Source organism: Pteronotus mesoamericanus, unplaced genomic scaffold (assembly GCF_021234165.1).
Source record: "Pteronotus mesoamericanus isolate MK-2021 breed Mesoamerican mustached bat unplaced genomic scaffold, CSHL_Meso_final scaffold_167, whole genome shotgun sequence".
Classification (NCBI taxonomy): Eukaryota; Metazoa; Chordata; class Mammalia; order Chiroptera; family Mormoopidae; genus Pteronotus; species Pteronotus mesoamericanus.
This window is the reverse complement of record NW_026555308.1, coordinates 10110620-10354412: the sequence shown is the minus strand read 5'-3', so window position 1 is coordinate 10354412 and position 243793 is coordinate 10110620. Positions and strand designations below refer to the sequence as shown.

General features: G+C 44.8%; 3 protein-coding genes and 3 pseudogenes across 3 annotated transcripts in view; 3 read left to right on the top strand and 3 right to left on the bottom strand.

Annotated features, from left to right (window-relative positions):
• The first annotated feature begins 717 nt into the window (after nucleotides 1-717).
• On the top strand, nucleotides 718-117830 carry CPPED1 (calcineurin like phosphoesterase domain containing 1). The gene is made up of 4 exons (XM_054589591.1): nucleotides 718-870; nucleotides 21075-21293; nucleotides 81003-81425; nucleotides 117320-117830. Exons 1-4 carry the CDS (start codon nucleotides 801-803, stop codon nucleotides 117547-117549), a joined length of 942 nt encoding a protein of 313 aa, XP_054445566.1. The 5' UTR covers nucleotides 718-800; the 3' UTR covers nucleotides 117550-117830.
• LOC129083259 (RNA-binding protein FUS-like) lies at nucleotides 22590-50677 on the bottom strand (annotated as a pseudogene).
• A 22873-nt stretch (nucleotides 117831-140703) lies between the features above and the next one.
• On the top strand, nucleotides 140704-142004 carry LOC129083402 (activator of 90 kDa heat shock protein ATPase homolog 1-like). Its single transcript, XM_054589240.1, is given in 1 exon segment — nucleotides 140704-142004. A coding segment is annotated over 1 exon segment (1017 nt). The 5' UTR covers nucleotides 140704-140811; the 3' UTR covers nucleotides 141829-142004.
• A 5301-nt stretch (nucleotides 142005-147305) lies between these two features.
• LOC129083304 (ubiquitin-conjugating enzyme E2 D3-like) lies at nucleotides 147306-147802 on the bottom strand (annotated as a pseudogene).
• Nucleotides 147803-172927: 25125 nt separating this feature from the next.
• SNX29 (sorting nexin 29) overlaps nucleotides 172928-243793 on the bottom strand; it is a 547242-nt gene continuing 476376 nt past the window's right edge. Inside the window, exons 20-21 of the mRNA XM_054589590.1 lie at nucleotides 233800-233939; nucleotides 172928-178504 (exon numbers count right to left, since the gene is read on the bottom strand). Coding sequence (XP_054445565.1) covers nucleotides 178375-178504; nucleotides 233800-233939 — 270 coding nt within the window. The 3' untranslated portion in view covers nucleotides 172928-178374. The remainder of the gene's footprint in view (nucleotides 178505-233799; nucleotides 233940-243793) is intronic.
• LOC129083689 (40S ribosomal protein S29-like) lies at nucleotides 213477-213653 on the top strand (annotated as a pseudogene).

Genomic DNA, 243793 nt, shown 5'->3' with positions numbered 1-243793 from the left:
CAGGTCCTCATTTGGATCAGTTGAAGCTTTGTTATTTTTCTAGATGTGTGTCACCTTGTGCAAGCTGCTTCACCTCTTTGAGCATCAGTTTCCTCACCTGACAAACGAGAGTAATGATACGGCACCATTTCCTAGGGTTGTTATGTGGATTAAGTGAGCCTCTCCCAAAGTGTTTGGAGCAGTGTCTGATATGTAGTGAGCGATGATGATAATAATAGGATGCCGGTGATGACAGGGAAGCTGAAGATGTCTGGTGATTAAGTGCCATAGATCACAGCTGGTGCTTGGAGAACTGTCCTGAGACAGGGTTCAAGTCTTTTTGACCTTAAGGTAGTGTTCTCAGGTAGAATACAGGCGCCCATTTAAATTAGAATTTCAGATAAACAACGAAACACATTTTTAGCATGCGTCTCCTCTATAGCGCATGGGACATGCTTACATTGTCCTAAGCAATCATTCGTTGCCTATCTAGGCATTCTGCATTTTTATTTATTAAACCTGACAATCCTATCTGTAAGGAAAGGCTGGCCCCCAGCCTGAGCCTAAAGACACCCTTGTAAGCACCTGGACGCCAGAACGGGTGCCTTTACTCGCCAGGCGCCTCAGTCGATCCCAGAGGGGCCGTTCAAGCTTCCGCCCCGCCCAGGCAGCACCAGCAGCGTTCCAGCCCTGCGAGCCCGTCTGCAGGTCCCGCCCCGAGCAGAAGGTGCGCCCCGCCCCGCGCTGGCGGTTGGGCGGTGTGGAGTTGAGCCACTTCCTCCCCCTCAGTGTACTCGTACAAGGCAAGAAATTCGCTTGCCATGTCCGCGGCGGAGGTGGGGGGTGTTTTCCACAGAGCCCGGGGCAGGACCCTGGACGCGTTTTCCGCAGGTACTCGGGCAGGGGATGACTTCAGGGCTGCGGAACCTTCCGCCGGGGGAACCTTCAGTCTGGGTCCCCGCTCCTCTAGCCGGACCCCGTTGCGGGGCCCGCAGCCGGTGCTGGGGACCAAAATAACGTCCGCACAGCCCGCAAGTGAAACCTTTCTTGGGGCTTTGGAGACAAGTGTGTCCGCGCAGAGTCGGGTCAGGGAGGCTCTCTGGCCTTGACTTAACTTCCCCGAGACTAAAGAAGATAGAGTAAGGCAGCAAAGCTGTTAATAGTAGCGTGGGCTCTGCAGTTGGATTTGGTTTCCGCGCCTTGCCTAGGACACGTTATTCGGCAGGTCCTAGCCTCAGTTTCCTCATATGTGAAAGGGGAATGATAACAGAGGTTTTGTGTGGCACTCGATAAGCGTCTGGTGCATGTTAGATGCTGCTATTTTTATGGTCCTTCAGCACGATATATTTTATACGCTGCAATCACGGTTATCTACTCTTGGGTCATTACTACTATATTAACAGTGCCTGAACTTTGGATTTAGATAATCTTCCTCCCTGCAAAAATGGGTTTGTTAATATTCTCATAGGTAACATTAAACAGATGACTCTTTTTAAACAGATTGAAACTGTTTTTGAAACACAACGTCTGACACAGACTAGATTCTAAGTGAATGTGGGCCCTTGAGCTGTTAAGACTAGAGAGACGGCTTCCTGGTTCCTTGGTTCTCTGTGGCTTTTTTCTGTCTGGAGTCAAAGTCCCTTCCTTGCATTCACCGGTTTTGTGAGCCAAGGGAGGTTACAGATGCCCTGGATCTGGCCTGTGCTCACCTTTCTTCATTTCTGCTCCATTCTTTCTGTTGCCCAGTTTTCCTGTCACACTTGTTTTCTTGAATTGCACTTAAAACGCCAACTGCAGTATATCTTTCTTCTCAGGACCTTGGTAATTGCCCTTCCCTGCTCCTGTAGCTAACAGCTGGGCTGGGGGTGCCTGGCTCTTTCTCAGTCTTCACATCTTATTTCAAGTTAAGTCACTTCTCAGACTTTCCCTGGCTACTCTAATGTAGGTTTCTCCTGTAATTCTGTCCGAGAACCTTGTTCTTTTCTTTCTTTGTAGCTCTTGGTGGGAGTGGCTGGAAGAGCATGTGGGGACCAAAAATATAGCTGTGGTGAATTTTGGAAAATACAATATGCTGTAGTGCCGGCTCTCTAAATATTTTAATATGCCTTTTTTTCCCAACATGAGATTTTTGAGATGTATTCATATTGATATAAGTAGCTCTAGTTCACTCATTTTTCTGCTGGGCAGTAACTTTCCATTGTATAAATACACACTTTATACACTCTGTTGCTGGATATGCTGAATATCTTCCCCTTTTCTCTCCAAATTACTCTCCCTTCTCCACCATGCTCCAGGCTTCAGTAGACACCTTGGCTTTTGGCTTTTGCCTTTTGGCTTTCCCCTGGGTTCAGCCAATGGGGAGTCCCAACTAGGGAGCAGAGGAAGGGGGAACCAAAGTCAGGGTGTTTATTCCCCCAGTTTACTCCCTGTGGGCTTGCTTTGGGCTGACTATATGCTTTACCTGAAGGTCACTGCTTTCAGGCCTTTCCTTTGGCACTTTCTTTTCAGATTTAGGTTACCACTTGCTTCCTCCCTCCTTTCAGATGCAGGAGTGGCAACAGCTCTTCTTTTCTCCTTTGACTGCTAAACTGTCTTTTGTAGTTTTCCTATACTCAGCGCCTCCCAAACAATCTATTTTTAAACTCCCCTTTAATTATCTTAATTTTGAGTATGCCAGCTATTTCCTGATATAATGGACATGGAATTGTTTCTGTTTCTTTTTCCCCCCTTTTTTTAAGGTTTTATTTTTAGAGAGAGGGGAAAGGAGGGAGAAAGAGAAGGAGAGAAACATCAGTGTCTGGTTGCCTCTTGCGCACCCCCTACTGGGCCCCCAGCCCAGCCATGTGCCCCGACTGGCAATCGAACTGGTGACCTTTCACTTTGAGGGACAATGCCAAACCAGGTGAGCCACACTGGTCAAGGCCAATCAGAAATTTTAGAAGATAAAACCAGGAGCTGACCTTGGCGCCAAAGTTGGGGAGAAGGGCTTAAGGCAGGATGGTACACAGGATCAGATGTTGCAGGTGTCTAGGTGAATGTATGCTGAGCAGAGGATGGTGGGTTTGATTGTTATGTCACCTTGAGGAAAACAATTTCATTAGAATTTAGGGGGACCCCTGGCACACAGTGTTAGAGGAATGGCAGAGAGTGAGGATGTGAAGTCAGCCAGGGTAGGATTCTGTTTGGAACCATTTCATGATGCAAGGTAGACATAAAAAAGTAGCAGCTTAATGGAAGAGCAATGGTGAAGGAAGGCTGAAGGGTCTGAAATAGTAATGATAAAAACAACAGGAACATTTAACATTTATCAGGTGTTTATGGCAGCCAGGTACTATACTCTGAGTTGTGTGTAGATTATGTGATGTAATCTCCAAAATATCCCTGTCGAGGTAGCTATTAATGGTAATCCTCTTTTTACAATGGGAAAAAACAATCAAGCTCAAAAAGACTAGGCAACTTGACCTAAGTCTCATGATTGGTATGAGATGGATGTGGGGTTGAAAAAGTAAAAGGCAGGATAATTGTTGGAGAGAGATATCTGTGGAAATGGGATTTAGGGCTCAGAAGAGGGGTTGGCCCTGGGATCAAATGTACTCTTTGACCATCTCTCTGTCCTTCCGTCTGTCTGTCTACCAGGCCATATATCCACCATTCTACGAATCATATTTCCATCTCTTCATCTGTCTGTTTATCCATCTGTCGGTTCATTCATTTGCCCATTCACCAAATGTATTGAACACTTGCCTTGTTCCAGCCATGGTGCTGGATGCCAGGGTGCATTGGTGGGTGAAAAACATGTGATTCTGCATGTCTGGCACATAGGGACTTGGAAAGTCTGACATTAACCTGCCAGTCACACACACTAGTGGAAATCGCAGTTATGGCAAATGTCAGAAAAGGAGGGATTGCTTCCATGAGAGGCTCTCATTGGAGCATTAAATAGGGACATCCAAGGCGGGCTTCCTTGAGGATGGGGTGTGTCATCTAATTGCTGAAGGATGATTAGGAGTTAACTGGACCTTGAATGGAGGGAAGACCTTGTGGGCCATGGGCAGGTCAAGTTTGAAAGTGTAGCATGGTGGGACTGGAAAGGGAAGAATGAGGGAAGAAAGCCATTGAATCTGGAGCAGTGTGGTATGAGAGGACACTGGAGAATGGGGTGGGGGGTGGCCGACTTTGTCTCTACCTAACAGCACCAAAGCGTTTTAAGCTGCGTGTGTGAAGAAACAGGGACACATAATCCGATACCCATTTTGAAAAGAATAATCTGGCTCCAGCAATAACAACAAGAGAATTGCACACCAACTTACAAGGAATTTGGTGTGCAATCTGATTGAAAGCTGGAGCTCAAGAACTTGTCTTGAAGATCATTTCCATAGCACCACATTATTTATTGTCAGTGACTGGAGGTGCATGCAGTCATGGTGGTGGGAGTTCCCAGTGGGGATCAGGGGGTGCTGAGATATTGAAGCTCCCTAGCCCTTTGGAGCTGCCACAGGGCTGCCATTGAGGCCAGAGAAAAAGAGAGTTGTTCACCTGAAGAAGAAGGGGGGGAGGGTGCTGTAGAAAGACTTAGGAGATAAATTGTTGAGCTAGGAAGAGGGAAAATGACCCTGGGCTTCTCTAGAAGTGTGGCCTGCACTTGGTCTCCTCTGTGGGCCTAGCAGTGGGCATGCCCTGTCTGGGTCTTATAGTGCAGGGCTTTTAGAGGCTCCTCCTTGAAGCCTTAGGCTTAGAATCCCTAGTCTTGTTGGTTTACTTCACTAGGTGTCGAACCTCTAGTCCACCCCTAAACTGCCTTTGTCGCTGTCACTGACTCTTCCATCGGTTCTAGTTCCCCATTAGCATTGCTGGTGACTTTGAGAGATGCCTTTAAGGTCCAGTGTCAGTCCAGGCTCTGCAGCAGGAAGGTAGAGCCTTGAGCTGATACAGTTGCCCCAAGGGCAGGCATGGAAGAGAAAGAGAAGGAACTGGATTTTCCAGTCTGTTGCTCAAAGACAAACTGCCTGTCAAAGAGGTTCAGTTAACTCAAGCAACAGTGTCCAGCCTCACATTCCTTAAAGCTCTAACACTCGCTACTAGAAGCGCCCTCCAGAATTAGCTGGTTAAACAGTTTGTTTCTCAAGTGAAGTATGGCAGGTACTGTGTTTGTCCATGTATAATGTACTCCCATCTATAACGTGAACCCACCTTTTTGGCCCAAACTTTCAGGAAAAATATCTTTTGTTTTAATTGATTTATTTATATTTAGACACTTGTTTTTTGTATTATAAAGCAATTTTAGCATTTTTCTTTGAACATATTATGGTACAAAAATTTTATATAACAATCACAAAACACAAGAACAGATACATGGTATTTTTAGGTACTACCAATGTATAATGTGCATCCTTATTTTTCCTTCAAAATTTTGGGCAAAAAAGTACACATTATACATGGCAAAATACAGAAATGAAAGAGCATTGTCCTAATCTGTTTGGGCTGCTGTAAGAATACCACAGACTGAGTGGTTTATAAACAGTAGAAATTATTGCTCACTGTTCTGGAGGCTGGAGGTCCAAGATCAAGGTACTTGTAGATTCAGTGTCTAGCGAGAACCCTCTTCCTGTTCAAAGAAAACCATCTTCTCGCTGTGTCCGGACTTGACAGAAAGAATGAGGAAGCTCTCTGGGATGTCTTTTATAAGTACACTAAGCCCTCAAAACCTAATCACCTCCCAAACGCCCCCACCTCCAGATCACATAGAGGGTTAGGTTTCAGCGTAAGAATTTGGGTAAAGGGGACACAGATATTCAGCCTCTGGCAAGCACCTTTCTCTAAGATAACTTCCTCCCTGGTGATTTACATGAGCAACAGTATTCCCCTTCATTTCTTCTTGCAGTGTTACAGGTGAAGCTCAGCTTCAGTCATCCGCTCCCTGTTAACATCATCTGCTAGGCTCTGTCGACAGATGTTTACAACAAGCAAATTGTACATGTCTCACCTGAAAGGCTCACAGTCCTAGGGCATGTTCAAATATTCATTTTAATCAGGCAAATTGGTAATTGTATTTCTTTGGCACATATCCTAATTAAGACCCCTTTTTCCTAACAAATCACTATTTGAAAAGCTTATGACATCTGTTTTGAAGACATTCTCAAAGGGAGAAATATCGAGATTAAAATATGTTTTAAAAATTACTACATTTATTGGTTTTCCAGTCCTAATCTGTTTTCCCAGTTCATTGTACCACCAGAATATTACCCCCTTAGAAACAGTGTTTTCTTAAAAAGGTTTCTGGTTTGGTTAAAAAGAGGTTACTTCCCTGGACGTGTGAAACTTCAGCAGCCATTTCAAAGGAGCCAATTATATCTATTCTGAATATTTCTTGGTCCCTTCTGGCAATACTTGCACATGCAGAGAATACATAGAGTCTCTGTTAAAAACAAATAAACAAAAATTTTATCTCTTTCAGGGTTCACCTAAGAACTTTTCTAGAAACAGTAGGCCTATTTATGCAAGTCTGGACAATGTTGAAAATATTGTAGTTTTAAAAATTCTAACATATCAATGAAGAAAAGCAATGAATGCTTTTAATGATGCCATAATTTAGGCCAACCCACTCTATTTGAGAAGGTTCTTAATAAAAAATAAATTTTGATTATTTATCCCCTCCTCATTGTCACCAAAGGTCAAAATTAATGTGTAAAGATTTCTCATTACAACATTTCCAAGAGGCAAATGAGCTTCTATTTTTGAATGCTTTTTTTTCTTTTCTATTTTTAATAACTTTATTGAGGCACCCTAACATTAACTAATTTTAAGCTTACAATTCAATGGTTTTTAATAAGTTTACAAAGTGGTGCAACATCACTAGTTGAGAACAACTCAGTCCCTTCCCCAAAAGAAACTTTGTGCTCATTTCCAGTCTCTTCCTGTTTTTACTCTTAGTGCACTCTTAATTTACCTCCATAGTTTTGCCTTTCTGGACATTCCATAAAATGGAATCATATGACCCGTGATCGTCTGTGATTGACTGGCTTCTTTCCCTGAGCATAATCTTTTTAAGATTCACCAATGTTGCGGCATGTATCATCAGCATGGTATAATACAATTCCATTGGTATGGGTAACTACATTTTGTTTATCCATTCACCCATGATGGACATTTGGACACTGGCCATGCTACCAAGAACATCCACATGCAAGTCTTTGTATGGACACATTTCGTTTTTCTTTGGTGGAAACCTGGAATTGGAATTGCTGGGTCATGTAAGAAACTCTAACGTTTTGAGGAACCACCAAACTGTTTTCCAAAGCAGCTGTGCCATTTTATGGTCCCACCAGCAATGTATGAGGGTTCACATTTCTCCATATACTTGTCAACACTTAACCATCTGCCTGTTTTACTATAACCAGCCAAATGGACGTGGAGTGGACTCTCATGGTTTTGATTTGCATTTTCCTTATGGCCGATGATTTGAACAACTTTTTACGTGCTTATTGGCCATTTGTAATCTTTGCAGAAATGCCTATTGAGATGTTTTTTAATAAGGTTATTTGTGTTTTTATTGAGTTGTTAGAACTCTTTATATATACTGGATGTAAGATCCTTATCAAGTGAATGATTTGCAAATATCTTCTCCCGTTCTTTGGATTGTCGTTTACTTTCTTGATATCATTTACAGCACCAAAATTTTGAATTCTATTGAAGTCCATGTTACCATCTTTTTATTTTATCACTTGTTTTTTTAACGTCATATTTAAGAAATTTTTGCCTAACCCCAAATCGTACTCCTGTGTTTCCTTAAGAGTATTATAGTTTAAGTTTTTACATTTAGGTCTAGGTCCTTATTTAGCTAATTTTTATATATGGTAGTTTTTTTAAACTGCAGAAGCCTGGTATTTAGCCATTGAATAGAAAAAGTTGGTTCAAGAGGGCAATCATAAAATACCATATATTCTTTTATCAATTCATTTTAATGTGAATGATAAATATACATTTGTTTACCAATCTTTTGAGGTCAAGCCAAGGATGTGTCTTCGAGTACGGGTCTGTAGATGGGACTGCCATGTAGCCTTTTTTGCATAAACACCCATAACGAATCCTTTCCAGTTTGGGATTTTTCCAATGGAATAGTCAGTTAAAAATCACTTGGAAGGCACTCTAAAGAAAGAATGATTCTAGGTTTATACTTTCTTTTTCTTCAAATCTTTTACACTTGTTTCCTTAACACCAAATTCAATAGTGTTTTATTTTTACCAAGTTGTCTTTATTAAGTCTTCCCAAAGCATCCATCTTGGTTTTATTAGAAGTAATCTCTGGTTTACATGTATAATAAAGGTACTGGCATAAACAGATTTGGGGACAACTCCTGATGGACACATAATGAGCAAACTCCTTGAGGGGCAGGGGCAAGGTGCATAGAGCATGGGAGGGCTCAGCCTGCCTTGAATGATTGGCAGTGCCTTTAATAGAAGGCATGGAGAGTGTTGATAAATCCTTTACGTTGGTCTAGTGGAGGCCTATTAAGAGAGTGTCTTCTTCACAGGGCTGACATTTTATATATGTGCAGCATGTGATTTTTAACTTTCCAAACCCTCCAATGAGGAAGGGGCAATAACATGGTACCAGGACAGCTAAAGACTCCAGGAGCCCCAGAACTGCCAGCCTCTTCATAACCAAGTCTGGTGTGTAGTCAGACACTCAAGAAAGCTTTGTTGAGTCATAGAGTACCCAAATGCCCCATGTAGCCTTGTTTAAAAGAAAGAGAAAAAGCCTAGTTGTGCTAATGCCACAGGCCCTCATGTGTCAAAAGAAGGCAGAGTGTTAGCTGGCTCTGTGTTAAGGTGCAGCTATATTGATGTATGCATTGACTTCATTTGTGTGAGGTTACTGTGGCACTTTGCTGGTTTTGGGTTCCAAACCAGTAAGTGGGAGGGCCAAGAAGAGAACGTAGCTCTTCTGGCTCCCAGCCCTTTGGCTTTGCCACCAGAACACACTGCAGTAGGACAGAGCTCTTCATCTTTCCTCTCCTCCCCAGCTTGCATCTTGCCAGTCTTCCCCCAGCTCATGTGATCAACCAGACACCGAGGAGTCATTTCTGACCTCAGCTTCGCCCCTCCTCTCCATGTCTAGCCATTTACAGTCCCTGTCCATTCAACCTCCAGGGCTCGCCTTGGTTTTGGCCAACTTCTTTCCAGCTCTTTCCACTGCGACCCCAGCCACCCCATCTCTCACCTGGACAATCCCACCCGTCCTCATGTCCACTTTTGCCCCTCCAATCCACTCACCCTACAGCATTCACAGTCATCTCTTTGAAACAAAAATTGGGTTTGTCACCCCTTGACATGGCTTTTGTCCGTCCTTCTCTTTTTCCCTCTGTGCTTTCTTATTCTTTAGGTCACAGTTTAAAAGAAGCCTGTGCTGATTCTCCCATTCTAAATTAGGCCCTCTGTCATTCACTCTCACTCATTCTTTTCCTTTACGACTCTTATTACAACTTATAGTTGTGTATTCAGTGATGTCTTTCCCTGCACCTAGACTCAATTCCTAGAGGGCAGGAGGCCTGGACCTGGGATGGTGGTAGTAATGGACACTCAGTAGCCATTTGTTAGGTGAATAAACAAATGTGAATGAGTGAATACACTACCTCAGGACCACAGGTGTGTATCTGCCTAACTGGTTGCTTGCACATACCATGTATTCTCTGGACAAAACAATGCAGAACCACTAAATTGAACCAATCAATAGGACCCTTACAAACCACCCTGGGGCTCTGCAGTTTGTGAATTACTCAAAGATATCTGCTGGAGGAGGTTCTTGTAATCAGAGAGGTACCCTTGCAAAGAGCTGCATCTCACCCAGTCAGGGTTGCCTTCTCTTGACATCCAGGCCTCTGCTGGCCCAGTCTCGTGCCTGCTCAGCTGCCTCTGCCCAGGGAGATCGTCTTTGTCCAATTTTCCGTAAAGCACCGCCTGGGCCAGCAGCATGGGGAACAGGGGGAAGATGGAAAAGAGTCATAGCAAACATCCACCCAAGACAGGCAAACCCCAAATGGAGCTCTGCTTCTGAAAAGCAAGAGAGGCTCAGGAAGTGCCGTTTTATCCCCCCTTTAACTGTTGTGGAGAGTAGCATCGGCCAAAGCCAGCGATGCTGAGAGCCACCTGGCCAAGTTGTCTTGGCCCGTCTCTTCCTTACCTCTCTGGAGGGCTGCAGATAAGATTTTGGCAGGTCTTTCCTTCCCAAGTGGCAAGCGTGGCTGCCAAGTCATGACTCAGAAGCTTTTGTGTATCTCAGAAACTACCTTTTGGATGCATTTAGGCCAAGAAAAGAGAAGTTGGGTAAATTCACTTGGTACTTAGGAAATGTAATTTGGAGACTCTGAGGATATTGCTGTCACAGTTAATTATTTTTGTGGAGGAGGGGGCCCTGAAGGGCACTATTATTTTTAACAGCTTCACATACCACGCAGTTTACCCTTTTAAAGTGAACAATTCAGTGGCTTTTAGTGTATTCGCAGAGTTGTGCTGACATCACCCCAGTCAGTATTAAAACATTTTTACCACCTCAGTAAAAACCCCATACCCCTTAGCAGTTACCCTCCCACCTGCCCTCCCAGCCCTAGGCAACCACTATTGAAAGATACTATTAACTGTTGCATTGAGTTCTGACAGTTGTACAGTTGGGACATTTGGGTTGTTGAATGAGACAGAGTCCCAAAGTGGTGAAGGATTGTTTTGCTACTATTTTTTTGTTTGTTTGTTTACCACTAAAATAACAGTTGTCCCCAGAGAGCATGATGGGTATTGCCGAATACATTTACATAGTGATTCACTGTGCAGATTACTAATGTGAGAAACTGCAAGAATTGTATTTTGTTGACATTTGCTCTTTAACCAGAAAAAGGCTCCTGGTTATCCACCTTGACCGTTTTATAACCAAAGCAGTATCCACAATATGGGAAGTAAAACATGTAAAGACCGGGACATGTAAAAGTGCGCGTGCATATATATATATAAGGGGTGGGGCAAAAGTAGGTCTACAGTTGTTCATATGGAAAATAATAATCAATAAATAATACGAGAATAAACTCTGTTTTGCGTACTTACAGCTGTAAACTTTGCCTGACTCTGTATACATACATATGTAACTATATCATTAGATATTTCTGAACCCCACCTATCCTATGGGGAACAAAGAAATGGGTAAGGTTTGATAACTCTATCTCTGCTAAGACAAGGGTAGGAGTTACCATGAGTAATAGTCATGGAAATAGAAGCTCACATTTGGCTGCTTATTGTGTGCCAAGTCCAAATGCTTTGCATGTATTAACTCATTAATTCTTCACAACAACCCTTCTGAGACAGGTTCATTCTTCTTACTTTACAAGATAGGAAAACTGAGGCTGAGAAAGTTTAAGAAAATTGCATGATGTCATTAAGTTGGTAAAGGATGGAAATGGGATTTGAACCTGACACTCAAGCTTCAGATTCTAGGCTACACTGGGACCAGGTTAGGCTTCAGGAGACAGAAGCCCAAAGCAGTACAGGAGCTTTAAGTCCTTTCCCAAGCTCTCATGTCCTGGTATGATTTATCTCACCTTATATTCCCATTTGCCCCTGGTCTCAGGATCTGGGTACTTGCCATGCCCTCTGCCTGGGGTGCATCCCCACAGCTCCCCGCATGCCTGGCTCTTGCTCATTCTTTAGAGCTCAGCTCTCATGTTTCCTTGCTGCTCCATCCAACCAGATCTTTCCCACCCACCAGTTGCTCTGTGATCACCCTGGTTACTTCTGTGGTAGTGTGGAGCTCATGAGTGTGAGTAAGTTAGTTGTTGACCTGTCCGTTGTCCATCTCCCCACTCTTCTGTAAGGTCTTAAGGAAAGGGACCTGTGGCCTTCGTCACTGTTGAATGTCTGACGACTAGCATGGCACCTGTTATATAGAGGGTGCTCAGAACAAACCTGTTGAAGGGAGGAAGGAGGCAGAGCTGCATCTGCTTGCAGGCGAGGGAGACAGGCTTTGTGGCAGAGGTAGTGTTTGAGCTGGGCTAGGCAAGACAGATGGAATCTCAGTGGAGAAAAGTGTTGGTAGAATGGACAGCATCCCAGAGGAAGGGGTGGGAAAGCGCCAGGTGTGTTTGAGAAGAGATGAGGGTCCACTTGGAGGCTTTCTGCGCTACGTCTGATGTAGGGTTTCTCAACCTTGGCGTTGACATGTGGGCTGCCCTATTCTTTGTGGTGGGACTACGCTGTGTAATGTGCGATATTTAGCACCATCCCTGGTCTCTATCCCCTGGATATCAGAAGCACCACTGGCCTCCCAGTGTGACATCCAAAAATGTCTCCAGACATCAAATGTCCCCTGGGGATCAAAATTGTTCATGGATTAGAGCCACTGGTCTAGTGGGAACAGTAATCCATACCACTGGCAGGAAGTTTTGGGCTACGTTTTAGCCCCAACTGCCAGAAAGAGTGAGGATCCAGTGCCATCTTTATTTATCCCTTCACCAAATGTTTACTGAGTGCCTCCCACATGCCAGGGACCAAATGATATGTGCTGACGATATACTAGAAAGGGAAAGCAACCTGGGCCTTTTCTCATGGAGACTAGAGTGCCCTTTCACATGGGAGTTTGATGATCAGGGTACAGTTTTAGGAAGCGTTGCAGTGGCAGTGATTGCCTGGGTGGATCAGAGTGGGAGGCACTGTATGGAGCTGTCCGGGTAGCCCCAGGTGGGCATGACGAACGGCTGGCCCAAGGTGGTGCTGCCGCAAATGGGAAGGATGGACAGCAGGGGAGATGCTGTGGGTGTGAATGCAACCACCTGGCTGGCTAAAGGTACACAGTGGCACGTGATCCTAACATCTATAGATGGGTAGACTGGGGACCATGGTGGCAAAATCAGGGCCGTCAGGAGGAGGAGTCAGTCTTAAAGGAGAGATGATAAATTTGCTTGTGGGGTGTTGAAATTAAGGTGCTAAATGGACAAACTGAGAGTTTGGACATGTCCAGAAAAATGAAAAACTGCTTTCTACTCACGCTTTTGTTAATTCTGTGGCTTTCTAGTCAAATGGAGAAGTAGGGCCCCGTAGTCCCAATTCATGTATTATTTTGAGTCAGATAAATTAACAGGAGCCAAAACATCGAATTTTAAAATATTCTTACAATGCAATGAATGTATTATTGTAATAACAGCAACCTTGTTAATCAGACTGCCTGCTAATCAAGCTTCTTAACCAGTATCTGACGATTTTGTCTTCCAGGAGGCAAACTAGATTTAGAAAATGAGGCTTTTCTTTATAAAAATTAAATTATTATTGTATTCACCTTGAACTGTTTGGGGTTGCCTATAAAGTAACAGGTTTAGCACATCGTGTGAGCATAAATTATTATAGTATTAGATGTTAATGACAAGACTGACTCCCATAGGCCTTTTCTTAGTTGGGTGATAGAATTAGTGGTTCATTTGCTTTTGGGAATGTGTTTACTGTAGTTATCATTGATCAACTGGTAATAGTGAAAGAATCAATGAAGTTTCTAATTCTTGGTATATATTAAAAAGTAAGCTTTCATTAACAATGAACAAATATGCCCAAAAGGTATAATAACAATGAGAGGAACTATATTGGCAGAGACAAATTTGAGAAAACATTAGTCCTGACATTAAAAGTGCAGCTGTAAAGAGTGATTGCGAATTGAGTACCTGTCTTTCAGGTAGTATATTGGCACATAAATAGATTCTCATAGGAATGGTTAATGGTAAGGTATTGTGTGACTTTTTAAAGGCTTTTAAGATTTTTCTCTGTATGCCATTGCTTTGTACTTGATCGTGCTTAAAGACGACTCACCGGCCTTTCCTGTCCCTGGTTTAATGCCCCCCAAGTCCACTGTCTTTAATTCTCAACTTTGAAGGATGTTTACTATGGCAGTATCTATCAGTTAAGTGGCCAAATCTTGTTATTCTCTATGTATGGATGAATCACATTTCTAAGGCCAATTTAAAAAAAAATTTTTTTTAATTAGTTTAAAATTTTGATTTAGGCTATGGTAACAATAAATTATATTAATTTATGATGGCAACACAGAGCTTGTTTTTTTTCTGGCTTGTCACTTGGACACACATGAGCATTCTTCACTAGATAGTTCTCTGTGGTCTCACCTGTGTAATCACCTGTCCTGAAGTTGGAGCTCTGAGGCATGATAGGTCTGGTTCTGCCCCTCACCACTTGTCGATCTCAATAAAATCATTTACCTTTGGCCTTGCTGGGTTTCCTCTTCTGCTCCACTGAGCAAAATGGAAGGATTACCATAGATAAATAAATGGCTTGTCAGCACAGGTATATACAGGGGTTTTGTGGTGAATTGGGTCAGGTGTGGACTATGCTAAATTTGAGAACACATGCCCCATTAGAGGGGCAGCCTCTGCTCAGCCCCCGCCAATTGTTGGCACACCCCACTGGGGGCTGGTATGGCCAGATTTTCCATGAGAAATCACAGAGCCAGGTGTATGTGAGCAACTCGTGAATTAAAAATGTTGGCAACAAGTTCAAAATTTTATAAACACTGTACGAGCCAAGTATAACACATCTACTAGCCAGACCATATCCAAAGATCCGGAGCTTGCAATCTCTGGAGAAATCACCAGTTGGCATGCCATAGAAGATGGATGTGCTGGCTCCCAGTGTGCACCCCGCATCAGCCCCATGCTGTTGGCAGGGAACGTGAGCATCACAGCCTATGGGGCCGGGGGGTGCGGGGGCGGGGGGGGGGGTCGGGGCCCTGCCAGCATTGTCTTTGTGTACAGTCTTATTATTTACCAAAATGTTCCATTCAAGGGAAATTTTCTGGAGACAAAAGTGTCTTTGTGGGGTCGACAACTTTCAGGCCCCTCAGGGCATATTCCACCTTCTTTGTGGCCTTCTCCTCTTTGGGCCAGCCTGGCTGCACTGAGATTTCAAATGGTGAAAACTGCTGCTTATTAATTGTGTGACTTTGAACTTGAGCCATGACTAAAAACCCTAGCCTGGCTTCAGTATTCTCCGTTGGGTAAAAGAGAGGGTTGGTTAAAGTAGCTCTAGGAACCCTTCCATCACTGACAATTGCCAGTTCTTCAGTAGGAAAGGTGGGCTTCTGTAAGGTAAGCCTTTGGCCTCCTAGGATGGGTTGCAATAAACAGACTTGCTCAACTCAGTACAGGTATTTAAAGGGTGATGATTAGATAGTAATAGACAATACCAAGAAATATTTAGGACCAAATACCTGAGCTGGGCCCAGAAAGGGACCTAAAAATAAGTAGGAAAATATACAAAACAATGCAAAACCATAAAAACATCACCTCTAACAACAAAATCCTCCAAGTCATTATTTCAGTTTAGGAACACAAAAATCACTTCGCATGTGTTTCTTTTAAAACATGTTAAAAACAGTTCCTTGATTAGTTGCAATCCAGTGCTTCTCAAACATAAATTTGCATACAGATCACTCAGGGACTTGTTAAAATGCAGATTCTGCTTTTACAAAAAACTCCAGGTGATGATGCTACTGTTGTCTAGTGGCCACACCTAGAGGACTGAGGAGTAGGCCCAGCCCTGCCCTCTGAGCCCCGGTGCAGCCTGCTTCATTGTTACTCTGTCATCCTTGCCGCCTTTCTCTGCCTCAGCTCCCATCACCAGGCATTTCTGCTCTTTAATATGGATTGTATTTATTCTTTAACCAGGCAATCTCATATTTAAGTTATTTGAACTAGGAAAAAACAAAAACAGCCGCCACCCCATGCTGGAGCCTTGTCTCTTTTCTGATGCTCTGACAGTGTACCAGGGTGCTCCAAGTGCCAGAACAATGCTCTGGGGGAGTCTAAAGAGAGAACCTGGGCCCTGCCAGGGGGCAGACACTTGTCTGCCCCAGAAAGGGATGGCATCACAAGCTCTTCCCTGGCTCCTGTAGGTGTCAGCTAACTACTACCTATGCCCTGCTCTGTAGGTAACTCTCGACTTTGGTGAAATGCAAATGTTAATTTATTCTCATAATATAAAAGTATGCCCTTTTGAAGGGTTGAGAGAGGTATAAATGTATACAAAAGCTTCTTTCTTTTAGAACTAAGGATTATAGGCCTCAAATATCTTTAATTCAGCTTTATTAAAGTTAAGATGAGACCAAAGACCACAAACTTTTGTAGCAGGAACCTTAATAGTATCCAAGTGCTTTTGAGAATGCAGAGCCTTGAGTCAACAAATTGCCTTTATTGGGTAGACAAGGTAGGTGGTATAGTGAAATGTGAGCTCATTCATTTTAGGTCAAGTTTATTTATTTTGTACCTTATCATTGTAAAATTGAAATTCTAAGATTTTACTAGGTAGACAGGTGATATGGAAAATTTTATTTTGACACCTCCAAGAACTATTGAAATTTTGAGACTATGGCTAGTGATTTTCAACCTTTTTCATCTCTTGGCACACATAAACTAATTACTAAAATTCTGTGGCACACCACAGTATATATTTTTTGCCCCTCTGACAAAAAATAGTTTATTTTGATCCACTCACACCAGATAGCTATTTCTGTGTTGGCTGTTGTCATTTTTTTATTTGACAATCTTAAGGGAAAAGAGGCCAGTGCCCCTGACTAAATAGTCAGGTATTGCATGTTTTAAAAATTCTTGCAGCACACCAGTCAGTGTACCATGGTACACCTCTTGAAAAATCACTGTTGGAGAAAACTATGTTTGTTTAAACATTTGCTGTAAAAAACTGTTTATAAATTGTTTGTTGCAAAACCCCAAGTTATGCTTCAACCTTGGGATGATTGTCGCCTCTCTGATCTGGTGCTGGTTAATTTATTCACTTTAAACAGCTCTGCAAACTGTCTCAGAAACAGAAACATAGTGCCCTGACTGGTAGGGCTCAGTAGGTTGGGCTTCCTCCCACAAATGGAAAGGTTGCCAGTTTGATTCCTCGTCAGGGTTGTGGGCCAGGTCCTGGTGTGTTTCTCTCGCACATCAATGTTTCTCTTCCTTCTTTTCTCCTCCCTTCCCCTCTCACTGAAAATAAATAAAATCTTTAAAAAAAAACAAAACAAACCCAAAACAGTAACATAGCTAAACACATTCATCGATGCAAAACAGTTATCGTCCAAGTAAAATTAAAAAACGATGCTAATAACTTTTAAACAAATCAGGCCCTGGCTGGTATGGCTCAGTGGGTTGAACGCCAGTCGTCCTACAAACAGAAGGGTCACTGCTTTGATTCCTGGTTCAGGGCACATGCCTGGATTGTGAGCCAGGTCTCTAGTTGGGGATGTGTGAGAGGTGACCAATTGATGTTTCTCTCCAACATCGATGTTTCTCTCCTTCTTTCCCCTCTCTCTAAAGAAAAATAAATAAAATCTTAAACACACACACACAAATAAGAATTTCAATTGTTTTCATGGCTCCTTCTGACTCTTTATTTTCAATGCCTGACCATAGGAAACTTTTACTGTATAACTAACAACTCTGAAAATTGGCAGCTTGAAACAACTCATGTGTTATCTCACAGTTCTGTCAGGAACCTGAGTGTGGTATACCTAGGATCTCCCACATGATTAGGTCAAGGTTTCTGAGGCTGTGGTTTCATCTGAAAGCTCAACTGGGGAGGCTCTTTATCCAAGTTCCCTCATGAGGTTGTTGGATTGTTACACGGAGGGCCTCCGTTCTTCCCAGGCTGTTGGCCAGAGTCCTCCCTCAGTTCCTTGCTATGTTGGCCTCTCCATAGGGCTGTTCACTTCATGGCCTTTCTCCTCCAGAGCGAGGGCTGTAGGGGAGAGAGTGAGAAAGAGCAGGATGGAAGTCACACTATTTTTTTAGCCTAATCTCTCTTTTCTAAACCACTTTATTGAGCTATGATTGACATGTAAAAATCATTGACATATGATTGACATATTTGCTGTGTAAATTTGTTGAGTTCGGAGATAAGTATATAAGTATCTTATTCCTATTATTATTATGTGTGTGTAGTAAGAACACTTAACATAAGCTCTATCTTCTTAGCAGATTTAAGCATACAATACAGTATTGTTAACTATAGGCATTATGCTTTGGGGGACTTTGGCCTGTGAAGTCCCGTGATTTGCCATGGATAAAAGAGTCATTGCAGACACCATTTGCCTGTCAAGGAAAGGGGAAGCCGATTCTCTCTCAAGGAGAGTGCCCCGAGCCCCCCTGCTCAATGGCTTTTATTGAGAGGGTTACAAGTAGGGGATAGGTAGCAGGAATGTAATTACATCAGTAACTTAAGTTTACAGAGAATAGGTGATGTTTAAAGAAGACAGTGGCAGGAACACACTGAATTGCTTGGGTCCAAGATGAGTAAACATTATGGGGCCAGATGGGATTTGGGTCAGGGTCCAGGGATTTTGTAAATTTCCTTCCCATCCTTGAGCTGGTTATCTGGTTTAAGATTAACGGAACTTGAGGGAGAAACAAAGTCTGCTTCAAGGAGTCTGATTTACTTCTAGGCCTGATTTCCCCCTGGGGGCCCTTGGAGTTATTATCACGTCCTGCCTATTGACCGCATTACAGGTGTTCCGGCCAAGTCTTATGGAACCTCTCCCAGGCCCCAGCTTGTGCAGGGCTACAGTCCCCCACACCACTAAAGCGGCCCCTTACACTATGCCATATAGTAGATCTCTAGACCTTTATTTTGCAAATTCACAAGTTCGATTCCTGGTCAGGGCACATGCCTGGGTTTTGGGTTCAGTCCCTAGTCAGTGTGCTTATGAAAGGCTGTTTCTCTCTAACATCCATATTTCTCTCCCTCTCTTTGTTCTTCTCTTCCCCTCTATCTAAAAACTCAAAAAAGCATGTCCTTGGGTAAGGATAAAAAAAAAAAAATGAAGTCAGACAACATTTGTCTTTCTGTGACTGGCTTATTTCACTTAGCATAATGTCCTTGAGGTCCAGCTATATTGTCCCAAATGGCAGGATTTTCTTCTTCTTTTTTTTTTTTTTAAGGCTGAATAATATTTCATTGTATTTGTATACCACATTTGTTTTATCCAATCATCCATTGAGGGACATTTAGGTTATTACTATACCTTGGTCTAGCCTACTCCCTGAAGGGATGGACATCCTATCACTGCATTCTGTTTACTAGAAGGAAGTCACTAGGTGCAGCCCACACTCAAAAGAGAGGAGATTGCGTAGGATGTTGAGTATCATGACACAGGGGTCTTTGGGGCATCATGAAGTCTTTCTGCCAAACGTAGTAAGGTCTCAGTGAATGAGCTGAATCCATTATTGTGCAGGATCACTTGCTGTTTTTAGCAATAAGATGCTTACACCAGGGTTTCATGCAGCCCTTGTTCGGATTGAGTTCAGGTTGACTGTGATGTGACTGAACAGCTAACACTCTGAGTTATAGGTGAAGAACTGGTGGATTAACATACGTATACAATTTCTTCTATGAAGTAGGTACAGGTTGTTTTGTTTGCTTTGTTTGCATGCTTGTCTTTTTAAGTTCTGAAAAAGGAATTAAGAATGAAGGGAGGCCTAAAGTCAAAGGTCCACTTTAAGATGATAGTAAGCTAGGTATGGTGGGTGGGAGGCTGGCTGTGGGATTTTAGAAGGTTATATACACCTGGCTCTAGCTTTATAGAGCACAGGTTAAATGACACCTGCATCCAATTTAAATTACACTAGCCATTGCTTCTCTCTTCGTCCTCACAGAGCCCTCAGCACCCTCTGGCTCAATTCTCTGCTTATGTCCTTTTCTACCTCCCCTGTGAGAATTAAACTCAGGGGAGCAGGGCCTCACCTGTCTTGGTCCACTCCTGTATGGTCAGCACCTCGAATGGGGCCTGGAAAACAGTCGGCTCTCAGTAAGTGTTATACTTACTGAGTAAACAAATGAAAAGAACACAGAGACATGAGATTATTCCATGGTGCTTCTGGAAATTATAATATTTTTATGACTTCCAAATGAAATGCCACTTACTCAATTAACATGTTAAATACATTAACTTATTTTGAAAAGGAAAATAGTTTTGTCTCTGTCATTGATTGCTGATGGGCCATTAGGTAAGTCAGGTCACTTCTCTGGACTTCCGTTTCCTAGGGGATAAATACCAGGGCTGATCCCAGTTGGACAGAGGCAGCTCTGGGTTTTCAACATTGGTCTGCCACGTGAGGTTTTGGTAGGTTGAAGGAAGAACTCTGGGGCAAAAAAAAAAAAAAAAAAAAAAAAAAAGAGGAGGGAGGGAGGGAGGAAGGAAGGGAGGAAGGAAGGAAAGTTTGAAATCTTCAGGGCTTCCATGCCCTTTAATGGCTATTCCAGCTCTGCAGAAGCAGGCCCTGGCTGTGGTTCTTTTGGCAGATAAGGCCAGAGTCCTGTGGCTGGCGAAACTTTGGGCCAGCGGAACCAGCAGGAAGAGCAAGCCTGATAGTTTCTGTGCATGTGACTAGCTCCCTTTCCAAGAATCCCCTCTCCCTTCCTTCCCACCCCCCAGCCTCACACCTAGCTTATGCCCACATCATGCCGCCTTTGAAATGTTAGCATTAATTTTTTTTTTTCACATTGACTAACTCATTTCAAGATTTCATTTCTGGCACGGCATTTCCCACTAGATAGCCAGAGCTTCCGAGCTCTAAGTTTTATAATTAAAATTCTGTCACATCCCCCGAAACAGTGCAAATTGCACCATTAAGCCTGGCATAAAAGATTTGAGAGCACTTCACTTAGTAATTTAAATATAATACTTCTAGCAGTTTTCAATTTGGGGTATTTTTAATTCTAATTAAAAAACTATTATTGGACATTAATATCCTGTATATAGTATGCTGTCGTGCCTGGGAGCTCCATTTTGGCCAGCTCGCTTTTAAACAAACAGCTTGGCTGCGTGGCTGTGGAGGCCCACGTGGTTTGTCCTGGCCTTTGGGAAACACCAGGTCCCAGGCGTAATTAGTATAAATCAAAATCCTCTACACTATGACAGGAAAATGGTATGTTTGAACAGCAGCTTATTAAAATGACCTACTTAATTTAAGAAAAATATTGTATCCATTTGCATGGTAACCTGGATGCTTTCCCTGAAAGATTTCATAATATTCTCTCCTTTTTTTTTCTTTTTTTTTTTTTAAGAGAAGGAAAGGGAATGGAAAGGCCCATTCTACTTCATCCAGGGTGCAGACCCGCAGTTCGGACTGATGAAGGCCTGGTCCACTGGGGACTGTGACAACGGTGGAGATGAGTGGGAACAAGAGATTCGTCTAACTGAGCAAGCTGTTCAGACCATCAACAAGCTGAACCCCAAACCCAGATTCTTTGTTCTGTGCGGGGACCTTATTCATGCCATGCCAGGTAAGATCTGGGTTATCACTGCGACCTTTTCTTCTTTATCCAGTTATGACTGTATTTGGACAGAAAAAAAATGATTTCTCTTAAAAGATATCTTTATTTGTTAATGGCCCCTTTCTTCTCTTCGTGGCTATTGCAGTATCATTGAACATTAGAAAATGCACACTCATTTTATATTTAGAATTTGGCGCGATTAATCACAGTAATTAGGTAGAGCTATAGTTCTGATGATCTGAGCTTAATATGAAAAATGGAACAGATTCCCCCCTGTCACCTTTCTTATTTCCAGGGGACAAACTGAACTGCTTCCAGATAACTATTTCCAGAAATGTAATTTTCTCCTCTCATTTCCTATCTTCTAACACTTATTTCTCCTGTATTTGTTAGTGCTTTTTTAGTTTCAAGTAACAGAAATCTAACTTAAACTGGATTAATCTTTTTTAAAGGTATATGTTACGCAATGGGATTGTAAATATCAGGGGTAGAGTTGGGTTGCAGGCACGGCTGAATCCAGGGACTCAGGTTGTTTCAGGACTTGGTCTCTCCATTGCTCAGCCCTGCTTCCCTCTAGGTTGGCTTCATTCTCAGGTAGGCCCTCTTTAGTGGTTCCTGGGGGCTCTAGGTTTACATTCTTCTTATAGAAACTACAACAGAAAAAAGTGCTTTATTCTTGGTGGTACAATTCAAATCCCACCTATCCAGCTCACATGGCCCCCTGAAGCCAGAGTGTGGGGTCAACTGCATTGCAGCTACATGGCCTGAAAAACAGGATGGTTCCCCCAAAGAAGAGTATTATACTGGGAATGTGAAAATAATACATGCCTTCGAGAACTCGCTTCCTTTTTTCTTCCTCCCCTACTCTGATATCCTTCTCTTCCAAGCAACAATAAAGCCCAGTGAGCAAGTATAAGTGAGTGGAAACTGCCCCTTCCCCTTACGGAGGCAGAGCAGGCATCCATGGCCGCTCCTACAGGGTCCTGGTCTCTGCTTAGTGGAAGAGCAATGACCCGAGGACCATTGCATAAAACACTGCAATGACTGTAGATGTTTGTTTTCATCTGGTGTTATTGTGTAAACCAAACCTCTTGAGCCCTGCGATGATGCCCAATGCCTTTTGAAGCCAAGGCTTTATTAATTCCTAAAGGCTCACTTTTCTGACAGCCTCCCTATCCAGAACAATCCCAGAAGGAAGATGTAAGAATGGAAAAAGGGCTGCCCAGAATTGCTCTCTCCAAAGTCCAGGCAGAGTAATCAGCAAGGAGAACCCTCAGACCTTTCCTCATTCTATTTACTAGTATTTTACACACACTCAATGAATGTACACATGCCCACATCATCAGCTCCCACCAGGTAGAACCCGGTGACGTAATCTCTGGAGAAGCAGCCTGTCCTGCCATTGGGCCTCTACAAAGGTGGCAGGACAGAGAAACGGGAAAATAAAGTAGTGGAGAAACACCTGAACTAGGGCTCAGGTGGCCAGGATACCAGTTCCGCATCTGCTCCTGGTGCACTAGATAAACTTGGACACACGCCTTACTTTCTTCAGGCCTCAGTTTCTTTGCCAAAAGCCCATTGATGGTGGCAAGAATTTAAAACTTCAACAGCCTGAGGCAGGGTAGTGCAGTGGGAGACGACTCTGTACTTCTGTTCTGGTGCTGAACATCTTAGCAGCTTGGTACAGAAACACATCCACAGGACATTGCTGAGTTTTGTTTTGTAGAGTTTCCTGTGAACTTGTCCACCCTTGGTGACTCTTGTCTGAGGTTTCTCAGGTGTTGCGATTGTACAGTGCTAAAGTTACCACAGAGTGCCCGGTTTCTAAAGGAGTTAGAAATCATAGGAGGATTCGAAGTCTTGGTTCACACGGTAAACCAAGATGAAGTGTTACTTGACCAGACAGATTAATTCTATTTCCAAATGGTCTGATCTGCAGTTAGCTGGGGTTTTTAGGAATCACTTGGCCCAATAAGCCCTGTAGCGTCAGTTAGAGCTCTCATTCTGGGTCACACAGTGACTGTTTCTGTTTTCATTGGACACTTGAAAATCAGATTCTGAATTTAACATTTTTCTGTCTGGTAGTTTCTTTTCTTTGAAAATAGAGTATTATGGGACTCATTACAACTATATAATATGTTCTTGTAGATATTTACTGACTTGTTCTGAATTATGTTAATGTATTCAGTCATATTGCCACCAGAAAGGGACCAGGACCAAGGTAGATCTGCCCCAGTATGGTGTGGAATGTGTGGCTTCTTGATTTCGTGCAGGACAGGTTTCAAACACAAGTCCAGGGGATTTTGAGGTTACATTTATTAAAGCGGGGGACAGTGAGACGAAGACAAGATTTAAGATAGAAGAGGCAAGATCATAGCAACAGGAGTGAGCCTGGGAAGAGCTGCCTTGGCCCTTTAGAAGAAAGTCACAGAGGCAGAAGAAGGGAGCCAGCTGGGCTGTGTGGACTCAGGAAACAGGATTCAGAGGCAGAAGGAAGGCCCTTGGAGACAGGCTCAGCGGGTTAGCCGGGGACGAACTCCACCTGCCTGCTGCACTCCTGGTTGCAATTCTTGTGGGGACCCTTTTTGCTTAGGAGAAAGAAAGCAAAGATACATGCCCAGGGAAAGAACGGAGGGGAAGGTGCTGGTGTGCTCCAAAGAGAGTATACGCTGCGTCCTTTGTGGTAAGGGTTTTTTATCTGTTTTCTAAAAGTGGGAATTTTAGGGGTCGTCTCAGGAGAGGATCTCAATAGAATATTCATCAGCTTTCCAGGTGTGTCCTTTAATATGCTGACTCATCAGAATGAGCTCATAGGGTCAGAGTCATTCTCTGGTCAGTTTTACCTTCAAAGAATGTCACCAAAGAGAGACCAGGACCGAGGTGGGTCTGCCTTCTAAGTGTCCTTGGTTAGGGAAGATAACACATTGCAATTTATCATCCGGCTGCAAATTGCTCAGCCATTTAACTCTGTGTCAGTTTCCCCATTCTACTTGCCAAAGAATGTTCCTAGCTTCTTACTATCATGCCTCAATATTTCAAAATAAGATTTTAAATCATAACTTTCCATGAGAATACATTGCTTCTTACATAAAATATACTGAACATGAAGTAAATTAAAAGATACAGTTTTTATGATCAATCCTACCAGTTGGTCAGAAGACCTCATAAATGTGAACTGGTAAACTTTTGAATATGTATTTTATATTCAGTGTGACTAAAGCAGACTTTACATCTGTTGTGAAGATTTGGGCTGTTTCATGAGGTTGTAACTGAGCCAATGAAAGGACTGACCATTTTGCATGTTGTGGTCTGAGATTAAATTTAAAACTAGTTACCATTTCTTAATATGTGAGTAGTGACTTCCCCCCATTTAGTTCTTATGCAGGGGCAGACACTAAGAAAGTAATTATTTGCTTTGACTGTTTAGCACATTAATTATCAAATGAATATATTAGGCAAATAAAATCAGAAAGCGTACTTTTAATTCTACCTTAAATATCATCTTGGGCCACGTAGTTTTAAGTTCAAACTGGAGAAAAAAGAACTTTATGGGTAATTCTTTTTCTAATGAAACTCATAACATGCTTTTCCATTGTAAGTATCTATCATAATATCTGTTCATCCACAAATATTTATTGTGTGCAAACTGAGAGCCAATGATAGTGCTAGATGGTGTGGATGTAATAGTTGGGAATAAGATATCCATATCCTTCCTTCCGTGGAGCTTAGAGTCTGGTAAGGGAAATGCAAAACCAGAGATGGTAAGAGGAGCTGTTGGGGTTGAAGAATGCAGGACAAAATTCATTAAGTTTTGAAACAAGTTTCATTCTGCAGACATCTTTTTTATTATCTTGGTATTTTCTTATTTCCATAAAGCTTCTCTATGGGAGAAGCCACATTATAAATAGCAAATGAAGATTTGTACAAATATTGAGACCATTGATTTTCAATCCTAAGCCCAGGGTTACTTTCTTTGGTTCCCCCGATATTGAGGCCCACTGAACTGTCCCCAGGAGCCTTGTTAGATTTCAACAATTACGTGAGAAGCCGACCGATGGGAATGTGATGATACAATCAGAGTGCAGGAGATTCCTTTCTGCCCTTCGCAGAGTTTGTTATTAAAACAGGTGCAGCCCTGTTTATTAAAAATTGCTATAGCCCAACAAAACAGGTAATGTGGAAGCAATTCTCCCCTTGATATAAAGGCTCCTTGAAGAATTCTTTGTGTATGTAAAGTGAGGCAGGCTTGCTTTAGCATTATTCTTGTAGCTGGTGTGTGTGTTTCCTGTGGCTGCTGTAACAAATTACTGCAAACTTAGTGGCTTGAAACAACCCATATTTATCCTCTTAAAATTCTGGAGATCAGAAGTCTAAAATGCATCTTAAGAGAAGCGTGCCTTCTAAAGGTTTCTGCTCCTAGAGATTGCTCATGTTTCTTGGAACTAGGCCCTTTACCCCACTTTCAAAGCCAGAAACAGCATCTTCTCTCCTCTCTGACCTTTGATTCTTTCATATTCTATTATTCCTACGCTCCTGCTTGACTTTTATAAAAACCCTTGTGATTACATTGGCCCATTCAGATAATCCAGGATAATCTCTTCATCTCATGGACCTTAATTCATCACATCGGCAAATTCCCCTTTTGCCATGTAAGGTAATGTAGTCACAGATTCTGGGGACTGGGCTATGGACATCTGTGGGGGGCCATTATTTAGCGTGCCATAGGTGGCATAGGATGGCATTCAGGGTCTGTTATCTTCCAGGAACTATGTTGCTAGCTCACCTCCTTTTTATGGTCATGAATAGGAGTTATCGTTATTTCCACTTTTACTGATGGTGGAAACGGCTCAGAGCAGTTAAGTACTTAACCCAAAGTCATTCAGCTCGTAAGTGATGGGGTCAGGATCTAACTCGAGTCCACGTACTCCCAAACTTCATGCACTCACCACTGCAACCTTCCGACAAGAAGGGCGGGTCTCAGCAGCCAGGAGCTTGTGTGAAATGTAGAATCTCTGTCCCTCCCAGACCCTTTGAGACAGAGTCAATATTGTAACACAAGATCCCCAAGTCAACCTTATGGACAATCAAGTTTGAGAAGCACTTACTAGACTAAAATGCACAGGACCTTGCATGTTTTTTGCTTTTCAATGTGTGGTGGGCAGACAGACATGAGCAGAGCAAGGACGATGGGCCAGCTACAGAAGGTCACCAGGGTGGAAAGCCCCAGGTGCCCGGCAACGGGCAGAACTGGGACAACAAGGACCTCACCCTCAGGGTAACCTTTATTTCCCTAACATATCGCTGGTCACGTGGTTAAACTCCCTGACCTTTCATATCACTGGTCATGCTGTTTGGACCCTCCCCTGACCTTTCCTCTACTGGCATGTTGTTAGTCACGTGGATTAGACTCCCTTAGAGGAAAATGAACAGCGGCCCGAGAATAGCCCTCAAGCATTTAGGGCCCCAGGACAGTGAGGTTCTGTCCCACGTCAAGTACATCTAGGCCTCAGTTGTGTTTCAGTTTCAGGCCCAGAAAAGCAGCAAAACCAGGCAAGCGATTCCATGGCTGACATTAGGACCAGCTGCATTGATCTAATGACTCCTTGTCTGGGTGTTGACCAATCAGTGGAGACAGCGACCCTGAAAGGACACACCTGGAAAGCTGATGCATAGTCCGCAGTCCTCCCCTGAGACCTCCAGATAAAGACCCTCAAGATGAGAACCCAGCACAGCTCTCCGTGGAGCACGCCCACAGCTTTCCCTGCCCTCTTCTCCCCAGGCAGGTTTCCCTTGCCTCTTTCTCCTAAGCTCCAAGGGCCCTTGAATTGGCCTCCGAAACTCGTTTCCTGAGCCCTTTCTTCTATAGCGTACTTCTACCTCTGTGACTTTCTAAATAAACTTTCTCTTATAGTTTGAGTCTGGCTCTGAAGTCTTTCTTAGCCAGAACTCAAAGACCAAGGTTGCTGGCCGCCAACAAATGTGTTATGTACAGTTTTTGTGTTTATGCAAGTGATATGTGAAAAGTCCCTTCAGCTGTTAAAGATAATGGTGTTTAGCAAGAAAACTATCATTACTTTTGTCTTACCATGCTCAGCTTTCAAAGGGAAATGCTTTAAATTTGTAGGTTTTGTCTTGCTTTGTAAATAGCAGTCTGAATAACTAAATCAGGGTGACCTCTTCCATTCAGTGCTTCCAAAACATAACTTGACCAAAATGTTCAGGAAAACAATCACATATATATGCTTCAAAAGAGTCTTTATGCAGAATGGTCAAGAGACTTAGACCTGATTCTTTGATTTGGATCACATATATGTGCATAATCCCTTATCTGACATTCCAAAATTCAGAAAGCTCTGAAAACTAAGAGGGTTTTCCTTAATTTTGAAACTAATTCAGTTGGCAGCAAAATCAACCTGAACTGACATGAGGCTATTTATAGTTTCTATCCTATTTAGTGAGAATATTCATATGTTCATATATTTTGCTAGCAAAATATTACTCAAGACCAACTTGAGGTGTTATTTAATATTTGCCCTGTGTGTAGCATTTGTATTTTAAAGTTTGAAAAACTCCAAATTTCAAATGATATCTGCTCTAGAGAGGGTTTTGGATACCCTCCAAATCCAATAATTTAAATCTAATAAATAATTTAAACCCCCAGCAGTGTTCACATGGATCTTCAATATTGATAATTTGGGATTTATCGATGAAGAAGCCTTCTATCACTAGAAGCAGAAGCATCACTGATTTAATGTTGTTGTCCAAGTTAACTGCTGTTCCCCCACTACACAATAATCACATTTTAGTTCCAAAGTTAAAATGATCCAAGGCATGTTGTATTTGATTTTCTGGGACCATTTCTGTTGGGACCAAAGTGACTGAATGTGAAAATGGAATTGAATTCAGAAACGATTCTGAAAAATTGAAAGAGGGTATGTGCATAGAGGTGATTGTTATAAATAAGTGCAGAATAATCCACTTAGGTGGAAAGTCTTAACTCCAAGGTAGAGAAGGATTGGGCTTCTGCAGATATGGCTGCAAAGACTGGAGAGTAAAGGAATCAACAGAGCGGTGGTTAGGAACAGAAAATGCTATGGGAATATAAAGTAGAATTACTGATAAATGGAAATACAGTTTTCTGAAAAGACCGAAGTAAAACCTGAAAAGTTCTATTTCATATGGTTTGGTAGCCCATCACCTTAAATTAGATATGAATGGCTGAGCCAAGGTCCAGATAAGAGTAGCCATGGCCAAATGACTGTCAAGGCAACTTCCCCACTTGGAGATTTCAAATTCTATGACGAATGGATAGAATTGGGGAATAAAGCCATTGAGCGAAGATGGAATACTTTGGTGCCCTGGGCTTCAGGCAAAGAACAAGCCATTTATCCTTTCATTGTGCACATAGTCAAGGAAGGCTGGTATTCATTTTCCCCCCAGCTAGGCAAGCACAAACATATGAACATAATTCTGGTATAAGACAAAGATAAGCAAAGCCTCAGAGTCATAATTTTGAAAACCAAAGCCAGGATTAAAGCTCTGGCCAGAAAAAGGCCTTATCTCATTCCTCCAACCCTCTACAAGTTCACCTTCCCTGAAACTTAATTCTAAATTCTGAAGGACAGTGGATGCATGTATCTGTATCAGCGTGTGTTTTCATTTAGTGCCCAACACTGTTAGGCATATGAAAGGTGTTCAGTGAATGCAGGTTAAATAAGTCATTATGTTTCCCATGATTCTTAGCAAGGAGCTAGCACATGGTAGGCACTCTGTATGAATTTCTAGATTAAATGGATAATTAATTCATTTCTTTAACAAATCTGTATTGAGTGCCTACTTTGTGCCAGGCACTGTGTATTCTAGATGTTTGTGCTACATCAGTGACTAAAACAGAAGTCTGTGCTTGACCTAGAAATAAGGAATATATGGACACATGGAAACATGAAATTCTTTTCATTCTAATCTTTGGTGGATTTAAACTCGGGTAGATACAGGTCTGTTTAATTATTTTATTAGATTTTTAAATTATACAAGATGTGAATACAATCTTTTTGTAAAGATTTAAAATCTATATCTAGGATAAACTCTGTAAGCCACCCCCCGCAACTCCCCTGCCCCCAAGTCCTTCCCTTAGGGCCACTGTAGTCAAAAGTGTGTGTGTATGTGAGCAACTTGTCTTATGTCAATGTCATCATTCTATACACATTGTTCTGTGACTTACTTTTTCCCCTTCCATCAGTCTGGAAAAATCCTTTTATGTTGATACATAGAGGTTTATGCCAGGCTTTTGATAACGGCATTGCATTCCATGGATTGGAGTCTCATGATTGGTTATCCTCTCTTCTAGCCAGATCTAGGCATGATAATCCCTCTGTGCGGGAGCTAATCGAAACCATGCTGCTATCAGACGTTCATCTCATGTACTCAGGTCAGTTTTTCTTTAGGCTTGAGGTCAAAATGGATTGACTAGGCTTGAGAGCTCTTCTAGTACTTGCATTGAGTGAACACGAGCCAGTTTGCTAGGTAGTTCCCTGAAGGACATCTTTCAGTGCTGACCGGCCCTTTGTTTCCATTATTATGTCTTTTCTGCAACCATTGTCTCAGTCCCTGTCGTACAGGTGATAGATATCTGCACTGCCTACCACACTGTAGGTACTCAGAAAGTTTCCATTGACCAGTAACCCGTAAGTCCCTTATTACAGTAGGATTTGTTGTTGCTGTTTTTAAAAGAAACTTAGTTAACTCAGGTTCATTTCCTCAGCTGTATAATTAGCCTTGAGTTTTTATTTTTAAGTGCTTATTCTAGGCACTAAGAAACGCTAAGATTAAAGACTACGTGCTATACAGTTTAATACACGGAAACATAAAAGAGGAGTTATGTGAGTGCCAGAAAGTGAAGCGCCTGGGTTGTAATACACCAGGCTCCGGAATGGGAGCGAGCTGTCTACCTCAGCTCTTCCAGCAGGTTGTGCAAACAAAGGCTGAGCGGTGTCCCCTGGAGCAATCAGCCAGCCCCAGGGCTCCCTGGCTCCTTCACATCCATTAAAGGCCCTGTTAAAACAGCCAGGCAATCAGCGACACCACCTCCCTTCTGCTGAGGCTGATTGAAAGTGGTTTGAGCTAATTTACCTAATATTGCTAATTAGGGAGTTTGGAGTGTTACTTGAAAAGTTGTTTCTGATTAGGTGTGTGTTCAGAAGCAGCGTTGTTGGCAGGAGTGATCATCCTCCCACCCAGCCAGCATTCGCCACGTGGCGTCATGGCCGAGGGGCTGTGCCCGCTGCTGGCTGGGTCAGCTCTTTGTTCCTAGTCAGGCCATCTTAGCATGTTTTGTGCCTCAGACCCCCTTGGCAGCTTGGTGACTCCTCTGGACTACCTCTCAGAATAATGTTTTTAAATACTTAAAATAAAATGCATGGAATTTCAAAGGAAACCAAGTATATTGAAATATAGTTATCAAAATATTTAAAAAAATTATTCCATACGTATTCCATATATGTAATTCTTTGATCTGCTATATAACACAGTCTAACAGTGGGGCTCACAATTGTGCTAATTTCAAAGTGGTGCTAAACTTAAACAATATTCAGAGGTATCTACAACAACCATTGAGAGATAGGAAAAATTCTTGTGCTTTCTGTTGCTGACAAAGTCACTGGAGCATTAATACCTCATATGATTTTTCTGCCCAACTTCATAGTAGAAGGAAGTCTTAAATATCAGCTAGAGGTTAGTGAAAATGAAGTTTTTTTTCCCGTCCAGGTTCACAGATCCCCATGACCCCCCGGTTAAGAGCCCTTCTCCATGCGCACATATGGACACGCTCTTATTTGACTAGTTGGAGCCATCTCTTCATAGTCAATATGTGGATATTAAAATTGACCGAAGTATAAACTCAATGACAAATTCTACATTTAATTAAAGGCTAAAGACTTCTTAATTGTAGCTAGGAAAACTGAGCCTTTTGATTATTCAATGAAAACAAATGACTAGTGCTGAATAATAGGAGCTAGTTAACAATTGCTTTTTGATTAAGGAAAAATCCCCATCTATATTCTTTCTCTCTGGTTTCCAGTTTTTGGATCAAAAACCAAACATTGAGAGATCCTAGCAGCATTATTATTATTATTATTATTATTATTATTATTTTGTTCAATGAAGTGTTTGAGAAGGCTTCAGACGAAGAGAAACACACAGTGGAAAAATATAGGAATCAACCAACCAGGACCAAAGAAAACATAAGTTCATATAGGAAGCCAAGACCAGAGGGAGGGAGGCAAAAGCAAAGAGGGCCACTGTGGTAGAGTTGTCACAATAACAAAATCTTACCCCTAACTAACAGAGACACAGTTTTCATAGAAAGTCTTAGATGTAAAAGAAAATTTTTCTGAGGATTCCCTTCTGGAGTTCTAAGTAATATGATATCCATTGGAAGAATTCTAGATGTAGGTTTCTTAATCCAGGTTCCAAGTTCATGCTTGTCCAGTGAGACCCATAAAACAGGGCAAAATCCAGTGTATTTGCATAGATGCTTTGGGAATGGAGTGGGGAGAAAGTCTGTAGCTTCCATCAGAGCCTTTAAGGCCTCCATGACTGAAAAGGATAAGGAACATAAATAATTTATGTTCTCAGTGCTCTTGCTTTTGACTCCCATCTAAGGATGCTCTCCCTTGGAGCAGGCCACGACTGTAGAGGCCATCGGCAGAGAACCTGTGAGAGTCTGCTTAGAGATGCTGGACCAGCCCTCTAAGCAGAACACCCGGGAGCCCATTTCCACCCTTTACCCTTCCTTGGGGCTTTTCTGGAGGTGGTGGGTGGGTTCTGCGGAAGCTTGCAGGATCCCCTTTGAAACTGGTATGGTGTAGACAAAACTAGTATCTTTTGAGCTTCTTAGCTGATTAGAATATTTACATCTTTCATTGTTTTTTCTGTGAACACTCATTTTCTAGAATTGGAGCATTTCACCTCTTTGATGGGCCTATTTTCTGCAACTAATGAAATGCTAAAAGGAGCATGATCCCAAAGGAGTTTAATTATCAAGTAATTGGTCAAGTGATCAGAATGTGAAATGAAAAAAATAATGAGAGGTTGGGAAACGAGCACATTTAAATACCAAGACTGCTGAGGACACCCATTGTGTAATACCCAGAATTTAGAAACTCATTGGCATATTTGGAGTTCTTTATTGTTCCCTCCAGTTCCTAAATAATGTATTGGAAAACCATGGTAGGTTTTTTTCAATATATATTATTCGGGTTGTATAAAAAATTTATTATCCCTTTCTTTTTAAATACATTATTTGGGTGAAAAACTGTTGTCATAATCCATAAATATTCTTGTGAAGAAATTTTATATTGATATATAAGGTAGCATCTTTAGAAATTTCACTTGGGTAATATACCTTCCTTCCTTCTTTTTTCCAAGACACATTAAAGTATATTCTATATCATACCAAAGCCCCCTATTATGTCAAAGAGTTTATTTTATTAATTGGATCCTGACTAAGTTTGCTCATAGTACAGATTCAACACTCAGTCACTAAAAATGTCTGGGAGAAGTCAAGATAATAAGTTGTAGCTGTTAGATACAAAATTAAATGGATCTTGTCTAATAATGTGTATAATTTAAAAACTAGTAGAACCTGATTAAGCTTGATTGTTAGCAATGTGGTGCCGAATCACTATGTGAGCAACGTTTATACCTTCAAAGTTTCAGATCAATGAATTTACATACCTCAATTAATTAGGAAAAGATAATGGAAAAGATTTGATATGGAAATGATTATGGTTCCATAAATTCTCTGGGACTAGATGAAAGTAAATGTGTTTTTTTTTTTGAGGGGGGGTGGCAATTGAAAGTAAATGCTTTGAATTAAAATAATAAATCATTTTCTTAAGTTCCACTCAATACTGCCTGTGCTACCATGTCCTAGTGCCCTCCTGTTCCACCACACACTGCTTGTGCCCTTGACTGTTGGCATTTGAAGTCAGATAATTTGACCTTAATTCATTTACCCATCTGCTTGTCTGATGGATAACAGCAAATAATTGTGGAAGGTCTGCTTAGGGCCTGGCACTGATTAGTAAGAAACAAGCCCAGTGCCTGCCTTCAGGAAGCTTAGAGGCTGATCAGAGAGAGAGAAGGGAAGCAAAAAGCCAGACAAATGAAATAAAGCGGTGGCCTCAGTGAGCGACACCGGGAGTGAGCGACACCAGTGTGGGGAGGGATGCTGGGGGGGAGACGCAACGTGCAGCCCCGCTCTCTCCTGCTGGGTTACAGAAGGCTTGTTTGAAATGGGAATTTCCTGCCACCACTGACCTACTTCTCAGAGAAAACCAGTTATTAGTTTTTTATAAAAGATGACAGAAAATCATCATGCTTATGTACACTTACACATATACTGTTCTGTAAAAAGCACAAATGAGAGCAAGAAGGACACAGCATTTGTTTATGTTGTTTCTGTTGTCTTTCCCTAGCAGTTCATACACACTTCCTCTTTTCAGTGGACAAGGTACTGAAATGTGTTTGTGGACTATTCCCAACTGTTGCACACTTACGTGGTGTCCTGTGGTAGGTCGTGACAAGTGCCATATGGCCCCTGGCTGAGCCCACACTTTTTTGTACATGTGTAGCTGTTGAGAACGTGGCTGTAAAGTCAGATTGCTTAAATTCAAATCCTGGATCCCTGTTTCCTAGCTTTTCTTTTTCTTTTTTCTTTTTTCTTTAATTTTTAGATTTTTTGTTTTTGTTTAAAACAATTTGTAGTGTCTATTGTTTACAATGGTGCAAAAAAATGGGCATGCATTTTATTTTATTTTTTTCTTTTTCTTTTTTTAAAATTAATTTTTTCAACTACATTTGTCTGTGCCTTCCCCCCACCACTTTCCCTTGCCCCCTCCCTCCCTCCCTCCCACCCTCCCATCCTCCCTCAACTCTACTCCTTTGGTTTTGTCCATGAGTCCTTGCTATATGTACCTTGACTTTCCCCCTTCCCTCCCTTTTCCCCCACCCCCCCTCCCTCCTTCCCTCTTGTCTCTGTTCGTTTCTTTTCCTTTCAGTGTTGCTGGTCTTATTTTCCTTGCATCTTTGTATTGTTGGTTAGGTTCTGCTTATAGGTGAGATCATATGGTATTTGTCTTTCACCCCCTGGCTTATTTCACTTAGCGTAATGCTCTCTAGTTCCATCCATGCTGTCACGAAGTTTAGTAGTTTTTTTTTCTCTCTGCTGCGTAGTATTCCATTGTGTAAATGTACCATAGGTTTTTGATCCAATCATCTACTGATGGGCATTTAGGTTGCTTCCAACACTTGGCTATTGTAAATTGTGCTGCTATGAACATTGAGGTGCATAGGTTCTTTTGAATTGGCATTTTGGGATTCTTAGGGTATAGTCCCAGCAGGGGAATCACTGGATCAAAAGGCAGTTCCATTTTCAGCTTTTTGAGGAAATTCCATACTGCTTTCCACAGTGGCTGCACCAGTCTGCATTCCCACCAGCAGTGTACTAGGGTTCCCTTTTCTCCACAGCCTCGCCAGCACCTGTTGTTTGTTGATCTGTTTATGATGGCCATTCTGACCGGTGTGAGGTGGTACCTCATGGTGGTTTTGATCCGCATTTCTCTAATAGCTAGTGATGCCGAGCATCCTTTCAAATGTCTCTGGGCCCTCTGTATCTCTTCTTTGGAAAAGCGTCTGCTCAGGTCTTTGCCCATTTTTTGATTGGATCATTTGTCTTCTTGGAGTGGAGTCGAGTGAGTTCTTTATATATCTTGGAGATCAGACCTCTATCTGATGTATCATTAGCAAATATATTTTCCCATAGAGTTGGCTCCATTTTCATTTTGCTGATGTTTTCTTTAGCCGTGCAGAAGCTTCTTATTTTGATGAGGTCCCACTTGTTTATTCTTTCCTTTATGTCCCTTGCTTTAGGAGACATATCAGTGAAAAAATTGCTGCGTGGGATATCTGAGAGTTTCCTGCCAATGTTCTCCTCGAGGACTTTTATGGTGTTGCGACTTATATTTAAGTCTTTTATCCATCTTGAGTTTATTTTTGTGTATGGTGTCAACTGATGATCCAATTTCAATTTTTTGCACGTAGCCGTCCAGTTCTCCCAACCCCATTTGTTGAAGAGGCTATTATTGCTCCATTTTATGCTTCTGCCCCTTTTGTCCAATATTAGATGCCCATATAGATCTGGGCTTATTTCTGGGCTTTCTATTCTGTTCCACTGGTCTATGGGTCTGTTCTTGTGCCAGTACCAGATTGTTTTGAGTATAGTGGCTTTGTAGTAGAGTTTGATGTCCGGTATTGTGACCCCTCCTACTTTATTTTTCTTTCTCCAAATTGCTGCGGCTATTTGCGGTCATTTATGGTTCCATATAAATTTTTGAAATGTCTGTTCTATTTCCGTGAAATATGTCATTAGTATCTTAATAGGGATTGCATTGACTCTATAAATTGCTTTGGGTAGTATGGACATTTTGATAACTCTTCCAATCCATGAGCACGGTATATGCTTCCATTTATTTGTGTCTTCCTTAATTTCTTTCTTCAGTGTTGTAGTTTTCTGCGTACAGGTCTTTTACCTCTTTGGTTAAATTTATTCCTAGGTACTTTATTTTTCTCATTGCTATATCGAATGGTATTTTTTTTTCTGATTTCTTCTTCTATTTCATTGCTGGTATACAAAAATGCCTTTGATTCCTGAATATTGACTTTGTATCCTGCTGTTTTGCCAAATTCACTTATTAGGTTGAGGAGTTTTTTGGTAGAGTCTACAGGGTTCTCTATGTACACTATCATGTCATCTGCAAACAATGATAGCTTTACTTCCTCCTTTCCTATTTGGATGCCTTTTATTTCTTTTTCTTGTCTGACCGCTGTGGCTAGGACTTCCCATACGATGTTGAAAAGAAGTGGTGAAAGCAGACATCCTTGTCGTGTTCCCGATCTTAGTGGGAAAGTTTGCAGTTTTTGCCTGTTGAGTATGATATTGGCTGTAGGTTTTTCATATATCACCTTTATTACGTTGAGGAATGCCCCATTTATTCCCATTTTGCTGTGTTTTTATCATAAATGTTTCCTAGCTTTTCACCTTGGGACGTTATCACACCTTTTTGTAGCTAAGTTTTCTTACCTGTAAAATGCAGGTAATAAGGGTACCTACTTCATAGGTTCCTCATAAAACAAGAAAATGCTTAGAACACTCTGGCATTCAGTACCATCCAATAACTACAATTATTTCTACTAGTTGTTTTTTAGTAAAAGGTTTTTGAGATATAATATTTATATCATGCAGGGTTGGGCAAAAGTAGGTTTACAGTTGTGAATGCACAGAACAGTTTATTCTTGTATTATTCTTTATTATTGCATTATTTTCTATACAAACAACTATAAACCTAATTTTGTCCCACCTTGTATAATTCATCCATATATTTTTTTTAAAGATTTTATTTATTTATTTTTAGAGAGAGGGGAAGGGAGGGAGAAAGACAGGGAGAGAAATATCAATGTTTGGTTGCCTCTCACACATCCCCTACTGGGGAGCTGGCCCATGACCCAAGCACGTGTCCTGACTGGGAATCGAACCAGTGACCCTTTGGTTTGCAGGCCTGTGCTCAATCCACTGAGCTACACCAGCCAGGGTTCAAGTGATAATTGTAAGGAAAATGGAAATTAAGCTTTTATCTTAACATATGGTACAAATAGTATGTTTTAATATTTTTATTCCATTACTAAATAATACCCCTAGAGGCCCGAAAGATCAGATTTACTCTCTTCTTTGAATTACCCTCCACACTTCCCCAAAAAGTAAAAATAAATGTGAGGATGTTTTGAATGTTTTGGGTTGGACAAAAGTTCATTTAGTTTTTTCCATAAGATGGCTCTAGTAGTGCTTAGTTGTCTTTAACTTCATTTGAAACAATTTTTTTAGATTGTATTGTGTCAGCTGCCATATCAGCATGCATGTAAAAAAAATCAAGATTGGTAAATTTTTGTGTAGCCATTTTAATATTGAAAATGGAAGATGATTTGCAACATTTTCAGCATATTATGCTTTATTATTTCAAGAAAGGTAAAAATGCAACTGAAATGCAAAAAAAGTTTTGTGCAGTGTATGGAGAAGGTACTGTGACTGATCGGATCTGTCAAAAGTGGTTTGCAAAGTTTCTTGGTGTTGTTGACATTTTGGCCAAATAATTCTTTGCTGTGGGGCTGGCTTATGCATTGGAAGATGTTTAGCAGCACCCCAGCCTCTACCCACTAGAAATCAATAGCAGGAGAGAGCTGACATGCTTAAAATATCCAAATCAATAAAGTTATTGGTGAAAGTGAAAAATGTGTCCTTTATTTTATGGAAAAAACATAATGGACTTTTTGGCTAACCCAACAGAAATTAAAGACCCAGGGCACGAAGCAGAGGGAAGGATTCTTGAGTGGCTCATCTCCCTGCCTTCAGGAAAACCCCAGTTTGCTGTCTCAAATAGCTGAGTGCCTTTTTTTTTCTTTTGGTAAGACTCTATTTCATTTTTCATAGTTTTAATTAAATATATTTTGTCTGAAAATGAAACCCAAACTTTTGGAAAATAAGCAGCAAGTTTACTAAGTTTAGTTGAGTTGCTGATATCCTTAGCCTTCTTTTGTTTATAGTAGTCAGTCTGAAAAACGGTCTTCTCTGATTCCTTCCCCATCGTTAGGTAGACTGAAGTGGTCACTTTTAGAAATCGGGCAGAGCTTGTTACTATAAAAAATAGTACTCGTAATACTGTAAAGTCACCGAGGTAACTGTATTATGATGAAATAGCAGTGCTTTTATCCCCTTTTTTGGATGAGCAAACTGTTAGTCTGACAGCTTGTCTAGCACCACCCACTGGCGATGTGATGCTGTGGCTGAGCCCGGCTCAGTTACTCAGAACAAGGACTCCTTTTACTGGGCCCTCAGATGGTGCAGCCCTGCTTGGGTGAATCCTTTTATCTGCTGCCCTCCAACGGGCCACAGCTGCATAAAAACTGGGGGAAGAGGGTGCTGAAAGGGAACAAGGTTCCCTACTAGAATTTGATGATAGCTGGCCCTAGGTGTGCTTTTGGATCTAAACCTATAAAATACAAAATGATCTGTTTCTGCAACTATGTAAGGGTGAAGCCACATAGCTGTAAGTGGAAACAGGTGCTGTTTAGTTGCAATCTAGGCCATCCTGCCAGCCCCAGGCCACATCAGCATTATCAGGTTAAGTTAATAGGATGATATTGGCATGGGAATTGCTTCTCTTTGTTTAATAGACCAGGGCAGCAGTACTCAAAGATGTCACATTTTAAAATTTCACTTACCAGTAAATTAAAAGTGGTCCTCAGAGTCCCACACTTGGCACAGGCTGTAGGAGATTCGCAGCACTTCTGAACAGAAGACAGTTTTGTCTGTCTCAGTGAGCGGGCCTGCTCACTGGGCCCCCACAGCATGAAAAATAGGCTATATCGTTATAGCAGCTTCTAGACTCCACTAAGGATGAATGTGATCCTCTTGTCCAGAATCTTAGCATTGCCATCTTAAACTCTCTGTTCATTCTGAGACATGTAAAATTTCACAATCAATTATTTAGAAAAGGCAGAACAGGATACTTGCAGTGAACATTTATCCTTCTTGACCTCCCAGTATCTTTGAACTCTGCTTCACCTCCCATGTGTGTCTTGAAAAGAGGCAGAAAGTACCTGTATCGATTGAAGCTAGATGCCCTGATGTTCTTTCCAGCTTCTGCTGCAGCTAGGACTCAGGCATTTGACCTGGTCGTAACGATGCAGACCCACCTGAAGCAGATTTTGAATCTTTGGCTGTTGACACAGAGGAGGCAAGATTCGTCCTGATGAGGGAATTGAGAACTACATTCACTTTCTAGAAGCTATAGTGGGCAGGGTCCCAGCATTATTAGCATGTAGCATCTCCATCAGCAGTGTCAGTGGGTAGGCAGAGGGTGGGGGTGGTCTGAGCTTGACCAGTGTTTCTCCCCGGAAGCATTTTTGCATGTGATTTAAGGTGCTTCTTCCCCCTCAGCCTTAAAACCTGGTTTTCGAGCTTTCTTTAAGACTCACAGCTACCTGATATCCTTTAATAAATTGATTTTCTTCTTAAACTAGCCAGAGTCAGTTGTTTGCAAGAAAGAATCTAACCGATGGAAGCTTCCACAATCACTCTTCCTAGTTTCTTCCCAAATTACCACTCCAGGGCCAGATTTTGCTCTGTGCTTCTCCCTGTGTACATCTGCCTGGTTGTTCCATTCACTCCTGAGCTTCATTATGTGAACAGCAAATTCACTCCTTTTTTTGGAGCTTCCTTTTGGTTTAGTGGTGTATTATTGTTCCCTCAGTCATAAGGATGTGAACTTTGTGGATTCATTCTTGAGACATCTTCCCTCCCCCTCACCCCTTGCCCAGTTCTGTCCCCGCTTCCTGTAGCCTTGACTCTGCCTTATTAGCCCTAGACTCTCATGCCAGGACTTTTCCAGCTGCCTCCTGTTTGAGCTTTATACCTGCTGGGTGGCCTCTCGTTACATTGTCCCTTCCATTGTCCACCTGATCCATCTTCCCCGTGTTATGTGCTTGGCTTGTCAGCCCTGTGGTGTTCTTATTACAAAATGGCCATAGTCCTATACCCCTCCCTGTGTTTGCAGCCTGCAACATAACTTTGCAGCTCTTCCCCCTGGGAGAGAGAGTGGGTCCTCATGTTTCTTCCACTTTGCATTAACAAAGGTGCAGAGTGAGGTGGTAATTAAGAGCGCAGGCTATGGCTTCTGTCTTTTTTTTAGGGATTCGAGTCCCAGCTCCATCCCGCCATGGCCATGTGACTTTTGGCCACTCCTCTGTATAATGAGGCTAATAATGGTACCTACTTCAGAGGCTAGTTTTGGAATGAGGCAAGGCAATAAACGTAAAAGGGCTGGCACAAAATAAGCATTGAATAAGTGGTGGCTGAACCATCCTCCCTCTCCATCATCCTCCTTCTGCGTTGTTGCTGTTGTCATTGTCACCATTGTTGTCATCATCATCACTGTCTTCCTTTGTGGATCAGCACCACTTCCTATATCCTTGAAAACTTCCCGCGAAGTGCCAGCTTTTAGTGATTTCTTCTACTTGTAAACGCAGTGGTCCATCTACTTCACTAATGTGGTGCTGAGCTCAGGCTATCATCTGCTCCATTTGTCTGTATACAGTCTAGTTAAAAAGTCTGGGTTTTGGAGTCAGAACATGTGACTAATTAACCTTGTGACTTTGTTCTAGTTGCTTAACTTCTCCAAGCCTGAAGGTCTATAAAACATGGAAAATAATAACTATATCAACAGATAGTAGGAGGATTTACTGAAATATGGACTGGAAAATATTTTGCATGATATCTGGCACCTAATAGGCACATAGTAATTGTAATAATTTTTAGTGGCGCTACTTCTTGTACTCCCTCCCAGCTAGTGAACCTCTTTAAGACATGGTCTCTGCCATTCATCCTTTAATATCCCAGAACCTACCACAGTATGTGACACATAGTAGGTGCTCAGAGCATAGGTGCTCATGTAAGCTTTTCAGAGACAGGCAGACCCAATTTTAAAATGGTCATTTAGGATCTGTTTGGCCCTGGGCAAGGTCCTCAACCTCACTGAGTACCTGCTTCCTTATCTGGAACCGGGGGCCAGGGGGAGGTGGAGGGAGTAATAATCTATGGTCCTGGGGTGTTTGGTGAATTAAACAGGATCATAAATTACAGAGCCTGTGACAGACCTTGATGGTGGCAGTAATAGGGTGATGGCCTGGCTTGTTTTTGTTTATCATGTGATACCATGCTGGACCATGTAGTAGTACTATGTCCCCTTTCCTGTAGGAAGCCGATAGGTGAAGAATGAGGAGAGGCTTTTTTTTTTTTCTTTGACTTTCCAGCTTTTATTCAAAATATTCCAAAAGCTTGCACAGAAAATCAGGAACAGCCATGAGCCCTTTGAAGAGAAGTGGATGTTTGATGACACGATTTGCCTGAATGACTGGTTCCTCTTCTGTCTTTCATTGCCATATATTTTGCTCTGTTTCAGGGCAGCCTTAGCTGTCTTCCAAATTTATTTGGAAACATGGTCTTTTCAGCCAGCTACTCTGACACACCACCATCTTCTGTAACAAATCACACAGAGTTTGAATCTGCCATCATCTGACAATATGCTAGGACCCACTATCCTCTTTTAAAAGGGTGCCATTAGGGCTGGTTTGGTAGATCACCCTGAAGGAATGAAGCCTGCTGTAGATGCCAACTCTTATTCACTCATGACACCTGCTGCCTAGATCTCCATGGAGAATGCCCTTGCCTGGGGTCAGAGGGTCTGTCTATAAAATACCGGGTTCTCAGAGGGAGACCAGTTGGGGCATTCAGTCATGCGGTGTTCTCTTTTTTTTTTTTTTTTTAAAGGTTTTAATTTTTGAATTCATGTTTTATTGAGGTATAATTGACATAATATTATATTGGTTTCTGCCATACAATAATGATTCAGTACTTGTACATGTTGCGAAATGATCAGCACAAGAAGTCTAGTTAACATCTGTTACCACACATAGTTACTGATTTTTTTTTCTTGTGATGAGAGCTTTCAAGATCTTTCAAATATGCAGTACAATGTTATTAAGTATAGCCACCCTGCTGTATATTACATCCCCTAGGACTTTTTCCCCCCTCAAGTGTATTAAAGTCCTTCTGCACAGTTTAGATGGGCAAGCCCTGTGGGCAGATTGCATTATCTGGATCTAGCATTGGCAGTAACGTTTGTAGTTATATTTTGGAGCTCTGTATTACTCAGGATTAGGGTGGCCAGCCAGTCTTGTTTGCTGGGGACTGTCCCAGTTTCAGCACCAAAAATTCTTGCATCCTAGGAAACCTCTTAGTTGTGGGTAGCTGAGATGGTTGATCACTCTCAAAAAGCTCTAATAGGCTTCTCCAATACCCAGATTGTAGTGTGTGAAGATAAATATTTTTCAGGGCATTGTAACTGAAAATTTTAGAAGGGAGACATACATTTAATATAAATGTTCACCACTCGAGGAAATAACCCATTGGGGATATATTTGGGGAGCATCATAGTTGAAGTGTATAATTTTTATCTCAGAAGTTAAAGATGTACCTTCAACTTCCCTAAGTACCCTTCAGTTGCTTACTTTTGTCTGATTTATTATTTGGCCAGTTGGCTTTCCTGGCATTTCTCAAGAGAATCACTAACTGTTGTTAAATAATACATCTCTGCTGCTACTTCCCCTGGAGCAGTTTGCGCAGAACTGCCCATGTGAGAGGCAGCTCTCTTGCAAATCACCCCTCTAATTTACAGCATTTGCCCATGTGGCTTTCTGGACAGGGCTCCCATTTAGCATCGCAGCTGTGTTCTCAGCCTCAGGTCCTGTGGGCAGCATGCTTTCCCAGTTGCCCACCCTGCGGACATCCCATTGTACCTGTTCTGGGAGCTTTGTGGCTGAGCCAACTTCTGCATCTCTGAGGCACCTCACAGAGCTCCCCAGGGCAAATTTCAAATGTGCCGCTTAACCTGATTTCACGTTGCAGTCCCAAACATACCTTCCAAATTTTTGGACATGTCTAGCAGTTTCCCTATGATGAAGCAACAGAGTGAATTAATTTTATTCAATGGATATAGGCTTGGTCAAAAGTATCTGTTGCAAAAATGATCTAACACCACAGCGATGAGGCACGTGAAGATATATATTGAAATGCTTGTAGGAGGGTCACCCTCAGAGAATTTCAGTGATTAATCCATGGGGGAGTCACTGTGACAGTAGTTGTAAAAACGATGCCATGCCAGCACTAAAGGACACCCATCAGAGACTATTTGACCCCATTTTTGCCATTTGATGCCCTAAAGATAGAGAACTATTCTTCTGAGTCTTGAATATGCCACCTGCCCTGTAACTTCCTGTGAGCAGGATGTTATAGGGGGCCTGACCCCACCTTTTCCTGCTGGACTGTAATATTTTCTTGAAGTTGGTCCATTGTGAGATCCAAAGAAAAAGCAGGTATTCTTTCTCTTGGCCTCTTCCCCTCAGAAGTAGAGAAGCTTCTGTGAAAATTGGATTTTTATAAATAGAATGTGCTGAGGATCTTAGAGGGTCTCTGCCGTTTATCCTTTTGTGAGGTGAAGAATGAACTTGTACTGTGCACTCGTCCCACAGTTTGCTTAATGAGATTGGTGCAGGTCAGATTTAGAAATTGTGCTCCCCCCCACCCCGCCCTGCAGTGTATTGAACATGACAGCTGTCAGTGTGTATGTGGGGTCCTTCTCATAGGAGGTGGCGTGGCCCGCTTATGTGGGCACACACATGCACCCCAGCAGATGCAAAGCCAGCAAGCAGTTAGTTGCTCATCAAAGTTGCCTTGAACTAAGAGGGATTCATCTGGTTTTTGGTTTGGCTTGAAAACATCCTGTCAAATGTTAGAGACAAAGCTTGTTTTAAAACCAGTATTTATTACAGTCATATCTTGTTACTCGTCACCTTCAGAACTCATCAAACTCTGTACTCATTGCATTTTGATGAGAAAAAAGTGTTTCAGCATTGGGTACTTGCTTGGGACTCATTGCGCTTTCTAGAACTTCTATGAATCACGCGACCGCCCCACAAGAGAAAATGCTTCATTGTTCGGTACTTGTTGGTTTTGGCACTTGTCACAAGTTCCAGATGAATTAACAACGAGTACCAAGGTACCACTGTATTTCATTTGTCATCAGACAGTCTCTGAAATCTTGAATGGGTGGGTTCAAAGACCACAATGCTCCTGAGTGCAGCGCTCCATTATTGAGATGCAGTGTGAGGACCAGATATCTCTGTTTTCTTCTACCTGACAAAGCTGCGCCTCACAAAGAAATAAATAATGGGAGCCTAAAAGTACTGGCAGCCATAGATGAAAGTTGTGCAAAAACCCCAATGAGGTCACATGTGTTGTAATGAAATGACCACGATAAACTTTTCAGCAACCCAGAGCCTTATTCTTGGCCATTTTGTATAATTCTTGTTTTGGTTCTCTACAGTCAACACTGGAGGAATAGCTACATTTCCTCTCTTCCTGGATCGGGAACTAAATAGGGTTGGGTTTCCCAAAGCCTACACTTCCAGGAGGAAGTAAAAATGAGGAGGGGAGGCTCCCACAAGGAATATGCTCCAGGTGAAGGAAGAAAGCACAGGGTCAGCATGGAAAATAGGATGTGTGTTCGAACTGGCCACCATAGTTAGGGCAGGGGGGTGAGGTGGACTTAGGAGATTCTGGAGAAAGGGGAGACTTATGAGAATCTAGAAGAAAGGCGATTCTATTATAAGAAAGAGAAGCCCGCTCAAACTAGTTAAAGAAAAAAAAAGTGGCTGTGGGGAGAGGGAGGTTGGGACTCAGGAGGACTTCATAGAATCCAGGGGCAGGAATGTGATGAGAACTAAGGAAGGAGGGGAGGTGTGGGGACAGACAGGAGAGGCAGCTGTGAGTAACTGGCCCTCATGGCCTTTGCTTCATTGAGGATCAGCTTTCTTGGTTCTGGTGCACATAGAGGAAAATCTGTGTTCTGCTTTCATATTAGTTCACAGATGAACATGTGATTGGCTCAGCTGGAGTCAGCTGGCTCCAGAGAGCAATCATCCATTGCCAGGGCTAGGGTCACACTACACAAACATGACTCCTGGTGCTCGTCATCATAAATGTGTGCAGTTGGGGAGCAGTAATGGACTGGTAACCTCGGCTAGAAGGTATCTACTGAAATTTGCCTAGAGGAGAGAGGGCATTTTATTTTGTTGCCTGAGAGTCTTTGGATGCAAGCAACAGAAAACAAGTGGCCAATTTAGGAGGAAAATAAAGGGAATTAATCGAAAGGACAAGAGGTGGTTCACAGGATTGAAGGCAAAGCTGAGAAATATGCATCTGGAAAGTGGAGGGACCCAACTAGCTCTGGGGAACTGGGAAGCAGAGCTTAGGGGAAGGTCTTCCCACAGCGCTGCTGTCCAGGGCATCAGGTTCTGCCATTTTTCATCCTGTGTCGCTTGACTTAAGAACCAGTTCCACAGCAAAATTACAACTAAAATATAGAACAGTCAACCTGGGTAACCATCTGAAGACCAGCTGAACAGTAGTTATATTTCAGTATAACCGAAGATACAGAAGAAGCCACATTGAGATGGGTAGAAAGGGTGGAGACATGAAACAGGATAACCCCATACCCACATGCAGCAGTTGAGAATCGGAGGGATGTCTGAGCTGCAGAGGTCCCACCTGGGGAACGAGGGGTCTCAGCCCTACACTGGGCTCTGCCAGCCTGGAATACCAGTGCCAGGATAAGGAGCCCACATAACACCTAGCTGTGAAAATCAGCAGGGATTTTATCTGCCTGTGTGAGACAGAAGGCTGTGAGGAAACCCAGGCACTCTCTTAAAGGGACAGCACACACACTCTCACTTGCAGACACTTACCTTGGGATCTGGCAGAGAGACAGTGCCAAAGTCATACAGGAAGAGACTGAGTTGTGTGGCTTTGGGACAAAGGCTGGAGGGACAGCCCCTAATGTCCCTGTGTGGAGTCCTATTGAACAGCCCACAGGTGCCATCTTCCCTGTGTTAAGCACTCCCTCCATGTGGCATCAGCCTGCTGAGCTATACTAGCTCTACCCTGAGGACTCCCTGAGTTCCAACTCTACCCAACTTGCTCAAGGCCAGAGGCCCTGTAAATAGCAACCAGCCTAGGTTCACACTGCATCACAGTCTTTCAAAAAAAACAACAAGAACAACAACACCCTCTCACAATTTTAGTCAAGCTCAGGGATTGCCAGAGACACATAGAAAGAAACTGAGTTGTGTGGTTTTAGGGCAAAGGCCATCATCTCACATGGCTGATACAAACACCTTCCTTGTGTTCCATGTTTCCCCCATCAGACTGGTGAGCTACACTAGCTGCACCCTGATAACTCTCTGAGACCCTGCCCCATTGCAAAGGTCCACAGGCTCCCGGAAGATGGCAGTTGGCCTTGGTGTATCCTGAGACTTTTGCAGAGTGGCCTCAGACCTAATACTGGTGCTGAGTTTGAATCTATATTAACCTGGTGAATGTCGCTTGTCCCTACCTGGTGACTTGTGCAACTCACATACTGTCCAAGGTTCTTTCTGTGGTTGAGTCTAATGGGCATCCAGCAGGTCATAGAGGGTCTCAGGATGCCTTGGGCCTTTTGCTGACCAGCCCCAGACCCAGAACTGGTAGCAATTGGCCTCAGTTTACAGCTTGGCCTCCAATATGCACCCAGGCCCACCAGAGGCAGCTATCAATCATGGATCTTTTTGTAGCTCCTAATAGTTAGCCTAGGGCCAATTAGAGGCAGCATCTGACATTGACCTACACCAGAATCCCTCTCAGCACAGTGGCAATAGAGAGAACATACCTCAATATAATAAAGGCCATGTATGACAAACCCACAGCTAATGTAATACTCAATGGGGAAAAGCTAAAAGTATTTTCCTTAAGATCAGGAACAAGCTAGGGATGTCCACTTTCACCAGTTTTATTTAACATACTATCGGAAGTCCTAGCCACAGCAATCAGACAAGAAGAAGAAATGAAATATACCTAAATTAGAAAGACAGAAGTAAAACTGTCATATTTGCAGATGACATGATAGTGTATATAGAGAACCCCATAGATTCAACCAAGAAACTACTAGAAGTAAATCATTTCAGTAAAGTAGCAAGATAAAAATAAATAATTGTACAGATACATGCAAAAAAGAAAAAGAAATTAGACCATTTTCTTACACCATACACAGGAATAAATTAAAAATGGTTTAAAGACTAAATGTAAGACTTAAAACCATAAAAATCCTAGAAAAAAAACATAGGCAGTAAAGTCTCATACATTTGTCATAGCAATATTTTTTTCTGATATATTTTCTCCAGCAAGGGAAACAAAAGAGAAAAAATGAATGGGACTACATTAAACTAAAAAGTTTGTGCACAGCAAAGGAAACCATCAACAAAACAAAAAGCCACCTAGTCCCCTAGGTGGGAGAAGTTACTTGCCAATGATACAATTGATAAGGTGTTAATATTCAAAATTTATAAAGAAATCATACAATTCAACATCCCCCAAAACAATCAGTTCAATTAAAAATGGGCAAAGGACCTGAATAGACACTTCTCCAAAGAGGACATACAGATGGCCAATAGACATATGAAAAGATACTCAACATCAACCATCATCAGAGAGATGCAAATTAAAACCACAGTGAGATACTACCTCATACATATCATAATGCTGCCATCAATAAATCAACAAATAACAAGTATTGGTAAGGATGTAGAGAAAAGGGAACCCTCATGTACTGTTGGTGGTAATGCAGATTGGTGCGGCCACTGTGGAAAACATTATGGAGGTTTCTCAAAAAACTAAAAATGGAACTGCCTGATAACTCAGTAATTCCACTTCTGAATATACATCCAAAGAAACCCAGAACACTAATTGAAAAGATATATGACCTCTATGTTCATTGCAGATTATTTATCATAGCTAAGACATGGAAGCAACCCAAGTGTCCATCAATAGGTGAGTGGATAAAGAAGTGATGGTACATGTATAAAATGAACTATTACTCAGCCTTAAGAAAAGAAATGACATCTTACCATCTGTGACAGTCTGGATAGACTTAGAGGATGTTATGCTAAGTGAAATAGGCGGACCAAGAAGGACAAATACCATATAATTTCACTCATATGTGGAATCTAAAGAACAAGATAAGTGACAAAACAAAATGGAAACAAACTCATAGATACAGAGAACAAACCAAGAATGCAAGAGGGGAAGTGGGTTGGGGGTTGGGTGAAAAAAGTGAAGATATTAAAAATGCAAATTGGCAGCTACAAAATAGACGTAGAGATGTAAAATACAATATAGGGAATGTAATAACTGTGTATGCTGCCAGGTGGGTACTTGAATTATCAGGAGAATCACTTTGTAAATTAATATTAATGTAATTGTCCAACCATTATGTTGTACACCTGAATTTTATATAAAGTAATAGTGATTGCCAACAGTAATTGAGAAAATATAATTTCCAGGAAAAGGAAGGCTGATTGTCCTAGATCATGTACACACCCACGCCTTGGCTAGGAAGAGCATGTCATCTTAAAATGACAGCCCCAGAAGAGTCTATGAAGAGCTGGGGAGAGGTGGTTCTGCAATTCAAAATGCTTGTGCAGTTGGCAGAAAAAGGAGAAATGAGTACAGAATGAATTGACAGATTCTGCCACAGAGAGAGCCGTGTGAAACAAAATGCAGAGTCAGGGAAGCCCTGAGGATAGTCAGAAGTCTGGTATAATTTTTGAAAGCACTGCACTTTTAGCATGTGTATTAGTCTGCTTGTGATGCTATAATAAGTTATCATAGACTGGGTGGTTTACAGAAAAATTTATTTCTCACAATTCTGAAGGCTGAAAGTCCAAGATAAAGGTGCCAACATATCCAGTACCTGGTGGGAGCCCTCATCCTGGCTTGCAGGCAGCCGCCTTCTTTTATCCCTTCATGGTGGAGCTGAGAGAAGAAACAAGCTCTCGGTCTGCCCTTATAAGGGCACTAACTAATCCCGTTGATGAGGGCTCCACCTTTATGATCTAATCACCACCCATCACCTGTACTACTTTTTATTTTATTATTATTATTTTAACTAAAACAATGGTTTTTAATGGGAACCAGAGATATGGTTACAATTACATAGTCCAACACAAAAAAACCCATGGGTGACCAGGAGTTGGAAGGCAAAATAATGAGGGTAACGCTGTGTATAGAAGAAAAGCTATTCCAGAACCTCACGAGGCAGGCTAAGATGACCTCCTGGCGATCCTGTTTGTGGTCAGCCCCGAATCCATCTCTCCAGGGCCAAAGCCATCCCTGTCCCCACAACCGCAGCTGCCTCGGAAGCCCCGCAGTCCCCGCTTGGCCTTGGTAGCCATGCTGACCATAGCCTCCTCTGCCATCACAACGGTCATCTCCATAGCTACTCCCCATATGAGGGCTTCCGAGTCCACCTCCTGCTTTAAGGGACTTACACTGGTTTCATTCATTCCTCTAAGAGAAATTCATGTTCTCACATGTAGGGTTAGGACACTTCCAACCCCCAGTTCGCTGCTGTCCTCCCCCGCCACCACCTCCACTGGGGAATCCTCCCTAACCATGCCACCACTCCCTTAGCCTCCATGGCCCATGGGTCCTCCTCGCCCTCGGCCTTCATGACCATTGCCACCACCCTGATTGAATTCACTCAGTAGCGAATGAGGTACCTCCATCACCCCCTCTTCCACCTTGCTCAGTAGCAAATGAGTCCTTGCTAGATTTGCAGAGAATTCTTTACCATCAAACCAGTCATAGCTGCTTTAGCAGAAGCTGGGTCATCAAATGATACTGTTGCCTCTCTCTTCAGCTTGCCCATCTCCCTGAGTGCATAGATTAATCACGGGCTGTCCTGTTTTCTTCATAATGCCAATCTGCTTGAAGTTATCAGACACAGACTCAATTGTAACATTCCCACCCAGGCCTTGCATGAAGATGGTGTCTGAATTATCCTATTCAGAGTCATGATGTGATCCTTGGTCCCGAGGACCACCAAATTTATTGAAGCTACCACAGTCACTTCCACCCGTGCCACCTCTACTTCCATGGCCACCTCCATGATCTCTGGGCTCATAGCCACTACTGCTGCGGTTGTAACCACCGCCACCTGCCCAGCCTCGCCCCCCACAGCCCTGCTGGCCACCCCCGTAGCCACCGCCACCACTACCAGTCTGTTCCTGATTGCCATAACTGCCATCACAGCTGCCACCACTCATGGGGGACTGATCTTGGCCACAGTTGATTCCACCACCCCCTCCATCACCTCCACTGCGACTGTTGTACTGGGTCTGCTGTCCATAGCCCTGAGGAGGGCTACAGGAGCTTTGCTGCTCTCCCTAGCGAAACTGCTGTCCACCATAGCCAGACTGCTGACCACAGCCCACTCTGGGACCGTCCATAGTTGGCTACCGTAACTTCCTGAGGTGTTGCTAGGAGCTGGCTGCTGGCCACAGCCAGGGTAGGTCTGCTGCCCATAAGATGGCTGAGGACTCTGGCAACTGCCATAGCCACCACTTGAGCCATATCCCTGGGCAGCTGACTGAGTGCCGTAGCCTGTGTTCTGGGGCTGTCCATAAGAACCATGGGTGCTCTGGCCATAGCCTGAAGTGTCCCCTGACTGGCTGTAGCCACCGTAACTCTGCTGACCATAGGGCTGATTGCTCTGCTGAGAATAACCATGCCCAGGCTGAGGGGGGTAGGCCCCGTAGCTTTGGCTGGCTTGTTGGGTATAGTCATTTGAGGCCATGTTGGCAGATACACACACAGGCTGGCACACAAGATTCCAGCACTGCAGAGCACCAACACCTCAAGGACTGAGACCCATACCACTTAATACCCTCAGATTCGGGGGGTTAGGATTTCAACATGTGAATTGGGGGTAGGGGCATAAACATTCAGTCCATAATGTGTTAAAAAATTAAGTAATTTTTCAAAGAAATATTTTTGGTGGTTGATATAGTAATAGGATAGTAAGAAAAATGTTAACATAAACTCACACTGAATTTATGATGGTGCAGACTAATTGAATTTGCTTTAGCTTCATTTTGCTGTCTGTCTTCAGCTTGTAAATCTGAAAGGCAAGAGAGTTTGGAGTTGGTATTGACACACATACAGAATATATATAAATACATATATTTTTAATACCATTATATACAGTCTCTCTCTTCATTTTTTTTTATCTGCCAGGATAGTCCTCAAGTAACCGATCTTTCAGAGTTTAATAAATTTGATCTACTCAAAACCGACACAAATCAATTTATCCCCATCCATCCAAAGACAGCCATGGTTGAACAGAAGGCAGTAAGGGAGAATTAGGTGGGAGCAGTCAAGATTAAATGAAGCTCCCCTATTTATGTGGTCGAGTAATAGATAACATGAGCATTTCTTATCCAGTGTGGCAATTCGCTAAAACCTGAACAGTGATTCAGGTACACGTTGATGTTTTAAACTAACATCAAGTAGGAATTTTAAGATCCAAAGGATGTCTCTCATCAAACTTCATTTATAATCTGTCGTCTTTAATACATTCTTTTAAAGAAAAAAAATAAGTCCTTTTATTTTAAAATAGTTCTTTAACCTCTGCCCTATTCATGTGTTTGATCTTATAAACTAGAAATAGTTTATTATGAAAAACCTCTATCTTCAAGGCAAACTTGTGTTTATTTGCTTGTTAATTTAGGCTGTATTGGAAAACGGACCTGGAGGTCAGACAAAACTGAGTTTTCTATTCGCTTGGTGACTCTAGGAAGTTTTATTATTATTTCCAACTCAGTTTATTGAGTTGCCTACCGTAGGCATTTCTCATACAATTTTATCATTGAGTCTTCAAAATCTTACTAAGGATTAGGTATTAAGCTATATATTTTTAAAAAACTGAAAAGCATAAAGAACACCAAAAATAGTTTAAAGATTAATAAAATGAGTACAGAGCCAGCTTATGAAACATAACAATACATTGAAGCCTCTATGTGCCAGTTTCAGTTGGGCATTCAGGGCGTGTGACCGAACATCCAACCACAGGGGCAGGCGTGTTTTATCCCTCTCAGGCAGTACGTTTGGAGAGGGGTATTCCTGGGGCCCACACTTCCCTAGTTTTGTGCTCCTTCATCTTTAGGGCATGGCCCTTGCTTCCAACCTTACAAAGTGGCCGCTGGAGCTGCAGCCCTGACATCTTGAGTTCCAGGAAAAAGGAAAGGCCCGTGGCCAAAGGGCTTCTCTGAAAGGCCCATCCCATGACCTCTATTTCAGAGACCAGAATTTTTGTACTGGGAAATGTAGTTATTAGCAGAGACCATTTGCTGTCATCAAAAGGTAGGTTCTGGAGACCACCATAGGTCAAGGTCAAGATGGAGACATAGGTAAACGCACCTCTCCTCCTCACACAACCACAGAAAAATTACAGCTAAACTACAGAACAAGTATCACTCAGGACTGTCAGAAAATTGAGCTGTATGGAAGTCCGACAGCTAAGGAATTGAAGAAACCACATTCATCCAGATGGGCAGGAGGGACAGAGGGTTGGAGACACAGAGACATGGAACTCGCTGGTCCTAAATCCATGTGTGTTGGTTATAAAATGGAGGGGTATCTCAGGAGTGAGGGATCCCAACCCCAAACCAGACCACCCAGCCCAGGGTTTTAGTGCCAGGAAGATAAGTTCCCCATAACTTCTGGCTGTAAAGTTCAGTGGGGGTTGGGTCAGCAGAAGAAACTGCAGGATTCTCAGGCCTCTCTTCCTAAAGGGACTTACTTAGTTGCACTCCTCCTGAGCGCCAGCACTGGGGCAGCACCTTGAAGGGCACCAGTGGCATACAGGGAGGAACTGATGTGTGTGGCATCAAGGCAAGAGCAGGGGGACAGCTTCCCAGAGAGAACTGCAGGCAGCAGCCGTTGTACCTTTTCTGACAGCCCTCCCCCACACAGAGCCACAGTGCAGTGACACCGTATCTGAATCTCCATTAACCTGGTTTACACAGTAAGCCACCCTGCTGATTATCTGAGGGTCCTCTTCATCCAACTTACAGACCCACCCAAGATGGTAACAGCGGCTTTTCCATAAAAGGGCTGGGCTAGGCGCAGGCTGCAGACCTTCCTAAATCTTCTCAAATAAGCAAAAGCTGAGCCCAGCACCCGGACCTTTCACTGAGTGACTCCCAGGCCTGCCACTAGCAGCAGCCGCCTGCAGATCACTTTATAGCTTAAACCAAGAGGCCGCAGCAGAACACAGGTGAAAGCCGACATTGGCCTGCACCACCTGGGAAACCATAGAGCCTACACACCCAGCGGACAGTTACAGACCACATCAGAGCACAACCCAACCACCTCCACAAGCCACGGAGGGAGCCGGTTGCTGGCCAGGGGCCACAGCCAGTCCTACCAGCTGTCTGGAGTGGGTAAATCCCTCCCATTGACCTGCTGACAGCAATCATGACTCATCTACAAGGGGAGGGAGTACTCAACCCACACGGAGGGTGTACCTCGAGTACCCAGCTTGGGAGATAGAGGAGGCTGTGCCATTGGATCCTACAGGACACCTGTTGCATTAGGCCACACTACCAAAACAGAGAGTCACAGCAGCTCTACCTAATACATAGAAACAAACACAAGGAGGCTTCCAAAAATGAGAAGACAAATAAACATGGCCCAAATTAAAAAACAGATCAAAACTTCAGAAAAAGAACTAAACAAAATGGAGATAAGCAATCTAGCAGATATAAGGATGTTCGAAGAACTCAGTGGGTACTTCAACAGCATAAAAAAGACCTAGGCAGAAATGAAGGATATACTAATTGCAATAAAGAACAATTTACAGGGGGTCAACAGTGGAGTGGATGAAGCTAAGAATCAAATCAATGATTTGGAACATAAGGAAGCAAAAACCAATCAATCAGAACAACAAGAAGAAAAAGGAATCCAAAAAATCGAGGATAGTGTAAGGAGCAACTTCAAATGTTCCAACATTTGCATCATAGGGGTGCCAGAAGGAGAAGAGAACGAGCAAGAAATTGGAAACCTATTTGAAAAAAATGATAAAACTTCTCTAGTTTGGCAAAGGAAATAGACTTACAAGTCCAGGAAGCACAGAGTCCCAAACAAGATGGCCACAAAGGGGACCACACCAAGACACATCATAATTAAAATGCCAATGGTTAAAGATAAAGAGAGACTCTTAAAAGCAGCAAGAGAAAAGAAGTTAGCTACCTGCAGGGGAGTTCCCACAAGACTCTCAGCTGATTTCTCAAAAGAAACTTTGCAGGCTAGAAGGGGCTTAGAAGAAATATTCAAAGTCATGAAAAGCAGAGACCTACAGCCAAGATTACTCTATCCAACACAGCTATCATTTAGAATGGAAGGGCAGATAAAGCACTTCCCAGATAAGGTAAAGCTAAAGGAGTTAATTATCACCCAGTCATTGTTATATGAAATGTTAAAGGGACTTATTTAAGAAAAAGAAGATGAGAACTATGAACATTAAAATGGCAATAAATACATAATTATCAACAGTTGAATCTAAAAAGTAAGCAAATAAGCAGAACAGAAACAGAATCATAGATATGGAAAGCATTCGGATGGTGGCCAGTGGGGATGGAGGGTCTAGGGAAATGGGGGAAGCGATGAAGGGATTAAAAAGTACACATTGGTAGGTACAGAATAGGCAGCAGGATATTAGAACAAGTATAGGAAATAGAGTTGCCAAAGGACTTATATACGTACTTACATACATGACCCATGGACTTGAACAAAGGAGGGGATATCGCCACAGTGGGGAGGTGCTTGGTGGAGGGAGCAAATGGGTAAAAATTGGGACAACTGTAATAGCATAATCAATAAAGGAAGTGTAGCTTCTGCTAGTAGGGAAGAAAAGAAGGGTGATTATTAGATAGTCAACTAGCAGCTTCTCCCTGACAACTAAACACTACTCTAAATTGAGATATTTTAAATTGCATCTCTATTTTGTTCTACATGTGTAGGTATCCCTTAGAAATATATAAGCATACTTCACATGTTTTTAAACTTTATGTGAATGGTATCATATCCTATATACGTTTTTCCACAACTTGCTGCTTCACCCCGCGGTGTGTTAGAGTCATCTACATTTGCGTGTAGCATTCTAGTTCATTTCTTTCCACTGTCAGAGAGTATTCCAGTATATGACAATACTCTAATTTAATTATCCTTTATGTTGTTGTTAGACAGATAGGATTTTTTTTTTTTCCTAGTATATCTACCCTCTTCTATTTCATTGATTAATTGATTGATATTTCTCCTTTTTTGTGGGTGTTACTTTCCTGTGTCTTTGCATTTCTGGTAATTTTTGGTTGGATTTTAGACATAGTGAATTTTACCTGGTTGGATCCTAGATTTTTTTCCTCTATCACTAAATATTTTTGAGCAATTCTAGGACAGTTATTTGGAACCAGCTAATCCTCTCAGTCTTGCCGTTACGTTTGTTAGGCAGAACCAGAGCAGAGTTTGGTTTGGGGCTAATTTTGTCCCACTACTTAAGCAAACCCCTTGAGTATTCTACTCAGTAGTATTCCTCTCTTGACATGTGGGCATAGGAATTTTCCCGGCCCTGTGTGAGCACTGCAGACTGTTCCCGCTAGTTTTTTCAACTGTTTCTTTCCTTGGCCTGGTGTAGTTTCCTTGCATGTGTTGGTCAGTTCTTATGATAGGCTAAAGGGGGGACGCTCAGCAGACATCTGGAGTTCTGTGACAATGCCACTCTGTCCCCTCTCGTTCTCTGTCCTCAGACTCTTGATGCCTTGATATCTGGACTCCCCATTCCATATTCTTAACTCAGGAAGATGTTTAGGCTCTGCCTGGGTCTCCTCTCCCTGCCACATGACCTGGAAACTCTCCACATAGTAGCTGGGCAGGGTCAGGCTCTCCTCACTTGTTTCCTGTCTCTTACAGTTACTGACTGCCCTGGCCTCCTGCTCAGGATCTTGAGTGCTGTGGTTTTAAATAGTTTGCTCAGTTTTTTAATTGTCCCAGGCTGAAGGGTAAACCCAGTGTGTGTACCTCCTCAGCAGGAAGCAGAAGTTCATTCTCATTGTAGTTTCGATTTCCCTTTTTGTAATTGCCAGAGGTTTAACATCTTTTCACATGTTGAGTCATCTGACCTCGTGGATGACACCCACTCTGAACTGTCTGTTCACCTCAGCCTGTTCTTTCCATTGAGATATGGATGCCTTTTTCTAGGAACTTGGAATACTTCTTTATATATTTTACAGATCATTCTTTTGTCAGCTTATATTGGTTGCTGTTAACTTTTTGTTGATTTAACTATCCTTTCATTTTAAAATATGTTGTTTTTAATGAACAGAAGTTTTTAAATTTTGATGTAGTCCAATTTCCTTTATGCTCAGTGCATTTTTTGTTTTGTTCTGTTTAAGAAATCATTCTTTACCCTGAGCTTGTTAAGATAACTGTTTTCTTCTAAAAGCTTAAAAGATCTTTTATATTTAGGTCTTTAATTTGTTTGGAACTGACTTTTGTATGTGGTAGCAATAGGTGCCAGGTTCTTAGCACCATTTAATGAATAATTTGTGCAGAAGAGAGTTGGCATGGCGGGCCTGAGACTCCCCTCTGAGAGGCATGTTCACAAGGCCGGCCTGTCGTTGGCATCTGGAATCCTGGATTTCGGAAGGGTTCCCACCATTCCCAGGGCTGGTAAGGAGGGCTCGCTGTGCCCACACTGTACACACAAGTGGTTTATGCTGAACGCCCCCTTTCCTTCTGTGAGTCTGGAATGGTGGAAGGCAGAGTTTTCCTTTGTGCCCAGCCCCCAATAAAAAGCCTGAGAATGGGGTCTCTAATGAGCTTCCCTGGTAGATGGCATGTCACACGTGTTGTCACAGCTCCTTGCTGGAGGAGTTAAGCACATCCTGTGTGACTCCACTGGGAGAGGACTTTTGGAAGCTGACACCTGATTTTCTGCATACTTTGCCCCATTCACCCAGTCCCTTTGCCTGTATTGGTCTGTGTCCTTTGCTGGGATAAATTACACCATGAGTAATGTATGCTGAGTCCTGTGAGTCCTCCCAGTGAGTCATGAAACCTGGGGGTGGTCTTGGGAACCCCCAACATGCTATATTTTCCCTGCAGATACTAAAATAATCCTGAGATGTAGATACTGGGCAACATTCCTAAACATTAGTTTCTTCATCTGAACATCAAAGCCCCCTTCTCTTTCAGATGTTTTATGTAATGCCTGGAAGATATTCTTTATCACTTAATGAATGATTATTAATAACCATAAGAAAGGAATAAGTAAAGTACTGTGGTAGTTTGAAGGAAAGTTAAAGACTCAGCAGTAAATCTTTCAGGCAGGTATATTTTATGTTTTTGCAAAGAGTGAAATAAATTTACCCATATCGATTTAAGGTTGACAACCATGAGTTTTTTATCATCTTAGAATATTTATAGTACCTTTAATATCCTTAGGAATTTTCTGTTTTCCTAATCTTGTCTCAGATTTTAGAATCTCAAGGTTATTTAACATGATTCACATTCATACCTTTGTGTCGTGCTGTGGACTGAATGAATATTTGCATTCTCCCCAAATCCCTGTGTTGAAGTCGCAAACCCCATATGATGGTATCAGGAGGCGAAGTCTGTGGAAGGTGACTAGATCAGGGGGGTAGAGCCCTCATGATTGAGAAAGAGACCCTAGAGGGCCCTCTCACCCCTCTTTGCATCCTGTGCAGACACAGTGAGAAGTCAACCCTCTGCGAGTTCAAAGAGATCCCCACCAGAACCTCACCGAGCCAGCACCATGATCTCAGACTTCCAGGACTAGGAGACATAAATTTCTGTCGTTCATTAGCCACCCAGTCTATGGCACTTTGTTATAGCTCAAACTGACTAAAAGATGTCACTATATGAGCAAGGCAGCTGTTCAACCAGTTGGTTTTATCATATAATGTTTCTTCAGGTAGTAGTTCATTATTAGTTACATTATTTTATTAAAATATGTTGAAAGACATGTCTGCAGTTACTTAAAATATTTCTCCTAAAGACTTATGGTCATTTTTACACAGTTCTCTATTTCTGTGCCTGTAAGAATGTCTATTTTGTTATGTTTTAAATACTGTCGACTCTGACCATAGATAGGGGGTAAGCACACATACAGTGATTGTCATTATATACTAGAAATTTTAAGTCGCAGCACAGTTAACTGTGAACCTGCTCCCAAAATTCCAGCAGGTGTCTTATTTGACCACCTAGAGTCTCTTGTCCCACAGAAATTCACATGACCAACTTGTTTTTCGATAGTAATTTTTTTCCGGTGGCTTGTGTGAACTGATCAATAGTGTCTGACTAATTTCTTCCCCTGATGAAGGGAAGCAAATAATCATGCCCATTTCAAAACCTGCTGTGAATTGAGCTTAAAATACCTTACATCACACCCACAGTGAATGGAGTCCCTTTATCACTCAAAACGACTGCCATCTCTGCCCCTCTCACATGGGACTCTCCGCAGCGCTCTACAAACAGGTTCATCTCAATTCACTTATTTGCAACGTTCAAAGGAGGATTTATATTTTCTGCCCATTTTTAAAAATATGAAACCATTCAGAGTGTCCCTGGTGCATTTTATGAGGCAGAACAACTCTCTCTGGTGATTTACCTCCTCACTTGTCCTGCCCACTCCATGATAAGTACCATCCAGCCAGTTGGCCTGAAGTTACAGTCGTATTTTTTCATAATTGGTTTCCATTATATTGCCGTTTCAGGCAGTTCTCTGGTTTTGAAATGGGAATGTTCCCTAGTGTTATGCAGGCTCCTTAGAGCTGTTAAGCAAATTCCTTACCAAACATATCGAATAGTTGTAGACTCTTAGCCTTTTCTCCTTTGATCAGGTGAGAAAAGACAGTACATCATTTAGGAAAAGTGTTTGGCTGCAATTAACAAGCCACCCAAGTGTTGTCAGCTTAAACAAATAGTACCCTTGGGGACGCAGGGCCTTCCTGACTTTAAACACAATCACTCTTAGCATACATACTGGCCTTCATCTTCCTGTTTGTCATCTTGTGGTCTCAAGATGGCTGTGTTGACCACATATGGCCACCTTTTAACAGGAGAACAAACACTGTCCTAGCATTGTGCCCACTGGACACACCTTCACCCCCAGCCCACCCCTACCACCAGCTGGACTTCTTCTGAGGTCTCATCAGTCAGATCCAGGTCACATGACCATCCCTGGACTTCAGGGAGTCTTGGAAAAAAGGGAAGAGGAATGTGTTTATTGGCTTGGATCAATATGCCATGTCCAACTGATCATTGGCATTGATCGCCCCAAACATTGCTGCCCCAAATGAAATTTGGTTTCTGGTAGCAAGGAAGAAGGGAGAATGGATATTGGGTGCATGGTTGGCAGTGTTGGCCACAGATATGTATTTTCAGTCTCTCTCTCTGTCTCATATACCACCCCACACCCACAGAGAGAGATACAACCACCAGAATCCAAAAGGAAAATGTCACGCCTTTACCAAACTCATTTATGTTGTTCCCCTTGCTCTTGGGGAGTGGGGTAGGGGAACAACTGAATACTTAAAAAAATACAAGGTCGAAAGACGTCTGCTTTTGCCTGCCTGCCATGGTCTGCTCTTGTATTACACTTCCTCATGCTGTCTGTGAAGCAGCCCACTGTCATTTTTAAGGTCCCACAGTTCATACTGCCACACACTGCCCCTTCTGCTCTGCCACAGGGCCTTGTACCTGCTATTCACCTCCCCCAGGATCATCATGACCTCTCAGGGAAGGCTGTTCCTGACCGCCTGAGCTGGCTCAAAACCCCTGATATGAAGTACATGAGTTAGCCCCTTCTTCATAACACTAATAATACATTATAATTGTACCTTTATTTGTGAGCCCTTTTTATTGTCCTTGTCCTCAATGGACAATAAGCTCCAAGAGAGCAAGAAACAAACCTAATTACATTCATGATTTGTGTTCTTTCAGAATGTCTTTGTCCACAGGTTTAAACAAAAAGTAGCCTAAATAAGTTGGAGCTTATTTTTCTCTCATAGTAACAAGTCTAAATGTGCACAGCTCCTAGCATTGATTATGTTGCTTAACACTGTCATAATCAGTGCCCCTGCCACATTTTTTTTTTAACTTAGCTCATGGTTGCAAGATGGGTGCTACAGCCCAGCCATCTCCTCCATCTTAAAGAGAAGGAGGAGGAAGTTTGGGAGGCAATACCAGTGACACCTGACCCCTTTTTCAAAATAACAGAAACTTCCCCAGAATTCCCCGAGCCGATTTCTGCTTGTGTCATCTTTAGCTGGAAAGGTCTGGAGACCATGTGTGTGGCGTTTCCAGCCTCTACACTGGGGTGAACAAGGTGAGAAAAGCGGAGGGAATGCGAGTTGGCGGCGGCCTGCCCTGTCGCTCCAGCACTTACCTGAACGAGTACGTTGGTATCAGTAGACAATACCAGAAAAGGAGGAACCACTCATCTGCTTTGATTATTTGTTCATCCACTCATTCATTGTCTGGTTTGAGCCACTCTGCAAGTCACTCTAAATATACACACACGCGCTTATTCTCATGACAGTTCTGGCATAGATTTCATACTTATTTTGGAATAAGGATTGGAATTTCTGGGAGACCAAAGGACTTGCCTAAGGTGGCACAGCTATGTCAGAGACAAAACCCAAACCCACCCCCAAATCTCCGTCCCCGTAGGAGCCCTCTTGTCCCCCACAGTGCTGCGCTGCCTCCTGGGACAGTCACATCTGATCCTGCGCAAACTCCTGCATTTGATGGTTTCCTACCGTGAGGCAGGAATTATTAACCTGCCAGGATTTAGCTTCTTCATTAAATACTTTGGCAAAAACAGTTTGCTAATAATACTGCAACTGTAATGTGGGGTAGTTTTGTATTTGGGCTCTAATAAGGTAACATTCATTTTATGAGCAGGGTTATAATTTTTAGGACAGGGCTCTGTATGGGAGAGTACTTAAAAAGCATTTTCTCAGCAGTCAGTCCATACTCTTAACACTCTAAATAATTTGCATAATTTTTTTCCTGTTTAAATAGGTAAAGCACTTTGCCAGGAGCTTTTGCACTTCATTATTTTTGAAAATCCCAGCATTCGTTCTTATTTCAGAATAAATGAAATGGTGATCATCTATATTCATGTCCACAGCTTACAGTTAGGCATTTGTGAACTAAAATATTCAGAGATATTTCGTTGTGCACCATGTTTTTTACAAAAAATAATGTGTGTGGTATTTGTGTGATTATAAAAGTAATACATGCTCAACTGAAAAGATTTTGGAAGAATGAGAAAAATCATTCATAACTCTATGCCACCCAGGGGTGATAACTATTAACATTTTTGGCATATTTCCTTCATAATCTTTAAAAAAACATTTTTTGCATAGCTGAGTTCATAAATTATTTGCAGTTTTGTGTGCTCTGATTTTTCATGTAACATAAACAACCCTCTTGTTATTACAAGCATCATTGTGAATAGCTGTAGAATGCCTCTTCATTAATAAACACCATCCTTTGCCATTGCGAAATGCTCACTACAATAAAATAATGATATATATTTTCAATATTATTTTACATACTTAAGATAGAAACATTTTCTTTTTATAAAAAAATTTTTCTTGGTAGATATGCTTCAGGGTCTGCCTCTTAATATTAAGACTTTGTAAATGTGTTTTGTGGAGTTACGTACCAAAGTGTTCTCCCCTCTTTGCCAGTCTCTCCTTTATTCCAGTAATGTTTGTTCTCTTCTTAAATGCCCAATGTCTTCCTCATTTTGTGGTTCACCATGATTGGTTCCTGTTTCTCTGGCTCATTTTCTGTGCCTTGATTTTTTCCTGCCCAGTGAGCACTAGGGTGCTGACATCAAGGCCAGATTTGTCAAGACACCAGTACAAAAGCATGTCTCTTACTCAACCATCCTCATTTCTCATTTTTTCTTCCCAACCTTTCTGATCAAATGGCCTCCAAATAGAGTGATTCACAAGCTTCTGAACCAGGGCCCGCAGAGGCTGCAGAGTACCACACTGACACCCACTAGAGCTGAGTAAACTGCAGCGTGTTTTGGGGAAGGGATTTCTGTAAGTGTTTCTGTGGCTGGGGCTTATCCTAAAGTTAGTACGGAGAAATTTTTTTTTGTTGTTGTGCTGCTTTTAGTTTTGTGGTTCAAGACCTGGAAAATAATTTATTGTACTCTGTGATGTGATGTATGCTACAAATATGAGAACTTACTAGAGAAGAGATATTTTTAATTTTCAGAAAAAGATATGTCATGTATTTCCTTCAAAAGACATCATTCCCTTCTACATTGAATGCGTAATTTAAGGAGTGACTTTTTAGCAATCTGCAGAGTGTATTCCAACTCTGTTATGAAGAAGAGTTAAGAACCTGTACCATGTGTTCTCCTTCCAGTGCCAAGCCCTTGCCTTTGACCTTTCATTTTCTTTATTTCTAAATTAACCTGTATATGATGGCGTCTCTGTTGTAAAAACAACGTAAAATGCTTCTGGAGTTTGCAAATGGCCGTTGCCAACACAGAAATAGTTGCTACATTATGGAGACTTCAGTCTTAAGGATTCCTCTGCTGATAACTCTATGTCCATTAACAGAAAGACTGCCAGTCTTAGCATGGCTTTGTGCATGGGAGTCCAGTCCTCATGTTAACAGAGCACTGACATGAACTTCAGGATCCTCTCCTGTTGTACTCTGTAAAGGTCTGCAGTGCGGGGATGGCCAAGCTTTTCAAGAAACTGGTGTCTTAGAGAATGAATGACGCGTTCTGTGGAGGAGGTTGTGGATCTAGGACTACGGGTGCTACAGAAGGTGGTTTGATGTTGAGCATAGAACAGCCTGTGGTTGTCTTTACTGAAAGTGAGCACAACTTTGAGTTGCGCATTCCTTCATTCCTGCTTTTAATTCCACATCCAGCTCTTCATAGAAAATTATTTATAATGGAAGGTTGCCATTCCATATCCATGGCTTAAAGGACATCTCCTCAAAATAGAACATACCATCTGTTATTGATTGACATTTAGAACATCTCATGGATGTTATGATGTGAGCCTTGAATTGCTAACATTTTCTAAGGGAAGAATAATCCAAATCATCATACGTCGGCTAGCAGGTCCTCTACCTGCACCAAACAATCATTGATAAGTGTCAGCCATTCTTATTGTCATGATTTTTCCTTGGTACAACAAGATGCTAGTGATTTTTTATTTTAAAAAATAACCAGATCCTTTAGTCTTGCAGGTATGTGTCATATCCCCTGACACGTAGAGGGTGAATACCCAGAAGACAAAAAATCACTCATATGTTTCCTCCAACTGGCCCCTTCTCCTATTCCATGTCTGGCCACCACTGTAGTGACCTCAAGCCCCTTTGTTGCCACTCCGGTGTCCCTTTTCTTCTCATGACTCAGCAGGCCCCACTGGCCTCTATGGCCTCACACAAACAATAGAACTCTTTGGTAAGGCAACAGACCATTTGTTAACTTCTCATTCTTTTTAAAAATGATGTGGTCAATAGAAACATTGCAGCCAGAGAGATTATTTAAGCCTCAGTCCCGAACATGCCCATCCCTGCTTAAAACCCTTCCGGGGCTGCCACGGCTCTTAGAAGCCAGATATGTGCACGTGGTCAGCAGCTCTGCCTGACCTTGCCTTGCCTGCCGTGTCTCCTCTCGTTCTCCCCTGACCTCTCTGACCTCTAATCTCACCTCTAATCATACTGACTGCTTTTCACATACTGTTCCCTCTTTCCTTCTGCCTCCTCTCTTTCCTTCCCTGAACTCCTGCTTGTCCTCCAGATATTTGTTACCTTACCAAGGCTTTGATCACAGGAAAGTCTTTTTTTTTTTAATTACAAAAATTATTGTGTGATCCTTTATAGGTTATGAAATTGCTATTTTATAGTACACAAGAAGTGCTATGATTTAAAGTTTTGCTTTTTTTATTTACTTTTTCCATTTTTGTTAGTGTCATATATGCAGTAAGATAGTTGTAAAGAGAATGTTGAGAAGCAACAGTTTACAAAGTCTCACCTACCCTTAACTCCCTTCCATAGGCCACTACCTTCAATGATTTTAACTAATTTTGTTGATAATCACTTACATAATTCTAAATAGCATACACTTGTTGCTACTTCTGGATCTGTTATTGTTATCTACTCTGTTGCATCTTTGTTAAAGCCTAATTTTGGTTATATAGGTATTAATATCTATAATAGTTCATCTATATATACATTATTTTAAGCATTATTCACAACTGAGCTATGTAGTATGTCATGATTATTTTTCCTGCACGTTTTATCTGCATTTTCAAAATAAAAGGTCTTAGTTTCTAAAATGTATTAATTCAACCTCAATGTTGTCTTCCAAAGGCATAAGTGCATAAATTTCCTGTCAATATTGGGAGTTCTGTCAGCTTCAGCTTCCTGAAGAAATTTCTCTAGGGCCTCTGTTCTCTGACTGGTCACTCCCAAAGCCTGCTAACAGCCATCACATTGGGATGTCCATCCCCATTCTGGGGACTGACTACTTTCCCTTCTCTCTCATGTTGGATCCCCACATTCTTTCTTTTCAGATGCATTGCAACTTCTTGTAGCTCCTGGGGAAGAATTTACATTTGAAAATATTTTCATTTGCCCCTGACATTAAATTAAATTGATAGTTTGGTAGTTTGGCGGGGTATAGAACATTAGGAAAGGAGTCATTTTTCTCTCAGAATTTCGTAAACTTTGCTTCCTTGCTTTTGCTTGTTCAGTATGGATTTTAAGATGCTCGATTCTATTCTGATTCTTGACCTTTTTGTGAGGCTGGAAACATGCAGGGTCTCCTCTTTGTATCTAGGATTCTGAAATAGCACTGTGATATACTATGATGGGAATCTGCTTAATTTGTTTAATAAAGTCATGGACTTCAAATATTTTTTAATTATTTCATTGATGATTCTCCCCTGTGAGTTTTTCATTTTTAAAAAAACAATATATGTTATTGATTATGCTATTACAGTTGTCACAATTTTCCCGCATTTGCCCTCCTCCACCTGGTACCCCCCTTCCCTTCAGTAATCCCCTCCCCCCTGCCATTAGTTGATATCCATGGGTTGTGCATATAAGTTCTTTGGCTTCACCATTTCCTATGCTACTCTTAACATGCTCCTGTCTATTTTGTACCTGCCAATTTGTACTTCTTTTTTTAAATAATATTCTATGTATTTATTTTTTAGAGAGAGGGAAAGGGAGGGAGAAAGAAAGGGAGAGAAACATCTATATGTGGTTGCCTCTCATGCACCCGGTACTGGGGACCTGGCCTGCAGCCCAGGTGTGTGCCCTGACTAGGAATCTAACCAGCAACCCTTTGGTTCGCAGGCCAGCACTCAATCCACTGAGTCACACCAGCCAGGGCCCAATTTGTATTTCCTAACCCCTGAACATTTTCCTCCATTCTTCCCCTTCCCTCTCACAGCTGATAACCCTCCAAATTATTTCCATATTTATGACTCTTTTCTTGTTCTAGTTGTTTGCTTAGTGTGTTTTTGTTTTTTAGATTCAATTGTTGATAGTTGTGAGTTTAATATTCATAATTTCTTTTTCTTAAATAAGCCCCTTTAATATTTCATGTAATAATAGCTTGGTGATGATGTATTCCTTTAGCTTTACCTTGTCTGGGAAGCATTTTATCTGCCCATCCATTCTAAATGATAACTTTGCTAGATAGAATTATCTTGGTTGTAGGCCCTTACTTTTTGTCACTTTGAATACTTCTGGCCAGCCCTTTAATTGCCTACAAAGTTCCTTTTGAGAAATCAGCTGACAGTCTTATGGGAACTCCTTTGTAGGTAACTTAGCTCTTCTCTTGCTGCTTTTAACCATCTCTCTTCATCTTTAACCCTTGGCATTTTGATTATGATGTGTCTTACTGTGGTCCTCTTTGGATCCAACTTGTTTGGGACTCTCTGTGCTTCCTGGACTTGTATGTTTATTTCCTTCACCAAATTAGGGAAATTTTCTTTCATTATTTTTTCAAATACATTTTTAATTTCTTGCTTTTCCTCTTCTCCTTCTTGTATCCCTATGATTTGAATGTTAGCCCTTTTGGAGATGTCTGAGATTCTTCTTCTTCTACTTTCCTCGCTCTGTGTGTGTGTGTGTTTTAATTCTTGTTTCTTCATTCTGTTCTGGTTGAATGCTTATTTCTTCCTTATGTTCCAAATCTTTGATTTGAATCCCGGTTGCCTTTCCTTCACTGTTGGTTCCTTATGGATTTTTCTTTATTTTGCTTAGTGTAGCCTTAATTTCTTCCCTTATGTTTTTGCCATACTCAATGATTTCTCTGAGCATCCTGATCACCAGTGTTTTGAACACTGCATCTGATAGGTTGGTTATCTCCATTTCGTTTAGTTGTTTTTCTCAGGTTTTGTTCTGTTCTTTCATCTGGTCCATATTTCTTTGTCTCTTCAATTTGGCAGCCTCCCTGTGTTTGTTTTTGTGTATTAGGTAGAGCTGCTTTGACAACCTGTCTTAGCGCACCTATTAAGTTGTATGGAGGAGCCTTAGGTATTTGCCGGGGCAGGGCAATCTGCTTCACCACTGTGGCACTGTGGTGGGGAGGGGTTGGAGAGGGGACAGTGCCACTGCCTGGATTCTGGAAGCTTGTCCGGCACTTACCCTGTTTCCAGTCACTTCACCCACTCCCCATATGCAACTGGCACCCTTCCAGCTGTTGCCCTAGTGCTGAATCCCAGAGTGAGTGGGTTTGTATACGTTTTAAGGCTGTGTGGGCCCTTTAAACGGACCCTTCATAGTAACCATCTGTTTCTTCCATTGCCCGAACCCCCACTGGTTTTTCTAGCCAGAAGTAATGAGTCTTTCTCTTTCCTGTGCTGGAATCCTGAGCTGTGCGGTCTGGTTTGGGGCTGGGATTGCTTGTTCCCAAGATATCCCTCCCAATTTTTATACACCACACATGACTGTGGGACCACCCATTCCACTACCCCACTGCCTCTCTGTGCCACACTTCATCCTCTCCACCCTGGCTCCCCGTCTCCACCCCTCCTACCCAGCTGGATGCATATGGCTTCTTTAAATCCTTGGTTGTTAGACTTCCATACAGTTTGATTTTCTGGCAGTTCTGAGTATTTTTTGTTTTGAAGTTAGTTGTGATTCTTCTTGTGGTTGCGTGAGGAGGTGAAACATGTCTACCTACGCCTCCACCTTGACCAAAAGTCCTCTCCCCTGTGAGTTTTTCTATATTCTCTGGTACTCATATTTTTCAGATGTTGAGCTTCCTATACTATTCCTCAAATATTATCTTTTTTTCCCATTTCTTGCATATTCTACTTTCTGAGATATTTCCACAACTTTATCTTTTAAGCTTCTGCTGGATTTTCATTTCTTCTACCATAGTTTTAATTTCAAAGAGCTTTTTTGGTCTTTACTCTTTTAAAAAATAGCTTCCTATCACTGGCCAGCATGGCTCAGTTGTTTGGTGCGTCATCCTGTAAGCCAAAGAGTTGTGGGTTCGATTCCAGTCAGGACATATACTTATGTTGTGGCTTCTATCCCTGGTCTGGGCACGTACAGGAGACAACCCATTGATGTTTCTCTCTCCCCCTCCCATCCTCTCTAAGGCTATGAAAAAATATCCTCGGGTGAGGATTTTTAAAAAAGCATTCTGTAATTATTTGATTAATACAGTATCTTCTTTCTGTGAGAATATTGACAGTTTCCCCCACCCCTTTTTCTCCCCCCTTCCTTAGTGTTTTGAGGTCATTTCTTTTTGGCTCTCAGATGCCCCGGAGTAGACTCTTCCTGCCTCTGGCTGAAGGGCTCTGCCTGGCTGCTGTCATTCGAAGGTCTCTAGCATCCAGTGGAGGCACAGAGCTGTGTTCACAAAACCACAGTAAACCTTTCATCTTAACCTTCTTGGCTTCACTATGGTACCCCAACCCCAACTCTACCTGCTGGGTCCCAGAAGTCCCTGTTTACTTTTTACAAAAATGGAAACCTGCATCTGCCAAAGTGAGGAGGACAGTAGTCCAGCCTCATGGAATGTCAAGCTGTCTTTCTGTTGTAGGTCTCTTGTTTGGAGGTTCTAGCAGGGGAGCGCAGCTACTCGTATACCCTTGACCGAAGACCGGTCCTCTCCTCTAGTTGGGAAGGTCGTCCTCTTCGACCGAACGCGCAGCTTCGGGAGGGACACACATGGATCGGTGAGGGAGGAAGGGGACACCCACCTAGCCAGCCAGATCAGCCGAATCAACTGTGGCAATCAATGGGGTGACAGATGTCGCAGCCAGATCACCCTCACATCCTGTTTTAGGTCTCTTTTACTCCCATTTCCAAGGTTATCTGTCCCTACAAATTCCTGGGCCTTTGGGTATCTGTGATAAAAAGCACATTTTTTAAAATTCACTTCTTTTTTAAAAAGTTGAGGTTTAATATAGAGCAAAAATGCAATTAATCTGAAGTGAAGAGCTTGAACATACAAATCCACTCTTAACCCCCACTCAATTCAAGATACAGAATGTGTGCCACACGCCAGAAGGCTCCCTGTGCCTCTTTGTCAATAATCTTTATGTTACTGTCAGTTGGGTTTGCCTGTTCTTTAACTTCCTAAGCATGGTGTCATACAGTATGTCCTCTTCTGGCTTCTTTTCTGTACATACTGTCTGAGATTCATCCACGCTATTGCACGTAGCAGCAATTAGTACTTTGTTATTACTGTCGTATCCGTCTAATGAGTATATCACCACTTAGCTACCCATTCCACTCTTGATGGATATCTGGGTCATTTCTATTTGGGGACTCTGAATAAAGCTGCTGTGACATTCATATCATATCTTTTTAGCAGAGCTACACACGCATTTCTTTAATTATAGTCCTGGGAGTGGGATTGCTGGGTTCTTGGGAGGATGTCGGTTTAACATTGGGAAATACTGCCAAAGAGTTTTCAAAAGTGGTTGTACCAAGCCAGTCGCTTACTGACTTTCCTACTGCCAGCTGAACATTTAATTTTCTAAGTCGGCTAAGCCCATCACCATTTGTCTATCTGCTTTCTGGTTTTCATTTTTCTGTGGTTTTCTCTTTTTCCATTGTTTTTTCCCTTGGGTGTTTATAGTCTTTGCAGTAGGATTTATGGAAGGGACAAAGCCCATTTGTCAATCCACTATCTTTAACTGGAAGCCTGTATTATGATTTTAAGATGGGTTTTAGCTCTGTCTCACCAAACACACTAACTCTGTGTTTCCTCTGAGTCATTTCTGCTTAAAGGTTTTATACAAGCAAGACTTTATTGCTTTCAACCTTTCACGGCTATCCAAACATTGTTCTCTATGTTCATTCTCAACAAATGACAAAATAATTCTGATCCAAGTCTTTATCAGATGAAGGTTAATGCAGAACACAGACTGAAGGTATAGTTTGTTGGATTCTTCCGCTTAAATTTTTCCCCCCGAGTTTGCAAAACCCTGAGTACACTATTATATTTAGGATTTTCAAGCTGATCCTATTATATTCAGATCTAGGCAAATCTGAATACCCTAATTTTAACCTCATAATATCTCAACATTTAACCTTGTTATATACCAAGTGTGTGTCCCAGGTGTTCCCCCCAGCCCTGGATCCTCTTCAGCCCCTGGTGTGGGTGCAGAAGGACTAGGAAGCAGGGTGGACCCTCTAGAGCCCTGAATTGGAAGTCAGATCATGTTTCCCCAAAGGACCAGTGGTGTATATTGACCCCTACCCACCACCTGGGCTCCCTCTGACGCCTCCTTCCTTTGTGGAGAAGGCAACAGGCAGGACAGGGTTGGCAATGAGGAGTCCTAGACACCTTCTCTGCTCACAATGGTGGCAACAATATCAGCAGACAAGATGACAGGCACACCCAGTGCCCAAGACCCTACACGCGCCACCTGTTTGCCAGTCAGGCCCTTCCCCGGGGGAGCTTGCTTTTCGTGCTCTACTTAAAGTTCTCTTTACCCATTCTTCCTGCATCACAGAACTGGCAAGATCATGTTTCTTCTCTCCCGGTTACAGTTCACTTCATTTCATGTGGTTTTTACTCATTAGAGTAATATTACCATGAGGAGGTTTCCCAGTCACGTGGTCAACCAAGCATGTAGCATGTTGTGGGACAGTAACAGACTTGCCATGGTGCAGTAATGCAGGTGCTTATGAGCACATGGTAAGGATTCCATGAATGGCAGCTGGCATCATATTCTTCTTACACAGTGAGCTTCTGAGTGACTCAGGAGAGTCATTTGCTTCATTTGGCCAAACTCCAACCATGACCTTTGGTCACCTCTTTCTTTTGGGTCTCAGGAAGAAAATCAACCTGCAAACTCTTTATTTTTATCTCCCCTACTTCTTCATATATTAGACATATTTATCCTAAAACCACTAATATAGTACATTTTACTTCTATTAATATAACAAATAATATCTCTAAGTACAGATAATCACAAAATTATACCTTTACCAACCCTCTAATCAGATGGATTTAATATACATATTACTTTACATAATACATCTCTAATATACTAAATTCCCTTATCATTGTTACCTACAGGTGTAAATAGCGGTTAAGTTCCTATGCTAGCTGGTAAGGTCATTTTTGAATGGATAAAACGACACAAAATCTGGCAACAGTAATAAATCTCAAATGTGTTGCTGGGCAAATAAACATTGCTGCTGGGGAGAGAAGCTTAATTGTAACTCTGACTTAGGTGGTTGTATTAGTACATTCATCTCTGTTGTGCATTATCAGTAGTAGGGTTTTTGTGAGTTAGCATGAGGTCTGACTACAGGTTAAAATGTTATTTCTGTGACAAATCCTAATTGCATACCTAGCAGCCAATTTATGAAAAAACTTTTGTGTACATTTGCAAAATAAACACCACTCTTAAGATGTTAAAACAATTTTATAATTGTAGTGTCTTTTCCTTTTCTTTCACTTCTGGATGCTACAAGGGGATAATTTACAAAGCAACAAACCTTTTCAATTAATAAATCCATATTATAATGTTCTTAAGTGCAGAATTATGATGAATTCATAAATTCTAAACCCTTAACCTTTATTTGAGGACTCAACATTACTCTGTCAGAATGGAACACTTTAACAAAAGGCTTCGATATCCAGGATTTCCCCTGCAATTCCAGTGACCTCCCCAGTAACTTTGGCAGAGTTGACAATTTGGTCAAAGGATTTTGCTGCTAGGTATCCCTATTACCAATAACTAGAATGCCTTCTGAATGATTAAATTAAATATAGTTCAACAAGTCTAGAGCTCCCCTATATTTGACACACATTTGGTTGTATTAACTATACCTTGTAAATCCAGAGGTCAAGTTGTTTATTGTTGAAAGCTGTAGGGTTGTTTTCTCTTTATGGTCTCTTAGTCAATGGTTCACTGACAGGCGCTGTGTAGGCAGTCCGTAACATTAGTGGAATTGTCTTTCCTCCTGCCATCTCTGGCCTAAACCTTGTGTACAAATTCTAAGCTTCATGGGGGAAAGGATAGTGTCCTCATTCATCACTCTCTCCTGGGCACCCAGCACATATATGTAATGTTGTTACCAGATCTGCCTTGGGCCAGCCTGTTGGGCTCTTGATTCTATGCATGTGCAGGAAAGATTTCACAGTACGAGCCCACGTGATTTTGAGATTCCATTTATTAAAGCTGGGGACAGTGAAACAAGTAAGGGCTTAGGACAGAAAAAGCAACAGGAGAGCATGTTATGGGAAAGAAATGAGCTGAGGTGGGGCTGCTCTAGCTCACAGGGAAGTCAGAGAAAAGGGAGACCTCAGAGACAGAGGGTTGGCTCGGGATGAGCTGCTGCTGCTGCCCATTGCTCCTCTGGTTGCAAGTCTTGTGGGGATCCTTCGAGTTTAGGAGAGGGAAAATAAAAATTTCATGCCCAAGAATAGGCATGGGCATGCTCCAGAGCAAGCTCACACCAGCATCCTTTGTCTTAAGGGTTGTTATCTCTCTTCTGTGGGTGAGAATCTTAGGGAAGAGTTTCAACAGAATATTCATCAGCTTTCCAGGTGTGTTTTTAATATGCCGATGCATCAAAATGTACATATAGGGGAGTTTGGGATTATTCTCTGGTCAGCTTTATTGCATTACTTTTATCTTGGTTCTGTCTGGCTGTAATTGAGTTTCTGTTATTTGCTCCACAACTTCATCTGTCCTTGGGCTTAGCTGGCACAAAAGACATTCATTGCATCTCTGTTCTCTATCTCCCCACCAGGGTGATTTAAGCTGTGTATTCCCTGGCTGGGGAGAAGAGGTGTAAACCATTTGCGCTCAGGCATCCTTGGTTATGGAAGATAAGGTCTTGCGATTCACTAGCTGACTGTAAATTGGTCCAGTTGTTTGACCTCGTTTAATTACCTCGTCTCAGTTTCCCCATTCCACTTACCAAGGAATTTTCCTAGCTTCTTACTATCCTGCCTCAATGTTGTTTTTTTCCTTTAGTCGAAAATAGATTTAGCAAATTTGCTCTTACTATTTTATACCTGGAGAAATGAAGGCAGCACACAGTTAAGTAAGAGATAGTGACAAGTCTGTTGTCACGATGAAATAATATGTGCAATGCTTACCCTGGTGCCTTGGCAAATGGAGACACTTACTCGTGATAGCGAGGGGCATCTTTATCATTGATCATTGCCAAAGAGAGCACAGCCAGTGGGTCACAGAGTGCGATTTAGAATGCTGGGTTGCCCCACACCCCCAGTGTTCACCCGTGAACCCCAGTGATGAGCCAGTTCCCAGGCTGCCCTCCATGACTGAGTGCTGGGCTCACTGTAGCTCAGCTGAGTCCTCATTCCATGCCCCCTCCCCTGTGAGCATAGTAAAGCCTTGGTTTGCTCATCTGTAAAAGGCAGTGGTAGAACAATGGGGTTGATGGTCTGTGAACCCAAAATAACATGATACCCACCCCCCCAAAAGCCTTCCTTCACACCTTAGCTTTGAAGTAGTACATATTTCTTCAAATCAAACATTTGTCAAGAATTATGTCATCCTAGAGCTGGCAAAGCTGATGATGAAGAAATGCAAAACCCCCTTTGTGCTCTTGCAAGATGACAGGGACATTTCAGCTGGTAGACAAACTTCTATTTCAGGAGTAATTGTGAAACATGCAAGTTTTGAATTGGGCAAGGTTCTCAGAGGGTGTCTTTTGCATAAGATGCCAAAAAGCCATCCATTGTACCATCAGAGGGAGGACGGGAGGCTAGATGGCAGAAAATACAAGAAGATGAGATGAAGGATATGTAACTTGGAATTGTGATTGAGAGAGGTGAGCAGCGTGACAGGATGGTGACGCTGAAAAACTTGTGCCCGTGGCTGTGTAAGAACAGACTGAGTGGCCAGTCAGGAGTCTGTTGCAGTCTTGCCGGCAGGAAGCTACGGCCATGGGGGAGGAAACGCGGTCCCGCCGTACTGCGGTGCAAGGGAGGTGGGCAGAGAGGAATTGGAGGAGAGGACAAAGGGTCAGCTCTCCTGGGCAAAGGCTGCAATGCTGTGCAGTTACTGGGGTTTAGGTTTCAGCATAGGAATGGTTGGGGCGGGGGCGGGGGGTGCGGCGCGGGATTCAGTCCATAACAGGCAGATGCTCCCACCCATTGTAGTTTCCTAGATTGCAATAAATCAAAAGTTGTACCTTTAATTGCCTAAAGATTGGCCAGAGCTAGGTGAGGGAAAGAAACTTTAGAAGGCAGGAGGGGTGGCGGGGGCCGCGGTGGTGGGTGTGTAGCAGCTGGATTAGAGCTGGGTGGAGAAGCCGCTGAACCTTCTGTGTTTGTCAGAAAGTCTGGAGCGAGGAGGAGGGGTCCTGAGGTTGCCCAGCTGATAACTCACTAGTAAAATCAAGGAAGGAAGAACTGGAGATGGGTGTTTTATGTGTATCCTAATGTCTTCCTATTAATTCCTTTACTTGGCTGATCCCAGATGAGACCAAATCCACTCACATCTGCCAAGCATCTTCATTGCGCAAAGAAAATCCTGCTGGAGACCGCTCACCACCGCACGGCCTGGCGGTGGGATGGGGAACGGTGGGGAGGCCAGTGTCCCTGTCAGGCCTCGGCAGGAGAAGGCCCTGAGAGCTGGGCAGACCCGGAACGCTGCGCAGTGCGGAAGGGTCGGACAAAGTGCAGCAGCAGTTTTTAGGACAGGAAACTGTGACCCATCGCAGACTTCAGCTCGCAGCCTCTCCTTCACCCGCTGCAACCAGAAATCAGTGGGTTTGCAAGTAACTGCTCAGAGTGTGTTTACTTGAGGGCCTTATTGATTTGGTTGTTTTTTTCACTGCTAAATGTATTGAACCGAGAAGTCTACTCTCTACCCACACCCCCACCCCACTGAACGAGCACTCGTTGCATCCCCTGGCCGTGCCTCTCCTTACTTACTAAAGTCGTCCTGCTATTTAATTTAAATTTTCCTGACAGTGGTTGAATGTGTATCAGCATCAATTCTCATTAGAGTTCTTGTGCCTCCAGGGACTACAGAATAGAGAGTTCTTATTTTCTTTAAGCAACATTCTTTCCTGTCCAGTTGCTACAGGGAACATTGATCTAGTTATGGAAAGAAGAAAAACTTCTTACTAAAACAGTAAATAGATTCACAACACTTGGAGTCTAATCATAGTATCTGTTGTTTAGACAGCCTCCATAGGAAAGAGAAAATGTTTTGAAGGCTGCAGAAGTGGGTGGTCTTTAACAGTAGTTTGCTGGTGAAGTTTTATCTTCACTGCATATTGCTGGCCAGGGCAGGGATGGTTAAAAGAGGAAAGAAAATCCATGGATTTGCTGTTCATTTCTTGTCCCATTTTCTATAGCCAGGTTGTATACTCCAGTACTTTGCAACAGCTTCCTGTCTCCTTTACCCTCAAAGGGAAAAACAAAATGTGTATCATCACGATGTTTTGTGCTTGGCAGGGAAGCACTAAATTTCTCTGGTATCTGCCTGCACTTCTGGCCGAGACACAGTCTAAATGAAGCATAGTGGTTATTTTCCCTTTAGAAGATGGAGCCCAAAGCTGGGGGGAGAAAAGTGGCGGTAGCCTGGACACCTGTGGTCTTGGAAATGAAGTAACCCACCTGGGTTCTCAATGAACAGTAAATTGTAGTGCATTAAAATCCTAGGAAAAGCTACATGGCCAAGAATTCGTCTCATCCTTCCAAGGATTTTACTGTTGCTGCTGAAATATTATGGCAATATTCCGTGAATAGCCATCCCAGGTTCACTCTGCTGTTCACTTTCAATTTACTATGCCCTGAAGAATTTAATTGTAGAATAAATGAACCAGGCGGTGGGATTTTATTCTAATACAATAACAACATATAATTTTGTTTAATCATGTTGCGCTTCAACCTGTATGAAATTAGAAACCCATGTTGCTGTCAAAGGTGTGAGGAAGAAGGTTCCTAGTTGAAACACAAATCCCTGGGAAAGAGCGCTAAGCACACGGAAACAGAACACCCTGTTGAGAAAAGCTCGCAAGCAGGTGAAGCCAAGCCACAAGTATGCATCTGATTTCAGGTGCAGCTTTATAAGAAGACTCAAGGGAACATGACATTCTTGCTTTTTTAGGGCGCAGGATTCCTTCCCCCCCGGGGACAAAGCTATAGGTGTGAAAGGCCGGGCCCTGTGCTGCTCTCCTCAGCCGCTCTGGGGTGCCGTCCCCTGAGAGAAAAATGATGCCGCACAGCCAACCAAGGTCAGGTGCCCTGAGGACGGCGGGCTGCATGCAGACGCCTGTAAAGCCATCCAGTTTTGTTCAGTTCCCACAGAGGTCTGATAACAACGTAGGCATGTGTGTGCAGTTAACATCCCTGTCTTTGTATGCCTTTAAATGTTAAGGAATGCACACACATGAGGAAAAAGATTAAAATCTGTATGGGCATAGACAATTGGTAGGTTACTCGCCCCCTACCCCTACCCCACATGCCAGTTTTTCTCCCAGAGACAACTACCAAGTTGTTGTGTATCTTTTCCAGGTACATTTCTAAGCACATTTGCATATTTCGTCCTCATATTTTTTCATAATTTTGTTTACATTTTTAACAGAGAACCTATTTATATGGACCAACTTTCAAAAATTACAAAAGAATATAAAGAATGTGTAAAGTGTTTCCTTCTAATCCAGTTTCTCCCTGGGGGCAGCATACAGAACCAGCTTTTAAGGCATCCTTCCAAAGATAGTGTGTGCACAGATTATGTGTAGCTCTACTTTTTTTTTCTTTTACTTAAAAGGCAGCAAGTTAAGGCACAGTGTACAGGCCGACCTCCTTTTTATTGTGCCAGCAAAAAGATTACCACTTACTTTGTTGCGATACTGGCATTATTGCAATGGTCTGGAACCAAGCCTGCAATATCTCTGAGGTATACCTGTATTGATCTTGCCTCTTTCCCTTAGTATAGCCTATCTTACTCATTCTTTTTTGTGGCTACATAGTATTTCATTGATTGGCTAGACCATAATTTATTTACCGGGTCCCCTATCCGTGTTCACTCTGATGGTCTATCACGATGATATGCTGCGGAGCCAGGGGCCAGGGGCAGGGCTAGGCGAGCAAGTGTCTAGGGAGCAGAATGGAAGGGGGCACCAGCTCTCAGTGTCATGCAAATGCAGGGCCCACACTTGCAGGAACCTGAGAGTGAGTGCTGGCTTCTTGAATTTTGCACTCACTCCCCTTATCCTACTCCTAGCCCTGCTCTGCTCTGACAGACAGGCTGCAATAAAAATTCTTATTTGTAAATTTTTTCCACACATATTGTTGGGAAAATTTCCAGGTGTTAAAATGTTGGGGTTAAAGTGTATGTCAGTTTTCAAATTTGAATTAAGGAAGCCTTTTACACCCCAGCCAATACTCTAAGAAATGACCGGTCTCCCCATACCCTGACCAACAAATTGTATTAGCAGCACTTTTTGGCTGTTACTGCTTGGGTGGGTAGCACATCAAGAAGAATGTGGACAAGCTAACTGTTTAAGAGATGAGGCCTGAAATCATAGTCTTACATCTCAATATAGAAACTCTTGGGAGTTGCCTGCAGCTCCCTCTTCCCCATAGTGTTCACCCTGCAGCTGCTCTTGGCTCTGACCAGGAGATGATCTATGTACCCATTTCCATTCATAGCTGAGAACAGTAGCTTTGGAGTCAGGGTGGGTTAACCCCAGGTGGGATCTGAATTTAGGGCTGCCAGATACAGCAAATAAAAGCACAGGAATACAAACATTGCATGAGATCCACTAATACTAAAATACTATCTGCTTGAAATTCCGTATAACTGGACACCTTGTATTTTATGTAGCAGCCCTATCTGAGTTAAAAGTCCATTGAGCACCTTATAAACTCTGTGACCTTGAATGAGGGCTTTACCTGTGTCTTGGTTTCCCCATTTGCATTGTTTTACTGCCTCGGGTTCTTGTAGGGGCAAATGAGGTCATCTGTGTAAAGCACTTAGCTCAGTGCCAAGAACAGAATAGGCACCCCCAAAATGTGAGCTCTTTTTATTTGTTACTCTGGTTTGTACACTCTTCACTGCCCCACTTTCCAAAGGGTGCCGGGTTCTCTTTCTGACCTCTGTGCTTTGGCCTGCTATTTCTTTGCCTAGGAAGGCTTCCTTCTTTCTGCAGCAGGCCCTCATTCCTCCTAAGCCTTTTGGTGTTTGATTAGAGCGTTGCTTGCTCTGGGAAGACACTCTCACACCTCTCAGCTGTGTAGGTCGCCCCCATCCTGTGCTTCCGCAGGCCCCAAGACTTCTATCACATAACTTCACAAGTCACGCGATGCCATGTCTGGTCCCCCTTCTAGACTTTGAGCTCCATGAGAACAAAGGTAACTCACTTCCTTGTCCTTCCGGCCCCTCTCCCTCCATTCACCTCCTGCCAAGCCATGACCTAGCACATGGTGGGGCAGCAGGTGTGTGTTGAATTAACGCCTATCTGAAGACAAATAATGTCTGTTCTTTTTGCTTTATGATAACTGGGGCCTTTTAGATTTTGCCTCTGACTTTGAAAGAGCAGGGAGTATATTTGGAGTTTTAACTGTGCAACTTGTATTGGCTTTTCATTATATTGTGTATTTAAAGTCCCAAATGAGACCAGATATTTAGGGGCATAGCCACTGGTGCCAAAGTTCAGATTATAAAATGGAATCTTAAAGGAAAAAGAGGTAGTCTTTCTAAATAAGACCTTATCACGCATCTGACCCCCAGCAGCTCTAAACAGAAATGAACTGTCATTCCTTCCCCTGTGGGGCCTCGCCAGTACCAAAGGTAAATCTGCTTATAACTGTTCTGGAAGTTCTTTGTCCTTGGACATTTGAACAATGTCTTACATATACCACGTGCTTAGTAGTCTCCTGGTGAGTGTTCCATCATTGCGTATGTACACATCTTACAGTGGCACCAAGGTTGGCTTTAAGGAACATAAATACTGGAGCGATGATCACTTTCGGGGGGAAATAATTCGTGGAAGACTGTGGCCAACAGTAGCAAGTTCAGACAATGACAGACATTTACATATTTTCTCCTCTGTTTTCTTACACAAACAGGACAGAGCTTACACATAGTCACATGTCCGTTTTTTCATTCCATTTCTAGTATCACAGTCCTGTTCTAGTTTTCACTACCTCCTGCCCAAAAGCCACAAAATCGGCTCTCTGCCGGCCCCTCTCCCTCCATTCACCTCCTGCCAAGCCATCCCATCTGCCTGTGGCCAATGAGTCTATGAGGACAGAGTCCTAGCATGACAGCGCCCTGCCCAGAACACAGCAGGGCTCCCCCACCCCACTGCCTCCCTATCCTGTGCAGTGCAAGTGCACAGGGAGTCAGGGCATTACCTTCAGAGGGGCCCCTCCCCTTTAATCTAGGCCTGGGCCAGCCTTGCTGGGTCACCTTCCAGTCCGGGAACAGCCACACTGTGGGTGGGTCTGCAGTGACAGAAACCCAAACAAGACATCCTAAAAAGCTGCAAGCTTCTTGTGTGGTGGACCTTGAGCTTAGCTCTCCTGGTTTCCACAGTTACCAAAAGCTGATCCTGAAAGTCATACAGATATGGAGGGGACCCTTGGGAAAAGAAGAACAAAGTTGGAGAACTCACACTTCCTGATTTTAAACTTATTCGAAAGCTACAGTAATCAAAAAACTATGACACCGGCATCAGGATAGACACACAGATCAATGGAATAGAATTGAGAGTCCAGAGATAAACCCTCACATTCGGGGTCAATTGATTTCTGACCAGGTTGCCAAGACAGTTCAATAGGAAAAGGGTAGTCTTTGTAACAAATGGTGCTGGGGCAACTGGATATCCACATGCAAAGGAGTGGCTCTACCTCTTTTCTTTTTACTTATTTTATTAGGATTAAATATAAAACCATTTCAGTGACATGGAAATTCTCAACTTCTAGGCATCTGACAGCATATCTAAAAGTAAAGGAACATGCAAGCTGGCAGAATTTTGAGGAGAAATGGATAGATCTACAATTAAAGTGGCAACTTCACCAAGTCTTTCAGAAATTGGTAAAGATCCATAGGCTAAAAGTAAAGAATAATGTCATAGGAGATCTGCCTCATGCCATTAACAAGTGTGATTGAGTGGAATATGAGGAACTGCATATTCAAGTTAGAGAAGGCACATTTTTCATAAGCTCACATGGGAGGTTTAGAGAAACTGGCATAAACTTGACTGTAAAGGAAATCTCAACTACTGCTAATCTTTTTTTAGTAATAATTTCTTATATGGTTTTGTGTTTCTTTTATTTCTTTTCCGAGTTATTTCTACCTGTTCCTATTTCACCCCTACCTATTTTATAACCAACTAGGTGAGTTCCTCTATTTCTCCTTTATGATCTTTCTTAGCTGTAATTGCTTCATAAAGACTTTTTCGCTTTCTTTTTAATTCATGATGGAAATGAAATGTTGGGTATAATTTTCATCTGCTTATGGCAGCCTTTTTTCAGGTCAGTTTTCATTATCCTTTGGGCATTTGGGTTGCTCTTTTTCATCATTTTTCTTAGGCTGTCTTTGCACTATACTGAGCATATTCCTCGGGACTAACATGGTGCAGGACGTACGTCCTTTCCCTACTTCACTTTTCTCAGCAACGCTTCATAACAGTGGAGAGGGATTGGAAACATGGGAAACGGACTCTTAAGTTTGAAGGGAAGAATTTATGTGTCTTTGGCTCATAACCTGTCCCCACTAACTGAATCAGTGCCTTATACATAGTCTGCACTCAGTAATTATTTGTTGAATAAATTAGCACAGAAGGACTCAAAAAACAGATGTGTAACTGAAATGTTCATTTTAAAACTCAATTACTAAAGTTTTAATGCATTATCGTGAGAAATATGGAAGCCAGGGATCTGAGGGAGGAGGTCCCCACACACCACCTTTTTGCTAAATAATCATCTCCGTACTGAATCTGTATGCCAGGGGAGATACACTTAATAGGAAGAAGTTGAGCCCTTAAACTTTTACACACCACTAATGGAATATAAAATGCCTCCTTCTCTGTATGAGGTATGTTTGGCAAGATGTATGTGCCAGCTGATCAAGCCATTCAGGTTCTAAGAATTTTTCCTATAAAGGTGCTCACATAGTTTGCAAGGCCACGTGTATAATATTAAAAACTTCAGTTGGGGACTCAGGTTCAAAGCTGGGCCCACACACCACAGGGGTGCCCATCATGACCCACTGAGATGAGACAGAAGAGTTAAAACTATTTATATTTATTTTTCATGTAAATAAAAGATAGAACTCAAGCTGCACCATCATTTAATATTACAATGACTCTGCCATCATTCAGTCAGCAGCCTTGGGTCAGATGGCCACTGAGTCATTGAATTCCAAGGCATCCGGAGGGAAGGACAGATCCATCCAGGGAGGTAATGGTTCCCATCTCACTTGTTGATTTGCTCTTAGCATATGATTACTTCTGCAGTTTCCATGTGCTCAGTTGAATGGATCTCTACGTTATTTCCTCTTATTTTGTGTTAGTAAATGTATAAACAACCTGGCCATTAAAAGATGTGACCCTCACTTTTTCAGGGGCGCCCTGGCGGAAGGAGCAGACGGAGGACCTGCAGCGGGTGCTCAGGAACATGGACAGCGAGATCCCACTGGTCCTGGTCAGCGGCAACCATGACGTGGGCAACGCCCCCACCCCCGAGACCATCGCAGAGTTCCAGCAGACTTGGGGAGACGACTATTTCAGCTTCTGGGTCGGGGGCGTCCTGTTCCTTGTCCTCAACTCCCAGTTCCTTTTCAATGCCTCCAGGTGCCCTGCCTTGAAGCAGGCCCAGGACCAGTGGCTGGACCAGCAGCTGAGCACCGCCAGGCAGCAGAAGTGCCAGCATGCCATTGTCTTCCAGCACATCCCGCTGTTCCTCCAAAGCATCGACGAGGACGATGACTACTTCAACATCACCAAGACCGTTCGGAAGGAGATGGCAGACAAGTTCACCAAAGCAGGTAGTGGGTGGGATACCAGGTGTCTGGGTGAAAGAGTGGTCTCACGAAGAGGTTTCAGATCCTTCTTCTGCCCCTCTAAGCCCGGCAAAAGGGAGAGAGGATGAGTATATAGGCAGAACTAGGTTCTGATCCCAGCTCTGTCACTCTGGCTGTGAGGCCTTGGACAAGCAGCTCAGCCCTTCTGAACCTCCCTTCCTCATCTGTAAAATAGGAATAGAAGTAGCTCTCATAGGCTGGTTTTGAGGGTTAAGTGAGAAGAGGCTGTAAAGCATTAGAATTACCCCTCACCCACAAGTACTAAAGTTGGGGTAGCTCTCACAGCTGAGGATGGGGGCAGGGTCTGAGCGTAATAGCTTCTACCCCAGAAAAGGGAAGCTCCCGGGGCGCCTTTTCTCATTTTTCTGAGAAGCAGGAACTTGTCCAAGGGCAGAGGATCTTTAAGAGCCAAGCTTCACACTCCTTTAGACGTAAGGTGGGAAATCCTGGGGTGGGGCTGTAGGGGGCAGGCCCTGGGACCTCACTGGTGTTCCTTTAGAGTGGACAAAGTTCTCCAGAACCAGGAGAGAGAACTGGATTTGGGGTGATCTTATATTAAACGCATTTAGTCTCTTGTACATTTTGAACTGATCATGCATTTGACATGTGCATGCACACTCACACAAAAGTAAGACGCACCTTTTGTAGAGATCTCAGTTTCTGGTGGTGCTCTCTGTGGCACTAGCTCACACACCGCGTTTCTCCTGGTAGCACTTGCAGTATTCCCCTCATGAACAATGGAACCATCTGAGCTGATTCCCTGAAGTACCATGGCTTGGCAGGATTCCAATTCTGACAACTGTTGTGTTTCTTGTTTTGGGCCTAATCCCTCCTTTAATATCTTTCCAGAGTGTACTTCTTCAGACTTTTCTAAAATGTACATTTATTTGTTAGGGGATAAGGAGGGGGAGGTGGGCTAACCAAGTAGCAATCATTCATTAGAATTTGAAAAGAATCCTGACACTTTTCTTTTCATCTTTGAGTATTAAATGAGTTTGCATTTACTTGTGAAAAGTACAATAGGCCCTTCTGTGTTTCTGAGGCATTGTACAAAAAGCTGGCATAATTGGAGACATTTTCCAACTGTTCCATGGAGATGAAGTTAGAGAATTTCTATTAAGGGCCTTGAGATTTTGTACTGTGCTTGAGTTGGTGCAGAAAACCATTTTGATGACAAGGAAATAAAGTGTTGAGATGGCATCAGCACCACCATGGAGACTATTTTGTAACAGAGAATAATGTCAGAGAACATGTAATGCCACTGAAATGATTCCTTTCATAGCAAATATTCAATGATACAAATGCTGTCCCCATAGCTACTCTTTGTTCTCTAGTCTTGTCAGCTACAGTCTTGAGTGGCATGTGGTTCTGGGTTTCTCGTTGTAGGTTGGAGCACATGAGGACCCCTAGCAACCCCAGATATTAAGACCTGTAAGTATTTATAAAGAGAGAGCCCACAACTCTTAACAGGTCATCCTCAGAGAAGCCTGCTGCTCCCCTACCAGGAACCCCAGAGGGTGACATCATTATCTGGGACCCACCAGTCACCTCCGTTTTCAAGCCTGTACCCTTGTAGGCTCAGGATTTGTTTGCATCGCCAGAGGTGGTCTGTGTCTTGGAGGTGGATTCCACTTGCACTGGCTCACAGAAACTAATGTCTACCATAAGGTGCCAATAATTTAGGGCAAGACTGAAACCCTCCCCTCAGCCCCAGTAGCACAGCCCTGAGGGCAGAGTGACATGGGATCCCAAATTTTAATCAGGAAGTTGCTTGAAACAGAGTAGGGATCTGGGTTTCTTATTCCACTCTGAATGACATCAGGTTCTGGAACCCTGATGGACTCTCTCTAGTGGGGCCGCCTTGCCCAGGAAGACTCTAATATGTCATGTGCCTTTAATTCTACCTCCTTAATATCTCTCCAGCTTGTCCACTCCTTTAGGCAACCGTCGCCTCTCATCTGGGTCACAGCAGCAGTTCTGAACCGGTGCCCCTGCCCGACTCTTCACCGTTCCAGCCCGTCTCCACCTAGCAACCAGAGGGGCATGCAGCCCCTCCGCCCCTCACCCCGGGACAAGGCCAGCTCCTTACCTTTCCCCATCGCCTCTGCCTCATCCATGTGACCTGGCCAGTGCCTCCTCAGCTCTGACACCTTCAGTATGAGCTGTCCCCTGGCACTGTCCCACTTTTCAGCTTTCCTTGATCCCAGCATATTTGTACATCTTGACTTGTCTGACTCCCCCAGTAGACTCTTAGCTCCTTGCACACAGAGACACTGTTGTAGTCACCTCCTCGTTCAGGAGGCCCGGCTCAGGTCTCACCTCATAATGAATGCTTCATCAATATTTGTGGGATGAGTGAAGGACTGAAACTGACTCACACTCCTTCCCTCAGTGACCGCCTGGCAACAGGTCCTAGCTTTGGTGAGCACCACTTTATGCCAGGCATGCAGCAGACCAAGTCCGTGTGTCTGCAGAGCTCCAGGCACAGCCTTTCCGTGGTGTGTTCCGAGTGACATCACATGGCTTTCAAGTCCTTTGGTCTCGTGCATCTTTCTGCTCTGATCCACATGTGGGCTTTCCAGGTTCACTAAGCAGTCAGTTTCTCTCTCCACAAATAGCCCTCCATATTCCCACCAGACACCACCACCTTCATATGTGAGAAGGTGTCACCTTCTTGGCAACTGGCATTAGGATCTTCACCTAGACCTGCTTTTAAGGAAAACCAGAGAGGTAGGTGCCCTTCCTGTTAGTCACGTGTCAGTTTTAGTGGCTTAACCAAATCAGGCTCTTTGCTTAGTGGCCTTTCGAACACAGAACAAACCACAGGCAACATCAGGAAGAGACTGGATCAGATGTGGCCACAGCTCTGGCAGGCTGAGTAACTGCTTGGTTTGGAAGCTTCGGTAGGTGGGCTCTCATAGGGCAGGTATGCACCCGTGACTCAGTAATGCAAGGAGCTACGAGTCTACTGGGGGAGTCAGACAAGTCAAGATTGCTTGGGATTGCTTGGGTCGCAGCAATGTAATTTGAACTCATTTTGGAAAGCCAGAAATTCAAATGACATTTTGTAAAATTAATTAACTCAAAGACCATGATAAAATTGGGGGCGATGATGACAAGATGGTATTTAATACTGCCCTAGCTTTTTTCCTCCACAGCAGTATTATTCCCCAATACTGTTTCAGTCGCATTTATCTCCTTGTGTTAAAATGCCAGTACTCAAAAATATGTCAAAAGCTCATCAGAATATCCAGGGTAGCTTTTAATTATGATAATTGTGTTGTTATAAAATATCCTTTTAAAGAGCACATCCCTCCTCAAACCACCTTGGAGGTAAAACCCAGCTTCTTTCCAGCGAGCTTAATGAATAATTCTGAATCATTGTGTGGGATGAATAAATGATTTAATAACGAACATCAACAATCATCTCACATTGTTGCATTAATTTCTAAATGGGATGAGATAGGTGAGGAGGAGGGGTGTTACTATACAATGGGCCACCGTGTGTGTGGGGATGTGATCTCTGAATCAGGCCTGTGAGCTTCCCAGCTCAAGTTTCCCTAGAAACGGATGCATTCTGTTTCCCTTTCTGAAGCTCCGTAAAAAACCTTCTTTGTATGATATAAAACGTTGTCAATAGCCAGTGCAAATAAACAGTTATCAGGGCGGGACAGATGCACAGATTTGAAGCGGCACCCGTTATTTTCTGTCTTCATTTTGCTCTTTCTGCGGATAATCAATTCCATCACATCCACGGGATGTTGAAATTGGTTTTTCCCTTACTTCACCTGATACCTAGTTGGAGTTGCAAAGACAGATAGTAGATAATGAACTCTTGTCTGACCCTGGCCATTGTCTCCCTCCCATGTGCCTTCTTCAGCAGTTGGTTAATATGGGACCCAGCTAATGTGGATTCTAATCTAAACACTCAGTCTTAAAAAACAAAAGTCTAACTCTTTAACTGTTTGCCTTAATGTCTTGAGACCTTTTCTTTTCTCCTTTCTTCAGCAGGGAGATTAGCACTATGTAGTAGAGAGCCCAGAGCGAATTTGACAATTAAGAAAAATCCCAAAAAATGATCTTTCCTGGAAAAGTTAATGAGTAATTTCACAGAATTTTAGTTTCATCCCTAGTATTTATGCTTTAAAAACAGAAAAACAAAACAAAAGAAAAAAACTAGAGAGAGAGCGCTCTTAGCCCAAGGTCATGGCCTTAGAATTTTGAAGTTTTTAAGAACAAAAAAGTTAGGTTTCCAGGTTTCACTTTATAGGAAAAAGAAAACACCAAATCATACCCTAACATCTTACTACATTGTACTGAAATTATTTTATATCTGGGCTTTTTTCAGGGAGTAGGATCCCAGCTTTGTTTACCTCTTTAAGCCTAGCCCCTAGCCCAGACTTTCACATAGTAGCCTCTCAATATATTGATATTGGTTACATGGAACCGATTTAAACTTGATTCAAATCTATTTATCAGCAGAATCATAAGTAATGTCCATATTGCCTGTAGATAGGTGTTTACCAACTGACTTTTGAATGGGAAATGCATTACCTAGAGCAGGAATTGGCAAACTTGAAAACTTTTTGCTAAGGGTCAAAAATTGTGGACCACAGTCTCTGTAGCGACTACTCAACTCTGCCTTTGTCGCATGAAAGCAGCCACAGAGGATACATAAAGCAAAGAGGCGCGGCTGTATTCCAGTAAAACTTCATGTACAAAAGCAGGTGGTGGTCTTACAGGCCACAGTTTTCCCACTCTTGGCTTAGAGAAATGTTCCCATTGCAGTGCGTCGTTCTTGCTCTTCCCCGTGACCTTGTCCACACTGTGCATATGTTCACTTCCAGGATGCTGTGGTGACTTCACTGTGACAACTGCATGACTCACTGCCCAGAACTAGGCTCAGGTTCCTCTGTGGAGGGTGTGCCTGGATGAGGCCTGTCCCAATGGAGGCCCATGATGTAGTTGGAGGTGGGGGTGGAGGTGGAAGGGTACGTGGAGGTACTTAAAATCTAACACTTGAGTGTTTATTTTAAGATGTGTTAGGGGAAAACCTAGCTGATCAATTTAAAGAAAACTATTAGGTAAATAATAGTATGGCTAGTACGCAGATAAGGGAAAAATTATGAATTTGTTGCCAGAGTGACGTGTTCACATCGGTGGGATAGGCGACACCGTATTACACCAAGGGTGAGCAGACAGTCTTCGACTTTGAATAGACCTAGACTCAGACTCTTTGGTGCTACTCCCAGGTAAGTGGCTCCACGTGAGCTGCTGAACATCTTTCTGCTTTAGTTTTCTCACTTGTTAAATGGGGGTTGGTGTGACAGTCAAATAGAGTGAGGGGTGTATAAAAGCACTTAACCCCATGCCTGGAACACAGAGTGTGTTAGATAAAGGGTGGTTTGTTGTCATCATACACGTTGTGAGCTCCCAGCAGGTAAATTTGCTTTGGCAGGGTGTCTGGCTTTGTCCTTGAATTAGAGCAGGGCTTCTCGCCCCGGTGGGGCTGGCAGGTGCAGGCCGGATCTTGCGGGTGCACATGAAACTCTCCAGCAAGGACAGGCATGTTTGGGGACATGCCTGCAGTGTGCTAACATAACTTTATAAATTGAAAACTGAAGGAATTAGCAACTCTTTGTCATACAGACTGCAGTAAATGAAGCTACACAGAAAAGCTTTCTTGGCTCTTAGGAAGATAGAGTGGCAGGGAATCTGAGATTTTTCATGGTCGATGAGGACTGCATGTTATTTTTAGTTTTATCCAAAGGGCGTATTCGTTTAAAAGGTTGGAAAGCACAGAACTAGATGGAAAATTTCTGTGGAATTTAGTGATATAATTTGACTGCTGTTTTTTTGTTTGTTTGATTTTTAGATTTTTTTAAAGTTCATTTCTAGAGAGAAGGGAAGGGAGGGAGAAACAGAGGGAGAGAAACATCAACTGGTTGCTTCTCGTGTGCCCCCAACTGGGGACCTGGCCCGCAACCCAGGCGGTGCCCTGACTGGGAATCAAACCAGCAACCTTTCGGTTCACAGGCCAGCACTCAGCCCATTGAGCCACACCAGCCAGGGTGACTCTTTGTTTATTTTTTAAAGCACATACCTTGCCAATTAATGTGTTAGTAAACACACCTTTGAATGCATAACTTCGTAGTCCTATTTTTCTGAATCTAGCACATGTGTTCACAAATAAATGGCAGTCATCCTCTGATACCCTCTGTTTAAAATGCATTTGAAGCACTATCTTACTGGGTTTTTTTAAACCAACTTTTAAGTGAGAATTTGCAGTCCTTTTTTTAAGCACATGTGGAATCGGAGTTTCTGATATCAACCTCAGGAGATTACACTCTATTTTTTATTACTTGGCCTTGAGTTCATCTTGACATTCAGTTCAGCATAAAACATCATACTTTAGTCATTTGAAGTTTGTGTTTCATTCTTTATAAAACTAAATAAAAGACCAACTGCCGAAGCTACATCTGGTGCGAAGTGATGGATTACATTTCCCACTTCAGAGGTATCCTTAACAGTTGGGCTAATTAAAGCTAAAATCAAGTCCTGATGGTAAATATTTATAAATTGAGAATCTGGCATGTGTAAATGTGTGCTGCTGGTTCCCAAAGTTAAGTCAACATTCATTCATTTAACAGATAGCTTAGGCCTGGTACTAGACAATGAGGACAGGAATGAACAAAATGGACAGTGGTCCTTCTCCAGTGTTGTAGATCACACTTAAACTAAAACTTTTTTTAAAAACATGTTGAAAAAATCCTGTTGCAACCTTTAAAAAAGGAGCCTCAAGTGCATGGGAAACAGTGGTGCCTGTTTATCAAGTCAAAATAGTATATCCTCTCCTTTTAGGTCATGTTTTAAAAACAGCAATTAGTGTCATTTTCAAATGAGCAGTGGGATTCCTTTGTCAAATTGAAATATCCTAGCCATATCCAGTTAGCTCAGTTGGTTAGAACTTCATCCCAATAGGCCAAGGTTGTGGGTTCGATCTCCTGTCAGGGCACGTATAAGAATCAACCAATGAATGGATCAATAAGTGAAACAACAAATCGATGGTTTCCTCTCTCCCTCCCCTTCCTCCATCTCTCTAAAATCAATAAATAAAAAAAATTTTTTTTTTAAAAAGTGAAATATCCCTTGCTTAACTGAACACTCTTACTTCCTGTACTTGCTCAGGTTAGTTTGTATTTACTGGACTTGCTTTCACTTAAGAGGCACTGACCCCCACTATATTCCACAGTGTAAGTACAAGTTTAGGATATTGAGATATAAAATAAGCTAGAAACTGCTTTAGTTTTATTTTTCTATTTAACAAAAATGTTTGCATATTAATGATTTGTTTGGGAGTGAAAGAATGGCACCCATTTGGGTAAAGCCCCTGGCGCAGATGTGGCTCTTCATGCCCCTTGTCACACCCCAAGGACGCTCTGACCGTGTCAGCAGTATCGGTGAGGACACCAAGCACACAGTAGGAAGGAGCAGGTAGAAGAGGCCTTGTCTGGAGCACGTGGGGTGCTGCCCTAGCCGTGCGCCTGCAGCAGGGCCCCAATCAATGCCTGGGTCGGGTCTACACTTCTGGCTCCCTTGGGGGACTGTGACCTCATTTCTTCTGTGGTACCACTGAAAGAAGATAGCTAATAGAGCAGTTTTTCTCCTGAAAAAGGCTAACGGTTAACAAGCGTCTTGAGAGCCGTGGTTATAATGTTCAGTTTGATTCTTGCTCACATTACAGTCAGTGGCTGTCCTGATTGTCACCACAGCCTGCACGGCGACCCTACAGGATGTTGGCATTCTCTGCACTTCACTGACAAGCAAACTCAAGTCCTAGCGGCTGAATCACTTGTTCGGGTCACAAAGCTATGAAGCAGGGATCAGATAACAGACAATCTAACATCCTGTTACAGCATCAGTAGTGCTATTTAATATTATCCATCTTAATGTCATCAATATCATTATAAAAATATTTAAATGACAACATTAGATAAATTGATGTGTAAGAAACACATTTTCTCCTTTTCCACAAGCTTTTACCTCTGACCCACTGATGGGGTGCTGGGGGGTGCTTGGATTCCTTGCATTGGAATCCAAGTCTTTGTGACTGTGTTTTCTACCACAGCTCTGCCCACCGCACCGGGGAGCCATGTCCCAGCGACAGCCCCATCATGCGCCACGAGTGGGTGTCAAAAACCACAGGGAGCCACCTTCCTCGACTGTCAGTTTTACTTTATAAGCCATTTAAAACACAATTAACATTATATTAATATAACAATAATAATTACCACCTACTAAATTCTATACTTCAGGGACCGTTCTGATTTTATAGACAAGGAAACTGAGGCACAGAGAGACTAATCAGCTTACCCAGATTCACACAGTTCAGATGAGGCAGAGCTGGGCTCACATTAAGGGCTCTGACTCTGGGGCCTGGCTTCTTAACCACGTTGCTGTCGAGGTAATGAGTAGAGTGCGCGTTGGGTTTGGTGTCCACAGCAAGTGAAGAGGAGCCAGGCCAGCAGGTCCCATCTGCTCACCCACCACATCGACTTTCCACCTGCTCTTCTTAAGGGGCTGTCTCAGAGAAGCAGCTGGCCCAGCCAGCAGAGAGTCTTAGAATGGGAAGATCTGAAGGGGTCTGCAGAGTAAGGGTCCAGGGAGTTCGCCAGGCGTGGAATTCCCCTCTGGCCACAGCCACCAGTAGTTTTTCTTTCAGAGTAAGCCTCTGAGCTCATTCTTTCACTGTGAGTGTGTGAGTTGTGTCTCCTGTGGGCAAAGATGCTGTTTTTGGTTTTCCTGAAATAGGGCGGCATCTGTACCTCCTCCTACCTCACAGATCTCTGAAGGGCTGCCCCGGGGCCCAAGATCAGTTGGGCTCTTATCTGAGGATTATGAACCCCTGCAAAAGCTCACTTAAAAAAATGAGGACCATAGCTTATAGAAAAATAGTGGAAAAATAAAAATAAAGATTGATTTGAGACATTATCTTGATAAAAAGAGAACAATTATGCCAACCAGTTATTTCAGCTTGATAAAGTGGTGGTTGTTACTGCAACTATGCATCAAGTCCTAGAATGAACAAAGAACAAATCACATGTTGGCTTGCTTATCCTTGGCCAAAGTTGTCTAAAATAATTGTCTGACAGCATTCTGTACTTCACACTGGGCGCTAGCAGCGGCATCATGGAGGGTCATTTTTGTAAGAGAAAAAACTATTTGCAGGTTCATCAGTTTTACTAAGGGTCTCTTTCTGAATCCGTCAATAATCTGATTATTGCCCTTCTCAGGAACTAAAGTGTGTGTTTACTCTGCCAAAGCTTTATTTGTCAATGACTTCCCTATAATTCCACAGTTCCCCAGCGTCACTTTCTTGGCTTGGTGAAATTTTGTGTCTTCAGTATAATTAGTGATTTAACACAAAGTTACTTGTCTGCCTGGTTGCACAGATTGGGGTGTTTTGAGTTGGTGGCTTGGTTTATAAGCAATCCATTCATGAATGTTTTCTTGTTATTAAAAGGTTCCTTTCCATACAACTGAAATCATTTCATTTGAGCATTTTAGAAGCATATGTCATACATGTTATTATCTCAAGTCATTTTAACCACAAACCACAGGTAATTTGTACTACATTTCCATTATTGGACATTTAAGCTGTTTCCATTTCTTTTACATGATGAATATTGTTATCATGAATTTCTTCATGGACAAACAAGCCCAAATCTTAGAATGATTGTGGGAGCAAACGCCGTGGCCACCATCTTGTTTGTGCCCTGCCTTGCGCACACTCTGCTCTCCCTGATGCACACTTCCCCTCCTCTCCATGGTGCCCAGGCCTCTGCTTTGCCCTACTCCGCTGGAGCACAGGCGGCTCCCACTCTTCCTGGACTCCTGAGCAGCGGAGTGTCTTACTTTAGGACTTCCGGTCAGGGTGGAGGCATAGGTAAACACTGCTGGCCTCCTTGCACAACCCCAGCAAAAATAACAACTAAAATACCAACTATAACCCAGAATTGTCATAAAATCGAGCTGTATGGAAGCCTGACAACCAAGGAATTAAGGATATCACTTTTACATGGATAGGAGGGGTGTAAACACGGAGACACAGAACGAGTGGTCCCATACCCATGTGTGGTGGATAAAAATCAGGAGGGAGACCTCAGGAGCGAGGGATCCCTGCCCCACACCAGACCACCCAGCCCAGGGTTCCAGTGCCAGGAAGATAAATCCGTATAACTTCTGGCTATAAAATCCAGGGAGGGTTGGAGCAGCGGAAGAAACCGTGGGATTCACAGGAGTCTCCTCTTAAATGGCCCACAATGGACTTAGGACTTACGCAGACTCAGTCCCTCTGGGCTCCAGCAGAGGGGCAGCAGCTGGAAGGGCACTAGTGGCACACAGGGAGAAATCAAAGTGACTGGCATCAGTGTGAGTGCTTCCTGATGGACAACACTCCAGAGGCTAGGCAGCAGCATTGTCCCCTTTCTGAGCCCTCCCCTACACTGAGCCACAGGGCAGCAACACCATATGGGAGACACCATCAGCCTGGTTCATACAGGTTGCCCTGACCTGGCAATTACCTAAGGCTCTGCTCCATCCAATTTACCAGTGCGCTTTTCTACAATAGGCCATGCCACTAAGACAGGGCATCAAAGCAGCTCTACTTAATACATAGAAACAAACACAGAGATGCTGCCAAAATGAGGAGACAAGGAAATATGGCCCAAATGAAAGAACAAAACTCCAGAAAAAGAACTAAACAAAATAGAGATAAGCAAACGTACCAACATTTAAATCATAAGGGTGCTGGAAGGAATAGAGAAAGAGCAAGAAATTGAAAATTTACTCGAAAAGATAATGAAAGAAAACTTCCCTAATTTGGTGAAGGAAATAGACATACAGGTCCAGGAAGCACAGAGAGTTCCAAACAAGATGGATGCAAAGAGGCCCACTCCAAGAGACATCATAATTAAAATACTAAAGGTTAAAGAGAGAATCTTAAAAGCAACAAGAGAGAAGTAGAGAGTTACCTACAAAGGAATTCCCATAAAACTGTCAGCTGATTTCCCTAAAGAAACTTTGCAGGCTAGAAGGGACTGGCAACAAGTATTCAAAGTGATGAAAAGCAAGGACCTACAACTGAGATTACTCAACCCAGCAAAGCTGTCATTTAGAATTGAAGGACAGATAAAGTGCTTCCCAGACAAGGTAAAGCTAAAGGAGTTCATCATCAGCAAGCCATTATTATGGGAAATGTTAAAGGGGCTTATTTAAGAAAAAGAAGATCAAAACTAGGAACATTAAAATGGCAATAAATTTACAACTAACAATTGAATCTAAAAAACAAACTAAGCAAGCAGGCAGAACAGAAACAGAATCATAAGTATGGAGCTCATTTGGAGGGTTATCAGTTGGGAGGGGCAAGGGGGAGAATGGGGGAAAAGGTGCAGGGATTAAGAAGCACAAATTGGTAGGCACAAAATAGACATTGTGAGATTAAGAACCATATAAGAAATGGAGAAGCCAAAGAACTTATATGAACACCCCATGGGCATAAACTAAAGCTTGGGAAGGTGATTGCTAGACGGAATGGGGTGTACTGGGTGGAGGGGGGCAAAAGGGGAAAATTGGGACAACTCTAATAGCATAATCAGTAAAAAATACTGAAAAAAATTGCTTGTGCATTTTTAAGTTTATAAAATGAATGGCTGAAAGTGGTCTTGTTAAGGCTCAATGTTTGACGAGAATGATGCTCTGTGGAAGAGGTTCTGCATTTTCACTGGAACAGTTATTGGAGCTCCTGGCCACTGGGATGGGGAGCTTTGCTGACTGTTACATTCCCACATGCATTTGTGAACACTTACTGTGCATGCTGTCTGCATGTGGAAACTGGGGGACAAAGGTAATAATTATCAGTTCTGTCCTTAAGAAACTCAGAGTCTAGGGGGGAATGTCAGGAAAGGAACCAAAATCTTCCTATCAATGTGGAAGTCTTAGAAAGGGGATTTCATGGCACTTCAGAGAGTTTTTTCAATATTTAAATTCCTCTCTCTATAAATCACATTTGAAGATGCGTTATGACTTTGCTAGCTTACCTGTTGGATAGGGTTGTGGTTTCCCTGAAGAAGGTGTGAATAGTGTCACACTTGTTGCCATGGATGACCTCCACATCAAGGACATTTTATCCTTCTTTTCCTGTTTTCTTCCTTTCTTCTTCCTTAATTGTTTTTCTTTCCTTCCTTCCCTTACTTTAATTCACAATAGTCTTTACTTCATGGTTGTGTCCACATGAAATCATTCCATCAAATGTTTGCTTTGGGGACACCCATTCAGTTAATTTGGTAGATTTGGAGTTGCCTGTCCTGTGCCAAGCCCAGGTATCATGGCAAAGACCACTTTCGAGGGAAAGAAATCTTTTTTGGGCGATCGATTCATCAATACATGGAAGCATTGTGATCAGTGCCCTCGTTTCCTGTTTTCGGATCAGACTTATGGAATGGCCATTCTTAATCTTGTCAAGGTCACTGACCCTCCAGCCAGAGGTGTCCATTCCTCATAAAGGTAAAGCCAAGTGCCTCTGGGACAGCTGGGTGTGGTAAAAAGAACTTTGTAATTTTGTAAAAATTACATAATTTTATTTTTTTTCTCTTAAGAACTGTGAAAGCAGATCTTATAAGATGTTAATATTTGTTATCTGTGGGTGGTGGGAATATAAATGTTATATTGCTTTTTGGACTTATCTGACTCTTCTTAGTTTCTCAAGAAGTGAAAAAAAGAATAATGAAAAGAATCCCTTTAATGAGGTCTAGGTCAGGGGGTGACAGACTGTTTCTGCAAAGGGCCAGGTAGTAAATATTTTAGTTTCTGTGGGCCAGAGGCAAAATTGAAACTATTACATTGGTACTTGTATAAACCTAAATGTAGTGATTTAGTAATTTAAGAAGCATTCTTAACTCACATTCTTTGTGAGCAAACAGACAATAGGCTGTGGTTTGCTGACCCAGTGGTCTAGGTACTTAAGGTCAATCGTTGTTGACACATAGTTACGGATAACTGTTACAAAACCATTGATTTTAAAAAATGTACGCCACTTAGCACTTTCCACTTAATCTCATCTAGCCACAAGTGCAAGGCTACAATTGAAGGGAGAAAAAAATTTTTTTTTTGTTTCTGGTTGACCATGTTTTAGGTATTTTAATAACTCACACTCTACCCCTGAAGTGTGTTTTTTGTTTCTCACTTCTAAATTGCCTCCAAGTTGTCTCATAGACATGGCCTGAAGTTACGTGGCCTAAGAGACATCTTCCCCCGGCCCGTGCCACGGCACTGCCTGGGATCTGCACCTTGGTCCTGTTGAACACAAGCATCAGAAAGCAATTTCTCAAGCAGTGGAAAATGTCCAGAAGATCATTGACGAAACAACACCTCCATGGAATCCTACTGAATCCCACCCTGTCAAGGAAACCCTGGGACCTCTTAGAGAGCAGGCAACTCTATTATTTTGAAAGAGATCCCAAAGCCTGGCTTATATAGTTTTCAAAACCAAATTATTGGTCACCCATAAGGAGTTACTATTCTAAAATATACAGGATAGGATTAATTCCTTTTGGCTGTACCCAGCTCAGACAAGGAAGTCTATCGTCTCATGTGACTCGAAGGCTGGGCGGCTCAGGCTCACTGTAGAGCTAACTCAGAAACCAGGGCCTGGCCTTGATTCTGGCTCTCAGCTCCCCCTGTGGCCCTCCCCTTAGGTTGGACCTTCTCAGGTGGCTGCCACGGCTCTGGACATCACTTGCCAACCCCCAAAGGCAGAAAAGGGGACTTGTTAAACAGAACCTGTCCCAAGACACCTAGCAGGCGTCCTCCCACAGCTCCCTATTCAAACCTGGGCCACGGGCCCTTTCCCAGCCCTCTAGTGGCCACAGGAAGAGAATTGCTACAGCTGCTGCCTCGGTCCTGGTTCTGGGGATGAGATGAGGCCCAAGACCTCCCAGAGTGGGACATTTCCCAGAACAAAATCCGGATTCTTTGAGAAAAGAGAAAAAGGTGTGATACGGGGAAGCACCACCATTTCTCCCTGGCAAGGCAGAAAGAACCCCGTGCTCGCACCTTGTTTCAAAATCATTGCCAAAAAACACTGTGTTCCTGTGTGCAATAATGAGCCCGTGCCGGGATTTTAACCACATCATCTCTGAGGCCCACAGCAACTCCGTGAGGGATCCGTTATCACATGCTTTTTAAAACTGAGGAAATGAATGTTTAGGGAGGTAAAGCAACTTATCATGAAGCATTAAAGTATCAGACAGGATTCAAAATCAGTGCTCATTCCACTCTGACTTTCACCCATCAGGAGGCCTGATGTTACCCCACAAGAGGGTGACACCTAAAGCACGTGGTGATTCTTTTGCAATTTCAGAAAATATTGGAACTCTTCTTTCCTTAGAAAATATTGGCAGAAAAGAGAGATACGAGTTTGTCCCCTGGGACAGCTAATAAAAATGGAGCTTATGAGTTGCCACAAGTTTCATATATCCATTCATCCATCCATTCATTTTTCCAACAGACTTTTTTAGAGCAGCAGCTATACCGTTCATTCTGGAGATAGACATGCAGTTAAATAGATTTGGTCTCTGCCTTCACAGACCAGTAGAAGACACCAAGGTGGGAGCAAGAAATTGTAGGACAAAAGTAGAGGAATGTCCAATGATCAGGAGGAAGGTGGATCCATTTGATCCAGCTTGGCCGGGGCTGTTTTCCCTGAGGAGAGGAACCAGCAGGGTCTGGATGGATGAATACCGTATTGTGCTGTGTATAATGTGCTCCTGGGTGTAATGCACACCCATGTTTTGGGCCCAGACTTTTAGGGGGAAAAAAATCCATCATTTTAATTCAATTTTTTACTTATTTATTTATTTTTATTTTTTTATTGTTCAATTACAGTTGTCCCCATTTTCCCCCCTTTACTCTCCCCTGCCCTACCCACCCCCACCTCCCCCATCAGCCCTCCCCCAACCCCCGTTGTCTTTGTCTCTGGGTCCTTTATATGTGTTCCTTGACAGCCCTTCCCCTTTATTTATTTACATTTAGAAACCAAACTGATTATCATATTCCAGGGTATTATTTTGCATACAGATATCATTATTACTTTCTAGAGTTACACTTTTAACGCATAAGCATAAACAAAAGAATTAAAAACATTTATGTAGATACGGAATTAGTACTACCCATGTGTAACGCGCATCCTTATTTTTTCCCTCAAAAATTTGGGCAAAAACGTGTGCATTATACATGACAAAGTACGGTAAGAGTTCATCACGCAGATGTGGGCAGGAAGAGGACAGTCAGGCACAGAGCTGAGTGTGGGCTGAGACTAGAGCCGCACTGCAGCCCAGCGTGCACTGGGGCTGGCAGCGAGGCCACTCAGTGATGAGAGTGGGGTTCAGGTATTTGATGACATGGCACAGGGGCCAAATTGGCCCCCAGGGCGGTTGGGAAGCATGACAAAGTTTTTCGTGGGTAAGTGGCACAGTTGGGTTTTGCATTTTAGAAAGACAGCCTTGCTCAGTATGTCCAGGATGCATTTTCTCTTCCTTCCCTAGTTTTGTTCAGGGCAGCAGTAAGAAAGGCTGAAAACACTTCTCTTCAGATGTGGTTACAGCTACATGTGGTCTTGTGACCCAGTCCTGGAATTGCACAAGTAGGCCTACCAGGAAAGCTTTTTATTGGCCCTTCCCTCATCTTTCTGCTTGGAATTTGGATACAATGCCTGGAGGCCCAGCAGCCGTTTTGCAGTCTTGAGGACAGAGCCACAAGCTGAGGGTGGCAGAGCAGAAAGCAGGAGTCTGATCCTTCAGCAGTTGCATCCACCCTGGCTGCCCACCTCCTTTCTTTCTATGGGATGAAGCAGCAACCATAAATAAGCACAAATATACCTTTTACTGGTTTAAGCCACTGACAGATGAATGTCCTGACACATCCGGGGATAGAAAGGAGGGCAGACAAAGACACAAAGACCGCCCTGAGGATGAAGAGCAGAGAGGGCTATGAGTGAGTTCAGGCAGGAAAACCAACGGGACGCATGGCCCAGGAAGAGAAAGGGAGCCTGGAGCCTGCATTACCTGGTGACGGTGCCTGCTGGCCCAGGGATGTCCGGAGGCGAGGTCCTCGAAGCAGTCCAAGAGCTACGTCTGGCTGGAGATGATTCAGAACCTGGGCAGGTGGGATAGCTGACGTTAGGACAAAGGCTGTGGCCATCATCCAGTGCGCAGGGAAGGGCCCCTTCTAAAGGGCTGTGGAAAGCATGCTATTTTGGCGAATGCTGTGCTCTTTAAGGAATCTCTGCCTGCTTAGAATCTCTCTTTCCCCAGTTATTAAAATGACTTTCCCGTTTGGATGCCTACAGCACTCTCTCCCGGGACCTCCCTGGCTCAAGTCCCACGAGAGCCCTTTTTCCCTAGTAAATTTCATCTTCAACACAGCAGAACTCTCCCTTCCGTGACTCGCCGCCACCCTGTCTACCTCCCTCGAGTATTTTTGGACAGATTTCCAATTTGATACATGAACATGCCATCAGTCAAAACAATCTTTTTAATGAGCCTCTTGTGCTGACAGCTGTGTTTAAGGTAGGCCATGGAAAACAGGAATGGAAATCTAGAAAATTGTCCACTCTGCATGGAAACCTTAATGTGTGTGCCCCACACTCCATGTCCTGAAGAGATTATGAATAGCAAAAAAGATGTAATTTGTGCAAATGAAAAAAAGATCTCTTAGGTACTTAGAAAAGGATGAAAGGAAGGTATAATTATTGAGCGCTGCCTTAGTATGTCACACGCAGCTTCCTGCTCATGGCCTTGTGCACTGCTGAGTCTCACTTGAATTTCTCAGTCACCTGAGGGGTGGTTGAGTTTACTTCTACTTCCAGGTGAGGGAACTAAATCTCAGAGAGGCTGGTGGACAGGTGCACTCACACAGCTTGGCTGTGGCGGCCTGAGTTCCAAGCTCGTGTTGTAACTGAACAAACCGGGTCTTGTGCGTGTGGTGCCTTGACGCATGGCCCAACAAATAGTGTTGAGGGAAGCAGGTTATGTACAGGATTCCACCCTCAGTGGGGCCGGGAGCGCTCCTGCTCGGAGCCTGTTCTCCCAGGAGACCCAGCGCTTCCCTTGCTCCCCACCAGACTATAAGCCAGAAACGTGCTCGTAAGTTCTCTGTATCCTTATCTGTTTCTAAGCTGATGGCGCCCACAGTCCTCCATCCCCTCTGGAATCTGTACGTGTGGAGTTCGGAGTTACCATCCTCTCGCAGCGGCTCTTTCCTTCAGGGTCTGGGGTGTGCTGTCCTCAGCGTCCATGCAGTGGTTCAGGAAAACATGTGGCGTGTTACACTGGATCATGGTGGAGTCCAGGGAGGCACATGCCCCAAGAAAGTGGCTTCTCTCTACGTCCTTCAAAGAAGCAAAAGTCTACACTGTAGAACCCGGTGACTATTCAGCATTCCAGGCATCTTCCACTAATCCGTGGCTGGTATGACAGGTTCCTGCACGGCCCCATTAGCTTGGCCGGATCCCCACGAAAGCTCGCTCAGCCCTCTCCGTACACCCCCTCCTCAGCCTGCATGGCTGCCTTCCTCACTATCCCAGGCCGCGTGGCCCAGCCTCCTTACTTCATGGCTCCTTCCTCTTGGCCGCTCCCTACTTTCTCAGCCCTCGTGGCAGACCAGCCCCCTTCTCTTTCAGCCCGCCCTGATTTTAAATGCTGACCCAGAACTTCCTGCATGACTCGTACCCGGCCTCTCATGCAATGAGCTGCTTTTGTCAGTATCCCTGTATCTGTTCCGTGCTTTCGGCTGCCATCGTTCGTCAGGGCAAGGGTACCCTGTGACGTGGGCGCCTCTCAGGCAGGCTCTGTGTAAGTTCCCACCAGCTACCTCACGAGTCACTCCGTGCTCTGAAGGTCACATACACCTTTTGCCTGGGGTGGTAGCACAACTGTGACCTAGCTATTAACTTGCCATTTTTATAAAAACTATATTAAAAATGCTGTCTCCTCCTTTTCCCCCACCCCCCAACCATGGGCTGTGGGGAATATGTTCAGGGACTCCTGCTCTGCACCCCATTACAGGGTCACCTGACCCCTACCCTAAGCTGCCACTGCTTTTCTGGCAGCCAAATATTAATCTAATAGAATACCCCCTCCTCTGCCATACGCACACAGGTTTTGAATTTCCAAGTCATCAGGAAAGGAGAATATTAAATGTAAAAGTTGAGCATAGTCTCCCATGTAGGAAAGAATAAAGGGGAGAAAGTGAAGGTTGCAGGAGCATAATTAATCCCTGAGTCCCTGGTGGGGTGCTCCTCTGCGCAGCAGCCAAGGCTTGCCAGGCCCCGAAGATGAATAACTTCCCAGCAGCACCGCTCTGTCCCCAGGGTTGTGGGAGAGCACCCGTACTCCCGAGGGGGAAGGCTGGTGTCCTTTACAGTCAGCGGGGTGCAGGGTGCGGTGGTGGAAGTGGAAACATCACATTGTAAACAGGAGCCAGGCCTCTCCTGACTGCCTGCCGGTGCTGGCGTGAATCGCTCCCTGTCCCTCGTCTTTGGGACTTGGGCTGCAGAACCACTTCCATCTTCATGAAACTGAAAATGCGCAGCCCTGACCCACCTCTGCCATCACCAACTGGAGCTTCGCCCCCCTCTCCCACCTTACTGTAGTTTCCATTAAGGGGGAGCCTCGAGAGGGAAGAATTTAATTTTTGATTATTATTTACATGAGACAAGAAAAGTGTAACTTAAATGTTTTTTTTAAGGGTTGAAATTCGGGGAATCGTTTTTTTTGAAAAGAAAGAAAAGGGATTTCTTCTGGTTATAGAATATGACCTGGCCTTGGGTCTCAGTCATTTCACCAACTGGGCCATTACTTCCTACCCAAGCAAAACATTAAAAAAGGAAAGAAAAATAGGAAAAGAGAGAATCTCAAGAGGTGGCTGTGAATTCTTAACACAAGCCAGTTGTTGCACATCACAGGGACTAGACATCTGAACAAATGCCCGAGGTGACCGGATGTTGGTGTGTTTGCACCCACGGGAGGAGAGGCATGAGCTCCTGTCCCCAGCAGTGGCGCAGCCTCGGGCCGCCGGGCCCCCGGATAAGGAAGCCCTCATCAGCCTTCCGTGGCCGCCTGAGCCTTTCAGAAGGCCGGGACTCAGCTCCTATATGGGGTCATGGGCCCCTCCCCGCAGGTCATGTCCCACAGAAGCAGGGCTCCTTGATTCAGGTGCTTCACAGCCTGAGCTGCTTCTCATGCTAATGATCCTGCAGCAAACAGGAACAGATGCTCCTCCCCTGAGACCTGGCCGCCCTGCTGGCCATGGACTCTTTCCCCACAGCGTGGTCCCTGCCCCAGGTCCTGGGGCTCCCTCAGAAGCTGCACTCACTCTGCGTGTCCCCATCTTCCCGAGCAGTCCCTGAAGGGCTGAAATCTCTGAACCCACCTGACCTCCCAGAGTAAAATACAGAATAACCATCTGACAGCCTAGATTTTACATACCAGAAATACAGTTTTGAGGATTTTACAGGGTAGCTCTGTATGTCCTGAGTGGAACAATTAAATGATATAGTGTTGAAAGAATGAGAGCAAATTGCAAATCCATAGACAGCATATCTCATTTTGTGAAATTCCATGTGTTTGTGCATATGTGTATTTCTATAGACCTATAGTTAATACCTGTATTATTAGTACAGACATTTAAATTACCTGGATAATGTACATTGAACTCTTAAAATGGGAAGGGATTTCTCCCCCCTGCCTTTTGTTATGCTCTGTATTTTTACATTTGATTTTATTATTTAGCAAACATGCATTGTTTTTTTTCTTTTAACTTTTTATTCATGAATATTTTTAAGCTTACAGAAAAGCTACAAGCAAAAAGAACACCTATACATACATATATATATATATATATATATATATATATATATATATATATGCTTTACTCAGATTTATTTGGCATTTTACCCCATTACTTTACTTTTTTATTATTTGTGAGAGATAACTGCAAATATATATGTTTTTCCTGATCTGAGGGTCAGTTGCATGCATCATGTGTGTTTTCTTATCTTCCCTTTTTTGTTACACAAAAGGAAGGCTATTGTATATGTCTTTCTTGCATTTATTCACATATTTTTTTAGCACTCATTCCACATCATTCATGACAATCTTCCTCATTCTTTACAGCTGCACTATGTGTACCATAGTTAATTCAACTCTTTTCCTGAAGTATGCCTGACTTTTGAAGGCAGAAAGGCAATAAAAATAAATAGTGGGAGGAAAATGTAAAAGCCACTGAAAAGAGTGAGCTGAAGCTCTAATAGAAAGTCTTTGTTCTTTTTATTTATTTTTATTGGTTAAGGACAGTCTTTAACTTTTTTTCTTGTTAATAAACTTAAATTCTATTGTTGACCCTGTTGCAGATGTCCCCCATTTCCCCCACTTTGCCCACCTAAACCTAGCCCTTCCCCTTTCCCCTGGCCTTCACCCCACTATTGTCTGTGTCCGTGGGTGCGTCTGGGAGAAGTCAGGGGGCCGGGCCCCCTCAGGTGGCCTCTGCCTCTGCAAACAGAGTAACAGGGAACAGGAGGTCCAGTTGACCTTAGGGCAGGATACCTGAAAGCAGAACCCGAGAAGGGATGGGGGACAAGTTGGGGGGCCTCTAGGGAGCAGGGAAGTGAGGATGTAGGACAGGGCAGGAAACAAAGCTAAGCTCGGATATGTGCTCAGCCTGGGGGGCTTCGGCCTCACCCAGCCAGAGCTCCAGAGCACAATCACACCACAGAGGTGGTACTGCCTTGAGGCAGGGGGCCAATTCCCTCAGCCCCCATGTACAATAATCCATAGGAATGCAGAAGAATTTAAAATAATGCATGGAATTAGGTTTATTCATGGTGCCTGGCTTGTAGGTCTTCAACAAATGATAGCAATTACTATTCCTGTTGTGGTCATTATTCCCTTTTTTGCTTTTTTCCACCCATAACAATTTTATTGACATGCCTACCAGTAATATGCCACTCAATTCACTTATTTAAAGTGTACAATTCAGTGATTTTTGGTATATTCACAGAATTGTGCATACGTCACCACAGTCAACTGTGGAATATTTTCATGACCCTGCAAAGAAACCCTCTCTTTAGCAATCACTCCTGCATTTCCTCCCAACCTCCTCCCTTTCTCTTTGCCCTGTTACTTTTTATTTTTTAAAAGATTTTATTTGTTATTTATTTTTAGAGGGGAAGGGAGGGAGAAACATCAGTGCGTGGTTGCCTCTCATGCACCCCCTATTGGGGACCTGGCCCACAACCCAGGCATGTGCCCTGACTGGGACTCAAACCAGTGACCCCTTGTTTTGCATGCCGGCACTCAATCCACTGAGCCACACCAGCCAGGGCATTTTTACCTTTTTTGATATAGCCACTAGAAAATTTAAAGTATCATGCAAGACTACATTTTATTTCCTTGAACTGTGTTACTCGCTAAGGCTCTTTCCACTTTATCCTGTCTCTCTAAAGGACAAATAGAAAGTTAATTCAACAGCATATATTTTCACTGATTGAGTGTAAACTATATGCTGGTTAAATTTATAGTTTTTCTTACTGGTGCATGTGTTTACTCTAAATCCATTAGCTATTTTCAAGCAAAAATTGTCAGCAAGCAATTCTTTTTAGCATTTCAGGTCTGAATGACATTTTTAAATGGAAGGAAGGATGCGGACCCTCTCAGATTAAAGGAGATAAACTGGTAGGTCGATGGTCTCTTTCTGACCATCACAACACATGTTCTTGTTCATAGAATAATTGACCGATTTTGTATTCATTAAAGCCTTGTTCTCTGTTGGGCAAATACACTTGTCTTCTCTGGTTGGAATAGCAGTTTTATAAAGTAAACCACAAATAACTGTTTACTTTATTTTTGAGAGGCACAGAAACTTCTAATTTTTTGAAGAATCAAGAAATCATGACTGAACTTTGATCTCCCAAATGTATTTTTTTTTCAGATGCTATGCTTTTTTCCCCCCAGTCACTAGGGGTTACTCTCCTCCCTTTTTTGTAAATAAAGTTTTATCGGATTGCAGTCACACCCATGTGTTTACTCACTTTCTGGGGCTGCTTCCATGCTCCAAGGAAGGCAGCGTTGGAATAGTTGCAGCAGAGATCCCATGCCCTAAAATATTTACTGCCTGGCCCTTGACAGAAAATGTTTGCAGGCCCCAGGTCAATTAAGTTACAAATGATCCTTGAAAATGTCTTTAATATCCCATTTAACTTAGCAGGAATGGTGTGGGGGCGGGGGTGTTGAATGGGTGAGAGTCAAACTGGAAGCGTTAGGATGCTCTGATGCTGACCACGCGAATTAAAGGCAGACGCGCACCCGAGCTTGGCACTTAGGTCCACCTCCATCTAAGCCAGTCTGGCCTTGCCCTCTGGCCTCGCCTCCCCTGCCCTCCACCTGAGCCAGAATCTGACCTGGGACTCTGATACTGTCACCCACTCGTCCCTGGGAAATACACATAAGAATTTCATGTTGGATGTCTGGTGAGGGTTCAGAAGGCTAAAGAGGAAATAAATACCTGTGTGGAGGCAGCCAGTCAGCAGGAGCCTCGAAGCCGGAGCCATTGTTGTTGTTTAGTTCCTGCAGCTTCCTAAACGCACCTGACTCTTGTTCTTTGCTCATATGTCCCGTTCGTGATGTGCCTGTATTTTACTTCCATTTGCTGGGTGTTGTGGTTGAGAGCACTGGCTCTGGGTTCAGACCCCAGCCTGCCACTTCCAGGCTGAGGCACGCAAAGCTGGGATAAGAGCCATGCCTTCTTCATTGTTATTGAGTGACTTAAAAACATGTAAAGTGCTGAGAACAATGTGTGACAAATAGTGAGTACTCCATAAATATTACTTATTATTTGTTATTATCACCATAATCATGATTCTACTTCAAGTCCCAGGTCTGACACAAGCAAAAAACCAGAATAAGTTAGGGATGTATTTAGGTCAAAGCCCACCCACCACCCCAGGAAGCTCACTGGCTGGGCCTGCGGTGCCATGATCTTGGCACTTTGTACCTCTGGTGGGTAGACAGAGCAGCTGCTTTGGGGTCAGCCTGATCCAGGTACACATTCTAGCTATGTGACCCAGGACAAGTTACTTAACTTCTCAGTGCCTCAATCCCTTACCTGTAAAGGGGTGTGAAGAATGTTTCCCTCATGGGGGTCTTCTTGAGGCTTAACCGAGATGATACGTATTCAAAGTGTTCAGCTCAGAGTGGGTGTTCAGTAAATAAAGCGCTGCTAAGCCCTGTTATTGTTACTTTCTGTATTTATTATGAATAGCTCTTTTTATTACTGTTGTGATGTCGGTGAGCCTTAAGCTCTCCATTGCTGGGAATGGTCAATCTGGGTGCCCCACTGTGCTCCAGCAACACCTGGCACCAAGGGGGAGCTTGTTGCAAATGTTTGTTGCCTCAAATTGGCTGAGGAAGCAGCGTCCTGACTCACGCACAGAACATGAAACCAGCCTTTTTCTCCCCACATTCCCTGGCAGCCCTGGACCTGGGCACTTTGGCATTTGGAAAGATACTTGCTGGTGAAACTCAGGGACTGAATGTAGAATTCCTAAATTGGCAACTCAAAGCCATAGCTAAATAGTGAAGAACCTCCGCCTGAATGAGTCTTGACGCCAGTATTGTATCAGCAGCTGCACCTTCCAGCTCTGCTTCTGAATCACCTGTCCCTCCCGCGTTGCCTGGGCCGCCCAGGCCTCTGGCTGCAGCCTCTTAGCTGCCTGTAGAGGAAATGTTTTCCCTACAGAAAAGGTTACTAATACCTGCTTCCTATACATTTACACCCACCCTTTTTTTTTTTTTTACTTTTCTTTCTTTCTTTCTTCTTTTTTTAGAGTCACTTTTTTTTCCTTACCACTGAGAGAATTAGTTCGGTGTGACGAATGATTTACATCAGAATTTTCACTCTTCCAGCTGGCAATGTAAAGGTGCATGAGGTTTTCATAAATGTACATATACCCTGGCAGGATGAAAGTAGACACTGTCCAATTTGAACTTGTTTACAGTTTTCAGGCCTAACTCACACTATGGTGTAGGGAGCCAGTTTTTAATATCAAAATTGTCCCGAGGTGGATTCCCATTTCCTGATTGATTTGAGGCAAGTTTCCGATATTAGAATATTAAATTATACAGAGATTGCATCCCAATCCTCTGATTGATTTGAAATGAATTTGAATCAAGGCAGCTTAAAAATAGCTTTTATAGCGTCTTTATGACTTGATACCATGGAGAAATAAATATGAAGCTAACGCCACAGAAGTCACCCTCTGTTGATGCAGGGGCGGCCTTTGCTGGGGATTCTTCTAGTGGTTATTTAAGAAGATGCTTGTCATCTCCACACTGCAGTTCATAATTCAAACACAATCTATATGTAATACTCAATTAAGGAACTATAGAGGCATGTTGGCCAAGTGACTGATGAACAGCCCGAATGGAAATTCTGCACAGGTCTTGGAAAACATAGCTAAAATCAATCCCCCGTCAGGGAAACCATGACTTATTAATACATTCCCTGCCTCCATCGAGTCATGAATCAATGCTTTCCTATCAAAAGCTTATAGAAAGCCAAGATGGGTAAAACTTCTTACAAGTCCCTGTGGCCTGCTGGTGTAAAGGGGCAGAACCGTAACTGGGACCAGAGCCAGCACCTGAGTCTGTCCCACTCCAGCAGTGAGCAGCTGGCCCTGCTCTGGAGGGGACCTCGCAGCGGGTGATGAGCACCTGCCATTTACTGGGTGCTTGTGACCAGCATCTAAACTTTCCACCACACCTCCACCCATCAGACAGATGTTGTCATTATTCATCTTACAAATGAGGAAATCAAGGCTCATACATTTCAGTAACCTGCCAAAGGCCCCAAAGGCCAGAACCCACATCTGCAAGGCTGGCTGAGGGCTTGGGCTCCGACATCAGAGTGCCCACCTTCTGATCCTGGCTGCCCTGTTTTCTGTGTAACTTTGCCTTAGTCTTTTAACTTCTCCAGGCCTCTGAATCATCTGTAATGGAGATGATTCAAGTGCTTTGGACGTAGGTCCATTGGGAGGGTTCAACGAGATGATGGGTGAAAGGTCCTTAATGTCCTGCTCTGTTCTCACCCCACTCTGCCTCAGTACTTGCCCTTCCTTTGAGGCAAGATGAGGAGAACATAATCCCAGACTTGCTGGGAGGTGGGAAATAGACTCAGAAATTCCTACTACCACATACTCACCAGGCTTCTGCTTCTGGTTCCCATCCAAGAGGGGGCTCCCTCGCTTCCCACCCGGAGTCTCATCCTTGTATTTTGGTTTTCACCGGACTAACCGGAAGTAACTCAGAGCTTTGAACTCTGCCCCAGAACGGAGAGAATGGAGAGTTCTTCATATGCTCCTACTTTTGAGGCATATCCAAGTCTGTAAGGCCAGTTGAAAGCTTGGGCTCTGACATCAGAGTGCCCCATAGCCTCTTGACTGACCGTCCCTTAGTAAACTTATTACGTGATCATTGCATGCTTTCTCATTCAGGATCCAAAATGTCTCATTGTAATGGGAGCAGGGGAAAGCTTTTTTACCAGAGGAGACACAGTTTTGGACAGAGTGGCCCTGCTTACTGACAGCCTCTTTCATCTTTATTTCTAGTTCTCTTTAGGCATCTTTGTTCATGTAAGAATCTGCATTCGTTGAATCTATGGATTGTTTTGGGTAGATTTTAATGATGTTAATTCTTCCAATCCATGAACACGGTATGTGCTTCCATTTATTTGTATCTTCCTTAATCTCTTTCTTCCATGTTCTCTAGTTTTCTGAGTACAGGTCCTTTACCTCCTTGGTTAAGTTTTTTCCTAGGTACTTTATTTTTCTTGTTGCTATAGTAAATGGGATATTCCCCCCCTAGTTTCTGTTTCTGATACATAAATTGTTGGTATACAAAAATGCCTTCAACTTCTGAATATTGACTTTGTAACCCAGAACTGGGGGGTATTATGCTAAGTGAAATAAGCCAGGTGGCAGAAGATAAATACCATATTATCTCAACTGTAAATGGAACCTGATGAACAAAACAAACAAATGAGCAAAATAGAACCAGAGGCATGGAAATAAGGAACAGACTGACAGTGACCAGAGGGGAGGGGAGAGCGGGATCAGAGAGGAAAGAAGGGGAAGGGACTAGTCAAGAACAAGTATGAATGACCCATGGGCAAGGACAACAGGGTAGGGATTGGCTGTAGGAGCTGGGGTTGGGCAGGGAAAGGGCAAGCAATGTGGGAAAATTGGGACAACTGTAATAGAACAGCAATGTGTTAAAAAATCTGCATTTGGTCATATTTTCTGTGACTTGGGACATTAGCAATAAATCATGAGCCCTAGGGGCCAAGAGTGGGAAGATGGATGGGACCATGCATTGCAAAGAGCCCTGCTGTCCACGGTCCACTGAGGTCTGTTCTGAAAGTTCCGCTGGTCACTTGAACAATCCCATTAATGCTCCTGTCTCTGTAAATGCCAATTAATATGGCATGAAATTTAAACGTAAATGAGTTTTTACAGCTAATTACAGCTAATGTGAGCTACTTTCTAAATTGCCAAACATTTCTTCCAGAATAGTACAGTTTGCAACTATGAATTAGGCATAAAGAGCCAAATTTCATAAACATAATTTAGCATACAACAAAATAATAATAATGCTAAGTGCTTTGTGACTGGCCATTAGGAGCTCCTTGAGGCGGGACTAATAGCACACGCTTTCATTTGGGTCTCTGATGGCCACAAGCCTTTGAAACCCCAGGAAGGCAGCAGAGGAAGCAGTCATTTCTGCAGCCCCTCAGCCCAGTGATCAGGAGCTATTTATGGTTCCATTTGCAGTAAGGACCCATTAGGCACTCAACCCTGTGGTTCCAGCTGCAGCTCTTGAATGAACAATGCAGCTCAGGCCCTGGGATGCTGGCGCCTCCATCTTTTCTGTCATCCTGTTCCTTCTGTCATGCCACCTACATGCTGCTCACCTCACCTTGATATTTTGTTTGTGATCACCAGACCAACTCATGATCACTGCAGACATTACAGTAGTAAAAAAGTAGGAAGCGATGCCTCCCTTCACTGGTCCTACCCAATGAAACTCACCATGAAATCCCTGGTATGAGGAGTCGAATGTATATTCCCCACCCCGTTCAGTTGGGGTGTACAAACACATTCACATATGTCCTCTCACACGTACTTTATCTTTCTTTCCTTTTTTTTTAAAAAAAAAAAAAACAGGATCACACACTTTTTTGCATCTTTCTGTTCATACTGAATATTTGATGCCTTTCAGTATCAGTATGTGTTAATCTACCTCTTTTTTATAAGTATACATACTATAATTTATCCAGTCTCCCACAAATGTACATTGCAAACAGTGCCTCAGTGAACACTGTGCTGTATTTTCTGCCCACTCTTCTGTCAACTCTTCGCTGGTATTTCTGAAGGATAAATTTCTACCAAAACAGCGGTGTTGGGTCAAGGGCACAATAAAACATGAGAAGATAGCATCTAATTACCCTCTGAAATGAGTTGTATCTGTTTACATCAAATAATACTGTTGGATTGGCAGAAAGTCCATTTAGTATTTTCTGTAAAATAAAAGACACTCTTTTCACTTTCACCATTATAACATTATTGATTTGAATATTTTGAATATGGCAACTGTCTCCCGCTATTGGCTTCAAATGAGTAGAGGCCGGGGTGCTGCCAAACATCTTCCAATGCGTGAGACAGCCCCACAGCAAAGAATTATTTGGCCAGAATGTCAATAGAACCAAGAAACTTCGCAAACCGCTTTTGATAACGTTTGGTCATCATAGCACCGTCTCCATACACAGCATAGATCTTTTTTTGTTTTTTTGGTGTTCCAGTTGTGTTTTTACACTTATTGAAATACTAAAGTGTAATATACCAAAAAATGTTACGTATTTTCTTCCATCTTCAATATTAAAGTGGCTACACAAAAATTCACCAATTTTGATAGAGTTTTTTTTAAGTGCATGCTGATATGACAGCTGTCACAACATAATCTAACAAAATTATTTCAAATGAAGCTAAAGACAACTAAGCACTACTAGAGCCATCTTTCAGAAAAAATCAAACGAACGTTTTGGCCAACCCAATAAATGGAAATAGCTATTCCTCCGCACCCTTTGCTGTAGGGAAACCTGAGTCACCTTCCTTTCCATCCCTGGTGGCTCCCAGTTCCTGCCACATGCTTGTGGCTATGGCCTCAAGAGCCCTGTCGAAAGTCTCCCAGAATCCTGCTGATCAGCAGCAGCTGCTGTAAACATTTTGAACATGCTTCCTTCATGCCTTTTTGAATCATTGTCAAATGCAGAGCAGTTCCATCCCCACAAGGATCCTTGCTATAGCCATACCCACTCCGAACTCCTTTCATCTCTGTTCCTAACTCTTGGCAACTGTATCTATAATTTTGTCATTTTCAAAAATGTGACATAAATCAAATGATACAGTATGAAATCTTTTTGGCTTTTTTTAATCATCATACTTTCCTTGATGATTAAAATCATCAATAGTTTCTTTTATTGCTGAGTAGTATTCCATGGTGTAGATGTAGTAGCTTAACCATTCACCCTTTAAAGGACATGTTTCCATTTTCTGGCTATTACAATGAATATCTTGAATCAATGCCATGAATATCTATGTACCGGTTTTTGAGTGAACATAACTTTTCCCTGGCATAGATGTCTGAGAGTTCTGTTGCTAGATCATATGGTAATTGCATGTTCAGTTTTATAAGAAACTGCTAGACAATTTTCCAGAGTGGCTGTACATGTTTACATTCCCTCAGCCCTGTAAGAGTGACCCAGTTTCTCTGTGCCAGAGCCAGAATTGGTGTTAGTTACATTTTTAAGTTTTTTGTTTGGTTGGTTATTGTAGTTATTGTGATTTCCCTCCTTTTTGAAGATTAAAGCTATGTGTTCCACTTCTATTCTTTTGGATATTAACATGTTTTTTACAATAAACTTTCACATTTTGGAACAATTTTAGACTTATATAAACATTACAAATATAATACAGAGAATTCCCATATACCACATACCCACTTTCTCCCACTACTACTATCTTATGCAGTATGCTCTATGAGGTCTGTCTGAAAAAAGCCCAGCCATTCTTAATACAATGAGAACAGTTTGCACAACATCATTGTAACCAGGCAGCTAAGGAGAGTGGACTGGAATGGACTTGTGTGAAAAATGATGACTTCACTGTACTAGTCAGTGGAGGCAGTAGATGCTACTAAGTGAGCATGTGTACTGTGCGGCCATTGCATTCAAAATGACTGATTGAGTAGAGCAACAAATCTTGCATTAGGCTTGAACATTCCACCTCAAAAACTATTTGGATGATGCAGAAGGCTTTCGGGGATGGTGCAATGAGTGCAGCACAAATAAAAGTGTGGCACAAACACTTCAAAGGTGCTTGAGAATCTGTTGAAAGTGATCCACATTCTGGAAGGTCTGCAACAAGAACAGAGGAGAATGTTGAACGTGACTCAGGTCCCCTTCAGCCCGGATTTGGCACCCTGAGAATTCCGGCCTTTCCCAAAACTAAAGTCACTTTTGAAAGGGAAGAGATTTCAGACTATTGATGAGATTCAGGAAAATATGACAGGGCAATTGATAGTGATTCCAAAAAAGGATTTCGCAGTGTTTTGAACAGTGGAAGAGACACTGTGAGAACTGTGTGTGGTTCCAAAGTGTCTACTTTGAAGTGGACTTTGGCATCATTGTCCTATGTAACATGTTTCTGGTATTTTCTTCAATAAATCCCTCTATTTTTCATCTTACGTGGCTGGATACTTTCTGGATAGACCTCATATAAAACCCATAATCAGATTCCCTTACTTTATACCGAATGTCCCTTTCCTGCTCAGGATCCCATCTAGCAGACTGCATTACACCTAGGCATCATACTTCCTTAGTCTCCTCTTGGCTGTGACAGTTTCTCAGACTTTCCTTGTTTTTAGTGACCTTGATTATGTTGAGAAGTACTGCTCAGCATTTATAGAATGTCTCTCTGTTGGCATATGTTTGATGTTTTCCTCATACTGGGGTTATGAATTTTGGGAAGACCACACAGGTAAAGTGCCGTTTTCTTCACAGTCATACCAAGGGCACATACTATCAGCGTGACTTACCATCCCTGTTGATGTTTGTTCAGTTTCTCCACCGTAAACTTACTCTTGGAAGGAAGTCACTGTGGACAGTCCACATACACATAAGGGGTGAGGAATTATGCCCCGCCTCCTTGAGGGCAGACTATCCAGGTAAAATATTTGTTATTCTTCAGTATGGGAGATTTGTGTTTTTTCCCACCTGTAGTTATTTATTTAATCATTTACATTAGTTGGACTCATGGATTTTTTTTTTTTTTACATTTTAAGTTATAAATTAATACTAGTTTCGCTTTGATTGGTGAGGCTTAGTGGGTTGGGCATTGTCCTGCAAACTGAAAAGTTGCCAGTTCAATTCCCAGTCAGGGCACACGCCTGGGTTGTGGGCCAGGTCCCTGTTTGGGGATGTGGGAGAGGCAATCAGTGGATGTTTCTCTCACACATTGATGTTTCTCTCCCTCTCTCACTCCCGTCACCTCTCTCTAAAAGTAAATAAGTAAAATCTTTAAAACATGCTAGTTTTCTTTTGTTTCCTTAAATTGTTAAGTTTGGCCATTGGGAGTTCTTTCAGCTGCCTATTACGTCCCTTAGGCATGCGCCCATTATTGTGAGTTTTTGAGCACTTGCTTGCTTTCTGACTCTACGAGGATGCTTCCTGCCCCAGCCCTGCAGTCATCCGTTTCTCCACGGATCCATAATTTGTCTTGTTGCAGAATGGTGTGAGAAACCAGTGTCTGGATACTAGGCCGTGCTCATTGCTAATATGTGTCCTTGCTTTTCAGACACTCTCAGCTGACAACGAGGAAAAGTGTGTCTGAATACCAGCCTGTGTTTTACACATCAATGAATGTTTCTGTATATAATCATTTGCTTCAATATTAAGCTAAATATGAGTTCATACTGTGTTCAACTCTAATCTACTACCACATGGATCATCCCAGCTCTCTCCCTTTCCCCTACCTTTTCTTTTTGTATTTTTTATTGAGCTACATAATTCACACACCATAAAATTCACCCTTTTAAAATATAAAATTCAGTGGTTTTACTACATTCACAAGATTGCGCAGCCAGCACCGCTGTCTAACCCCACGCCATTTTACCGCTCCGTGAGGAAACGCCGTCCCCGTTAGTGGCCGCTCTCTTTTCCTTTCTTCCCCCAGCCCTTGACAATAATCTCCTCTCTTTCTCTATGGATTTGCCTGTTCTGGGCATTTTATATTAATGAATCACACAGTATAGAGCATTTTACATCAGACGTCTTTCCCTTAGCATAATGGTTTGGGGTCATTCCATATTGTAACATGTATTAGTACTTGTTTTCTTTTAATGGTTGAATAATATTCCATTAAGTGTATGTACCACATTTTGTTTATCTGTTCATCAATTAGTGGACATTTAGGTTGTTTACACTTTGAGGCTGTTGTGAATAATGCTGTTATGAACACCCATGCACAATTTTTGCATTAATGTATGTTTTCATTTCTCTTAACTGTAGAACTAGGAGTGAAATTGCTGGGTCATGCAGTAACTATATGTTTAACATTTTGAAGGACTGTCAAAGTGTTTTTCCACGGCTGCTGCACCATTTTATATTCCTACCAGCACTGTATGAAAGTTCCAATTTCTCCAAATCTCTGTGAACACTAGTTATTTTCTATCTTTTTTATTATAGCCATTTTTGTATGTGTGAATCTCATTTTGGTATCTCATATTGGTTTTGATTTGCATTTCCCTAATGGTTGTTGATGTTGAACATCTTTTTATGTGCTTATTGGTTATTTGTATATCTTCTTTGGAAAAGTGTTCAAATTCTTTGCCCATTTGTTGATTTGGGTGGGGGGATGGGGGTGTGTGTGTGTGTGTGTGTGTGTGTGTGTGTGTGTGTGTGTGTGTGTCTGAGACAGAAAGTGTTTATTTCCTCAGCCCCAGTGACAAAAGAAGTATGATTTCAGTGGGGGTGAGGCGCAAGAACAGCTATTAAACATAGTGAAGATATTGCACAGGCCTAAAGAAACTATTAAAAGAATGAAGTAGAATCCTACTTCTGATAAAACACAAATCAGCTTGAATTTATGAATAATCACTAGGATTCGAAATGACTGTTTTCAATTGCAGTCTCATTCTTAATATTCTCCCAGAATCCTTACTCCTGGGAAAAGCAGAGCAAATATGGCCAAAGGTTTCAGAGCCTTTCTTTCCAACATTATCCTGCCAGCCATCAGAGGGTAATTAAATATTTAACTATGGCAGATTCCAAGCTCCAAAGTCAATTCTTTCTATTCTGTCTTTTGCTCTCCATTTTAGTTAATCTAATGAAAGCTTCTGACATCACAGTTAAACTACCTCAAGATAAACCAGAGTAAGAAATCCCATTTACTTCCCTGCTAGGTTCAAAACTTGTTTTATTTTTAAAGCAGTTGCATATTCTGTTATGCACTGTTATAAACTGTGATGAAATAAAGGTTGTGAAGAGCTGATAAATGTGTAGACCTCTTAATGTACAAAACGAAATAATTCCTAAAAGAGTTGTAATCTTTTATAAATAATATATAAATTTTCCTGTAAATACAAAAATATTTGAGGAAATTATTAAAGCCTGTACTTAATATAAAACATAGTAAAAGGGGGACAGGGAATAGACCATTTTAAGATCTGCCTTAACTGGTTTCTGCACGCCTTATGGCAGATTTAATCGCACTCTGGAAGCCTGTGCTTTTTCTGTCCTCTAAATGGTGGCCACAAGTCTTTCTGGTTATTCCTTTTTATTGTTCAATTGTCAGAGTTCTTTTATTTTCTGAATATATTAGACCCTTCTCAGATATAGGATTTGCAAGTACTTTCTCCCATTCCATGGGTTATTGTCTCATTTTCTTGATGTTCTTTTTCAATTTTTAAAATATTTTATGAAAGCAAGTTTATTATATTCACAGTGAAAGTCAACTTTTTTTATTCCCATCCCTCCATTCCCCTTCCTCTTTGGCAACCATCAGTTTGTTCCCTATATCTATGGGTCTGTTTCTGTTTTGTTTGTCCATTTATTTTTATAATTTTAGATTCCACATATAGGTGAAGTCATGTGGTATTTGTCTTTCTCTGCTTGACTATTTCACTTATACATCTGAATAATATTCCATTGTGTGTGTGTGTGTGTATACATATATCCACATCTTCTTTATCCATTCACCCATTGATGGACATCTATGATTGTTTTCATATCTTGACTATTACTAGTACTACTGCAATGAACATAGGGATGCACATATCTTTTTGAATAGGTGTTTTTGTTTCTTTGGATAAAAACCCAGAAGTGGAATTGCTGGATCATACAGCAGCTCTATTTTTAATTTTTTGAGGAACCTCCATACTGTTTTCCACAGTGGCCGCACCAATTTACAGTCCCACCAACGTGCACAAGGGTCCCTCTCCATATCCTCACCGATGCTTATTCGTTGATTTTTTGATGGTAGCCATTCTGACCAGTGTGAGGTAATACCTTGTGGTTTTAACTTGCATTTCCATCATGATTAATAATGTTGAACATCTTTTGTTTATTTGTTGGCCACCTCTATGTCCTTTTGGGAGAAATGTCTACTCAGGTACACTTTCCATTTTTGAATTGGATTAGTTTTTTTTTTTTGTTTTTTTCGGTGTTAAGTTGTATGAGTTCCTTATATATTTTAGATATTAACCCCTTGTCTGATGTATCATTAGCAAATATCTCCTTCCATTCAGTAGATTGTCTCTGTTTTGTTGCTAGTTTCCTTCACTGTGCAAAACTTTTTAGTTTGATGAAGTCCCATTTGTTTATTTTTTCTTTGTTTCCCTTGCTTGATGAGACATAATCCAAAAAAATATTGCTAAAAGTTTACTGCCTATGTTTTCTTCTAGGAGTTTTAGGTTTCAGGTCTTACATTTCAGTCCTTATTTCATTTTGTGTTTATTTTTTATATAGTGTAAGAAGGTGATCTAGTTTCATAGTTTTGCATGTATATGTCCAGTTTTCCCAAAGTTGCTTGTTGAATAGGATGTTTTTACCTCATTGAATATCCTTCCCTCCTTTGTTATACATTAATTGTCCATGTAAGCAAGGACTTATTTCTGGGCTCTATTTAATGCCATTGATCTATATATCTGTTTTTATGCCAATACCATGCTGCTTCGATTATTGTAGTTTTATAGTATATTTTCATGCAATGGAGTGTTATATTTCCCACTTGGTATTTTCTCAGAATTTCTTTGGCCATTGGGATCTTCTGTGGTTCCATAAATATTTTAGGATTAGTTTCTCTAATTGTGAGAAGAGTATCATTGGTATTTTAATAGGGATTGCATTGAATCTATGTATTGCTTTAGGTAGTAAGGACATTTTAACAATATTAGTCCTTTCAGTCTATGAGCAAGGTATATCCTTCCATTTATTTGTGTCTTTAGTGAAGGTTTGGAAGTGGTCAACTTTTAGTCTTTATATGTCCAAACATGTATTTATTTTGCCTTAAACTTGAATCATGGTTTAGCTACATATAAAATTTGAATAACTGAAAATCAGCATTTTGAAGGTATAACTCCTTGTTTCTGTTATTGCTAAGATGCCTCTATCTAATTATCATTCCTTTGTAATATTTTCCCATGTTATCTTAAGTTTTTCTCTTTGACGCTCCACAATTTTACTATGATATGGAAAATTCTCATCTATTATTTCTTCAGTAGTCTTACTACTATTTCCTCCTTTCTCCTCTTCCAGTTTTTCTAAAGCATCCATTGATACCTCTTAATCTATCCTGTGAGTTCTTTGAACTGATTGTTATATCACTTGTGTCTGGATCTCTGTGTTGTCTTCTGGTTCATTTCCTCAATCCTACCTTTTAATTCACCAGTACCACATGAGTACTTGTTTAACATATCAGCACAACACTGCCTAGCCCCAGGCATCAGGCAACAGCATTTTTCTTCCATCTCCTTCCATAAACAGAGGCTCTCCCACCACGTCCATTTCAAATGGGGCCAGGCTGGATTGCTTGTCCCACAGAAAATGCTTCAGTCTTGATTATCTTCTAGTAAGAGCTTAATTCCCAGAAACATTATAACCCCACTCATTACTCTGCCTTCCTGCTTTGTTTCCAGTCCGTAGCACTATTTATTTTGATGTTGAGACTGCCTCTGTCTTTGGTTTTCTTTTTTATGTTTTATCCATCATTGCTTTAAGTTTGGAATGGAGGATATACATTAAATATTGAACATGCTGTGCTCTCTTGACTAGAACGCCATAAAGTTTACTTTTTGTGGACATATAACTTCGATTATATGGCTACGCATATTGTCCTCAAAATATTTCCTTCAGCCATATTCACGTCTCCCAAAGTCATTCACCTTCTCTTCCTTTTCTGTCCTTCTTCCCTAATATGTTCCCGTACTAGTTATGTCAAATGTAATAATGTATTGTACATATGAGTTATCCTTGAAAAGATTCTGGATGTCACATATACTGCCTTCTTATTTATTATACACTAAATAGTATGCGTGTAATATAGTGATACATTATTGTTCAAACAAGAAAACATTGGAGCCCCCCATTTACCTAAATGGAAATCCTTGCCCCCCTAATGTTTTTTTCCTTCCCTGCAGGTGTCAAAGCTGTGTTCTCAGGCCACTACCACAGGAACGCTGGGGGCACGTACCAGAACCTTGATATGGTGGTGTCATCTGCCATTGGGTGCCAGTTAGGCAAAGATACCCATGGGCTCCGAGTCGTGGTGGTCACTGCTGAGAAAATCATTCATCGGTACTACAGCTTAGATGAGCTGAGTGAGAAAGGAATAGAAGACGACCTTATGGATTTAATGAAGAAAAAATGATTGCCATTTATGATCCATTCACTTTTCACTTCCACTATTTTTTAATTTTGCCAGAAGGAGCAGCTGCACATCACCACTTATTGAATATGAAGTATATCAAGCAGATTTGCGAATTTATGTCCTTTTGCATAAATCTGAGAGCTGGGTCCTATCCTAAATTCTATTTGCAATAGAAATGCTCTCCCTTTAAAAAAAGAGAAGGAGATGGGGGTTGGAGCTTTGGGATGGAAGAATAAATGATACTGGAATATCACTGCATGAGTGTTTGAATAAACTCTCCTAATGATGCGTTTCTCAACTTTCTCAAGTTCTCTGCCTTTGAATCGAATTGTTTTCTCATAGCATATTGTGAATGTCTACCTATGGGCCTCAATCCCAACCTGACAGCCAAGTGCGATCTTTGATAATTCCTTGAACAAACTGCATCTGATCATGGTAAATCAGAGTTGTGACTCCCATGCTTGGGAAATCAAAGGTCACCTCCATTCCTCCTAACAAAACAACTGTCTCCTAGAACCAGAGCCGTGGAGACTCATTTTAACAAGGAGTTGGGTGACCAACATGTGCTGTTACATCCTCAGAGTTCTCTGATTACTGGTGATGCAGCTGATAGAAGCCAAAGCTTCATCTGGCCCTCTTGGTGACTAGAAAAGTCACTTTTGCACATAAATTAGCCTTTTATAAAAATCTCATCCGACAGACGAGAACCAGAGCCCTGATGCGCCCCCTCTGCAGCCGCTGAGCAGCGTGTTCTGGTTTTACTCCGTTCACCTTGGGTGCCGCAGGGGCTCCGCAGGTCGGTGTCCTCATGTGACCAGAATGACCCTCCATTCACAAGACTCTTCACTATGTCACTTTGACAGAAAAGTGGGAGTTGATGCAGGAGTTCTCAAAAGAAACAAAGCAGAGATTTCAGTGGGGCAAAAACCACTTTTAGCCGCTTTATTGGAATTGGCACCGACTTTGGGTAAATGCGCCAGTACAGTGGAGCACGGACGGTTAAAATCAGCATTGTTTTCCTGCAGCTGCTGTGCCGTACCCTCCGCGGCTCTGACCACCGTGTCATTTCACCCACGTAGTCTGCTCCAGCAGTTGGCCTGGTGGACAAGGGCCGTAGGTACTCCCAGTGCCGCCAGAAACGTCCCACAGCCTTACACAGCAGCATTCAGTTATCTTAAAATGCCTTTAACAACCGACGGCTTACAAATGAACCACAAAATACATTAAATTAAAAGACTTTCTTGGTAAAAAGTTTTAGTCAACGTAGCAAAACCATGAGAAATTAAATAGAAAGATAATTGGATATGTAAATTCATGAGGAACAAAAGACAAGAAGTTAATTACACTAGAGATTGGTGACACATCACATAGCTCATTGTTATGAGGCCCAAGAAAATTAAACATTTTCAAAATTAGAAAGCTCTTGTTTTAGGGGTTTGCTGCATTCTTGCTTTGTATTCATTTTTCTTTACAACAGGTGTGGATATGAGAGTTCAAGAAGAGGAAATTCAGTAAGTGGCATGACTAATAAGCCACACGTGTGAGGCTGGGCTGTCGTAACACTCTGAGAATTAGCCGCCACGATTGTGTACCAGGATCCTAAGCGCAGATGAGGGCTCTTGGGGGGAAATGGGAAGAGTTCAATCACAGTGGACTGATGGAGCCATCTGTGTTGTGTTATGTGGCACTTGAGTTTTGGGGGAGGATTCAGAGATAATCAATAGGAGTTAAATTTACTGAGCCTCCTTCCTAAAAACCTAATAAGTAAAAGAACTGATTCAAAACACAGCAAGAATATTGCTAAGAATAAGGAATCATGAAATTCTCACCATTTTTAAAGTAACCAAACAGCAATAGTCCCAGCGGTGGGAGGTTCAGAAAGAAGTTAGGAAATGATTTTGTGAATAAGCATGTATCATTCTAATAATAGATAAGTACTAACACATTCATTTATGATTCCTTTTTCTTAGAATATTAAACAGGCGCCTTATACTGTGAAAAACAAAGTACTCAGTGATCCTAAGAACTATGGTGTTTGAATGTTTCTTCTGTGCTCAATGCTGTTTTAAGTGCTTTGGTTCAGAAAGGCAGTATCCCTTGGCCAAGGCCATACAGCTTATCCGTGGGGAGGGAAGGATCAGGATGCGAGCGGTTGGCTGCTAAGCTCATGCTCCTTAACACTGTCCCCTCTTTCCTGGGAAATGTTTTTAATGAGTGAGAGTTTGTACCAGCTCAGCCCATGGCAACGCTACAACATCCAGCACCTTTGGCCGTCTTTCCTGGACAAGAACCCAGCGTTAGCTGGAGGACCCGGGACTTCTTCCCAGGGTTTGCAGAGCCCCAGAGCCCCTTCTCGAAACTGCATGAGGGCCACGGTGGCAAAGCCTGTCCAAGGAGCAATTGTTCCAGATGGAGAATTTTCACTGGAGGACATTGGAAAACAGAATTGAACTATAATGGGCCACAGGACACAGCTCTGCCCACATCGTAAAGGCAGTAAATGTTTGTCAGATGACGCTTACACTTCTGGTTTATAGTTCCCAACCCAGGAGGAGGGACTGTGACATTCTCTCAAGGCAAAGAATGCCACCTAATTAATGCTCCCCCCTTCCAATTAATCATTTTAATTTGGAAAAATAGGGGGCTGCCAAAAGGGAAAGGTTATCTAAAGTGACCTAAAATTGGATTGTCAAGACTCAGCAAGTTTGCAAAAAAAGAGAGATGATCATCTAATTGCATTCACTTTTTCCAATAACTAAGTTTGTCTCTAGTCTTCAATCATGTTTCTCCTGAGTCTGGAGACTAGTAAACTTTATGGAACCAGCAAACAGACAGAACATTTCATAATGTCTTGTGCTTTTCAGCATTACCAGATTGTTAGTCCCTGCTAATTACAAGGCAGACATACCATTTATCTTATATACCTGCAAAAGATACCAAGTTATGTATAGCTATAGAAACTATATTTATATAATACAGTCTAATGTTATAGTCTGTTTTCTAATGTGAAATCTTTTGAGAAAAAGTAGCAAGACATCATTTGCATTTATTTGAACTCTTATAACGTATTCCCCAAGTAGTGCCTAAAACAGCTTTGTGCAGTCATGAAGTTAAATAGCAATATTATATTAAGCTGGGGTGGGGGAGATGCTTGAGGAATAAATTGTCAGAGCAAGTTCTATTAAAAGCTTTGTGTAATAGACACCAAGATTTCTTGGTGTGATAACCTCAGCAGTTTCAGTTGCACATGCAAAAGGTTTTATTGAGGTAAATAAAGTTGACTGAATATGAATAATTACAAGATACCTTTCATTATTCTTCATTATTCTGATGCTTGTCTTTAAAAACTAATTTCCTTAATTAAAGTAGCTTTGCACCTCGCATACATGGAAGTCCAGACTCTTCCCTGTGACTTTCCAGGCCCTGCTCCCTCAGCCCCACACCCACCTCAGGCCTTCATCTGTATGCCGGGCCCTTGCTGACTATTCCACTGCCCTTGTTGGTTTCCCTCAGCTCGTCAGGAAGAAATCTGCTTGTTCCTTGCCCTCGGTGTGTGTCCCCCAGCAGAATGCAAGCTCCAGAGCAGCAAGGACCCTTTCCTGTCTCGCCTATTCTCTTCCCAATGCCCACAGCTGTGCCTGGGCCTCAGGGTAGCTGCTCAATGGATACTTGGCAGTGAATGAGGAATAAAGTCAGCAAAGATATGCTCATGTAACAATATTAATTATCAATATGAACTCAGTACAGGGGAGGGAGGAAGGAGATGAGGTCATATTCTTAAATTGCGGTAGTTCTTTTGGGATTATCCTCAAATTTAGATGTTGCCAATGAGTCAATAAATAACTAATATGTGAGTGGTTCTCCACTCACATGGAGAAATTGGGGGTAATATGAGAAGTGCTTTTGCCTTAGTATTGCTAAGCCAACTCACAGAACAAATACTATACCAGTTACCAAATCAGATGAGTCCAGAGAAGGGACTGATTCTAGGCTAAAGGTTATATGGGAATATGTAAAACAGACGGCCGGTATAAATACAAGTATGAAACTCAGAAGACAGTGAAAAATGTATCTTGGAAGTGCTGCCTGGAATGGTTATGTGAATGAATGGGATTTCTGAGAAAATTTAGCAGTACCAGAAGAGACCTAAGGACAGAACTTTAAAATAGACCTTTAGGGAACTTCTTTGTTTCAGCAAATGAAGAGCAAGATGGGAAGCCACGAAATGAGCGAAGGGAAATCTTTTTTTAAAGTTGAGACTGGTGTACACTCAACAACCAGTAAAAGTAATTGGCTTCGCCTGGAGTTTGGTGGCCTAAGCCCCGTCACAGACCAGACTAGCTCCTGCAGATACCTATAAACTTAAAATTCTACTTGGTGGTTCAGGGAGTGAACAAAAGCAGGGAACTCAAAACTCCTCTCTACCCCATACACACACTGCCCTGAGGGCAGACCACAGTTGTAGAGCAGCACATTGCGGATGGGAACCATTTTTTACCAAAAAGTCCACCATCTGTTCAAGTCCAAGTCACTGGAGAGTGAGGAATCCCCTAATTTGTATGTGAACTTCACACAAATCTTTGGCTCGCCTGTAAATATGCATGAGCAGAACAGACACGGCAGCATAAGCTTAAAGAATTGAACTGAGATTTGAACTACTGCCCAGAGCTAGCAACATTTGAGTCTAATAAAGTTGCCTGTTCAAGCAAAAACCTCAACATTCAGGAATATAACAGAATCCTAATTTTTCATAACATAATATGTACAATGCCCAGGATACAATTCAAAATCGCCTGGTGCACAACAACAACAACAACAACAAAAATCAGGAAAATGTGAATCACTCTCAAAGGAAAAAAAAAATCAAACCCCAAGATGTCCCAGATGTTGGAATTGAGAGAGGAAAGAGTCAGTGAATGTGAACATAAATGAATAGAAATTATCTAATTTAAAGAGAAAAGGGTTGAAAAAAAATTGAACAGGCCTCAGGGACCTGTGGTACAATGTCAGAAGTGCAAACTACAGGCAATACGAGTCTCAAAAGGGAAAGAAAAATGGAGCAGATAAGTAATTGAAGAAATTATAGCCAACAGCTTTCCATATTCGTAAAAGACAAAAAGTTACAAATTCCGGATGTTCAGCAAGTACAGAAAACACAAACCATAAGACAAACTACTGTTAAATCAGACTTTATATAAAGATTCCACTCTTCAAAGGACATCTCTAAGAAATGGAGGGCAAGCCATAGGCCAGAAAGATGTATTTGCAACACATTTACCAGAAAAATGGCTTGTATCCAGAATATGTAGAGAACTCTTAGAACTAAATTAGAAAAAATGGTAATTTTTAAAAAGTGGGCAAAATATTTGAACACTTAATAAAAGAAAATATATGAATGGCCAATAAGCACATGAAAAATTCTCAACATCACTGCCAGTGTCGAAGTGCAAATTAAAGCCACAATGAGATACCATCTGTCACTCACTGGAATGGCTAAATTGGAAAAGGTTGACAATACCAAGTGTTGATGAGAATTTGGTACAACTCTAACTGTAACATTGTGATTCACATTAAGAAATATTTGTTCTTTTCTATCTCTGACAGTTTCTAAAACCCTTTGAATTTTCTAAGTGATAAAAGATATAAAGGTGCTTTTTGTTATTCATAACAAGCCCCCTTCTACCACACCTGAGTTTATGTTAACGAGGTGACTTTTGGGGAAGCCCCTAAGGATGGGGGCTGGTTGCCAGGGGCAACAATTTTCAACCTTTTTCATCTCATGACACACAAACTAATTACTAAACTTTAGCACACCAAAAATTTAAATTTTTTGCTGATCTGACAAGAAGTACATATAATTTTGATTCATTTACATCGGATGGCTATTGTGTTGGCTGCTTCTTTTCTTTCTTTCTTTCTTTTTCTTTTTCTTTTTTTTTTTTTTTTTTTGGACATCTAAGAGAAAAGCAGTCAGTGCTCCTTAGTAAATAGTCAGGTATTACATGTTTTAAAAATTTCAGCACGCTGACAGAAAATAGGTGGATCAGAGGGTTGGAAATTTTTCAGCACATCACCCATCCTCAGGGGAAGGCAGAAGGGCTGGAGATTGAATTATCACTAATGATCAATGATTTAATAAATTATGACTATGTATTGAAGCCTCCATTTAAAAAAATGATGGGGTCCGGAGAGCTTCCAGGTCGACAAACACATGGAGATTTGGGGAGAGTGGTGCCCCCGGAGAGGGCATGGATGCTCTGCGCCCCTTCCCACATCCCTTGCGCTGTGCCTCTCCTCCACCGGGCTGTTCCTAAGTTACGTCCTTTTATAATAAACCGCTATTTTAGTAAGTAAAATGTATCTCTGAGTCCTCTGAGCCACTTTAGCAAAGGAATCTGATGAGGGGGTTGTGGGAACCTCTGATCTATAGCGGGTCAGTCAGAAGCGCAGGTGACAGCCCGGCCTTGCAGTCGGCCTCTAAAGTAGAGGGTGGGAAAAGAGTCCTGGGGGACTTGAGCCCTTAACCTGTGGGACCTGCTGTAACCTCTAGGCAGGGTCAGAACTGAGCTAAATCATAGGGTACCCAGCTGGTGTAGCAGAATTGCCCGGTGTGGGGGAGGGGGAACATTCAGTGACTAGAAGTGCCAGAAGGGAAGTATTCTGTAGGCAGAGAGTAAAGGGAAAGAAGACTACTTCCTATACATTAACTCATACATCCCTGGTGAGAATATACATGGAACAACCATGTTAGAAAACAGTTGGGCACTTTCTTAAAAACTTAAACTCCACCATAGGACCCAGTAATTCCACTCCTAGAGATTTATTCTATGTACCCAATGAAAATGTAAACATATATCCACCAGGAATAACCCAAACGCCCATCAATAATTAAATGGACAAGCAAAAAGTGGTACATCATACATGGGGATAGTTCTCAGCATTAACGAAGGAAGGAGCTGTGGATAAGGCAGTGCAGATAAACCTCAAACGTGTCACGCTCAGTGAAAGAAGTTTTACTTCTTTTTGTACATTTAAGTCAACTCCTTTTAAATAAAAGTCTAGAAAATACAGGCTGATTTATAGTGACAGAGGCAGATCAGTGGTTGCCTGGGAACGGGTGGGGGAAGGGATGCCCTGAAAAGCGGGTGCAAGGAGACTCGGGATGACCGAGGTGTTCTGTATCCTTTCGTGTAGTTGTTCACGGGTGTATAATCTGCCCAAACTCATTTAATTGAACATTTTAAGTATGTGCAGCTTAGCAGTTTATTTGATATATATTCAATCTCATTAAGTTGTTTAAAATAATTTTTTTTAAGGAATTTATGCAGCCTGGAAAAGGACGGTATTTTCAAAAGGAGCAGCGGCTGCAGCCAGGGAGGGCTTTTCACGTGATGTGCTGTTTCCAGGGTTCTCGTGCCTGTGGAGCGAAGCCCAGGGTTCAGCCTGTGCCATCAGGATGGACTGGAACCGGGGCTCTCAAGCAACATGTTTTAACCCATCTGTCCCTCAGCTGCCTCGTCAGTAAAAGTGCACACACTCCACCAGGTGGAATGCTCTAGCTGACAGTGACACTATCAGATCAGAAGTGGCCTTGTGTGAGAATCCTTCTCACACAAGGTGGGTCCCGAGTCCTGAAGTCAGCGTGTCCAGGGTGTTCCAGCAGCTCAATGTGTTGACGCCCCCGTGACTCCTGCTCACAAGAGGGCTCCCAGCTCCAAGCATCAGGTTTTCACAAAACCATGTTTGAAGACAGGAAGGAAGGGCTGGTGCAGTGGGTCTTCACCTCCACAATTGCTTTTTTATGAGAGGAAATTATTTCCCAAAAGCCCCCAACAGATTCTCCATAGGCCCCACGGGCCAGAACCAGAAATTCCAACGCTACAATCCAGCAGATGCCGCAGGTCCAAAAAGGCAGGTCCGAGGAGGGTTCAGGACCATCTGTGATGGTGAGAGCACGCCTCTCTGAGCTCCAGAGAGCCGCACTGCAAGTCCCAGAATAAAGGAGTTGGGAGCGAGAACAGGGAATAAGCAAAGACCAGTTTTTCCAGGGAGCTTGGCGGGGAGCAGACAGAGTTAATGAGTGGAGAAAAGTATGCGTTGAGCGTGTTAACAGAAGGTGGAAACAATTGAGAACGAGGGTAAAAATGGACACTGAACAGCATGACTGATGGAACAAGGACATTCGAAGGGGAAAGAAATGGGCCTGGGGCACAGCCTGGGCCATGCGACCAGAATGAAGAGGGTGGAGAGGCTGGTAACTACAAGAGAGTACGTGGGCCGTGGGCTGGTTGACTGGTTGACAGGCACCTTCCACTTCTGCAAATGCATTTCTCAGAGGTGCTCCGTGTCTGTGCTTCCGCATGGAGCACGTGTCTTTCCGGACTTACATACGTTCACCTTCGTCTCTTCAGGCAAAAGCCACCATCTGCACAGAGCTGGTAACCATCTGGCTCCCACTGAAGCTCTGCCTCCAGGCAGACCATATGGGTGTGGGCTTCGGACGTGGAAAGAGGGCAAATTTAGGGTGTGGCTTACTACCCTGCTCTATAAATAGTCTCTGCTTGGGTTTTAAATCTGTGCTTTCAAACTTTCATAGAAAAATTAGACAGTTTCATCTCTTGTGCTATCTTTGAAAGACTCTTAATTTACTTTTTTTGAAACTACCAACTGGAGCATCATATCCCTCAACCACATATTTTAGCTGTCACAGATTTCCTGAAAAGACATTTAAATGAGATTGCAACATACCCGTGTGGGCCGCACTTCCCTGGTCTCCTGTGTTTGTCAGACAAGACCGCAAGCCCCTGAGGATGGAGCAGCACCTTTTTGGCCACCGTGTTCTCATCAACCTGGCCCGGGGCCTCGCACTCCTTATAAACAGTTTTTGACTCCCTACAGATACACTCCCCTTGGCAGCCTTCCGTCTGGTTATTCCTCCACCCCAAAGCCACTTGCCAAGTACATGCCACGCCGCGTGCCAAGCCCCAGCAAACAGAGTCACCTTTGACTCAGTGAGACCATTAAACATCGATGTTTTCATGTCCCGGCTGCCTTCTCTGTGCCCCTCTGTCCCTGCGACACTTTGACACCAGGAGCATTAATCACCGCTCTTGTGATGACAGTTCCTACATAAACCATTTTTAAGATGAGGTGAATGTCTGAGCCCCAGATGCCACATGCCAACCAGACAGCACAACAGTGTCCCAAAGATGCGTCAGATACACCATTTCCAAAATGCAATTCCTCTCCCTTCTAAAAACACTTTCTCTAACATTGTTCCCGGTCTTGACAAGTGGCAGCATCCCCCACACGACGGCCTCGAATCCCAGCTCCCACCTCTGCCCGGCCCCGCGCACTCAGTCTCTCACGGCTGCAGACGCCCTCGGTGCTCCCGGTCCCCAGCACGGCGGTTGACAGCAGGAGCTCCAAACACAGACTCTGAGCCCAAATCCCACTCGGGCCGCTCATGGCTGCCTGACTCGGGGCGAGTGTTTAACCTCCGCAGACCTTTACATCCCTGCCTGTAAAACAAGGTTGACAGCGGCACTTGGGTGAGAATTAAGTGACACAGTGCCTGTTGAGCTGTTAGCCCTGTGCCAAGCACACAGTGGGCACTCAGCAAATGTCATCCCCACAGCCAAGGCTGTCATCCAGGCCACTGAACCATTGCTGCAGCCTCCTAACCGCTCTCCCTGCCTCTGGCATGTCGTGCACCTTGTGAGCCAGGGAAGGAGGGAGGCAGGGAGGGAGGAGGGGAGGCAGGGAGGAAAAGTTGCTAACAGGACAGAGTCAGCCCCTCTGGGGTTGAGTCCTGGCTCTGTCACTCGATAACTCTGTGGCCTTGGACACTCTGTGGTAGTTTGGGGCACTCAGTTTCTTGATAAAATGGCTGTAATTTAATACCCTTCCTGCAAGGTTTAAATGAGCTTTTTTTCTTAATACAGTAGCATAGTGTTAGGTGCAGAATATATACACAATAAATAATAGCGATGCTGATCATCTTCAACATTACCCAGCTGATTCCCCACCCCACCCCTCAGCACAGATCCCTGCATACACCTCAAGGGGCTCACTCTCCCTGGCTCCTCGTGTGCTGAGTCTTCCAGATTGACTCCTTAAAAATTGATTTATATTCCTGAACTTCTAGGATAACATCGGTGATAATTACAAAAGGCCCTGAGAATGGGCATGGCAACGGGAAGGGGGAGGAGAAGGCGGGTACAGTGAACAGGAAAGTAGCAATCGGGATTCTACTTCAAAAGACAAAAAAGAAACTGCCCTCTGGTCCGTAAGGACAGGACAGTTGAGACCCGGGAGACGTCACATAAATGGCCCATCACTCTTCTGATTACCTCACGTGTATGAAAACAACCCAACCAAGGTAAGTCCTTTTATTAGCCCCATTTTATAGATGAGGACACTGAGGCACAGAGACATTAAGGAACTTGCCTGAGATCTCACAACTTGTAAGTGGCAGAGCTGGGATTCAAACTGAAGCCGTACACTATGCCAGTGGCCCGCCAGGGCCGGCATCGGGGGAACCTCCAGCCTCCTGCACAGGCCGGGGCGGGGCGGGGGGGTGTCCTCAAGCCAACACGGAGGCCCCTCTGCTCGCCTCAGAGTCAGTCTGGAAAGGAAATTCTTTCCCTTCCAAAATTACATCTCCTCTGACATAATGGAACCGAGTTTTATCTACCTAATTATTACATTCAGTTAAATAGTTTTTCTCTCTTTCCAAGGAATTCTAGCAGTAAAGTCACACATTCCCCAGAAGGTCTCCAGCAGAGGGGTTTCCGGGCCAAGCTCACATAGCAACAGAGACTCCGCAGCGCCTGGCACAGATGAAAAGGAAGTTTCATGAGCTTTATTTACCTCTCCCGACATAATTGGCCAGTGGAGTATAAATGCTGATGTCATGTCTAATTAGCGGCGGCCTCTGGCCTCCTGGTCACAGTGCCCCGTCTGGCTCTTTTGTGTGGATGGAGCGATTTCATAGGGAGAGTCTTTATGAACTGGCTCTCCCACCGAGATGTTCTAATTATAATTTGAGAAAACAAGCTTTTTGATGTTGTGTAGACAGTTCAGCAACATCTCCCCAACAGGGCTTAGAATTGTGACACCCTTCCAGTGCAGGATGGGCTTTTTTTCTGAAGGTGATAACACCCAGTTCTGGAGAACCAGAAGTTAGGAACACGTCTTGCCGACCTCGGCTCTCCGTCAGGTTCTTCAAGGGCTCTAGCGCTAATTGCGTGGGGATGATTTTGCTACGCATCAATTCAGGTTAAACCACCAATGCAATCATATGCCCCGGGTACCATTTATTGTCTCGAAAGCAAACCCAGCAGGAAGGAAAACATTTCAACACCTAAAGGATTAGAGCAGATACAAATATCAATTGATATGGATAAATTTCACAATATGCTCTGGTTTAAAAAAGGGAAAAAAGCAGGGGAATAATTTGAATCCCCCAGTGGCAGGATTCCACTGAGCTTTGTAGAAGTAAAGATTTTTAACACAGTTAATTACAGTGTGAGAACGGTAGTCTGGCAACGGTGCTTTCTTCTGGTTTCACATCCTTCAGCTCCAGGAAACTTATAATGGAGAAGCTGTGCATCGTCAGAGGCTCGAGGAGGCACATCTCAAGTTTTCTCAGTTCCTCTAATGAGGTTGCCTTCTTGACCCTACTCTTTGGGTCAATCCCCAGATCCCTCTGTATTCTCAACCTCTCTTCCAAGCTCTGACTATGCCCTCGCCACCCCTACCACCACGTGGCTGATCAGGCAGGACCTTGCTTTGCCTACAGCTCTGAGTGTAAACTGGCCCCTCCCCTTGATTCCAGTGACCCTAGATCCCTTAAATGGGGCTGCTGTGCTCCCAGTTATCTCGTGTGTATTCCAAAGCACACTATTCCACTGCCTTTTGTTCCTTTGTGTATCCATTCTGCAAATTCTCAGCCGCATGCTCTGTGCTGCGGACATACCTCATGGCTCATTCTCATCATAATCATCTACCAATCTGCCAACTCGTCTATCTTCCACGGAAGGCCTTAGGGCCTTATTAACAGTCTTCCTGTTCACTCAATCTAACCTTTATCCAGGGTGACTTAGTGGCCATGCCAATGGCATCTGTTGCTTTTGCTTTTGATACATCCATGGCACCTTCTGATTTTATCTGGGGGGCCTTCTCTACCCTAGTTTAGTCATTGTTTAGGTGGGGCTGGTCCCATTCCTGGGTTTGCCACGGTGAAAGTAGAAGTGCATGTAACTCATCAGGATGCCATGGTCCTGGTGCCAGGGTGCAGAGAGGACCACATGACCCCGGTCAGACAATGCCAGGACTCCTGCTGGAAATATCACGAGGACGGGCTCTCCCTCTGCTGGGGAACCCACCTAGGAGAACACCTGCTGGGAGTGAAGCACCAGAGAGGAAACTAGAGCAGAGAAATGGGGGCAGGGAGAGAACAGAAAGAAGAAATAAAGCCCCCAAATAAGCCCCTGGGTCCAGCCACACCTGAAGCCAGTGAATGCCTGGCTGCTCAGTTAAATGAACCTACAACTTTTCTTCTATGCTGAGGCCTGTTCTGTTGTTTGCAAACCGAAGGAGCCCTGAGTAATACACCATGCCATATGTTGATCTCAGTTCCCATTATCTCCTCCATTCCACTTCTGCAACTTATTCCTATAAGTTGCTGGATGACTGGTGAGGGGATTGTAGGCATGGCAAGGGAGCAACGCACCCCTACTGATCAGGAAAGAAACCAGAAATTCAGACCATCCTGTTTGGGGGAGTGAGCCAACACTTCACAGATATATATTCGTGACTCTCACTCAGTTCTGCAAATATTCACTGAGCACCTACTACTTACCAGGCCCTCTTCCAGGTCCAGGAATGGGGCAGTGGACAAGTGGGATGGACTCCCTGCCCTCAAGGCCTGTTAGGTAAAACCACTGGCTTGTACATCTTATCAAAACCCTCCTGTTGTTATGTAACAGTCGCCAGGTAGCCTCCCTGTCCTCCTTGAGCATTAAAAATATGAAAGTCTTGGATACTTTTATTACATCATGAAGTCACCACTTGAGAAGCCTTTATTCCACCAGACAGGCAGTCTCATTACATTTTTCAAAATCTATTCCATTTATAACTTATGACTTGACTTTAAGCTATTTGATAATCAAAACAGTATTTCCCTTCATTGACATCTTTCATCAAAGGGGATCCAGATTGATTAATCTGGCACTTGAGCTTCAAGAGATGCCCGGATATGGAAATCCTTAGTGTTGTGCTATGGACTGCATGTTTGTATCCCCCAAAATATGTATGTTGACGTCCTAACCCCAAATGCGATGGTGTTGGGGTGGGGCTTCCAAGAGGTGATTAGGTTTAGATGATGAGGTCATGAGGGTGGAGCCATTATGGGTATAGTGTCTTTATTAGAAGAGACCAGAGATCCTTGCTCTCTCCCCCACCCTCTCTCTGCCCCTTCTTTTTTTCTCCCTCTCTACCATGTGAGGTCACAGGGAGAAGGCAGCCATCTGCAAACCAGTAAGAGAGCTGGGATGCCATTTGGAATGTTAGGACTATGGTCCTAATTATGCCAGAGGAGAAGGGCTTGGACAAAGGCAGGTGACAGAAACATGGTGAACTGAGATGAGTTATAGGCCATCAAATTTCTATGATCCAATCAAACTATTTTTATTTCACAAATGGGAAACTGGGGTCAGAGAAGCCATGGGGCTTACTCAAGGTAATTCAACAGCAGGATAAAGCAGAAGGAAAGAGAACCCAGTTGGCCTTGACATTCCAGGGTTGTGGTCTAAATGATAAATACCAGAAAGGAAAAGAAAATGATGATTAGGGTATCTGGCTAAGATAAAAGACACATCTAAAACACAAACACTCCCAAATGAGAATATCAAAAGGTCACTGCTTAGTTGAAGGATAATTATAAAGCTGTCTGCGATGGCAGCCAGGTCAGCCCCTTGACCCGTCCCTCCCGCCTGGCAGCGATGTGGGGGGAGGGCTGTCAGCGCGCTGCCAGCCTTCCTGACATTAGCTTCTCTGGGGAGGGCATGCTCCATGCTCTGCCTCCTTCCTCCGCGGCGGAACCTGTGGACTCCTCTCCAAGGCAGCTGAAGCCTGTCAACATTCTGTCCCACCTCTGCGGTCACATGACAGAAGGTTATTTCCAGCATCCCACTTTTAGCCACACATTAAACAGAAGGGATCCTTCCCTTTTCCTTTGGTAATGACCCCCTGCCTCTAAAGAAGTGGCTTTTCAATGTCTTTCTTGAGAAAAAGAGGAGGTGACTCACATCTCACAAGCCTGAAATCATCAGTTTCAGGGCAAAGGCATGTAGATATGGGTAAGTACCTTCAAGTTAAGCTCTCTATTCAATAGTCTCTACTTTTATCAGGAATGGAGCAGATGGTAGGAGGTTTTAAAAGGTATTCAGAGACCAGGGACAGATATTTCCACTCCATCCTGGGCTGAACAGATCATTAAGTAGGCACTAAATTCCATTGAAGCCTTAGGGAAGAATATACAATTCTGGAATGTTAGGGCTATGAACACTCTATAAGAAAATACAACGTAGTAATGGCCAATAAAGGGCGCTCTCTCCATCACCACCCGCCTCACACCCATGACAGACATTAATAATCCATCACAGCACTATTGCCTCTGAGTCCTCCAAGATACATGGTCCAGGCATTCACTGTCAATCCTTGTTATCACCCTGCATCTGCAGTGTCTTATATGGTAAAATTCAAATTAAGTTAAATTAAATTAAAACTAGAGTTCCTCAGTCACACTAGCCACATGTCAAGTGCTCAGTATCTATATGTGGCTAGTGACAACCGTGTCGGATGGCACAGGATCGAGCAGTTCCATCACTGCAGAAAGTTCCATTGGATCGCGCTGCCCTTGATCAACATTTACCAAGTCAGGCTGTCGTATGTCTTTACACTTCTTGCCACACTGACTCACTTTTTTATTTAAGAAGGAAATTTTACATTATCAACTGAAATGGAAAGTCAGTATTGCTTACCATGTAGACATGTCACCCAGGGTGTCTTCATTCTGCTAAGATGCTGCTGCTTCCAGAATGCTCTGGCCCTAAGGACTGGCATGTATGGTAGTGACTGGCTAGTGGTTCATCAATACCAGTGTGCTTCCTCTTCTCGGTTCACGCTCCTTGGTTCCAGTACCAGCTGTGAAGCCCTCGCCAGCCATCCTCCAAGCTGTCTTCCCCCAGCTGCCTGCCTGCTGGATGCAGAGGTAGAAGGAAAACTCCAGGACCAGGGATTTGGTGGAGCCACAGATGGATGGAGGTGGGTACCTGACTGACTGGATGGAACAAGAAATAAGCCATTTTGAGTTAAGACAGTAAACTTTCAGGAGTTGTTTGTTGTAGTAGCTAGTCTTATTTTTCCTGATTACCCCAACTCTTTTAGAGCATTAAAAACATAGCAGCACTCACCTGTGGCTTTCTCCTTGATGTAGGTAGAGAGAGTGAAAAAGAATTTGAGGTGAAATAACTTTCTAACAAGTAATTTGAAGTGATTTAATGCCAGGTGGGTCCTGTAGCAGGAGAGAACCATGTAATTCAAGGAATGGGGACAGTGGCATTGCATGAGGCTGGCCAGGATGGCAACACCCAGACCTGGCAGAGCCCTCTAGATCACACTGGCGATTGGTCTAGGCATGGGCATGTGACCAGTCTCCAGCCAATGGGATGTAAGGGGAAGTCTGCGAAGGCCTGGGGTCTGTTTAAAAGAGAACCCCTCCCACCCTGCCTGCCTTTGGGCATCATGAGATTGTGGTGTTTGTGCAACCCTAGGAGGAAGTAACAATAAAACAAAAACAAAATTGCAGAAACACTGTCCCAGAGCCCACTTTGAGATCAAGGGCTGAATTAAGTAACTTTAAAATCACCCACCCCCAGGCTGTTCATTCAATGAGACAATAAACGTCTTTGCTGTTTGGGCTATTTTTAACCACATATTTGTTTACTTGCAGCCCAAAACCGTTGCACCATTTTTCAAAAGAGAATTGGAGGATCGGCCAGGAGGGAACTAGTACTCAAGTCCTACATCTGGGGTGCCCAACTATAGCGCCAGTGGCCTCAGCAACCCTCCACCTCAGCAGAGCCCCTCAGACGAGAGGAAGCTCTGTGGGGATCACAGAGTCACTTGTTTCTGGCCCTTGCCCACTCCAGCACCCATCAGCCTTGGGGCGGTGTTCCTGATGCCCCATCTTTCGCTATTGGAGTTCTGCGCTCTGTTCTAGCAAGCGAGCGCCTCTGAGGAGCAACTCGTGGGAACCTCCAATTTGTAACCAAGTCAGACAGAAGTCGTAGGTAATGTGTGGACCTATACCCTGTAATTGGCATCTGAGGCGGGGCAGGGCGGGGAGGGGAGGCAGTCTCATGGGACGGAGACTTTAACCTGGGGCGCCTGCCCGCACTCAGAGTAGTGTCAGAATTGAATTGTAGGGCACCTAGCTAGTGTCGCAGAGAATTGCTTGGTGGGGAAAAGCCCGCCTCTGGTGTCAGGAATGAAATGCGGTGGCAGTGAGAAGAGTAGGGGGACACACAGGAGCGCGTTGCCCGGTCGGCCTCCGTTTCGCCCCAGCCCACTGCTCTGCTCCTCTCTGAACCTCCGTTTCCTCTTCTGTAAAGTATCAATATTAGCTGCCTCATAGGGTTTCATAAAAATTAAAGAAAGCAAATCTGGAGCATTTTGAAAATAAACTATTAAACATTGTATATTACCCTTTTCATGTAAGACTGAATTACTTAAAAGCAAAGACCATTTCACTGAAAACATTTTTTTCAATCCCCAGATCTTAGCAAAGGATTTGACACGTACCAGGGTGCTCAATAAATGTTTGTTAATGAAATAAATAGCTGATATTTAATGAGCTCTTAATAGGGATTATCTCATTTAATACTTACAGCCCCTTGAGATAGGTACATATTATTTTTTCATTCCGTTCTACAGATGAGGAAAAGAAGGCTCAAAGGAGTTGAATAAGTTTTCCAAGGGCACACAGTAAGTGGTGGGACCAGGTCGTCTTAAACTTTACAATTTGCTGTAGGTTCCAGATTCCCTATAATGGGTGTGTAAGACTTGAATAAACAAAGGGAAAAATCTTTTCAAGGGGCATGATTTGTAATAAAGCTTTGTTTCCTCGTCTGTACAGCACCTGGCTCCTAACGGGAGCTGAGCCGGGTTCCCTCCTTTGCTCATTAAGGGAATGCAAGCGAGTAAAGGCAAAGAAAGAAGAAAACAGGCACAGCTGAGGCCCCTCAGGCTCCTAGTAACAAAAAGCCTGAAAATGTGCAGAGAACGACCTGTGGGGGCGGGGGCGGGGGCGGGGGCGGGGGCGGGGGCGAGGGAGAGTGTTGGACGTTGCCTGTGAAAATGCAGACCCAGAGCCTCACCCCCAGCAGCAGCTGTGACTCACTGGGTGGGGGGTGGGGGGGGTGCAGGAGTGTTTCCTAAGCACCTTGGATGAACCCGACAAAGGTGGTGGAGATCGGGCTCTGCCCTGGGGCCCGGCCGGCCCTCAGCTGTGGAGCATGTTAATCACCCAGCTTAAAGCCCAGGTGCCCCCAGCCCCTCCTGCTCATCAGCAAGTGTAGAGGTGGCACGGGGAAGTCTGGGTCTCCAGCGGAGGTCTCCGGGAGCCAGAGAGGTGAGTGGCCCCTGCTCCCCTTCAACGCGTGGCGAACAGGGCCGGCTGGGGCAGCCTCGACCTCAGATGTATGTGCAGGGCCCTGGTGACCTCGCCTTGGGCCAGGCCTCTGAGGTTTCAGTCACCTTCAGGGGCTCAATGGCTGCGGGAGTTTGGGGAGAATAGGGTATTATGTGAGGACAGCCCAGCGTGGGGCAGGGGCAGAGGAAGCACGGCCCAGGGGGCCAAGGCTGGACCATGCGGACAGGGCGAGATAAGGAGAAAACCTGGGGCCTGAGAGCCATGCAGGGACAGGCAGAACTGATGGGGGGTGGGGGCAGAGGCCAAGTGCTCGATGAAGGCTTTTTAAACCACAACCCCATCCACACTCGAGGCTGTATTCTTGGAGAGGGAGATGGGCATGGGTGTGCAGAAAGGAAAGCAACACCCCTTCGTCCCTTCTTTGCTGGCTGTGACCTAATTAGGAAGCAGCTCCCAGATCCCAGAGGCTGCTGTGCTAGGAGCAGCCGCCACCTCTCTGGTAATAACTCAACCTGGGAGGAGCCCCTGGCTCCCACACCCATGTCTCCCTCGGGAAAGCACGCACTGCCCTCTCCAATGAATCTTCAGAAGGTCACCCTGATGGGGAGGCCCCACGGGGGGCGCAGGAGGAGCAGCTCCTGGATCCAGTGTGCAGAGCCTCGGGGGCAGGAGTGCGGGCGCGTGGGCCGTGGATTGGTGGGCACGGGGAAATCCAGACAAAGGACAGTTTTCCTTGGTCTGCCTGGGCCGCTGTGAGCGGCTGAGCGCTGCAGCATAGCTTGAGAGGGAGAAAGGACTATGGATGCCTGAAGGACGGGCTCCAATCCCAGTCTGGGAGGTCAGGGAGGGCTCCCCAGAAGAGGGTGGACAAGCAGGGTTAGCCCCTTGGAGGCAGCAGTCAAGGGTGTTTGCTGGGCCAGCGAGCAGCTTCAGCTCCATGAACCTGGGGGAGTAGAGGCAGGTGGACGTAGGAAGATTGCTCACAGAGCAGCGGTCCTCAAAGTGTGATCCCTGGGTCGGCATCACCTGGGAGATTGTTAAAAATGTACATTATCAGGCCCAGATGGGCTGACTAAAACGCGGGGTGGTGCAGCCATCTGGATTTTAACAAACCCTCCTGGTGGTGTGGGTGCACCGGGAAGTCTGAGAGGCACCGTCACAGTGATTTAGCAGCAGAGATGGATGAGCTCAGGCACTGCCACCTGCCTCGCCAGACCGCAGTAGGTCCAGGTGTCTAGGAGCCTGAAGCTTCTATGATTTGGTGGCGGGCCTCCTTAAGAAAAGATTACAGAACTATAGCTATGAAGTCAGTTACTGGGTCTTGGAAAGAGCCTTTGAAAGTGAGGGAGGAGTCATCAGTGTCCTGTTAAGTTCGCCTCGGATGTACAGCTTGTGTATCAGCAGAGGGGAGGCTAAGGCCGGAAGCAGAAAGGTGGGGTTATTGGTGCCGTGCCCCCCCACCCCCCGCCGTCCCCCGCCCCGCCCACCGCCTGCCGCGGGCTGGCCGTGGCTTTGTTCCAGTGGAGAAGTTCTGCATGGCTGCTGTGGGCCGCTGAGGAGGATGTGGCCCACTCCTCACTTCCCGCAGACTGTGGGTCTCTTACTAAACACAGCACAGCAGAGCTCCCCAGAGTGTGCATCTCTCAACAAGCTCCTGGGCAGGCCTGGCTACAAGGTTTGCAGGGCCTCTTGCTCAAAGTAAGAATTCCAAGATGGGGAGAGCAGAGCTTGAATCCTAGCAAGCGGCCACCCTGAGTGCAGGACCCAGTGTGACTGCACAGGTTGAATGGCTGGGACGTAGGCCTTCCTCCCAGGTGCTGATGCTGTTGATCTGGGGATTGTCCTTTGAGAACCACTGCCTTAGAGTGTCCACAGTCAGAAAGATGAGAGCTGTACCTTTGGAAGTGGGCATTGAACAGTATATTACCTCTAATTACCATTCATCATCATAACAACTCTCTTTATGAGCCATCAGGTATGCGGTGCTAAGCTAAGCATCTTCTGTGCCTTCCGTCATGAAGTGCTCTCATCAGCCCCCAGAAGTAGTTGCTATGTTATTCCCACTTTGCAGGTGAGAAAACTGAGGTTCAGCAACATCAAAGGAGCTGCCTGAGAGCCCACAGCAAGGCCCCGACCCCGGGGTCCTGGCTCTAGGGCCTGAGACCCACTAACTCCTTCCCATCCAGCACCTTCTGCTGGCCTCACTTTTCTTTCTTAACCAATAGGGGGCCGGACAGGGCACACATTTCACTACGTTCAGTCTCAGCACCTGCACAGACAGGTGATTGTTGTTATAATTCCCTGGGCACCTGCTCTGGGCTGGGCACTTTGCACATGTTCAACACTGCGAGGCAGGTACTATGACTGTTTTCATTTTCACACAGGAGGGAGCCGGAGCGCCCGGATGCTGGGGTCAGGACCCTAATCCAGGCCTGCCTGACAGCACAGCTCTGGGACTGTCCCACCCAAGCACCGTGCCTATTTGGATTGACCGGGGTCTCGTGGCCAGGGGAGGCCCAGCGTCCCGGCCACCGGCATTTTGAGTGGGATGCTCTGGGATGGCCAGGGCCGCGGCCTGCGCACGGCCGCATGACCGCAGCAAGTGTGCAGAGGAGGCCCGGGTCGCCCGAAGGCTCAGGGCCCCGGCCCAGCAATCAGCTTTTTATTGTCTTATATTATGCAAGGTCATCTCTGACTTTCCCCACATCCCCCTGTGTCCCTTCCCCCCTGCAGCCAGGAGACAGCTTTGGAAGCTAAATCTATACTCTGATTAAGCCTTCGAATGGCGGTCAGCTGCACTGGAGATGAACTCTGAGGACCCTTTGATTTTGCACCCCTGCCCACCTGCCCAGTGCCCGCTGCTTCTCACTCCCTTGCTCCAGTCGCACTGCTGTTTCGACGGCTCTGCAAGCACGCATGCGCTCTGCTGCCTCTGGGCCTTTGCATCAGCCATACCCTCTGCCCAGCATGTTTCCATCCCAGATCTCATAGCTGACCTTAGTTGTTCAGCCAGTCAGCTTTTCAGAGAGCTCCCCGACTACTCCGCATAAAGCGATCCCCTCTCTATCCAATTGCCCTGTTTCATTCTTAGCCAAGAGCTTATTGCTGTCTGAAGTTACTGTGTTATTAATTTGTTGGCTTATCTGTCAGTTTTCTTCCCATCCAAAGACTAAGTGCCAATGAGAACAGTGATTTTTTTTTTCTTTGCACTATGTCTCTGACACCTAAAATAGTGCCTGGCACATAGTAGCTGCTCAACTAAAATTTTTGGCAGGTAAATGCCTCTGCTCTTTTATTGCTCTGACCATGACACTCAGCGATGTCCTGGACCTCTCCCTTTTCTCATGCTCCACCTCCCGTCCTCCAGGAGTCCGCTGGCCCTTCCTCCGGAGCGCGCCTCCCGTCCGAGTCCTCCTGGCCTCCCTGCTCCCAGCCGCCACTGTTTCTTGTCTGGACTCTTCAGCGGGCTAACTGGACTCCTTGCTTCTGCATTTCCCCTGCCGCCTGCTCTCTCCCAGTGCCTGGGGCTGGATCACCCTTTGCTGTGGGGGCGCCCTGCGCACTGCAGGACATCTAGCAGCATCCCTGTCCTCTGCCTACTAGAAACCCCTGACTTGAGACAAGAAGCATCTCTAGACATTGTCAAATGTCCCCTAAGGGGCCCAGTCATACTTGTTCAAGAACGGCTGTCCCTAAGAGGTCCTCTGAAGCATGAAGTACATAAGGTTCCTCCTCTGCTCAGAACCCTCCAAAGATTTCTGTCTCACTTGGAGCGGCCCCCAGAACCCCGTGCCTCTGACTTCATCTTCCACCGCTCACTCCCCCCTCTTCCAGCCGCCATCGCCCCTGGTTCTCAGACCCATCAGGCACCCCCGGCCTCGGATCTTTGCACCAGTGGTGCCCTCCGGAATGTTCTTCTCCAGCCGTCCTTGTGTGCAGGGCTCATGGTTCCTCTCTGACCCTCGGCTCCGTTGTCACCATGGCAGGGAGACTTTTCTGGAACATCTCCTCTCAATAGCCACCCCTCACCCCACCTCCTTCCTGGGTGTGAAACCCATGAAAGCAGGGACTTGACTTTGCTCAGCACATACTAGGTACTCAGCGCTTAATGGGTGAGTGGAGAGAGTGACCACCCAGTCCTCTAAGCTTCAGGCTTTCTTTGAGAACGGCTTTTGCTGGGATGTTTGTAAAGCACTTAGCACAGTGCCTGGCTCATCAGCAAATGTCACCTGCCATCACTGTTAGCTCTCAGACCTCAGCTCAGCCTCTCCTTACCAACAGAGTCTCTGTTCACCTGTCTGATTGTGTTCTCACTTCCTGCATGAGTTACAACTACTTTGTATAGTATTTGAACGTGTGTCTCACTGACGTGCTGACCAGGACGTCTTGGGCTCTGCTGCAGTAACAAACCCCTCACCTCTGTGCGTCACACCCCATAGCCTGGCCCTCGCCCCGTGAGAGGTCACTCAACGGCTGTCCGTCCAGGTTGCGGATCAGCCCCTGCCTACAAGTTGAGCTGAGAGTCGGGGACCAGAGAGACTCCTACGGGCTTCACCGTGGCGCTGACTCCCAGTGCTGCCAGTTCGAGCTTGTAGGCTGGACCCGGTCACGGGGCCCCCCCACCCAACGGCCCCAGGGCGGGGAACTGGCACCTGGAAACCCGGCATCAGGAAATGATGTCGGCACAGAGACGCACGGGGGTGCAGAGCTCTGAGGGCTGGGACTGTCTTGCTCATTTCTGAGTTCTGTTTATTGGGGGGCGCCTGACGCAGGGCAGACAGGCAGGGAGAATGCGGGCCTGGAGGAAGGGGGAAAGGAGCCTTCGGGGTGAGCGCGAGCTCCTGGACGTGGCTCAGTTCCCCAACCCTGCCACTCGCTTGCTTTTTCATCTTAGATGTGTCTCGTAGCCTTAGTTTTCTAATCTGTGAAAAGCAAATGATGGCACCGTGCCTGTAGGGTTGTTAAGAGACTTGGATGTGAAAACATATGTGAATTATTAGCCTAGGATCAACACACAGTAGGTGCTTAATAATTCACTGCCAACACGCTGGGCTTTGCAGTGGCTCCTCATTCGCAGAGGGCATACAGCCGTGATACAAATATTCCTGTCAGACGCCCTGTGGGTTGTACTCAGTTGTGAGACAGGTATTAGATGGAGACCGAGGCAGGGGGATGCGGGAATGCACCCTGCCCAGTGGCCTCGCCCCCATCACCAGTCACCTGGGAAGAGCCCACAAAACACACTCCACAGGAAGTCCCCGCCTGCCGCTTCTCAAGCGTTGGCCCTTGGGCAGGTTGGTTCCTATAAAATGACAGGCCAAGTTAAGGCGGGGAGGGGGCAGGGGGTGGAAGGAAAAGCGAGCCGGAAGGTTCTGCGGCCGCTTCTAGTAGTTTCCAGGCGCTGCCGGGCGGCTGGGAGCAGGTGGTGCTGGGGTGGTTGCTGTGGCTGCTTGGGACCTGGTGACGGCGCGACTGGGGCCAGGCAGCACTGAGGTTGTTGCTGCGGCTGCTTGGGACTTGGTGCCGCCGCGATAGGAAAGCCGATGGCCAAGTCGGGTGAGGGTGACCCACGCTGGATCGTGGAGGAGCGGGCGGACGCCACCCACGTCAACAACTGGCACTGGACTGAGAGGGATGCTTCAAACTGGTCCACAGAAAAACTGAAAACACTGTTCCTCGCAGTGCGGGTGCAAAATGAGGAAGACAAGAGTGAGGTGACAGAAGTGAACAAACTTGACGGAGAGGCATCCATTAACAATCGCAAAGGCAAACTTATCTTCTTCTATGAGTGGTCTGTCAAACTGAATTGGACAGGCACCTCTAAGTCTGGGGTGCAGTACAAGGGACACGTGGAGATCCCCAATTTGTCTGATGAAAACAGCGTGGACGAAGTAGAGATTAGTGTGAGCCTTGCCAAAGATGAGCCTGACACAAATCTCGTGGCCTTAATGAAAGAAGAAGGGGTGAAACTCCTCAGAGAAGCAATGGGAATTTACATCAGCACCCTCAAAACAGAGTTCACACAGGGCATGCTCTTGCCTACACTGAATGGAGAGTCAGTAGACCAAACCGTGAGGCCAACACTAAAAACTGAGGAGCACAAGACTAAATCTGCTCCTACAAAAGCCTAGTCCACACCAGTTGGTGTAAAAATCCCTACTTGTAAGATCACCCTTAAAGACACCTTCCTGACATCACCAGAGGAGCTTTATAGAGTGTTAACCACCCAAGAGCTGGTCCAGGCCTTTGCCCATGCTCCTGCAGTGTTAGAGGCAGACAAAGGAGGCAAGTTCCACCAGGTAGATGGCAACGTCACTGGGGAATTCACGGATCTGATCCCTGAGAAACATATTGTGATGAAGTGGAGGTTTAAATCTTGGCCAGAAGGGCACTTTGCCACCATCACCTTGACCTTCATCGACAAGAATGGAGAGACTGGACTGTGCATGGAAGGCCGAGGCATCCCTGCCCCTGAGGAGGAGAGGACACGGCAGGGTTGGCAGCGCTACTACTTCAAGGGCATCAAACAGACCTTCGGCTATGGCGCACGCTTTCTTTAGGGCCAGCGGTGGGAGCTTCAGCTCGTCCGACACTTTGGTCCAGCCATCATCTCCTGACTGAGGCTTGGCTCACAGGATTGCACCATCCCAACCACTACCTTGGGGCCGGGGCCCTTCCCTCCACGTATACCTTGGGTTTGTGCATGTTTTCTGTTGGGTGGGATTAGAGGGTGATTTTTCTTTTATGTGTACATACGCTAAATAAGCGTAATTTAAAAAACAAACAAAAAAAAAAATGACCCTTGCTGTTCTACAAGTTGCTGTGAGAATTAAATGAGACAGCCTGTGCGTGGGGCTTTAGCAAGTGCCTAACACACAGCAGGTGCTCATGTGGTGGCTCCTTCCCCTTTGTACCATCTTAGCCTAATATCCTAAGAAGCGGTGCCCCAGGTGGGACCCCAATGCCCTCAAGTCCCCCATGAGAGCTGGGAGCCCCTGCTGGTGACCAGGGACAGATGAGAGCACCTCAGGAGGGGAGGCAGCTCACAGAACCAGAGCAAACTGGGGGGAGGGCCACTCAGCTTTGGTTCCAACAGTGAGGGCTCTGCCACTTACTAACAGTGGGACCCCAGTGTGTTACTTTCCTTTTCTGAGCCTGTTTCCTGTCTGCACATTGGAGGGGCGCAGATTGTTGATAAAAAACCAAAGGCGTTTGGCACCATGATCAGCTCAGTGGATGGAAATCCACTATTGCTTTTTATCATCATCATTCTTACTACTGCCGTTGTCATTTCCTATTTAGATCATGAGACTCCAGAACGTGCCAGTTAAGGACTGGGCTGTGGGTCGCATGGGAAAAGTCACAGCAGGAACAAAAAAGGATGACGGACGTTTCCATCGGAGGGGTGGACGGTACGGATGGGTACAGGGCCTAAGGAGTAAGTCTTGAAATTTTCTTGAATATTGATCCCAGAGCCACCGTGTCAGGTTTCAGGAGGCTGGGAGCTGCCTCTGCCTACGGGCAGGCCTGAGCAAGGAGGGAGGATTCATTCCAGGACTGTGCCTTCCAGGACGGCAGCCACCAGCCACGGGCGGCTCCATGCACAGGGCATGTGGCGAGTGCGACTGAGGAGCTGAGGCTCTGAATTTTGTTTAATTTTAATTTAGAATAAATTCTAAAACCTGGTACTCAATTTAGTTACTGGGAAAAACTTATGTTTGGAACAACTCAGGTGTGCAACTCTCCTCTTTCAATGGAAAATTTTAGAAATTTAAAATATATTACCAATACAAATTTAGCATCTGGATTAAATTGCTGTAAGTATAAAATAGATACTAACTTTCAAAGAATTAGCACTCCTCAGAAAATGAAATATCTCTCTAATTTTATAGCAAGTTCAACTAACCATTTTGATATATTGGGTTACATAAACAAAAATTTTACCTGTTTATTTTCACTTTTTAACATGGATGATGGCAAGTTCTAAATGGCACGTGTGGCTGGTGTGTTTCCCCGACGGCACTGCTCTGGGTCCATGGACTTTGTCTTGACAACATCTAGTGTTACTACTGGCGTTTGTCATTTTGTCCAGTTTGGCACTCAGTGATAGTATCTCATTTGTTTTTAATTTTCCTTTTCTTGATTTTCCACTGAGATCAGACACTCTCTTGATTTATTGGCTTATAATTCTGGAAACTGTCTATTTTTCTTTTAGAGAGTGTGCCTTTTTTACTACAGCTTGTGAATGATCTTTCTGTATTAAATGTGGCATTCATTGCTCTGAAGGTTGGTTGTCTACCTTTTATTTTTTTTGCCTATATTACTTGATACAAAAGTTTAAAATTTTTGTGTGATCAGTTATTTTCTTTATAGTAGGAATGACATTGTTTAATGGGGTTTTTTTTTTAATGGTTTCATTTTTGCTATTTGATGACCTCATCTTGGCTTTATTTTAGAATGTGACATGCGGTATTGAACTGATGAGAAATTTGGGGGAAAACAGCTATTTCAAATGAGTTTTTAATTACTTAATGAGCACATGCATATTTTATCCTGGTGTTTGTTTTTTCTGGGCGGGGGTGAGTCATATTGTTTTATGTCATTATAGTTTTTGTTACAGCTCTCAGAGCCCTTTTGCTTATATGTACTGTGTAAGACTCAACCCGGGAGCGTAGCTAGGACATGCCATGTGACCCTGTCCTATGCATGTGGAAGTCCTAGACTCAGTGAGGGCAAATGGTTTGCCCACAGATTGCCAGTTTAGAGGTGGTGGAGGTGGGGCTTGAACACAGCAATTCTGATTTTGTCACTGGATGCAAGCTGTGCCACTGGGGACCAGACGATACGCTGCTTCCTTCGGTTGTTAAGTTGATCTCCAGGAACTTGAACAAACAGAGCACTTCACTCCCGAGATCAGTTTATTCCAGTTAAGCAAACCCAACCTGCCGTATCTCCAAGCCTGGTTCCCTGCTCACGTCCATTGTTCATTTCCATAGGAGTAAAGCAGGTACTTCTTTCCAAGACTTTAAATATATTGACCAAGTGTGAGTTATTCTCAATCTCTTCAGAGAAAACATTCTGTATAACCTGGATGCTTCTGGGTTGTTTATAAGACTAAAGTCCTCCCTGACCACTAGCCACAGTCCAGCTGATCTGCTCTCCTGTCCATCCTCTGGGCGTGATGTGTCATTAGTTTCAATGTGTCTCTCCAGACCTTTTCCTATGTGTTAACGTCCACAGTGTTAGAAACTATTATTTTTGGTGTCATTCACCCAGTAGCTGACATTTGGATTGTCTTCTGATTTTGCTCTTAAACACAAGGCAATGAACACACTTGTTCAGGCTTTCTTGTTGATAGGGGCATGTGCTTTTCCGGAGGAGATAGTAGAGCCTAGAATTGCTCCATCTAGGGTATGTGCATATTTTACCGCCAAAATATTCTCCAAAATGGTTATGACAATTTACCAGCAGCAATGTATGAAAGTACATTACTTAAATAGTACATACTATTTAAGTCTGTGGCAATTTAATAAGCGGAAACATAATTTTGTTGTTTTAATTTGCATTTCTCTGATTGCTAATGAGCTTGACTGTCTTTTCATATGCTCATCGGGTATTTGTATTTCCTTTTCTGGGAATTGCTCGTTCATAACCACTGCTTATTTCCCTTTGATTTATAAGTGCTGCCCCCCCCAAATATATGTATATTGTAGATAATTATTATATATGTTACAAATATCTTTTGGAATGTTGCTTGTTTTTTAACTTTGTTGATTATTTCATTATGCTGAACCCTAACATTTTAGTACAGGAAGTCCTCACATAATGGTGATAGGTTCTTAGCGCTGTGGCAGAGCTGCATACCATAAACCAGTATTACTGCAAGCTAATGGCCTACAGCATCTTCCCCATATGATAACAAAAGGATGTTATTTGAGGACTTGTTTTATGGTCAAATTTTACCAGTCTTTCTTTTATGGTTTTTAAAACATTTTATTTGTAAAGGTCTTTAAAATGCCAAAGTCAAAAACATTTGCTCATATTTTATTGTATTATTTTAATAGCTTTGGTTTTTAGTAAAATTTATTTTTGTCTGACCTATGAGGTAGGGGTCCAACTTATGTCTTTTTCTAAATACACAGCCAGTCGTTTTAACACAAATTATTGAAAACCTTTTCTCTGCTCCTGTGAAATACCTCCTTAAACATATATTAAAACTTCATTTCTACCTGGGACTGTCCTCTCTTTCATTGATTTATTTCTGTACAACAATAGCTAGTATCACAGAGCTTTGTCATATATTTTTGGCATCTGGTGGGAGAGAGTTTCCTTTGTTCTTTTTCCCCCAAAAGCCTTGGTTCTTTTTTTGAATTTCAGAATAAGCTTGTCAAATTCTATGAAAAATATAATTGGGACCGTATTTAATTTATAAAATAATTGGGGAAGAATTGAGTAGCACTTATATACTATTGAATCTTCTCATTCATAAAGATGGTATATCACGCCATTTATACAAGTCTCTTGTTCAGTGAAGATTTATCATTTTCTCTATAAATACTTCATTTCTTATAAAGTTAGTTTTGTTGCTATTAGTTCAATTTTTAAACATTTCCTATTTTACCTCCTACTCATTATTTTTATGTTGATCTAATATCTGAGCACTTTTCTGTCTTATCAAGAGTTTGTCAATTTGTACCCTTAGAACTTTGTAAGGAATATCGTCAATTATATCATCTGTAAGTATAGTTTTGTATTTCCCTTTCTAATATCTATAGTTCTTATTTCATAGGCTACAACCTTCACAATTTTGAAAAGTAACAGCAATGGCATGAATGTTTGCACTGTCCCTAACTTTGACAAAATTATAGTGGGGTCCATTTTAAGGTTATTAATTCAGTTGCATTGATTAGAGGGTTCATTCTTATACTATTCACCACACTGCCGTGTTTATTGCAGCTTTATATTGGGTTTTGATGTACAGATAAATCAGTCACCACCAGTCATTATTTTTCATTATTTTCCTTTAACTGTTGTCTCTTTATTCTTTTGATACCTTATTTTTCTCAGCTTTAAGCATGAGCAACAGGTTCACTGAACATAAAATTGTTAGATCTGTGGCTTTTCCTCTCAAAATCCTTTAGCTGTTGTTCTATTGTATTCTGATTCATTTTTTTCCAGAAAATCTGTGGCCTATTGTGGGTAACCTTTATTGTATTTTTCCCTGGATATTTTTAGAGTTTACTTTATCCTCATAACATAAAAACTTTTTTTTGGCTTATGCAACCCTACTGAAGAAAAATAAATTAATCACTAGCAGAGCTATTAGTTGATCCTTCGTCCATTGACATACATCATTTATTCAGTGCTGTTAAACAATGTATTGGAAGATAGATTAACTAAAAGCTCCAAGCCTTCTAACAGTTTAAATGAAAATTACAAAATGTCTGAGACCCTATTTTGGAATACAAAGGATGTTTGACTTCCAATTTCCATTCTGTGTAGAACTAGAACAGGTCATTCCTTCATTGACATGCATAAAATACATGACGTTTTCTGTTCTGCTGATGCTATAAATTCAGTACCATGCTCCAGCCACATCAGTTAAGAGCATAAAGTGTATTATGTAACCTCAGTTCTCTAACAGTAAAAGGCTTAAACACGAATGGATGCTGCTAGAACAACGCAGCGTCCTTTGATGTGATGACGGAGCAACCATCTCCCTCCCCCTCAGATGATGTCTTCATGTCAGAGCAGTGAGGGGCGGTTTTAGTCTCATAACCAAGTTAGAGTGAAGACACTGGCCACATAATACACATGTTCCTTTTTTTAAAAAAAATTCTGAATCTTGGGCAACTGCTCTCTTGTAAGTACTTTACAGTTTCTGAAAGCAGTTATTGTCCAAAGCTGGAAGAACTTTAAGTCTTCTCAGATGAGCATGTGAATGAATGGAGGGAAATTAAAAAAAAAATTAAATTAAAAAAGATGAGGTCTGATAAGAGAGCAGCCAAATAAGAAAATTAAAAAAAAAAAGAAACAGTTATTTAAAGATTATTCCAGCTATAATGCAGGTTATTCTGACTTGAAGGTAACACCCCATGACGTACTTCTGAGTCCATTCCCGAGCTATTCCATTCACTTATCTCTGCCTGTTTTATAGATCTGTGGAGTTTCTAGCACTAGGGGGTCATCTGGGCTTGACTCACATAGCAGTGAACAAATGGATAAAAGAACTTTAGGAATGGTTAATGCAGGGGACCACTGTGATCTAGAATATCAAGACAAGTGCTGCCATTACTGTTAATATTAGGATGATAAATTCTTATAATTGCAACCTTAGGTGATTTGAAGGGGTAGTCTGTAGGAAAATGAATTGTAAGAAAGAATACACTGCCTTGATATGGGCTGTCATTAGGTCCCATAATTGTGGCTTGCTAATAAAGCATATTGTCCCCAACTAACTCGACCTGCAGAACTTTGCGCTGGAGGGTCACGGGCCAGATCGCTAAATTCCTTATTAGTCTGTTTCGCCACCATAGTCTGTGTTTTGGGTCTGGTTCCTCCCTACCTCAAAGTGTGCTCAAAGGTCTGGCTAAAACTCCTGATTATCCTGGTGGCAGGGAAGGGTTGTCTATTAATCTCACACGGGCTCTGCCAGACACAGGTCTGTTTCCTTCTTTTCAGAAGAGCACCTTCTAATTAAACAGATCAGAGGTTGGACTGGAATGGTGGGAGCTGGAGGTGGGTCCTGGGCTGGGGGAAGGGTAGGTAGTTGAGCAATGGAAACCCTTAGAGTCGAGAAGCATGGAGAACTGGAAGGAGACCATGGGAGGAAGGTCTATCGTCATAACACAAAAATTTTAAGAACATTTTCCAATGCCAAATAGTTTCCTCAGCTAGGTCTTCGTTTATTCCTTCTGTTTTAATTTCTTGGGGAAACCATCAGTTTTAAGAATCATGACTCTTTCTTAGCCTCCAGATGCTTTATCCTCTCCTTTGCTTTCTTGGCCCTTTCTTCTGCTTTGTGGGACAAGTCAATTGTGTAATGGGTCAGCTCTGCTCATTCCCCTCAGTGCTGTTGATTCATGGTCGCGCTCAGGATGGACGCGCTCTTCAACTCACTCACCTCTCCTGTAACAAGGGACTCTGGGCATGGCCCCAAACAATTTCTTCAGGACTTTTTTTTCTCCCCCCCAGTGCTAAGAACTCTTAAAAACTAAGATGGAGGATAATGAGGGAGTGTATTTGCACACCTCATGATTTTGAGTGCTTTGGTCTAAGTCACCTGATCTGGTGGTCACAGTGGAGCATCGTAGAGATCAGTGCCCCCTTTGGAAAGAGGAGGTGAACTGAGGGTGTTCTGTGGCTACCCATAATGTCACAGCTCTTAGGTGCAGGCAGGGCCTGTGTTCCTAAACTCCTGGTCCTCAAATGGCTGATTCCTGAATCGCCCAGGCACATTTCTAAAAGTAGTCTTGCCAGGGGACGCTTCCTCAGGTCTGTGTACAGAAAATGCACACGAGCTCCCGTGAAGGGCAGGATCACCCCGTGGTCCGGAGTAGAGCTCTCATCCTGCCCACTGTACCCTGAGCCTCAGTTTCCACAGATGTAACAGGTAAAATGGATAATTACAGTACCTACCTGTAGTATAGTGGTTATGATTGAGATAATCCATGTGTTATGGATTGAATCATGTCCCTCCCCGCCAAATTCGTATGCGGAAGCCCCAACCCTCAATGTGACTGTACTTGGAGAGGGGGCCTTTAAGGAGGTAATTAAAGTTCAGTGAGGTCATAAGGGTGGGATTCTAATCCAATAGAACTGGTGTCCTTATAAGGGGAGGAAGAGACAACAGGATAGCGTGCACAAAAAGAAAAGTCCACGCGAGCCCAAGGAAAAGGTGGCTATCTGCAAGCCAGGGAGAGAAGTTTCAAGATAAACTGACTTTGTTGGCCTCTTGATCTTGAACTTCAGCCGGTAGAACTGTGAGAAAACTAATTTCTGTTGGATAAGCCACCCAGTTTGTGATACTTTATCATGGCAACCTGAGCAAACACCATGTAAACGATAATACCTGACACACTGTAAGTACTCAATGCATTTTGGCTACTTTTATTTATTACTATCGTAGCTAGTATCATTATTATTATTTCATTGTCTTTTAGGACAGAAATAGACAAATCATGTTTGGACAGTTGACCCTTTTTACCAGTTCCTTCCTTCCTCCACTGAGTATCTGCCATTGAGTCATATTCCACATAGATGTATAAAGTTACTTTTGTTTTTTTAGATAACATATACATTGTTAGAGACTAACATCTTGGTCATTTTAGAGTTTTTTTGCCCTGAATAAACAAAGCTGGCCAGGAATAAACTGGGAACTACGTCCTTGAGAAAGCTGAGGCTCACGCATCAGGAGATAATAGGACACGCAGTAATCATCCATTGTATTTCAGAATCAGGGCTCTTGCTGATTTCAAGTTACAAAACGGATATTGCAGAACTTAGTAAGAAACTAGCAGGTGGGCCCTGGCTGGGTGGGTCAGTTGGTTGGAGCATCATCCCATACACCAAAAAGTTGCAGGTTCAATTCCTGGTCAGGGCATATACCTAGACTGCAGGTTCAGTCCCCTGTCAGGGTGCTTCTGGAAGTCAACTGGTCAATGTTTCTTTCTCACATCATTGTCTCTCTCTCTCTCTCTCTCTCTTTCTCCCTTCCTCTCTCGGTAACATCAATAAACATATCCTCGGGTGTGGATTAAAAAACAAAACAAAAGTAGAAGGCGAGCCCAGAAAGAAAAGCAAAATATGCGCGATCCCAGCTTTGATGCTGAGGCACCAGGTTTGTTTATGTCTCCCCTCCAATAGTTTTCCCCAAATGCTGTGGCTGTTGGAAGGCTTCTAATAAACTGAGTGGCGGTGCCAGGTGTGGGAAGGAAATGAGCAAGAATCCCTCACCTTCGTCCTTGAGGTCAAGGGCAGACACACCCTAGTGTGTGTTCATTAACATCTTATTAACATCTGCTCTGCACTGTTTTCCCTGGGAACATAACCAAGGTTTTTCTTTCCCTTTTTAATCCTTCTTCTCTGGTTGGAGCGTGGTTTTCATCTAATGTACAATTTGCATTGTAATGATCAAATCTCAAGGCTAGAAGAGACTTTAATTAAAGCACCATTTAGTCCAGTGACTTTTTGGAGGGGAGGGGGAAGAAATGGAAAATGCAGCGAGCAGCTTTCTGGGCCTGCCACTTCCCATTTCAATCAGAGCAGCACCCTTATCAATCTTACGCATGGTTTGTTGGGGAGCCCGAACACCAGCTGGGGATCTCCCAGGACCCCAAGAGCTAGGTAAGATTGACTTACCCCCCTAGTCCCTGGATTTGGAGAATTTCAAAGTGCTCTCCAAAATTTTCCCAAATCCCCAGAGGTGTCTTAATGTCTCCTGACCTCTTCTCTGATTTTATGTTTCTTATCCAATTCTTATTTGGGCTCAAGCGGTCAGCAGGCAGCGTGGGCTACCTCGAGTCACCCGTGCCTGTGGGGATGCTGCCTCCACGGGAAGCTCCGGTGTCTGCTGTGCCCTGATCTCCCGGCAGGGCTGCCCCCACGAGTATCATGAAGCCACTTGGCAAACAAGGGCACTGAGGCCAGGACGGGATCAGAACGAGCGCAGGGCAGCGGGGAGAGAACGGTTTTTTGTGGTGGGATCCTGACTCTACCCCTTCCTGGCGTTGAGATCTTTGGCAACTCCCTTAACTTCTCTGAACCTCTTCATGTATCTGCCAAATAGGACTAAGACTGTCTTCCTTTGAGAGGTTTTTTTAAGGATTACAACTAATGAATGTAAGGCACGTGACAGGTAGTAAAAGTCCAATTAAATGTAAATATCATTATTCTCCTGTCTCCAGCACAGGATTTGCATACTTGCTTACAAGAAGAAGGAACACTAACCTCGTTCTCTGAGATCTAATATCCACCCTTGTCCCCATGGCTGGATTTTAGTAAATTGCTTATAGTGTGTGAAGTTCAGCAAACTTTGGCCTCTGGGCCAATACCATGTGGCCCACTGCTTCCCCACCCCTCATCCCCGTTTTGTAAACAAAGTGTGATTTGTGCACAATCATGCCCCGGCATCTGAGCTGAGTACTAGAAATGAAGATCTAATGTCCTCCAAAGCCTAAAATATTTAGGAACTGGCCCTTTACAGGAAAAGATGGATGACCCCTAATTTACAGCAACAATTTCTCTTCATTCGCTTGTCCAGTCAGAGCTGGAGAAGGTTCATTCAAATTACCCAAATCCGCTAAGGAGGATTGACTGCTCTAGGCTCAGCTCGGGGAGGGTGTGTGTGGGCGGGCCCTGCGCTTGGGAGCTTACAGCTTTCTCGTGTGGACTAAGCACAGGTGAGCCACGCCCAGAACTTCAGTCCAGGCTCCTGCACTGAGTAGCTTTGACTTTTTACTCTGTCTGGCCTCCCTTTCCCCATCTACAAATGGCCATAATAACAGGCCTTTCCCCATTTGATTGTTGTAAAGACAAAATGGGTTATTAAAAATTCTTAGTTCATATAGTATTTGGGATATACGGTGACTTCTCACCTCTACTCCCAACTTTGCCTGGAAAATGATGTTCTTAGAATGTGAAGGACACACCCAGAATTCGCTGCCATTGAGTAATATTCCACATAGATGTATAAAGTTACTGCCCGGCTTCCTCCCTCCGGGCCCCTGTGCACGTCCTCTGCTCCAGCCGTCGCGCCCAGTGCGCCACCGCCACACCTCGGTTCCGTCCTGTTCCCTGCCCGGTGCCCTTCGCACAGAACCAGAACCCGGTGCAGACCGGCCACACCACGCACGTGGCGCAGCCCAGGGAGACCAGAGCCGCTTTCCAGGTGGGGAACCACGGGAACTCTGTCTGCTAAGGGCATCGCCAAGGACGTCTGATTTGGGTACCTTCGGTTCAGACCTCGAGGCTGTTACACTTTGAACTAAATAGGGGTCACCAATCCCACCGCCCCATCCTAGTGCCCCCCTCCCCAAGGCACTGGAGCAGATGGCGGTCATTTTCTTTCCCTCTCCTCTCGGTCTCCCTCTTTATCAGTGTGCCTCTCCCTCCGCCACCGAGGCCCTCTCAGCAGATGGTAAATGACAACCCCTGTTCTGTGTCAAACATTCCTGTAGGGACAGGGGAGGAGCTTGCAGTGGCTTCAAGAACGTAGAGCAGCTTTCAGACTCTAGGTAAAATGTGTTGAAAGGAATGTGATAGAAGGATGTGCCAAGAGCCTCGAATAAGACACACACATACCCCCTTCGGCCCACCCCACGCACAGGCGAGCAGCCACGGTGACCAGTCCTCAGATCCGTCCCCGTGTCCCCCTCCCCGCCTCCAGGCCTCTGTCACCTCTGCCTGGATGCCACAGCAGTCTCTCTGGGGTCTGCTTATCTCCAGTCTCACCTTCCTTTCCACACACCGGGCAGCCAGGGTGGACTTGGCCCAAGGCAAGTTTGAAGAGGCCAAGCATTGCCCAGCTGCAGGCTCCCATTGGGAGTGAAGTCCGTCAACTCCAGCGTGGCTACTGCCACGCCCAGTGCAGCTCCCTCCTCTGCCTGTGGAGAACCAACTGCCTGCCGCTCCGCACCATCATCCAGCTCACCTCTCCGTGCGGGTCTCTGCAAAAACCTCAGCCCCTTCCTCCTGTGGCTTGAACCTCAAGCCGTAGCCCAGGCACTGCTTCCTCTGGAAAGTCTCCTTGATCCCCCCCTCCTCTCGACACCAAGGCTACATTTGGTGGTCTGTGTTCATCGCACTCGGTACCTCCTATGTGCCAGGAAAGGTACTGGATGTACCAGTGTCCTACTGCTGCTGTGACAAAGTACTACATGCTTAGTGGCTGAACTACATTTACCTTGAAGTTCCGTCGTTCAGATCTGAAGTGGGTCTCCCTGAGCTAAAAATCCAGGCGCCCACAGGGCCACGTTCTTTTCTGGAGGCTCTCAGGAGCGTCCTTTTCCTTTTCCTTTCCTGCTTCCAGAAGCCACCTGCACTCCTTTGTTTATGGCCCCTTCCCCTTCCTTCGAAGCCAATAACAGCAGGTAGACTACCTCTCACATTGCCCTCCTTTGTCCCTCTCCTCCGTCCCCCTCCTCCACACGGAAGGGCCCTGGATCACATTGGGCCCTGCCCAGGAATCACCCCATCTAAGGTCAGCTGGCTAACACCCTTAATCTTCTCTGGCAGAGCATAATCTTGTTCCAGCGATTAGGATGTGGACATTTGAGGGGCCATTTTTCTGCCTGTCACAAGTTGTTAGACTTTAATATTTGCCAACTTTGCATGTATAAAATGATGGATTTTTCAAAGTTTTTCAATGACAGTTATATGCAAGTTTATATTAGTTTCAGGTGTGCAACATGGTGATTAGACATTTATATAACTTCTCAAGTGTCACCCCAGTAAGTCTAATATCCATTTGACACCATATGCAGTTATTACAACATTATTGACTATATTCCCTCTGCTGTACTTTACATCCCCATGATGGTTTTTATAACTGGCAATTTGTTCTTCTTAATCCCTTCCCCTTGTCATCATCCCCCTGCTCTCTTACTGCCATCAATTTGTTCTCTGTATCTCTGAGTTTGTTTCTGTTTTGTTTGTTCGTATCCTTCCATTCAATTGTATCTTCTTCAACGTCTCCAATGTCTTATAGTTTTCCATGTACAGGTCTTTTATCTCCTCAGTAAATTTATTTCTAGGCATTTTTTTTCTTTTTGATGCAATTGTAGATGGCATGGCATTGTTTCCTTAATGTTTCTCTCTGATAGTTTGTTATTGGTGTATAAAAATCCAACCAAATTCTAAATATTAATTTTATGCCGTCCTTTACTGAATTCGTTTTAGTTCTGAGAGTTTTTTTGTGGACTCTTTAGGGTTCCCTATATATAATATTATGTCGTCTGCAAAGAATGACAGCTTTACTTCTTCCAAATTTCAATGCCATTTATTTCTTTTTCTTTGCTGGTTGCTGTGACTAGGATTTCCAATACTATGTTGAATAAAAGTGGTAAAAGTGTGCATCCTTGCCCTGTACCTGATCTTAAAGAAAACGCTTTCAGCTTTACACCATTGAGTTAGCTGTCGGTGTGTCATTTATGGCCTTTATTCTGTTGAGGTATTGTCCCTCTATCCACACTTTGCTGAGAGTTTTTATAATAAATCAGTGTTGGATTTTGTCAGATGCTTTTCCTGCATCTATAGATATGATTATATATTTTTATCCTTCATTTTGTTTATGTTGTGTATAATGTCTATTGATTTGAGAATATTGAACCAACCTTGCATCCCAGGAGTAAATCCCACTTGATCATGGTGTATGACCTTTTTAATGCTGAATTGGGTTTGCTAATATTTTGTTGAGATTTTTTGCATCTGTATTAACCAGGGATGTTGCCCCTATTTTCTTTTTTTTTTGTAGTGTCTTTGTCTGGTTTTCATATCAATTTAAATCTGGCCTTGTAAAGTGAGTTTGGAAGCCTTCCCTTCTCTTTAGTTTTTTGGTATGGTTTGGGAAACATAGTTATTAATCTTTCTTTCATTGTTTGGTAAAATTTACCTGCGAAGGCACCCGATTCAGGAATTTTGTTTTTTGGGATTTTATTCATTACTGATTTGATTTCATTGGTAGTTATCAGCCTGTCAGATTTTATTTTTTCATCTTAATTCAGTCTGGGAAGGTTGTATATTTCTAGAAATGTATCCATTTCTTTCAGGTTGTCTAATTTGTTGGCATATAATTGTTCATAGTATTTTCTTACAATTCTTTGCATTTCTGTGGTGCCAGTTGTCACTTCTCTTTCAATTTTTATTTTATTTGAGCCCTTTTTTTTTTCTTGATGAGCATCTAAAGGTTTATCAATTTTGTTTATCTTTTCATTGAATCAGCCCCTGGTTTCATTGATCTTCTATATTTATCTAGATTCTATTTTGTTTATTTCTGCTCTGATCTCTCTGGGCTTTGTTTTTCTTTTTCTAGGTCCTTTAGGTATAAGGTTAGATTGTTTGAGATTTTTCTTTTTTCACTGATACAAGCCTATATTGCTATGAATTTCCCTCTTAGAACTGCTTTGATTGTGTTGATTTTGGGTTCTTTTTATTTATCTCAAAATATCTTTTAATTTCTTCCTTGACCTTGTTGTTAACCCATTCACTGTTCAGTAGCATGTTATTTAGCCTCCACATGTTTATGCGTTTTTGAGTTTTCTTCTTTTAATTGTTTTCTGGCTTCATGCCATCATGACCAGAGAAAATGCTTGATATAATTTCAATGTTCTTAAATTTATTGAGTCTTATTTTGTGTCCTAACATGTGGTCTACCCTGGAAAATGTTCCATGCACACTTTAATGTATATTCTGCTTTTGGGGTCTAAAAATAACCAATTGGATACATATTGTACCTTATTAAACAAGTGGTCTTGTTTAAGGCCACGGTTTCTATGTTGATTTTCTGTCTGGATGATCTATCCATGGATGTCAATTAGATGTAAAGTCCCCTACTATGATTGTATTACTGACCATTTTATCTTTTTATGTCCTTCAATATTTACTTTATGTATTTAAGTGCTCCTGTGTTGGGCATGTAGATATTATAAGAGTTATATCCTCTTGTTGGATTGACTCCTTTATCATTATGAAATGCCCCTCTGTACCTCTTGTTACAGCCTGTTTTAAAGTTAATTTTGTCTGCTATTAGTATTGCTACCTCAGCTTTTTCCTCATTTCCATTTGCATTAAATTTCTTTTCTATCTTTTTAATTTCAGGCTGTGTGTTTCCATCTGAAATGGGGCTCTTGTAGGCAGCATACAGGTACAAATCTTGTGTTGTTTTTTTTTTAAATCCATTTAGCCACCATATGTCTTTTGATTGGAACATTTTGTCTGTTTACATTTTAAAATACTTATAAATTGGTATGTAGTTATTGCCATTTTATTGTTTTCTGATTGTTGTTGTAGTTCTTCTCTCTTACTTTCTAATTTTCTTGCTCTCTTTTGTATGTTGGTGACTTTCTATACTGTTATGTTTAGATTCCTTTCTCTTTATTTCTTAAATATCTCTTGTAGATTTTTAGTTTGTGGTTGCTCCATGCTTCTTATATAATGAGCTATGTTTATAGCAGTTTAAGTTTATGATCTTTTAAGTTTGAACACAATCTAAAATCACTACAATTTTTACTCACTCCCTACATCTTTGTTTTTGTCATTGTTTTTAACTTTTGTGTGTGTGTGTGTATTTCTTCTTTAAAAAGATTTTTTTAAATTTATTTTTAGAGAGAGGGGAAGGGAGGGAGAAAGAGAGGAAGGGAGGCTTCGATGTGCAAGAGAAACATAAATTGGCTGCCTCTTGCATACCCCCAGCAGGGGACCTGGCCCATAACACAGGCATATGCCCTGACCGGGAATCGAACTGGTGACCTCATGGCTTGCGGATGACACCCAACTCACTGAACCACACCCGTCAGGGCTTGTGTGTATCTCTTAATTTATTGTTGTAATTACACATGATCTTTCTACTTTTGCCTTTAAACCTTTTTACTAGCTTTATAGTTGTTTGATCCACTGCTTTTACTAAGTATTTGCCTTTGTCAATGAACATTTTTTATTTCCTATATTTACTTATTTTTACTTTTGATATTTTCTTTCCTACTTAAAGAGGTCTCTTCCACATTTCTTGTACTGGTTTAGTAGTAATGAACTTTTGCTTTTTCTTGTCTGGAAAACTCTCTCTCCTTGAATTCTAAATGATAGCCTTGCTGGGTAGAGTAGTCTTGGTTGTAGGTTTTTGCCTTTCATAACTTTGAATATTTTGTGCCTGTCCCTCTGGCCTGCAAAGATTCTGTTGAGAAACCAGCTGACAGTCTTACGGGTGCTCCCTGGTAGGTAAATAACTGCTTTTCTTTTGTTACTTTTAAGATTCTCTCTCTGTCTTTAACCTTCGGCATTTTAATTGTGATGTGTCTTGGTGTGGGCCTCTTTGATTTCATCTCATTTACACTTCCTGGACTTGTATGTCTATTTCCTTTACCATGTTCAGGAAGTTTTCAGTCATTATTTCTTCATGTAGGTTTTTCAATTCTCTCTCTTCTCCTTCTAGTACCCTTGTGATGCTAATATTGTTATGCTTGATGTTGTCCCAGAGGTTTCTTAAACTATCTTCCTTTTTAAAAGTTTCTTTTTGCCGTTCTAATTAGGTGTTGTCCTCTACCTTGCCTTCTAGATCACTGATTTGATCTCTCCTTTATGTAATCTACATTGTTTCCCTCTAATGCATTCTTAATTTCACTTATTGTACTCTTTATTTCTGACTAGTTCTTTGTTTTCTATCTCCATTTTTATGTTTTCTATGTCTTGTTTGAAGTTCTCACCAAGTTTAGTATATTCTTCCCCTAAGTTTATTGAGAATATTTATAGCCAGTGTTTTGAACTCTGCATCTGTTAGATTCCCTTTCTCCTATTCATTTCATTTTGGGTGAGTTTTGTTATATTCTTTCATTTGGGACATATTTATTTTTCTCCTAATTTTAGCTGCCTCCCTGTGTTCTGTGCATTACATGGATGTGGTATGTCTCAAGATCTTGGTAGAGTGGCTTGGGTAGCAGGTATCTTATTGTGCCCGGTGGCGGTCCCATGGTCACCTGAGTTGGTTGTCCCTTGTGTGGGTTTGTGTGTGCCCTTCTATTGTAGTTGAGCCTTGACTGCTGTTAGCACATCAGTGATGAGTGGAATTTACCCTCAGCCTGACTGGCTGTGAGGACTGCCCGTGACTGTGGTGGACAAACTGTTGTTTGGTACTTGATCTCATGGAGTGGGAGTTGCTTTAATGAGGCTCTAGTGCCAACTGAGTCAGCCCTTTGCATATGCCATTTGTGGAGCCGGTTTGGGTAGTGCTCTTGTGTGGTCTGAAGCTAACCACTGGGTGCGTTCTTTCTAGGGTCCCTTGGGAGTTGCTCAGCCATCACTGGTGCCCAGCTGGGGGCTGTCTTGTAGAAGCTAGAAAGTGATCTGTGGTTGGTTGCTGCTTGTTCTGGGTTTGGAGGTGCTTGGGAGAGGTTATTCTGTGAAACGAGATTGCCCCTAGTGTTGGGCCTGGGACCCTTTGGCAGCACCACAGTGTGAGCTGAGGTCGGCTGCCACTTGTGATGGCTTTGTGGCCACGCAGTTGACGCTACATTCCAAGCCAAGACTGGCCACTGCTTATGCCAGCCTTGGGGCTATGCGATAGGAGTTACATTGCAAGTTGAGACTGGTCACCACTTGTGCTGGTATTGGGGTAGCTTAACAAGTGGTCCGGGGTACACTGCGGCTAGCTGCTGCTTGTTTGGGGTTTTTAGACATTTGAGAGATTTTTAGGAAGGTCTATAGCATGAGCCAAGGCAGGCCACGTATGTGGAGGAGCTGCTGGAAGAGGTTTGGCCAGGTGTGTGAATAAGTGGGGTGGAACAAACACTATTAGCCAGGTAAACGGAGACTCAGATTTGGCACCTGCCTATTCTGGGCTGGCTTGGTTGGGGGAGTGCTCAACAAAGGAACAATGGTGCCTGCCAGCATTCCTGTCCCTGGAGAGAGCTGTCACAACCTGTGCCCCTCCCGCCATCACCCTGAAGCAGTGTGCCCCGGCTTCTTTTGAGCTGCTGCCTCTGTGCTGGAGCCCAGAGTGAGTAAGTTTGTGAGTGAGCCTTTTCTTTGGCCCTTTAAGACTTGCAGTGCCTGGGTGTCCAGTTACTCTCTGCCTCACTCAGATGCAATCCCCGCTGGTTTCCACAGCCAGATGTTATGGGGACTTTTCTTCCTGGCCCATTCCACGTCTCTGCCCCTCCCACTAGCCTAGATGTGGCTCCTCGTTACATCCTTAGTTAGAGGACTTCTGTTCAGCTAGTCTTCAGGTGGTTCTGAGAGACAGTTTTTCCATAATTTAGGGGTCATTTTGATGTTGTGGGAGGAGGCAAGCACAGCTTTTACCTATTCTGCTATCTTGACAGGAAGTCTGGTCACTGGTCATCTTATCAAAGAGTGGTTTCAGATAAGCAGCTGGGCAAATGCCAGATCAGAGGGGTTCAAGAGAGTGAGAGGAGAGGAATGTGGAGAATGCATATGAGAAGAAAATTGTACAAGTCTGAACAGAAAAGATTATGCTGTAGTAATAAACATCCCCCCAAAGTCATTCATACAGTAACACTTTCTTATTTATGTGTTTGATAGACCCCACAAGAGGGCCCTACTCATTGGAATGAACTTGTTGCCCTGGCAGGTGGAAGGTCTTTCTCAACATGACCTTGCTTGATCACCATGGGCAGAGGGAAGGGAAAGTGAATTGTGCACCAGCTTCTCAAGCTTCCACCTGGAAAAAGAAATATCACTTCCTTTCAAATTTCACAGGCCAAACAAAGCAAGTCACATATTGATAAATAGTGCCTAGAAGGAACCAGGGATATCGCTGAACAGCACTAGTGAATAACATGAAAAATATAACCTATAGTTGAGCTTTCTTGCAAATCCTTCATCCATTCAAATATTGTCAAGGATGTTCCTCAAGGGGCTGAGATTGTACTGGTGAGTGAGGCTGAGTCCTGCTCTCACTGAGCTCACAGTGTAAGGGGTGGGCCAACCACATAAGTCAACAGTAATATAATGTGGGATAAACTAGAACATGGGGTATGTGTGGTGCTGTTTTACACAGCATGGCCAGGGAAGGATGAGTCCGCCGTGTCTGAGGAAGGGGATGGAGGCCACGGCGCAGCGGCGCCCCAGGAGCAGAGGCCAGCGCAGGCCCTGCCCGCTCAGTCCGGGTGGTCAGCAGAATTCAGGGCGCAGGAAGCTGGGGCCACATCCAGGGGCTAGATTTCAGTCTAAGCCCTCGGGAGCTGTTGCTGAATTTAAGCATTGATGTGACATGATCTGATTGTGTTATTAAAACATTATTTGGTCCAGTGGGATAAGTCAGCAGTAAAAAAGGATAAATTCTTGACATACACAACACTATGGATGGATCTCACGGGTTATGCTGAGTGAAAGAACCAGATTCAATGAGTGTGTACACTACGATTTGATTTCTGATACCCAGGCAAATTCAACTATGGTGACAGAAATTGGAAAGAGGGTGCTTGGCAGGTTGTGTGTGTGTTGGGAATTCACTGGAAAGGGGAAGGAGGGAACTTTTTGGGAAGAAGGAAATATGCTCTCTCTTATTTTGTGAGGTGATTACAGTAGTGTATATCACACACACATAGCAGGTACATATATGCATCTACTGTACTTACATATGATTTATAAATATACGCATATGCACACATACACTTGCTGTGTGTGTGTATATGCATGTGTGTGTAAGTGTGTGTACAAGGGAGAGAGCGGAGACCCGCTGGCAGGCTGTGGGGATGCCCCGGCGAGGCCAACGGTCGCCTGGGAGGACGCTGGCAGAGGGTTTGTTTAGTGTGTTAGTTTCTTCCTGGAGTTGCTATAACAAATCAGCACAAACTTGGTGGTTTAAAGTAACAGACATTGATTCTCCAGCAATTCTGGAGGCTACAAGTCCTAAATCAAGGTTTCGGCAGGGCCACGCGCCCTCTGAAGGTGTTGGGGAAGAACCCTTCCTGCCTCTTCAGCTTCCGGTGTTGCCCTCAGCCCTCGGTGTTCCTTGGCTTGTGGCAACATCACTCCAGTCTGCGTCTCAGGCTCCACACGCCTTCCACTCTGTGTGTCCTCTTCTTATCAGGGCACCCCCTACTTTAGTATGACCTCATCTTCATTTAACTAATTATACATGCACAGACCCTATTTCCATGAAAGGCTACATTCTGAGGTTCAGGCAGACATGAATTTTTGGGGGACAGTAATCAACCCAGGAAAGAGTCTGGAGGTAGAGGAGATTTGAGTGTAGTGGGAAGAGGGTGATGGAAGAAGACAAGTCCGATGTGACTCAGGCTTTAGCTTGAACAACTGGGGAGAGGTGCCCTTGTCCACGACACGGAGCTGAAGGAGGAGCGAGTCTGCGGCAGGCTCAGGGCTTCTGTTTGGGGCCTGCTGAGTTTGAGATGCCTCTTAGACACTTTCATGGGCGCATCGTGAGTGTATAGATGGTGTTCAAAGCAATGGGTAAGATCCTCTGGGGCAGGGGTATAGACAGGAAAGAAAGGGCTAGCGCCCGTCATTGAGTTGAAAGTGTTTAAAAAGGAGGAAGAGACAGAAGTACCAGCAGCATTTGTGAACCTTCAAATACACAGACACAGACATGCAAGTTGTAGTAACAACAATAAAAGAAAAAAACAAAAGATGTATTTTAAGGCATTGCGATGTCTCTATAGAGAGAAATCAGAATTATTTTCTGTGTGTTCCCCTAACTTGACAAAACAACCTACTCAAGTTCACCTGATCCAAGTGGGACCAGGGAATCACTTCTGATTTTCAAAGAATGAAAAAGCTATTATCATATTCAGCACAAGAAAATTCCCAGCCTCTGGTTGATCTAGGTTGGCTTTCTTCTTCCGAGCCCGGGCTGGTGCCCATGCTGCATCAGACATAGCATTCCCCTGGCACAGAACCCAGGGAGCTTCCAGGGGCCCCCTGTCTTTGGCGTGATCTACAGAGCAGCTGTGGGGCATGAGGGTGCACGGAGGTCTCATGGTCGCCATTCCCTGGTTCAGAGTTCATAGCCACCTGGGTGGGGTGTTCAAAGAGTGGTGAGCCTGACAAGACAAACTCGTCGCCCCCGTTCACAGAGCACCTGCTTGGGGGCCAGGCACGAGTGGGATGTGGCGGTGAGACTAAGTCAGAGCCCTTACTCCCAAACTGTTGCTGTTTGGGGCCAAAGCCGAATCAGTAGCTTCTGGCTCAGCTTTTCAGGGTATCTCATGGATGAAGGTAGACAACTGTGTCTTTTAACCAGGAGAGGTGAAGTGCCATAAGAGTGAGTCATCATTCATTTGTTCATTTCATTCACTTATTAAATTATTCATTCACTTAACAAATATCTACAGAGTGTCTGGCTCCTATATTCCAGCAACTGGAGTGCGACGGTGAAACGAGCAACGCGATCTGTTCCCTCTGGAGCGCACGTGAGCAGCGGCAGCATTAGAAGCAGGCGAACTGACAAACACATCAAATCACTGACTGATACCTGGCGCAGGGTGAGGGAGGGACCGGTGATGGGGGACGGCGGCGGTACACCGGGAAGGCGGGGAGGCTTCTCTGGGAGAGCCGGCGGGGGGGGAGTGAGCGGCGGGGGAGGGGTGAGCAAGGGGAGTGACCGGGCAGGCGAGGGCTTGGTGCCCTGGAGTCCTTGGGGGGGGGCGTCAGGAAGGTGGGCGCAAGGGGCGTGAGGAAGAGAAGGCACAAGGCATATTTGGAAAAGAAGACTTGGGCCAGGGTATGAGCACTGAGAAAGGGAAGGTGGGGGACACAAAACAAACGTGGGGCCATTGGTCCATCTAGGAACACTCGGTGGCCCCAGATTGCGAACACGGGCTTTGATGGTCCCAGGCTTGGGTTTCAGTCCCGGCCTCAGCCCTCACCCAAGCGGTGGCCACGGGCAAGCGCCCTGCCCTGTCTGGTTTCCAGCGTCCTGTCCACGGGGACATGGAAGGATTTGGAGATCAAGGATGTGAAGCCGGCAGCATGTGCCTCGCATGAGGGGCCTGCTCCGGGAAGGCAGCTGTGTCACCAAGAGTGACTAAGCTGTCTCAGAAGGGTTAGGGCAAGGGCGGAGGGTGCTTGTCATTAGGCAAAATCCTGACCTCAGTGGCTGCTGACCTTGAAACTTCAATGACATCGGACCCTGGTTCCTCCATCACATATAAATGGTGACATTTTCCCTCCATCCTAGCCAGTATCTTGGGGCTCTTCTGGCTTTGACCTTGTTGCCCCTGTTCTAGCTCAGTCCCACACCACACGTGACCCTAACCCTCCCTTCCTCCCAGCTGCCTTCCATCCAGTCCATCCAGTGAGTAGCTATTGGACGTCTGCTCTTTGCCAGGTGACTCACCCCGTCCGCTGACGTCGGCAGTCTCCCGCTTGCCGCTGGCATCTGCTCGCTCGTGGGCTTCTCCGCTGCTGGCCGCCCAAGGTCAGGCTCCCTGGGCATCTTCTGCCACTGCAGCGGGCAGTGGGCAGAAAGTTGTGGTGTTGTCTGTGACCACATCTGGAAGAAGTCTTTACTCCAGAGCCTTGGGGCGACAACACGAGGGATGCTTTGGGAACCTCCGAGCCCACTCTGGTGTGCGAGACCTCCGTGGTCGGATTACCAGGGAGCAGACTGCCAGCTCCATCCCTCACGGCTTAATCTTTCTGGGCTTGAGTTATTTTCTATGAAACAGGGAGAATGATATTACCTTCCACATGGGGCTGCTGTGAGGATTCAATGGGAGGCTGTAAAGCCAGCATTTGCACGGTGCCTGGCCCAGTGTAGGTGCCCAGGCTCAGGCAGTTTAGAGCTCGGTACAGTGGCGTTTGGAATCAGAAGGCAAGGGTAGAGTCCCTGATCCCCTCCTTGCTAAGCTGTGTGATCTTGGGCAAGGTCCTTAAACCACCAACCTCCATTTATTCATCTGCAAAATGGGGATTGTTGTGCAGGTGGGGATCACTTGCGCTATTTGTTAGAAGATTAAATGAAATAACCCATACATAATGCTAAGAATGGTGTCTAGCCCATAGTTAATAGCCCAAATCTATTATGATAATTGAAGTGAGCTGGATGAAAGCCAAGAACTTTGGAAACCTTAAAGATGGCAAGGCTGGGGGGAAAAGAATTATTTCAAACCTGCAAGCAGACTCATTTCTTGCTGAGTTTCTTTTCTCCTATGGATTGTGTGCACATGCTGTTCCCTCTGCCTGAGTGCTATTCCTTTCATCTTTATTAAACCAGTTCCTATTTCCCCGCTGGGTCTCAGCTTAAATCTTGCCACCGCAGTCTTTTCCTGTCCTGCCAGCTGCATACTAGCCCTGTCTGAAACTGCAGCCGCGCAGGCCCAGTCCCTGGGGGACGTCCCGCCCGAGGAGCACGGCCTGTGGACACAAAGGCAGCACTTGGCCGTGGGGTGCTTTCCATCCCAGTGCAGAGTTTTCTGATAAATGGGGATGAAAGGACAGCAGCTCTGATTCGAGACCAAATAGATCTCCCTCCCACGGCCCCCACACCCTCTGCAAGGCCCCTAATGTCTCACAACTAGCTGGCCCCGAGCCTGAAGTCTGGAAACAGGAATGGAAACACACAGGACCTTGATGCGTGAACCGCCTGGGAGACGTGGCCGTGTTGGAAGGTTGGAACACTTGCCCCTGGGGAGGGGGAAGGGGAAGGGAGCCAGGAGCCCTCCCACCCTGAGGCCTGGGAAGCCTGTGACGTCCCTGATGCCGACAGTCTTGGACTCTGCAGCAGGGCCACTTACTACTGTGCATTTAATCTCCTGGTGCCTCAGTTTGCTCATCTGTGAGGCGGGGATAGTAATAGCATCCGCCTCATGAGATCGTGGGGAGAACGTTGTTTATGCAAAGGACTATGCACAGGGCCCAGTCGCACAGGCATTTGGGGAATATCTCGACTGCCTCGGGTCTCCAGTGTGGTCCCCAGTCAGGAGAAGGGGCTGCACCTGGGCGCTTGTTATAAATGCATGTTCTCAGGTGTCCAGAACCCCACCCCCAGGAGCAGAGGCTCTGCGGGTGTGGCTGGCGATCTGGGTTTTAACCGTCCTGCAAGAATGAGACCAACCTGGGTCCTGAGATGGGGGTCCTGACGTGGGGTTACCGAGGTGGGGCGGTGAGGTTTTGAGCATCGCTCACGGGTGACCAGGGGCTGAAGGCAGACGCTGGCAGGACCCCCACAGCTGTTCACAGGGAAGCCTTTCAAAGGGACTGGGGGCTGGACCCAGGGCTGTCATCCTCTGGCGGTGCCTCTGTCCCCCTCAGCGGCAGGGACAATAGGAATGCTCTGGGCCAGAAGGTGGCCTCTCTGAACCACAGGTCCACCAGTGTCCCAGGTGACAGCTTGTCAGGCCCCTGTGGGGGATTTACAAATGCAAAAACCAGTGCAAATATAACTTGCATTGGAATCATCCTTGGCTCTTTGCCAGAACTCCGATTACAGAAAGGCAACCTGGGGCGATGTATTGTGCTCAGGACAAAGCGAGAGAAAGGAAGTGGAGCAGCCAGACAGGTAATGCAGAAGCCGGGACAGTCACAGAATGACAAAGTGAAATGAGAGTACATTATTATTTTTTTTTTTTTCTGGAAAAGGCACCTAGCTGAACCACTCATTTCCACAGTGCCGGGGGGAGTGAAGCGAAGAGGAGACTTGGACACAGAGCCCCCTCCCTGCCCCCAGCAGGTGTGCTCCATGGAAGCCTGCCTCTCAGGGCTGTGTAGCCCGGGGCATGGCCGCCACCTCTCTGGCCTCAGTCTCCTCCTAAGGTTGCTGTGAGGCTCACGGGAGATAAAACGGGTGAAGGGCCCGGCCCGGGGCCTGGCACACGGGGTCCCCGGTAAACGAGCATAATCACCATCATTAGCAAGACAGGTGTCCCTGGGCTCCCGTCCGCCACCGTGCGATGCTTTCATGAGCTGGCCCGTCTCCACACCAGTGCAGGGCGAGAAGGGCCATCTATTATTGAGCACCTGCTGCATACTCACGCTCTGCCACTGTCCTCTCATTTGGTTCTCCTACCAACCCCGTGAGGTGAGTAACACTGTTCCCACCTAACAGGTGAGCAAGCCCCAGAGGGGCGGACATCTGCTTGAGTCGTCTTCCTCGTTGTTCTAGCATCTGTGTGGAGCCTCCCTAGGGTGTTTTGGTTTGCAAGTTGCTTGGGGCCTCCCAAGCCTCACTCTCCCTGTCGGCAAAATGGGTTGATCAGAGTCCCTCCCTCTTGGGATCATGAGGACGGACAGTGAGACAAGGCAGAGAGGTAGAGGTTTGCTCCTGTGGCCACTGGGCACGGTGTGTTGGGCTCCTGGGGCATTTGAGAGTGGCAGGGTCAGGGCAGGGGAAGTGAGAAGCCAGGAGCTTGCACAGGAGCCTGGGGAGGGAGACGATTACACAGGGAGTGACCAGTGACATAATGGAGCACCTGTGCTGGTAGGTGCTGGGGACACGCCAGACACGCTTACTCGAGGGGCCAGTGTCCTAAGCGTTTCATATGCTTTCCTCATTGACTACTCACGATGACTCAGAAGGGAGTGCGCTATGATCCTCATTTTACAGACGGGGACTCTAACACCCAGGGAGATTGAGACATGTCCAAGGTCACGCAGCCAGGAGGTGGCAGCACTGGGCACGAACCTGGGCGGGAGGCTCTCTGGCATGCGTGTCCCGGCCTCAGGGCAGTCGACGCCTTTTCACCAGCAGGCACTCAGGGCTTCCGTTCTGCATTCGCCCAGTGTTTCTGGGTCCGAGCTCGACACTGATGGGAGCCAGCGGGAGGCTGCGATGGCTGCTGTGTCCCCAGAGAGGGAAGCCCAGCCCCGAGGGGCAGGCTGGCTTCTCCACGGTGGAGCTGGCCCAGCCTCGCCTTGCTCGGCGCCCCTGGCCCTGCACACGGCTGTCTCTCTCCTGCGTGGGCTGTTAGATGGCCTTGGACATCACTTGGTCCTGCCCGCACTTGAACGGCGGTTCTCCGGCAGCGTTCTTGGTAGAGAGGTGGCGCTCAGCCCCTGTCCGACCACACAGACCGCCTCCACGGAGTCGTCGCCCCGTTCCACTGTGCTGGCCGGCTCTTTGGCCAACTTTGAAGTCCAAACTTCAAAGTGACAGACAAGCCCCATGGTGACATAGGAGAGAAAAAATCATACATTGATGGACTTTAAACTTTTTTCCACTATTTTTTAAAATTTATTGTGTTTTTTTAAAAAGATTTTATTTATTTATTTATAGACAGAGGGGAAGGGAGGAGAAAGAGAGGGATAGAAACATCGATGTGTGGTCGTCTCTCGCACACCCTCTCCTGGGGACCTGGTGTGCAACCCAGGCAAGTGCACCGACTGGGAATTGAACCAGAGACCCTTTGGTTCGCAGGCCAGTGCTCAATCCACTGAGCCGCACCAGCCAGGGCTGATCCTTGTTGTATTGTTTCCATGACCATTTGGTCCCCTGAAGCTCCCCAATCCCCACAGTCACTGTACTGTGTCCATGAGGCCTTTTTCCGTTCTGTTTGCTCCCTCCTTCCGCTACTGTTTTAATGCTCTTCAGTGAGAAGAGCTACCCCGTTGAGCGTGTACAAACTCGAGTTTGCCTCCCCAGCAGTGACACAAAAGCCACAGTCACTTGGGCAAGTTGCTTCATTCCTGCGGGCTTCAATCATCTCTTCTATGAAACCAGGGTGATAATTATTTCAATTGTGATAAAATACACATAACATTAAATTTACAATCGTAGCCATTTCTAGGTGTGTAGTTCAGTGGCACCGAGCACATTCACATTGTCGCGCACCCATCACCGCCATCCATTTCCAGAACTTTTTTCACCTCGTGAAACTGAAACTCTGTCCCCATTAAAGAGTGGCTCCTATTGTTCCCTCCCCTCAGTCCCTGGCAACCTCCCTTCCACTTTCTGTCTCTATGGGTCTGACTACTTTAGGTGCCTCACGTAAGTAGAATCACACAGTATTTGTCCACGGGGACTGGCTTATTTCACTTCGCATAATGTCCTCAGAGTGCATGGGCCAGCATCTCCTTCCTTTTCAAGGCTAAGTCATATTCCATTATGGGATAGACCACGCTTTATTTATCCATCCATCTGAACAGCAGTTTTTGAGGACAAGAGGCCGTGTCCTGTTCTTGCTCCTGTGTTCTTTAGAATAACCCCATGACAATAAACGGTGTAGGTGCCCTCAGCATTACCAGAGAAAGAGACATGTGTCCTTAAATAGTGCATCTTGTTCTGATTATTTGAAAAGCCTGCCCTAAGCCCTAAGTCTCGCTTGTCTCTGCATCCCCCGGGGCCCAGCTCACGGGAGGAGCGGTGGGTCTGAGAGCATCGAATGCCCTCCAGTCCTGGTGGCCTTTCTTCCGGTTTGAGGTCACTGGACGCCCCGGCCACCCTGGGGTCAGTGTTATTCAAAAGGTGCATTTGTTCTCTGGCCTTTTCCAGCTTCTACAGCCATTTACAATCCTTGGCTTGTGGCCCCCCTGCCCCCACATTCAAAGCAAGTGGTGCAGCATCTTCAAACCTCTCCCTCTCTCTCTCTGCTCCCACCAGCACATCGCTTTTTGATTCTGACCGCCCTGTCTGTCTGTCTCAGCAGGACCCCTGTAATTGCACTGGGACCGCCCCGATGACCCGCACTCATCTCTTCCTCTACCAACCCTTACCTGACTCACAGCGGCCACGTCCCTTTGACCATCTGCATCAGTTTCCTGGGCTGCTGTAACACATGCCTACAAACTGGGGGACTTAAAATGATGGAAATTTATTCTCTCCCAGTTCAGGGTCAACAGGGTTCATCCCTGCCACATGCCTCGCTTCGCCCTCCGGTGGCGGCTGGTGGCCCCGGCGCTCCTTGCCTTGCAGCTGCGCCCCTCCCATCTCCGCCTCTGTCTTCACGTGGCCATCCTTCCTGTGTGCGTGCATCTGCGTGTCCACATTTTCCTCTTTTAAGGACCCTGTCATTGGGTTACGGCCCACACTCACCCAGCATGACCTCATCTTAAGCGGGTGATATCTGCAAAGACCCTCCTCCCAATAAGGCCACATTCACAAGTTCTGTGTAGAAACGAATTTCGGGGAGACTGTTCAACCTGCTGCACCATGCAAGATAACATAGTCACTCGCTCCAGGGATGAGGTGTGGGCATTTGGAGGCCATTGTTTAATCAGTAATAGAAGGGGCCATGCAGATGTGCTGGCGACCTCAGGGTTTGTCAGGGCTCAGGAGGCCCAGGACAATGCGCGGTAATGCCTTCATTACTAGTTAGTCAGTGGACTTGAACAGGGTCCTTCCTCAGAAGCCAACCTCCCAGGTAAGAATATGAAGACTTTCCCCTGATTCTCTTGTGGGCTGCAAGGCCGCCACCAGGACAGGTTTGCATGACAAGCCACCTTCCCTGCCCCTTTGTGGCAGATTCACAGGCCTCAAGGGGGAACGAGAAGGATGAGAGAGCTGCCATCCCTGGAAGACCTAGGACGATCATTACTGCACGTTGTCCCCGCAGAGCCAGCTGGGCCGGGGTGGGGGCGTATATGCCATGAGAAGAAGCTGAGCCTTCAGGGTAATCCCCCCGTCTGCGTTCACCCCGCTGGTGAAAGGACAGGAGCAGTCGGACCGCACCCTTCCCAGGATCCCAGCTCCAAACCATGAACGAACAAGCCTGGCCTGCTTAGTTTTTGCAGCTTTAACCCTAACTCAGTGTGCGTCTACTGAGTGTGAGTGACCCTGAGAATAATGACAACGACCGGCCTGTCCTGATAGTCCTCCGGGGCCGGGCACTTTATAGACCCAGCAGACCAGGGCCCAGGTATCCCTTTATGTCCAAACAGATGAAAATTGGAGCCTTAAACCCTACAGCTAATAAGTTGCAGAGTCTAGATTTGAACTCAGGTTCTTGTGATTTCAAGGCACTTGTGCTTTTTAAAAAAATTTTTCGATGTTTTTTTAGTATGGTAAAATACATAGAACACAAAATTTACCATCTTACCCATTTTTAAGTGTGAAGTTCTGTGGTATTAAATAATTTGTTATGTTGTGCAACCACCACCACCCATCCCATACCTCTTTCATCTTGCAAAACTGAAACTCTATAGCCATTAAAGAGTAGTGACTCCACGTTCCTTCTCCCCCCGCCCAGCCCTTGGCAACCACCACTCTCCTTTTTGTCTATGTGATTCTGGCTACTCTAAATGTCTCATGTAATTCTGTGTTTATCTTATTTCCTTAGCATAATTTCCTTTGAGGGTCATCCATGTCGTAGCATGCGCCAGAATATCCTTCCTTTCTAAGGCTGAATAATGCCCATTGTGTGGATAAGCCTCCATTCATCTGTCAATGAATTCTTGGGTTGCTTCCATGTTTTAGCTCTTGCAAAAAAAAAATATAGCTGCGAACGTGTGTGTACAGATCTCTCTTCAAGACCCTGCTTTTAATTCTTTAAGTATATAAGCAGAAGTGGAATCACTGGGTCATATGGTAATTACATGTTTAATTATTAAAGGAACCACCATACTGGTGTTTGTTTTTGTTTTGTTTTCAATTACAATTGACATAAAATATTAAATTATTTTCAGGTATAAAGCATAGTGATTAGACACTTATATAGTTTACAAAGTGATCACCCTGATGAGTCCCCTACCCACCTGACAACATACATGGTTATTAAAATATTACTGTGTTCCCTTTGCTGTGCTTTATATCCCTGTGACTAGTTTTATAACTGGCAATTTATACTTCTTAATCCTTTCCCCCTTTTTTGTCCACTTCCTCTACCCCTTCCCATCTGGCAACCATCAATTTGTTCTTTGTATCTAGGAGCTTGTTTCTGTTTTGTTTGTTCATTTATTTTGTTCTTGGATACCACATACAAGCGAGATCATGTGGCATTTGCCTTCCTCTGTCTGACTCATTTCACTCAGCACAATACCCTCTAGGTCCGTCATGTTGCAGACGGCAGGATTTCATTCTGTTTCTATGGCTGAGTCATAGTCCATTGTATATATGCACTTCTTTATCCGTTCCTCTGTGGATGGACATTGTTTTCTTTGTGATTACCGTGAGGATGACATTTAACATCCTAAAGTTGTGTTGAATGATAATTTGAATTTACATCAGCCTAACTTAGGTGACAAACTCTGCTCTTTTACAGCTCTGTCCTCATTCCTTCCAGTTGTTGATGCAGCAAACTTACGTCTTTATATTGTCTGTGCCAAGACATAAACTAATAATTCTTTTAACTGCATTAGTCTCTTAAATTATGTAGTTGGGCTTGACTAGGGCTGGGTTTTCAGCAAGCAGTTATGAGAGAGAGGCAGGGAATCGACAAACCCCCCAGGAACCAGTACAAGAATGTGTAAGGACAGAGTTTTGATTGTTTTGAGAGGGCAGATTAAGGTCTTCAAGAATTTGAAACATTGTTACTGTCCCCACAGAGTGGCCCTGGGAGGACCGTGGCGCAAAGCCGAACACCTGAAGGCAGGAGTCCAGAGGCTGCACAGTTACTGCTGCCCTCGCCTGGGGGAGGCCCACCTGGTGCAAAGGAAAAGACTGGAGGGGGCAGAGCTCAGAGAAGTGAGACCAGAGGGCGAGCCAGCGCACGGGGCTGCCGGCCGTCAGTGCGCAGGGCGCTGACCCTTGGAGCACGGGGTGCCGACCCTCGGTGAGTGAGCAGCAGCAGCTCACGGGTCCATAGATGAAGCCAAGCATAGGTGTAGACGGTGTTACAAGCAGATGGTATGAGCTTCAAAGGAACTGGTATTTTTAAGGAGGCAAAGTGGTTTAAAATAGGAAAATTGGAAGTTAGGAATATGAATTAAGGGAGGAAAAAAATGACAACAGCCTCTCTCAGGGAAGAGTTCAAGGGAATCCTGTGCTTGGGAAGCCAAGAGGCTTCAGTGAGAAGTTGAGGGTGTCACAGAGGACGCAGGAGAGGGGAGAGAGGGACCAGCTACAGAGCGGCCAAGGTGATCCAGGCTGGGAGCACAACGGAAGCAGCCCCCCCCGGTTCCTCCTCGGAGCCAGGGGACCACAGGTCCGTGCTCAGTCTGTGCTTAGTTTTCTCATCTGTTTAAATACAGAGCAGAGCACTTCGCTGCGGTGGCGTAAGGATTAGGTCAACGGGAGGCTGTCCAGTGGTGGCCTCCTCACAGCGCTGGGCACAGGGGTCTGAGGTGACACCTGCGGCCCTGGTCAGAACCTACCCAGGAAGTGTGCTGAGTTATATATATACTGACTTCATGCCTGGGTCCTTATTCTGAGAATCTGCCTCTTTTCCTCAGTCACTATAATTAGGTTGAAAAGGTAAAATCCCTTGCTTGCCGGTATGGATTTTTAAGCCAATTTTTTTTTTTTTTTGGCAGGGGAGGACAGTGTAGCATTTCTTTCGCATTCCACAGGTCACAGCTTAAATGTCAGTCACTTCCACCAAGATAACCCTTGGCCTCTGGGTTCACTGCCGTATGCCCAGCGCCTGGCCCGACGCCTGGCATGTGGCTGGTGCCCAATGGTCATCTGTGTTTGAGTGAACGCGCGGGAACTGTAACAAGTGCTTCTGTCTCTCGCGTTTACTCAGATCTGCCTCATGAAGCAATATGAAATTTTGCTCCACTTCAATTCAAATTAGATTGATATTAGTCCAATCAAATCCTGTTGTCCAGGATATCATGTCAAATGGGGAATGGCCATTTTAGAAGTGTTTATAACATGTACACTGAAAATTCACCTATTCTCCAACTGCTGAAAAAGAACTGAGACAAGAAACAGACCATAAACTGAGTATTTAATTTATAAAATGTCACCATTTTGCCATTGTAAAGAGGTGTATCTCAACCAGATTGTAACAAAATTACCACAGCTTATTCCAAAAGAAAATTTTAATACAAGAAATTTTAGAAAATTAAACACATTTGTTTAAAAATCCTATTATGTAAACCTTAACATAAGAGGGTAGTTAAGATACTACTACATGTTTCGGAGCAAACCTGTACACGCGTAGGCTCCCTTTACATCCAGGCGGTAGACCAGACTCCAGGGGTGTTGCCTCCTCGCCCGACGGCCGGGCCGCTGGGACCGTCAAGGGGGCTTCGGCCAGGCTGAGGGCCTCCCGCCTGGGGTGAACATGCTCCTGCGTTCAAAAGACCCCCTCCTCCAAGTCAGTACCTGATGGGTTAAGCAGAGTTTTACTGAACGGCTATGCCAGGGATGGTGAAGCTAAGGCTGAAGAGGTAAAGACATTCTCTCTAGGATGAATCCTAGATAATAAAAATTCCTAATTAGCTCCCCCACCCCCGCACTTGTGGAAACACACGTCCTCCAGGCGCATTTCTGGAGTGGTTAGCAACGCACTGCGAAGGTGCAGCCGCCATTTAGTTACCGTCCATGCCCCGAGTCCCAGGTTTTGCAAGGGCATCCCCTGCACGGTCTACAGGTGAGAAAAAGAGCCATCGAGGTGAATGAGTGGCCTCCCCACTCGTGGTGCATGACAGCCGGAGGCGGCCCTGAGCAGACTCGAGGGGAACGTGGGGGCCTGGACAGGTCGGCTGTGGTTTTCCAGTTATGATGGGAAAACATTCACGTGCCGGTAAGAACTGACCCGTGGTCCCAAAACACTAACGAACCCAGCATGTTCTGCTGGTGGGATGATCACCCAGGCTACAGCCTCAACCGTCTTTTAAAGAAATCAGATGATTTTTGCCCCAAAGAAACTGACTGGGTAGGTCAGAAAGCCCATTCAATGCAGCCATTCAGATTTTAGAGACAACAGTAAGGGCTTTGTGACTGAAATCAGGCCCGTACGTTGGCAAATGTCTCAGGGCTGAAAAGGTGAGAAATCCAGAGGTGAACTAATGCGTGCATTTCAGTGACTGCGGGCTGAGCGGGAAGGGGGCTTGCGCAGAGCACGGCGCTCATCAGTGCTCCTCCCTCATCCCGGCTGATCCAGTAGCTGAAGTTTTATTTTAGAGACATAATCAAGACCGCGTGTTACAGAAACATGAAAATGAATTTTTTGGCACGGAAATCTTAGATAAAATATACAGTGCTACAACTGTGTAAAATTAGCACAGAAGCCAATCTGAACAGCAAATATTTAGTGAAACAATGCACAATATTTAAAAAATAATCGCTCCAAAAGACCTTGTGCAGAAGCAGGTGCCCGCCTGCATGAAGGGCCTTCTGTCTGCCGAGGCTCGGCCCGCAGGCCGGGGAGACGGTCCAGCGTGTGTAGCATCGTCCCGAGTGAAATACCCAGGAAAAATCCAGACAGTTATTGCCTTTGTGGTTGAAAGTTGAATATAAGGTGTGCCTCTTAGCCATACCTCTTAGCCAATGTGATGTTGTGGGCAGATGGGGCCCTTGGCAGGGCCTTTCTCAGGCAGGTTGGGGGCATGCCCGTCCCCAGGTCTGGGCTGGAAACCAGCCTGTTCTTTGCCATGAGTTACACACTAAGATGAGCAGACAGACCACGTGCCTCTGGACTCTGGGGCTCATAGAAGGGAGCCAGGGCGAAGGAGTCTGGAGGGATGGGTCAGAGAGTGCCTGCTGGGACCCCAGAAAACAGGGCCTGGCCTCCACAGGGTGGGGGGCAGCAGCTGACAACTCTGGGCTGGGCTGCCCCCATGTGAAGGGGAGCAGGTGGGGTCCGGGCCAAGGCCTAGAACCCTGTGACCTAGTCCTCAGGCGGGCAAACTGTCCCATGGGATACCAAGGAAGAAGAGGCTGCTGGCTGGCTGGGCCCTAGCCCTGCTGCTGGGAAGTAGCGCGGCCTCCGAGCAGCCAGGCGGGCTGCCGGTCTCCTTCTCCAGACTCTGGCCCCAGGCCTGGGGATTAATTATTGGGCCTCCAGGGCCTGTTGCCTTTTGCATTAGTTACAACACCGTTATCAATCCTAGAGTTGTAAACAACTTTGATTGCCTCTGTTTTGTTACAGTCATAACACAACCTGCTGCCCTTGTAAAATTTCAGTGGTTATCAAAGGACTCATTTTAATAAGCTCTGAGCCAGAGCAGAGCCAAGTGCTGTAATAAGACCCTGTCCTTAAACCCTTGCCTCCTTTTGTAACCAGGAGGCCCTTGGGCGTGCCTGGCTATTGGGTGTTAAGCGAGGTCTCCTTCGACAAGATAGCCAACTCCTCCTCCCTGGGGACCGACTAGACAAACGCCAGGCTGTTTTAACTGTCTCTGTGCTCTCTGCAATTGATTGCTTGCCGGTAACATTGCGTAGTGCGTGCCCGGGGAACGAGTTTACAAGCTGGAGCTGGCTGTGAAGGCTCCCTCCCTAGTCGGGAGTTGCTCTGGGCTACGTTTGCACCGGCCTTGGAGGGCCTCCCTGAGCGCTTTGGTTTTCTCTTTTAAGGAGAGGCATCTCTGCCCACCCTACTCTTCCTGATTGTTTCTTTCATCTGGGGGAATGGAGGAAGAAACAAATGAGTTGCTGACAGAGACAAGCCCTAGCGATGTTCTTGCTAAAGCTTCCTGTGAGCTGACAGCTTGCCTTTGGTGAGAGGACCCAGAATGGACTCCTGCGCGCAGTCTAGGTGTGGTCCTGGATGTTCAAGGCCCTCTAGAGAGAGGCAGACCCCTTTGGTTTCCCTCTGAACAGGGAGGGACTCATCTCTTAGCTGCCAATTTTGGAGGCACCAAAGAATCTTCTAATTGGATCAAGGAGACGGGCAGCTTCAATTGGTCCTTTCCACAGGGTGGTCTTTTCTGCTGACGGGTTGCAGGGGGCTGAGTGGGCATTCGGAGGGAGGACCACAGCCTGCCCTCTGAATTGGATCTTAGGTGAAGGGCAGGTGAATGCCGTGACGGGGCGACGTTTAATACACCAGCTCTCAGCCTGCTCCTTGCTGGCCCCGAGTGGTTTGTCTTCTTCAGGAGCTAGGGGTCAGGGGTTTAGTGAGCAGCTGGGTGGATTAAATCATTGCAGAACATTCTATGTGATTCCAAAATTAAGGCTCTGAGGAGTGGCTGTAATGTGCATGTCACATGCATATCTGGGCTAAAATTGGAGGGGGCGGTCTGTACATTAAAGATGATTCCAGGGTTTCTGCATGATCACCAAAAAGGGGGTGAAAAGACCAAGCAGCTGACGATTCCTGTGGGGCCCCTAAGAACGTGCTTTTACAATCCATACTTTGGGAGACCAGGGTGAGTTTTCCATGAATAATTAAGCTTTTAAAAATGAGGAGGCAGGGTTTCTCCTTTTTAAATACAGGCTGGGCGTGGACTCTTTTCTCCCAACGTAGCATCTGTCCTGTCGTAGCTGTGAAGCAGGTTCCTGGAGGAGTGGCTGGGGAAGGCAAGGCCTGGTTCGCACCAGATGTTTCCAGTCAGGTACCAGAAAGCCTGGCTGAACAGAACCCTGGGCCCGGGTAGGGGGCGCTGGAGGTGGGTGGTCCGTTCCACATCTACTACACAGAAAACGGAGATGACTGGGGACACGTTCCGCCGTCCAGACAGGTGGTGCTGGGACAGTGTTTCAGTGGGGATCAAAGACCAACATCAAAATGACTGAGGTGGAGTAAACACAATGTGGGAGGCGGGAGGTGGGGCAGCTTGTGCTCTGAGCATCCTGACGATTTAGTCGAGGAAGCCTTGTTCAGAGCAGCCAGCCGCGGCCACCGAGGGGGCCCTGTGGACTTGGAACTGAAACAAAGGAAGAAAGAAACTATGTTGCCTTTTTAGGACATGGTCTCTCGGGTCCTCTAACCCCATGAGCTGAGAGCAGGGACCCCCGCCACACACCGCCGCCTCCAGCCACGAGGACGGCAGGCCCTTTGCTCGCCTGGGCACGGCTCACCAGGCCGGAGGTTCCCTCAGAAGCTCTTTTGGGCCGTTTCTCATCCTGGCTCCTTTCTACAAGCCCCGGGGGTCAGTTTTACAGCTGACCTGAGTAAGGTCCCTGGGGCTGACAGGAACACAGAGCAGAACCTTCCAGGTGAGCCTCCGCGGAGCCTTCCTCTGTCTAGGAAAGGCTCAGCGCATACCCAGCTTGTTCACCAAGGTCTGAGCTAATGAGCCGACACGTTCCAGGTAGAGGGTGTGGGCAGCCTCCCTCTGACCGTGTGTCACACATTCATGTCATCAAACTCCCCACAGATCCATCTATTTTCTGGTTTAACTAATTCCTGTGTAGTCTGTTTCATGATTTTGTACCTAGTTTTTTAATATTTCCTCCAAAATGCAAACTCTTCATAACGGTGCTCAGCAGCTGAGGGTGGCCTTTGCCCGGGGGAGAGACAATTCCGTGTTTCCGCATGTTGCAATGAGCTGGCCAGCCCTGGTCCTGGGGAGGGTCCGGTGTGGAGAGCTGGAGGAAGAGCCTGTGCCGAGCGCCATGCTCTCGTCTTTATCCTGTTCCTGCTAGTCAACAGCGCCTGTTCTCAGACAGGAGGACAGAGGACTCGGTCTAGGGGCACATGGGATCCTGTTCCCACCGAGAGCATGTTGAGGGGCAGGGAGCACACTGTGAACCCGTGTCTTTAGGCGACAATCATGATTTGTGCAAGGTGGACACCGTGTCCAAGTTCACAGAGAGCCACAGCGAGGTTACAGAGCTCCGGAGCTCGGTGTGAAGGCCTGAGGGCTCTCAGAGCCTTCTGCAGAGCTGAGTCTCTCACAGCCTGGAGGCCTCTTGGCTTCTGAGGCCAAGGCCCCCCATTTCTGGACAGCCCAGGGCTCTCCAACATGGGGCTGCCAGGTTGTTGCTGATGGTTCCAGCCTGGATGGGTGAGGTTCCCCCAAACCTGACAAAGGTGCACGTGGGTCCAGGGGTCTCAGGTTCCCTACACGGGCTGGTCCTTCCAGAAGCCAATCGTGCTTCAAAAGCCACAGATCAGCATCACTTAACGTCTCTTTTGCACGAAGGCCACTGCACCGTCTTGCGGGAGGAGTGACGCCACCGAGCTGCTGCTGGCCCAGAGGCAATAACTAGGGTGTCTGCTGACCACTGGGGGAACATCAAATGGGGAGGAATGCCCCTTCCTCCACAGCTTGGCCAGAGGTTGTAGCAGGCAATTACATTAAAAAGAAAAAAAAAAAAAGACTGTAACAGTCATTCTAATTCCCATGTGGGAAAGAGTCAAGAGGTTGTTTCTAAGTGAATCTTCTGACCAAATGAAATACCAAAGTTGTGCATCTCAACCAGGGGGCTCCAAGCCCAACCTGGCACCCGCCCTCCTGCTGGCCCCTGGGCGACTGGTGCCCGTGTGTCTGGGTCTGTCCGGCAAGGAGCCACCTTGCTCTCTGACCAGTTTAATGTAACCAGGTGTCATGTAACCAGTGGGGAAGGTGTGCTCTCTGGGGTTCACCAGGTGGAGGTGGTCGTCACTCCAAGGAGTAAGGGGCCAGCTGCTGTGGCCAGGTGTGATGCAGAGAGGCCAGGATGGAGGCAGCTGGCGCAGCACATAGAGCCCAAGTCTGGGACTCCACCGAGGTCAGAGGTCGCCGCTCTGGGGCTCCACATTGCGCGTCTCCCTGGGCTGGCTGCGCGACAGCTTGGGGAAGCGGGAAGCCGCTTTGGGCCGGCTGTTCTTGTTCAGTGGTTCTCCGGGAGGGGTGATGTCACTGTAAGACAGAGCAGGGGACAGTCTGATTAAGTCGGGGATTCCAAATGCAAAGGAGTGTCAAGGACGGCGGTTGTCCAATTCTGACTGGTGAGTGCAACATGGAGAAATCGAAAATCCATATCGTTATGTAAATGTTCTGTCTTTAAAAAGCACTCAAGCATAGCTGTGGTCCAAGTTAGCCTGTGGGGCCACCAGGTCGACCATATTTTAAGGCTATGAAAGAAGGTATCAGCCATGGCTTTCTCCCCCCATTTTCACTCACTTTCATCAAGGACGTGTTTCAAAGTCACAGAAAAGAGGACGCTTTGGAGAACACTGCATGTAAAGTCATAAAGAGGTACAGCACAAACACAGGGTAGGGACTTCTTGTAGAATTTATCCTAAGAGAGTAGTCAGGATGGATGCCAATGTCTAACTGGAAGGGCGTTCATCACAGCATGTGTGAAAGAGCCAAAATATGAATCCAGCACAGGGGACACTGACACTGGCTGTCAACATCCGCACTCCGGGGCAGCAAGAACCATTAAGGACAACGGTGGGCGTGTGCATTTACTGACCGAGGAGAATGGTTAGAACAAAATTGGGAGGGTGTAGGGCCTCCTGGCTCAGGGCTGTCTGGCTGGAGCTTCAGAAAAAGACTAAAGATCAGACTGTAGAAAAAGGAAAAATAGAAGCAGTGTTTTAAAGACCTGTATTACAGGTGCCTCATCAGTTTGTAAGACATGAGTAAAATAGCCACCATCTTGGTTCTTAAAAGATCTCTGAATCGGTGCAGTTACTTGGGCAAGTGGGTCAGGATCCCGTGATGAGACAGGTGGAAGGGAAACACCCAGTCATGATATTTTCTCTGGCAACACATGAGATGTGGAAATCCAGAGAGAATGAAGGGTACCATTCAAAATGATGTCATTCAAAAGACAACATGGTGCAGACTTTTAGTATTCTGACCAGGCCTCAGAGATGCTGCATATCAGTATGTGAAAAAGGGGTCTCAACTTCATGTGGAAAGGAAAGTAGACAATGGTGAATACATGGATAAAAATAATGCAAGGCGAGAAGCAACCACAGTCATAGCTGTTAACATCACATTGCTCACAGGCTGAGTGACGAGGCAGAAGGGAAGGCAGAGCAGACGTTCTGGTTTGGCTAGTGTCTGGTACTCTCACTTCCAAATCATTATGATCTGTATAGTTTCTAAGGACAGGAATTAAAATACTCTTTAATATTTAAAAAAAATAAAGTGGGGAGGTCTAACCCTGTCATATATAGAAAAACCCTGAAGGATGTTCATTCCTTCATCCTATGGATCTTTCTTGAACACACATGTGGGCCAAGTGCTAGGCACCGGGGATAAAAGAGTGAACAAAACAGACTCTCCCAGGCCCTGCGGACCTCACAGTCAGGGTGGCGAGGGATGTGAAAATGCCATCTATTGTAATGGTTTAGGTTACAAATGCAGCCAGAACTTCCCTGAGGGACAAGCGTGAGGCTGCTGCTTTGGGATGGCAGGTAGTGACCCAGAGAGGAGCGTGCAGGGCTGAGGGGCAGGCCAGGGTGGAGCGGACAAGGATGGGGCCCGAAGGGCACAGCTGAGGGATCTCGACAGGGAGTCCACAAGCTGGTTGCATTTTAGGTGACGCGTGCCTGCTGGGTAGAGTGGACTGAAGGGGCCGGTGCTCTGGGCCCAGGGAGCACACAGAAGCCTGGGCGATGGCTGTGAACACAGGGGTGGGGGACTCTGTCTTATTTCCTATGGCAACTCTAACACACCGCCACACGTCTGTGGCTTAAGACAACACGATGTGTTATCCTACAGTTCTGGGGGTCAGACATCCAAAACGGGTCTTATGGGGCTGAAGTCCAGGCATTGGCCAGGTAGCTCCTTCTGGACGCTCAAGAGAAGAATCTGTTTCCTTGCATTTTCCAGCTTCTAAAGCTGGTGGTCCCTCCATCCTCAAAGCCAACAGTGCACTATGTTCAGCTCTTTCTCCCTCTTCTAGGCCCCTTGTGATCACATTGGGCTTGCTGGATAATCTCCCCTCTTCTGAGACCTGTAATCATACTTGCAAAGTCTCCTTTGCCATGTAAAAGGACACCTTTACAGGTTCCAGGGAATAGGGTGTGGACATTTTTGGGGTCATGATCTGTCTAGCATAGACATTTTTTTTTTTCCTAACCAGCACTTATTATCTTTATTTCTTATCTTTGATTCACTGACAGCTCACAGTCCAACAAACCTTTGTATATCTTTTGGTTTGAAAGGCTTTAAAGCACAGCAAAATATTTCATTGGTGGCTTACGTGCTAATCTTTGCATTTTCTTTTTTTTAAACTATTTTTAAAATTTATCTTTCAATTACAGTCAACATAGAATATTATAGTAGTTTAAGGTATAAAACATAGTAGATATTTATATACCTTATGAAGTGATCCCCTGATGTCGAGTACCACTTGACACCACACACGGTTATTACAACGTCATTAACTACATTCCCTATGCTATATTTTACATCGCCAGGACTGTTTTTATAACTGCTAATTTGTACTTCTTACCCCCTTCACCTTTTTCACCTAGTCTCCCAAGCCCCTCCCCTCTGGCAACCATCAATCTGTTCTCTGTATCTGTGAGTTTGTTTTGTTTATTTTTTAAATTTTTTATTGTTGTTCAATTACAGTTGTCTCCATTTTTCCCTTGTTGCTCTCCTTTGCCCTACCCACCCCGCTCCCACAGTCGATCCCTCCCTGTTGTCTGTGTCCATGTTATACACGTTCCTTGACTTGCCCCTTCTCCTTCTTTCCTCCATTATCCCCCTACCTCCTCCCCTCTGTTCACTGTTAGTTTGTTCTTTATTTCTATGCCTCTGGTTCTATTTTGCTCGTTTGCTTGTTTTGTTGGTTAGGTTCCACTTATAGGTGAGATCATATGGTATTTATCTTTTACCACCTGGTTTTTTTCACTTAGCATAATGGTCTCCGGTTCCATCCATGCTGTTAAGAAGGGTAGGAGCTCCTCCTTTCTGCTGCATAGTATTACACATAGATGTGTAAATGTATCACGGTTTTTTGAGTCACTCATTTACTGATGGGCATTTAGGCTGTTTCCAGCACTTGGCTATTACAAATATTGCTGCTATGAACATTGGGGTGCATAGGTTCTTTTGAATTGGTGTTTCGGGATTCTTAGGGTAATTCAAGCAGTGGAATTGCTGGGTTAAAAGGCAGTTCGATTTTTAGTTTTTTGAGGAAATTCCAAACTGCTTTCCATAGTGGCTGCACCAGTCTGCATTCCCACCAACAGTGCACTAGGGTTCCCTTTTCTCCACAACCTCACCAGCATTTGTTTGTTGATTTGTTACTGATGGCTATTCAGACTGGGGTGAGGGGATTATCTCACTGTGGTTTTAATTTGCATTTCTCTGATGGCTAGTGATGTTGAGCATCTTTTCATGGGTCTATGGGCCCTGTGTATGTCCTCCTTGGAGAAGTGTCTGTTCAGGTCCTTTGCCTATTTTTTAACTGAGTAGTTTGTCTTCCTGGAGTGGAGTCGTGTGAGTTCTTTACATATTGTGGAGATCAAACCCTTGTCCGAGGTATCATTGGCAAATATATTTTCTTATACGGTTCATTTCTTTTTCATTTTGTTGATGTTTTCTTTAGTCATGCAGAAGATTTTTAATTTTATGTATTCCCATTTGTTTATTCTTTCCTTTGTATCCCTTGCTCTAGGGGACATACTGGTGAGAATACTGCTGCGTGGGATATCTGAAATTTTCCTGCCTATGTTCTCCTCTGGGACTTTTATGGTATCACAGCTTATATTTAAGTCTTTTATCCATCTTGAATTTATTTTGGTGTATGGTGTAAGTTTGTTTTTGTTTTTTTTTTAGATTCCACATATAAGTGAAATAATATGGTATTTATCTTTCTCTGTCTGACTTATTTCACTTAGCACGATATCTTCTAGGTCCATCCATGTTGCTGCAGGTGGTAAGGTTTCATTCTTTTTATGGATGAGTAATATCCCATTGTCCCAGATCTTCTTTATCAAATTTCCTATCAATGGATGCTCAGAGGTTGCTTCCATATCTTGGCTGTTATTAATAATGCTGCAGTGAATATAGGGTGCATATATCTTTTTGAATTAGTGTTTTGCATTTCTTTGGATAAATACCCAGAAGTGGGATTGCTGGGTCATATGACAGTTCTAGTTTTAATTTTTTTTGAGGAACCTCCATATTGTTTTCCATAGTGGCTGCACCAATTTACAGTCTCACTAATAAACACAAGGGTTCCCCTTACTCCACATCCTCTCCAGCATTTGTTGTTTTTTGATTTATTGATGATAGCCACTCTGGAAGTTGTGAGGTGATATCTTATTGTGGTTTCAATTTGCATTTCTCTGATGATTAGTGACGTTGAGCATCTTTTCATGTGTCTATTGGTCATCTGTTTGTTCTCTTTGGAAAAATGTCTGTTCAGGTCCTCTGCCCATTTTAAAAATCAGATTATTTGTTGTTTTGGTATTAATTATCTTTGTTTTGTTGATGGTTTTTCCTTTGCTGCACAGACTGAGATTTGAATAGGAAGTTAAATGGTGAGATTACAGCTAGTAGAAAATATAACTGAGAAATAAGAAAAATTCTTGTATAATAAGTATCTCACAGGTCCAAAATGCTTTTAAAAAACAAACCTAACTAAGCTTAAAGCTCATTCTCCTCTCTCCATGTCTTCAGGCTTTGTGCCAGGGGCTTTCCGATGGGCGTCCTGAGCCCTCCTGGACTCTGCAGAGGCAGACAAAGCCCATTTAAAGGCGGGCACCGAGGCTCAGGGAGGACCGAGGCCACCCCGTGCGTAAGTGGCAGATTTGGGAATATCCAGGCCCAGTCCAGATGAGATAGGGAGAGTCTCACTCAAAAGAAATTATGATCCCCTCCTAGGGGTGCCTGAAGGGTTCCCGAAGTGGCCCAATTCCTTCCCAGTCTGACAAGTGGTTTGTTTACGATGATCTGATTTTCACGCCTCTTCAGGGACATGGCCATTGTGCACAGCGAGACTCCCCTTGTGTCAAGTACGGGACATAGCTCAATAGGATAACAAATGAAACAACCCTTTGGTTATTTCTTTCTGCCTTGGGGACCTGGGTGTGCTTTGTCTTCTGCACATGCAAGGAAAGGAAACATTTGACCTTGAGCAAAGCAGGAATCCTTAATCATTTCTGCAGCCAGTCCAGCTGCTTTGCTGCACGGCGCTCCTTTAGGATGGCATTTGGCCATGGGCCCAAAGCCAACATGTCCCTCTCTTCTTTCAAAACACCCATGTGACCAAAACCTCTTTATCCCCAAACGCCCCTTAGAGGATGGGTAGAAAATGCTGGAAGGAATGTCTGGTCACACTGTGCAGGTGGGTTTACATGTAAATGTCACTTAGACCAACCCCTTCCCCTCACTCTGGGGGCCCCACCCTAAACCTGCAGCTGTTGCGATCACTGGGATTGATGTGCAAAGCAGGCCTGGCCCTGCTTGCAATAACCAGAGCCAGTTGGGCCCAGGGGTAAGTGGCTTTGGGAAGGGAGAGTCACAAGTCCACAGGGCCAAGGACACTGGCCACTTCATTTTGTTTTTCAACAAATGGCACTGACTGTGTGGGAAGGCAGCCCAGCGCCTGGGGCCAGGACAGTCCCGGTCCTGGGGGTGATGATCACATGATCCTTATAGGACTGTGATAAGGACTCAAGAGGGAACCCCAGGCAAACCCACTTACTAGCTGCATTTCCTTTGACAAGTTTCTTGCTCTCTTTGAGCCTAGGTGTCCTAGATATAATAAAGGTAGGGTGGTTTTGAGCCACTTCATTATTGGATGAAGTTAGGGCAATACCTGACAAGAGAATCCACTCAGAAAGTGTGATTTTTGCCTAATACCATGCTAGGCATTGAGTGGTACAGAGGTTACTACAAGTCTGAAGAACACACAGTCTCACTGGGGAGTGGGCAGAGCAAACCCAGAGCAGACTGTTATAGTGGAACACAGTGGCTGCTTCAGCACCGCTAAACTAGGGTATTGTGATCAGTGTGCTAGACTTGTTCACTAGGGGTTAGAGAGGACTTCCTGGAGGAGGAAGAGCCAAGACGGGTGAACAGCAGTGAGCTGGATAGTTTGCTGTGAGGAGGGCCCTGCAGGTTTGAGAGAAAACAGCACACGTAAAGGCAGAAGGGCTCCGTGGGGGGATGCGTGGGCCTGGAGGGCGGCAGATGCGGCCCAGCTGCTTTGCCTCCCTGGAAGGCAGGATTTACCTTGGGGACGTAGGGAGAAGTCACTGAGATGATGGCTGTCAAACGCCCATGCCTGGCACCGTGGGACTCAGGATGTGCCTGCTGCTGGAGCTGAGGGCATGACAGTGAGTGCAGATGGTGCGTAAGGCCGGGCTGGCAGCCAGCGACAGTCCATTGGAGCAAGCAGTGGCAATGGGCTAAGCCCCGTAGGTGGTGAGGATGTGCTGGGTGGGACCGGCGCAGAACCGTTGTAGTGATTCCCACAAACACAGGAGAGTGGCTGGTAGTAAGGCCCCGGGAAGATGAGTTAGCTGGGGACAAGGTGAGGTAGAGTAGATGACAATTGCAGAAGATTGAGCTGGAGGCTTCCATAACGAGTAGATGGATGAATGGAAGAAAAAGCAGCTGGATAAATGGGTCTGGTTCTGTTGAAAGAGTTGAGCTGGAGCAAAGGGAATGGCGAGTCATTGATATAGACAAGGCCAAACCACATGAAACTGCCATTTTTTCAGGTCAAAAACTGTCTAATAGTTTCATATACTTGTTGGCCATTTGCATGTCTTCTTTGAAGAAATGTCTAATAATCAGGGAAAGGCAAATCAAAACCACAATGATACTACTTCATACCTGTCAATATGGCTATTATCAAAAAAAAAAAAAAAGACAACAGGTGTCAGCGAGGATGTGCAAACTTGAAACCCTTGAAGACTGTTGGTGGGAATGCAAAATGGTACAGCTGCTATTGCAGACACTATGGAGAGTCCTCAAAAATTATAAATAGAACCACCATATGATTCAGCAGTCCCATTTCTGGGTATCTATCCAAAGGAATTAGAATTGGGATCTCACAGAGCTATCTGCACTCCTACGGTCACTGCAGCGCTGTGCGCAATAGCCAAGGTTCACACATCGCCCAATCTCCCTGGGGCAAGAATGGATAAGAAAAAATGTGGTCTATGCATACAATAGAACAGAACTCAGGTTTATGTGCCAGCATGGATGAACCTAGAGGACATTATGCTGAATGAACTAAGCCAGTCACAGAAGGACAGTCCCTCAATACCATACCTAAAATAGTCTAAAGCACAGAATCAAGGACTGAAGTAACAGTTACTAGAGGTAGAGAGAGGTGGTGGGGGGTCGTTATTAATAAACAGGTATAAAGTTTCAGTTAAATAGGGTGAATAAGCTCTAGAGGTCTGCTGTACAACATTGTACCTATAGTCAACTATAAGGTGTTATACACTTAAAATTTATTAAGAGGGTATATCTCTTCATTAATTCCCTATGGCTTAATAGTAGTATCTGAAGGCATGTAATTGTGGGTGTGTGTAGACTCGGAGGAGAAGGGATCAGGGGTGGGCAGAGAGAGGGCTGGAGCCAGTAGTGAGAGGGGAGGAGACTGATGTGTCCCCCAAGTATCTTCTCTACAGCAGAGCCCCAGGGTTGTGTGCAGCCAGTTTCCAGGGATGTGGGAAAACCTCAAGTTGATGAGGACGGATTTCAATAAAGGCCACTGATTTTTTTTTCCCACCAAAGCTCACTGGAGCCTTTGCCACAACCACCACCTCCAATTCCATCACATTCTCTGTCTTCAAAATGAAATTCTCATTCCTCATAGCCCTTGGTAGCTGCCAGCTCCCTGCCTCATGCACTGGTGAGGCTTAAGTAAGGACAGTGCCACTTCCTACCTCGCCCCCAACAGAAATCAGGCCACGGAGAAACTAGCTCTGCCTCTTCTTCAGCATGCCTGTGCTTCTGGAACAAAGTGGGCTGTGGCTCTGGGGCTAGGCAAGAACAGAGCCAATGAGCCAAGTAACACTATATTTCTGATCCTCCTGACTCTGTTTTAATGCAAGGCTGTGTCTGTCCTAATTTTACAAACAGGAAAATGGGGCGGTGTGGGGGGGGTGCGGTTCTGGATAGCAGGAAAGGCCCGATCTCCACCATAAGAATGGATTTCATTCTGTATTCAGAATCAGACACGTTAGGATCTTGGAGGAAGATACACAACCTTCCCAAGACTTAGTTTCCCGATCTGTGAAATGGGGATGGTATTGGTTCTTCCTACCATTCAACAAGTCTATCCAGAAAGTATCCAGCCATGTAATATGAAAAATAGAGACATTTACTGAAGATGCAAGAGATGAGAAGTGTATATAGGACAATGATGCCTCAGTCCCCATCAGAGTGGGCACCTTGGGATCTCACAGTTCTCCCAGCATCTCTTCCACTGTTCAAAACACTCTGCAAAATCCTTTGTTGGAATCTCGATCACCTGCCCATTGCATTTTCCTGAATCTCATCAACAGTCTGAAATCTCTTCCCTCTCAAAGGTGATTTTAGTTTAGGGAAAAGCCGGAAGTCAAAGGGCACCAAATCTGGGCTCTAGGGGGGCTGAGTTACCTGGGTGATTCTATGTTTCACCAAAAATCTCTGTATGAGATGTGATGAATGAGCAGGTGCGTTGTCATGATAAAGCTGCCAATCACCAGTTGCCCACAGCTGCACCCTTCTGCATCATCTGAATAGCTTCTGCGGAGGAATGTTCAACTTAATGCAACATCTGATACAGATTTGTTGCTCTACTTGCTCAGTCATTTTGAAAGTGACAGCCACACAGTACATGTGCTCCCTGAACAGCGTCAACCACCCCCACCGACTAGGTACAGTGAAGTCATCATTGTTCATGCAAGTGCGTTCCAGCCCACTCTCCTTGGCTTCCAGGTTACATCGATGTCGTGCAGACCATTCTCATATTAACAATGGCTGGACTTTTTCCAGAGAGACCTCGTATTTACTGAGTCTGTCAGGGTTAGGAATAAATGTGGCCCTTTCAAAGCCCTGAGATAACTGACAAGAATGTAAGCAGCACAGGAAAAATCTGGCAAAATCTTAGGAACTTGGGCTGCAGAGGCATCAACATATCAAGGGAACCAAGTAAAGGCTTTTACAAAGATTTTACAAACTACTAAAATACCATAAATTCCCAAACCTCCCATTTCCTTTTCCCAGAGACAACTCCTCAACTCCCTACATCTGTCTGACCTGGGGAATGAGGCTGGGAGGCAGCAGAAGGAACCTTCCCTAAAGAGACCATCCTAGTCATTCTGGAACAAAATCAGCCTCTTTGTCTTGATACATCAGAGGGTGGTCTTGTGTCTTATCAGGTAGCCCTAAAAAGCTACAGAGGTAGGAGAGAGGTAAGGATTTGGCAGGATGTTTGAAGATAGCTTGAAGAGATCAGTCAGTGAGCCAACAGGGAGGAGTCTGGCCTTAAGGTCTGTCAGCAAACAAGGGCGATAAAACTGTGGCCGTGCCATAATGAAGACTAGGAGATGAGCGCTGCTTCTCTGTCGCTGGGGCCAGACCCTGTGCTAGGCTCCGAGGATATGAAGATTACAGATTGAATTTTTACCTTCAGGTTGCTCAAATAAGAGAGCTGACTGGGGGTGGGGCAAGGGCAGGGAACAGGAGTGACCAAACAGAAGCCACGCAGAGCACTGGAGGGGCTGGGGAGGATCAAACTGAAGGATGAGTAAGGCTCAGTAAGGTACGGGGGAAGCGAAGGGCTTTCCAGACAGGAGAACAAAGACAGGCTGTGTGACGATGCCGCCACAGTCTGCAGGGCAACATATGGGCCAGGAAGGCCACAAGATGACACAGATGTGCGAGGCCCATGAGCTATAACCCACTTTCCACAGGTGTAGACCCACTTAGCCAGCGGTGAGAGATGACAACTTTTCAACAGCAACAGAATTCATTATGGTTCGGCCAGGGGTTTCCCCATCACTGGCCTGATTCCACAACCAATATGTTAACAACCATACTAGGTTCCTACATTTGCCAACTAAGGACATGATGACACATTCCACAATCCATCTATTTGCATTGTCACTGACACAAAATATAAAGTACAGACTCAGAATAAAAGCCGCTTTTAGTGTAATGTACTTTTTTTTTTTTTTTTTTTTTTTTAACCTGGAGAACACTCTCTGGGACGAGCTCCAAACCATGGATAGGATTTTCAGAGCCACTCGTCTAGATGGGGCTCCCCGCCCTCTGGGCTGCAGACCGGTCCTGGTCTGGGCCTGTTAGGGACTGGGCCGCAGTGCGGGAGGTGCGCTTGAATCATCCGAAACCATCCCCCTTACCCCAGCCCATGGAAAAACTGTCTTCCACAGAACTGGTCCCTGGTGCCAAAAAGGCTGGGGACTGCTGGTCTAGATGACTGTGAGGCTCCTCTTGTCCCCAGGGTCAGTGACGAAGGGGGAGGCCACCTGTGGGGGGCGATTTTCAGATTCCCAGCATGTTTATCATGGGAAGTAACTGTCATGGAGGCCCAGGTCACTCTCCCAGAGTCGTGCTAAGAACATGTAGCAATGCTTCCCAGATTCCATTTTCATCATCTTTTAGGCTTTCCATATTATTTCCCCAAATCTGCAAATCTCCTATATAATACTCTAAGAATTTTCTTTAAATACCTTTATTTTTAGGTTCAGTCTGTATGTTAAAAAAAAATCCATAAACAAGGATTTAATGCATATTACAACATTAAAAAACCCCCACTTTTCCAATGTATCACTATTGGTTCACTGACCACTCCAAATATGGGGTGAATGTTCTCTTGTTCAAAATGTATGTTTTTGACAAGTTGGATAAATCTCACTCAAAGGCTACATCCTGTCTTGTTCTGTTCATGGCATTCTGAGAAAGGCAAGGATACAGGCACAGAAGACAGGCAATGGGTGCCAGGGGCTGACTAGAGGCAGGCCCTAGGGGACATGGGGGGGTAATTAAATGAGCTGTTCCGTATCTTGGTGGTGGTAGTCACACATGACTCCATGCGTTTGTCAAAGCTCATGGAACTGTACAATAAAAAGTGCATATTTTACCATGTAAATTATACCTCAATCTCAATAAGCTTGGCTGAAAAAAAAAAAGGCAGTCTTTTTAAATTGCTGCTTTTTCAGCATGAAGGAGCGCCTCTCGTCTCTCTGGGTCTCCTAGGAGACAGTGACCTTGGCTCCTTCCCTGGATAGAAAGGGGCCCTGGGGACAGAAACCTTTGACTATGTTGTTTACCAGCTGATCGACCTGGACAGGTCACGGACACTCCACTGGACTCAGATTTCTCACGTGTAAGACGAGATCACAGTAAAAAGATATATAACAATTAAAAAATGGACAATGGTGCCCTGGCTAGTGTGGGTCAGCTGGCTGCAGTAATGTAGAGTAACTGAAAGGCTGTGGGTTCAATTCCCAATAAGGACACATACCTAGGTTGTGGGTCTGATATCCATTCAAGTGCAGGGGCATGTGGCCCCCAGTCAAGGCATGTTCAGAAGGCAACCAAGTGATGCTTATTTCTTGCCTCGATGTTTCCCTCTTTCCCTTCCCTTCTCTTTAAAAGCATTGAAAAAAAAAAAAGTCCTCAGGTGAGGATAGAAAAAAATGGACACAGGACTTGAATAGTCGTTTTTCCAAAAGAGATATACAAATGACCAATAAAGACATGAAAAGATACTCAACATCATTAATTATCAGGAAATATGTATCAAAACCACAATGAGATACCATTTTATACCCACTAGGATGGCTACTATCAAACGGACAGATAATAACAAGTGTTGGTGAGGGCGTGGAGAAATCAGAACCCTCATATACTGCCTGTGGAGTGTAAATTGTTGTGGCTGCTTTGTTTTTTTGTTTAAATGCGTTTTAACTTTTCAATTGCAGTTGACATACGATATTATATTAGTTTCAGGTGTATAACCCAGTGCTTAGACATTTATATAGCTTATGAAGTGATCATCCCTGATAAACCTAGTACCCATCTGACACCACGCAGTATTACAATATTATTGACTATATCCCCCCATGCTTTACTTTACATCCCTGTAGCTATTCTGTAACTACCAATTTGTATTTCTCAACCCCTTCACCTTTTTTGCTCAGCCACCCTCCCATCTGGCAACCATCAAAAAGTTCTCTGTATCTATGAGTCTATTTCTGTTTTGCTTGCTTGCTTGCTTGTTTGTTTATTTTTCAGATTACACATATAAGTGATATTATGGCATTTGTCTTCCTCTGACTTATTTCGCTCAGCACAATACCCTCTAGGTCCATCATGTTTTGCAGATGGTAAAATTTCATTCTTTTTTATGGCTGAGTGATAGTCCACTGTATATATGCACCACTCTTCCTTATCCATTTGCCTATTGAGGGACACTTCGATTGCTTCCATTATCTTGGCTATTGTAAATAATGCTGCAATGAACATATGGATGTATATGTCTTCTTGACTTAGTGTTTTCAGTTTTTAAAAATAAATGCCCAGAAGTGGAATTGCTGGGTCCTTCTTTGTCTCTTATTATAACCTTTGTTGAAAGTCTATTCTGTGTGGTACAAGTATCGCTACCCCAGTTTTTAAATTAACTTTCATAAAATACTTTTCCATCCCTTTATTTTCAGTCTATGGGTGTATTTTGATCTGAAGAGAGTCTCTTATGGACAGCATATGTAAGGCTCTTGTTTTGTTATCTAGTCAGCCCCTGTATGTTTTTTGATTAAAACATTTAATCCATTTGCATTTAAAGTAATTGTTGATAGAGATGTATTTATCATCATTTTACTCATATGTTTTAATCTTTCTTCTTCTTCTTAAAAAATACCCTTTAACATTTCTTGTAATACTGGTTTGGTGGCAATGAACTCCTTTAGTTTTTTTCTTGTCTAGAGAGGTCTTTATCTGACCTTGGATTCTAAATGACAGCATTGCTGGATAATGTAATCCTGGCTGCAGGTCCTTGCTTTTCGTTACTTTGAATATTTCTTGCCAATCCAAAATTGGCCTGCAAAATTTCTGTTCAGAAATCACCAGACAGTGTTATAGAAGCTCCCTTGTCTGTAATTAAGTGCTTTTCTCTTGCTGCTTTTAAGATTCTCTGTTTGCTTTTAACCTTTGGCATTTTAATTATGATGTGTCTTGGTGTGGGCCTCTTTGGGTTCTTCTTGTTTGGGACTCTCTGTGCCTCCTGGACTTGTATGTCTAGTTCCTTCGCCAGGTTTTCCATTCCTTGCTTTCTCTCTTCTACCACTATGCGAATTTTGGCGTGCTTGAAGTTGTCCCAGAAGCTCTCTAAACTATCCTTATTTTTTTGAGGGGGACTCTTTTTTCTTTTTTTGCTGTTCTGATTGGGTGTTTTCTGTTTATCTTCCAATTCTCTGATTTGATTCTCTGCTTCATCTACACCATTATTGGTTCCCTGTAATGTATATATTTCTGACTGGTTCTTTTTTGACTTTAGTTCTGTTTTTAGGTTTCCTATCTCTGTTGAAGTCCTCACTAAATTCATCTACTCTTCCTCTAAGTCCCTTGAGCATCCTTATAACTAGTGTTTTAAACTCTGCATCTAGTAGCTTGCCTGTCTCCATTTTGTTAGCTTTTTCTGGAGTTTTGTTCTATTCCTTCATTTGGTACACATTTGTCTCCTCATTTTGGCTAACCCCCTATGTTTGCTTCTGTGTATTAGGTGGAGTTGCTATGTCTCTTAGTCTTGGTAGAGTGGCCTAATATTGGTGTCTTCTAAGGCCCAGTGGCACAGCCTCCTCGGTTACACAAGCCAGGCACTCCAGGTGTACTTCCTGTGTGAGCTGCGTGTACCTTCCTTTTGTAGTTGAGCCCTGACAGTTCTTGGCACTTCCACAGGAGGGATGTACCTCTAGGCCAAGCAGCCGTGAGGACTCGCTGTGACAAGAGCAGAGGAGCTGCTGTGCATGGGTCAATGTAATGGAGCAGAACTCACTTCAGTGGGGCTCTGGTACCCAATGAATCTGCCACTTGTCTGGTACCCTTGAATGTGTCACTTGTGGAGGTGGTTGGGTGGTGCTCTGACATGATCTGAAGCTGTCCACCAGGAGTGCTGCCTCTGAGGCTTCCTGGGAGGTACAGGCCAAAGTCAGCTGCTGCCTGTTCTGCAGATGGCTGCTACTTGTGCTGCGCTTGGAGGTGCCCAGGAGAGTCCAAGCTTTGATCCAGGCCCAGCTGCCTCTAGTGCCAAGTTTAGGGACACTTAGCAGGAGGCATGGGATACACTGAGGCCTTTTCTTTGTGTCTCCTTTTTTTTTCTTCCTGTGTCATGTAACATTCACATAAATCTGTATGCTTTCTTTTCTGTTACTCTGTCTTATGTTAGTTTAATTCTCTGGCCCAGGCCAAAAAAAAACAAACCCTGAGATGGATGAGCCTTGAAAATATTGTACTAAGTGAAAGATGCCAAAATGAGAAGTAAATTTTTGGTTGTTTGGGGAGCAGGAGGGGGTATGGGGTTTCTTTTAGGAGTGACAAAGATGCACTAAAATTGGCTGTGGTGATGGTTGTACATCTGTGAATATACTAAAAACTATTGATTTGTGTACTCTTTAAGTGGGTGAATTGTACAGAAAGTGAACTACATCTCAATAAGGATGTTTTAAAAAAAAATGGCACAAACAGAAAGGAAGAAGGATATCATAGGATCCTCTCGGACACATTTTGTGACAAAGCTGAGGGATGACATTCAATGCTAGGACAGAGCGTGACACCATAGGGGCTGCTTAGTAAATGTCCCCTCCCTTCCCCTGCCTCTGAACTTGGCTTTGGCCACCGCGAGCATGGCTCATGACCCCTCTGAGAAAACTGCCCCCAGGTCGTAACTAAGTCCTGTCCTTTGAATCTGGTCCTGTTGAGGCCTTTTTGCGGTATATGAAGGGATAGTCTTGGAGACCAGTTCAAATCAATAAACAGGAAACAAGGGAGAAAATGATGCAGGAGCTTTCTTCCGCCAGTTCATGAGATGCCAGCCTCCCTGGGCTATAGGGACTCACTGTCGGGAAGAGGTGGATGTGTCTGGGGACATTACTTCCCCATGGCTGGCATTTTGCACCTGGTGCTCCACTCAGCTGGAACCTGGCCTGGGCCCTCAGCTGGAAGACTACAAGAGAAACAGCCTCCTGAGAACTGACGGTCACCCGGGAGATGGCTTCAATGTCCCCATTGCACCTCCTCCCCTCTGCTACAGGGATGAGGCAGTGAGCCCCTGGCCCCATTAGGTCTCCCGCTCCTGAGACGCCAGCTTGGTATCCATTTTCAGAAACTCACTGGTCTGATCAATCTCTCCTTGCTGTTGCCTACCATCAAGGCACTAACAGAGTTCATGTCTGTGCCCCCTGCCAGGAGCCCCGGGGGTGGTGGTTCTTTTTAATAAGCCTCTTGGGCATGTTGCCATGGTGTCCCAGTCCCCAGCACACAGGTGAAATTGATCTGATGGTCTCAACCTCTCATCAGTGAAAATGGCCACTGGGAGAGAGTTGCTTTTCATTTCATTTTTCAACTAGCTTTTGAAGGCCGGTCAATATTCCATTTGCTGGGAGCTGCCTTCTGTAGCTCAGAGGATGGCTTTGTGTGGGCCATGCCAGCTTCTGAGTTGAACTACAGAAAGCCACTGGGACCAAGTCATGTGCTGGAGAAGAGGTGGCCGCTGTCCCCAGGGACCTGGCTCCCTGATGAAGTCTGTGCCTGGGGGAGTTGGGAGAACAGTTCTATCCCCAAAATGTGCAGACCGCGGAGGAGTGCTGCCCACCCTGTGTCTCATGCTCTCGATCTGCGCACTGGGAGGGGGCGGCCTGGCCCTACCCCCCACCGTGGGTGGTTGTGAGGGCTGCTGGAGACAGGTCAGTCATGGTGAGCCAGGCTAAACAGCCTTTGAATTCGCCCGTAGGCCTGACTTAGGGTTGAGGACCATGTAATGGGGCCCCGTGGAGAGCCGACTCTACCAGGTCACTCCACTAACATCTTTGAATTTTCTGTCTGGGACCCTCATCTAGTGGATTGTGGAAGAAGGCCTCTGCAGCATTTCCTGTTTCCTGCCCTGTGGTTTGATCCTGAATCCTAAGAGTTTTACCGTCCCGATGTGACCCAGAAATGGCTCAGGCAGTAACAAGGGTTCGGTGAAGTCAGGATGGTCCCCCTCTTTGGATCCCCACAGTTCCTGGCCCCAGAAGGCACCAGGTGATTTAATTATTTTGGATGGATTAAAGAAGGCCAATGTTTGTCAAGTTTTGGGGCTAAGAATTATACAAATTCTCATATAATCTTTAACCTTATGAAGAAGGGCTGTGGCTGTCGGTCTTACAGATGTGGACATTAAAGCAGAGAGGGTAAGCCACTTGCCCAAGGTCCCACCGCATGTAATGATCAGAGGCTGATCTTAAACGTGCAGTTTGACCCCAGAGCCCACAATGGGACTTTGCGGTTAGACAGGGGCCACACGCAGGCACGAGTCCAGCGTTTAGTGATCGCTTCTTTCTGAGGCACAGACGGTGCATGGACAGGCTCGCCAACCTCTGGGAGTTATAGGGAGGTGTATGGCATGAGCCACTGAGCAAGGTTTCAATCATGTAAACATTAATGACCTGAACCAGGGGAGGCTGCAAGGAAGGAAGGCGCTCACAGGAGCAGGAGGTGATAACGGCTCCTGGGAGGGAAGGGCAGCACTGCGGGGAGGGGCAGGAATGTTTTCTGTGCTGACAGGCTGGCCTTTGGAAACTGAGTGTTTCAATCTACAGAGGGCGCATCTGTCCCCAGATGAATTCAAACCCCGCTACAGTAAATCCAGTATCATTTTATCACTTTTTGAGTGTGCTTTTCGATAGTGCTCTGATATAACTGTTGTTTATTGATAGGTTTCTAATATTTAAGCTTAAAGCTTTTCTTCTCCCAGCTCCCACTAGGTAGTTAGTATTCCATATGCACAAGTTAAATGAAGGTAAAAAGGGAAGCAGCAGGAATGTAGACAATCCTCTTACATCATTAAAAAAGTTTAAGAAGAATGATACAGGATCATTGGGTTTTTTGTTGTTGTTGTTGTGGTTGTTGTTTTTCACAAAGACATGAAGGTATTAGGAAGGGCACAGAAGTAGTTGTAATCCTGTCCAGCATGGATGACTACTCTTAGGGCAGAAGTATATATATTTTTTCCAGTCATTTTCTAGGTGTGTTTCTTATATTGAATCTTTCAAAATGAAATGGTTACTTCCCACATAAACGTATTTTGAAATTTGATGTTCTTTTAAATCAAGGCATCCCGTTTGCAGAATGCCACAGATACTGGTCATATGGCCTGGAAAATGGAAGTGACAGTGATGACCTGCAATTATAACAGGGGACATTTTTTAGGTGCTTGGTGTGTGGCGGGTATAGGGCTAAGCACCATCTTATCTATTCCTCCCTCCCATCAACCATGGCGGGAAAGGGATCTGTTTTACATGTAGTAATTCAAGAAGTTACGGTCGAGTGTGGCTTCCAGAGGTGTAGGGACTTGTGCAATGTCACACACCTCCTATGTCACAGAGCAGGATGCCAGCCGGGGCCCATCTGACTTGAGCAAGCTCTTCCCATCCTCTGGGTTAAGTGGCAGGTGGCAGAGCAGCATCAGCAGGAAAATAGAGGCCGACAGGGTTCCGGGAAGACTCTGTCATTTTGACTACGAATTTACTTGCCTTAAATGAGCCTGTTTATGCTTTTCCCCCATCTGTGTGTCTCCTGTATAATCACCTATTTAAGAAATTTCTTTAGTGACCTTAATTGTTATATTAGCCTTGCCCTAAGAATGCTTAACCTCTGTGTCACCATCGGAAAATGGAGCTATGAGATTAAACAAGACAGTACAGGGTGTGTTCTCTGTCGAGGAGCCTCTCGGACTAGGACGGCTGGAGAGGCCGGCGGGGCCGGGTTGTGGACTGCCCTGTGAGCCCCGGGGATCCTGGGGCACCCCGTTCGGAGGGCCGCCTGCTTTGGATGTACAAATTCTAAAGATCCCCCGAGAGGGCTGGGAGTGATAGGAACAGAGACAGGAGCCTTGTTTGTGGGGCTGAGGTAGCCCCAGAGAAAAGGCCCTGAGGTCAGATCTTTCTCAGGCTGTGAGAGCGGGCAGAGGGCAGGGCTGGGGGTGACCAGCTTGGGGGTACTGGAAGGGGAGCGACCCGAGGGCGCGATGACCAGTCAGGTAAGGAGGGGAGAGTGGGTTTCATTTGTGCTTGGAGGCCCGTCTATGGGAGTGGCTGAGCTGGAGGGGAAGACACAGAAAATGACAGGGGGAGGGCAGTGCCTGAGGCGAAGACATGTGTGCGTCCCTGGGGTGAATCACGCTATTAAAAAAAGTAAAGACGCATTTGGCCCGGTTTGCCAAGAAGGATAGCCTAAGTCCGTAAAAACAATGTACCGCCTACAGTGAGCCGTCGGCTTTGATTATTTCATGGCTACAAACCAACCACGCTAGCCGAGGTTCTGATCATTGCAGTGGCCCTGATGCTGCCGGGCCGCGCTGGGTCCTGGCTGGGAGCCCCTACGGCTTCGCCATATCCAGGGTTCCTGAGCTACCTTGGGCTGACATTTCAGATGGTCCATACATATACTGTGTCATACGCTGTCGTCTGAAGGGCTGTCCTGAGAAGGGGCCGAATGATTCTCTTGCTCACTCCCTCTGCTACCCTCTCTGAAGACCACTCCCTGAATCCTGCCGCTGCTCTATTCTCAGTCCTCATTTTCCTTCTGATGGGTCAGACCCCATGACATCTCCATGGTAACCGCTGCCCATCCCCTTGTGGAGCTCTCCTCCAAACCCAGGCCTGGTTAACTTGAGCGGCAGACCCAGGAAAAGAAAAGCCCAGGACAGGGCAGGGTGCATTCTCAGTTCCTGCTTAACCATTTGCGTAAAGTCAAAGTGGCTGACCTTGTCCTCTTAGGCAACAGTACCTTGGACGTGCCCAGCTTAGAGGAAGAGGAGGTGTGCGATTCTGGAACACAGGCCTTGGACTCGGAAGGCCCTGACCGTGCAGCGGTGCCAGCTGTTTCACTGTGAGGAAGCTGTTCACCACCTCCGAGGTTCAACTTGAGAAAACAAATGTAATCATCCACATTTGCTTCTCTCATACAAAATGGAGAGGATAATACTTATTTTTATGAGATTGTTAATAAGAAAAAGTAACCCCCTCTAAAACATCACCCAGATTTGTCCCATCAGGCAAAAGCTACAGTGGTTATAACAGGAAGGGTGCAGAGAGAACCATAAAGGGGGCGTTACAAGTGGGTGTGAAGTGAACAAACCTAACACCATATGCAAAAATACATAAAGGAAAAGACAGAGTTGTGACTCCCTTAAACAACAGACAGCTTGGGAGGAGGCAGGTATGAAGCGTCCAGGATGTGTAAAGGGCCCTATAAGCTAACAGAGAGGCCAAAAGACGTGTAAGGGAAGAATGCAGTGAGCACTTCACGGAAGAAAAACATGACTTTCAGTAGTTTAGCTGGTATTCATTAAGGTCCTAGTAGGTGCCAAGTAGCAGAGTTCCTGCCCTTGGGGAGGCGGCATTATGGCCCCAGGCACCAGCATCTGTCCCCTGAACTCCCTGCCCCCCACCCCTTGCCCTCCCACGCCCAGCCTGCCGCTAGTCCAGTCCCAACACAGCACCGGAGAGACCCAGCTGGAACAAGTGGCCACACTGTGGCATTCTTTTGCTCCAAACCCTACACTCCACCCCCTTGCTGCAATACATTCCTCACGATATGCTCTGACAGGGCACTGCCCCCTCCACTTCAGGTGCCTCAGCCGGGGCTAGGCACACTCCTGCCCGGCTTTCTCCCTCACCGCTTTCAGGTCTTTGCTCTTCTCTGAGGTTCTCTTTGCAGCCTTCCTTGCCTACCCCTCATTTCTTCCCTCCCCTACTCTGTCCTATCTATCATTCCGTATGTTGTATTGATGTACGATCACTGTCAGTCTCGTTCAGAGCTGTAACCCAGCACCTGGGGGGGGCGGGGAGCAGAGTCCTAGAGGGGTATACAGAATAGCCCAAAGGGTTATCTTCAGTACTCATCTGGAAAATGCAAACTGGAAAAGGTAAAAGACACCTGTTGCTAGGCGCTAGTAGGACACTGAGAAGTGGTGGCCGTGTGTGGTTGGTAGCTATACCAAGTGGTGAAAGCGCGGGAATACTGAGGGAGCTCTGCACATGTGTGTGCGTGGGTACCCACCTAAACATACCTGTACAAACTCTTTGACTCAGGAACCTCCCCTTCCAGGCATCCCTCCCACACAAATGCAGTGGAGCTGCGGTTCTCAAACTGAATTTGTTCTGGAAAACTGAGAAGCAGTTTGTTCAAGAAACGAATCTCCTTTGTTGCCCGAGACACGTGACTGATCATACAGGTATCAGCATGGAAGGGTTTTTGGGTAGAGAATCGAGACCTGAAGTTTTGTTTGACAATTGAGACATTTTTTCCGTGAACAACTTGTTTGAGAACCAAGGTTTGACTGTGCTTGAGCACGTTCACAAAGATGTGTGTGAGGACGTTCAGCTCAGTATGGTTTCTCACAAGGAGGCATGGAACCACCTCCCTGCCCATAGGTAGGAGACACCAAATACATGAAGGTACAGTCACAAAAAGCTTAGGCGGTCCTGCCGTTATGGAGGGTAAAACACACCCATAAGCACTGACACAGAAATATCTTCAAGATGTTTAAATGAAAATAACAGGTTACATAACCAGATATAACGTATGGTCTTATTTTTACAAGAATGAAACTTCCTTTGCTGACAGTGGGCACGTGCATGTCACCGTGCATCTAAATGCAGAGACCACGAGGGCGGTGGTGATGGGCCATGTTCATATTTGCTCTGTATAATCACACTGTTGGACATTTTTCAAATGGAACTTATTCACACATTCCTCATTTACTGAAAAAACACAATAAAGAAGAAAACATCACATGAAAGAGTCCCCACACTGCTGGTTAGAGATCCCCAAGGACAGTTTCCCTGGGCTACTTTGCTCAGCTGTGACGGTGGGTGCACACAAGCTTGACCTGGGTTAAGCTGTTTAGAACGAGCCTGAGCTGCCAAGTACAGGCTCCTCAAGCAGGAGAGTGTCTGATCTATTTCTCAGTGATGAGAACTGCTTCTAACCAGTCCATTTTATTACTTTCTCCTCTGTCTTGACACCGAGTTTGCCAACTGGGTTTGCCCAGTGTCTTGCTTTTACCTTCTTCCACGGGCCTGGGTGGGTAGTACCAGGGAACAGTGGTCTTCAAGGGTCTCCCTCCCTAGCCCTGAGTCTCCAACCACTAGCATTGCCCCTGGAAAGAACTGTATTTATCTGTGGACTAGGATTCAAAAAGCCCTGGGCAGATCACAGAACTATATCCCAGAGGTCCAAGACCTCCCCAGTCTGCAATGGTGGTGATGAACAACGCAGTGGCTCTGAGAGCTGAGGATGTTATGCTGGTCCTCTTTTACGAGGTTCACATAGCTTCTTAAAACATAAAGCCCCTTCCACTCAAGATGGCGGCATAAGTAAACACAGCTTGCCTCCTCTCACAACCACATCAAAGTTACAACTAAAATATAGAACAGCATCACCCTGAACCATCAGAAATTGAGTTGAATGGAAGTCTGACAACGACAGAATTAAAGAAATCACATCCATCCAGACTGGTAGGAGGGGCAGGGATGCAGAATGGGCTGGTCCCCCATCCACGTGTGGTGGTTAAAAATTCAGGAGGGATATCTCGGGAGTGAGGAGTCCCAGCCCCACACCAGGCCCCCCAGCCCAGGCTTCCAGTGCCAGGAAAATAAGTCATCATAACTCCTGGCTGCAGAAACCGTCAGGGACTGAGTCGGTGGAAGGAACTTTTGGAGTCCCAAGCAATTCCTCTCAGAGAACCCATCCACAGACTTACTCAGACTCACTCCCTCTGAGCCCCAGCATCAGGGTAGCAGCTTGAAAGGCACCAGTGGCTTACAGGGAGGTACTGAAGTGTCTGGCATCAAGGTGAGAGCTGGGGGACAGCTTTCTCCCAGACATAAAGGCAGGCAGAGGCTATTGTCCCCTTTCTGAATCCTTCCCCCACAAAGCCAGCAGGGGATGCCATATCTGAGACTCCATCAACTTGGCTAACATTGTTTGCCCTGCCCTGGGGATTCCCTGAGACTAATTCCCACTCAACTTACTGGCATACCCGAACTGTTAACAGTGACTTTTCCATATGAATGGCTGGTCTTGGCTCATGCTTTGCCGCAGCCAGCCTCAGTGAGCCCCTAGTCCTCTATACCTCTTGTTAAGTGGTCCCAGGCCTGGCACTAGCAGAAACCAGCCTAGATTCACAGCTTGGTTTCACCTGGCAAACCCAGCACAAGTAGCAGCCATCTCAGATTGCTTTATAGCTCAGGCAGGGTGGCCCTGGGCAGAACACAGGTGGGGGCTGACCCTGGCCTGCATCACCTGCGAAACCCTGGAGCCTGTGCACCCGGTGGACAGCTATAGACCACATCGGAGCACCACCACCCTGACCCTGCATTGCTGATCCTCTACAGATGATGGAGGTTGGTGGTCAGTGGTCGTAGCCAGTCCTGCAGCTAAAGGCCTGGGTAAATCCTTCCCATTGAACTACCAATATAAATCAAGGCTTAACTAGGAGGGTCAACTCAACCCACACAAAGGGCACACCTATAGTACCCTGCTTGGGTGGCGGGGAAGGCTCTGCCACCTGACCCTACAGGACACCTACTACATTAGGCCACACTACCAAGACATAGAGTCAGAGCAACTCTCCTTAATACAGAGAAACAAACACAGGGAGGCTGCCAAAATGAGGACACAAAGAAACATGGCCCACATGAAAGAAGAGCTCAAAACTCCTGGAAAAAAACTAAGCAAAATGGAGATAAGCAAACCACCAGATGCAGAGTTCAAAACACTGGTTATAAGGATGTTCAAGGAACTTAGTGAGGACCTCAGCAGCATAAAAAACATTCAGTCCAAAACAAAGGATACACTAATTAAAAGAGAACAGTTTACAGGAAAAGAGAAGTAGAGTGGATGAAGCTGAGAATCAAATCAATAATTTGGAACATAAGGAAGCAAAAGACAACTAATCAAAACAACAATAAGAAAAAAGAACCAAAAAAAATGAGGATAATGTAAGCAGCCTCTGGGACAACTTCAAGCACTCCAATATTTGCATCTAGGGGTGCCAGAATAAGAGGAAGAACAAGAACTTGGAAATCTACTGGAAAAAATAATTAAAGACAACTTCCTTAATTTAGTGAAGGAAATAGACATACAAGTCCAGGAAGCACAGAGAGTCCCAAACAAGATGGATGCAGAGCAGCCCATGCCAAGACATCATAATTAAATGCCAAAGTTTAAAGATAAAGAACCTTAAAAGCAGCAAGAGAGAAGAAGTTAGTCCTCCACAGGAGAATTCCCATAAGACTATCAGCTGACTTCTCAAAAGAAACTTTGCAGGCTAGAAGGGAATGGCAAGGAGTATTCAAAATCATGGAAAACAGGGGCCTATAGCCAAGGTTGTTCTACCCAGCAAAGATATCATTTGAATTGAAGGGCAACTAAAGACAAGCCAGACAAGAAAAAACTAAAGGGGTTCATCATCACCAAATCATCATCATTATATGACATATTAAAGGGACTTAAGAAAAAGAAGATCAAAACTATGAACCGTAAAATGGCATTAAATACATATCTATCAACAATTGAGTCTAAAAAACTAAGCAAACAAGAAGAACAGAGGCAGAATCATGGATACAGAAAGCGTTTTCGTTGCCAGATGGGAGTCGGGTGTGGGGAAATGGATGAAAAGGTGAGGGGATTATGAAGTACAAATAGGTAGTTACAGAAATGCCATAAGGATATTAAGTACAGGATAGGAAATGGAGTAGCCCAAGAACTTAACTGCATGACCCATGGACATGAACAATGGTGTGGGGATTGCCTGAGGGAGTGGGGGGTGCTGGGTAGAGGGACGCAAAGGAGGAAAAATTGGGACAACTGTAATAGCATAATCAACAAAATATAATTTAAAAAATTAATAAGACATAAAGCTGATCATGTCACACTCCTTGATCACAACCCTTCAGAGGCTGCCTGCTACCCTCTGAATAAACTCCATGCTCCTTATGACCAGCTCAAAAGTTCACGCTCTCTCCACCAAGAGACTCTGTATGAAGCCAAATTCTTGCTCATTATGAGAAACTTACACCTAAGCTTAGAAATCACCTCATTGCAAAGGTAGTCCCCATTTTAACATGACTCCTCTCAGGGCCTGTCCTTACTGCCTTACATGTGTTCACTCCTTATATCCACACAAAGCCAGCAAGGGAGGTCTGCTGTTACACCCCACCCCCTTTCTCAGATGAGGAAACTAAGGCACAGAGGTTCAGTGGCCCAAGGTTAGAGCACACAGATGACAGAGCTGAGATTGGGCAGCTGGCAGGCTGAGTCCCAGGTCCTACCCTGTAAACAGAGCTCTAGCTTCCTCATCCTTGTGTGTTGAGTCTGCGGCCTCCTTTCACAAGGCCTCTCGCTTGGCCTTTGTAAACCAGCTGTGAGGGAGGTGGCGTGCCTACTATCATACAGGTGTAGAAACCAAGCCTGAGAGAGAAAGCTACTGGGCTCAGGCACTGCGGGTGTTGGGATGATGTTCAGACTGAGGTCTGACTCCAGAGCCAGAGTTGTACTAGTGTTTTAAATTAAAGCAGGGGTTTGCAACCCTGTTACTTTAGAATCACCTGGGGAACTTTTAGAAGAAATAGTGATGCTCAGGTCCTACCTCCAAAGATTTATGCTGCATTGATGTGGGCAGGGCTTGACCTCTGCATTTAGAAGCATGGCAGGGGATCCAATTTGCAAGCTAGAGCTGAGAACCACAACTTTAAAGCATTCGTACTATTTGAAGAAATTCTGTAAATTTAAAGATCAGCTAAAAGTAGAATAATGCCGTTTATCTCTAAGGTCAAAAGGTGGCTTTTTAGCAGGCTGGCAAATGAAACATTTGATAGTGTCTGAACTTTCTGGAGAAATGATTCTGACCTGTTTTTGGAAGCCAGCAGATCCGGACACACACTGTTTTTGAAGGTTCTTTGGTAGGAGATCTGCGTGCATGATGCCACGGGTTTTCCAGTATTTTCCTGGCAGTGTGTGCCCTTGTTTCAGCATTCCAGACCAGAGCAGGCCTCATCCAAGGATGGAGAAGATCACCAGACAATGAGGAGGCTCTGCTCCTGTCGCCAGGAGGCACTTTGCTTTTGAGGATCACTTGGACCAAGGTGAACAAATGCTTAGATCATTTTTCATTTTGCCCTGAGTCCTTCTACACTATGGCCGAACTGAAAATTTATTTCCATTAAATATAACTGCCAATCCTGAGCTTCCCTCACAAGATTCCTCCCAGAGTGTTATGAAAATACCATTCAAATAAAAAAAAAAATAAAGTCCCATGTGAAAAACAAAAAGACTACTTACTGTTTAGTCTTCCTTAAATAGTTGAAATAAGGCAAAGGATACTCCTTCCTCCACCTGCCTCTCAGTGCTTCAGCCTCAATATACTTTTTGAACTAAGTTATTATTTTTGAGTAGGTAACACATAAAGTGGTGCAAAATAAAAAAGCATGCAGAGGTCAATGTATAAAAAGTGGTCTCCCCAGCCCCATCCTCCAGGCAACCATGGTCATCCCTTTTTAATGTATTTTTCTAGAGCTACTCATTATCTATAGAGCATATAAATGTGTGCGTGTGTGTGTGTGTGTGTGTGTGTGTCCACTACATATATTTCTTGTTATTTCTAAAAGTAGAAATTTATGCACTGTGCTACATCTTGTATCAGGGAGATTTTTCTGTATCACTACATTTAGATTTAGCCCCACTATTCTCATCTAGGGGTCAGCAAACTTCTCTAAAGGGTCAGATAATAAACATCTTAGGCTTCAGAGGCTATTTGGTCTCTGTTGCAACTGCTCAGTCCTGCCTTTGTAGCATGAAAGCACCACAGACAGTATGCAAATAAATGGGAATGGCTATGCTCCAATATATATTTATTGACAAAAACAGGCAGTGGGCAGGATTGGGCCCATGGGCCAGAGTTTGCTAGCTCCTGTTTGTCTATGTACTTTGGCTGTCTAATCATAGTTACATCCATCAATGGCTGCACAAGACCAAGGAGGCACAGCCTACTTGCCCAAAGCACAGAGATCTGGAGTGGCCTTTCTCCTTTACAAGCACTTGACTGCAAACAGAGATCATCTATTTGTTCATTACTCAACACATTTCAAGCTAATGGAATGGATTTTGCATGACTCCACTGGCTGCTGGGCAGCATCCAGGACACCAAAATGCTAGGCTTTGGGACTGTTTCAAGCTGGTTTAAGCAGCTCTGTTTTCTTTTCAGTTTTATGTGCAGAAGGGTTGAGGTCCTGGGGAAAGGGATGAACTCTGCTCCAACTCTTACCAGCTACACGTGAGAGTCCAAAAGACACTAATGCAAAGCTTCTTGAGGTGGCCTGGCCTATAGACACTCAACAGACAGCAAATATGATGAGGAGGGAAATCCATTAAATAAAAGGTCAAAACTCTACCACAGGATTTTCCTTTCATTCACTGCATTTCCAAGAACGTACATCATTTAACAGAAAGCCAGATGCCACAATGAAGACACAGCTGTGAGTGTGGCCACAGGTTCCAAGCTGTCCCATGATCTGTTCCAGCTTGCCCCACCTTCTCTTGCTCCACATTGGAATGCCTGCCTGGATGTGCCGATGTGACCAACTTGTCCTTTCTTCAGAGAAGTCTGCCCTGACCTCTGGCCTGTAGTTAGAACTGCCTGTTCAATTTTTTTGCTGCTCCAACAGACACAACACCAGGAGAGCAGGGTCTCATCTGTCCAATTCCCTGCAGTTTGTCCAAGCACTTGGCCCATAGCAGGTACTTACAAAACACCAGTGTTCAAAGTAAATGAAGACATCTTCAGGATATGCACCACAGACCCTGACTGGAGACTCGAGCAACTGAGAAAGAGTTGGCCAGGGCCAGGCACAACACAGGCCCATCCTCTGACCCAGAGCCCCCACAGGTCTAGCTGGAGAGGAAGGCTCAGCACAGACAGTGCAGTGAGTCCAGGACAAGAGACCCCAGTTCAAGCCACTGTTATCAAGAGCCTACAGACAGTACCAGACAGAGGGCCCTCGAGGAACACAGGTTAGAGGAGACACAAACTGTAACCAGCTAACTGCGCCTACACCCCTGCATGAGCCATCAGTGGGCAGCGCGGTCAGAGAGCAACACCTTGCCTGCCACAGAGATGCAGTACTAAGGGGAGTTGGGACCGGTCACAAAGAAGGTGATGTCTGACCTGGACTTTGGAAAGTGTGCAATTTCACGGGGGGATGGGAGGGGGCACTCAGGCAAGGAAAGCGGCCGGAGTGAGGGCAGAGGGGACACAGCGGTGTGCTCGTGCCCTGTGCCTGCTACAAGTTATAAAAACTTAGTGCGTTGAAACAACAGAAGTCCCAACTGGGCTAAAATCCTAGTGTCAGCAGGGCTGGTTCTTTCCGGAAGGGGAAATATCCTTTCTTGCCATTTTCCTCTCCTGGTACCTGCCTGGGTTCCTTAGTTCATGGCCCCTCCCAGTCTCACAGCCAGCAGTGGCCGGTCAGTCCGCCTCCCGTCACAGCTCTCTGACCCTGGCTGCTCTTCTTCCTCCCTTTCCCACATTTAAGGACCTCTGTGACCACCCTGGGCCCACCCAGCCCAGATAACCTAGGCTCACTCTTTACTTTAAGGTCACCCAATTAGCAACCTAAATTCCATCTGCGGCCTCAGTTCTCTTTGGCACATAACATATTCACAAGTTCTGGGATTAAGACGTGGACGTCTTTAGAGGGACATGAGTCTGCCTACCACAGGTCATTCAGTTTAGCAGGAGGAGGAGGAAGCCATGGAAGAGGTTGTACCAGAGATCGCAAGCCTCATGCATTGGCTGGTGGCTGCCCACTGTCTGGTTCAAGACTGTGAGGGACGTACTGGACAGACTTAGGGACAGAAGTGTCATGGGAACAAGATGTCTCCTTGAGAAAAACCTGGATGATGGACAGGTCTCCCAATCCTCCTCAGGTAGCGTTTAGGAGTATTTTTTGGAAGCATACATGGAACGCTGACTGTGTGCCTGGCAACATGCCTGCTCTTAGACCGTCTCATTTAACTGAGAGAGTGAGTGGACAGAAGGCAAAGGGCCTGGGTTCACATCCTAGCTCTTTCTAATTGAAGGCTCAGGAACCTGGGTGGGGCAGGTTCCTTCCTTTGTCATGCCTTCGTCAGTTAGGTGAGAGACTGCCCTAAAGGTGTGAGGCTCAAATGAGTTAATACATGGAAGGTGCTTAGAGAAGGCTGTGTAATAAGCATGTTTTATAGATGAGGACATTGAGGGCCAGAGAGGACCCTCGGTGGGAAGGAATGGAACTGAGATTCACACCGAGGTCCCTCTGGGTTTAGTGCTGGCACTTGTCCACGCCATGCTCCTTACTGTTGCTCTTGTTCTGACAGTTCCTCTCCATGCACTGCAGAGCAAGCAGAACACAGCTCAAGGGAAAGCAGCTGCCACTCTGGGTGCAAATCCTGTCCCCGACACCTGCTGAGGGACCTTGGGGTAGTCACTCCAGCAACCTGAGTCTCAGGTTCCTCATTTCTTAAGTGAGCATAAAAACTGGTAATGCCCTTTGTGAGCATTTTGTGAAGTACTGGGATGGAGCACAGAAGCAGCTGGCCCAGTGACCGGCCCACAATGGCTTCTGCCAGCGGCTGTGGTCCCTGTGCTTAGCTGGAAAGAGGCAAACTAAAGTGTGGCTTCCCCACTTTCTGCATTGGGGTCCTAATAGCAGTGGACTTTCTAGGTCAGTCATAAAAGGAGCAGATTTCTCTCTGCTCGGATTTCTCTGCCACCCGTGTCCTATATATAGAGTAGGCTAACATGCTGGAGCCCCAATGCAACACGACAGCCCTCGCGTACTTTTGGGGGTGCCCCTGCTGAGAGAGGTGCTGCAGCAGGGAACAGGAATGCCTGGACTGTGGGGTCAGGAAGGTCTGGTTTGGAATCTCAGGAGAGTCACTTAATCAGCAGAGCCTCAACTTGCTCACCCATGGAACAGCAACAACTGTAGCTACATTGTAGGGTTAATTAAGGAAGAGGACCGAAACCACACATGAAGTATTTCTCACAGTCTCAGAAGCAGGGCAGGATCAATGACTGCTATGATTACTATTGCTATTTTATGAGAACCACAAATCATGTTCATCTTCAGACCCTGTTCAGTGAGCAGTGGCTGCCCAGGCATGGTCTGGAAGAGCAGACGTTCACTCCGGGCTCCACGGGAGTGTGGCTGGCGCACGGAGGCAGAGGGGCAGAGGCAGCCAGTGTGCCAGGGCTTAGCCCGGTATGGGGCATGCATGGGTGCTAGCGACAGTGGTCCACAGTTAGACCGCAATGGGTGCGCATTCTGGGTGCTGATTCAACATGCCTAAGGGGGCCACTTTGAGATGGAAGCCACCTCCCTGGGGAACCTGCCAGACTGGTCCCTCAGCCAGAATCTGGCCCAAGTTTCCTCTGACCCAAGGAAGAGATTTCTCTTCCTTTCATCCACTGCAAAACCTACTCTTGCTCAAGTTACGGCACTGCAGAGTGTTAGAGGTCCTTAGTGCAATACGCCCATTTTAGAAGTGAGAAACTGAGGCTCAGAGAGGGAACGCGAGCCATCAAAGGTCTCCCTCTAGCTATGTGAAGAAGGGTCCAGCCATTCCTTTGCCCAAGAGGCATCCTTCCTGCTCCTGCCTGTCTCCTCCACTGACATCAGACTGCCTTTGGGAACACACTGCCCTCAGCCAACTAGGGCCCTGGCTTAAGGAAGGGACCTTTAATACCCTGGAAGCGGATAGGTGGAATGTGGCCCCAGCAGAGCACAATCTTATTGATATGGCAGCTGCTTTCATACGTCCAGGGTGTCATTTGTAAAAGGAAGATGATGGGGCAGACAGACCCCAGGCTGAGGCAGAGGAAGCCCCTTGCACAGATGACAGAAGATGAGGTATGCAGCCACAGGGAAGGGGTCCTGCTTGGCCTGGACGATGACTTTGCCAGCCTCATGCTATCCTTCCAGCTCCTCCACAACATGCCACACTCTTCTCTCCAAATCCCTTGTGCAGCATCTGCTGGAGGCAGCTGGCTACTCTGGAGGGTCAGAGACCGGGCACTGGGTGGTATAATGGGGGAACAACAGCTGTGGGGCACAGACACAGAGGATCAAGGAAATTAACATTGGCAAAGACCACCCTCTAGACTGACGTCAGCATCCTGTCACAGACCGAGTTCTCAGAGGGCAACTGTCACTGTACCCCACGTGGCTGCAAAGTGTGTGACTGCGTCAGGGCTCAGGGCTGTCTGACTCCCAAACGCAGCGCTCTCCACCGCACTGCAGCCTCCTGCAGCAACATTCAGAGCACCGTCCAGGGGGAGGAGCCTGCAGCCCTAGACCTCGTTTTGTCCGCCCTCCCACCTGCCTGAGGCTCACTGTCCTTCGGCTCCCAGCTGGATTTTTTCCAGGACCCCCTAGGTGCCCTCCTCCGTCTTCTCTGCTCATCCTTCTCAGGTTTTGACATCTCCAAGGTGGGTGGGCAGGGCTCCATCCTCAGGTGTCTCCTCTTCTCTATCCTCACGCCTTAGCACACTCATTGAGGCTCATGGCATTAAGTGCCGCCTACATGTGATGATTCCTAAGATTCTATACCCACCCCGGCGCTCCATCTGAACCCCAGGCTGATCTTAGACTCAGGATCTGAGACTACTTGGATGTCGATAAGCACTGCAAATGTAACCTGTCCAAGGCCTTCTCTTTATTCTCCCTCTGCTCTTCCGTCCCTGCTTTGTAAATGGCAACTCTCTTCTTTTAGTTCTTTACATCGACAACCTTGGCAACATCCTGACTCCCCTCTTTCCCTTGTACCCATGTCAACCCATCTGCAAATTTTGTCTGCCCTACTTTCAGAATATATCCAGAATCTGACTGCTGCACACCACTGCCCCTCCCAGCCACCATGTCCTCTCACCTGGGAAACCACTTCGTCTTCTACAACAACACCCTTTCCCACTGATGGCTCCTACTTCACCTTGAGAGGCAGCCACAGCCCTGCCTTGACAAGGCCTTGGTGATCCAGCTGTCGCCGTCACCTCCCTGACCTCACCTCCACTGCTCTTCCTCTTCCTTCACTCTGCTCCCGCTATGCCAGCATTCTTGCTAATTCTCAAGCAGGCTGAACACACACTGCCTCAGGGCCTTTGCACTTGCTGTTTCCTCTGCCAGGCTCAGTTTCTCAGGTCTCCACACTGTGTCAAACTATCCTTGTGGCCTTCTGCAACCATATATAACACATCCCCATCAGGCCCCTTCCCCTATGCACCCCCTCCGATGACCTTTCCTGTTTTATTTTACTTTAAGCACTTACTACCTGACATATATACATTTATTTAATGTTTCTCTCCCTCATGAGAATGTCTATTAGGATAGGGAGTTTGTTTTATTCACTGTTGAATTATCAGTAACTGAAATGGTGCCTAGCACATAGTAGGTGCACAATAAGTATTTGCTGGGGGAATGGATGGATGGACAGACAGGAATTTCCCCCACATCATCCCTGCTCAGAGCCGGTTATGCCTTCTGCCTGCCCTCCTGCCTGGCCCAGATGAAGCAGCTGCGCTTGTCCCTGGAACTCTGACAGATCCTGGGGAGAACCAAGCCAGCCTGCTCTTACCTTTTAGTGTTTAGACTAATTTTAATCTATTTTTATGTATTTTGAAAGCAGTCCTAATCGTTTATATTTAAAGTGTCCTTTAATAAAAATGTATGCATAGGAAGCAGGAACTTAAATGTCTCTGTAATTTTCTCATCATGTTTTCTTAGCTTTCCAGTCAAAACAACATCCTTAATCACAGCATTTCTATATGTATTAAGAAATAAAGATCCCCTCTTTGTTCTTTATAATTTTTATAATTATTAATCGATCAGTCAAGTATTTATATTCTATTTATCCTTCTCGGGTTGAACAAAGGATGGAAAAGGGAAATTAATTTTACTTTATGGTGTTGAGCACCTACTATGTGCCCTTGTTGCTTTATATTTACTGTGTCGCTACCACCACACTGTGAGGTCTAGGTCATTAGCTCTATTTTATGGATAAAGACATATGAAGTGCAGGGGACAGAATAAATTGTCCAAGGTCACAGAGCCAAGTGACAGATAGGGGACCTGTACCCAGACTGCCCCATTCTTTACAGCTGTGGAGTTTTTGTTGTTTTTTTGTTTGTTTATTTATACATTTAGATAAACAAGCTATAGTTATCTCCCAATGCACAGAATAAATAAATATCTCAAAATACCTGGGCTGCCCCTGAGGCTGTCCTCCCTTCTTGGTATTCCTTCTCTCAGGAGGGACTCCTACCTAGAGGTGGTCATGCTCTCCCTGGCCGCTGCTCCTGTGGGGGGTGTCCTGACAGCCAGACTCCATGGCCCCTGTGATAAGGGAGGCCCTGCCTGGCTTAGCCCCACCACACTGAAAGCAGCGGGGCACAGCAGGGCACCCTGTGTTCTGCTGAGGCTGCAAGAACAGATTCAGGAAGCTGGCTGAGACCCGGCCTGGGGTCTGCAGGACCTTGCTGGCCTGGTGGAGGTCAGTCTCTAGCCCATTGCACAGGATGGGCGCTCAGTGTCTGGTGGGGAAACCAAACAAAGAGTCCCCACATGTCCAGTAAAGAGGACAGAGCTGTTTTTCAAAGGCTGCCTCTGGGTGTCAGGCTGGAATCTGAAGGCCTCATCATGACCCTTGAGGCTCCTACCTGGACTCTGACCTCATCTACCACCCACCCACCCACCCTGGCCCACAGCTGCCACCCTCTGGCTTCACTCCTCACTGACTCCTGGTCATCTTCCCCATTCAGCACAGACCTCCCTGACCCCAGACCAGGCAAGGCTCCAGGATCACACCTTACAGCGGCTTGCATGGGTCCCTTGTGACACTTATAGGCATAACTGACACCCTTCCCTGGGTTACAGGGCGTCATGGCTCCCTCTCTTTAATGGCGGCACTGCCAAGGGGCCACCCGCCCCCAGTGGTGTGAGGCGCTGCAGACAGCTCCCTGCACTGACTACGGCTCCTGTGCCCACGTAGAGCCTCCAGGCTGGCCTGGAAGCTCCCTGAGGACAGAGGCTGTTGGTTTTGTCCTCCTAAAGCCTAGCACAGTGGCTGGGAAGGGGCAGGAGGGGCTCAGCAAGTGTTGGTTTTTTTTCTGAAAAATAAAGGCAGGCCTCTCAAAGCAGGGGTGATGGTAGGTCTCTTTTCGCTCTTGCACCCTTGACAAGGCTTTACTCATATCAGACAAAATTGATGTTAAATAAAAGGTTACAAGAGACAAGAATATTATATATTAATGAAAGGTTCAATACAGCAAGAAAAAATAGCATTATAAACATTTACCCACCTAATAACAGACCATCAAAATCTATGGAGCAAAAACTGACAATTTGAAGGGAGAAATAGACAGTTCTACAATAACAGCTGGAGACTTCAACATCCCACTCTCAGTAATGGATGGAACTTCCAAAGATATAATCAATAAACCCACTAAACCTAACAGAAATATAGAGCATGCTACCCAATAACAGCTTCTCAGGTGCCCATGGAACGTTCTCCAGGATAGACTATAGGTTAGGCCACAAGTTAAGTCTCAACAGATTTAAAAAGATAGATATGCAAAGTACCTTCCGTGACTACAGTAGGATGAAATTAGAATTAATAAGCTGTAAAATTCACAAGTTGTTATCAACATTAAACAACACACTATTAACCAATGAGTCAAAGAAGAAACCAGAAGGAAATTAGAAAACACTTTGAGGCAAATGAAAAGAGGAAAAAAAAAAAATACCAAAACTTACGGGCTGCAGTGAAAGCGCTGAGGGGGAAATCTACTGCTATAAAGGCATACATTAAACAGGAAGAAAGATCTAAGCTAGCAATCTAATGTTACAACTTCAGGAACTAGAAAAAGAAGAAAAATTAAACCCAAAGTTAGTGGAAGGGAGGAAATAATAAAGATTAAAGGAGATAACAAAAAAGACAAACCTTTAGCTAGATGGACTAAGAAAAAAAGAGAAAAGACACAAATTACTAAAATCAGAAATGAAAGTGGGGACACGTCATAACTGATTCTATAGAAATAAAAAGGATTATACCAGTACCATGAACAGTTGTACCAACGAATTGGATAACTGAGAAGAAATGAACAAATTTTTAGAAACATAAAACCGACATAGACTAAATCAAATAATAGAACTTCTGAATAGACTTAAAACTGGTAAGGAGATAAAATCTGAAATAAAAAATCTCCTGACAAGGGAAAGGCTGGGACCTGATGGCTTTATTGGTGAATTCTGCCAACTTTTAAAGAACTAATGTCAACCCTTCACAAACTCTTCCAAGAAATCAAAGAGGAGGAAACACTTCGTAACTCATTCTATACAAACCAGACAGAGACACTACAAGAAAAGAAAACTACAGATCTATATCCCGGATGAGTAGTGATGAAAAAAATCCTCTACAAGACACTAGCAAAGAATTTAGCAGCTCGTTAAAAGGTTTATATGCTATGACCAAGTGGGATTTGTTCCTGGAATGCATGGATGGTTCACCGTACAAAAATTGGTACTATAATATACCACATTAGCAGAATGAAAAAAAACCACAATTGTGTCACCTTTTGTCTCACCAGGAGAGCAAGATGGGTCACCAGCAGCCCTACTGGAGCCACATGAAAAAATTCAGCCAGGGTTCTTGTTCTTGTCGCATCTGCTCATACCAGCATGGTCTGACCCAGAAATATGGTCTCAATATGTGTGCCAGTGTTTCCGTCAGTACACAAAGGATGTAGGACATAGCCTTTGTTAAGTTGGACTAAGCGAACTTCCTTGAAAGGGCCATTCAAGATATCTGCCCTACCACAGAAACAATGCTAGCTCTTTGTATATAATATGAGTGAAATAGCCATGTGATAAATAAATCTCCTTTTAAAAAATTACTATTATTTTCTCAGTGGATTTATCTTTAAAATTTGTGGCTTATTTTCCTCTGGTTATATAGAAGCATTCTTGCTGAACTCTGGTAAATATCAGGGTTTTTTTTTAATGCTTCAAAACACTTCTTTTTTTTTGCTATGTAAAGTGCCTGCTATATATAGGAACATTTAGCATACAACCTGAGACAAACTGTTTCATGGGTTGGGGCAGTAAAAATAAAACTGTTGAAAAATGAAAAAAAAAAAACAAACAAAACCCAACAAAATCACGTCAATTGATACCAAAAAAGCATATAAAGAATTTCAACACTCATGATAAATACTCTTGTGTCCATAACTTTCAGAACACAACTCTGTACCTCACCATGTGGCAAGGACTTTAAATGCATTAGTCTCCCTCAATCCTCTTAGCAACCCCAAAAGGAAGGAACGACAATTACGCCCAAATTATAGAGAGGTACCCGAGGCTGAGTGAGGCTTAGTGACTCCCAGGTTCATACAAACAAGCAGCTGAACCAAGACTTGGACCCTGCTCCCATATCCAATCCATGCTCTGCAGCGGCAGAGATGGCAAATTAGTTTCTACCACACCTTGCTCCAGCTAACTACTCCTTGTTCTGAAATGTCATAACAAATACAAATGGGTTAATCGTCCCTGTCCTTGGAAGCTGCGGCATCTCACCAAGGAGCTCTTGCTGAATTCCCTGGCATGAGGCCTGCTCTGCCATTCACCAGCTGGGTGGCCCAGGGGAATTCACTTTACCTCTCTGGGCTTAATTTTCCTGCCTCTCTTGAGAGCATAGTAAGAGAAGATAATTCTAGTAATAGCTCTGTAAGGGCTGCTGTGAGAAATAAACGCGATTTCTCGTGAACCCACTGACCCCAGGGTCTGACATAATCAGGAATGGCAACTGATTAATAAATGCCTGCCGAGTGAACGCGTCCCTTAATGGATGGCCTGGGGGAATGTTCCTATGCCATACAACGTGAAAGTGCCATTGAGGACCCCAATAAGAGAACTGGCTTCTTCAGAATAAGACAAGGTACAGAAAGGAAGTTCAGAGTCTCCACAGATGACAGAGCCTCCAAGTTTTATGAGGCGAGCCCTATGTCCCCTTCCCACTGCCCAGCGTCCGCCCTCCCTTCCACCAGTCTTTTGACGTTTGCTGCCTCAACACTACCAAGTTCACCGTCCTGGCCCTGCCTACGTGTCCGGGGACACCGTCTCAGAGTCGAAGGCTGCATCTGTGTGTGACAGTGAGCTGCAGCCTGGGTGAGTTAGCCTGAGTGTTGCGGTTCCTGGCCCCCGGCTGATGTGCACACTTCCCCTTCCCTCCTGCCTATGTTCTGATCAAGGACAAAACCTTATTTTGAAATCTAGGACTGTGGACTTATTCTCCACAACAGCCTTCCGCAGCCAAACCTGCTGAAAGACCTTTGTCCTTGATGAGGTGAGCAACAGTAATTCCTGTGGCTTTGGAAAGGAACAAGTCAGGGTTGAGTCTAGAGTCCAGATTCTCTAACCTTAACCCATGTGACCTTGGCTAAGCTCTCCCCTCCACTCCTCCAAGGAATCTGTTCCTCCTCTGTAACAAGGGGGCATCTGATTCTACCTCTGACACCCCAGGATGAACAACCTGAGCATTCCTGTAGAGTGGCGAGAGGACGTCTCACCCTAGACTTCTGCCCTCCAAGTTGAAAGAGAGTCCCTCAAAAGTCTCCGCCCTGCAGGCTGAGAGAACCTCTCAGCAGCAGAGACACCTGGGAAATCTACTCAACCAGCCCAGTCAAACCCACGACAACCCCCAAAGTCATGAATTCATCCTGGTTAATACTTTACAATAAAACTGCCTTGTCAAATACCGGCTGGAAGCATGTCTAAAGATAGGTGACGCCTGCTAGGGAGTGTTAAGGCACACTTCCCACTCCATTAGGAGTGACGAGCTGGGGACGTGCAGAAGATTCCTGCACAGAAGCGTGATCTCCTGGCTTAGTGGGTGTGGAAGGCTGGGCCAGAGGCCTCACAAGCCTCTGACACAAAAACTGCCAGAGGTGTTGGCTGTAGCTTTCCTGACAACTGTAAAACAGACCCAGAGAAGGGATGTTTGTCCACCCACCTTCTCTCCTTTCAGGAGTCCCCCTTCCTTCTGTAACAGTCATTATTCAGCCCATGAGCTGAGGTGGCTGAATGCCTCACCCCTTTTCCCAAGATTTAGCTATTCAAGGTCTGATTCCCTGGGTCACAGTCATTGGCTCAGAGATGAGACCACCAGAATCTTCCCTGGAATTTCTGCTGGAGCTACTGGGACAGATGTGATTAGGAAGAATCTGCCCTAGGGCTTTGGCTGGAGCCAGTAATAAGGAGGTTTATTTTTTAGGACCTGGATCTATAGGGTCCAAAAGGCCTGTAGCTGCCAGGGGCCATCTTTCCATCAGACAGAGAAAACCTGATTGAAATGAAGCTACCCACATCAGCTAGTGAGCATTCCCTTTTAGTGTACGCTAACTTAAAGTAGGTTTCTGAAATTTTGCAAACCTGAGTCACCCATAACACATACCTTACTTCTGGGACCTTTAGACACTCAGACACTTAGCATTTTCAGTACCTATCATGGGTCCAGATGCCTTTGCCTTGTGTTACCACTTATCTGATTTTTTTAAGGCAGCGACAGTATAGTGCTTACATGCATGGGCTTTACAGTAAGGGACCTGGGACCAAGAGCTGCCCGTGCCCAAAGTCCATGCTCCCACACTTTGCCTCCAAACAGTTCAAGTTTGGGAGTTCGACTCAAGTTCCAATGCCAGCTCTAAAACTTATCCACTGTGCAATCTTGGTCAAGTCCTTCAATCATCACTCTAGGCCTCGCCTGCCACATCTATAAAGAGGAAATAAGAATGGACACTGCCTCTCTTAGGACTGCAGACTAAATGAAATCCTGCACATAAAATGCTTTACACAAGGCCTGACACAGCATGAGCACCAGGTGACCTGGCTGCATCAGCAACGGTGGTTCAATTTAGAGATCAGCCTGGGAGGAGGCACTGTAGGGTTTGAGCTAACTGGTGATGAGGCCTATCTCTGCTCTATTAATTTTAAAAAAGAAAATAGAAGTAGTGTTGCAAACAGGAGCCCTTCTGGATTTATCAGATAAGCCACGTCCCCTTAACTGGATGTTTGGAGTTCCCCATTGCCAGAAATCAATGGAAAATAGCTTTTGCTCATTACAGTAAATATTCACTGAGCATCTGTTTCCCAAACTTGTGCTCCCCAGTAGGCACAAAAGGGGAAGACGTGGCAGGTTCGCTGCCCTCTGGGCATTGACACTGGAGGGGGCAAGAAGCACAGGGCCACATATCAAGTTGATGGGGGACTCAAATGTTGGAAAATTTTAGTTTTAGGTAATAGCTAATAAGCTTAGTAATCAACGTATGTAAAAAGCTGTTGTTTCAGGAACTGAAGGTATGACCCACCTTGCCTCCAGGAGACCACAAGCCGTTCCCCCTTCGGGCCTCAGGAGGACTGCAAGCAGTTAAGATGGTGTCTGAGCCATTGTACTCTGCTCAGGACAAAGATGAAAGAATGCTGAAGCTTTCTATCTGATTACCTTTCACCCAGAATTCCAATCCCCTTACCTACGCTTTTCTTCTCATAAAAAGGATTGGTTTAAAATGAAATTGAAGATGGTCTGTTAGGGTACATAACCCACCATCTTCTCAGATCGCTGGCTATCTGAGTAAAGCGCCTATAAAGATTCAATCCCTGTCTCTGCTTTTTGGGTCTGGTGGGTAACAGGCAGCACAAACGCGGCCTTTTCCGGTTTCTAAGTCAGCCCAAGGCAATGGCTGACTTTATAAAACCTTTAAAAGAAAACCTAGGAGAAAATTTTTGTAAATTTGGATTAGGTAGAGTTCTTAGACATAACACCAAAAGCATGATTCATAGTCAAAAAATCTGAGAAACTAGATTTCATCAAAGTCAAAAAATTGTTATGCAAATGACAATGTTAAGAACACATAAAAAGGCAAGGTACAGACTACAGACAGGGAGATAATATTTGCTAATTACCTATCTGATGAAGGACTTGTATAGAGAATATATAAAGAACCATCAAAACTCAACAGTAAAACAACACACACCTCAATTTTTAAAAATGGGCACAAGACCTGAACATACATTTCCCCAAAGAGAACACAGCTAAGAAAAATAACCCCACAAAAAAATGAGCAATATTATTAGCCATTAGGAAGATGCCAACTAAGGCCATGATGAGATCTACTACACATCCTTCGAATGATGAAAATAAGAAACCGACAATACCAAATGCTGATGAGGGTGCAGAGTATCTACAGCTCTCTCATGCATCGACTGTGGGAGTGTACAACGGTATAGCCACTCCAGAACGCAGTTACCACCCCACTTGTAGCTATTTACCCCAGAAAAATAAAAAATTTAGTTCACACTAAATTTTGTGTGTGAACAAAATTTACGCCTTGCTGGCGTGGCTCACTGGATTGAGCATCGGCCTGAGAAGCAAAGGGCTGCTGGTTCGATTCCCAGTCAGGGCACATGCCTGGGCTGCAGGCAAGGTCCCCAGAAAGGGATGCGCAAGAGGCGACTACACATTGATGTTTCTCTCCCTTTCTCCCTCCTTTCTCCTCTCTAAAAATAAATTTTAAAAATCTTAAAAAAAATTTAGTTCACATAAAAAGCTGCATATGAATGTTTATACTTCAGTTCTATTCAAAATTATTAACAACTAGGAAAGACGTGTCATTTGTGAATGGATAAACAAACTGTGGTATGTCTATATAATGAAATACTACTCAGCAATGAAAGTAACTAACTTCCGATACACCCAATGATGTGGACGAATCTCAATGTGGATGAACCTTGCTTTGTTCACTGAATGAAAGAAGAGGTTACTTACTGTATGATTCTGTGTAGATAACACTCTCAAAAAGACAAAACTACCATGTCAGAGAGCAGATCAGCGATTGCCAGGGCTCAGGGCTGGGGAGAACATGTGGCCATAAAGGGATAGCACAAGAGAGCTTTTTGGGGTGGTGGAACTGTCCTATATCCTGACTGTGCTGGTGGTGGTTATGCAAATCTGCACATGTATTAAAGTTCATAGAACTGGATGTCCTCCCCACAAAAACAAGTCCATTTTATTATGTGCTAAAATTTGTTTGTTAAGTCAAGAAAAGCAGGACTTTGGTCAATATATTAAAGACCCTAACTTGGCCCTTTCCCAGAATTCAGCGGAATGCCTCCTCTCTGAGTCCTACTGTTGATTTATGGACTGTCTGGGCTCTAATCACTAGCTTTTCTTCCACTTTCTTACTAGTTGAAATGTCAATTGCAGAATTTCACAGCTGTGCCCTCTACCCCACCCAATCATACCTTTCCACATCCTATCTAGGGTAAGTTACTAATCTGTGGTAGTTGCAAAAGCAGCCCCAATTATTCACCCCTCTGTCTCTGCACCTTGTCCTTCGCCATGTGACTTTGCAGCGCCCTCCCACTCTTACCCTGGTCTCTGCCTTGGGATTTGCCATTTGCAATGGGATGTTAGCAAACATGACACAGTCAGATGGAAAGTGTTATACCACGATTGGGCTTTCCCTGTTCTCACTCATCCATACATACCCAGGGATAGCCCTGCCGGTCCCCAGTTGTCCCATTATTCCCAGTCAAGACCATCCTAGACATGGAAGCAAATGGAGCCAAAATGAGATGGGCCTCCCAGCCTATCACCCAGTGCATGAGCCGTATGTTATTGTTACTGTACGCCACCAAGCGCACAATGGTTGTTTATTACACAGCATTAACATGGTAGTAGATAAAAGGTAGTGACCATTCTCAGTTATCACTCATAGGTATCATTGAAAAGCCCAGGGAGAAATGCAGAATCCTGTGAAAATGTGTGACCCACCAAGAAGAGAGCTATCACACAGACTGGTTATATGGTGGTGGAACAAGATTATCTGGGCTGCAAAAGGCCGCCGACTTGTTGTATGTCGCAGCCTCACCTCCCTGATATTAGAGAATGTTTATTACTATTTCTTTCACTAACCAAAAATACAATGGAGGTGACTGTGCCAAAAATAACCTAATCTGCCTCCCTTGCTCCAAACGGAATTTTCAGGTGCTCTGATGTTTAAAAATATAAGACACAAAGTAGGGCAAGCAATTGTAATAATATCTAAGCTTGAACTCAAATCATGTTGAGATGTTGAGACTGAAGAGAGAGTCTGGAATGCAGCTGAAATAGCTCCCCTTGAAGAAGCTCCTATTAGGTGACATTTCATTTAATCCCCTTGGCAAGCCTACAAGGTCTGTACTACTGGCCCCATTTTACAGATAGGAAAACACAGGCACAAGAAATCAGGGTCACAAGTACACTGGGTAGGAGAGCTGACATTCGAATCGAGGTCTGTCTGACTCAAAGCCTTGCTTTCAATAGGTACCAAACTGCTGTATGAATCATTTAAGAAATTAATAACAGCACTTTGGCTTACCTATTATAATGATATCTGACTTTTAATCACACTGAACAGTTTACTGGGGTGTACGTCCATTATTTTGGGGGAACTGGTACTTTGCAGCCTGGTCTCTGGGCTCAAAAATTCAGGGCTTGGTCATAGGAATGCCATCTTGATATCAACAAATCACAGAGCCTCAGTCTCCCAGATCAACTTAACTGATATTTGGGAGGAAAAGGTGGGGAGACCCATTGAGAAATTTATACTATCTCCCAAATATCCTCAGTGGGTGTGCCTGCTGTGTGTTCCTTTGAAAATCCCATAGTTCCAAGGCTGTCCCCATTCTCAGAGGCCCAGGAATGAGCTATGCATATTCCTGCTAACAACAGAAACAATTATCATTATCACTGCAGCCACAGGAAAACTAGTAAGTGCTTACTACGTGCCTGGAATGAAGTGCTCTTGCACTGCCTCGTTAAATCTTTGAATTTGTCTCTTGAAGTAGGACCTATTATCTGTCCCATTTTACAGATGGGGAAATTGAGGCACAAAATCCTTAAAGGGTGTAATCCAAGTTCACCAAGCTAATACAAGGCATGGAACCAAGTGAAACCCAGGCCTGTCTCATTGCAGCCCTTTCTGTCAACAATGCCATACTGTTTGTACCTTTCATGTGAAAGTCATAAAACAAGCTACACCCCAAACCTGGACAGAATGACTTGTTTTCTGTTGCATTACTAATTTGTCAACCTGCCTCCCCAGAAAAAACTAATGCGAGAAACATCCACAACTCTGTCACAGCAAGTTCTCATGTGGGTAAAAGAAAAATAACAAGGGTCCTGTTCCTACACAGCAGTCTGTGACCTGCTTTATCTTCTGAGTGATGCAGGCCAAGCCAGCAGCTGTGTGCTCAAAGGAGAGTGTTCCCAGGGCAAGGCAGCACCTTTGCTCTCTTTCCTGCTATGGTTAAAACACCCTGGGCAAACTTGATGAATAAGGAACAAGGAGCAGCGGTGGCCCAGTGGTTCTGCACACCTGGAAGAGGAAGGGTGGGGTGTGGGTGTTGAGCATGTGTCTCAGACCACTTCTCCCAACAAGGTCTAAGCCCTCATCCCTTAAGCCTCCGCAGCCCCGTCTCCCAGGCCTTTCTGTGCAGCAGTTACTAGGAGTTAACCCCAAAGAGGGAGAGCGGGTAGGATCTTGGACAGCACCACCCAGCCCTGGCCTAATAACTTTGTACAATGAGAGGCCACAGCAGGGACAGGCAGAGACCCTGTGGAGGACAGGCAGTGTGGCCCAAGGCGGGTGTGAAAAGTGCAGGCTTCCTGTCCTGGGGGCATTGAGGACCAACCGTTAAAGTCCAGACCTTGGAAAGAGCCCAACATGCAGGTATTTAGGGATGCTCTATTACGTGCTTCATTTTGACATCATAGTGACAAACAGGGGCTGCTGATCTGTACAGACTCAGCTTACACCCCCCGCTCCACCACATCTCAGCTGTGAGACCATGGCTAGGTCACTTCACTGCTGGGGGGCTCGGTTTTTTCATCTAAAGACAGGGAACAAGGACACTGACCTCAATGGTAGATATGAAGACTTAATGCAAGAAAACCCACTGGCCTGACACCTGGTTTCTTCTCCTTATCTCCTTCTTGGCCGTGGAGTCACAGGGGTTTGCAGCTGCTTAAACAAGGGCCAATGGCAGGCCAGCTGTGCAGGCTGATCAGGGTTTCTCAGCCTCTGCCCTACTGATCTTGCGTTAGATAACTCTGTTGTGGGAGGCTGTCCAATGCAGGGTAGGACATCAGAATCCCCAGACTCTACCCACTGGGCTCTAGTACCATGACCCCCACCCCCAGTGTGACAACCAAAAATGTATCCATTCACTGCCACTTTCTGGGGTTGGGGAGCAAGGCAACACAGCCCCCAGATGAGAACATGGGGGTGGGGGCACACGGATACCCAGTGGGGCATATAAGGTGGGGGTGGTATGTGAAAGTAGGAACACCAACAAAATCAGAATAAATAATCCTGCAACAGCTGCTCTGCATGAAAACCTTTCAGGTAATTGTACCTGTGAATAGAATTTGTCTTGGATGTAATAATGGTGAGATGACAGACTTCCTTTTCAACCCTAATAACCTGTGACCAGCTCCCTGGACTAGATGCCATTGCCCTCCAAGAACCCACATCCCATGGTGAGCTGCTGAAAATTGCAGAATTATATGCTGTTGGTGGGGGGGTGTTGTTTGTTTGTTTTACAGGTATACAAGCACTTCTATGGCTAGCAAAGACCAGAAACAAAAAAACTGCCATGGAGAAGACACTCAGGCAGGGCACTTTGCCCAGAAGTGTCAAACATATGGCTGGTCGAGGGGCCCTCTGGGAAAACAGTACCTTCCACACAGGGAGAGGGCAAGGTGATAGGATGTACTTGGACTTGAAGCAGGAATCTACTGCCTGGGGATTGTGTCGTTGGATGCATCGCTTGTCAGGCCCAAACTATGACGAGGACTTCAGTCAGGGGGCCAGGGGACACTTGGTCTTGAGGGCCTCCTGTCAGAGTTACTCTGGTCACTCTCTCATCATCACTGTCCCCTGGGATTGAGTGGGTCCCTGCCTCCTTCCACCGTGCAGTGCTTCATGCGTTGAACAGATCTAATGCAGTCCCTTTTTACCTGAGAAGACTTTTAAATATCTAATAGGCCATATGTGGCTCACAGAAATTTTGTTTGGCTCACAAATTAGTTTCCAACTATGTAATTTAAAGATTTGATTTTATATCTAGTTATGGGTTTCTGCTATTTCTTGGAAAATTCAAAGATCTGGCAACCTGCAGCCCTACACAGCAGTCATCGCCGGGGGTGAGGAGTGGCCGACCCTCGTAGACAGGGTGTGTGAGCTCCACTGCCCCCCTCCCTACCGTCACACTGTTATGCTTTATTCACTTAGGTGACCTGCCTCTTCCCAGTAGGCACCAGAGTCTGCCATGGACCCCAGTCAAAGGGGGTGAGTTTGGGGCGATTGCTCTGTTGATCCTAGATGCTGGGAAGGTGCCGAGCATCAATAAGCAAGATGCTGAAAGTTTACAAAAACAAGTCAGAAGGGCCCTCCCCCTGGGGCATGTCTGTCCCAATTAGGGGTGTCAGTCCTGATGGCAAGCTGTTTCCTCTCCCAAATAACAATGAGGATGAGAGGTGGAAGCTAAGAGACAGTGACTAAAGGCTGCAATAGGAAAAAAGGTTCCCCTTCTAATTTCTACAAGTCTGTTCCCGGTGCCCTCTGAGCTGGGGGTAAAACATCATGGCTTTGCCCTCTATTGTATCCAAATGAAGCGCCAACACTTCAGAAAAGGGTCAAAGACTCTACAAGCTCAAATGGTCTCTTTCTAATCTAAGTTATTCCAGGACCCCAAGAGGCTATATTTCCCCAAACAGTCACTGAAATGAATTTCCAGGCGGAACTGTTCACAGCACTCCACATGGGAATAAACTGCTCCACTGTGTAAAATGACAGCAAGCAGTCCTCCACTGCCTCAGACAGCCGCCAGTTTCAGAACCCAGTTCCTGCGGAGAGGCCTGCCTGCCTGCCTGCTAGAGGCAGTGGTGTTTCTAAGCAAGGTGGCGGAGCTGAACCCATTCCCAGGGTTTCTAGCAAGAGTCATGACAGGCCAGAGGCCGGCTGGGGCTTGCCAAGGCACTGCTTCCCCTCGGTGGCCCTCCGTGACTTGTTCACGGTGCTCTCCCCGTGACCAGGTGACAGCTGTGCAGTGCCACCTGCTCTGTGGTCCTCAGCCAACTTGGCAGTGAAGAAGGCGGGCAGTTTACTGTTCTTGATGCTCTGAGACTAGCTGCTAATTCTGCGGGAGACTTCTCTGGGAAACTCTCTGCTCTGGGAAATCCTGACCCAGCTTCCCCAAGTCTCCTCCCCTCTCTCCCTTGGGCTATACTGGCTCCGCACTGCCTGCCCTGTCCCCAGCCTCCATCCTGGGCTGTCACCTCTTCTAATTCTTCCTTCCTTCCCTGGGTACCTTCCCCACTTCTGTGTTTACCATTGTCAAGTTTGTATCAGGAAATTGTAAGCCAAGGAATAGGTACAATTTCCAAATTCTTGAAAGAGATGACTCTTTGGGATTTAAGAGCAAGAAGTTAGAATTCCTGGGAGTTCTGAGACTTCCCCAAATCATAACTTAGTCTTCAAATATTCCCAACATTCTTTATACTATTTTTCATTATTGTAGAAATCTAAAATGAGTTGCTTAATAAATAAAAAATATTTAGTTTGGTAGTATTTACGGAGAATCATCATAGCCCGGAGCGAATATTCAAACGCTGAAAAACACTGTTGGAAACTGTTTGAATAACAAAGCACCCAGGGAGTCTCCTAATACAGAATTGCTTATGGAAATCGCTAATATAAGGAGTTACTGTGCTTCCAAAACTTATTTTTTTCTTGGACTACCATTCACATCAAGTATACCGTGCACATAAACTCACTAGTATTTATTTGCAAGAATGACTCATTGTTTGCAGCAGACAGGGCCATGAACACACACTTACAACACAGCATCAGCTAAAACACGCAAGACTGACTCACTAGATCGTGACCACTTCTCTCCTACGAGCTCCTGTCCCAGTTCCTGGAAACGCTGACCTTAACCTTCAACTCTGTGTTGGCTCTTCCTGCTCTTGCTTCTCTCTGCTGGGTGGATTCTTCCAGAGCATGAATGTGAATTGTTGCACTTTTTCACAGGAGAATTAGAGTATTTCTTCCTGATATCTTGACTGATTTTTCTGAGATTTGAAAACGTAGTATTTCCCGACCTGATGCCAAGGTCAGAGTATACGATCCTAACAGACCTTCACATCTTTCTCTTGCTGGGCTCCCAACCTGCCCTCCAGACTTCATAGAGACCAGTTTCTAAACCCAGCACCTCACTGTCACCTACCCTGCTGCCAAACCAGTCCCCCCTCAAGGCCCCTGACCATCATCCACCTAGACATCCAGTCCCAAAAACTTGGCAGTGATCTGGTTCGGCTCTCCCCCGACCCACCTTTTCCCTGGGCTACTATGAAAGCACCCTACCCCGTCTCCCATCCACACTCCATTGTCTCCTCAGCTGGCACCGTGATCCCCCCAAAGCACAGAGCTGATCTCAAAGGCCTACAATGGCTTCCCTTCTCTGAGACCAAGATGGAAACTCCTTCAAGACCTGCGAGCCTCAGGTCCCAGCCTTGCATTCCAGAACATCCTGACCACAGGGCAAGCACCCTGTCCTCTGGCCACAGGAGATGACATGGGCTCTTTGAACTTGGCAGTGGTTCTGCACATGTGGAAAGAACATCTCACCCTTCTATGCCTATCAAAATTCTGCATATTAAATTGATATATGATGGCAGGGTTTGTAATAATCTAAAACATTTTTAAATGCACATGCCATCTGAGCCAGAATCACTCATACGAATCAATCCTACAGACCGACCTGCCAAAATGTGTATTTACTGAAATGCTCCTGGCAACACTGAGGGAAAAAAATCTGGAAACGTCTTAAATTTTCTACTAGAACAAGGTGAAATAAGTTACAAAACAGCCATCACAGTGGATACTATGTAGTTCTCAAAAAGAGTGAGCCAGCTTTATTAAATTCAAAAGGCAAACTACAGAACACTGTGTGAAGGGTGGCTTTGGTTTACATAAGTATTGACAATTTCTGCAGTTACATAAGAAACCCGGCAGTGATCACGGGATAGGGGTGGGGGCACGATGCACATTGGAGGGGTGTGTGACGTGTATTTCATCTTAAATCTTTCTGTAGTGCTTCAGTATTTTTTTTAATACCGTAAGTTTATCACTTCCTCCAAAACGTCTGCTCTCCAGACTCTCCTTCCCCCAAGCTCCCTTTCTGCTGGTAAAAATAGTCACACACACACACAGAGCTTACTATGTGAAAGGCGCCGCTCTAAAAGCTTGGCACACGGGTGCTCCTGTAACCGTCATGGACACCCCATCAGGTGGGTGGTACTGATATCTCCACTGCATAGATGAAGGTACGAGGCCCGGGAGAGCTTAAGTGACATGCTTGGGGTCACCAAGCTAGTCAGTGGCAGAGCTGGGGTACAAACCAGGCAGCCTGACACAATTCCTGGCACCTTGCAAATTCCTATTAAGTCAATGAAAGACATGCTTTCTTGTAATATCATGACTGATACATATGTTGGCGCCTGATCGCTGGGTCCATGTTTAGTCATCTGCATAATATCCCTACCGACCTCCCTGCTGGCCCTGGGGTCTATGAAGAATAGGTGCTCAATAAATGTTTGTAGACTTGAATACAAAGTTTGTCTATATTGCGCATCTCTATCTCTGCCTGGCCTGGCAGGAGCCCGGGCATATCATGGAAGTCCTCTTCTCGTATCACAACCGTTCGTCACACTGGCCGTCTTGTTACCTTGGCCAAGTCACCAACGCCTCCTGCCAGGACCCTAAAAAAGCCTTGCAACCTCACCCCCATCCCAACACCAGTCTCCATCCCACATCCAGAGTGAGATTTTAACAACATAAACCAGGTCATGTCACACCTTGTTCCCAACCAACTTAGAATAAATCTCAGCTCTGACCGGCATGGCTCAGTTAGTTAAGTGCTGTCCCAAAGAGCAAACGGTCACTGGTTCGATTCCTGCACATGCCTGAGTTGTGGGCCCAGTCCCCGATTGGGGCTTGTGTGAGAGGCAACCTACCAATGTTTCTCTTGCACATCAATGTTTCTCTCCCTCTCTTTCTTCCTCCTTTCCCCTTGCTCTAAGAGTAAATAAATATTTTCAAAACAGAGTAAATCTCAGTCATTGTTATGGCCTCCAAGGCCCTGGAGACCTTCTCTCCAGTCTCTGTACTGGCCACACTGGCATTACCTGCCACACTCCGCTTGCGCCTGCCTCAGGGCCTTTGCACTTACTATTCCCTCTCTCTGAACACCCTCCCCTGAGAAATTCACAGGCTCTTCCCTCAGAGAGGTCTTTCCTAACCATTTTATGGAAAACACCCTCTGTGATTCTGTAGTCTCTAATTCTACATTAGTTTTCTTCAAATTAATTTTCATTTAGTGGTATATTATATGTTTATTTGTTCATCTGCCATCTCCCATACTCTGTAAAGGCAGAGGATCTGTAGCTTTTTTCTGTTTTTTCTCTGCTCTATCCCCAGTATTTGCTGAGTACTTAGTAGGTGCTCAAAAAACAGGGGCTGGATGAAAGAGATGTTTGCTGAATATGGGCCCCTTTCAGGGGAGTTTCCATATATCCACTCAGCAGAGTTTCTGTCCTGGAGATGTCCCAGACTCCCCCACTTTCTCTGGAAACTGTAAAAGCCAGGCCCATCGTCCTCTCCCTTGCCCTTCGCCCTCCTCTCTGTGGAGGTGACCTCTCCCCTATTCCCACCAAATGGAGAGAAATGGCAGAAATGGAACATAATCACAGGGATTGGTGGGCTGCCCAGGGGACAGGGAGGCTATCTGGATAGCAGGGAGGAAGAGCTGTCACCTTCATCACTTTCAAAAAGAGCAACTCACTGTGATCTCCTTGGGGGGAGCCCTGTGGATCTGGAGGGCCGGCACCCTGGGGAGCAAAGTTGGCTGCATGCCAGTACAGCTTATTTACATGCCCTCTCTCCAGGTGGCCCCCCCCATGGGAGGGGCCTCTGGGGAAGGACCTTCTGAGGAAGGAGGCTCTAGTGTTTCCCCGCGGGGGAGAACCAGCACCTTTCAGCAGGGCTGCTGTCCGGCCGGCTCTCACCTCCCTGCAAAGCCCGGGCTCAGCTGGGGCACCCAGTTTCCCCAGGGCAGGCCTGGAGTCACTTTATCCAGCGCTGGAGAAACCAGGAGGGGAAGGAGGGAAAGAGAGGCTCACTTCAGAATAATTCATTTTATGGCAGTTACCCAACAGGTCAGTACTTCTCATTTTGTACAGAAGGAAATTCAGACTCAGAGAGGCAAATCCTTGCCCAGGATCACCTCCTTCTTAGTGGCAGAGCTGGAATATCACTGACTCCAATGTCCCCACATTTTCCATTTGGCAAACGGGTCTCAAACTCATCTGCCTTTGAGGACCAGGTAGCTGATGTGAATCAGTGAAGCAGCCCAAGGGCAAATGCAAGGGGGAGAGGTCAAAAGGCACCAGGCTGGGGGATACTTAACCCATCGAAAGTCTTTCACATTTTTATATATTCTCTATGCCTTTCAATTCAATATAATACCAAGTTATTACCACTTCAAGGTATATGTGATACATGCTATTTCTCTCCTTTTTTTTTTTTACTAAAAGTAACTTTTATTATCTTTTCTTATTTAAAGAGCAATGAATATTATAAGAAAATTTTTAAAAATGAAAACAAGCAAAAAGATGGCCCACAATTTTACCTACCTGAAAAAAACCCCACTATTTTTTAAAATTGAGGTATAATTGACACAAAACATTATATTAATTTCAGGTGTACAACATTATAATTTGATATTTGTATATATTGCAAAATGATCACAATAAATCTAGTTAACATCCAGCACCACACAGTTATAAAACCTTTTATATTTTACTTATATATTTTTAATATTTTTCTTTAAAATACTGTCCACACCTAAGCAGCCTCCAGTCTAGCCATGTTTTGAGACCTCATGAATAAGATCTATATTCCTTTCTGGCAACTGGGCAGTGCTGAAGACTTTGGAGCCTGGAAGGTTTGGGCTAACAAAGCAATGTGAGTTAAAGGTTTCTAGCAAGGAGCTGAATAGTTCCTCTTAGCAGCAACTGGTAAAGTCAAAGTATCAACTAAAGTTCAGGTGACCTCTGGCGGTGCACAGTTTGGAGCATTTCATCCTCCAGCTAAAAACCCCTGATCACTGGGAGAACAACGACAGCTCATATTTCCGCAAAAAATAAATTTAACAACTTTAAGAGTGAATGTGGCAGCAGATGGGGGTGGGGAGTGGGGCAAACATCGACTGCATTTTCTGCTGAAAATCCAGTTGGGAATTTGTGCTGTGACCTACATTACGCTGGCTTCCACCCCCATAACTTTCTCTCCCCTCAAGGAACAGCAGAATATGATACATTCCTCAAGGATAAATTACTCTCCAAAAAAAAGGCCCCATTTTAATAGCATGCTGAATGACAGCACAGCAAATCATTTAAGCCTTCACTGATTTGCAGTCCAGTTCCTCAGAATAAATTCTTGGAATCCACGCCTCCCTTCATTAATGTGCTTTCAAAAGCACACCTGATATTTCCCTCAGTATCTGCTAACATCTGCCATGTGTCATGTCTGAGTGTACACCTTTCTCTGAAATGCCTGGGTAACACAAAGAATATGGGGCTCCCAAAGGAAGAAGGTTTTGGGGGGCTGCCACTCATCTACTTGCCATTTTGGTGGGCAGGCTCTAGTCCTCACCTGGGCCACACTGATACACAGAGTTCAAAATGGAAAAGAAAGGGCTCACTTCCTACTGCCCTACTTTCTAATGCAGAGACTGCTGCTGGCATTAGCAAGAAAGGCAACGGGAGGCAGAGAGATTTGGAGAAAAAATTCAGCCTGCTGATTCTTCAACTCTCAGATCTGTACAGATGGCAGAATACTTGGAAGTCATGGTGCCCCTTACAGAACACAGTGAAATACTGACACAGTAAACAGAAAAAATAAACCAGAAAAGTGTGTGCAAAAGCAGGTCCCATGCAATATTGGACTCTAGGCTGCACAAGCCTGAGAGTTTTAAGGAATACTTATGGGAAAAAAACAAAACACCAAAAGGAAACCACAAGCAAATTCTACCCACAGGCTTTTATGCCCCTGCCCATCTTCCCTCTCCCACCCCAAACTGCAATGGGGCCACCTTTTCTGAAGTTTAGCAGTGGACTAGCTCATGAACATACATGGGAGCACAAAGGTGAGCCAAATGGATCATGGGTAACATGCAATGTCTGATCCTCACATACAAACCCTGTATGGAGAGGCCATCTGAGCAGTGGGTAAGAGGCAGAATGGCAAACTCGAGTGTCTACAGAGGTCAGGCAGGGAATGTGAGTGAGTGATGCCACTGGAATACATGAGAAAAACAGCCAAATACCAAAAAGAAATAGCAAGGAAGGTTCAGCTCAGTGTCTAAGAGACAATGGTGGGGGGTCGGGGAGGAGCTCCATGGAGACAAGGTAGCATGTTAAGCAAAGCTGTAGCCACATGTGGTTGAGTGAAAAGTAGAATAGGCATTCGTCTATCCCACTGCCAGAACAAAATACCACACAGTATTTGTGCCTTAAGCAACAGATTAATTTCTCACAGTTCTGGAGGCTGAAAGTCCAGGGTCAAAGAGCTGGCAGATTCGGTTCCAGGTGAAGGGAGGCAGCCTTCCTGGCTTCTGGACAGCCGCCTTCTCATTGTGTCCTCACATGGCACAGAGAGGACACTTAGGTCACCCGGCCGCTTCTGATAGGGCCACTGATGTCATCATGGGAGCCCCACCCTTGTAACTTCATCCAAACCTAACCACTTCTAAAAGACCCCAAATACCATCCCATTGGAGGGTAACACTTCAACATATGGGTGTGGGATGGGAGGAAAAAGCATTCACTTTATAACAAGGTATGACTAATTCTCATTTTCAAGAAACATGTGACATCTGATTTTTTAAAATCTGACACCTCCTAATTTTTTGATGATGGTAACACTTCAATTATGAAAAACAAATAATCAAGCCCGATTGGACTGGTCAGAGGGTCAGGCTCCATACTTAGGTCGTAGGTTTGTCATCCACGCCCCAAACATGGGCTCTGGGACCAAAGAGCCCAGGCTCCTCACGTGCTGGTAGGGAACCAAGGGGTCAGCTAGGTAACTTCTCAGAGCCTCACTTTCCTCAGCAGTATGAGCTGGAACCTTAGGACATTGCCCTTCTTTCTACTGACCACTTTGGAAGGTTCCACCTAAGACAATGGAGGTGTGTGCCCACCTAATAGGCTCTCGGGGAGATAAGGCAGGTGAACCGTTAAGCCAGTGCCTACAGTAAGTGCTCACCAAAGGGAGGGGAGGAGGAAGGGAGCTGCACCGGCCAGGTACACAAGACCATTCGTGTTCAGTAGCTATAGCTGATCTTTGGGATCCTGAATAACCAGTTGAAAGAGCCACGGAAATCTGTCAAGATTTACTTGAAAAATATGCTTTTTAGGGTTTATTTCCTCACCCAAGAGTTTTTGTTTTTAAGCTAGGAATCTCTTCGGGGAGCTCCTGAGCTGAAATACCGTCTCACTGTTTTCCGTGGGAGCACACCAACTGGAAATGATCACGTGGCTTCACCAGCTTCTCTCCCATTTCCCCAAATGAAACAACCTGCAAATTTTCTGACCTGTAACCCCATCTCACTCAAAAAGACAAAGATGGAGAGGGAAGCTTAATTTGGAACTGCAAGGAAAGCCAACAGAGAAAAGCTGTTTAATTCATCTGGGGTCCAGACCAATGTTCAGTCAGAAATCTGATGTCAATATTGTGTCATTTGCCACAATCTCCTACTGAAATTCTTTGTGTTTTTTAAAGCCCATGAAATTGAACCTTATGTTCTCTGTGCTAATCAGGCACAAAAGGTTTCTCTCCCAGCTCTGATTAATGGCAACCAGTGCAGCTGGGATTGCACAGCACACTGAGACACTCTCATTAACACACAATTTTCACAGTTCCTCAGGCTAATGTTTGGTAAACGCTCGACCAGAGATGCCAGGATGTGCCAGGCAGGAAGGCCACCAGCTTGCTTGCGTGGGGCAGGGTTTTCTCCTTCTACACTCGTGGCATGCAGCCTTTCTTAGCATCTGAGCCTTAGGACCAACTCTCTAACTCAATTTTCATCAGGGAATTTAGCCAAAACGCACAAGACTTGGTGAGAGGTTAATTTCCAGTACACATCCTGGGCTGGGGAGCTGCCTTTAAAACAGGAACTCTCTTCATGAACTACTGTGGCACTTTTAGAACAGAGAGATCAAGGTTCTGGCATCACAAATAATTGAATAAGAGAAAAACATAGTTTTCCATACAGTGGGCGTCTTTTATCACAGGCAGCACGATAAAATTATATCTTCTCACAAAAGCTTAAAACGACCAGAAAAGCATAAGCAACCAGCTTGGCTGCCATTTCAAAGGCCCTAAGCAGGTAAGAGGGGCAGTGCTGCCCATCACGGTCTGGTTGGAAGTTTAACTTGGAAACTGGGGAAGCTGATGCTGAAGGAGCACCCCCACATTCAGAAGCAGAAATAAGCCCCATTTTATGTTACAGCATCATTGTTAGAACAAATCAGACCCTCAGAACACCATTTCAATGAAAGGAAATTCTTACCTCAGTAAATCACACAGGCTCAGACCAGCATTTCTCAAATGAGAGCCCCAATCCCATTTTGGGGAAGCCACAGGTTTGCTATGTGTTTCTGTATTGTGTTTCTATTATGATGATAATATTTTAGAAGTAATGGAATTATATTCTACAACATCTAAAGACTCTTTAAAAACTAAGTACTGCTTCACCATTCCGGTTCTCAAAACTTTAAGGATGTAAATGTTTCAGGCTGTTAAGAGACCTAACAGGAAAAGTGGACTCATCAGTGATAAGGTAGTGACACCAAGTGACAGGCACCTGCTTGAAGGCCGCTGCACAAATAGATGTTTCCAGGTTATGTGACCCAGGAAAGATAATGAGGAATGGAGTCAGTAGGTCTACTGGCATGGCACGTGGCAAACACAAAAGACCCGCTGCACACCACTGTGAGCAAAGATTTGGTTTCAGAAAAATGGCCACAGCATTGCATTGACAACTTTGAACTGTAATGATTTTGTGGGAGGAGGGGGATAATGGCGGAAAGAAGGGGAAGGGTTGTCAAGGAACATGTATAAAGGACCCAAGGACAAAGCCCAAGGGGGGAAGGATTGAGGGTGGGAGGTGGGGGTGGGCATCGTGGGGGGTAAATGGAGACAACTGTACTTGAACAACAATAAAAAAAAAATAAAATAAAAATTTTTTAAAAAGACAAAAAATTTTTTTGACTTTCAATAAGGACATATAAAAAACAAGGAATTTATACCTCGTTTTAAGTCTGTTTACAGCTAGTTTTAAGTAACTAATATTAACATGAAAATCATTTAAGTTGGTACCAGTGAGAGTCTGAGAATTTTTCTTTGGGTTTAATACCCAAACAGAAGACACTGAGAGAACATTTTAGCTCTGGAACACCTGTGAGCTGCACAGAAATGAATCTTTCCTGTGATCACAATGCATGAAAGTATAAAATAATGTAGTCCTGAATTTATCTGCAAACCTCAAATCTACAACACTCATTTGCAGACTCACGCTTTCACGAGCCTTTAGAACTCCAAAGCGCTGTGGCCTGAGTCACCCCGCCAGCGTCTCCCATGGCTCCTGGGGCACACTGGGTCCTGGGGTGTCTAGGACACAGACATGCTTCACTGCCCATCGATGGAAGAGAGAAAAAAGGACATGTGGGCAGAGCACGTGCCCGTGAATGGTACTTACACAAAGAAGGGCATCAGCTGAACGAGGGTCTCTTTCTTGGGATTGGTGGCAAACTCGGGGACCATCTGGATGACTTTGTTCATGACGTTGCGCAGGTAGTTCTGGAGCTGCTTCCTTCGCTCCTCTACAAACTTGGCATCCTGAGGAAACAGAGAGACAGGTGTGCTCAAAGTATGCTTTCCTCACCTATCCATAAACTTTCCCCTAGAACATGCAATGATCAATCATTATGACCCAGACAGTTAACATGTATTGAGTGACTGCCACATGTAAAGGGTGTCTCAGGCTTTGCATGTATGATCACATTTAATAACAGAGAAGACGCTCATGATATTAAGTGGGGGAAACAAGGTCCATCAAGCTCCCTACAGTGTGTTCCTAGAAATGAATGAGGCCTTAGCAACTGTGGCTATTATTTACTGAGTACCTACCATGTGCTAAATGTGGTGCTGGGGGCGAAGGGACACACACACACACACACACACACACACACACACACACACACACACACACGGTCATTGCTGTGGCCCTGGTGGAGGTACAGGCCACTGGGGGAGACACAGATAAATCTAGTGTCCACACAGGTGAGTATATAATTATCAATCACATTAAATGCCACCCTGCAGAGAGGGTGCTTAATTTTGCATTCATAAGAATTTTCTCAAATATAACTCTGTTGCTACTATTTAAGAAAGATTTTATTAATAAGCAAATTCTACCTCGTCTTGACAAACCAGGAGAAAGGGCAGCACAGGCCTACCCCCCCACCCCCACGCCAGGCCGGGTGCGCCGTGCGTGCGGCTCCTGCGGCAGTGCAGGTCGGGCGCAGGCGCCACCCCGCCCTGCTCCGGGCCCTCCTGCTCACACCCCCACCCCGCCCTGTACCTCCTTGCCCCTCTCAAGCAGGGCCAGCTTCCCAGGCGTGCACCCTGCGCGGTCACACAGTGCCAGGGTTTGGACCTGTGTGATGATCTGCTGTCCCCTCCTGGCAATTCTTAATAATTTGGGGACAAGGGGACCCACATTTTCATGTTGCCCTGGACCCTGCAGATTTATAGCCCATCCTGTTCATTCCAATCTGCACTGGCGGCCCTGGTTTATAACAAGGAAACCCTGGCCAGCGAGGAGGCAAGAAAGGCTTTCTCTGAGGCAGTGGTGCTCTTTCTGGACTGACGGCCAAGAAGGGTGAATGAGGGACCAGCAGAGAGGGTGGTGGGAGAGACAAGGTCCTTCATCCTCACAAGAACAGAAGCAGCATACTCTGGTTAATGTCACACGACAAATGAAGACATTGCGACCTAGAGAGGGGCTGGGCAGCTCACCCAGGAGGTCCCTCACCTCCACCCCACACGCCCAGTGTCAGCACAGAGCTGGCCCCAGGCAGGACTCAGTAACAGTCTGCTGAATGGGGCCTCATGCTCAGAGCCACCTAAGAACCACCCAGTATGCGCCCTGGTCTCTGGTAGAATCCCCACAAGGCCCTGCCTAGGACTCAAGCACGGCAGGGAGATTCTTTCAGAAGTGCCAGATTTAGCAAATAAATATACAGGACACACAGTGAAATTTGAATTGTGATAACCAGTGAGTCATTTTTCAGTTTTCATAACTCAATATTCAATAATTCATAATACAATAATTTTTCAGTGTTCAAATGTGTACCACACAATAAAACCCTCCCATGCAATATTTGGGACACACTGAAACTAAGAAATTATTCATTGTTTATCTGAAATTAAAATTTCACTGAGTGTCCTGTACTTCATCTGGCAACCCTCCTCTGAGCAGCAGGTGGGAGGAAGAAACACAGGGGCCACTTCAGGTCTCAGGAGGTCCTGGAGCCCCAAGCCACTCCCCGATAGCTGCCTCGGCGGCGACCTTCCTCCAGAGGGCCGGCAGGAACGGAGCCCTGCCGATGGCCACCCCCCTCACCACCAGCACAGTCCAGGCAGCGGGTAGAGCAGTGTGCTAGAACCACCTGCAGCCTGGCGGAAGCGCAGGTGCGCTGAGTGGGCAGAGCAGAGGCACGGGGCCAGGAGAGCTGCAAGTCCGGGCCCAAGCTGGAGCCACCCAGCCTCTGCTGCTCCTGGCCTGAATGCCACGTTCTGCTCTGGGGTCTCCACGTTTCAACCCATCATTAAGCAATTAGATGCTGCTCTTTGGGAAGGTGGTTAATATGCCAGGTTAGTGCTGAATTGCACTAATTAAACCTAGTTTTTCATCTATACAAGAAGCCCTCAAGGACAGCTTGAGAGGCACGGTTGTGTGAAGGAAAGAAAGGAGCTAATCAGCCTTGGAAGATCTGGTGCAGAGTTCTCCCTCTTCTGGGGAAGGCTGCTCAAAACACTAAAGCAACAAGGAGAAACTGGAGATGGCTCCTCATGTGACTTGCTGGGTTGGTCTACAGCTTCCTGGGAAGGTGAGGATTCTCAAAAGGAAGGTCAGAGGATACACCTGGGAGTTGAATCTGCCCATCTCCACTTGATTAGCATCTCTTCTCCCTCAAGCCCCAGGGGCAACAGTGACTTGGCAGAAAGGTTATCACTTTGGAGGAATTCCAAATCCTTCCCAAATACTGATTCCTCAAGCTAGCCGGTCCTGGAAACCCCAGCCAGCTCCTGAGAAAACCCAACATGGCAGCAATGTGAATTTGATATCCAGGCAATTTTACCAGAGCCATTCAGAAAAAGCAACACTGTCTATGGCGTTTTTATTCTTGCCCCACACTCAGTGCTTTCCTTGCCCCATCTCTTCACCACATCTCTGAGGCTGGAAATTGAGGCTCAGGCATGGTAAGAAATTTGCCTGGGCTCAGAACCCAGCGTTTCAGGTCTTGAACCTTTCTTTGAGCAATGAGAGCTGCCCTCAATCCAGAAATTCTTGAATTTACAGAAGAAACATCTACAGGACCCCTACACCGCAGGCTTACTGGTTGGCCTTAGCAGAAAACATTTGCTGTACGAACAGAAGGTGCCTGTGGCCTGCGTGCCTGACTGCCAGGGATGCTGCTTTCTTGGTCCCGGAGGTGCCAACATGGCAGGTCACGCACACGACTGGGCAGACCGCGTTGGGGCAGAGGCCACCTCAGAGCAATTCATGGAAGGCTGTATGCTTTCTTGTGACTGCCATTTCTGTTTTTGCACTTTTTTTATCATGAAAATTTCAAAATATGGCAAAAAGCAGAGCAAATAAATCCCCATAACCTTTTAAATGTCTTAACTCTTCCATATTTGCTTCATCATTTTTACCTTTTTGCTAAGATGTTTTAAATTAGGCCCTGAACACTTCAGTGTGTATTTCTAAATGACTAAGAACATTTTCCTATTTATCCATTATCCTCTATAACAAAATAAATGGTATTTTTTGGTGTTGTCTCATACCTAACATGAATTCAAACATTTGTGTTTTCAAGTGTGCCTGCTGCTTCTGGAACTTTCGAAAAGAGTTGTAGTCCTCTCCAGAACAAGCTGACAGTTCCTCAGCAGGTCAAATGCGACACTGTTCATAACAGAGTCCCCTGGGGATCGGTCGGGTGCCAACCTTCTGGTGAAGGCAGTCCTGCCCTTTCACTCCAAGCTGCTCAAGGCTTGTGTGGCCTAACAACATGTAAACCAGGGCCTCTCCGCATAAAATCCAGATTCCTGGCCTCCCTCAGAAAATGAGCAGAGCTGCCCTCAGGAGCTGGGAGCACACAGCCAACGCTGCACCCTGCCCACTTCCCCGGTCCCGCCCTCTGCCCGGCTTCCCAGGCCTGAGTTTGAGACCCCTAATTTATGCCAGATACACAGACAGTAGGATTGCCTGAGGCCCCACAAAACCATTGAAGAGACCACCCACCCTGTGAGATGATCATACTCCGAGTTGAGATGACATTCCCTCAGGCAGGCAGAGTGATTCACATTGCCCTTTTTAAGTCAGGTGGAAAACCATTTGGAGCCTCAGGCTTCTGATGTGTAAAATGGGGATAAGGACGGCGCCCACTTCATGTATGATAACATAAACTAAGCCCCTGGTAGCTTAGGCATTGCCTGCCAGTCTCAGAGATAATGCTGATAATTCACGGACGCTCAGCCAGGGTGCTTTTATTCAAGGAGTGGCTACATGTCTGGGGTGGGACAGGCAGGTAAGTCGGTGAGCGCTCAGGCAGGGCCTTGTGCTGGGATGCTCTAACCCCCGGGTGCTCAGGGAAGTGCGCAGGGAGTTTGCAGGAGGGATGGAGAGAGGGTTTCACTGTGCGGAAGTGAGTCCTTGAAGATGCTACTTCAGCTTCTCTTAGAGGAAAGCCATCATCAGGTGGTCCAGGTTGTACCCTCAGGTGGAGGAGGGGCCGGGCAGGTGGAGGGAACAGCAAATGCAAAAGCCATAGGCAGAAGGAGCTTGGCTTGCTAAAATGACAGTAAAAAGGCCTCCCACAGCTGGGCTTAGTGGGTCCAGGGAGACGAGACTGTAGTGGCAACAGGGGTCCAATCACATACAGCCCTGGAGACCATGGAAAGAAGCCGATGGGAAGTGGGGCACAGGGGGTGCATGGTCTCATAGCACTTAGAAACACTGCTACTGGGAAAATAAGCTGTAGAAAGCTTTAGGTAGAGAGGTCTTTCAAAAATCTCTCTCCTGTTTCAAGTTCTTCGTCGGCTCCCTGTGTACTCTGTCCACCACCCAACACTCACATCTAAACCCTAGCAGGGGCTTCACAGGAACCCTCACAATGTGGCGCTTACATGCCCTGCCAATCTCACTACATGTCACCCTGTCCCCACCCGCAACACCCACTCAACCTCTTCAACACATTAGCCCCTGACTTTCTTCACGTGCCCTGCACATCGTCTCCAAATGTTTCCAGGGCTTTCATGAGCTGTTCCCTTGGCCTGGAACGCCTTGCCATTAAGGCCTCTGCTCTCGTGCCCCCACCTCCTGGAGGCCTCCCGGACCTGCCAGCTAGAGCTGCCCAGGCCCTCCCCAGCCGCACCCTGTTCTCGTTCCTTCACAGCCCCTACCACTGCCTGGAATGGTCTCATTGGTTCCTCCCGTGCTTCCTCTACGCGATTGTTAAGTCTCAGGAAGGCAGGAACCTATTATTGCCAGAGCCTGACACAGTGCCCAGAGCTCACAAGGGCCCCGGTAAATATTTGTTGTAAGAACGAGTAAGTGTTGGGGGCATATTTAGGGGAAGCAAGGCAGGCCACCAGTGAGAATGGTTTGGAGGCTGTTGCCAAGTTTAGGCAAGAGATGACAAAGATCCCCACTGTGGAGTGGGATGGAGAGAAGTCTGGCCTGTAAACCAGCTCCCTGGTCCCAATCCCTCTGGGCAGGGAGTGAAGTGCAGAATATCAGTAATAAGTGAATGAAGACAGGCAGCTGGTCCTTTAGAGACCCCATTTGTCACACGGGGCTCCCAAAGGGGAGATCAGCATCAGTGTAGGGGCCTGTCCCACTGGATAGGGTCCAGTGCTTAAAGAGCCAAGGGGTGTTTGTGAGATTTTTTGCTTGGGCTCGTTGGGCTTTAGCCAAAACGTGGCATTAAAAGTGACGGGACTGGACGGAAGCCCAGCCCATGGAATCTGCCAGGCTCCTCTGGTGGTCGCTTAATAAGTCCTCGCTACCCGTGGCCCTGCTGTCATTTCATGTGACATTCCAATCATAATACTTTTGTCAATTATGATTTAGAAATAATAACAGAGAGCACTGGGAGTTAGTCCTCGCTTTACAAAAGAACATTCAGGACTATTCTAATGGAAGTATTTTTTTTCCCCTCCAAAAAAGGTTCATTTTATTTTGAGCTTCAAGAAGATAAAGACACTATCGAATTAAGAATAGCTATTTTTAAAACGATAGAATGTTGTGAATGAGATGACAAGCTATGGTTTCTAAGAAAAATGTGCAGGTACCCTGCCCCCTGCAGTTTTACAGCCTTTCCTTCCTTGGGTCATTCCTGACAAGTGCGTCTTCTTGACTGCAGCTCCCCTCTCCAAGGGGACCTTCCCCAGGAGCTGCCCTTTGTGTGAGCTGTCAGCTGCGCAGAGGTGATTCTCCATCTCCAGAGTTCCCTTTTATATTCATCTAGGAATATCATGGTGTTTTTAAAATAAATAGGAGGTCCACTCCATCAGGAGCAGCAGGCAGCTCGCGCCCTGTTGAGAGGCGGTTTGCTTCACAGTCAGCTGATCTGTAAGCACATCACTGTCTAGAGAATTCTGGAACATTGGCTGGGACTCTCAAGGAGCAGGGCATTAAGATCCCCTGGCTATGAGATTCCCTCCCATGCCCAGTTCTGATGAGACTGGGCACAAAGGAAGACAGATTTCCAGCGTCCCTGAAATGAGATGGGAGCCATAAACCAGGCCTGGCCAGTGCAACTTGAGTGGGAGTAAAGCAGCCACGCTCAGGCCCAGCACCAGCAAGGAAAGTGCTCTGCAACACTCCCCTTTCCCTCTCTCTTCCCCTCCTCCAGCAATGTGTGGAGGCCACACGTGGAGATGGCAGAGCCACCTGAAAGAAGGAAGGTGACCAGAGCCATCCAATAGGCATTGGGCTGCGACACGAATGAGAAAATACCTTCATTGCTGAAAGGCACAGAGTTATAGATTTACGCCACACGCTGGTGGAGGACTTGGGTTAATTATGCTGATTCACACATGGCTTACTCAATAACCCTGCTACAAGGCCACCCTTGTCCAAGGCAGCGTGCCCTGAATGAGTGGGTGCTGGTAAAGAGATGTGGCCCTGCCCTGGGGGAGCTTAGAGTCTAGGAGAAAAAGGAGGCAAAAAGCAAGGACAGGAGTGCGTAGTGGTCTGTACTATGGCGGAGACATGTGTGTGATGAACATGAGGAAGGAGGACAGACTTGACCTGGGAGGCGGTGCTTTCAAAGGTGAGACCCACCGAACGAGAGGAGGGCAAAAATGGAGGCGGGAAATACATAAGAATACTCAAAATTGATTAAAGAGGAAAATGTAAGGCTCAAATCCACAAATATCCTTGTCCTGGCTGGTGTGGCCAAGTGGTTTGAGCGCCAGCCTGCGGAACGAAATGGCGCCGGTTCAATTCCCAGTCACGGCACATGCCTGGCTTGTGGTCCAGGTCTGCAGTTGGGGGTGTGCGAGAAGCAACTGATCAATGTTTCTCTCACATATAGATATTTCTCCCTCTCTCTCTTTCTCCCTCCTTTCCCCTCTCTCTAAAAATAAAAATAAAGAGAGAGAGAAACCATAAAAATCCTAGAAGAAAACATAGGCAGTAAAATCTTAGACATTTTTCACAGCAATATGTTTTCTGATATATCTCTTTGGGCAGGGAAACAAAAGAAAAAATAAACAAATGGGACCACATCAAACTGAAAAGTTTACTCATAGCAAAGGGAACCATCAACAAAATGAAAAGATAACCCACTGCAAGGGAGAACATATTTGTCAACGATATAATGGATAAGGGGTTCATATCCAGAATTTATAAAAAACTCATACAACATCAAAAAACCAACACTTCAGGTAAAAAATGGGCAAAGGATCTGAACAGACACTTCTCCAAAGAGGCCATACAGATGGCCAATAGACATATGAAAAAATGATCAATGTCACTAATCATCAGAGAAATGCAAATTAAAACTACAGTGAGATACCACCTCACACCTGTCAGAACGGCTGTCATCAATAAATCAACAAACAACAGTGCCGATGAGGATGTGAAAGGGGAACCCCTGTGCACTGCTGGTGGGAATGCAGACTGGTGCAGCCACTGCGGAAAACAATATGGAGTCAAAAAATAAAAAATGAAACTTCCTTATGACCCAGCGATTCCACTTCTGGGAATATACCCAAAGAAATCCAAAAAGCTAATTTCAAAGAATACCTGCACCTGTATGTTCATTGCAGCATTATTTACAATAACCCAGATTTGGAAACAGTCCAAGTGTCCATCAGTAGATGAGTGGATAAAACAACTATAGGACTTTACACAACAGAATAGCACTCAGCTGTAAAAAGAAGGAACTTTTATCTTTTACAATTTATCATAGCATGGATGGACCTGGAGTATATTATGCTAAGTGAAATAAACCAAGAGAAAGGCAAATACGATATCAGGTTATTTATATGCGGAATCTAATGAACAATGAACAAACAAATTAAAAACAGACTCAGAGATACAGAGAACTGATGGACAGCTTTCAGAAGGGAGGAGGGTTGGGGGTTGGGTAAAAAAAGCTGAAGGGAGTAAGCAAAAACAAACAAACAAACAAATCCATAGACACAGACAACAGTATGGTGATTACCAGAAGGAAAGGGGGATGGGACCAGGTAGAAAAGAGTAAAGGAGGGGATAAACGGTGAGGGGTGGTGAACACATAATACAATATACAGATGACGTGTTGTAGAACTGTACACCTGAAATCTACATAACTTTATTAACCAGTGTCACCCTGCAAATTCTATAAAACTGGAGGTAGGAAGACCAGTCGGGAGACTGGTGAGGTCACCCAGCAGGAGGTGCCCATGTGTGGCCAGGGCCAGTGGCTAGAAAGAGCAGTGAAGGAGCTTGAAGTCTATTTTAGAGCTAACAACCCAAGTGGAGGTGCTGATGGGTTGGAGTCATTCATTTGCTCATTCAGTGATCCTGTCACTTATTAGCTCATTCACTCACTCAACAGACATTCCTCAGGGCCTACTGTGAAGCAGGCACTGTGAATAAGAAGATAAGATGCGGGTCCTGCCTCCACAGAGCTCACAGTAGGTTGAAAAAGAAAGGCAAATCAGTGATCACAGAACAGGGAGATAAAGCCATGAATACATATGATAAGGGTGTGCCAGGGTCTCCGCATAGGCACACAGAGATGCCTTCCCAGAGGACTGTATGATATGATAATCATCCTAATAGTAGTAGCATTTACCATGCAGATCCTCTGCCAGGCCCTGGGCTAAGCACACGTGCATTTTTTATTTTTTCATTTAATGCTCAAACACCCACTCAGATAGGCACTTTTTAGTATTCCTGTGTCAGAGAGAGGAAGCTGAGGCTCAGAGGGGTTAAGTGCCAGTGCCAAACACACAACTACTGATGGTGGAGACAGGAATTGGCCCCAGGAAGCCTGTGCCTATATCCACGCTGTTCTGAGACAGAGAAAGGGGTTCTGGTCAGGGAGCAGCCTAGAGGGGACACAGCTGGAGGGAACCGCAGGATTGAGGATCAGAAGGACACTGAGAAAGGCAAAGCTGGAGGGGAAAATGAGGGCAGACCTGGGGGTCATGTTAGAGAATGTGGACTCCACCCTTGGGGTGACATATTTTAAGTAAGAAAGTGCCAATGAGCTACTCCCTTCATGAGACTGAAAAGAAGATTCTGATGCTTCAATTTTAAACAGCTCTATCTTGTGCCTATCACTCTATTTTGTCCCTGGAGTACTCAAAATCTGCCTTTTCTCTTTCAAGTATTGGTCAGCTGGGAGGTGTGGGTGCAGATCATCTAAACCACAGGCTCAACTTCCCCATTCTGGGATGCAGGGAATGAACCGCATTTCAGGGCAAGTACCACAATCCTGGGAGCTCTGCTCTATTTCAGGTGGGAGGCTTGCCCTTGCATCAGTGTTACAGAAAACAAAGCAAAGCAAAACAAAACCTCATAGACATAGACAACAGTATGGTGATTACCAGAGGGAAAGCGGGTGAGAGGAGGCAGAAGATGGTAAAGGGGGGATAAATGGTGATAGAAAGGGACTTGACTTTGGGTGGTCAACACAAAATACAATATACAGATGATGTATCACTGGATTGTGCAATGATTAGTTGGGTATGATGGACCCTCCCAGCAAATTCCCAAACATCAGTGAGACCCTTTTATTAGATTTTGATGAGGTGATTTTAGCAAAGTCGCACAAAGTATCTTCACTTGATTAGCTCAGGGAAATAATAAAACTGCAGACTTATCTTCACAGTGAAGTGGTCATGAGGGAGGTCCTGATGGTCACATCTGGGCCAAACAGCGGGGTGTGGGACCTGGCTGCTTG

Bases quoted from the DNA above. Each gene is read 5' to 3' on its own strand.
- CPPED1 (XM_054589591.1), top strand. From the start codon at position 801: ATGTCCGCGGCGGAGGTGGGGGGTGTTTTCCACAGAGCCCGGGGCAGG. The intron at 871-21,074 runs GTACTCGGGCAG...TTTTTTTTTAAG, and splicing joins CCTGGACGCGTTTTCCGCAG to AGAAGGAAAGGGAATGGAAA. The intron at 21,294-81,002 runs GTAAGATCTGGG...TCACTTTTTCAG, and splicing joins CCTTATTCATGCCATGCCAG to GGGCGCCCTGGCGGAAGGAG.